Genomic DNA, 288,358 nt, shown 5'->3' on the forward strand with positions numbered 1-288,358 from the left:
ATATTATTCTCAAATAAATCACATCTTTCGTCTAGGTTGAAAGCTACAATAACAATTAGGTGTCGTGTGCAAACTGAAGCCGAAGGAAAATATGGCGTTTAAACATTTAATCAACTCATGCTAACTTAACACAATATATAGAAACGCAGTAACCATATGACACTATATTTCCCCGTCGATATTCCTGCTCTGCACCCTTTCACTGAGTGGACGAGTCTCAATATATTTCCTCATGTTTGACCCTGTCCGAGAGTTGGTTGTTATTTATTCTATTTAGTATAGCAATTCTGGCTCCGTTGGATTCCTCCGGTGCCTGCACTATAGCCAGCTTATTCCTGCCTTGTCATTTTTCCATTGACAGACTATCTGTTCCTCTCCTTGCTCTGCTCGGTGTGTCACTTTCTGACTCAGTTCTTTCCCGTTGTTGCGTGCATGTTGCCATTCTACTCTCCTTCAGCCCAGACTTTTTGCTTGTTGTCTCAAGTAATTCAGTTGGTGTTGCGATTTCTGGTTTATTTGAAATGCATTAGGTTTTGCCTATGTGATTAATAATAAGCTGTTTGTGCAGACAAAACCTAAAAACAAAGATATTTGACTTGATATCCAAGTTGACTTACGGTACTCGGTTCAGTGCCCCAGCAACATAAAACCTGAAGAGAAAATGTATACAAGGCCATTTATTTTATATTCAATAAACAATAATAGCCAGTAGATGGCAGTGTTGGCCAGTTCTTCCAATATGGGGAGAGACTGACGTAAGATCTTCATACGGCTTGTGCAGTCACACTGATATACCTGCCCAAAAGAAAGTCGTAACATTTTGTTAAATAACTTAAGTCTACATAGAATGTAGAGTGAGATCAAAAGAATACTTTTCAGCGGTGTCACGATAAAAAGATCAGGAATGCAACACAGCTGTTTCCATGCGAGAAGCCAGGGAAGTAAAAAAAAAAAGTTCAGAACAAGAGTGGATAGACACAGCAATTCACTACAGCAAACTGATAAGAGCACCCTTTTAATATATATTAAATACAAGGGATCTCACATGCACAGCTGAAGCGCTGTGAAGGCAAAACCTAAAAGAGTATTGCTTTACTTAAAGATAATCATCACATGTTGGTCTGCTGACCCCTGTAGGCCATCATCCCTGTGATTTTAGCCAAGCCTAATGGCTCACAAATTGAGACCTACCTCATTAATATTTATAAGGTAAGTTGATTTGCAACCCACTAGGAATCACTAAATGAAACTCATGGAGTTTCATACATTAGAAATACCCTTTTTTCTAATTGTGATTTGCAGAAAATCGCAAATAGGTAATCGCTATTTCCACTATTGATACATGTGGCCCATGGTACCATGTGCTAATACTACTTTTCAGCTAGGCCCCCACCATTCAGTATTCCTTTTTATTCTCACACTATACCACCCGTCTTTGCCTGCAGATGTACACATTTTCATTGTATTAATTATTTTTTCACTTCACGTAAACCTATCTCCCCTCAATTAATCTTGATAATTCTTGAGAGAAGATAACCTAATAACTACCAGCAAATGTCTAAGATTAAAATAATCAGAGTTCCCTGATAATGTTGGAACTGTAGCACAGGACTCATTGTGGACAATACCTTACTGAGGCCTTCATTAGGAGCGACCTCATAAATCCAGTGGAGCAAGTAAAAATAGTTACCGGCTCCATCAGAAGCTGAAGAGAAGAAGGCCTCTACAGGAGGGTGGAGGTGCCACCTGTGCCTGCCTCAATACAAGGATAGCCACCAATTACCAACAGGTAACTGCAGGACCCAGCTGCTCCTGGCTATATGTGAGACTGAGGAACACAAACGAAAACCACTGCTAAAGATATTGAACTGAGTTGATGAATTAACTTGTTAGAACTTTCTTCGGCAAACTGCACCTGAGCCAGAACCAAAAGGATTTTTCATGTGAACCGGTGTAAGTGATATGTCCAGAGTGATTTCACAGTAAGCATCATGAGAGAAATGAAATGAAATGAATGATGAAATGAATGAAACTTATATAGCGCACGACTTACCCTGGGGCATCTCCACGCTTGCTTAGGGAACCCGTCCTGGTATTCCCCTGTGAGATAACCCTGGCAGGGTATCCACAAGGTGAAAGCCAGGTATCCCACCGCGAGGGGCCGTTGTGGAGATTAAGCAAGCTATTGCCCAGAGTCGCAGAGTGTGAACCCATGAGTCGAGAAGGCACCGGAGCGAGAATTATCAAGTCCGTGGAATTTTTGAGCCCAAGACCCACCGAGGCAGGGAATTGAACCCTGGTCCAGGTCCGAACTCAAGCTCCAGGTCTGCCGCCTCTAACCCCTGAGCCACACTTCTCCAGAAGAGGTTGAGAAAGATGGTGAGCGACTTCCTGACCTACTGCACAGTGACGTGATTGATGGTTCTGTGGCTCGGGTACAATATACCCCTGAGCTGACTTCTGAACAGCAAAAAGTATCTTGAGAGGTGCAGTGATGATGTTCCGATCTTTTTTCACTAGCTCCAGAGTTGACACATTTCATAGATAAATGGAGACATGGGGCCTCATTTATGAAGGCCTTGCGCCACCGGTGCGTCACTTTTTCCCATTTTAAAAGTGACGCACCGGCGGCGCAAGGCCTTCATAAATAAGGCCCATGGGCTGTAACTGGTATCACCAGCCCCACTGGCCCTACTGAAATTAGGAGGCCACTTGTAACAAGGGCCTAAGAAGGTGATCTGCACTGCAGAATGCCAGTTGACCTTTGAGAATATGAAGGCAGCACTATGCAAGTTGCATGTGTTGAAAGTACTTGAATATTGTCAGCAATTCATTGTGCAGCAAAAAAGAAAGCAGGCATACAATCTAAAAAATCACTGTATTTTTAGGATGGGCAAAAAATGTTTCAGCCAAAAAAAACACTGAAGGCGTATGTTCTGTCACTGCTGGAGACGGTTCTGTGTCACAGTATGTAACATTGCACGGTCTCCAGCAGCGCAGGGCTTGGAACCGGAGAGTGTCTGATACATAAGAGAGTAGAATACAATATGACACAGTCTATTTTCGGCATCTTGTGTGTGCAGGGCAGTAGGGGCAGGGGGGTGGGGCAGCATAGAAGGTTGAGAGTTTTTTTAAAGAAAGATGAGGAGACATGATGGAGGTTAGGGATTAACAGGAGACAAGAGGGGGTCGAGGGAGAGGAGTTCACTCGGGACAAGAGAGCCTTTCAAAGGCCTGCAGAGTCTGCATGAGGCACAGCAACGTGTGAGGCAGGCTGCAGGCTAATCACACAAGAGGGGGGTCTGTGCAATTTAAAGGCAGGTGACAGAGGAATTTAACAGCTCGGCTGCCTGCTGGCCTGTTGCTTACCCTCCCTTTACTGGCTCAACTGCAACACATAGCCAGTAAAGAGAGGGTGAACACCTTGGGGATTATTCACTTTTTGTGATGCACCAGCGGTGTAAAAAATGTGCCATGTTGCGTCATATTTACAAAGTGATACATCTAGGTAGATGCGTCACTTTGTAAACCTCTGCGCCACATTATACCTGCGCCAGTTACTCTGTATGCAGGGTGGGCGTTACGACGCAAGTAAGCCTCGTAGAAGTGATGCAGTGAAATCTATGAGATTTCACTGCACCACTTCTAGGATGCAAATACGTCAATATCTTACGCTTGCTTCACAGCAGACGTAAGACTGACGCAAGCACATTTGAAATGGGACTTGCCCATGTGAAATGACCATTTGCTGGAGTTGCGTCACTTTTGTGACACACTTCAGCAATGCGTCATTTTTGCTCCTACAGATACGTCAAAAATACTGACGTATCTGTAACTCCTTGCGACATGATGCGTCAAACTGTAAATATGACGCATCATTGGTGTCGCAAGGAAGGGGCAATGAAAGTGACGCATCGCTGTTTTCATGCAGCGATGCGTCCCTTTTCATAAATGAGGCCCCTTGTTTTTTTTTGTAAACACATTTTGCAGGCACTTTTGTAAAAACTGCGGTATTTTTACAAAAGTGCTGATTTTGCAATTTCTTTGCAAGTCGCAAAATCTTGGGTGGCCTTGTTGTGATTGACACCTCAGATAAACTTGTTGGAGTGAAACTGCCTCAACTTGATGATGCTGATAGGGAGTTTTCAGTGCCTTTTAATAGCTGCTGATTGCTTATTATGGAACAGAACTGGGAAGCCATTGAAAAGGAACCATTTACTATAGTGTGGGCTTTTGAGATGGATCCGGTCTTACTTGTTTGGTACTAGTACTGCAGAGAACTCAAAGAGCTACTGTGTAAACAGGGCTGGTGTCTGTCAGGCAACCAGTATCCCAGAGTTGTGGGGGCATCACTTGATATTAACACTTTGAGGTGAAAAGACTGAGGTTCTGCCTGAAAAACCTAGAAGACTTCCTGCCGGCTGAGAGAGGGTAGGAGAATGCCTAGCCCTGCAGGTGGAAAGACTGCCCAGGAATAAAGGCCTAGGGGGTCATTAGGATGACGGGCGGACTTTGTCTGCCCGCCATCCTATTGGATAACGAGACCGCCCGCCATAGGGGCGGGGGTCCCGTGGGGGGAATTAGGATGCGCCTGCCACAGTGGCGGGTGCATCCTGTATTTTTAACATTGTGGTGGGCGGTGCTGAATCCACCGCCCGCCGCAATGTCAAAAATACATGTTGTGCATTTCAAATCACAACGTGACAGGCACCGCTCAGTGCCTACCACGTTGTCCTTTGAAATGTGCAACCCCCACCCCCCTGGAGTCCTTGGGGGTCAGCAATGGGCCCCCAAAGTAGACTCCGCATACCTATCTGTGGCGGCATTGCCGCCACGGAAAGGCATTGGAAAATGCCCATGGTAATATGGCTGGCGGTGTCTGATACACACCGCCACCATATAAACCCTTTTCTGCCCCGGTTGCAAGGTGACCGGGGCGGAAAAGGGTCGGATGGTCTTTCCATCAGCCGTGGACCCACCAGCCATACTAATATGGCGGGGGGGTCATTCCTGCAAGGATGGCGGGCGGATCGCCCCGCCAGGCCGGCGATGGCTACGGCCGGCCTGGCGGGGCGATCCGCCCGCCACCCTAATGGGCCCCCAAGTGTGTTTCTGGCATGTGGAGCACTAAGAGGGATTCTGAATTGTAGTAGGTAAGACTGTGATGTCCTGCAGCCTGCAGTTGGCCGAGTCGGATTGTGCTGTCATAGATGAGAAGAGGAGTTTAAATCAACATCAACTAGAAACCCGTTATGACATGGAGGTTGCACTTGCCCTCAAAGCCAAGAAAAGACTCGCCAGGAGGCTGCAGACTTTGTAAACTGAGTGACAGCCTGCAGTCCACCCCAGAAGGCTACCTCTGCCAAGGATTGGCATCACCAATGGAAGCCACTTTCCTAAGCCCATAAAGATCACCCTGGACAATAGCTGCAGCGGTAACTTGCAACAAAGGAGTACATCCCAGAATGCTGCTGATCATTCAAGGTAGAATTGCAGGACATAGCTGCACCTAGCAAAAAAACAGACTGAGGCACAAGAGTGAAATCATCCATGAATTAGAATTTAGGCCAGAAAGCCAATAAAGAGTTTGAATTGAGTTGATGCATTAATGTGTGAGAATGTTTTTAGGAATATGCACTAAAGTTTAATCCCATAGTACTGAGCAGAAGGTACCTGCTTGAAGGGATCCCAGTTACCATGCAGGAAGGGGGACTTTGTATTTACTGCACAACTTATGCCAAACATGTGTAGTGTACTAATTACATTGTATAGGCCATCATTAAAAATGGGATGATTATTTCCAATATGTGTGGTCACTGCATGTTGTAAAATACTTTTTTGTGATCAAAACTGGAAGTTCAAAGCTGCAGATATTTATCAATAGGGAAAATACCCAATATTTATAAGAACATGTGGATTTTGGTGAAGTATTCACCAAAATATGCATGTTATCACCGAAAAAACATGTAAGAGACAATACTTATCGCACTTGTTATATAGAAAAACATTCTTATTTTATTGGATAAATAAATAAAACATCCGGTAATGGTGTACTCAAAATAATCGCTCAAGTATTTAGTTCTGTTATATGATTTAAAATATTTCATTTTTAATAAAGATAAATACTGGGCTGAACATCACGTTACTATGTCCCTATAACCGAACTTGAATAAGAGAATTCATGCTCCAGCTTCCCCTATGACGGCTGATAACTTCACAGCTCACTTTAAGTCAACAATGACAGAGGTGTTAGATCAAGTAGCACCACTCAAACTCAAACAGCTGAGACCAGTCAAATCTAAAGCTTGGTTCAATGTGGATCTTAATAACAAAAGACCATAACTCCTACATTCGGAAGGGACTTGGAGACTAAACCCATCGATATTACACCTAGCGCAACTTAGATCTGCGCGGTTGGTATATAAAAAACACATTTTTAGAGAAAAAGACACTTTCTTCCGCAGCCAACTAGATCTGGCAAAGAATAGACCTAGAGAACTCTTTAACATTGTAAAAAATCAAACAAAAGGCACATCCCCACATGAAATAAAAGCCACCAAGGATTGATGCAAAGAAATTGCCAGCTTTTTCACAAAAATTGAACAATCTTTCATCCAAACCTCAAGTCCTCCATTCCTCTCAACTGACTCCCCCTTCATGCATCTTGGACCAATCAGAAAACAAAATCATACCAAGGACAACCAGGTCAGCTTCCAACTGAAAAAGGATGCTTATTGGTCAGACTTCCCACTCATGTCGGAAAACAAGGTCTTCAATATAATTACAAGGTTAAAGCCTACTTCCCACACTATGAACCCCCTCCATCCACAATAGTAAAAAAAACTCAACCACATCATTGCCCCTTTCTTGACAAAATTCATCAATTCCTCTCTCAGATCAGGATGCGTCCCAGATTCCCTTCAACTAGGACAAATCACCCCCATACTCAAGAAACCAGGGGCCAACGCTAACGATCTCAACAACCTGAGACCTATCTCCAACCTCCCGTTCCTAGCTAAAACATTAGAGAAGTGCGTTCTTCAACAACTTAACAAACACATTGATGATGTCAACCTCCTCAACACTCTTCAATTGGGATTCAGGAAAGGTTGTAGCACCGAAACAGCTATGCTCAATATTACTGCTGATATCCACAGAGCCTTAGATGAAGGTGAAGCTTGTCTCCTCATCCTTATTGACCTATGAGCGACATTCGACACAATAAATCATCCAGCTTTACTTGAGACCTTGAAGGCACTCTGGCATTAATGGCATAGTATTAAAATGGTTCACTTCCTTCCTTCAGCACTGTTTGCAACACATTAAAATCAACTCCTGTCTCTCTAGACCAACACGAGTCACACTTGCAGTCCCGCAAGGCTCGATCCTCTCACCATCCCTCTTCTGCATGGAACCCCTTACAATCATTCTGAAATAAGCAGGAGTTAACTACCACCTATATGCAGATGACACACAAATCTGCTACAAAATCAAAACACCCAGTAACATCCGACACCTCAATGTCACACTAACCAAGATTCAAACTTGGTTTAACGCAAACCACTTGAAGCTGAACCATAACAAAATGGAATTAATACTGTTCGCCCCGAAATGTAACCACCAACCAATTCAAGACTGGCTCAAGAATCTTGATGCCCTAAACTGCTCCCTCGTCCTATCCGACTTGGTTAAGTCACTAGGCATTACCCTGCTCAAAAACGTATCAATGAAGTACCACATCAAGAACTCTGCAAAAGGTGCGCTATACTCACTGAAACACCTCAAGAAAATTAAAGCTTTCATTCCCCAAGATGATCTCAAGACAATAGTACAAACCCTAGTCCTCTCTAAATTGGACTATGGGAATGCCATCCTAACAGGGACACCAAAAGCTCACCTAGCCCCACTAAGGTCAGTACTTAACATGGCAGCTTGCCTCATAACTATTGTAAAAAGATTTTGCCACATCACACCAACTCTCAACTCCCCCAACTGGCTTCCAATGGAAGGTAGAATAATGTACAAACTAGCCTGTATCACACAACAAACCCTTCACTCACCTTCCCCCAACTACCTTAACAGCAAATTGGTAAAAGCAGGAAACTTCAGCACTCTGAGAAGCTCCAACTCACTACTTCTCATCCTCCGAAATTGAAAAGGAAAACCACTCAGTGCTGATCTTTTTCTGGTAGCGTACCCAGGTTGTGATACACACTCCCTAGAGATCTCAGATGCACCCCCTCCTTCTCCTGCTTCAAAAGGGATCTGAAACTCCATCTCCTCAAAAAATACTTTACCGAGGAAGTCAAATAACCTAGACTTCAAAAACCTAGTTGAATCCCCTCTAACTTGATCATCAAAGATAGATGGTCACTTGACTATGTCCAACCACCTGCGCCTTTCACCCTCCCCTCACTGTATGCCTGTATAATGTACAATGGAGAAAGAAAGCAATGAATATAAATAAAACCGCTGTGGTACGACTGCCCAGGAAGTAGCCCTACTGGACACTTCAGACCCAGTTACGGCAAACAACTTGGCTTGTCATACCATCCCTCTCTGGAAAAATGCTCGCGCGGGTCAGTCACAATATAAACAAATATCCGTAAGGAGCGTCACTCCACCTTTAAGGATGTATGCAGCAATAAGGAAGAGATCAAAGTCACATGCCGCTGGGCTGAGGCTGACCCTGCCCACCCACAAATTGCCCACACCAATTTGGGTCACGCTCCCCTTCCTACAAAAGAAACCGTAATTCCTATCCCCCGGATTGGCAGGCTAAACTACTGATTGAGCCGGCTTTCAGAAGGAGTTTTGACAGCCACAGGAAGCAGTCTGCATGTTACTCTAAATGGGATACAAATCCAGGGGATCATTTGATATTCTAAATAGGAGCAATATCCTCCAGCTTATCTGATCAATGGAATGCTCGCCGAGGTTACATCTCAAGAAACAGTCTCAATAGAATTCATTGAACCTGGTCGTGGACAATGTAATGAAACAACCAGAGTAATTTGAGGCTCCACAGAGTTAGCACTGAAGGTCTTAAAAAAAGCTGGGACCTTCAGCCACTGGGGGATTACAATCATCCGGCTAAGGATTTCAGGGTATCCGCATGTCCTTGTGGACTTGAGGATTGACGGAAAACTCAGTCCTGACCAAGGCTTGTTTACTCTGTTTTAAGAAATGCCTTAAGCAAATTTCCGGGTTTGTCAACACAACAAGCTGGAAGCTACTTGAGAAAGTCTGTCTCAGGCTCCATAGTAGAAGTTGGAGGGAGCTGGCTGTTGGGGGCTCTGAACTCAACCAGACCTCTTCAATGACAAAGATCCTATTAAACCCACTTCACAGACAAGGCACTTAGGGCCCATTTCACAGTATGAATTTAAGACTCAATCCTAAACTTACTACTGTTTTGGTATTCACAGATTGCATTTACTACTTTTGGTATTCACAGAATGAACTTACTCATTTCGGTATTCACAGAAGTTAGGACTCCTAACTTTATGACTCCTAAATGCCTTCTGTGAATAACGAAAGTCTTAAAATTAGGATTTTTCTCAATTTAGTATTAGTAAAGTTAGGACTCCTAACTTTAGGACTCCTAAATGCCTTCTGTGAATAGCGAAAGTCCTAAAATTACAATTTTTCCCAATTTAGTAGTAGTAAAAATAGGACTACTAACTTTAGGACTCCTAAATGCCTTCTGTGAATACGGAAAGTCTTAAAATTAGGATTTTTCTCAATTTAGTAGTAGTAAAGTTAGGACTCCTAACTTTAGGACTCCTAAAGGCCTTCTGTGAATACCAAAAGGCCTAAAATTACGATTTTTCTTTATTTAGTAGTAGTAAAGTTAGGACTACTAACTTTTAGGACTCCTAAATGCCTTCTGTGAATACAGAAAGTCTTAAGATTAGGATTTTTCTCAATGTAGTTTTAGTAAAGTTAGGACTCCTAACTTCACTACTACTAAATTAAGAAAAATCCTAATTTTAAGACTTTCAGTATTCACAGAGGCATTCAGGCGTCCTAAAGTTAGTAGTCCTAACTTTACTACTACTAAATTGAGAAAAATCGTAATTTTAGGACTTTCGGTATTCACAGAGGGCATTTAGGAGTCCTAACTTTAATTCTACTAAATTGAGAAAAATCCTAATTTTAAGACTTTCGGTATTCACAGAAGGCATTTAGGAGTCCTAAAGTTAGGAGTCCTAACTTCTGTGAATACCGAAATGAGTAAATTCATTCTGTGAATACCAAAAGTAGTAAGTGCATTCTGTGAATGCCAAAAGTAGTAAGTTCATTCTGTGAATACCAAAAGTAGTAAATGCAATCTGTGAATACCAAAACAGTAGTAAGTTTAGGATTGAGTCTTTAGCTCATTCTGTGAATCGGGCCCTTAGGGTATAATCCTGGGACATCAACGGCTTGGCTAACAACCTGAAACACCCTGACATTTTCCAAAATCTCTGCTTATTTCAAATAGTGCTACTGCAAGAGACCAGGTCACAGTAGTCACCCCTCCAGGAGGAGTACACTAATTATTTTGTCTCAACACTTAAAAATCATAAGCATGGGCACTGTAAGGGTGGACCCACAATACACTTATCCTCCAACAGCGCAAATGCATGCCTGGAGTAGGAAAGCAATGAGGCTATCCTGCAAGTAGTTGAGATGGCCCTTAAAACTTCAAATGAGTTGGTTAAGAACATTACAGTGGAGAACATTTACATTCACCCTAGTGTAAGATCTAGGACAGAGCTAACAGATTAGCTGATATATCTAATTTTGCGGCAAAGGATAGATAGCTACAGTAATGATCTAATAATATCAGACAACTTCAACATGGGGCTAAAGAACTCACGTCCAACAAATGAGGTCATAGAAGCGCAAGACACAAATTGGATGATACCTTGTCAAGAATCTCCTCAGTGCCACAAATAAGACAACAAGCATTGGCATAGCCAATAGGTCTCGCCTTTGGGACATTATAAGTGTTTAGCCATGCAACAGTTGATGTTGCACCAAGGATATTGTGCTGTATAATTAAATACTTATAAGGTCCCAAAGGCGAGACCTATTGGCAATGCCAATGCTTGTTGTTTGTTCATATCCACCGCATGTACCATGAATATTGACTTTTGACATTGCACACTCAGGACATTGTCAACTTCTCTTTTCCCTGAGCACATTGCTGTCGTATACCCTGTCCTGTGTGTCCAAGATGCATATCTGCCCAGACACTCTTCATTTTTTTGTCCAGGATACTGGTATTTGCTATCGTCCCAATGTGCCCTTTCAACGTTTATGTCTATTTGGCTCTCTGTTTGTACTGACAGTGTTGGTGCCTGACACTTTTATGTACACTGTAAATATGGATGGGTGATGCTGAATTTACGGCAGTGAAGTTTGGTGTGTCATACTTTTTTTGTGTGTTGTGAAAGTTGATGTCCGATCTTACTTTGTGCATAAACTGAAAATATTGTTGTTTGATAGCAGTTCACTGGCGCTGGGTCTAAACAAATGAGATGTCAGGCTGCTAAAAATGTCAGAAGCACAGGCCAAAAACAGACATGGCGCGTGGCTGAACCCAAGATATCTCCCAGATTCGATCTTCCAGGGCAGGGTTATGATGGAAGCTTCCCTCGAACACAAAAAGAGCCCCTTTTGGGCTTTAGAATGCTCCTGTTTTTGTGCCCATTAGAGCACATCAGTGATGTCTTTGGGACACAGAAGGCAGCAGGGGTACGTGGTAGGCCTATCCATTCAGTAAAGTCAGCACCAGCGTCCAGTTACAGTCCAGTTACAAGATCGGAAGAACTAATGTTGCCGATCAAAAGAAAACAAGTGGGGGGAGGGGGTGGGAGGCAGGGGGCACACAAATGACCAGACGTCCTCCAAACACTCAGATAAGCAGTAAAAAAAGACGGCAGGGGGAAGTGCTTCAAACAGGCGCCCTCACTAGCAGCAACATTGATGTGGCAAAGTAAATAGAGCTGCTGACTGTAGTCCTGGAGACCCGCGTTCAAGCCTCGGTGTAGGCCCTATAAAAAGTGGATAAAGTATGGCGGCGCGTGTGAAAGAGCAACGCACTAAACTAAATATTATTAACATGTCTTTAACATTACAAAACAGCCCGAGAGTTGTGTTCACGCTCGCTAGAAAGGAAATTAAAACAAAACTTTATTTGTTCTTATCCGCCGCGCTAAAAGTTAAAAAAAAACAAGTTTGAGGAGGGGCAGCAGGGGGAGAAGAGAGAGGAGGGGGGCTTGCTTCCCTCGCGGGATCGAGCTTTGATAGGATCTGTTAATTACAAACAGTTGGTTTCAAAGCTCGCTCCCGCAAGGAAATCGCCAAACTTGCACACGTTGCCATTCAAAGAATGCAATGCGTGCACGTTTTTGCCTGAATAAGGGAATCGATTGCTAAAGGTCTTTTTCTAATGCATCGCATGTCCGCTGTGTAGACGAGTCCTAAAAAGGTCAGATTCTAAAAGGTAACTTGGGACACCTTGGACACAGAGCACTAAATAGCTGCATATCCCCTGATAAACAGCCTGATCTCTTGCACTTAACTTCTTCTGGGGCATCTCTTATTGACTACACCTTTGTGAGTCTTCCCCTGCTTCATGTTGTCACCACTTCAGGAAAAGCTGGAAAGTGATCAGCGCCCACAAGATATAACTCTGGAAATAGGCTTAGAGGACTATGCACAAGCAGCAGATCAGGAAATCACAGGATATACAATCAAGCTAAAAATAATTAGATGCCCTGCTGGCACCCTCTCCACACTGGTGCACAGAGGTAAACAATTAGTGCTATCTACACAAATACAGGATGAAAATACCCTGACTAGCTGGGAAAGGATCACCATAAGGTTTGGTAAATAATCATGTCAAGCCAATCTCAGCTAAAATGAGGCGCTTTGCGCATAACCGCAAATCTCTTTAGGGCTGGGGATACAACTTTAGGATAAGAAGTGCTAAAAGGAGGGTTAACCAACACTGGAGAGTTCTTAAGAAGTCATCAATGGACTCTGGTGTTTTGCATAATCTTTGGACGTGAGAAAACAGACCAAATTGATGACTCAAATGAAGCATTGGAGTTTCTGCATGACATCAGGAAAACCAACTCCCCAAATTTGTGTCAGACCGTAAATGGGCTCACTGCATCTCTCCCAAGTGTGGCTGCCTCTAACATCTCAGAGAAAACCTACCCATTTTAACCCCTGAGGTGCAAACTAACACCTACTCTGAAGATCTAGAGCAAGTGAAAACTGCCTCAACAACACACAGAGAAATTGATCAAGATGCTTCCTGGTGATCAATCACTACCCATACAGTCCAGACGCAAATGACAAGGTGCCGCAGAGATGAGGCACCAGGGCCCGAACAGAATCCACCAGACATATATAAGGACGATCCACTTTTCTGGGTAGTTCAACTAACACCACTTTTCAATAACATCATGTAGCACCACTGCATCCCTCCATCATAGCACGGTTTATTTCTTTATTTCAAGGGTTTTATATAGCGCTGCTGGACCCTGGAGATCAGAGCGCTTTACAACAGAGTAAGACACAATAAGATAAAGTAGCAATATATGCTGACTTAGCAACGGGAAACAGTATTGCAAAAAGTATATGATAAGGGGGTGAGTAAGAGACAGGTACAAATTAAAAATAGGCGAAACAGTTAACAGGGGAGAAGATGTTGAATTCAGACAAGGTGGGGGGAGGGTATAAGAGTAGAGAGAGTGGACATGTTAGGTACCCCAATATTTGTTGTGGAGAAGTAGTTTGAGTTCTTTTTTGAAAAGAGAGTAGGAGGGGTTGCAGCGAAGGTCTTTGGGGGAGTGAGTTCCAAATGGTAGGAGCATTACCAGAGAATGCACAGGATTGGGTTTTTTGACAATTAAGTCTGAGTGGGATCAGGAGAAGGGAGTCGGTGCTTCTCAGGGACCTGGTGCAGCCTGCTTTTTTTAGTTTGGTTGCAAGGTAGGCAGGGGTGTTTTGATGAAGAGCTTTGTGGGTGATACATGCAGTCTTGTAAGAGGATCTTCCATCAATAGGGAGCCAATTAAGATTTTTGAGGACGGGCGATATGTGGTCAAATCTTTCACAGTCGGAGATAAGTCGGGCAACTAGATTGAGGACAGATTTAATCGGTGCAAGATGGGTTTTAGGGGTGCCAGCAAGGGTGGCGTTAGCATAGTCAATCCTGGAGAGAACTAGCGATTGAACAACGATTTTGAAATCATCGGCTGGAATGAAAGGTTTGATTTTTTTGAGGTAGAGAAGGGTGAAAAGGGCACTTTTGGCGGCATTATTAATGTGGGGGATGAGGTAGAGATTCTGGTCGATGCTGATGCCAAGGGATTTAACAGAGTTAGAGGTGGAGAGGGAGCAATTGAGAGCTTTGATATCATTGATCCAGATTTGGATGGGGAGGGAATTGTTTTTGGGGGTGAAAATAATGATTTCTGTTTTTTGGGGGTTCAGTTTGAGATGGTATAGATGGAACCAGGCTTGAACTTTAGTTAGGGTGTCATTGAGGTGAAGGATGTCGTTGTGGGATTTGATCTTGTAGTATAATTGGGTATCGTCGGCGTAGAGGTGGTAACTAATTTTAGCTTGTTTGAGAATGAGGGTGAGTGGTTCCATGAAAAGGTTGAAAAGGGTTGGGGAGAGGATGGATCCTTGAGGGACCCCGAGTGAGACAGGTTGAGGATTAGAAAGGAAGTGGCTAAGCTTGATTTGCTGTGATCTGTTTTGAAGGAATGAGCAGAACCATTTGTGTACAGTGCCTTCCAAGCCAAATCGATCTTTGAGGGTGTTCAGAAGGGTGGGATGATGGACAGTATCAAATGCCGCTGAAAGGTCAAGGAGGATCAATAGAAAGGATTCACCATTGTCAAGGGAGCGATGAATGTCATCTATGATATTTAACATTGCAGTTTCTGTACTACAACTTTTTCTGAAACCTGATTGAAAAACATCAAGGAGATCGAAGTCGAGGATGTGTTTATCAAGTTGTGATAGGACACATTTTTCTAGGGCTTTAGAGAGGAAAGGAAGGTTAGAGATAGGGCGTAAGTTGTTGAGGTCATTTGGGTCGGCAGAGGTGTTTTTCAGGATGGGAGAGATTTGACCAAGCTGAAGGGAGGCTGGGACGCAACCAGTGGCAAGGGAAGAGTTGATGATATTAGTCCAAATAGGGGCAATGGTAGATTTGAGGTCTTGGACCAAATGGGCGGGAAGAGGATCTTTGGAATGGGAGAAAGGTTTGAGTTTAGTCATGATGTTAATGATCGATGACACTGAAACTGGACTAAATTCACTCCAAGAGGCATTATTTTTAGTTATGAGACTATTAGGAGAGAGGTCTAAATGCGCGAGAGCAGGAAGGGTAAGAGATGGGTCGAGGAGAGTGAGAAGAGTTGACGAAAGAGATAGAGGGGTGTTGGGGAGGGTGTGTTGAGTGTGGGAGGGTTGGAGAGAGGGGGGAGGGAGGAGAAGGATAGTTCTATCTTATTGACTTTGTTGCTAAAAAAGCTGGCGATTTCTTTATATTTGTCAATAGAGGCAGATATTTTAGGAGGGCCAGTGGAGGTTTGTTTTTTGACAATGCTAAAGAGTTCTCTAGGTCGGTTTTTGGCTTGGTCAAGTTGTGACCGGAGAAAGGAGGCTTTTTTATTGTAGATGTGTTTTTTGTATTGGACTCTGGCAGTTCTGAGGAGGGTAAGATTGTCATCGGTGGGATGATTTCTCCAAACACGTTCAGATTGTCTTAGGGATCGTCTTTCATTATTAAGTTCAGAGTTGAACCAGGATTTGGGAGGGTTGTTTTTTTGTTGTTTGAATTTAATTGGGGCAATTTCGTCGAGGGCTTGGAGAATAGAGTTATTATAATGGTTGGTTAGGTCATTAGTACTGCCAGAGAGAGGGAGGCGAAGTAAGCAGGTTTTAATTGTGGATTCCAATTCTTCAAGAGGGATAAGGTGAAGGTTGCGTGTTGATTTCTTAGGTAGAGTGTTGATGGGGGCGGGGTGATTTGTGGGTCTCTTCACGTAGAAGAGAATGAGGTAATGGTCAGACCAGTCGATAGGAAGTATACTAGAGAGGGAGGCTAGATCATTGCTAGTTATGATAGCATCTAGGGTGGAACCTTTATTGTGAGTGGGAGAATGGCAGAGTTGGGTCATGTTGGTGATTTCCATGGTATTCTTAAAAGTGATGATAGCAGGGTCATCAATTTTGTTCCAGTGGACGTTGAAGTCACCAAGGAAGATATTGTTAGAGTGTGATAGAGAGGATTGGATAATGAGGTCAGACATCTCTTCAGGAAAAGAGATACGATTTCCCGGGGGGGGTGGTAGATGGTGTGCAGCCGAGTGGTGGGGGAGTCGTGAATAAAGCGATCTGCGCAAAGGTATTCAAAGGATGAAGGGTCTTGAGACTCGACAAGCGTGATGTTATGTTCATTTTTAAAAATTAGTGCAAGTCCTCCTCCTGTTTGCTTGATTCTATCTTTCTTGATGATTGAGTAACCTGGGGGAATGAGCAAGTTGAGGATCGGAGTGGAGTGGGCGGTGAGCCAGGTTTCGGTTAGGAATGCTATGTCGATGTTTTAGCTGAGGATCGTTTCTGAAATCTCAGTGGTGTGGCGGGAGGCGGATCGGCAGTTGATCAACATGCAATGTAGGGGAGAAGGGTCAGGTTGTTGTGTTGAGGGACAGGGGGGATAGTTCTCAGATGCTGGGGAGGTCTAGGGGATTTCGTAAGAAGGGGGAGTCTGCTTGTACCTAGGAGAACTGGGATAGTAGATTGATGAGTGGGGATTGGTCTCAGATGTTGGAGAGGTCTAGGGGATTTCATAAGAAAGGGGAATCTGCTTGTACCTAATAGAACAGGGATAGCAGAAGAGGAAGTGGCTTAGTGGCTGGGGGTGAGCAGGGAGCGGAGGGTAAGTTCGTGGGAGTTATAAGTTCTGAGGTTGATCGGCATGTATCCAGTTGAGGAAAGTGGGGCGTGATGGTATTATGGATTGGAATGATTGAGGATGGTTGCTCAGGTGTGGGATTGGTGGAGGAGCTGTTAGTGAGCGGGTGAGTGTTGTTGATGTTAGTAATCAAGTTAGGGGGGAAGAGGGTTGAAGGGTTGGGATTGAGATTGTTGTTAATGAGTGGGCATATGGTGTATTGTGAGGGAGTCGGAGAATAGGTGTGCGTGGAGGTGATGGCATTAGTTAGGAGAGAGATAGCGTTTCTAAGTGAGGAGAGTTCAGAAACGAGGGATGAAAGGAGAGGTTCGCTGTAAGGGGGTGTTGAAGTGTGGATTGGATTAGGTTGAGGAGGGGGATCTTTATTGGAGAGTGGGAGTGTATAGGTGGTTGATGTGGGAGAGGCATTGCTATTGGGCGAGTAGTTAAGAGGATGTGGCTTGGGGACAGTAAGAATTGGGGTAAATGAAAGATTGTGTGTAATTGAGGATAGTAAGGGGTGAGAGGGAGGGGTAATGTTCAAGGGGGTGTGGGGGCAGTTATGGAAGTTTGGGGGTTGTATGAGTGTGGAGTGAGGGGACGAGGAGAGATTGGAGATGGGGTGATATTGGAGTCATAGGAAGGGAGGTGCGTAGCAGAGAGTGTGATATTGGAAAGGGGGATTACAAGGGGGTGAGTGGTAGAGGGCGAAGGGAGGGGGGAACTGAGGTTGGGGGGAGGAGAGGAGGAGGGTAAATCTTGAAGGGGTGAACGGAGTGAGGGGGAATGAGGGAAGAGGGTGGTACATTTTGGGATGAATCAGAGAGACAAGAAGAGGGAGCAGGGGAGAAGATGGAGTTATAGGAAGGGAGGTGCGAGTGGGAGTGTGATATTGGAAAGGGGGTTACTGTGGGTTGAGTGGTAGAGGGCGAGGGGAGGGGGGTAATGAGGTTGGAGGGAGGAGAGGAGGGGGTCAATCAGGAAGGGGTGAAAGGAGGGTTGGGGGATTGAGGGGAGAAGACGGTGGTAAAATTTGGGGTGAATCAGGGAGACGTGAAGAGGGAGCAGGGGAGATGTTGGAGGGCGGTGAGCCATGAGAATTAGGCGGTGAGGGGGTAGGGTTCAAGGATTGTGTGAGGGATAGGGAGATAGCGCTAAAGTGTTGTTCAAAGATATCGAGGTTATTTTCTGATGCTTGAATGAGAATGTTTCCGGATTTGAAGATGGAGATATCTATTTCACCTCACTTGCCGTATAGCCTCACTACTCAAGCACATAATAATTCCTTCACACACACCACACATAGTCTAAATAAGTGCTCCCGCGTAGTCGCTGATTGAAGCACGCCGCATCCCGTAGAGGGGTGCGAAGACCCAATGATGAAGCATGACACCAAGGGTCCTTTTCGTGTGTGAGGGGTATTTTACAACACAGGGTGTTCACAACCTGAGTAGGGAAACCCTCCCTCAGTGAATCTTAAGATGTATCTTGATTCTAACTGCCTCAAATACCTCTCTCTATTGCCACCCCTTGGTCTTGCTACTACTTAATCTAACACAAAGTATTCTAGATTGTTAGCGTCACTGTTGTGTCACCTCGAGAACAACAACGACGGCAACTCCGCCAACCTGATCGACAACCTCGCCAACCTCGGCCTCAAACAACTCGTCACCGCGCCCACCCATGCCGCCGGCCACACGCTGGACCCCATCTTCTCAACAGGCACCCACGTCGCCTTCAACCACACCACCGAACTCCACTGGACTGCCCACAGCTGCATTAAATTCACCTTCAAGAAACCAACCACGCACCACCGCACCCAACAGCTGCCGCGTGGCTGCTAGAGCAAAGTCACCAAAGACCGTGATCACCACCCTCGCCCAGAACCCACCCACTGACCCCACCAACCCAGATGCCGCAGCCTGCGACCTCAGACAGTGGATAGACGACTGCGCCAACACCCTAGCCCGCTCAAAAAACCCTCCAACACCCACGCCAGAAAGAGAGCCTCCTGGTTCACAGATGAGCTCCAGACCTCCAAACACGCTTGCGGGAAACTGGAGAAAATAAGGCTCCACGAACGCACACCGGACTGCCACGCAGCTCACAAGGACGTCACCCGCAGAATTCACCACCTCATCAGATTAGCCAAGAGATCCTCCTTTAAAGACCGCTTGGACAACAACGCACACGACAGCACAGAGCTCTTCAGTATCGTAAAAGAACTCTCCAACTCCAGCGCCAACACCAACGACTTCCCGCCCTCACAAGAACTGTGCGACTCACTAGCCATCTTCTTCCACCGCAATATCGCTGACATCCACAACAGCTTCAACACCACAACCGCCCGACTACGCCACACTCCACCTCCCCTGTGAATACCACCAGCTCCATACGCCTGACCTCCTGGTCCAACGTCAATGACGACGAGACACGCAAGGTCATGAACTCCATCCCCTCAGGATCTCCGTCAAACCCCTGCCCACACCACGTATTCAATAAAGCAGATGCAGCCATCGCACCCCAACTATGGAAAGTCATCAATATCTCCTTCGAAACAGCGACATTCCAGGAAAGCTGGAAGCACGCCGAAATCAACGCCTTCCTCAAGAAGCCCAAGGACCTCAAGAACTTCTGGCCCATCTCCCTGCTCCCATTTCCGGCAAAGGTCATCAAACAGATCGTCAGCAGACAATTGGCCCGCCACCTGGAAGACAACAACTTCTTCGACACCTCCCAGTCCGGATTCAGACTAAACCACAGCAACGACACAGCCCTCATCGCCGCCACAGATGATATAAGGTGCCAACTAGACAACGGTGAAACATCAGCCCTCATCCTCCTAGACCTGTCGGCCGCCTTCGACACGGTCAGCCATCGCACTCTAAAACACACCTCCTAGAAACCGGAATCCAAGAGAAGGCCCTTGACTGGACCACGTCCTTCATCTCCGGCAGAACCCAGAGCATCCGCCTTCCACCCTTCCGATCCAAAGTCACCGACATCATCTGCAGCGTCCCCCAGGGTTCATCCCTCAGCCCAACACTGCTCAACATCTACATGGCCCCCCTTGCAAAGGTGGCCCGCCAGCACGACCTCAACATCATCTCCTACGCCGACAACACCCATCTCATCCTCTCCCTCACCAAGGACCCACACACCACCAAAACCAACCTCCACGAGGGAATGTAAGCCGCCGCTGACTGGATGAGGAGCAACCGTCTGAAGCTGAACTCGGACAAGATGGAGGTACTCATCCTCGGACCCACCCCCTCAGCCTGGGACGACTCCTGGTGGCCGACCACACTGAGAACAGCACCAACATCCACCAACCATGCACGCAACCTAGGATTCATCCTCCACTCCTCTCTCTCCATGGCCAAACAGGTCAACGCCGTCTCCTCCTCCTGCTACAACACCCTCCACATGCTCCGCAGGATCTTCAAGTGGAACCTGACCGAAACAAGAAGAACTGTAACACAGGTCCTCGTCAGCAGCAGACTGGACTACGGCAACGCACTCTACGCAGGAATCCCAGCCAAACATCTACGACGACTACAATGCATCCAAAATGCCTCTGCCCGACTGATCATCAATGTACCCCGCCGCAGCCACATCACCCCCCACCTAAGAGTCCTACACTGGCTCCCCGTCGACAAGAGGATCACCTTCAAGCTCCTCACCCATGCACACAAAGCACTCCACAACGCAGGACCAGCGTACCCTAACAGCAGACTCAGCTTCTACACCCCCACCCGCCAGCTCCACTCTGCCAGCCTCGCCCTCACCGCTGTCCACCGCATCCAATGAATGGCCTCTGGTGGCAGATCTTTCTCCTACCTCGCCGCCAAGACCTGGAACATCCTCCCTACCCACATACGGCAGACCCAAGACCTACTCGCCTTCAGAAGACTCCTCATGACCTGGCTCTTCGAGCAGCAGCAGCATCCCCCCTTCCCTCAGCACCTTGAGACCCTGACTGGTGAGTAGCACGCTCTACAAATACATTGATTGATTGATTGATTGTGAACCTGCTTGAAGTGTCTTGCAACAGGATACGTTTGATCCTTGTGTTTGATGGCACATATGTGTTGTAGGATGCGTTGGTGTACTCTTAGGATAGTGCTCCCTATATATAGTTTGTGCCAACTACATTTCAAGACATAGAAGGCATACTCGCTCCTGCATTTTAACGCTTTTAGAATCTGCCATTTCGTACCAGAAAATGGCAGAGGCACCTCAGTTGTGTTCGCCCCAAAATTACATGCCTTTCATTTATGGTGGTAAAAAGGGGGTGGTGATGAACGGAGCATCTGAACCAATCAAACACTCACACCCGGTCAACAGATCTGGGTTTAATCCATCACCGTTCTTTAGCCCACTCTGCCCCCCCAGTTCAGACATGGCCATATGCAAATCAGTCTGACCTGTGCCTCATAGGAACAGTCCAGCCCGAACTGCCAAGCCATGCCTTCCCTGGACCGGATTCAAGCTTCCTAGGACCGGTTTCTGGCATTACAGCCGTTTTCAGCCAGGCTTGCTTGAATCAAGTGGCAAAGTGAGCAAGGGACTCACGTCTGAGCATACCCTGCCAAATTATGGCGAACAAAGCGGTACAAAAGGGAGTAGTGCTGGACGGAGCGTCTAAACCAATGAAACACTCACACACAAATTAACTCAGTGTCCTTACTGTAATTGAAACATGTACATATGTATCCCTGAATGCACATGTGACTTGCAAAACATAAGAAGCACAGTTGTCTCTGTGAAAATGAGAGTGTTACAATATTGTAAGGCTATCAAATGGGGGACAAGAGTTACCCAGAGGAAAGACTATGGCAGCTAAAACAGGAACAGAATCCTGATATGCTTTCTTTTTATGCAGTCAACAGAAACACATCCAAACCATGATGTGAGGATAGAGAGAGAAAAATTAGGCCAATCAGAGTCCAAATACATTGTATCACTGAACATAAAATTTCTGAATGAATTTGATGCAGAAAAGGAGTTATATGTCTACATTAGGACATAAAGAATTAGGCTGAGGGATGATAATTGATGGAGACTTTTGTAACAGAATCTGCATCATGATCGGGCATACTTGGTGTAAACATTGACCAGGGGTCAGTAAGGTATTGGGGGGAATGACGTGGCCCTTTGTAACCACATGTGTTACTTACAACCACCTGCTATGCCTTCCCAAGAGTGAAGAGTCGGATAGACTGTAAGGAATACAAGCAGTTAGTTTTATTAGCAATAATCTGCAGAGGAGTCCATCATGACCTGCACCCTAAGATGTCTGCAGATGGTTAAAAAATAGTTGTACCTCAGCACTCTAATATTTACCAAAAACAATTTACGGAGTGGTAATTAGATTTGGGAAAATGGCCAATACTAGAAGTCCTACAACAATGATTCCTTAGTCGATATTTTATCTTCACAGGTAGGAGAACATTACAATTGCATCAATCATAAAGAGAGGAGAACATCAAAATTAGTCTTTTTCTCATGCAATTTAATATTATTCAGTCCAATATTTCATCATAGAGGTTGGGTATAATTCCAAACATAGTACCAACAAGCTATCTATGATTCAAAGAGCAGTACATGTATTTTCACATTATGTACATAGTTTTGGAAATTGGTTGAGCACTACAAGCAAAAATTGCGGCCAGACTGGAGTTCCTAGTGCTAGGGCCTTCCAGGTAGTAGTGGTTGATGAACAGCCGATGACAGCCGACACGTGTTTCATTTCTTATGACTAAATTTCTCAAGGCTGTGAACAAAGATGGATAAAGAAATAGTGCTCATGGCATATTTTCTCTGGTATGCACATCAGATGATATTTTGCTACAGTTTGGGTGTGGCCAATTTGTAGAAAAGGATTTAAAAAACGTGCAGTGATGTTCTCTTGTGAAATTTAAAAAAGGAGAAGGTGTTTATCCATTCATTTCTATAAGTGAGGGTGAAACATACGAAAGAGTTCTAGGAAAGCCAAAATATCCCAAAAAGTGACCGCCAAAGAGAGATGGAAGTCCAAAAGTGATTAGAAAGGAAATGAAAACACGTGATTAAGACAATTCAAGAGGGCCATTCTCCAGAGGGAATAATAGACCATAGTTGATAGGCCTAAATTTTAGCAAGATATTGGTACAAAACAAAACTTGTTAAGTACCTTACTCTCTGTAACTGGAAAAAGCTGTTCTAGTGAAGAAAAGTTTTAGTATTGCTCTTAGCGCGGTACTTGGTCTTGTTTGGTCAATTCTGTGAAACATAAATAAAAAACAATAAGTGTGATCACACCCTTATCAGTAGTTTGTTATTCACTAATTATTCGAGGTCTAAAGATATAAAGACACTCCGAAAAATCGAGTAACTGTGTCTTGTGTGTCGTATTCCCCCCCTTTGGGAAAAAGTAGTAAATAAAGCGTGATTTATCCACAGATCTGTCGTGAGTGGACCTGTGAGAGAACGTCAATACAAAGATTGTATTGTGGAAATTGGATTCCCGATATATATTTATTGGTCTATGTTCTGTATAAAGGGCACCTTCTGTCGTAAAATAAGTAACAGATATGTCGTAAAATGAACAATTAATGCGACGTATAGTCCCGAGATAAGCTAAACTGTCGTGACCACGGGGTGTATGCAAGATTTTTCAAAATGGGCCAATTATACCGATAGGAACAGTAAGCTAATAGTTATCAAGAGAGAGACATGGTCTATACCTGATAACATGAAGTAAAAGGAGGTCGCCCCTTAAAAGTACCCAGCCTATCTGTGGGTGGTTTCTGGGTAATATATATAATAGACTCGTGGACCAAACATATGAAAAAAAATCTTATGTCGGGAAGCACATAATTTTCTCAAGACTCCATATTATAACAGGACTATTTGTGATCATTTATTTCGTCCTTTAACATTAAGAAACTTGTGCGACCCTATTTAGTAGGGTCACATGACATCCGGAGTAAAAATTCCTGTTTAAAAATTACGGATTTAGGGAAATGGAAATGATGTCCCATCGATTATATATTTATATTTAATCAGTAAAGTGTTTAATGCCAGTGTGACTCTTTTTAAGAGTTCAGTCGACTTACTTAAAGAGGAGAAATCCACCACATAACATAAAGGCTGACAGTATGCCTATGACGGAAAAAAGGGAAAAAGAAAAGGAGAGTAAACCCCTAGTCACAAGAATGAGGTAGATATTAACTGACTAATTATGTAAGAGGCGTCATAATTACTTACATACAGTACGCATTTCACGTTATAACTAAGGGCTCTGATAGTTCCCTAGTATATAAAACAAGATACAAAAATTGTATTTCCAGCAGCGGTTGGCCCCCCCAACAGTCTACAGTGGATAATCATTCCTCTCGTGATGCCCCCAACCATGCCCACAATGGAAAAATACCGGCCTGAGAATAACATGAACAAAAAGGCACAGTAGGATGAGCTAACACCTGCCAGATCGGTACACGTTATCAAGACTACAAGGCCACGGTGCTAGGTCTCAGCATCTCCTAACGTGGGAGCAGAAACTACACATTCAGATAAGTATTGCAAAGCAGAATGGCCTAATTATTAGCAAGTTAGAAAGCATTCTTGAGCAACATAGAAAATAATGAAATACGGTGTTCTGCTGAGGCAGGCAATCTGACAGATAGGCCTAACTCGGGCACAGTCTAAGCAGCCTAATGGAGGTTACAAAATGCAAAATGGATTCACATTTGCTAACTGAAGCCTACACATTCTGTGGATAACTCAGTGGGTTGCATAACGTGAGGACACATGGCGTCTATTTAGCCATGCACTGCTAACCTAATATAGCCTGAAACAAGTGCATTGCAGGAATGGGGATTTGAAACCTAACAGGGGGGGCAATAGCGATTTGAATATCATTGGATATTCTTCACAGGATTTTGATCTAAAGAAAATTGATCCCAAATACATGTGTGAAATGACAAAGCCTCATATCATACTTATACATGTGCTAATAATTATAGTATAGGATTAGACGCATGTATTGGCAACACGCATTATACCTTTAAACTGGGAAGAGTATGCCAAAGCTCAGACTGAAGAGCTGATGTCTGGAAGTTACTTAATGCTTCTTTCAGCAATCTTTCAGCAAACTGTTCAACAATTCTTTGATAATTCTTACCTATGTTAGGCTCTTGGGGCCAGATGTAGGTCGGTCGGTAACGGCCGAAAATCGGTATTTTCGGCCGTTACCGACCGGTATTTCAGAAATGGTATGTAGGGGCATTATTTTACAGAATCAGAAAATTTACTGATTTGGTAAATTTACCGATTCTGTAAAATACCGAATCGGTATTTTTACCGATTCGGTAAATCTCAGATGTAGGTGGGACTCTTCTGAGTCCCAAAGGCCCTACAAATTCGGTATTTTAACACCCAATCCAATTGGATGTTAAAATACCGAATTCAGGTGTGCATGCACTTGTGTGCATGCACACCTAGCCATGTGACAGACAGACATGCCATTAGGGCATGTCTGTGTGCCACATGGCGCACATGCCTATTTTTGGGGTGCCAGAGGGTGTCAAAGTGACACCCCTGCACCCTTGCAAAAGTCGGTATTTACCGATTCGGTAATTACCGAATCGGTATTTCCCATTCATTCCTATGGGCTTCACAGTTGACTGCTACTGTACAGTTGCTCAACACACTACTATACTCTATAGGTATGACTCTGCAATTGCCCTGTTGAGTTCCATTGTGGTTTCATAAGCTGTATTCTTGACATAATATGCATGAATAAGATGGTTGCTTACATGCTGTATATTTTATTTTGGGAAACTAACTGTTACTCAACCCACACCGAGAGCACGGGGATGCTTTCCCTCACATCGTACTGTGGAACTGTAATCTGGTTGTCATAACCATTTTGGACACACCTCCTGTAAATACAATGTCTCTTGAAATCACAATATCATCCTGATGATTGACTATACAAGCGTCCTACGGTGTGGCTCTGGATAGAGCGGTGTGTCACTTCATTTTATTGCTCATTTTTTATTTATTTAATTCTCTCTTATTTGTTATTCTAAGTTCTTATTTTCTGGATCTCAACAATGTACTGACATGATTGACTTATTTTCCCTTTTCCCTTTATTGTCTAATAAAAAAAGATTTGAACACAAAGGAATCAATAGGGAATACCGATTCAGTAATTACTGAATCGGTAAATACCTACATCTCCCCCCTTCATATTTACCGACTCTGAAATACTGAATCGGTAAAGTTCGGTATTTCAGAGTCGGTAAATATGATTTACCTACATCTGGCCCTAAGTAACCACATCAGTCCTGGAACATTGCCTAAAGATAGGTTGATAAACATAAGTAAAAATGCAACATCAAAGAAGTCATCTCATTTTACAATAGTTGTTTGTATGGTACAAAACCACAGAAATGATAAGGACCAAAAACACACTGCAAAATCATTTATAAATATATATTTCCCTCAATGTTCAAATGCACGTCAATCATTCTCCCTTATGCATTCTATTTTTCTTCCCAAATTATATGTGCATTGAACCTCTCTGGCTGGGTTTTGAGAGGGATGCATCATATTACACTGCACAGGAATTACTAATAAATTACTTTATCGTAGAAACATTACATGTACTTTGTGAGTTTCTTTCATAATTTATCATCATCATTTGGCAGACAGAAGTGGACATGTACAATGTTTGTAGACACTCATGGGCATCCTGCTGATGATCAGGATTTTATGTTTTTTAAGACTGTAAAAAAATGCATTTTAAATAAGCATTTACAATAGTGAAGCAAAAAAAGAGCCAAAATGGAGGAAACTCTGACTTTTTGATGGATTCTGGGAGGTAATGAAATAAAGTGAATTGAAGTGAATTTGTACTTGTAAAGCGCACTTATACCCCAACCGAGGTTTCCTGGCGCTGTACGCATACCGCTGTGGAACCCTTCCTGGCTTTTCCCTGTGAAATGTCCACTCCTGGGCACCCCCAAGGTGAAGCCAGGCATCCCAGTAGTGTTGGGGCCGTTGTGGAGATTAAGCAATCTATGGCCCAGAGTTGCAGAGTGGGACCCATGATTAGAATAGGCACCGAGTCGAGAATGATTAGGTCAGAGGAAATTGAGCCCAAGACCCGCCAAGGCGGGAATTGAACCCTGGTCCCGGGCCAGACCTCTGCATCAGGGTCTGCTGCTCTAACCATTGAGCCACACTGTAGCAACGGCATTTACAACGCAATGCATCAGCCTAGATGCGTCACTTTGTAAATAAGGGGAAATGTGGTGCACTGTTTATGCCGCCGCAGCATCCCAAAAAAATGACTCAATGGCGGCGCAAGTCCTTCAAGAATAAGCGACTATGAGCCCGATGTAGGTAAATCTGATTTACAGACTCTAGAATAGCAAATTTTACCGATTCGGTATTCTAGATTCGGAAAGTCAGATGTAGGAAAAAAATCGGTAATTTTTACCGAAACTGTATGATTCGGTAATTACCAAATCGGTATTTACCGATTCGGTAATTGCCATTGATTTCTATGGGAAAAGCCATGTGGGGAGCGCTTCAACACTGCTCCACTCCCAGACGCACAGCGTGTTTGTGGATATCAAATTCAACCAATGTATCATCCTTTTACACCTTAATTATGTTCATCCTTTTTTCTCCATTATGTTGCCATTCTTTCTCTTTTTTAAAAACTTATCCACATATTAAACAAATTGTATTTAGGAAACTTCCCGTATTCACATGTGCCCATCCAGGCCTCCTTGGAAATACGATCCAATACAAACAATAGTTCAAAGCAGCGAATCTTTATTCCAACCAAATGCATTTCGGGCTTTTTATAGCCCTTCATCGGGGGTAAATGAAAGTCAATAATAACAGAACATTGCATTAATATGTATATATGGTTTCTTCATTACAATTAAAATCCTCTTGATTTAAACAATGACATTTAGCATGTAATTAAACCCATTTCATGGATTAAATTGTCCGATGTATTTCTAATATTCGTCCCCTTGCATCCAAATGTATAGTTTTCATAAAAACAATGAAACTGTCAAATGCATCTATATCATTACATTGTTCAACTGAGCTGAACAATATAATGATATAGATGCATTTACCCAGACATCGTAGTGCACTGCTGCACTCCTTCGGTCTGCCCGCCATCCCATCGGTAATCGGGACCGCCCGCCATAAGGGTGGGGGTCCCTCAGGTGATATTAGGATGCTCTCAGCACCGCCCGCCACAATGCTAAAAATGCACTTTTACATTTGCATAAACAAAGCGGCAGGCACTGCGCGGTGCCTGCCGCTTTGTCTATGCAAATGCAGGGGGGTACCACAGGTACCCCCCCATGTGCACCCCCCACCTCTCCTTCACTCTGGGGGCCCGCAAGGGGCACCCAGAGTGAAGACTGCTTGCCACGGAAAGGCATCTCCCTAAGCCCATTGTAATATGGCTGGCGGTGTCTAATAAACACCGCCACCATAGTAATTCTTTTCCGTACCGGCCGCACGGCGACCGGGGCAGAAAAGCGGCGGACGGTCTTTCCGTCCGCCGAGGTCCCCCAGCCATACTAATATGCGTTTATGCATTTTGCATGAGAGAGATGAAGAAATTGTTAGACATGTAAATAGTAGACACAATTGCAGACAAAGGTTGCGTAAATAAACTCACAGAAAGAGTTGATCCGAGTAAAGGGGCAATTCTAACACTGAAATATTTAAGCAGAACTTGGGGAATAATAAATTAAGATGCTTTACATGTGGTAATGTCAACCATTTAGCAAGTTACCCTATAAGTCCTGCTAGACGCGTGATCTCTAGGAAATATAATTTAAAAAAGTTCATTTTGCAAATGCTTGTAGAGACACAGAAAATAAAATCACTCACATGGCTAGTGAGGAAGATCCAGAAGAAAAGAAAATTGTATTTCATGTAGCAGATGGGCTGTCACCTCCTGACACAACATATCCTACATGTAGGGTATCATTTGATAGGTTTCAATTCAAGACCCTATCCCTTTGACTGATATGTTACTCATGCACATAAACGTCAAGGATAGGCCACTTTGGGAAATATATATATATCACTAAGCAAGGTGCAAATCTTTTAGGTTGGACACACCAAAAGGAACTTGGGATCAAACTTTATCCTAATGCGGAAGAACAAGTCTATCTAGTTGACAGGTTTGGAAATATGTGATGATTTCCAAAAGGTATTCACTGATAAATGCAGTCTACTCAAGAATTTTTTGCACAAAAGTAAGCTAAAACTAATGCTAAACCTACCATACATTAAGCACAGCCCTTACCATTACTCTTGAGAGAGCCACTTTTGAAGAAGTTAGCAAGATTAGAGTCGACAGGAGTGATTGAGAGAATGTGCTGAATGGTTGCCCACATCATTATCGCTTTCATGAAAGGGGAAAAGGTATTTGCCTCTTTGTTGACCTAAATGCAAATATATGGGTAGACACCCTCTAATACATTTTAATGGAATGCTGAGTGTCATTAAAGGTACAAATTATTTCACTGTTCTAGACCCTTCATTGGCTTACCGCCAAGCAGCTTTGTACCCCAATTCAAAGGCTTTGACATTTGTTATAACACCATTTGGGGGGCCTACCTGCTGCAGCAGATGTTCAACAAGTCATGCAACATATATTGCAGGGCTCTGTCAAAGTACTATGCTTCCCGGCGACATCATCATCTATGGTATGTCCAAAGAAAATCATTGCAAATCTATGAAACAGGTGTTACTGATGTCAAGTGATGCGGGCTCACCTTACCAAGAGAGGAATGCAAAATAGGGGTTAAGTCTGTAGAATACCTAGAACACACATATCAGCAAATAGCATTAAACACAAAATCAGCCTAATTGACTCGGTCAAATTGGCCCCTGCTCCTACTAGCAAGGAATAACTAAAATCATTCCATGGTTTTATTTAGTGCATGGCCAAATATATTAAAAACTATGCAGAGAAAGTCCTCTCCTTGAGAGCGCTACTCAATAAAATAGTTCCTTTTGAAAGGAGTAATCAATGCCAATTCGATTTTAACTAAGTAAAAGAAGCAATCATGAATGCATCACACTTAAGAATGTTTGACATAAGAGCCAAAAAGAATACTGACTACAGATGCCACCCAGAAGGGGATAGGTGGCTCCTTGTCCCAGGTAACCAATGGTAAGGAGAGAGGGATTGCTTTCTCATCCAAAACACTCAGAGATACGTAATTCAATTACTCTAAAATTGAAAAGAAGCTTTGACTTGCTAGCTATTAGGCCATAAAGCATTTCAAGTTGTACATGAGGGGAATACTGTTCATGCTGAGGACAGACCACAAACCACTAATTCCAATGTTTTCCACTAAAGGCATTTAGAATACCAAAACATGCATATCCAAATGGGTCTTGGACCTACAAGGGTGCAATTTCAATACTAGATACGTCCCAGGAATAAGAAACACAGTGGCAGACTGCTTATCCTGCTTACCCATAGGTGGTGAAATATCATCAGTAAAAATCCTTGAGGAAGCTATATTATCCATAGAAGTCCCAGCAATTCTCAAGGAGGAGTGGGAAAATTCTGACAAGGAAGGTAAAACTTTCACTACTGGTAGAGTGAAAATAATCAATGGTTTGCTGAACAAACGTAACAAATTGCTTGCCAACCTCTAACCATATTGGAAGGTAAGGAATGAGTTATCTGTAGTAGATCACATAGTGTTGATATGTAACAAAATTGTGCCCCCAGAGACCATTTGTGACTGCCATCATTGAGAAATCACCTGAGGGACACTGAGGGAGGAGTACGACAAAGAGCAATATCAGGAATGACTACTTGTTCCCTTACATGGATGCGAGGGTAGAGGGAAGGTGAAAGACTCTTTAGCCTGTTGCGCCAGTGACATGACCAAGATCACCTGCTAGATTCCTTTTATCCCCGTAGAGGATCCTAACAAACCATGGGGCAATTTGCTTCCTGATATTATTGGACCCATGAATTTGTCCAATGTAATTATTAAGTACATGTTTATAATGGTTGATTATCATTCACATTAGATCACAACTAAATCTGTAAGCATCATTAACACTTCCACGTTCATAAAATTCCTATCAGATATACTAACCGGGGAGGGGGGGGGCATCCCTAGTACCATTGTTACTGAGAATAGGGTGCAGTTCACATTGGATGAGAATATGCAATTCCTAAGAAACTTGTCCATCAACCACATAAAGACTACCCTCTATTACCCAAAAGCTAATGGCTTGTAGGAAAAGGTGAACAAGATGATTAAAGAAGCCATTCATTTAGCTCACATCACCTGGGAATAAAATGACAAAGAATAAGCAATTCCTAAGAAACTTGTCCATCAACCTCATAAAGAATACCCTCTATTGCCCTAAAGCTAATGGTTTGTAGGAGAAGGTGAACAAGATGATTAAAGAAGCCATTCATTTAGCTCACACCACCTGGGAATAAAATGACAAAGTGGTAAGAAAAGTGTTATGGTCTTGTCACATCCTTCAGCATGCAACAAATATACATCATTCACTAAACCTGAGAAACTTAAGTGTCAAATCTAATACTGTCGTGCTTGAGAATGGTCACTCTCATAGCATGGACAACGGAGCCTGGAGCCCAGAGACTCTAGTCCCAGGGATTGAGCCTGCTGGGAGTGCTCCTTATGCTTCCCACAATACAACGGAATATAAGGAAACCGGCAATCACCGACAAGCCAAGTTGGCAATCGGATTACAAAATGAATTAACTGTATGCTGCGATTACCTTACTTGTATATGTACATACGACTGCAATGTTTTAAGAGAAATCTTATTTTTCTGTTTAATGAAGATGTGTTATAATTTATCTTATATGTTATATTCTTTTTTCCCCTCCTTTTCCCTTTTCCCCTCCTTTTCAACCCCATTGTTCATACCTTGCATTATGAAATAGAACACTCACCTGAAGTTCACTTTAGAATGTTGATATTATAAGACAGTGGTGAGCTTAAGGCAGTTGTATGGGTAAAGGACTCTTCCGCAATAATGGTTTTTCTACCTAACCTGATTGAACGTGATGTCATCAATACTTCTTGGTTATTTAAGCTTGAACTATTAAGTAAAAAGATGTTGTTAGAGGAAGTATGCTAAAACGTTCTATGTAATTTGTACAATTCACAATTGATTCATTCATTTGTTTCTGAATTATTTTGTGTTTAGTTGTGGGGTAGTATTTTTGTCTTTTTTAAATGTCTTGAAGGGGCACCTGTGACAGTTCTTTGATTTGTCATACACCTTTAAATATTAACACTCCTTGCACATTTCTCTACTTTGAGAGATGGAACTTGCACTCTGTTTTAAAGGTAAAATGTGATTATGTTTGAAATTGGATGTTGACTCCCATCAGCCACGGTTTTCTGCTGCGTTTCAAATTTAAAAAAAAAATAACTACAACATTTTAGTTAAAATGATGATGACTTAAATAACTTACTTTTCTACATTCATATAAAGTGTAGTTAGAGACGTGTCCTGGTTCAAAAAAAATGTTCAGCCCACTAGAGAGTCACCAACCTTCATTTTCATAAAACACTCAAGATTTGTCTGAATTTCCAGAGACATCCTAACCACATCTTAACATGTTGGCTACATATATTCACTCGCAGGATAGTTAGGAACCTTGACAGATCTTTTTAATGCATCCACCTCAGAAATGTCTGATTCACTCATCTCAGCATTGTAAAGAGCATCGCTATTCTGGTCGCACTTGAGAACAGCACATGCACATCATGAGGTCTCCGCTCCTGCCATCCATGATGTTGCATAGCTCTCTGTCTTCTACATCAGCTGTGGAGAATTGTCTTCCAAGGGCAGCAGATGTGCTGTCAGCCCATATCGTTGGTTATCTGTAGTGTTCTCTTTGTTCTTTTGTTTTTATCACTGCAGCTGTATTGCTTCATAGTTCAAATTGCGAGTCCCTATCCATCTGACCAGAGTTCCAAATGGAGGTGTTATTCAATTCCGGACTTCCTTGCATGACTCCTCCTTAAGCGTTGTATGGTGGGTTCATCTTTTGGGGTGTGGTGTGTCACAGAAAGACACATATTGTATCTGCTACCTATATCCCAAAAGGCCCAATTACGAGTTAATAGTAAATGTGTGTGGAGATTCCAGAAGGGCAGAATTGCGGTTTCTGTCCGGTATCTTTGCACACATTTACTCCGATTACTAGTTAAAGAGTAGGGGATGGGAAATTAGGAGGACCAGGATTTACTGGGTGTATTCCTCCACGGAATTTACAATTTCTAGGGATTTAATGTACGCATTTAACACCAGGTTTTCGCAGATTTTAAATGGTGTAAGGTTCACAAAATTTGGATAGAAAGGGAAGATCATTCCTGCTAGGAATAGCCATACAGGCCACATGCATCATTGCACCCACTTGCGATTCCTAAATTGGGAAAATTAAGGAATCTCAATTTAGAAATCGCAAACGGCAATGCATGAATAATTATCACATATTTTTGCGATTTCTTACTTTTCCTTAATTGCGATTCACATTTAGCGAATCGCAATTAAGGAAAACCTTCCCATTGATTCCTATGAGAATCAATGGGAAGGCATTAACATTTTGCGATTTTCATTTTGCGAATCGCAATTTGTTAATGCATTTCAAGGGTGCTGAGGGGGGTCCAAAGGACCCCCCCCCTGCACCCTTGAAATGTTTTTTTTAAGTGCAAGTTTCACACACACACATGTCCAAAGGACATGTGTGTGTGTAACATGGCACTTTCAAAAATGCTTTTTTGAGCATTGTTGATGGATTTCGCAAATTAACACAAAGTTCAACCTCTTTTTTATCTGCTCCCCCTATTTGCGAATTCGCATTTTTTTAAACATTCATGCATTGCATTTAAGGAATCGCAAAAAGGCGATTCCTTAAATGCAATCGCATTTTTAGAAATCGCAAAATATTGCGATTTCTAAAAAATTGTTTAATGCATCCAAAAAAGTGATTTTGGAATCGCAAACGGCCAAATTGTGCGATTCGCACCATCTGCGGCTCCAAAATCGCTTGATGCATGTGGCTGTATGTGCTTAGGCTGAGTGCCTGGGGGGCAATGCATCCCTTTTTCAAAGTGATTTTACCAGTCATTTCTTCTGGCTGGTAAAATTGAGTCTGGTGTTCCTACATCCAATAAATTCGGGTACAGGGAAACTGCCCACTGCATAATTTTGCACAGTGTAGTTCAATTCTGGAATTGTGTTCCGTGTGTCTCGTAATCGGACCCTTAAACTGCAGCCATATCCTCTGATGTCATGTTGCATCTTGTCAATTACAACGCATTACATGGTGGATAGAATGGATGATGGGTATCCCAAGCAACATTGAAGGTTGACCCAGCTACTGCATGACTTTGTGCACATGCACTTCCACTCAAATTACATCTGCTCATTTCATATTGAGATTGGTGTCATTGGTGTGGTAGCTTGACTCGGAGGGACCCAGACTGTGAGGCCAACTACCTACTTCACTTCATACACAGTCACCTAATCTGTTATTTCTTCTTCTCATGTCCCTTCTCGGGTAGTTGGTGATAGATACCATTTCTGAAATGGGATTTATGAGATAGATTTCAAGGTGGAAAGGCTTATTTCTGAAAAAAGATTTTCTGTCATTAACCTAAAATCTGATCTCATTCTTTTTTACAGGTCTCGTGGTAAAAAGTGTTTCCTTAAACATCGAAGAGAATATGAAGTCACATCATACTACCATGTTTGGAAAAGGTGAATTGACTGTCAGGAGAGGAACACCCTTCACTGTGGATATTGTCTTCAATAAAGAAGTGGATTTAGAAGATAATGTGAATTTGAGTGCACAGCTAAAGAATGCCAACAGAGGTGAGATCACTGTCAGAATTCCCAAATTATAAACGTGTATACAAAATACAAAATCTGTGCATCTTAAGGTATTAGGTATTGCGTATTAGGTAAAGAAGTTTATTGATATTCCGTAGAGTGATTTTGTGAATCACAAAGGCAATTGTGTTTCATTCAATCCCATTATTATACATATATACGTGGTTTTGCCTCAACAGAAAGAGTCTGATCAGAAAAGTAATTTACACATTGTGTAAAATGCACTTCTGAGTACACTACTTTTAGCTTATTCTCAAAACCTCAGCATAAGTGACTCCTGAAAAAACCCTGTTATAAGTTCAGCACCACATATGGCCAACCACTGGAACTGTAACACCCTCCAGTAGAAAGTAATAGAGGCAGGAAATTAAAATAAAATGCCAAAAGAAAAAGTGTTGCATTAATGTAAATTATCGAGAGTAGTTAAAAATATATAAGTTAATATACAGCCCTACTGCAGAGTATCCCTATGGTTAAGTATAGGGAAAATTAAACAGGTTTATTTAGCTCGAAAATTAATAATGAATATAGTTGAATGTTAAATATTAAGGTAAAGTCAAATTATATATTTATTTTAATTGCAGAACGAAATAAGAATGCTACAGCACTATTAATTTAATTTTGTTTGTGAATAATGCACAATGTTTAGAAGTCTTCAGAGCTTTCACTGCTTTCCACTTTTCATTGCAAGACATATTCACTTCATCACTGTGAAGGACCTGTTATAGGAAATCATAGAGATCAGGCATACCACGGGAACCTCTCTGGTAGCATCAGGCAATAACGTGGTACTGGGTAATTTTCCATTACAAGCACTAGTAAACCAGATGATATGGGTTAAAAGGTGGCTGCTGTGCATCATGTTTCCTGATATAGCAGTATGCTCAAAAGGAACACTTATGCAGAGTACAAAAATGGTGTATCAACACTCATACTGGTGAGCGGGATGGTTCCCAGCACTAGATGAGCCCATTGCTAAATGGAAAATATTGGTTGATGCTGAACAGTCAACAAGCAGTGTGTCTACAATTTATGGAAACTGCCCAAAAATGCAACTAGGTCACAAAAATAAACTCCCTCACAGACAGGCAGTGCCATTCATATCTCTTTTTAACTCATACAACCCCTTCTCAGACAATCTCCAAAAATCTCCATGCATCTCCATGAAAGAACTTGAGATATGGGTAATTGTACCCCCACAATCTCCTTGCAGATAGTTAATCTCAATGACATCTGCACTCAAAAGTTGACATGTACTGTAAGAATATGGGTTGTAGGTTAACTGGGGTGTAAGCCCCTGTCAAGCAGCAACCACAATCCTTGTCAGGGCAAGGCACAAGCAAAGCTCAAAGTAACGTGTGCTCACCCAAAATTAATCTGGTAACTTAGCACAAAGCAGTCAGGCTTTACTTTGAGGCAATGTCAAAGTATTTGTACAACATTTCAAACTAAAAAACAGGGACAACACATCACAAAAGGAGCCCGCAACAGAATTAGAAACATAGAGTAACGTTTAATAAATATAACAAGATGACCAAAATCCAGTTAGTAGAACAGAAGGTATAATATTTTAGAGTTTTTAGTAAAAATAGTGCCAAAAGGCACAAAGGACCAACTGGGGCTATCCTGTCACGCAAAAACATAAAGGAGGGGACCCCTCTAACATTACTTTGAGGTCAGGAAAAAGGGTTAATATACTAAAGAAGTTGCCTTATGACCTATGTAATTTTAGTTACCAACATTGTTTGTATATTGCGATATGTTCACACACAACAACAACCTCAGGACTAATATATAATATTTCTTTAGTATTTTATTTAATCATTCTTTGTTTTTCATTTTCATTTCTTATAAAATATTTTTATCTTTTTTATCTGTGATACATACATTATTTTGTGCAAAACTCATATTCCAACAGATACAATTACAATTTCATAATAAATGGCCCCTTGGCTATAAAAACACATCAATATTAACACAATTCCACTCATTCAAAATCATTCATTCCAACTTATAACCATCCACTCACACCATACATATGCAGTATCTGAACAAATCTTGATTCATAAGGATGAAAGATATTCTGCCTCACTTTAAACCATAAGTTGTTAAATTTGGTTCCACGCAAGGTCGACACGCGTTTTGGTGGATTGTCCACCACCTTCCTCAGGACCTATGCAGATACAAACATTCCATGTAAACCAGAAGCCAGGGGATTTTTGACCCACAATATATATGACAGCTATCTTCCTTCAAAGTTCAGTTAGTAGTGCTGAGATTTTCGTCAATCCAGGTTTGCTCCAAAATTGTTCCTTCTATATTTCTATATAAGGCCGCGAAATGATGGCTCCTGTGTGGTAAAACCCTTCTTACTGAGTACGGTGATTCAGTATGGGAGACTCTCATAATTCCTTTTTTTTTTTAAAGTATATGAGATGAAATCAGGTATGTTTTTTTCTCCATTGCATAATGGATTCCTTTTTCTGTTCAAAAATCGTTATTTCATAAGAGTAACTTCTGCAACCTTCAAAATAGTCAGTCTCTTCATACGGCTACCCTGCAAACCAGTGCTGCCACGTGACGAAAGCTATCCTGTCACGCAACACCGGTTCAAAGTCACAAATTCTAGCCAACCGCAATGGAGCGCGGGCTGGCTACATGGACCCCATTAGGCCTGCAAAACTTGTAAATCCCGGTTGTGGAGTAATGTGTGGATCCGCGTCGAAGATCTTCAAGCAGCTGAAGCAATGCATTGGTTCTGAGATGCAGCGAGGCTGAGATGCAAGGCCCTGTTGCATCGTCATCGAGGATCTGTCGACAGGGCTTTTGATGTGAAGTCCATGGATGTGAAGGGATGCCGGACTTAGTGGGTGATCCATTGGTTTGAAGGTGCTGCGAGGCTGCGATGCCGAGTCTGGCATCATTCTCTAGGCTGCCAACACAGAGAGATGCAAGGACATGGGCTGTGGAGGGGACACACCATCAGGGCGATGCGTCAGTTCCGAGGACTGCAGAGGCAATGCAGCTTTTTGTGATGGGTTCAATCCATGCAGCAGCAGCTCTGCATGATCCCACATTGATAGTGGATCAATACATTGTTGTCTGAATCATTCTGACCCTCATGTCTATGTTTAATTGGTTCCTTGGGTCTCGTAGTGAGGATGGAACAAAAAGTGCGGCACTGGTATTTTATGTAATCTCACAAAATGTGTTGCCTGTGTTAAAAAAGCCCTGTGGTTGCCATACCCACAAAAGGGGGGTTGTTACCCCTCAAACTTGTTTTTGTCTACAGTTTGAATACATTACTGCCCTAGTACTACTCTTCCTTGGAATTCATTCTATACCCAGAGTATGATGTTTTTCTATAGCAGTTAGAAACCACTGTTTTTTTTAACCTCTGACTACTCTTGGTCCTTAGGCATCTGAGGGTTCCCATTTGTTTCCATTGTTTTCTTTGAAATACTGTTGGAGCAGGCCCTTTTCATTTAATTGTTCTAAGACTGCCCTATTTCATGCTCTGAAGCATCTGTCTGCAATAGGAACTCCTTAGAGAAGTCAGGAGCCTTGAGTCTGACTGCTGTACACATGGCCTCCTTGAGGTTATCAAAGGCTTTCTGTCAGAACCCTGTCCAGATCACCTGTCTTGGCTGCTTCTTTGAAGTCATCTCTGTTAAGGCGGGCAACAATGGTGCCATATCCCTTAGAAATCCTCCTATGGTATCCTGTGAGGCCCAGGCAAGCTCTCACTTCAGTCTGTGCTTTAGGGGTTTGTCAGTAGGCCCGGGCAGAGTTCACAGAGTTTCACTCCTCGGAATTCCGCAGAGTTATCCAAAAACTCCACCAAATTCCACTGAGTTCCGTGAGTGGACAGAGTGATAGAGTCTATCATTTTAAAGGTTTATGACTTGCTGAAGCTGGCATTTATGTGCCCCAGAAGAGTAAACAACAGCAGAGAATGCATACAGGCCAAGAAGAGCATGGTCTAAACAAATGCAGATGTAAAAGAAAAGGCAAAAAATTATAAGATAGCACAGTACTTGCAAATTTGACCTCCTTTTTGTGGTTCCAAGATAAGGTTGCAGTTTTCTACTTTGGACAACTCAGTGCAAAGAAAAGATTAAGAAGAGAACCTCTTTTCCTGAAAGGTACCTTGCCCTCAGTTTGATACTTTTATTCAGGGCCTGGCTGGCTTATGACCCTTTGTCACCCTGGGATTGGAAACACGAAAGGGATTAGGTTTGCTCTCTGAAGTCAAATGGGAACATGAGAGATCTGGAGGCAACCTCTGAAAGCCGGGTATGTCTACATTCAGGTCAGTCACAACTGTGGTGCATGCAGAAGGAGGGTAGGTCTGGAAAGAGTGAATTACATCATAACCTGGCACTTATTAGAGGATTGAGGGGAAGGGCAAAAGTCAGTCACAAGTTAGGCTCTGTCTCTTTAAGGCTGGTAGTGCAGCAACACAAAACTAGGAATCACACAGTTCCTGCTTTATTTGTAAGTGCACCAAAATTCTTTCATGATAAAGTAACAGTGCCCTCTATTTGATCTGGTAGCTTGGCAGCAGTCTGGGCCTTTGCTCAAAGCTCCAGATACGCTTGAATCCTATCCAGGGCAGTCATGGTCCTTGTGGTCATATAGACTTAATAAGGCAATGCTGACATCTCCCAGTGTGACCTGAGACCTACCTCCCTCCAGATAGTGTGCTCCAGTTCATTGACCAACAGACATTTTACAGGCATGGCAGCGCTCACAAATCCTTTTAAAAAACCTGAGACCCCCGTACTCAAAGGAGCCAGAGCCAACAGTAAATGGCGTTGATGATTGTCAGAGACCATGACTTGGTGATATGTGTTAGGGCGGAGCTCCTCTGAGTAAACCATGTTGGCTCATGTGTCTCTCAGAGCCTCCACCCATTGATGGTGACCCCCTTCCTGTACTTAGAATTATTGGCAGGAATATGGGCTTTCAGCATCATCGCCTTCTTCTCCAGGGAATCTAGGGTCACGTCTGTCTGCTTCCCAAAGCTAACTCAGACTACCGCCATTCAGAGTGCTACACTCGCCAAGCCAGGTGTTTGACCACCAGCGGGAGGTGTTTCTCTCTTGAGACATTTGGAGTCTTTCTTGGAGTGCCCATACTTATAACACTCAGTGCATTGGAGAACAAACCTCCCTGTCTGCTTTTCAAAAGACCCTTTCTTCTTAGGCTCAGACTGGGGCTAGTTACCACTACTCCCATAGAAAATATTTTGAGAGCCATTAGAGAAGTCCATATTTTTAAGATTTTCTCCCTCCTCTTTTTTCTGGCGGGATCCCTGACCTCCCCATGGGAGACCACCCCCCAGATACCTTTTACGGTGCTCTGTTGCTAGCCCTAAAAGTTGTTTGCCTCCTCAGAAAGCTTCATGGGGTAAGTCAGCTTGCTGTCAATTAGGTGCTGGCAGAGCTCTGGAGAACAAATACTGAGCATGTGCTCTCACATGATCAGGTTGTGCAACATATTATAATAATTAACATTGCTATCCCACACTTAACCGTTCAGCGGCTTGTTGGAGTCATTCACAAAATCTACCCAGGATTGGGTAGATAGCTTATGGCGGTCCCTGAACCTTTGGTGGTACTTTTTAAGGGGCAGCCCCAATTTAGCTATCAATATGGCCTTTCTGAGAGCGCATCAACCTCTAAAGTAAGGAGTGTGTCCCGCCCCACGATAGGCAGGTGTTTCAACAAATCCCCATGTACTCTTCTGGGATCTTGTGAACCCTCAGGGCTACCACACAGGAAGAAAAACATTTGTCGACATCCTCCCCACCCCAAACAAGGGCACCCGACCCTTCGGGATGCTGACCTTCTTGTCTCCTTCCGAAACTGCAGATATCCTGCCACCATCCCATCTGTACTCTGCCTGCCTGACTTTGATGTGACTCAATTCATGAGGAAGTAACAACTTTTTCTCCTGCAAGGCTCTCTTTACCTCAGGTTTCTTCCCCCTCAATTTTTAATTTGCCCTCTTGTTGTTAAAACTCCCTCTCTGGCTTCCTGCACCGTCATTTCCTCTGGGGACAGGCCATGCAATGATACACTACTTCCTGCTTTGGCAGGGGGGTACAATTCAGGGGATGAGTCTTTCCCTTGTTCTGAAGATTGCATTCCTGGGCTGTTGTCCTGGTCTTGAACCTGTTCCTCCACATCATCCCCATCCTCTTTCTCCTCTGTGACATCCATCAACTGGTGGACCTCTATCCAGGCACTCAAAGCTTTCTGAAGCTTCAACATTTTGGTGCCCTTGTTCATTTCTAGTTCCCTTACATGGTAGAACTGTTTACGTGCAGCCACTGAATAGCTTTCCAGGTTGTCCAGCTCAAAGTCCAGTGCTGGAGGCATGGTTTCAGACAGTCCAGTAGTAGTAATGAGGGTGGATATGGACAATCTAAAAGGAGCCAATCAAGGAGAATTGAATAAATTAATTGGTCCTAAATTATTTATGTAGGATGGTAGTGTCACACAAAATTACTATATGATAATGCACAAACACACGTCAAATCCTCACTGCAGAACACCAGTTTAAGAAATGTGGTCGTTGGTTGCCTGGGGTTTAAGCAACCACAATCCTTGTCAGGTACGGCAACCACACATTAACTTGTGCTCAACCCCTAGGTAACCTGACACAGAGCAGTGACCCAATGTGTAAACTATTGTGAACACTTCAAACAGTGAAACTGTGAAAGCACACCACAAAAGGAGCCCACAACAGATTTAGAAGAATATAATAGTTTTTAATGAATGAAACAAGCACAAAACAACCAAAATCCATTTAGTAGAACTGGAGATACTGAATTTTAGACTTTTTTGTGAAAATAGTGCCAAAAAAGCATAAAGCGCCAACTGAGGATATCTGGTTTTGCCAGACCGGGATGGAGTCACAAATTCTGGCCGACTATGATAGAGCACAGCCCGGCTCCAGGGACCCATTTTGGCCAGCTGAACAGAGTACCTTAAATCCTGGTTGTGGAGTGTTGCATGGATCTCTGTCGAAGATGCGCCATGCATCTGAAGTGATGCATTGTTTCTGATATGTGGTGAGCTGTGATGCAAAGTCCTGTTGCGTCATCATCGAGGACCCCCTAGACTGGGCATCGATTGCAAGGAGCTGCAAGGCTATGATGCAGAGTTCAGAATTATCGTCGATATTTCCATCAACAGGAAATAAGTGGACCCAGGCTGTGGAGGCGTTGTGTTGTCTGGGAAATGCATCAGTTCCGAGTGCTGCGGAGGCAATGTGGATCTTTGTGACAGATCCAATCTACTCAGCAGTGTTGATGCGTCGGTTCTGATCGAGGATGGGTTGCTCAACAGAGAAGATGTGTCCATTCCGCCAGCAAGCACCTAAGTCCCTCTTCCAAGTGTCCAGGACACTTTAAATTGCAAGATAAGTAAAGTAATTTCAGTAGTGGGCTTAATGCTGTCTCCTCTATGCTATGAATAACCACTTACAAGAACCAAGTGTACTGTAACTGAGTATGCGCCAAAAACAATATCCAACAAGGCACTGTTATAGTGGTGTGCCTGTCACCATGTTGTCTTCACATACATCAGGCAAACACAATAATTCTTTATTGTGTGTGTCACTGTATCCCAAACAAGCAGGCTGCCAAGCTGTTCTCCCAGGTGTGCGTGTCACCGCTGTGAGCAACCTAGCACAGGACTAATATTAGGAATCCAACAAGGCACTATTAGAATAGTGTGTCTGCTGTCCTAGAGTCTTCACACACAGCATGCAGAAACAATAGCTCTCTAGGTGGGTGTGTCACCGTACCCTAAGAAAGCAAGCAAATACTCTGTTGTCCCAGGTAATGTGACACTAATGTGAATGACTAGGCAACTCAATCCTAAAATAGTGGTACAATTTATGCCACAACATTGCATTGCTTGTATGTGCCCCTATTCCAGATGGCCACACGTAAAACAACACAACAATGTGTGATTTGTGTCCATCAGTGGTTTAGCAGTATGGTCATATGTAACTTGGCAGCACGCACAACCAAAAGAATTAGGGCTATATTATCAAGAAAGTGCGACACATTATCGCTGCTTTTATCGACAGGAAACTGCCCCTAAAGCAGCGATAATGGGCTTGATAATATGCCCTTGTGAAATACCATAGCAGCCCAGGTTCTGGTGTTAACCTGGGCTTCTATGGGAATTCACAAGGGCATGTTATCAAGCCAATTATCGCCGCTTTAGCGGCAGTTTCCTGCCGATAAAAGCAGCAATAATGTATCGCCCTTTCTTTATAATATGGCCCTTAGTTCTAGCATAGCGTTCACTCTGAGGCTCGCGCAATAGGCTTACGTATGCTCACATCTCACTCTGGTCTTATGCCTTTGGGTCGCACCTTCACACGCCAATGGCTGCTTGCTCCTTATCCTGGAACGGATTGCCCAAAAGCTGAATAAAAGAAAATAATCCCAGCAGATCCAGCAAATAACAGCTGTGCGGTATGGAGGAGTTACCACTGAGCAATGTGATTCCCCTGAAGAGTTCAAACCAACATCGAAGAAAACAGCAACACATCGATGGCAATCACAGCATTCCCAGTTAAAGTCTTTGCAGCTTACAGGCAACGTCCACGTCTCGTCAACAGATTTAGGTTCAATCAATTGCACCACCTCTTGGCAACCCCTTGTGGATGGGTTCAGCCTGAGGCAAGCGGACCCTGGGGCTGTGCCAATGTGTCTCCTCAGGAAATGCTGCATTTTTTTATGTTTTGCTCTTATTTCAGTTACCGAGGATGCAATATTTAATTTCCTTGATGAAATCTTCACATTTGAAACATGTTAGGCCTGCCCTGAGGTAGCTTCAGATGCTTCCCACTGAGTATGTGATTTTTACAGTTTTGTCTTTTTTACGAGCTTTCTGGGTGTCTAGGACGAGACCTGATTAACTGTTTAAATGTTCACAGTTTTTATGAGTAACCATAATGTTTATTTTTATCATCCATGATTTTGATGCTTTTGTCTTTGATCTGTTTTCATTTATGGTGCTTTTATTGGCCGAATAAAGATGTATATTGAATGTGTAGGCAGTAACATCTTCCCCCAGTCCAGATCTCCTCCAACTCTCCCCATTCCAGAAACTCCTCTCCCATTATAACTACTGCCTTGACAACAAGCTATCACAGACAACACATGTCTACCACTTTTTATCACATCAAAAGATTAAAAGACATCAAAATATAAACAACAAATATATTAACATGCAATAATACATGAGTTTCATATTTCATCAAATATACAAAATATTATGGGGCAGATTTACAAGACTCTTGCCCCACTTTTGCGTCATTTTTCCCATGTTAAAAATGACGCAAAAGTGTCTCAAGGGGCTTGTAAATCTGCCCCTATGTCCCTATAGTACCTAGAACATAAATAGCAAAGGGTAATGAACACTACCCTGGGATTGATATATAGCACATTACATTTGAAACAGCATATAAAGAAGACACAATCATCATGCCATATCAAAGCCTTTGAATTTTGCAGGAAGAATTGTTTGTCTTCCAGACTGAGGGGTGTTAGATCTCATTACAGCCTTTGCAAAATCATCAACAGACTTCCTTATTACCTCAGCAAGTTCCACAGGATCAAAATTGCAAGAATTCCCATCTACCCTACTTTCGCAATACGTATGTTTGGCTTCACCGTTGTTTACATCAATTGGTTGGAGATGGACTGCGACACAATTATCTTGGGGCTCCATCTCAACTTCCTCCTCCCACAGTCATGAGCTGTTTCCTTTTGAATCAACACACTCTCCATTCACTTTATCCCAAGATATGATCTTATTACATCTTGATAATTTTCTGAAGTACCAAATTCTTCAATCACTCAACTTAGTTGAACAGTTATAAACAGTGACACAGAACATACATCTTATGAAAGTAGGGCAATGTTGATTCTGTGGAACTTCTGAGGTAACAAGAAATCCTTTTGATGATTTTGTGAAGGCTATGATAAGATCCACCACCACTCAATCTGATAGAGCTATACCTCTTCCGCCAAAATGTAAAGATTTTGTTGTGGGGTGATTATATTAAGTTCCACGTTTATTAGAGAGCAAGCAGTAACACCTTGCTCCAGTCCAGATCTCCAGATATCACACATCTGCCCATTTTTAACTTCCTTGTCCAACTTCACACGTACCCAGTCACCACATCTCAGGCCAACCTGCTTCACGCCGTGCTTTCTGTTGTAATAATCCTTATAATTTTTCAATAATTCCTCTAGGTCGACTTCCACAACCTTAGGTGACCATTTCTTTTGATGCTCTTAGGACAACCATGCAATATTGTCCTTAGTAAATGTTCCAGTTTTATAGGAGAGCAAGCAGTAACATCTTCCTCTAGTCCAGATCTCTCCCAAAATCCCACCATTCCAGAACCTTCTATCCCATGACAACTGCTCCCTTGGCAACTAGCTATCACCGATACCACATTGGAACCATGACACACAATTGAACGAAACTGATTGGACTAGAATACTGATACTGCAGAACAGGGTGTCTAGAAAAGCATGGTTCCCCTCCACCAAATCAAGATACAACATATCTTAACCCAAAAACAGCACACAATGTAGTTTCAACACGATTTTTAGAACTCCCACACTAGTGGCGACAGTAAAAACAAGGGAGAGGAGGGCAGAGGGTGCATGCACACATGCACACTCACACCAGTGCATTCGCTTGCAGACATGTTCACCCATTCATAAAAGTCACACACAAATAAACATACATTCATACATAAACACACGCACAAGTCAATAAAAGACACGAGTTATGTAACATCCGAAATAAACGCAGACACCGTGGGATGAATGGTAAACAAAGATTTAATTGAACATGTCAGCGTAGGTATCGAACGACCCCAGCCACAGCAGGTGACAGCTAGACTCTACCTCCTCGGCGCTCGCCTTGGAACCCTGGTCATGGTGACATTCTAAGTGATGTCACCGCCAGCAGTTCCATTACACGCTGAGCTGCCAGGGAGGAGGGGGGAAAACGGGTGGGAGATACCACACATCCCCCTTCCCTACTGAATGAGACATCAGAAATGAAACATTATAAAACAGGTGTACAACAAAGGGTTACATCATCACATATTGCTCCAAACCTCTGGGCGGTCTGGTCACTCTCTGGCTTGTCCTACCACCCGGGTGCGAGACCGCCCCCTGTTCCCTGGGAGGGGAACCCATACTCTTCTCAGAATTGTTCTCACGCCCCCCTTCCCTACAGGAATCCTGTCCGGGGGGATGGTACCTCACAACTCTTCCCAGGTTCCAGATCTTTCATTCCTGGGTCTTCACGGCATTCCTAAACAATGTAGTAATCTTAGTGGGCCTACTGTACTAAGACCAACTTGCCCTGCCAGTGGGTGTCCTGACCTTAATATCGTCTCCGACTTTGAACCCTGCCTCTTGTGTAGAGTGGAGTCTGTCAAACCTTTCTTTCCTCTCAACCACTGCTTCCCTCTGTCTCTCTAGTCCCTTCGCTTCTTTGGAAGGGTCTGACCATCCCTTGTTCCACCCCATCCAGCCTGGTGATAGTTTAGTGTTGGGTATTCTTGCTCGGAGCAACTCAAAAGGGGTGACACCTGTTGTTTGGTGGGGGTAAACCTGTATGCTTCTACCTGTCTCCATACTTCTTCCTTCCAGCTCATGCCGCTGGTTTTGGCCAACTGAATGCTTTCTTTGAGAGTCTTATTGAAGCGCTCGACCATGCCATTGGTCTCAGGGTGGTACAAAGCACAACGTTTGTGTGTGATTCCCCTCTCCTCAAGGAACTCTTCCATCTCTTTCGAACACAGTTGCATCCATTGTCCGTGAGTAGACTTCTGGGTAGACCTTCTCTACTGAATAACTCTCGAAGGAACTCTAAGACGGTCTTCGTTGTGATTTCGCTTACCAACTTCACTTCCAGCCATCTGGAGTACAGATCCATGAGCACCAGAATGTACCGCGTGCGCACTTCTCCCGTCAGCGGGCCCACAATGTCCAGCGCCAGCTGTTTCCAAGGTCCTGATGGGGGTGGCCTACACACCATTGGAGGTGTGAGTTGTTTCAGTACTTTGTCGCTGATGCTGCACGGGATGCAGTCTCTTACTTTCCTTTCAATGGCGAGGTCCATGCGCGGCCACCAATAGTATTCTCTCAATCTTTGTTTGGTCTTGGTGATACCTAAGTGGCCATCATGAGCCATATCCACCAGATTCTCTCTCACAGCCGCGGGAGGTACTAACCTTGTTCCCCTGAACAGATATTCGTCGAGCACAGACAGCTCATCTTTTACCATCCAGAATGGCCGTAGAGCGTTGTCCCGCTTATCTTCAGGTTTCCATCTGCTTTTCACTTTTTTGCAAACCACATCCAAAACCTCTTCTGACTTTAGTGCTTCTTTCCATGTCTCTTCGCCTATGGCTTTTTGTACTATTGCACACTCTTTTTCCTCTTGGTAGTCTTCAAATTCCTCTTCCACTTTTCCCTTCGATTCGTCCCCATCATTTTCCCACACCAAGCAGGCTGGGTGCTTCTGCGAGTGCATTCTTCACGTCTTCAAACTCACTTTGGCACACGTCACACCATTCGAACACTGTGGTTTTTTTTAGTAGCTGTCGCATTGTAAATGTCCTTCCTACAAAGTTCCTTATGAATTTGCTGTAGAATTCCAGCATTCCCATGAAGGACTTGAGTTCGTCCTTGCTCTTTGGGGGCACCATGTTCGTAATGGTGTTCTGGAGCTCTGCTTTCGGACGGATCCCCTCTGCTGTTACCTTGTGTCCCAAAAAATGTAGTTCTTGCAGCCAAACACACACTTTTCCCTTCTCACAGTTAATCCTTGCGACCTAAACCTGGTCAGGACTTGTCTCAACCTCTTGTTGTGTTCCTCATGTTCTTTAGCGAATGCTAGCACATCATCCTTGTAGCATAAAATACCAGGGATCTCTCTCAAGATGTTCCCCATGAATCTGTGGAACACGGCTGCCGCAGATACTGATGCACTGCAGCATGTGTTCTACCTGCTTAGCAACTATTAAAACTTCCCTCAGTGGTGGGTCATCTTTCAACCATAACTCCTCACGTACGCGCTCCGTCCTACACGCTAACACAAACTGGTCCCTGATCCTCTCCTCATTAGCACCTCCAAACTTACATGTTGCCGCAAGTTTTCGTAGATCAAACACAAAATCTTCTACAGACTCCCCTTCCTTCTGTACCCTTTTTCCAAAATGGTACCTCTCCATTATAGTGCTAGTCTTGGGAAGGTAGTGCAAATCTAATTTTTTAAGACTGATTTCTACCTCATTCAGGCCTCTCGCTTCCTGTGCCCCCAGTTCTGGTAGATAATCCAACATCTCTTCCCCCTCCGCCCCTAGGTAATATGCTAATAGGGCTACCTTTCTTTCTAACCCTAGAATGGGGCCACACACAGTTGCATAGTTCAAAAATACTTTCTTCCACTTTTTCCACTGTATAGTAGGCTCACCTGGGCTAGTCAGAAAGAATGGTGGTGGAGTCACACTTTGCATAATGATGTTAATATTACGTGCCTACTCTAAATAAGCGGAACGTGTTTTCTTGAGATACAACCAGGGTTAGGAGTGGGAGCCAGGTTACATTTCCATAGTGGGAAATTCAACTATGGTGAGAAGTTAGGAGCAGTTCTTCCTTTTCAGAATAAATCCGACCAATTTCACATACACTTTTTAAGGGTGCAATTGACTTTCAAATCGCTAGGTGGCGCTGTTACGCTAAAGACAGCTCCCCATGATATGTGAAGTCCTTGCTGGTTGTACTGTTGTCTACAATTCTTGAGGAACACCTCACAGTCTCTCTCTCTCTGACAACACAATTTTCCTCCCCTTTTAAAAGTCAGATGTGGTTTTCCTCAATAATCCCTTCCAGCATCGATATGCTTTGCAACCAAATTAACGAAGGAAATAAAAGGGTTTTGTGGAGAGTAGCAGCTTTGCCATTCGTCACAGAGAAGGTGAGGTTACTCCGCAGATGCGCCGTATATTTTTTTCCAAGTTCTTTGCAGCCACACACTACTGCCCTTCCTTCTCTCTTACTCATGAAGGGGGATTTGGGGGGCAGCCGAGCCTCGAGGTCTGCCCCCCGGGCAGGTTTGGGAGGGGGAAGGGGTTTCATGGGCGCGGCCATTTTGCCGCCGGATGGGCTGCCTGGGAGAGCCCAAAGGCAGCCCAAATCCTACTGAATAAGCCCAATTAACGGCTTCTTATCGGGTCTCCGTTTCCGCCCAGCCACCATTTTAGGTATTGTAACCTGGTGGCTGGGTGTGTAGTTCTGTAGCTTGTCGTGTGAGGTGATTTAGCTGTTCGCTGTGTCGGTTATTGTAGGTTGGTGCTAGGATGTCGGGAGCTGAGGATATTCGTGTACTCGAGGCCATCCGCCTGCTGAGTGAAGCAGGATGGAGGATGGACCTCTTGGTGGGGCCGCGGGAGGCGCGGCCGGTGCGGCAGGCGTCGTTCGGGGTGGCGGCGGCTGTTCTGGCCTGCTCGCCACCGAGGAAATCTCAAAAATTGCAGGTGAGTCTCCGGGGCCGCGCCGATGTCAGGAGCGCGGCCCCGGATGACGGAGGGTCGCGTGCGAGGCGCGTTGCCAGGGGCGCCTCGCCGCGTTTCCAAGGGGCGGAAGGGGGCGGGGAAGCGGGCGGGCGGCGGGATATTGATGCCGAGCGGGCGCGCGTGGAGTCGCGCGGCCGCCCGGGTGTTGGCGGGGGGGCTGTGAGGCGGAGCGGGCCCTCAGTAGAGAGCGGGAGGCGCGAGGGGGGGGTGGGGGACAAAGAAGAAGGAGCGGGGGCGGGGCGGGAGGGGAGGGGGGAAAGGCAAGGACGGGGAAGATGCTTAGGGGAAGACCAGGCCATGAGGAGGCGTTTGGAGAGCCCCTCGCCGGCCCGGCTGGGGGCGGGGGAGAGGGGTAGGAGCGAGGCTAAGAGAGGAGGGAAAGGGGGAGGGGCGGGGGCCGCAGGCAAGGGGGGGGGCCAGGTGGGGAAGGCTGTGGGGGGACTGGGGAGTGACCAAGGGCATAGGGGGGGTCCCCGATTCTTTTGGAGTCAGAAGAGAGCGAAAGGGAGTGGGAGGGGCTAGATGTGTTTTCGTCATGGGAGGAAGGGATCAGGGAGGCCCGCATGGTGGCAGAAAGGAGGGAGACGGTGGTGGAGGAGGCAGGGCCTTCAAGGCAGGCAGAGGTGGTTTATGGGCGGGTAGGCAGCGGGGAGCGGGCGGGGGAAGAAGCCGTGGGAGACACGGGGGCAGGTGTAGGGGGGCTCTGTTGGAGCGAAGACAAGGAGGGGGGGGGGCAGGGGAGAGCTGGGGAAGTGGCGCTGGGCAGACGAGGCGGAGCAGTGGCAGGGGACCAGCACACCAGCAATACCTTTTTTATTACAGGGAGGTAGTCGGCGCGGGGAACCAGACTTGGCACGGCTTGGGGCGGCCCAGCGACGCCAAGGAGAAGGGAAGGCGGAGCCTCCGGCGGCGAGCCTGGAGACCACGCGGGATCGCGGCGCGACTGGCTCAAGAAGGCCCCAGGCGGGCTCGCCGGTCCCAGCACCCACAGGGCCCAAGCGGCTTGGGGAACAGCAGCATACCTGGAGCAACGCCAAAGAGGACTATTTTACTTTGTGCAAGGGCAGAGGCGGAGAGAGGGCCTCTGGCAGGTTTAGGTCGGCGCCGCCGGTGGCGCGCCGGAAATATAGATGGGGTGGTGTGGAGTTGGTGGAAGGAGAGGATAGTGCAGAGGAAGGTGAAGTGAGAGGGGGGCCGGGCGGACGGGGGTCCGGTAATGGTGTTGGTTCTTTGTTACAGGTGTCACGGGGCCTGGGTGCTGCGGCGGCCCGGACACAGTCGAGAGGTAGATCGGTGGACAGGAGAGTCGAGGAGCGACGAGGGGATACGTTGCTTGCAGGTAAAAGCGGGATGGCGCCGCGGATGGTGTCGGTGGGGGTGGGGGGAGAAGGGGAGGTGGGGGCGGGTGGTAGATTATGCAAAGGGAGGTATGTGGTGGACCGGGGTGTGGGGACGGATGTGGCTGCGCTGGGGGGTTTGGGCGGGGACACTTCGGGGTTGCCGGAGGGGAAGGTGGAGAAACCGGATGTAGGGGGCAAAGCAGACAGCGCGGCAGCGGACAGCGCAGCAGCGGACAGCGCAGCAGCGGGCGGCGCGCCAGCAGCAGGGGAGGGCGCGAAAAAACCTGACAGCAAAGAGTTAAAGTTTAAACGACTTCCGTATATGGGTGTCACGAAGCCGCTAGGGGCGCATTTGATGGCAGTTACTAAAGAAAAGATATGGAAGGGAGAGTATGTGGAAATGTTAAAGCTCTTACATAGGGAGGTGCGGTCGAAGGAAGGGTCAAAAGAGGAGGAGTACGAGCTACAGAAGCGCCCGAGGGTGCCGCTTACAATCGAAAACTGGACGGCGGCATTTCTGATTTTCGCGAGTGTGTATTGCGAGAAATTCCCAGAGAGGTCGGTGTCCCTGTTTAAGTACATGGACGTTATCAGGAAGGCTCAGATTACTGGGGGGGGGTATGCGTGGGCGCAGTACGACGAGGAGTTCAGGGCGAGAATGGCGTGGGACACGGAGGCACAGTGGGGCGAACTGGATTCCGATTTGTGGCAGCACACGATGGGTCTGGCGGGATCGGGCAAAACTATCTTCACCGCCAGCGGGCTCCCGATCATATATCAGCCCTTTCAAGGGCGCCCCACCCGTGGAGGGGTGGGGGCGGGAGCCAAGAGCCAGCCTGGGACCGCGGGGCCCTGCTGGGATTTTAATAGAGGGGCGTGTGCTAGGGAGCACTGCCGTTTTCGACACGAATGCTCAGCGTGCGGGAGGTATGGGCACCCGGCGACGCGATGCTGGGGCCCGACCGGGCAGCAGTATGGAGGCGCACACACGGCGGCGGGAGCAACACGGCCCGGGGGCGGGCAGCAGTCTGGGGGCGGTCGGGGTGGAAAGGGACCTGGGCCGAAGGGCTCATACGCCGGTTAGAGTGGATAAGTTGACGGCAGCCCTACGCAATTACCCAGACGCGGGGGCTGCGGAACGTCTACGGAGCGGGTTTCGAGACGGTTTTCGGCTGGGTTACGAGGGTCCGCGGGTGCGTCGGTGGGCGGACAATTTGAGGTCGGCGAGGGAGCACCCGGAGGTGATACAGGCTAAACTAGAGAAGGAAGTCCAAGAGGGGCGCATGGCGGGGCCTTTTGAGGACTGGCCAATGACGGACTTGATAGTGTCCCCTATAGGTGTGGTGCCCAAGAAAGAGGCAGGACAGTTCCGGCTCATACAACATTTGTCGTGGCCAGACGGAGGGTCTGTTAATGATTTTATCAGCGAGAGCGAGGCCACAGTGGTGTACTCCTCGGTGGAGGCGGCAATGGCTTTGGTGGTGAAGGAGGGTAGAGGCGCAGTGATGGCAAAATGTGACATCAAGTCGGCTTTCCGGCTACTGCCTGTTCACCCAGACGACTGGGGCCTACTGGGGATCCAGTTTCACGGCCGCTGGTATGTGGACAAGGCGTTACCGATGGGCTGCTCGATGTCCTGCGCGCTCTTTGAATGTTTCAGCACGTTCCTGCAGTGGTTCTTTACGGAATGCACGGGTCACCAAGGAGTCACGCACTACCTGGATGACTTTTTCTTGGTCGGGGCGCCGGACTCCACGAACTGCCAGGTAGCTCTGGACAGGTTTCAGGAGATCATGGTGGACCTGGGGGTGCCGTTGGCACCGGAGAAGACAGTGGGGCCAGGCACGGCGCTGTCCTTCTTGGGCATTGAGATAGACTCACAAAGGATGGAGGCACGGCTGCCGGCGGACAAGAAGCAACAGATGCTGGGGCTGCTGCAGATGATGGTGGCCAGGAATAAGGTGACGGTGTTGGATGTCCAAGTGCTGCTGGGGCACCTCAACTTCGCGTGCAGGGTGGTGCGGGTCGGTAGGACGTTTTGCAGGCGCCTCGGCCGGGCTTTGGCGGGGAGGAGGCCTCCACATCATCGCGTGCGCGTGTCGGCGGGGGTGCGGGAGGATTTGCGGATGTGGCGTTTTTTCCTGCACCAGTTCAACGGATTGCCCTTACAGCGGGACGTGGACTTGGTGTGGGATGTGCAGATCTTCTCGGACGCTGCGGGTAGCGAAGGTTTCGGGCTCTACTGGAACGGGAAGTGGTGCGCAGAGAGGTGGCCCCCGGAGTGGTCGGGAGGCGGAAGGAGCATTGCGTTTCTGGAGCTCTTCCCTTTGATTGTGGCGATCTGGCTGTGGGGAGAAGTGCTGGCGCATCGGCGAGTGACGTTCAATGTGGACAATATGGCAGTGGTGCAGGTGGTAAATCGCCAGTCCGCCAGGGATGAGCAAGTGCTGAAGCTGCTGCGGGTGTTTGTGCTGGGCTGTTTGCGGCATGATATTGCTTTTCGCGCGGTACATGTCCCAGGAGTTGACAATGACATTGCGGACGCTCTATCTCGTTCGCAGTGGGGGAGATTCCGTGGGTTAGCCAAGGACGCGGAACGGGACCCGACTCCGCTGCCGGCGCAGATGTGGGACATAGGCAACACCGGATGTTGCAGCTGGTTCTAGGATCCTTGGCAGAGTCAACCAGAACAGCGTATGTGGCAGCCTGGGGGGAGTTTGTAGCGAATGGGGCGTGGTGGCGGCCGCCCGGCAGGGACAGGCAGGAAGAGGTGGTGCAATATTTGCTGGAACTGATTGGAAGGGGGTTGTCGAGAGTGACGATAGCGGGTAAGCTGGCAGGGATCGGTTTCATGGGTAAGCTACTGTGGGGATACGCCCCGTCCGCAGGTGAATTGGGGTCCAGGATGTTGGAAGGTTGGGCGCGGGAATGCGGGCGGGGGGGGGAAGTGCGGCGGCCGGTGTCAGTGGAAATGTTAGGCAGAGTGGTGCTGATGCTGCCGCGTGTGTGCAAGGATGACAGGGAGGCATGCTTGTTTGGGACACTAATGGTGTGGATGTTTGCGGGGGCCTTTCGGGTGTCGGAGCTTTTGGGCTCCAAGGCTGAGCGGGGCGTGGATTGGGCTGAGGTCCGAGTGTCGCAGTCGGAAGTGCGATTGTGGTTACGAAAGTCCAAAACGGACCAGAGGAGTGTGGGGGCCTGGGTGACCATGGAGAAAAGGGGGAGGGCGGTGAGTGCCCGGTGCTTTGGGGCAGGAGATGGATGGCGGTGGGGGATGCGAATGGTCTGGTGTTTCGGCACGCGAATGGGAAGGGGGCGACGGGGCGTCAGCTGTTGGGAGTGTTGCGGAAGGCATTGGCGAGATTGGGAGTGGATGGGCGAAAATTTGGCACGCATTCTTTTCGAATTGGGGCGGCATCCGAGGCGCACCGTCAGGGACAGGGGAGGGGGGCCATCATGCGCTTGGGTAGGTGGACGTCAGATTGTTATCAACGCTACGTGCGCGGAGCTGACCCGGCGCGTGCGCGTGTTTTGGCATTGGGGGGACAGTGTTGATTGACATATGTTTCTCATTCCAGGTTCGGTGGCGGGACCCTCGTCCCGAGAGATGTTGATCTGGATTGTGGGTCACTCGTTTGTGAAGAGGGCGAAGCTGCAAGCGCAAGACAGCTATTTTGGGGATGGTTTGGGGTTCAATCCTGATTTGTTCAAGGTGTTTTGGGCAGGGAGGGGGGGGATGAGATGGAAAGAGTTGGTTACCACCCTGAATGGTTTAGTGTGCGGGGGGCGGTGCCCCGACGTGTTGGTCCTCCATTTGGGGGAGAACGATTTGGTGCGGGAGACAGGTTTGGTGCTGATGAGGGCGATGCAGCGGGATCTGGCAGAGCTGCGCAGGTGTTGGTCGGGGTGTACGGTGGTGTGGACCGAGTTGGTCCCGCGCAGAGTGTGGCGAGGAGCGGTGAAGCCGCAGGCAGTGGACAAGGCGAGGCGGAAGGTCAACGTGGAGATGGTTCGCTTTTGTCGTCATGTGGGTTTCACGCGCATATGGCACAGAGACATTAAATATGATGCGCCGGAGATGTTTAGAGGTGATGGAGTACATTTGTCCCGGATGGGAATGGATCTATACCTGTTGGAGCTTCGGGAGGTGTTGGCGAAGTTGTTGGGGGTACGACGGGAGTAAGGTGTTGGTGACGGGCAGCGAAGTGAAAGGGCGGGGGTGGGGGGGCAGGGAAAGGGGGGATGAGGTGTAACCACCTACCCCACTTTCCCTGGGTGGCGGAGTTTGGGTTGATGTTGGCCAAGTTTGGCTGGAGTTCGGGTCTTTATATTGATGTTTGGGGATTTGGGGAGCGGGAGCGGGGAAAGGGAAAACAGTTGTGGAGTTACATTAGAGGGGTTAGTTACAGTTGCAATAAGGCAGATAGGTCTGCAGGTTTTACAAGGTTTGGAGTTAAGATGTAGGGGAGAAAATGATACATGACGATGTTATGGAATTTGTATATCTGGATATGCAGGGTGGGGGGATTGTATCATGTGGGGATCGTAGGGGTGGAGGGAGACACAAACCTAAGGGGTCAGGTAACTAGATGTCTAGAGAGGTTTCGTTTTGTGAGGCGGTTGCCAGGGGTTAATACATGTGATTTGCACCTGTTTCAAATAAAGCGGCCTTTTACACACAAAATGGTAGTCGGTCTTGATTGCCCCCTTCATCCCTCCCAAGGGGGATTTGGGGGGCAGCCGAGCCTCGAGGTCTGCCCCCCGGGCAGGTTTGGGAGGGGGAAGGGGTTTCATGGGCGCGGCCATTTTGCCGCCGGATGGGCTGCCTGGGAGAGCCCAAAGGCAGCCCAAATCCTACTGAATAAGCCCAATTAACGGCTTCTTATCGGGCCTCCGTTTCCGCCCAGCCACCATTTTAGGTATTGTAACCTGGTGGCTGGGTGTGTAGTTCTGTAGCTTGTCCCACCCGCCCACCCTTAAGTGAGGGTTTCGGGGGGGTGGAGTTTGGCGGCGGTTAATATCGGGCAGGTGGCATGTGTTTGGGACAGGTGCACAGGGAAAAATTTTGCTGTATGGTTTTGTCGCTTGGAGCAGGTGCAGGCGGAGTTTGGGTTGATGTTGGCCAAGTTTGGCTGGAGTTCGGGTCTTTATATTGATGTTTGGGGATTTGGGGAGCGGGAGCGGGGAAAGGGAAAACAGTTGTGGAGTTACATTAGAGGGGTTAGTTACAGTTGCAATAAGGCAGATAGGTCTGCAGGTTTTACAAGGTTTGGAGTTAAGATGTAGGGGAGAAAATGATACATGACGATGTTATGGAATTTGTATATCTGGATATGCAGGGTGGGGGGATTGTATCATGTGGGGATCGTAGGGGTGGAGGGAGACACAAACCTAAGGGGTCAGGTAACTAGATGTCTAGAGAGGTTTAGTTTTGTGAGGCGGTTGCCAGGGGTTAATACATGTGATGTGCACCTGTTTCAAATAAAGCGGCCTTTTACACACAAAATGGTAGTCGGTCTTGTTTGCCCCCTTCATCCCTCCCAATTCCTTTGGGCAATACAATCACCAAGGCGCCGCTCCCACTCCGTTCACCTCCTCAATCGCTTTGCCTCATGACCCCGACAGAGTTCAGCAAGAGTCTGTCGTCCGTCACAGAGATACGTGCCTGAGAGTCTTTTACACATTCATTCCGCTAAGGGTTGCGCTGTGACTCACCGTCGATTTTTTTCACTCGCAGAGTTCCACAGTCGCTAAATGATGAACCACAAACCTCAGATCGCCGCTCTCCTAAATTCACAACGTCCACCTTCCACGAATTGGGCTGCTAATAACGGCTGTTTTTCAGAGGTGACAGTTGGTTCCTTTATTCTTATCAACCTTGCGCTGCACTGACACTCTTCTGTTTTTTCACCTCGAGGGATCGTAACTCCTACTTCTTAAGTACATCTGTTTTCCTTCACTGAGTACACGATCCCCTTTCCTGCACTTCACTTCAAATTCCTTCATTTCTTTTCTTTGCGTGTTGAAGTCGCTCACTCTTGAAGACTCTCTCAGGGAGGGAAGCCTCGGAGGTGACAGGAGGGTTGGGACTGCTGCGTTCCCTCATTGGCTGAAGTTAGGTCAGAAAATGAGGAGAGGCAGCAGTCCATACCTCATCACAGAGTAGGACAGAGTTAGAGAGACTGCTGACTGACCCCACACACTCTGTAACAAGGTGTCAGTGATAGGCACTCGACCCTGAGCACTTCAGTGCTTAAAACTAAAGCACCCAGGTACGAGGCTGTCACTGAAGCTCTCCCTCATCACCGCAAAGCTCAGAGTAGGCAGCCAGAAGCCTGTACATTCAGTGCACGTTTAGCTCCTGGCTGATTTACCTGAAAATAAAGACAGTCTGTCAAGCTGACATATGCTCAGCCTGACAGACACTCTTTATGTCCAAAAGGTGAGGGTTCATGGCCCCTCCCTCCCTTAAGGATGGGACGCTGCTGGCTCACACTGCAGAGAGGATAAGGCGGATTTCCTCCACATGGTTTGGGTTGACAGATGTTCAGCGACTACTTGAGATAAGTGATGGTTGCCTTGACAAGGGTGTTGACAGTGAGGGTGGCTTGCTCTTTGACACATTACATATTAGGATTCCATCCAAAACCTAAAAATAGTAACTATCATTATAGATTTGTTGAATTAACATTATTATTAGCAAAACAGAAAAATAATGCTGTGACTGGGGGAAACAGCCTTTACTACACAGGCTGAGCCGCATGTGCCATTTCCACACAAGAGGAACAGTGCTTGCCTAAACAACACATCTGCCTTAAATCAGGCGTGTGTGTGGTTAAGGTAGACAGCAGTCTAGATGGGCAGGCAGAGGAACAGGTGGGGTCAGTTTTAGGGCTGGGGTAAGGGTAGTTTTTTTGGCAGGGGCAACATTTTAGGCCTCAGGGCAGAGGGAGGGATGGGGTAGTTTTAAAAGCAGGATGGGGTTGGTTTTAGGGCTTATGGGGTTAGGGGTAGTTTGACGGGCAGGGCGGGTTGGTTTTAGATTTCAGGATGGGGGGGTCAGAGTCGTTTTTGGCAGGGGCAAAGATTCAGGGCTCAGGGTGGAGGGTGGGGTAGTTTTAAATGCGAGGCTGGGATTTAGGGCTAAGGGGAGAGGGGAAGGGGCAGTTTTCATAGGTGGGGGCAGTTTTAGGCCACACCCAGGGCATTTAGTTAGGTTGGGTTCGTTTTTTGGGCAGAAAGCAGGATTTTATGGCTCAGGGCGTGGAGGTCAGGGAAGATTTCTTTGCAGTGTGCAGGGTTTTAGGGCTTAAGGCAGGGGGGTCATGGTAGTTTTGCAGGTTTAGTGTTAGGACTCAGGGTAAGGAGTCAGTGTCATTTTAAGGGCTGGGGCGGGGTGGATTACAGGGCTGGGGTATCAAGTGTTAGGCCACATGGCAGGGTTCTGGGGTCTGCAATTAGCCATGCATATTCCTTTAGTTATCATGATTTTAAAATGAAATTCATTGTAAAGGCATGCATGGTAAAGACTCAGTCGTAGTTCAGACTGTATTTTTTAGGCATCCGTGGTTGCATCATACAACCAGTAATTGCAGACACAGTGGATCTACAAGAAAGTGCTGCAGCACTGCATCACAAGCCCTTGCAGCACTTTCAGAGCACAGGAATGGGACATATCTACAATGATATGTTGCATTCCTGTGCTCTCACCTGCGCTGGCGCAGAAACAGCTGCCATGAGCCGGCGCAGGCACCCTTGCACCATGGTGCAAGGATGCTTGCACCATGGGGAGATTGCTTTTGTGAAGGAAGGGACCCTTCCTGCACAAAAGCAATCACTGCAGGCATTTTACTCTTTGAAAGCATGCTGTAGAATGCAGCACGCATTGGAAGAGGAAAAACCCAGGAGAAATGAAAACATTTTTCCTCATTTTGCTTGGCTACGCCACCCCTAAGGTGGCGCACAAACTGACGCATTTCCAGGTTTAGGATTTCTCGTAAATCTGGAAAATGCCTCAGTGGACATGGGTGTTGCGTGGGAACACCCACAGCAACACCCATGTCCCGCCCCTAACACGCAAAGTGTTGCGTGAACAGGGGCGTTATTTACAAGCACAGGTTAAGTCACGCAGGGTGACTTTACCTGTGCTTGTAAATATCCCTTGGCAGTCTGCGCCACCGGTGCGTCACACAACGTGATGCACCGGCGGCACATGGGGCTTGTAAATCTGCCCCAGGGTCCCTAAATTTGCATTGTGAAAAAAAACCACACACGTGAGTGGATAATAGCTGAGGAAATTAAGATGAAAATGGTTCATAATGATGGCTGATTGCAGGAGGACATGCAAGAATGGCTTGGAATGACTGGTAAACTGAAGAGGAAAATACGACAGCCTCAGTATGTATTTTACAACTCTAAGACTGCACGTACTCATTTTGATGCTGTAAACTGTACTTACTGAAATATATACTACAACTCTTTTTTATAAGTGGAATGAATACATGCTTGAAGTTGCTCCTGTGGCAGTGCTTGTTATTGAAATAAAGCAACAAACGTGTTAAAAAAAAACGATGCCAGTCTTCCAAAATCTTCATATTCTTGAGAGTGAAGGAAGTACAACGCACCTGATATCTGCAGTGTTGTACCATGGCTCTGTATCCCGATGGTACCTTAACGTTTCAACTTCACATATTTTTAGCCTGTATTTTAAACTCAGTATTAACACTACTAAGAACACTCAATTTTAGTGTTTCCAATGCATTCATTTATACTTTTGTTATGTGTTAATGTGATCAATGTGGAAAGGTCTTGAAAAGTGATAGGCCTATATAATGACAGAGTATGGTCTAGAGAACAGTGGGCCCGATTCACAGAACTAACTTAAGACAAAATCCTAAACTTACTACTTTTGGTATTCACAGAAGTTAGGATTTTGTCTTAAGTTTGTCTTAAGACAGACTTAAGACAGACTTAAGACAAAATCCTAACTTAAGTCTGCTTAAGTCTGTCTTAAGACGAACTTAAGACAAAAGCCTAACTTCTGTGAATAGCAAAAGAAGTAAGTTTAGGATTTTGTCTTAAGTTAGTTCTGGGAATCGGGCCCACATTTAGAATCCAGGTCTGGATGAGAAATAATGTGTACTTTTTGATTTTTTCAGAAAAAATTCTACAAACTCAAGAGATTAAAATCTCTGCTCCCACCTCCGAGCGCGAAGAAGCCTGGAGTGCTAACATACTACCCGTTGGGTTAACAGATAAGAAGACTGTTACCATCTACACTCCTTCAAACGCCATCATTGGGTGCTACACACTGATACTGAAAGTAGCAGGGAACACCTTTGAAATAGGGAACTTCTCTCTGCTTTTCAATCCATGGGCAACTGGTAAGAAAAACTACTGCCTGCTATTTATCTGCCCTAAGCTTACAATCATTCATTTAGTCTCTAAATGATAAAAGTGCACTGCTGTAATAAGGGAGACGTCACTGTGGTGTTGGCCTCAGTCGGACCGACTAAAACAAGCAGGATACATTTCTAATTGAGTTTGCTCTTGCTGCATTTGATTAAATCTAATGCTAGAAAAACAAGCACGACGAGGTCAATCAGTACGTTTTTTAAAAGACTGTACTTCTTCATGGATTGGTGTGTTTCTGTGTATGTGTTGTGTTAATGTGTATGTCTGTGTGAGTGAGCAAATAAGGGAAACATTTGGGGGCAGATTTATGTCGGACTTGCGCCGCCGTTGCTTCACGCAACAGCGGCGTAAACGTGGCGCATCCCTGCGACCCATTTGCAACTCCAGCAATGCGCCACCTTTACGGCACAGATGCGTCAATCATCTGTGCCGTTTTTGCCCCATGGTGCGGGGGGGATGCGCCAGTTATTGTAAATCTGCCCCTAAGGGTTTTACTGATCTAATGACGGGATAGAACATACATCTAGTGAGTGACTAATTGTTGTATCAATGTGTATGTCTTTGTGAGTGAGTAAATAAGGGAACAATTTAGGGTTTTACTGATCTAATGACCGCATAGAACGTTCATCTAGTGAGTGACTAATTGACTGCTAATTAATTGGCATTAGAGTGCATAGATGGATTCATGGGTAAGTGCAATGAGAAATCATAAGTACTGGTCCAGATTTGCACCTTCAGTAAGAAGTCTTGAAGAGAAGAGAAGAGAAGAGAAGAGAAGAGAAGAGAAGAGAAGAGAAGAGAAGAGAAGAGAAGAGAAGAGAAGAGAAGAGAAGAGGAGAGGGGTTGGGAGGGGAGACAAGGAGATGGGAGGGGAAGGTAGGAGAAGGAAGGAAGGGAAGGGAGCGAAGGAAAGGGAAGGGAAGGGAAAAGAAGGGGAGAGGAGGGGGCAAGGGGAGGGGAGAGGAGGGGATGAAAGGGGTGGCGAGTAGAAAAGAAGAGATGATTTGCAAAGAAAAGCAGTGCATCCTGATAATTGCATCATCACTCAGAAATGTTGAATGTGCGCCAAAATACGGACATTACCCATTATCCTTGACAGTGATTTCAAATATATATCTACACTAAAACATCCTTAATATATGTTTAGACAGGTTGTATTGCTCATGTTCATATTTGCTCCATTACTCATTAACTATTAATGAATGCTTAGTTTTCTTGATCCCTGTGCAATTCATTTTATATATTCAAGAAATTCTCTTCCTTAATTCTTTAAAAAAATATATATATTTGCTTTTTAAAGTGCATAAACATAACAGGCATGTCATATCATCCCCCATACCCCGCCACCCCTCCACCCTCCTCCCACCTCCTGCCAGACCCGCATTCCCACTAGTAACACGAAAAATCTATAAAATGGTTCCCCACAAGTCTCTATAGTGCAAAGTTTGTGTGGTGGCCTACCCGCATGCAACATGGATAACAGATAATTCCCTCCTCCTCGTTTCACAGTCCCCCCTCTAGGCCATGATATTGTCTCCACTTCCCCCATACTCTAGTGAACTTCTTGGGGTATCCCCAAGCTTTGTATGTGACCCTCTCTGCTGCCATATACATATCCATGCCCCTTCTCCAGTCTCCTATTCAAGGAGGTATGGGAGCGCCCCACGCCCGGGCCACGTCTCTCTTAGCCACCACTAATGCTAGTGCTACAAAATCAGGAGTGGGCGATTCAGATTGACATCATTGGTTATTCCCAGCAGCACCAGTTTGGGCTCCACCGGTAGAGCCTTACTCAGTTTCCTCAGTATCTTAGCCCAGTATTCCTGAATTATATGGCACTCCCAGATAGTATGATAAAAGTCCCCCTTAGCATGACCACATCTCAGACAGTTAGTGTCGCTAGCTCGCCCCAAACAATGCAGCCGTAGTCTATCGTAATATACCCTATGGAGAATTTTATATTGAATAAGCCGGAGACAGGACTTAATTGCAACTTCCCTAGTATGCATCAGGGCTGTCTCCCAGTCCACCGTGTCCATCTCCTCCAGGTTTTGTTCCCATGTTTCTCTAAGCTTCTCTAGTCCGTCAGGCATAATATTGATGAAAGTTTTATATGTCAGAGATACTATTTTGCATGGGATTTGCTCCTGTAGTAAGCGGCTCTCTGGCGGGGCATACTCTGGCAAGGGAGAGGAGAGCGCCTTCTCTGCCCTCCATGCATGGCTCAGTTGCGCATATTTCAGGTACTGAATGTGGTGCAATCCGTATTCCAGCCTCAGTGTCTGGAAGGACTTTAGGTCTCCCCTCTTTGGCAAGTCTCCTAATATAGAGATTCCAATGTCGTCCCACCCTTTAAACCCCCTCAGCTTATGCAGTTCCTTTAGCCATAAGCAGGACCATATCGTGGTCTGTTTCATTGGTTTGTGTGTCCAGCCAATCGTCTTAGTCGTTCTCTCCCAGACCTCCATAGTAACCCCCGTTGCTGGGTGCAGACTTTCTTCCCCTCTACCCCCATATATATAATGCAAACAGGTGCGATGCGCCATTGTCCCTCTCTCTAATTTATACGTGGGGTGATCTGCCGGAGCGTGAAGCCATTCGTTTATCGGTGATAAGTGTTCTGCCCAGTAATATGCTTTGATATTTGGCAAGGAGATCCCCCCATTGTATTGGTTCCTTTGCAGTGTATCTAGGGCTATCCTGGATTATCTCCCCAGCCAAAGCAATGACCGGAGCTTGGCATTTATATCTTTAAAAACCTGTCGGGAGAGGGGGAAATATTCATTTTGTAGGGCATAGAGAAAGTGCGGCAATGTTATCATTTTGAACATTGCGACGTGCCTAAAATCGTGAGGGGGAGAGTCTTCCATCTAGTGGCATCATTAACAAAGTTTATGAGCACTCGCTGAATGTTTCTCTGGTAGGAGAGTTTTCTATCCGTGGTTACATATATCTCTAGTTATGTAAACCCTTCGCCCGTGACCCGAAGGGCACCGGGCAAGAGGGGCCAAACCACTCCCTGCCTGGGGCTATATAAGATCGACTTGTGCCAATTTATCATATATCCCAAATAGGAGCCATAGAGGCACAGCCGGGTAAACAACACTGGGATTGTACTAGCTGGGTGAGTGACATACAAGAGGACGTCATCCACATAATGTGATATTTTCTCCTCGAATGTATCCGTCTGCTCAATTTTAAACCCTCTTATCTCTTTTTGCTGTCAAATTTCACAGGCCACTATCTCAATGGTAAGGGCGAATAGTAACGCGGATAGGGGACAGCCCTGTCGGGTCCCTCTCTGTATGGGGAAATCGTCTGATAACACCCTGTTTACTTTTACCCTGGCTCGCGGGTCTGTATAGAGGAGTCTCACCCAATTCCTGAACGTGGGACCAAAACCAAACTTGGTAACACTCCTTCAAGGAAGGGCTAATGTACTGCGTCAAACGTTTTTTCAGCGTCTAAGGACAGAAACATATGTGGTTCCTGGCGATCTCGCACCTCCATCAGCCAGTTATGGGTTCTCCTAAGATTTAACCTGATCGCCCTGTCTGGCAGTAAGCCTGTCTGATCCAAGTGGACCAGGTCGGAAAGTTCCCGGCGCAGTTGAAGAGCCAGAATCGTTGCCAGGAGTTTGACCTCCACATTCAGGAGAGAAATGGGGCGATAGGACGCCATTCCACGGGGGTTTACCCTGTTTATAGATAGGAATAATTGTGGCCATGCGAAGGTCAGGTGGTAGCATGCCCTCTTGAGCTGCCTCTGTGAACATGATCAATAGGTGGCCACTAAGTAGATCTGCATGCAGTTTTTTAAAAGAATTCAGCGGGAAATCCGTTTGGGCCTGGGGATTTCCCTGGTCGGAGTCTGGCTAGGGCCTCTTTGATCTCAGTGGTTGTAATATCTCCTTCAAGGCTTAGCTGGTCCTCTTCGGTTAAGATGGGGGTCTCAATGCTGTCCATGTACGGCAGTAAATCTTCTAGTGCACCCAGATCTCTAGCCTTGTAAAAATCCTCATAGTAGGTGGCGAATGCCTGGACTATTTGGGCATCGTTCCGCCTGGTTCGTCCCTGCCTATCAATCACCTGTTCTACCCAGCGGGCATCCTACTCACTACGGCTCAACCACGCCAGGAGCTTTCCAGACTTATCCCTTACATCATATAATCTATAAAGGGTCGCCTTTGCCTGTGTTTTGGCTTCATCCATCACTAGGGCCTTGTACTGTTGCTGTTTGTCCACTAGAAGTCGAAGTGTCTCTGTGTCTCGTTCTACCACATGCCTACGTTCTAGCTCCAGGATGTGAGTTTCCAGAGCATGCAGCTCTTCCTGCACTTTCCTTTTTTCCCACGCTATCCTATTTTGGGCCCTGTCACGCATAATGGTCTTAAAGGCTTCCCAGAGAACTACACCTGATTGGACTGATCCTATATGTTCTGTGAAGTATACCTTCGTATGTGCCCTGAGTCCCCGCTGCAGGTCCTAATTCTGGAGGTTCCACGCCATCATACGCCATCCCCTGCCCCCTGCCTTATGTCCCCCACCCAATCTCAACAGAAGGGGTGAATGATCTGAGATTCCTCGTGCTTGATACTCTGAATATCCTCAATGCTAAGGGCATGTCGGGGAAGGAAGACATAATCTAACCTAGAATACACCTTGTGTGCCCCCGAAAAATATGAGTATGTTTTGGCGTCCGGGTGTAACCATCACCAGACATCTGTTAGTCCGAGTGTGGAAATGGTCCAAGCTAGGGGGGACATTATGGAGTCATCAAGTCGGTCCCTTGACCTATCCATCTGAGAGGACATAACGTCATTAAAGTCCCCGCCCACCATGTGTAATGTGTCTGGTGTGTCCAGGAGGATATCAGCTAGACCAGTTAGGGTTCTAGCTTGAAGTTTCGGTGGTGCATATATTGAGACTATTGTGATCTTCCGGCGTCCCCAGGTTCCCGTTATCCCCACGTACGTTCCCTGTGAGTCCGTCCATGTCCAGGTAGCTACAAAGGGGGGGGATTTCTTAATTAGGATGGCAACCCCTCTGGGGCCTGTCGTGTATCCGGCATGGGCTAAAACTTTATACCGTCCTCTCGCCATAAACCTGCACTGCGTGCCCTGAAGGTGGGTCTCCTGTAGCAAGAAAATATCTGGATCTACCCTCTTCATGTTGGACAGGACCAGCCCCCTCTTTATTTTGTTGCCCAGGCCGTTCACGTTCCATGTAAGGATCTTGAAACAGCCACTTACTCGCGAAGCAGCCTGGGAGCTACCCACCTTTACAAGAGACATCAGTTGTAAAATGCTTGTGTGGTGTCAGGAGTCGGGTGTCTAGTATACAGGTGTATGGAATTATCCCATCTCTGGCATGCCTTAAAAATATAACTGTAATCCCCATCAAACATGTAACCATTCCCTCCCCCCCCTCCCTCCCCAAAAAACAGTTAAATTCCCCCCATCAATCTCCCCCCTTCCCACCTCCCTCCCCTCCGCTGTCCCATATCCGGCCAAATGGTAGAGAATGAGCTTTTCGAGTGATGGAGGTCTGTCGCCCACCCAGTCCCAAACTTTCAGAAGAAGAGAAGCCCACTCTAAACCTTTAAAGCGACAACATGTAAAGGGGTGAACAAGACCAAGCAAGAACGAAAAAGAATAAAGACCAGACAAACAAAACAAACAAGGAGGGGTGTCCAACTAGCGTGCTCCAAGCGAACGCTACAAATACTTGGTCAGCCATTTCGGTCCCTGCATCACGAGTTAGAGTCCAGGCGTTCCCCCTGAGTCGCCATGTTGTCTGTCTCTTGTGTTCCATCTCATTTATTTCAACCGCCAAAGGATGCAGTGACTGTCTGTTTGACTCCTCCCCCTCCGATGAAGAAAGTTGAGGATCTTCCTCCACATCTGAACATGATTTCTCTGTAAGGCAAAGGAACTGGGACCCCGTCGGCCCGTTAGAGTCGAGGGAACCATCACTCCGACGTCTCCTCCTTTCAGGTCCAGTTTTGGGGTATGGAGTAGCTCCTGGAAATCGCTCCCCATGCCTCTGCCGCGTCCTCTGTTTTTTTGGTGCACCTTTGGGCCTCCCTTAGGCCTCTCTGCAGCATCTGTCCTTTGGGCACCAGCAGTGGGTCGCGTCAACGAAGGTCGTTCCTCCAACCATTGCCACGCCTCTTCCAGGTTTTGAAAAAAGTGGGTCTTATCCTTGTATATCACTTTTAGTTTGGCCGGAAACAATAGCATGTACTAGATTTGGAGGGCTCTCAATTTAGCTTTTATCGAGCCGTAAGAGCATCAGCTGTTCCGGGCTGTAGTCCGGGAAAATCATTATTTGGGCATTGTCTAGGTGGATCTCCCCAAGTTTTCTAGTTTCCAGAGAATCATGTCTCTGTCTAAAAAATTCAAGAAATAAGCTATTACTGGCCAAGGTCTCGCTCCTGCCATTGATTTGGCCAGCAGCGCTCGATGAGCCCTTTCTATGATGAAGCAGTTAGAGAATTTATCCTTTGGGAAAGTGCGCAGTAACCAAGAGTGCAGGAACTCCGCCATATTTGTACCTTCGTTTCCCTCTATAAAACCCACAAAGTAGAGGTTGTTGTGCCTTGCCCTATTTTCTGCATCGTCCATCTTCCACAGCAGCTATTTATGAGATGATTGAAGCTCCGCCATACCTTTTCTCATATCTTGTATTGTATCCTCAGCCTCCCCAGCCTCGTTTCGGATTCTGTTACTCTTTCTGCCAAATTTCGAAGATCTTGGCGTAAGAGTGTTACTTCCGTGCCCACCGCTCCGATCTTATTCTCAAGGGCCTCATGGGAAGCCTGGATTGCGTGCATCAACAGGGCTGTGTCCGAACGAGTGGCCACAAATTCATCATCTGGTGGGGGGCCGACTTGGTATAGTGGTCCAGTAGTCCCTGCCTGGGAGATTTAGGGTCCTTTTCCTTCATCCTGCCCATATTGCGCCGTGAGGTACCACACACCTGCAGAGACTGTTCTGTCTTGGCATTGTCCAGCTCCGTTTATATATTCAAGTTTGAGCAATCTCTCAATAATATAGCCGTTTAACCACAGCCTAAGGCTACACAAGTTGTTAAAGGCCCTGAACCCAAGTTATAGGTCCACAGCCACTGGGCTTTAACAACCAGTATAGCCCAATGCAAAAGGGCTATAAGGCTTTTAGAACATTCTGCCCACTAAGGATAGAATGTTCTAAATCATAAAAGAAGAAACATGAAGATAAACATTGGAAAGTTGGAGATCCAGACTTACATCAGCCATTATAAGCCTGGAGCTAGATCAAAGGAGCTCTCAACATTCCTTTGTTCTAATCATCAATACATACCTGTTTTGTGCTACAATGGAATAATATTAAGTGTATGTGTGTGTGTGTGTGGGGGCGTGTGTGTGTGCATCTATATATATATTCACTGAAAAAAACAGAGGTTTCAGGAACGTTAAACATTATTGCTGGGAATTAGCATTTAAAAAACCTTAGTAATTCACGGGAAAAAAACAGGTTACAGGAACGTTATAGTTTGCCTGTTTTTTCACTCACTCAAAACCAGAGAGATTCAGCTGTTATAGTTAGCTGAGCAAACTATAACTTGTGCCCCCGCAATGCACTGCTGATGATGTCACATATTACATCACTCATGATATGATCGGTGTCATCACTGATGACATACCTAATGACATATCAAATTACATCACCAATGACATCACTGATGACATTATCCACATTATCTCTGATGGACCTAGGCGTTTTTATGAGTGCATGGGTGGTGTGTGATTGAAGAGATGAGTACATGTGTAGTGCCTGGTTGAGTGGATGAGTGCAAGCTCAGTGACTGAGAGAATGCATAAATTCATGGTTAGTGCCTGAGTGAATGCTTGAGTTGAAGAGTAGTGTTTCAGTGATTGGATGAGTGCAAGGGTAGTATCTGGGTGATAGGATGAATGCATACTAGTGCTTGGGTGATTGAATGAGTGCATACATAGTGCCTGAGAGAGTGCCTGAGTAATTAGATGATTGCATTAGTAGTGGTTTAGTGATTGGATTAGTGCATGGGTAGTGCCTTGGTGACTGGATGAGTGTATGGGTAGTGCCTCAGTGATAGAATGAGACCATGCGTAGTGCCTGAGAGAATGGTGTAGTGCAAGGATAGTGATTGAATTTTGATGAATGCATGAGTAGTGCCTGAGTGAATGCATGAGTGTAATAGGAGAGTCGGGGTGATTGGATGAATGCGATTGCTTGAGTGTATTTGTAGTGTCTGGTTGACTGGATGAGTGCATGGATAGTGCCTGAGAGAATGGAAGTGGGTATGTGCAATGTCTGAAAGAATGGATGATTGCAAGGATAGTGTTTGAATGATTGGATGAGTAAATGGGTTGTGCCTCAGTGAATGCATAAGTGCATGGGTAGTGTCTGAGAGAATGTATGTGTGTATGGGTAGTACATCAGTGAATGATTGAGTGCAAGGGTAGTGCCTGGCTCATTGGATGAGTGCATGGGTACTGCCTGGGTGATTGGATGAATGCATGGGTAGTGCCTGAGTGAATAGATGAGTGGAAGGCTAGTACCTAGGTGGTTTGGTGAGTGCATGGGTAGTGCCTGAGTAAAAGGTTGACTGTAATAGTGGTGCCTGGGTGATTAAATGACTGCACGACTAGTGTGTGTGTCATTGCATGAGTGCATACATAGGGCCTGGTTGATTGGATCACTGAATGGTAGTGCCTCAGTGAAAGCATGAGTGCAAAGGTAGTGCCGGGGTAATTGAATGAGTGCATGGGTAGTGCCTGATTGAATGGATTAGTGTAAGGGTAGTGCCTGGCTCATTGGATGAGTGCATGGGTTGTGTCTGGGTGATTGGATGAATGCATGGGTAGTGCCAGAGTGAAAGAATGAGTGCAAGGCTAGTGCCTGGGTGATTAGATGAGTGCATGGGTAGTGCCTGAGTGAATGGCCGAGTGTAATAGTAGAACCTGGTGATTGGATGAGTGCATGGGTAGTGCTGGAGTGAACGGGTGAGTCAAGGGTAGTACCTGTGTCATTGCATAAGTGCATGCATGAGTAGTGCCTGAGAGAATGGATGAGTGCATGGGTAGTATGTCAGTGAATTATTGAGTGCAAGAGTAGGGCCTGAGTGATTGGATGAGTGAATGAATAGCGCCTGGGTGATTTTATGAGTGCATGGGTAGTGTGTGAGTGATTGGATGAGTGCAAGCATAGTGCCTGAAAGAATGCATACGTTCATGGTTAGTGCCTGAGTGAATGCTTGAGTTGAAGAGAAGTGCTTCAGTGATTGGATGAGTGCAAGGGTAATGTCTGGGTGATTGGATGAATGCATGCATACTGCTTGGGCGTTTATATGAGTGCATACATAGTGCCTGAGAGAATGCATGAACGCATGAGTAAGGACTGATTATTTAGATGATTGCATGGGTAGTGGTTTAGTGATTGGATGAGTGCATGGGTAGTGTCTGGGTGACTGGATGGGGGCATGTGTATTGCCTGAGAGAATGGATGAGTGCATGGGTAGTGCCTTGGTGATAGAATGAGACCGTACATTGTGCCTGAGTGAATGGTTCAGTGCAAGGATAGTGCTTGAATGATTGGATGAATGCATGGGTAGTGCCTGACGAACTGGATGAGTGCAAGAGTAGTGTCTGCGTCATTGGATAACTACATGGGTAGTACATGAGAGAATGCAGGAATATTTGCATAGTGCCTGGGTGATTAGATGAGTGCATGTGTAGTGCCTTAATGATTGGAGGAGTTCATGGGTAGAGCCTGAGTGATTAGATGAGTGCATCGGAAGTGCCCCGATCACTGGGTAGTACCTGAGAGAATGCAGGAGTCTATGAATAGTGCCTGAGTGAATGGTTGAAGTCAAGGATAATGTGTGAGTGATAGGATGAGTGCATGGGTAGTACCTAAGTAAATGACCGAGTGCAAGAGTAGTGCCTGTGTGATTGGATGAGTGCAATAGTAGAGCCTTTTTTCTGACAGCTTCACTATTCACCGACTGTTCAGAATGCTGGGCCTAGCCAAATATAAAACAGCAACCCTTTCCATACCACTTATATAAGTCTCACCAGGTTCCCGAAGGCTTCAATGCGTGTGTCTGTGTCTTTTCCTAGTGATATGATACATAAAAATAAACCTATAGTAGAATACCTGTGTGTTCAGACCGCATGCTCTCTAAGTTTCTGTACAAGAAGGTGTATGCATTCCTTTCTACTCATAATACAGGGCATGTGGGTATTCAACAGTCCATTTGAGAGGTTCTGTGACACCTACATAGGTAAGACATTTCTCTCTCTGCGACCAAATGATGGCGCGGAACCGAGAAGATACGTGCACCTGTATGAGAAGCTACCAAATTTTTAAGATATGATCTTCAGATGCATAGAACATGTACAAGTAGACACATACCCGACTCACGAGAGCACGCAGAACTATAAACTTGACAGAGTGCATTTCCCATTGCCAGTTCCAGTTTCAACAGCTTTATTTGACAATTTGCAGTCATAAAAGTATTTACAAAAGTACAGAAAAGATTGTATATGTAAAACAGCTGTTGAGGGGAAGCTTACATTAAATAAATAAAAGGATAAAAAAGCTGCTTTGTTAACCTTATTTATACATTTCATGAATAGGAAATGGAAATGGAAATCTGTTCCCCAAGACAGACCCCCATTAGGGGCTCTTAGTTAAGTGTCTAGGCAAAAAATGTGTACACTTGACATAAAGAAATACAATCTCCTTAGTGCATTTCATAAAACAGTTAAAATATATACAAAAGGCACCATACTCTTATATACGAAAGACAAATCACTATACCTACTTACAATTGATTAATTTTAGGACATAATCAGTGGTACTTGTTTTCGAGGCCAGCACTACTCAATGATAGGCTGAATAGTTCGAAACATTTCTGACTTTTATTTTTTGATCTCACTCTGGGATATCAAGCAAGCCCTCAATACCCATGCCCAACCTAGAAATTTTGTTTTGGCTATTGCGATAGGTGGAGAGGTGTCAGTCCGCAGGATGCGTTCTGCTTCAGCTGCCCGTCTAGTGCCCAGCTGCCTACAAGTAGCCAGCCCCGACGTGGGGCAGCATAAGCATAACAAACAAAGAGAAGATGGGACAAAGATTCATTACAGGACCTGCATTCCGGGCAAGTAGTTACTGCATTAATAGACCATTTTACAGTGAATGATCTCACTGGAAGTGAGCCAACCCTGAAATGATAATACAATTTACGGTCCGTTGATTTTATGATTAGATCCCAGTAAATTTCCAACTTTGGAGTGGCTTTATGTTCCAGGAATCGGCATGTGAGGGTGAGTGGCTCACATTGCCCGGTGTTATCATCCCAGAACCATTCCTAATACTTGGCTTTCAGCACATCCTTAGTTGGAAAATGTGAATTTATTGGATCCACCCACATCGAAGCCAGGCCTATAATGAATAAGATGTCTCTAACAGCCCATAGCCATTTAATACGATGAGAGACGTCAGCCCGTCTATTTCTAGAAAACCTTGTGCATAGTCTGCAAGCTCTGGTGTAGTCCAGAGTCTCATCCAATAGAGGATAGGCCGAAGTTTGGCTACAGCAGCAATCGGTTTTATCCCTAAATCAATTAGTAAAGGGCTGGTAGGAGTGCTCTGTGGCAGTCTACAAATTTTCCTTAGAAACATATTTTCCGAAGTAGTTAAGGTTTCAAGGCTTTCACATCCCCAAAGTTCCGAGCTATATAAAGCTGAGCTAACAGCTTTCATGCTATACATTTCTAGAACTGGGCTGATGGGCTTAGTGTATGATAGGTTATATTCTTGGTGCAGGATCCCTGAAATCTGCCTATGTTTAAGAGAAGCTAATTCCACCTGGTGATCCCGCTTCATATTATCTTTGAAGTTCACCCCTAAATAGGTGAACTTCTTCACCAAATCCAATGGCCTATCATTCATACAAATTTCCCCTTTAAAGGTCTTATGAGCATTAAATGCCATTAGCTTTGTTTTTGGCGCATTGATCTCCAAGCCCCTCTGTGAACAAAAACCCTCAAAAGTTTTGAGGGCTCTCTGTAGCCCGCTAGGGGTCTTGGACAGGATCAATGTGTCATCGGCAAACATCAATAGAGGCACTTTGTCGCCAGATAGTGTGGGGGCATCGGATGGCATTGTGCTCATATAATCCACTATCCCATTGATGTAAAGTGTGAATAGCATAGGAGCCATAACGCAGCATTGTCTCAAACCTCCTTCAACTGGAAATACTCCAGTGACTTCTCCTTGCCCGCCCCATCTAATTTGTGCACTATTATCATCGTGTAGTCTGATAATCAGCTTCAAGAGCTCAGGTGGAAGCGCTAATTCTTGTAAGGTTAGCCATTGCTTCGTGCGGGGGACAAGATCGAATGCCGCCCTAAGATCTACAAATGCGACATACAGTCTTCCCCTACCTAATATCACAGTCTTCCAATGAATCAAAACAAATCAAAACACCTGGTTGATGGTGTTAATGAATGCACGAAATCCAGCTTGCAGGGGGGACAAGACCTCAAACTCCTCGATTCATTCCTGCACTCTATTAAGCACAAGTCTCCCAATTATTTTCTGGAGACAATCGATAATTCCCTGGACTTGATTCGTCCCCCTTCTTTTAAACAGGGATGATCTCCGCTTTCTTTAAGGAATCCGGTATAGGGGCTCCTTGGGCAATGGCATTGGACAGCAACAAGATGTACCGTCACCATCTGTCTTTATCATTTAAAAATAAAAATATGTCCCCAGGTATGCCATCAGGCCCTGGTGCCTTTCCGGCTAATACTGATTTAAGTGCAATCTCTACCTCGGCCTTAGTGAATGTCTTGTGCTGATATAGCTCACTTAAAATTTCCCCCTCTCCTTTTGGGACAGTTGAGGCATATTGACGTTTAAAATAATTCACCAAGTCAAATTAAGAGACATGATTCTGCGGAAACTCAGCCTGGCCCCCCTTCAACCATTCATAGACGTCCCACAATTGTTTGGGTTTTTCATGGCACAAGCATCCCTTAACTCGTGCCATCTTTTTTCATCCCAAAGTTTCTTAGCTTTTGACTGGGTGTCCCTATAAAATGACCTTGCTTCACGGACCTCTATGGGGACAGCCTCTTTAATAGTATTCCCTAAGGCCTTGCGTGCCACTCGATATTCTGTGTTATATCATTGCCCCTACTTCAATGCAGGCGCCTTTAGGTTCTTTCCCTTCTTAAAGAAATAGGTGCATAATAGTTTTTAAAAAGTGTTATGTATGCCTTGCTAAATATCTTTTTTCCTCAGTGCTAACCTTTAGTTCATTTATCCAATAATCCAAACTATGGAGGACATTATCAAGTAAGGCAGGCGACACTATTAACTTTACCCACTTGAGCCGCCTTAGGTCATTAGATGGAACAAACTCGCCTAGATGATGCCCATCCCTGGATTGGGTACCCGTCGTTTGACAGTACAGGTCCAAGGTTCCACACAAGGGACGGTGGTCACTTTCAAGCCTATCAATTACCATCATATCCACCACCTGGTGCCTTAGACCCAGGCTCAGCAGGACATAATCTATTCTGCTAGCGTGATAGCCATTGTTGAAAGCATTGGCTCCATGTCAGTCTGACTTGGTACGTCCATTTAGAGCTCTTAAACCCTGTTCACAACAAATATTATTTAATTGGATGAACACATCTGTCCATCTTCTTATAGGATTTAACTCTAGCAATGGAACACCCCATTTACTATCTTCTGCTTCTGTCCAATTACCGTCTTCCGTGGTAAGGGGTTCAAACGTTGTATTAAAGTCCCCCGCTATTAGAATATTTGCGATGGCTATTTGCATGTCTAAGAGGTCCTCGAGAGCCGCTAAAACTCTCAATCTTTTCCCTCTAGTTCCTCTGACATAGATGGTATATATGTCTATTGTTATATGGTCTTGCGTGGACAATCTAATGGCCTGAATATCTTCACTCTGTTTTGGTAGAACCTGGATATCAACCTCAAGCTCTTGGTGTACCCACATAGTCAATCCTCCAGAGGGCCTCCCTTTAGCTCCCTTGGTTGCCGCTACAGAATAATTCAAATATCCTACATGAAAATGGGGTAGTTCGGCCTAGGTCTCTTGGAAGACGCATTTATCGTAGGCCTCTATGAATATATGCCACTCCCACGAGCTCATCTTCGTACTAAGGCCTGCAATGTTCCAACTCAGAATTCTATTTACAGCTGATATAAGGACTGGGGTCGGGGGCGTTATTTCTTTTTGAGCCGATGGAATAACTGTTCGCGGTACACCATCTGCTTGGATAGATGGAACATGAACCTTCTTGGCATTCGGTGCCCGCTTAGTAGGTACATCCTTAGTCAATATAAACGCAGGCCCTATAGATGCACCAAGTATTTCTTTTGACCCTAGTCAATCGTTGTTCTCTAAGGTGGAACATACCTGCATTTTGGGGGGCATCAGTGTGACCCTAATATCATGACCAGGTGGAGAATGACTGAATTGGATTTTAGAAGGGCTAGTGCGGAACTCCAACGTAAAGAGATTTTCAACAAGATCTATGCCTTTCATTGTGAGTTCAATACAGTCATAAGGGTGTCTAGAGGAATAAATCCTTTGTGCAGCTATTATATCGTCCCTAATCACTGAACGGCAACCTCTAACGTGCCTTATCCAATGAATAGCTTTGTTAGTAAGCGAGTCCCTGTTCTCATTGCCACCATTGGGATCGCATTTTGGGACATTTGTCATGTAAATTTTAAAAGGATTTAATGGGTTAGGTATACTCTCCCGATCAGGCCCCATGACAGGTAGTTGGTTCAATAAACCCCCATAGTGGTGGGTTTTATGGCCAAGGGGCAGATGATTCATAATGCCCATTAATGGGCTGTATAAAGTATTGCTATTGTTAGCTGCTGTGGGTCTGAGCGCCTTGTCATTACAGAGATTGCCCTATTCGAGCTCTCCATGGCTGTGGCTGGTTTATGAATTATGTTTGTCCTTCTAACAACTTTGTTGCCGGCTGAGCCCATAGTAGCCGTGGGGCCCACCAATTCATTGAGAATAGAAACTAAGGAAGGTTCCGGAGCGCTGACGTACTGTGAACCGCCCTTTCCCTGTGGCTCTACCTCAGATGTTAAAAATGTGACCATAGATAGTATCTCCTCTAATGTACCCTTCATAGCCCGCACTTCGGTTCTCAGTGTAACAGCTTCTTGGCACATAATGTTCCATTCTGAATGTGAGTCTTGGACATTAGCTGTGAGTTTGGGATCATTTGAATTTGTTCTAGCCTTAGGGAATCTTCTTCATCCCTATTCTGCCTTTGCAAGTCACCAAGGGGTTGGAATCTGTTTTTGCAGATACCTACTCGATCTATGCGGACAGCGTGGTCTACACCTAGAGAAACCTCCCCATGCTCAGTTACAGATGGTAGACTATCACTAAGATCCTGCACCCCATTGGTTGTGTTTGGTATTTGTTTCTTCCCTGACTTGCAAAACATGTCAGGAATAGTATGTTTCACCGGGTTCACCAATGGATTCCCTTTAGGACTAGAATTTTTACTACTAATAGCGCTATTAACGTGTTTCAGGGGAGTAGATTCAAGGATAACCTCACATTCAGTGATAAGGGTGTCTTTTCGATCCATGACACAATTATTAGCAGCAGCAGTTTTCTGGTGGGTTTTTTGCCTTCTTCCTAGTGTCGCATCTAATCCCCCCCCCCTCACTTACCTCTCCTCTCTCCTCCATAGTCTTCCGTTTCCCCATTAACTTGGTCACAAATATTTAAATAATAGCTACAAAAAAGTATAACAAGAGCCCCTGTCAGACCCACTTCTTCTGGGCTCCAGAAGCTTGAAGGGTACAAAGCATACAAAACCTATACTGATAATTAATTATTTAAACGGTAAGCTATAAAAATAGTATTTCGTACTAAGTATGTGAGCAGAGAGGCAAACATTTGCTGAACCCAGGGCAAGTCCACAAAAGCCATGGAGCAATCAACCAGCAAGACAGTACCTTGAGCTTCACCGACCACCTTAAGTCCACGCCGGTGCGTGGGGTGAAAGGGGAGTGGCCCGCCCTGCCAGATCCTGTCAGAGAGGGACAAGGACGGGCCCGCCCTTGGCCCGAGCTTTGCCCGCACGCATCGCGCGGGCGTCCAGCATTGTGGAGGACCGGCGCGTCTTTAATGCACCGCCGTCGCCGTCCCTGTGTTACCCAGCGCCCGGTGTCTAGGGGCCACTGGGAAGTGTAGCCTGGTCGCTGGCCATTCCCCTCACGGCTTTGTGGCAAAGACTGTCTCCCAGCTGCCATTCCCCTTACGGGCTGAAGGACAGCTTGGATACTGCGGCATTGCTCGGTGTTGTTCAGCACAAGTCCCATGCGAATAGGAGCGTCCCTCGTTGCGGGGGATTGGCGCTGCTTTAATGTCACGCCGTCGGCGTCCCCGCATTGCCCGGTGTCCAGCGGCTTCTGGGAAGTGTAGTCTGGCCGCTGTCCATTCCCCTCACGGCTTCGTGGCAAAGGCTGTCTCCCAGCTGCCATTCCCCTCACGGCATGAAGGACGGCTTGGATACTACCGCGTTGCTAGGCTTTGTTCAGCACCAATCCCCTGCGAATAGGAGCGTCCCATTGCAAACAGACACCTAAATTCATACAGCCTTCTTCAAGTGTTCCTTTCCAGAGACTCATACAAAGTAGCCTAATCCCTAATCCTTCTGCCAACACATCTGTATGGGCCTTACTCGAGGTAACAGGTGGGCTAGTTGGCCCCTAAGGACCCTAAGGAATAAAGGGGACTATTCCCCAACTAAGAGCGCGCCAGGAGGTGCGTTTGCGGAGTAGTGGAGAAAGGAGGCGGGTCTCCAGCACATTGCCACTTCCTTTTTTATTTTTTTATTTTATGAAGGGGGCTATGTTGCCCCACCTTCCTTTGATCATTGTGTGCCCGGGAGACCCCATCCCCCGGGGCCTGACCCCTTTTTAATTTTTTGGGGATGAAATCAGTTTTTATTAGCAGAGCATATATGAAAGCATTAAACCGCATCTTTGCCTAAAACCCAATGGTCCGGCTGCGTTAAAGGTCATCAAGAAAAAAAGGAACCAGTAAATATGGCATTGCTTATGCAAATTAAATACACTGCAAGTCGCATACAACCAAACCTGGTCCGACCGCTTCAACAAAGAGAAGGGGGGATAGTTGAGGCCAGGTACATACTAACTTCAATCCTTGAGTTGACGCACAGCCAACTGTATAAGGTGCTCATATAATAAAAACCTTAGGCAAAAATGACAGTTACTAAGTCGAAAAGTCTGCTTTTAAATAAACAGATAAACAATAGCACTACATAAGAAACATGTCTAGATCTCACTATTGGGACCTAAAACTCCCCTCCCTCCCCTCCCAAACCCTCTCTGAGTAAGCCGTGAATCAATAATAGGAGCTTAAATAAAGCCAAACATGGGAACAACAGGCCAACCCTCCCCCGATGGTCCCTACCCAGAAGCAATGGCCTATGTGTCACCCTGCTGGTCCGATATCAGTTTCAAAATGCGCAAGTAAATGGGACATGTCACTTCTCAAAACTCACAAGAGAGAATAGATATAAAGGGGGCCCAGATCTTCGCATAGTCAGATTTATCCTCCTGGGTGGCCATTGACAATCTTTCCATTTCCAAAAGGGACCACAATTGGTGGAGCCACTATGTGTGTTCTGGGATTCTATCAGTCTTCCAACATGATAAAATCACCCAGTGGGTGGTATTAAGTGCCAGGGCCATCTGTCTACCTTTAATTGAGCGTAAGGGAAAATTCACTGTAGTAGGCAAACCCAGTATTGTGGCTGCGGGGAACCTTGGGATAATGGTGTCAATGGCCCTGTCTATTTCATCTAGAATTTTATCCCAGTATCTAATAGGTTCTGGACAATTCCATAGCAAATGAAGGAGAGTGCCAGGGCTCCTACATCTTCACCAGCATAGTCTGTCGGATTGGGAGTTCCGTTTCATTAATCGGGAGGGGGTGTAATACCAATGTGAACTGATTTTGTATGATTTTCCGGTATGACCCAATGGTGTGTGCAGTGTGACGAGTCCTTTAAAAAATGTCCCCCCCCACTCTTTGTCTGATAGTGTCTGGCCGATTTTCTCCTCCCACCACTTCTGACCTGCAGATCTGACCTTGTGAATACCCAGGGAAAGGAACAAGTATATTTCAGAAATGAATTTCTGGTCGTCTTTCTTAAGAAATAGCCACTTTTCGAACAGGAGCATTGGCCTGCCCGCCAGGAGACAAGTGGAAGCTCCCAGCACCCAATGTAACATTTGTACGTGGAGAAAGTGGTCCGAGGAAGATAGGTCATAGTCAACCGCAAGTTTTGTAAAGAGATATAGACATTAAGGTAAAAAAGGCAGACAATCGCTTACGTCCTCCACTCACCCAACGTGTGAATTCCCCCTTAGCCATACCAGGCAGAAAGTTAGGATTTGAGAATATGAGGGACATAGGCAACAGGAATGTTGTGAGGTTTGCTGACAAGGCCATCTTGTCCCAGACCTGCGCGGTTGGCTGCATTATCGGATATGAGTTAAGTCCCCAAGCATGAGTGGACCTAGGCAACCACACCTTTCTCCATATATGGCGTCCGCAACCCTTTGATCAATAAATACCTGGTGTTTCTCCGCCATCGGACAGTCCCATTCTTCTAAGATTCGTAGTAATGACGCCGGAAAATAGCGGTTCACATTTTACAACATAAAGCCACCATCCCTTTTGGGGCGCTACAACAGAGTTTTCTGCAGCCTAGGGGAAACCGGACCCCATATGAACTGCTCATTCTCCCTTTGGATGTTATGGAGCACACCCAAGGGCGGGATAAGGGGAAGAGTCTGGAAAATATATAGTGCCCTTGGTAAGACACTCATCTTAACTGCAGCGAGCCTGCCTAGCCACAACAACGGTAGGCGCTGCCATTGCATCTAGTCTTTTCGTATGCAAGTGAGCAGTTTAGAATAGTCAGCTTCTGATGTTTTTGCTAGGCTTGTATTGAGGACCAACCCCAGGTATGTTATTTCCTTTGTCGCCCAGTCAAAATCGAACTAAGCCCGTAGGGTTCCCAGGGTGGTCTGTTTACAAGTCAAGTTCAGTATTTGTTGCTCCTGCAAATTGATTTTAAAACCTGAAGCCCGGCCAAAGGTGTGCAGGTCCGCCACAATAACTGGTAGAGAAGCCAGGGGGTGAGCAATGGAGAATATAATGTCATCGGCATATAGACTGACCAAATGTCGAAGGAATGCACTGTGCATTAGGGTTGTCTCAGAGTCTTTTTGTGAGGGGCTCCATGTAGAGAGCAAAGAGCAACAGTGAGAGCGGGAAGCCAAGTCTTGTACCTCTCCTGACTGCAAAACCACAAGATCATACACTGTTCTCCATGACCGAGGCACTAGGGAAGCTATTTATGCTCACAATCCAATTGCAGAAAAGCATGCCCATGCCGAAGCATTCTAGGGTAGTGAACAAATAAGGGCACTGTACCCAGTCAAAAGCCTTTTCGGCATCAACTTCTAATAGCAAGGCCTCCTCGCGGGATCGCTGAACCTTATCAGTTAGATGGCAAATCCGCTTAGTATTGTCTCCGCATTGTCGACCGGGAATAAATCCAGCCTGGTCTGGACCCACTAGGCCGGGCATCAGAGGGTTCAGTCGCTGGGCAAGGATACTAGCGAATAACTTCGCGTCAACATTTAGCTATGAGGTCGGGCGATAGGAGCTGCAAAACATGGGGTCCTTACAAGGTTTGGAATTATGGTAATCAAGGCTTGGAGCATCGATTTGGTGAGTGTACGGGTATCCACAAATGAATTAAAGAAACAAGTGAGTAAAGGAACTAATTCAGTGCAAACAGTCTTATAAACGACTGCGCTGAACCCGTCAGGTCCTGGTGCCTTCAAAGGCTTCAATCGGGCAATCACAGCTATCACTTCCTCAATACGTATAGGAGCATCAAGATTTTCAGCTTTGCTAGACTTGAGGGGGGTGACTGCCGCCCCATTAACATAGGCGTAAGGATCTGAGGGGAGTAAGGGCCCAGCAGATTACAATTCTGAGTAATAGGCCTGAAAGGCATCTGCAATACCAAGATCCTCAGAGACCTCCACCCCCTGGGCTCCCAGCACCATTTTTACTGCCTGTGCGTGTTGCTTGCTGCGCCACCAATGTGCTAGCATGCAACCCCCTCTATTTGTTCCCACAAAGTATTTATGCTTCAGTCACGTTACTTCGTGTTCAGCTCTATCCAAATCTAGGTGCCGGAGGTGGAGCTGTTCCTTCTCGAGCTGTCTCCATAACCGAGGGGCTCCTGAGCATTTGTGAATTACTTCTAGTTCCTTTGCTTTCGATTCAAGCTCCTCCCTTGTAGCCCTTTGTATCTTATTCTCATGTGCAGCTTGAGCGATTAAGGCACCGCGAGCAACCAGTTTAAGTGCCTCCCATAACGAGAACAGAGCAGTGGAGCTGTGATCATTAAGTGTGATATAATCCATCAATGTGGTCCATAGCGCGTTTACAACTGTCGAAGACAACAGCATCGAATCTCTCAGGCGCCACTGTGGTGTTGAGGGTGCAGGGGAGGAAGTCCACATAGTCAGAGTGATGTATGCATGATCAGAGAGAGAAGTGGCTTCAATAGGGGAGGCCAGGGTGCGTTCCCAGGCTGCAGAAGTGACAAGATAGTGGTTCAAGCAAGTGTAGGATTTATGTGCCGCAGAATACGGTGCACAGTCAAGGTCGCTGGGGTGCAAGCCACGCCAAGCTCTCTCAGTCCACATTCCGCTAGCCGCTCCCTACCAGATACATACAGGGCTCCCGCTCACCCCGTCCTCAAGACAGACCTGTCCAACTCCGAATCCATCACTAAGTTCAGGTCTCCGCCCACCACTACCGCAGGGTCAGGTGTGTGAAGTACCTGGGCAATTGCTTCCATCAATAAATCTTTTGATGCTCATTAGGGGAGTAGATTGAAGTTACTGTGTAGTGAAAAAGACCCATCTGTACCCTCAGAGCTAACAGCCGCGCCTTCATCTCAGCCACAGAGCCCAAACTGCCCCTAAAGTTCTTGGAAAACAAAATGGCCACACCACCCCTCTTTCCCTTCCCAGGGGACCAGTGCTGACAGGAAAACCGTCTAGCTCGCATCCTGTGCGAATCTTTTGAGAGTAAGTGAGTCTCCTGAAGCAAACAAATATCACCACTGGAGTGCTTTAGTTTTAGTGCTTGAGTTTTAGTAAGCCAAGGAAATTGCTGACCAACAGAAAATACCATGAGAGGGGATATTCTAGGAGGCTCATCGGAGAGGGATCCCTACCCACCCAAAAAAAATCAAACAAAACAGCAATCTGAATACAAGCAAACAGAACAAGTACACAGTGTCCTTGCCAAAGGAGGGCCAAGAAATAAGGGGGTAGCCAAGAGAACAAGGGACGACTCCCATCATTAAAGTACTCAACCCCGTTGTCGAGGGGGTCACAAACCAATGACAGCGATCTATTTTAACTGTGGTCTCCGCCAGGGCATTTTAAAAACGCTAAGAACAATGCCTGGACCTATCCCTCTAGATCTTCACCTTCTACGCTTGTAGGGACTGAACGTACTCGGACGTTGTTCTGTCTTGACCTGTTCTCCAGGTCTTCTGAGTGTGCCTGGAGATTGAGCTGTTGATATTGCAACTGCATGATCTCTTGCTGGTGAGGGGCGATTTCTTTGTCTCTGGCCGTCGCTAAATCTTCAAGAGCCACCAATCTCTCTCCCACCTCATTGATATCCCTCCGCACCTCTCTCAGGTCGGCTTGCAAGTCTGTTTTTATGGCCAGAATGTCTTCGCGTTGTGAAGCGAATATGGACTCCAGGAACTCGTGGGTAGCCGCCCCTTCAGCACCCTCTCCAGCAGCAACCTGCCCAGTGCTTTGTGGATCCCCGGTGGACTTCACAAGGAGATCAAGAACAGATCGATCCTTCTTGTTTTTAGCTGTTGCCATGATTTGTCCCTGGTAGTTGACCCCCTTGTATGTGATAGCCGCTGTAACGAGGGTAGGTCAGCAGGGCCATGAGCGTTCACAGCGTGGCTCGGAGGGTAAAGAAGCAACGTGAACTGCAAGCAAACCCAGCAGCAGGCAGCAGGGAAACAATGAGGGGTGTACTCTAAAACAACTGTGTCTAGTTAGCACACAAATCCGGCTTCCAACCACCGGGGCCAGCTCTAACTATTACTGTGAGGTATAGGGCCGGATGCGCCTCACCGCCCTCCTTCGGTCTATTCACTTCAGGCCAAATGGGGTTCGCCACAGGCGGGCCGCCGTCAAAGGCAAGTGGGCACTAATACACCAGAGAGGCACTATATCATGCAGGCTGCTCAGAACCACGGTTTAAATGAGTGCTCATATGCATATCTTCATTTAGATGAGGCCCACTCTGGCAGCTGGCCCACCGCTGAAGGCTGCTCTCTCCAGTGCCTATCACCCGCAGTAGGCCCCTGCGGTGATAGCACCAACCACCATGCAATTGCAATGATAAGGGAGCTCTAGGCCCGTTTCCGCTCCCCACTCTCTGCCTGCCACCACAGTTGTGTCCCAGATTGCAGGTCTTCCAGGGGGCAAACAGGTGTCGTCAACTCCGGGGGACGCCGCTGCAGTCAACAACCGGAGGCAAAGCAACACCCAAACTCCAAGTCAGCGAAGTCACAGGTACCTTTTCGTCCCTCCGCAGCCTAACAATTATTCGACGGGCCACAGTCCTGGGAGAGCTCCCAGGGTCCACCGAGTAAATGCCACAGAGCTGTGTTGCAAATAGGTGGTCTGGGGCCACGCCCGTTTTTACACCTCTCTGCAACGCAACTCTGTGTTGCTTACTAGACATACTGGTGGGCTAGTTGGCCCCCAAAGACCCTCGGGATTCAAGGTGACTTAATACCCCAACTTAAAACATGCCACAGGGCGCGTTTGCACACTTGTCACATCAGGCCATGCCCCTCCCTGCACCACTGTGCAAACGCACCCCCTGGTACGTTGTACTTTGGGGGATTAAGTCCCCTTGAGTCCTGAGGGTCCCTGGGGGCAAAGTAGCCCACTAGCGACCTCCAGTAAGTTCTACACCACTGCTTTGCAGAGTGGTGTAAAAAGCGGGCGTAGTGTTGGACCACCTCTCTGCAACTCAGCTCCCTGGCGCTTACTGTGGTACCTGGTGGGCTAGTTGGCCCCCAGGGACCCTCAGGATTCAAGGGGACTTAATCCCCCAACTAAAAACGCACCACAGGGCGCGTTTGCACACATCAGGCCACGTCCCCTGCACCACTGTGCAACTGCACCCCCTGGAGCGTTGTAAATTGGGAGATTAAATCCCCTTGATTCCTGGGGGCCCTGGGGGCCAACTAGCCCACCAGCTATCTCTAGTAAGTGCCACAGAGCTGCATTGCAGAGAGGTGTAAAGAGGGTTGTGGCCTCTCAACACCTCTCTGCAAAACAGCTCCTTGGCGCACACTGAAAGTACCCGGTGGGCTAGTTGGCTACCAGGGACCCTTAAGGTTGAAGGGGACTTAATCCCCCAATTTACAATGTGCCAGGGGGTGCGTTTGCACACTTGCTATGTTAGGCCCTGTCCCCTCCCTTCACCATTGTGCAAACACACCGCCTGGTGCGTTTTAAGTTGGGGGATTAATTCCCCTTGAGTACTGATGGTCCCTGGGTGCCAACAAGCCCACCAGGTACCTCCAGTAAGCGCCACAGAGCTGTGTTGCAGAGAGGTGTAAAAAGGAGCATGGCTTCTGAACACCTCTCTGCAACACAGCTCCCTGGCACATACTGGAGGTACCTAGTGGGCTACTTGGCCCCCAGGGACCCTCAGGATTCAAGGGGACTTAATCCCCCAACTTAAAACGTGCCACAGGGCGCATTTTACACTTGTCACATCAGGCCACGCCCCCTTCCTGCACCACTGTGCAAACGCACCCCCTGGTGCGTTGTAAAGTGGGAGATTAAGTCCCCTTGAATCCTGAGGGTCCCCGGGGGACGACTAGCCCACCAGCTACCTCCAGTAAGCGCCACAGAGCTACGTTGCAGAGTGGTGTAAAAAGTGTACATGGTCTTGGACCACCTCTCTGCAACACAGCTCCCTTACGCTAACTGGAGGTAGCTGATGGGCTAGTTGGCTTCCAGGGACCCTCAGGATTCAAGGGGACTTAATCCCCCAACATAAAACTTGCCACAGGGCACGTTTGCACACTTGTCACATCAGGCCACGCCCCCTCCCTGCACCACTGTGCAAATGCACCCCCTGGTGCATTGTAAATTGGGAGATTAAATCTCCTTAAGTTCTGAGGGTCCCTCTGGGTCAACTAGCCCACCAGCTACCTCCAGTAAGTGCCACAGAGCTGCATTGCAGAGTGGTGTAAAAAGGGGGTGTGGCCTTGGACCACCTCTCTACAACACAGCTCTATGGCGCTTACTGGATTTACCTGGTGGGCTAGTTGGTCCCCAGGGACCGTCAGGATTCAAGGCGACCTAATACCCCAACTTAAAATGTGCCACACGTTTGCACATCAGGCCACGCTCCCTCCCTGTACCACTATGCAAACGCGCGCCCCCTGGACCATTGTAAATTGGGGGATTATATCGCCTTGAGTCCTGAGGGTCTCTGGGGGCCAACTAGCAGACCAGCTACCTCATGTAAGCGCCACAGAGCTGCGGTGCAGAGAGGTGTAAAAAGGGGCATGGGCTCTCAACACCTCTCTGCAACGCAGCTCCCTGGCGCATACTGGAAGTACCTGGTGGGCTAGTTTGCACCCAGGGACCCTCCGGATTGAAGGGGACTTAATTCCCCAATTTACAATGTGCCACGGGGTGCGTTTGCACACTTGCAATGTGAGGCCCCAATCCCTCCCTGCACCACTGTGCAAACGTGCCAAAATGAAAAAATAAATAAACTCTTTTTTGGGACCCCATGAGCAGGCCTTTGGGGTCAGGGTGATTCTACCCTGCCCCCTTCTCTTGTTTTATACCTTTGTTTTTCTATTTTTTAGCGACTCACTTCTACCGAGCTATAAGATGGCTGCCAACACTTCCTGGTTTGGAGTGTTGGCAGCCAATCACAGTGAAGCTCGTGCACTGGACTTAGGCTCCTCCCAGATATTGAAACATTTATTTTTCTAATTTCTCAGCAACTACTGAACGGATTTACACCATTTAAAAAAAGGTCGCTTTCTGATCCAAGTACTACCGTTCAGTAGTTTAGGCTGCAGCTTTGAACATAGTTTCCTTCGGGAAATAATTTTTTTTACTCTTATTGTTTTAATTTCTCAAAAACTACTGAACGGATTTACACCATTTACAAAAAAGGTCACTTTCTGAACCAAGCTCCACCTTTCTGCCAAATTTGGGGTAATTCCGTTCAGCAGTTTGGGCTGTAGCTCGTCGAACAATTTCCCTATGAAAATTAACATGGGGAAAATGCGTTTTGGGACCCACCTTTTTTCTCAGCCCCCGCTTGACGAATCACCCCCAAACTTTCAGGATAGGAGCTGACCTGGATAGACTTTTTTTGGAGAATTCCACAAAGATTCGACTAACAACACCAAAGTTATTAGCAAATCAAAAAATGCTTTCTAGGGAAACTAGGGGCATATTATCAAGGGGGTTTATCTCCGCTTTTTTGGCTTTAAAAGCCAAGAAAGCGGAGATAAAATTATCTCCCTATTACCTAGCTGTCGCTAACACCAGTTAGCGACAGCTAGTAGGAGATAGCGACCATCTTGTGCCCCACTTTGCATGTCTGTGATATTGATCACTAATGACATGCAAAGTGGGCGTGCCAAGATGTTAGCGACTGAAAACAGTCGCTAACATCGCTATCTCCTATTACCAACTTTTGGAGATATTCGCGCTAAGCGCGAATATTTCCAAAAGCTAACACCTGCCCTGAGCAGTTCTTAGCCATGTTATCCAATGGGAGGTGGATAACATGGCTAAGAGCATTAGCTCGGTAATGCATGAATATCGCTGACTTTTCAGCGATATTCATGCATTGTGGCGATTTTTTGGTAATACCAAGGTTTATTTGCGGTAAAAATCGCCACAGCTCAGCGGTAAATCTTTCACGCTAACCAAGCAATAGCGATAATTATCGCTATTGCTTGCTAATATGCCCCTAGGTTGTAACTATAAATACCTACTGGAGACCGCCAGTATGTAATATATACATACATACATACATACATATATACATACATATATATATTCACAGAAAAAACCATAGGTTATAGACCATATATAGTTAGGAATTTGCATTTACAAAACCTTGAAAATTCACTGAAAAAACCATAGGTTATAGACCATATATAGTTAGGGATTAGCATTTAAAAAACCTTATTTTATTTGCACAAAACCATTGAAATTCCATATATAGTTAGTTGCACTAACTATATATCGCGGACCCGCAATCCACTGCTAATGATGTCACATATTACATCATTCATGACATGGTCAGTGACATCACTGATGACATCACTGATGACATCTCAAATGACATCACTGATGACATCACTGATGACATCTCAAATGACATCACTGATGACATCACTGACATCTCATTTGACATTACTGATTACATCACTGATGATATCATTTATGTGATAATACATCTTCAGACTCTAATATAACCTTAGATACACTCAGTGTAAACAGGCACTCACAGACTGTCACACATCCATGGAGTTACCCACACACCTAGTCAGTCATGCAAAGAATCAATCACACCCCCATTTCCTCAACTATACAGTTGGTTTTTTAAAAGCTAATATCTATAGCTGTAAAATATATTCTTTATTAAGTGACGTATCACGTAGCCCGTGAGACGCCTAATGATGCATCGCATAACCGTGACGTATCGTCTCTGCAGCGCAAACCAAACCCAAAACGTAAGCGCGCCAGAACACGCTTAAAGATATATATATATTTTTTTAACCCTAATTAGACAAAATCCACACGTGCACATATCACAAACGTTCAAAAAACACAATATGTCGGACTCCCGTTACGCTGCCGGTTAGCTGCCCGGTTAACGTACCAGGAAGCACCTTTACCGCGAAAAATCGCAATTTTTTTTTTTCACCCCCCCAGGGAACTTTAATAGCCCCCTCGTCAATCCTAGGGGTTCAGGAGGGGTTTGCCTTACCCCTTTCATTCATTTACACCTTTTTTTTTTCCACCTCTTGTCTCTCGATCCCACAGAGAGACAAGATGGCGGCCGCTCCAGACTGTTTACAATGATAACAGCCAATCAGCTTCTCCTCAGACTCCCGTTACACTGCCGGTTAGCTTCCCGGTTAGCTGCCCGGTTAGCTGCCCGGTTCGCGTACCAAGACGCGTCTCTACGGCGAAAAAATCGGAATTTTTTTTTTTTTTTTGGGCCCAGCGTGGCTCTATAATATCCCCTCATCAATCCTAGGGGGTCAGAAGGGGTCTACCTTGCCCTCTTTCCTTCATTTCCCCCTTTGTTTTGGCCTCCTCTTGTCTCTCGATCCTACCGAGAGACAAGATGGCGGCCGCTCCGGACTGTTTACAATGTTGACAGCCAATCAGCTACTCGTCAGACTCCCGTTACACTGCCGGTTAGCTTCCCGGTTAGCTGCCCGGTTAGCTGCCCGGTTCGCGTACCAAGACGCGTCTCTACGGCGAAAAAATCTGATGGCGGCCGCACCGGACTGTTTAGAATGTTGACAGACACCGGAGAGCCAATCAGCTTCGCTTTGCAAAGTTCCGATACGCGAAAAGTACGCGAATATCTCCAAAAGTTGGTAATAGAAGATAGCGATGTTAGGGACTGTTTCCAGTCGCTAACATCTTGGCACGCCACTTTGCATGTCATTAGTGATAAGTATCACTGACATGCAAAGCGGGGCCCAAGATGGTCGCTATCTCCTTTTAGCTGTCACTAACTGGTGTTAGCGACAGCTTGGTAATAGGGAGATAATTTTATCTCCGCTTTCATGGCTTTTAAAGCCAAAAAAGCGGAGATAAACCCCCTTGATAATATGCCCCACGATTCCTTGGGGGTTTCAGCTGACAGGGCTTGGTATTGTGTTACATGGTAATTTTTCCAGGAAACGTCAGAGGGTCGATGCAGGGGTTCTAGAAGAGGTGATAAACCATTTAAGCCTCATGAACAAGCGCATGGTCTTTTAAAGATTTGTGACGTACTCGGGGCGGCGGTGTGTGTGTGCCCTCTTTCAGGAGCGGGCGGGGGGGCACTGCCAGCAACTTGCCAGGTCAGGTAGTGTTCAACACGTGCATCACCCTTTCTCTGCCTGCTATTGCGCTCCATGCTTCGGAAAGGTAAGAAAAAGAACGTGCATTTGAGTTTGAAATGTCCGATCCTGCAGCAGCACACTTCCAAAGCCCACACATGACAATAACCCGATTCAAGGCCCCATTCACCCATAACACTCCAACAAAGTAAGATTATAAAACTTTATTAACTATTAACTATAATGAACGGAACAAAAACTAAAAACATTTAAACATTTTTCAACTCAAAAAGCAACAATGGTTAGAAGCTGTCTTTTGTGCGAATAGTCCCAAGGCAGCACAACGTGCAGAGTTCTGGACGGCACCCAGGTGATGTCGCCTGGGTGCCGCACTGGTTTTGGTATCCTACAATGCTGCTCCGAAAATTGGCGTGGGGCGTCCCGGGTGGTGCGGGGGGAGGCCTCGTCAGTAGCGGTCTGTTGTGCGAATAGTCCCAAGGCAGCAGAACGCGTTGAGATGTTGATGGGACTGTGTCCAGTGTCACATGGCTGACACAACATGTACGACAGGCACCCAGGTGATGTCCAGTAAACTGCCGCACTGGTTTTGGTATCCTACAATGCTGCTCCGAAAATTGGCGTCCGGCGGCCCGGGGGTGGGGGAGGCGGCGTGAACGGGCCTCCCCAGGTGGCGGCCATCTAGCTGAGTTGCGCCCGCTCTTGCGGCTACAGCGTCTCGCTCACCATGTTGTTGAGTTGCTCCCACTCTTGCAGTGCAGCGATAGGCGGCTGCCACATGGCTCTTAAAATGGCGGACGGCTCCTCGGTTTTGGGCCTGGTCCACTGAAATGGCCCTGGGACACCTTGGAACTCGGACGCTTGCCTGCTAGGGCTTGGGTCCCATTCTCGAAAAGCGTCCCCTCAGCCGTGAAGATTCTACAAAAGTCTTGGGGGCCCCCGACTCCCGCAGGCTTCCGGTGGGGAGCGGCTGCCATGATTGCTCGCGGAATGACCACGACGGAGCCACGAGATGGTGGTGCTCTCATGCTGACGCCAGCTTCAGTCTGAATGATCCAGAATCAAGGTGGGGCTTTCATCGTTTGGGAAAAAAAAATGTTCTAAACCAATGAAAAGTGTTATTTTTAGGTCATATGACCAAGCCTTCCATCTTTAGGAAACCAAAAGTAAAATGAACCAATGAAAAGTTTTATAAACAAGTCACATGACCTGTTATGCGGCATAGGGCTACAAAAAGCGTAGAAAATCCGTTGGCACGTGAGGCGGCGTCAGTAGCGGACCGATGTGCGAATAGGCCGTAGGCAGCACAACGCGCCGAGATCCGGATGGTACCGAGGTGGTGTCCAGCAAATTGCCGCACTGGTGTGGCCATCCTACAATGCTGCGCCGAAAGACGGCGTGTCCAGCTGAGTTGCGGTCACTGTTGTGGTACAGTGACTCGAACGCGCCGAGATCCGGATGGCACCGAGGTGGTGCCCAGCAAATTTCCGCACTGGTGTGGCCATCCTACAATGCTGCGCCGAAAGACGGCGTGTCCAGCTGAGTTGCGGTCACTGTTGCGGTACAGTGACTCGAACGCGCCGAGATCCGGATGGCACCGAGGTGGTGTCCAGCAAATTGCCGCACTGGTGTGGCCATCCTACAATGCTGCGCCGAAAGATGGCGTGTCCAGCTGAGTTGCGGTCACTCTTGCGGTACAGTGAGTCGAACGCGCCGAGATCTGGATGGCCCCGATGTTGTGTCCAGCAAGTTGCCGCACTGGTGTGGCCATCCTACAATGCTGCGCCGAAAGTCGGCGTGGGGTGCCCCGTTGGCTTATGAGGTGATGTCAGTAGTGGACCGATGTGTGAATAGGTCGGAACCAGCACAAGGCGCCAAGATCCGAATGGCAAGTCCTGGATGTTGAGTGCCTCAGTTGAGAGTTCTGAGCAGTGCTTGTAAGACTGTCTGAAGCTTATTTGCACCTGCTGCAGCTTCACTAGGTCCGGCGGAACTTTTTGCCTTTTCCTTTCTGCTTCTTTTCCTACAATGCGTTTCATCCGAAGACACGACCAGGTCCCTGAATGTGTGCAGGGGGACGCTATTGATTGAATGAAAATGGCGGCTTGACACAAAGCTGACTCAAGCGTTATTGTTGATGCTATACAGACAAAAATTGGTTTTCAGTTTGTACATTCTTCAGGTTTTTTTTTTCCATCCAAGTCTGATTGAGAGTTTGTAGAAAAATGGCTTCAGATTTTCCACATACTACTCTTCAACATTCTTCCTAAATGTAACAATGTGAAACTCACTAGGAGAACGGCTGTTTCTGTTTCCTTTCAAAATGCTGCCAACAATATTTTCTGAATGGAAGACACCATCTTGTAGCATAAAGGGCCGAAAGGGGTTCTGGTCTGGCCGATGGTTGGTGGAGACATTTTGACTATATCTTGGACCTGCCCGGCCTCGCCCAAAATGGCGCCGGTATAAATGGGACTCGTAACTCCTTGCCCGCAAATGTATATCTAGAAAATGTTATTGTAAGTGGCCCTGTCGTATTTTAATTACAAAATGTACGTCCACCGATTCCGCAACTGTTAGACACCTTTGTTCTTGCAACCTAATGGCCCGCTCGTTACGTTCTTCTACAGTGTAAATGTCTGCTCATCATATACGATTTCAGTTTGCTCCGTGGCCGGCCCACGTGGTTATAGGCCCGTATTTGTATACTGACATTTTCACAATAAAGGTTTTTAAAACAAAACACGGTAGTAGTATTTACATTGGTAAAGTTTTTACTTTTAGTCACTGTTTTCGAATCAGTGAAAGGCAAGTGAAATAAAGCAGTCCAATTACATGACGGATAAAAGGTATAATATGTAGGAACGCAGTAAAGATAAATGGTCAAGGGCAGTTGTGTTTGTCATGTCTGCAACATAAAGTGATCGATAAGAATCTGATAATCAGGCGTATCGGCGACTAAGACAGCAGGCCGAATCTCTTTTACTCAACGGCTCCGTCATGGAAGGAAGAAACGCCCTTTTTCTCGAAAAAGGAATATATTTTACTTGCAAGACAGTTGTAAATTTTCCGGGAAAGTACATTAGCCTGGAATATTATAACATATGTTTGAAAAAAATATATCTTTTGAAAACAATAAAAAGCGTAATTTTTAGGTCATATGACCAAGCTTTTCATCATTAAATTAACAAAAGTAAAATGAACCAATGAAAAGTTTTATTAACAAGTCACATGACCTGTTATGCTTACGTTACGCGCTGCGCGCCGCGCCTCGGATCACTTCCGGGTGCGGTAACGCGGCGTGTCATATAACGCATTACGCGACAACGTAGGTCAAGAATATAGTCAAAATGTCTCCACCAACCAGCGTTCGGAACACAACCCCTTTCAGCAGTCCAAAAAGTTTTGTTAAATGACAACAGAGGGGACAGGCAATAAGAACCATCAGTCAAAGAGGGGAAGGCAAGTTCTTCTCTTCCGGGTCATGTTGGGGCGCTACCGGAACTGATCGAATTGGTAGTCTACAGTGTTTCTGGATGTTTCAGACTAAAGCTGGCGTCAGCATGAGACCACTACCATCTCGTAGCTCCGTCGTGGCCATTCCATGAGCAATCATGGCAGCCGCTCCCCACCAGAAGCCTGCGGGAGTCGGAGGCCCCCAAGACTTTTGTAGAATCTTCACGGCTGAGGGGACGCTTTTCGAGAATGGGACCCAAGCCCTATCAGGGACGCGTCCGAGTTCAAAGGTGTCCCAGGGCCATTTTAGTGGACCAGGCCCAAAACCGAAGAGCCGGCCGCCATTTTGAGAGTCCTGTGGCAGCCGCCTATCGCTGCACCGCAAGAGTGGGCACAATTCAGCTGGATGGTGGGCAAGACGCTGTAGCCGCAAGAGTGGGCGCAACTCAGCTGGATGGGACAAGGTTCAGAATTGAAGAGTCATCAAAAGGCAAAAAGTTCCGCCGGACCCCGGGAGCCGGCCGCCTATGTCGGGGGCGATCTCAGGCTACACCAGTGCTATAAGACTTGGGGAGGGTGTCGGAGCCAAGCGTCTTCTCCGAGTCCATGGCAATCACACCGCCCCTCAGGGGCCTCCGTCAAGCTGTTTAGGAAGGTAACATATCACATTGTTTTCTAATGCAGTCAGGTCCACAAACGACACTCACTTACTTTGAGAATAGTGAAGCTTCAGACAGTGTTACAAGCGCTGCTCAGAACTCTTAACTATGGCACCCAACATCCAGAACTTATGCCATTTGAGAATGGCAGTGATATCGAAGCAACTCAGGGACCAAAACCATTAACGTACTTTCACGTATGAAAATCTTACTTGGGGAGGGGGCAGGAGCGAAGCGCCCCCTCCCAGTCAGCACCACCACACCGTATGTTGAAAATTTGAAGCCATCGTTCTACAAAGTCAACCAAACTTGGATTGAAAAATCTAGAAAAATGTACAAACTGAAAACCAGTTTTGGTCTGCATAGCATCAGTAGCAACGCTTGAGTCAGCTTTGTGTCAAGCCGCCATTTTGATTCAACAAAGCACAGGCATTGAAAAAGGCTCAAACTCAGAACTCTGAACTATGGCACCCAACATCCAGGAGCTTGCCATCCGGATCTTGGAGCCTTGTGCTGCTTTCGACCTATTCACACATCGGTCCACTACTGACATCATCTTATAAACCAACGTTATGTAAATAGTTTTTTAATAAAATGTTTTACCCTGTTTCTTTGCTGGTGTGTTGTCTATATTTTTAATATTTGCATAGGGTTTGTCGTTATTTTGGGCGGGGTGGGTGACGGAGCCGAGCTGTCTTGCAGCCCTCATGGTGTGGAGCTCAGTTCATCTCACTATTTTCGTATTTCTCATGAAGGGTTGTTCCTAATATTTCTATTTTAGCGAGGTCAAAAAGAGATCCAATTAGTGGCCTACTGATTTTGCTCGATTACTTTTATTTTTTTACACGATTTTTCACTATCTGCAAAGACTAAACAGAGTATTGCGACTTTGTGCTTGTTTGTAAATAGAGAATGATCCAAAGAGAACCAATTCTAAAACAGTAAATGCTTGGACAACAATCAATCAAATGGAGAGACAAGCAGGCACGACGGATTACAACGGGGGTAAAGGCCTGCGTTAACTACCCTTCAGTATCTGCAAAGAGAGAGTACTACTAAGACAAAAGAGGGGAGGGGGGGGGGGGTGCAGCGTTCAAAGCACATCAGCGTGCATAAATACGAAAATGTTTTTATCTATCACGTACTTGATATTTTAAAGCTTTTCATATTTGCTATTAAAAAACCAATGAAATTCACAGAAAAAACCATAGGTTATAGTGGATATATAGTTAGGAATTTGCATTTACAAAACCTTGAAAATTCAATGAAAAAACCATTGGTTTTAGGCCATATATAGTTAGGGATTTGCATTTACAAAACCTTATTTTACTCGCATAAAACCATTGAAATTCCATATATAGTTAGTTGCACTAACTATATATGGCGCACCCGCAATCCACTGCTGATCATGTCACATATTACATCATTCATGACATGGTCAGTGACATCACTGATGACATCACTGATGACATCTCAAATGACATCACTGATGAAATCACTGATGACATCTCAAATGACATCACTGATGACATCACTGATGACATCTCAAATGACATCACTGATGACATCACTTATGACATCTCAAATGACATCACTGATGACATCTCATTTGACATTACTGATCACATCACTGATGACATCATTCATGTGATAATACGATGAACCTCTTCAGACTCTAATATAACCTTAGATACACTCAGTGTAAACAGACACTCACAGATTGTCACTCATCCATGGAGTTACTCATACACCTAGTCAGTCATGCAAAGAATCAATCACACCTCTATTTCCTCAACTATACAGTTATACACACCTTACTTATTCAAACATATTCTAACACATGTTTACTCTCTTATACAATCACTGATACAAGTTTTCAATGATCCATGCAGCCACTCACACATTCACTGGCTCTTATACACAGTTATTCATATATGTCAACTCTCATATGTACTGTGTTTCACAAATGTACTTACTTTGACATGTAGCACTGAGATATCCATTCACTCACCAATACACTCATGCACAGAGTCACACACCCCCCAGACACCCACACACACACACTCGCTCTCCCATACAAATACTTGGGCAACCAATCAATAACCCATATAGTTACTCATATAGGTACAGAATAACACATGCAGCATCTAATACAACAACAGACATACTGATGCACACATTCAGACAGTTTAGTCACTAACCAATGCACTCAGTGAGACACATTTAATCACTCTCTCATACAGTCAGTCATGCACCTACTAAATCCTTCATCCAGACACTTACACATCCACTCATTCTTCAATATGTAAGACATATTTTAACTTTACAGAAACATACAGTCACTGGATAATGTCATCAGTGATGTCATCAGTGATGTCACTGACCATGTCATGAATGATGTAATATGTGACATGATCAGCAGTGGATTGCGGGTGCGCCATATATAGTTAGTGCAACTAACTATATATGGAATTTCAATGGTTTTATGCGAGTAAAATAAGGTTTTGTAAATGCAAATCCCTAACTATATATGGCCTAAAACCAATGGTTTTTTCATTGAATTTTCAAGGTTTTGTAAATGCAAATTCCTATATATCCACTATAACCTATGATTTTTTCTGTGAATATATATATATATATATGTATGCTCCTGCCTTCACTTGAGAGTCACTCGAACAAAAAACACGACCTTCAAGCATAGGTCGATTTGAAGGTATGGAGGATTGCTGCGTGCTGTTCTCTTTCGCAGTCTAAACACCAGCTGCCTGACGCGTTTCGAATTTCTTCTTTCTCAAAGGCTGTTTGGTGAAAGATTTGCACAGATCGGTCTCCGCTTTTAACATCCAATGAATACATTATGGCACGCCCTCTGTGGGCTGTTCAGGATGAAGCTGCGCTTAGTATTCTGGAATTTGTAGTCCCGGTTCCTTTCAGTGCTCTTTGAATACTGCTGATTTAAAACCCAGGATGGGCCCCAGCCGGCAGAACCCTTCTCAAGCCTTTGCTTTCTGCCCCACAAAATAGTGGCCTGTGGATACTGGTCACCGTGGCCTCCCTCGTAGGTGGAGTGGTGCACTCTCGGCGGCAAGGCAGCCGCCTGAAAAATGTATGCTCCTGCTTGTGTCTTCACTTGAGAGTCACTCGTTTAGACTGTGAAAGAGAACAGCACGCAGCAATCCTTCATACCTTCAAATCGACCTATGCTTGAAGGTCGTGTTTTTTGTTCGAGTGACTCTCAAGTGAAGGCACAAGCAGGAGCAAGAAGAGACAGGGAAATTAGTATAGAGGAGACAGGGGTAAAGGGTAGCACAAAGAAGGAAGTGTAGTAAAATATGGATGCCTTGAATGGCAAGACTATACTACACATATCAGATGTAAGTAATGTTGGTAGCTTTCTTTATGAGACAACAATTCAGTTTTGTGGCTTCCTAAAGATAATCAGGCATGCCTAGCTGCTCTCCCTGGGCTGTGCTCCATGTCACCTACTCTCATGCAACCTGAAGCTTTGAAGAGTGGTGTGGAGCAGTGTGATTTCGATTTCACACTCTATATATTTGTTTTTCATATGTTACACCATAGAGTCGATATAACCAAAGTGTGCCTTAACTCATTAATGTATGTTTTTTTTACAAGTATGCATTATCATATAAAATTTGTTAAGCACATTTAGACGTCAAAATATAAGAGGCAGAGTGGGTAAATAACACATGCATTTGTTCTGTTGATTATTCATGACTATAATGATAACTGCTTGCTTTTTCTATGGTTGATAACGTTATAATGTGCTTCCATTTTTCTTCTTGAGCTAACGTAGTTTGACTTTAGGCCTCAGCAAAATGCTGCATATTTTGAGACTGTTGGTATGTTGCTTTCTCATTTCTTTGCAGGCGCGTTATCAGCCCCTGCGTTAGCTAGAAAAAGGTTCATTAGTTTGTACTAGACTAATTTTAAGGCATGAAGTTGACAAGCTGGCAGCAGGGGTGGTGAAAACTGGCGATTAGAGGAGACTCCTGTACCTAGTGTCCCAGGAGGATGCAACACTTATGGATGAGCAGAAATGTATCTAATTGTGTTAGAATGGGAAGTTAAAGTGTCTACCTTTTCCGGTAGAATACTGCCAAGGGACTGATTCTAAACTGTGGGAGCAAGATATGGCTGTTCTGGAACTTTCAATTATGCTTTTAACTAGTGTTCTATAGCAGCTAGTGAGTAGACCATTTTCCTGTCTTCATAGAGAGCAGATCTCTCTGCTTTCTGATTCTCCAGAGTGTGAAGCTTTACTCTTTTTACTTCCTGAACTCCTACTGAGGTTCCCATGATAATGATCCCTCCACCCTTTCTCCTTTGGAAATTCCACACACACTTTAATTTCTCAATTAAGATAGAATTAGTTTTTGTATTTTGTAGAATTTAGTTTATGTATTGAACCTTCGATCTGGATAATTTGCAACCTTTACATACAGATGTTTTGCATTCAGTATTTTATAATATTTTGATTTAGGTTGCATGACCATCTTAACCTTTTTCCTTTAATGATATTTTGATTAACCTTTGAAAAACATGACAAGTGTATTGAACTAATAATCGGAAAATAAACTTTTATGGTTGCAAAGTATGCTCTCTGTCATTATTAGAGATTTGTATATTGAAAGTGCAAATGGTTTCTAAATGCTAGCTCGCCCTATACACTTTATGTCAACTTCCAAAGGCAAATGCGGCCAGTGGGGGAGTCTGTTCAATGATTAAACCAAGAGATTGAGGTTTAGAGACCCCCGCTCAATTAGGGACTCGATGTTGTAATCCCTGAAGACCTCTGGGTAGGATTTGCAGTGAATGCTTCTTTTGATATGGCTGACGTGTGATCTAGGCTGTAGAGGAGCATGAACCACCTCCCTCTTGTATAGAGTCCTTTACCAAGAAGCACACACAACTCCTTTTTAGCTCAGTTTAGCGGCTGAAAATGATGCTCTGAGCCATGCACTTGCCCCAAAGTTAGTTCAGTGCAAGTCTTCTTCTTTTCCACTTCTGTATTCGTTCAGGGCATCACGCGCCTGTGCACTCATCCATGGTAGAATACCAGGACAGGCTCCAATTTACAGAGGGGTCACACACTAGCTGCCTGCAACATTGTCATTTGCATTTTCAACTGAGGATGGAGCCCCTTAAAGCCCCTAATAGTGCAAAGAGGGTAATGCACCAAGCACAGAGTTTTGCAGGATACACCTACTGAGACTCTGAGGTTTCCAATTGCAAGTGAAAAGTCCCCTAGCTCAGAGAATGTTCTTGAATTGGCAATCAGGTTTGAATATTAATGTCTCCTTTGTATTCCCTCACCTTTACTGTAAAGATAGTGCTTTAAAGGGAAATGTTTTAAATAAATAATGGAACTGTATTTTCTCCATTGCCTTCTACTGAAGTGTAAGGTGTAAGTTTAGAATTGGCACTTTGTGCAGGGTCACCCCCAAACGTTTTGCCTTCACCCTTCCTATTTTTCCCATTTTCTTTTCTTGCCCATTGACCTTTGTGCACCTTATCACTGATAATCTTCAGTGATAAAGTGCTTGTGCTTGCTCCCTAAAACATAATAATATTTTCTAACTCCTGATTGGCATATTTAATTGACCCAAAGCCTATACATTAAATGCTACTAGTGGGCCTTTAGCACTATTTGTGCCATCCACTTAAGTACCCCGGCAACACATGTCTCAGACCTGCCATTGCAGCTTGCCAGCACTTTTAAACTGCCAATTCGACTTGGCAATATAACCTCGCCAAGTCTAAAATGAGCTTTTTGTTTCCTACAAGTGACCCTCACGGTAGGTCTTAAACAGACCATTAAGAATGGTGCTTTGTAATTAAAAAGTTGGACATGCACTCTTAACATTTGCAGTCCTGGTAATGAAAAACTTAAAAATGTATTTTTCACTACTATGAGGGCTATCTCCGCCATAGAATAGCATTGAGTTTCCCTATTACAATTAATAAGTGCTATCATGGGATTAGGGACAGGTTGAAAAGTCATGTTCGGTATCTGAGGAATCAGACCTTAAAACTGTCCTTTATGGGAAAGTCACACCTCTGAAAATGCCACTGATAGAAATTTGCAAAAACAACCAACTGATGAATGAAATGCATAAATTAATCACAGCCACTGGCAATCGCTCTGGCTACATCCCAATCTATCGCTTTTCATGCACCATGCAAAGTCAGTTTGGAGCCAGTCATATCCAAATCAGTCTTGATCCTGTTGGGCCATCTCAGGAAGTATGGGGGACAGAGCCGAACACAGTTCTACTTACCCATCAATAGGCTAATACCTGCTCTCACACAAAGAACTTCACACTAGCACATTGTGACTATAGCAAGGTTGGAGCCAGGGCAGGGTACCAGGAATTCCAGACATTTGTGTAAATGAAGCCTCCAGAAGTTTATCCCACTTCAAAGTAGATAGATAAAAAGGGGACTCTCAGACAGACTATTTGGTTCACTTTTGGACCTAGAGAATGTCTCTCAAAAGACTGCCTGCTGATGTGGCCCGCTGTGTATTCAGAGGGAGCGCTTTGCTGCACCAAGAAGTATTGCTCTTCTACCTGAAGCCTACTCTTAGCCCTAGAAGTCTGCCCTGTTGCTTGAGCCCTGCTTTTTTTCCTGAACCCAGAACTTCTAGAAGTGACTCCAAGGTCTAGATGGCTGAGTCCTGGCCATCCTAGTGGAGCATCTCCAGTCTTTGTTCTTTGAAAGTGGTGCTAATTGTGCCCAGATAGCTCAACTCTAAAACGTGATAATTATGGGGTAAAAGTCCTCTGAGGACCAAAAGGAGACTGAGAGAGGAGAACCTGCTCATCGACCTACCCAGGGTGCATTGCTGGTTTGCTTGATTTTACGGCAGCTCCCACTTCATCCTTCTCCACAGCAGCAAATCTTGTTTAGTGACACCTTGCAGAAGTGGTGTCCAGCCTAGTGGAGTCTTAGGTGGATATAGTCTGCAGCCTTATCTTGCTGGAGACTTTCAACTTCAAAAAAGAGACTAAGGGACATTTTTACCATATAATTACTCAGCACAACTCAGCAAACCACCTTGCTGTGCTGTGTGAAAGGGAGAGGGCAGGAATGCGATGTATCTAAAATTATACAGTGCATTCCTGCTTTCTTCCTGCACTGCAAAAACAACAATTGATGGACGGAATGTTGCACAATGGCAGAACATTCACCCCAGTCACAGATCTGGGTTTAATCGATCGTTATTTTGCTCACCAGACCACCCCAGTTCCGACATGTCCATATGCAAATCAGTCTTGACCCTGTGTCTCATGGGAACAGTCCAGCCCGAACTGCCAAGCCATGTCTTCCCTCGACCGGAATCAAGCATCCTCAGACCGGTTTCTGACTATCAGCCGTCATCAGCCAGGATAGTTTTATTCCAGTGTCCTGGAAAGCACAGGACTCACGTCTGAGCATACCTGTCCCACTCGGGGTGACAAATGCAAAAACAATAATTGATGGGCGTAATGTTGCACAATGGCAGAACATTCACCCCCAGTCACAGATCTGGGTTTAATCCATCGTTATTTTGCTCACCAGACCACCCCAGTTCTGACATGGCCATATGCAAATCTGTCTTGACCCTGTGCCTCATGGGAACAGTCCAGCCCGAACTGCCAAGCCATTTCTTCCCTGGACGGGAAACAAGCATCCTAGGACTGGTTTCTGGCTGTCAGCCGTCATCAGCCAGGATAGCTTGATTCCAGTGGCCTGGAGAGCACGGGACTCAGCATCTTGTGATTTTGAGCAAAGCACTTAATCTCCCTGTGCCTAAAAAAATCAATGTGTCCGCCTGTAATGAAAATGGTGCTCATGTAAAGTGCTCTGATAACTTCGGGCCAAGTTCTTGGTATATAAAACTCAGGTAAATTTTTTAAAGATAATAATACTAGTGATGGTGATAGTAATACTATTACAACTTGAGTGACCCTAATGTATACAAGATAAACATCTATTCCACAAGACAAACCTTACTGCAGCATCTAGACAGGATCACGCACATTGTTTTAGCAGCACCTGCACGTCCTAAGAGGCATCTGCACCAGTAAGTAGCAGACTTCTGATGTCACAGCGAAAATGTCCATACTGTCTCTAAAGGAGAGGAGGCACTAGGGAGCACTCTCTGAAAGGCAGCAGCGTCAATGCAGGCTTACTGTATATTTTAAATGTGGCGAGACTGAATTACGTTTTAAATACTTTTAATAGAACTCACCCATTGATGTCGCACATAGCACCCCCGATATCCCGACAACAACACCTATTTCCCCAGTCCACCATGGTTGTTCCGCTTGTGTGGAGAGAAAACGTTGCAAGGAGGCGGGGCAGTGGGCAAAGGTCAGGAGGCGGAGCCACTGACTGCATTAGTCGCATGGCAGCCAAAGGCGCGCCAAAGGCAAGCCCGTCTGCGCCCGTCTGCGCCTGGCCGGGACGAGGGGCCAGAACCCCTGAACCAAATACAAGGCGTGTGACATATTCCGAGAACCACCTAAAATCACACTGGGAAACCAATCGATGAAAAATGCAAACACCACAACATCCCAACCTCCAGCAGTAACACCTGTAACAACTGTCCATTTAAACTACACCTCCTTGGGCAGCGCCTGACTAATAAAGAGATCATTTCAGAAACAAAATTACTTCTGCTGAACTGCAGGTCCTTGCTAAAACACCACCTTGAAATTACCATTCTACTTACCGAACAACAGCCTGCAGCCCTATTCCTGATGGAAACATGGCTGCACAAAGATGCCGACCCTGATGTGGTGCAAGCACTTCCGTCAGGAAACTACATTTTGAGGAAAGACAGGACATCCCGGAAGGTGGGGGGGGGAATTGCCATTATCCTTAAAGACCATGTAAAGGGACGCATCAAACCAGATATGATACAAGACTGTGAGAGCATGGGTTTTACACTTACATTTACCCCCACATATTCCCTTTCAGGAATTTTAATATACAGACCCCCAGGCCCATGCGGAATGTTTATTGACTCCCTCACTGACATAGCAGCGATAAGGGCAAAGACGGCAGCCAACTTCATCATTCTAGGTGACCTAAACCTTCATCTAGAAGACACTAATAAAAGTGAAGCATACAACCTCATACTCGATATGGAGGCACTACAACTTGAACAAAGAGTAACATGCCCAACACACTGGACCCAGTCTTCTCAAATCTAGACAATATAACAATAAGCAGCCCCTCCACAGTCCCTTGGTCAGACCATTTCTTAATACTATCAGTTGGAAGATATCAAGGACCCTCCCTAGCAATCAACCTCCAAAAACCTTGGACCGACCATGGGCAAAACTAGAGCCCGAAGTCTGGGCGCACACCCTTGAAACCACCAACCCCATAACACATACTGACCCTACCAAAGCATGTACTAAATTCGATGAATGGATCACAGCTTCTCTAGACGCCATTATACCACACAAATGGAGCGCAAAGAAACCCACAGACAAGAGACTCCCATGGTATACCCCTAAAATAAGAGAGACCAAGCAAAAATGCAAAATATTGGAAAGGGCATGGAAAAGGCAATACAACCCAGAGAAAAAACAGAAATACAAAGAGGCCATAAAAACATACCAAACAGAAATCTAAAAAGCCCAGGCACAATACTATGAGGAGAAAATTAACCTGGCATCCAATGCACCTAGGGAAATCGCTAGAATTGCAAAAAAACTATCTCTATGTCCCCAGCCAGAAGGCCCTCAGAATCAGCCCCGCTGCGATGTAGGGAATTGGCTGAGTTTTTTAACACCAAAATCCTTAACATCTACAACGCCTCCCCCCCCACCGCAGCAAACGGAAAACGTAAGCACCAAATTGGACAGTGAAATGAAGGCAGCAAACCCTCTCAGCGACCTCCCAGCACTTAACACGACCACCCTCACTACACTCTTCACGAAAGTTAAATCTGGATCCCTTTATGACCCAGCTCCGGCACATCTGCTGCATAAGGTAAAGGAATCCATACTCCCCACACTATTGGAAGTTCTCATCCAGTCCGTAACTACTGCAACAGTACCATCAAGCTGGAAACATGCCATGGTGAAAGCACTTTTGAAAAAGCCCAACCTAAACCCAGAAACATGGAGCAACTATCGTCCAGTATCCCTGCTTTCCCTGGTCAGAAAAATTCTGGAACAACATGTAAACACCTCTCTCTTAAACTACCTTGAAGCCCATAAAATTTTGGACACCTCCCAGACAGGGTTTTGTTGTCTCAAACATGGCACAGAGATAGCACTGATAACAGTCACTGAGGAATCAAGGAAAATCCTCGACCTGGGGGGTTCAGTGGCACTCATACTATTGGATCTGAGTGCCGCATTTGACACTGTACATCATGGCACTTTACTAGACAGTCTCAAGGAGGTGGGAGTAACAGGAAATGCTTTTTCCTGGATCAAGTCCTTTCAAACAGACAGATCATGTCAAGTGTTTGATGGCAATCATACCTCAAGGAAGATCCCACTCACCTGTGGGATGCCTCAGGGGTCCTCACTGAGCCCCACTCTATTCAACGTGTAAGTGAAACCCGTTGCCGATCTAGTTACCCCATTTGGAGCCCAGATAGTAACATACGCCGACGACACCCAACTCGTGGTACCCCTCAAGCACCCTGATGGAAGCACAATTGACTTGGAAGAATGTCTGACTAAGGTGGCTAGCTGGATGGATCATTCTTACCTGAAGCTTAACGAGGACAAGACCGAACTTATGATCCTCGGTAGCACAACCAGTGGCCCCATAGACTTAAGATGGCCAGCATGCCTCGGACCAATCCCCGAACCCAAGGAAAAAAATAAAGAGCATTGGAATCTGGCTGGGTAAGACACTAAAACTAGATCATCAAGGGGACAAGTGGCAGCTACATGTTTTGGCATCCTAAAGCAACTTAGGAAAATTCTACCACTTCTCCCAGATACTGCACGAAAAACGATGGTACAAGCCCTTATACTCCCCCGCTTAGACTACTGCAAAGCACTTTACCTGGGCACCCCTAACGCCGTAATAAGAAAACTTCAAGTGGTACAGAACTGCGCAGCTAGACTACTATCCCCAGAAAACAATCAGCCAAGCCAGCACTGAGAACACTGCACTGGCTCCCCATATCCGAGCGTGTTATGTTCAAATCACTTTGCATTGCACACAAGACCATCTGGGACACAAGCCCAAAAATCTTTCCACCCTGGTCTCCTTCTCCAGCCCTCGGCGCAATCTGATATCAGCCAATCTGTTCCTAGCCAAGGTTCCAAAGATTAGAAGGGTAAGAATTGTGGGACATATATTTTCGTAACATGCTGCCATTCTGTCGAACACACTTCCCCTGCAACTTAGATCCACACTACAGCACCTCTCTTTCAGGAAACAACTAAAAACATGGCTCTTCCAGAGCTGCAGTAGAACAGGAATGTGTGATGCCTTCGCAATCTGCGCTGGGATGCCTAAGGGTAGCCGTGCGCTTTACCAAGAATCGATTTATTAATAATAATAATAATATAAGTGGATTGGTCTACTCCGACCCACGAGTGAACCCCCTTTTTAAATACTGGTCACAATTATAAGGGAGATATTTATCGCATCTGATAATTTTCAGATGCCTTAAATATCTCGATCTTAAAATATCAACAGGCCAAACCTGCTGAAATTTACCAGGGGAAAAGTATATGATATTTACCACACCATACAGATTTTGGTGTGGTAAACACCCACATCTGAATGTTATGCCCTGAAAACTCGTAATAGGCGCTAATTATTGCACTGACAAATAACGAACCCTGGGCTATGGTTCTTTATGAGGAACGATAATAGCGCCTTCTTTCTAAAATTCGGGTCTGGTGGCTCAGTGGAATAATGCATCCTTTGCAGGGGCCTGTGTTCGACTTCATGGTCACAGGTTCAAAATCCGGTGGGTTCACTCAGCCTTTCATCCATCTGAGGTCGATAAAGTGAGTACCATTGAGTTGGGTAACAATTAACAATTGTTATTCAGCACCACAAGACCTCTGGGTGAACGTGCGCTTTACAAATACACATGTTATGTTAAACCCACTCATAATCAGGTCACAGTGTCCACTTATATAGAATACGTTGCAAACTGGACTATTTCTGTGTGCTATTATGATATACTCTGTACAACCTCTATTGCATACACAAACCGAAAAAAGGCTGCCTCAGTCATCCCATTCACTAAGAGTGCAGCTTTGTGAGGCTGCAAATGCATTTCTAAAACGATTTCATAAAACTGGGTGGCATATTATCAAGGGATTTGTCTCTGCTTTTTTGGCTTTAAAAGCCAAGAAAGCGGAGATAAAATTATCTCCCTATCAGCAACAGGGTGCTAACACACAATTTCACATGTTAGCACCCTTTTTCTCTACGCTTCCCCTTGCATCTCTAATGAGATGCAAAGGGGGCGTTCCAGAGAACAATAATAGGAGAAATGTTGTTAAGCGACATTTCTCCTATTATCAAGGATATCGCTAACCCTGTTAGTGATAAATAAAACAGCGCTAACCATGGTTAGCGCTGCTTTTTATACACCTGGTATTTTCCTGACTTAGCCACGATATCCTATGGAAGATGGATATCATGGCTAGGTTTGTGAGCCCCTATCATCAAGCTAACGCCAAACTTCGAGAGATTATCATTGGTTTTCCAGCGATAATCTCTCATTTGGCAGTTAGCGTGAGGATTTTTATCACTTCTGAGATAAACGTTGCTAATAGCAAGTTATCTCAGCGATAATTTCCGGCGATGCTTAGGGATAAAAAAATCGTTGCAAAACCTAGTTAGCGATAAATATCGCTACTCGTTGGTAATATGCCCCTGGATCTTCTAAGCTTTGGGAGTAATGGTAGATAACGAAGAGCAATTGAAAAGAAACAAAGAGAAAGGATAATGTGGCAACATAGGGAGGAGGGGTAAAATCAATGAAGCAATTAGAAAGAAAGCTATAAAACAGGGCAAGTAAGTAAAAGAGAATGTGAGAAGAGCAGGTTAAATAGCTAATAGTATAGAGGTGGTGAGAAGTGAAATACTAGAAGCGACAGTGCTTCTCGTTGACAGAGAGCTGCTGCATATTAACAATTTTGCGATTATTCGTTTTCAGATGATGACGTTTATATGGCTGATGAAAGTGATCTCAAAGCATACCATGAGCTTAATGTCACAGCAATATTTAAAGGATCTGCAAAGTCAGCAAGGGCCTACACATGGGACCTAGGGCAGGTAAATGCACATGTAAAACTTGGGAAAACATACTTTTTTGTCAATTGTTATATGTGGTGTTATGTTGTTGAGGATTTCAACCTCTCTACTACAGGTCACTGATAATGCTGCCTTTTCTGCACTCATATTTTTGACCCCACTAAAATCTGAGGGCTATATTCCCAGCTCAAGCCTCATGTTCATCCAATAGATGGTCAACATTTCCATAATGTGTTCTTCACACTGATAACGGACATGAGGCCTCTCACAGGTTAGATCCAACTTGTATATATGAACAGTGGGTCGAATGTACTTAGAATGTATGCACTGCACCACATCTACCAAAATGGCTGTTCTGCATTGTGTGAAATGCAGAGAGCAGAACAGTACCATATCTACTAACATGTGGCGTTGCTGCTCTCTCCTCCAGTGCAGGTACACTTTAAGCCCATGGTGCAAGGGTGTGTGTATGTGATGTTAGCATAAGTTTTGTATTGGAAGGTTGCTGAGTGTACATCACAACCAGCATCCCGCTGCTTTGCAGTTTACATTTTCATCTTTCAGCTATAATGCTTCCAAAAATAATACACCCGTGTTCACATATGTCATCAAAACCCAGCTACAACCCAGTTAATTGCATCTCTTTGAAGACTTTCCCTACGAGGGTTAGCATACACCTGTGCTTTCTGATCATGCTTTCTGATGAAGCCTACTTCTGAATTTTAATCTTCACTTATGAAAAGTGCACCTGGGTATTTGAGTGTTTATAGTCCTGCTGAACATCAGTAAAATGTATACCAGTGCAACTGTGTGACTGTGTTCTCAGCACAACCTTATGTATCATACTTCTAACATATTAAATAAACACTTGGGGGCAGATTTACAAGCCCCTTGCCCCTCGTTTACGCTGCTGTTGCGTCACTTTTGTGACGCAGCAGCGGCGCAACAGATGCGCCACGGTGCGGGGTATTTACAACGTGACGCATCTCCGAGATGCGTCACGTTGTAAAAGCCCTGCGCTATAAGGCGGCGTTCCGGGGCAGGAACGCCTCCTAAAAGTGGCTGAGTGAAATCTACAAGATTTCACTCAGTCACTTTTAGGCCAATGCTGCGTCAAAATCCTGCTCCTGCTTGAAGCAGGCATAAGGCTTGACCCAGCATTGGAAGAATAGGCCCCCCAGAGCTTTGCAGGAGCTGCGTCGCGCTTGCTTGCGACGCAACTCCAGCAATGCGCCACCTTTACGGTACAGATGCGTGACGCATCTGTGCCATTTTTGCCCATGGTGCGCCGCATTGTAAATGCGGCGCATCATGGGTGGCGGAGCTGCAGCGCACAATTACTGGCGCATCCCTGCTAATATGCAGGAATGCGCCAGTAATTGTAAATCTGCCCCTTGGAGCATTCTAAGTCTCTCCTCCAACACAATAAAGAAAAATACTTTCTGCACACTGTTAAAGATTTTTAGAGGTTTGCATTTTTTGCATCATTAACAATGTGTAGTATGCATTTCCAATAATAATTTCACACATATAGGCTTTATAGTATGCTTGTTTTTAAACAAAGTTTCTATGATGTGTAGAAATGTGTTTTTCTAATGTACGTTAACTAGGCAACACTTTAGGCCTCTACCCCTTACTGCGCCCTACTGTGCCTCTCCCATACACACATCTTCTCCACAAAAGCACTACAGAACACACGTTGAAATGTATTGGGTTATTTTCGCTCTTACGGTTAATCTGCTCACAATGTGCCTTCCCCATTTCAGCTATAGCTTGCAACATGCCGCAAGGTCCTCTGCTTGTTCCCTGTGCCCTATTTCTTCACATAACATGTTTTGGCATATTATCAAGCCCATTTTCGCCGCTTTTCCTGCAGTTTTCGGCCAAAAAGCAGCGATAATTCCATTGCAGTGTTTCCTTGTCTTAGCACCTGTTCCAGTTACACCGTGCCATGCATCGCTAATGAGATGCAAAGAGGCCGTACCCGGGCAGCATAACAGGGAAATACTCGCAAACCACACATAGCGGTATTAACAAGCCCATGCCCTGACACCGTGACCCATAGCGGTATTGAAACCGGCGCAAACCCCGCTTATCGCTGTAAGCTAACGTCTGATAAATTTCAAACTTAGCTATATGTGTAAAGGGGTGGATTGCCAGGCTACAACCACCATGGGCTATCAACTAGGAATTCCCCATTGCTGCAGGATTATCGCTGGTTTTCCAGCAATATTCCTGCATTTCGCTGACTATCGCTGGATTTTTATCGCCTGGGTGATGAGCGCTGTTAATAATGCGCTAACCGGGCAATAAAACCGGCGATAATTAAAGTCGCGCGGAGTGTGCATAGTTATATTTATCACATTTTCTTGATAATATGCCCCCTTATTGTTAAAATAGCTTGGTTTGTTTTAGCAATTTATTTATTTATGTTGAGAGTTTTAATATTGTGAACCAGAGCTCCCTTATCTAGGGATGAGAGCACTGGCATGGAGAGGGTGCTGTGGGCATGAGATAGACTGGATGTCCTCCACGGACTCTCACTAGTTTTCTACCTAATACAAAGAAGAGCACAGGTCCAATGGGGGCAGAGGATTTTGTAGAAAGGCATGTGGGTCCAAAGGAGAAGGTGGGGGGCCATAGATCATCTTCAAAAAAATTGAATAGGAGAAAAGAGGGGGTCAAGGTGGCAGATGGAACAGAAGCTCAATTCTGATCTCCTGGGGGCCATTTCTAGATGGCATTAATATACAGATTCTGAGTAAGTATTCATGTAGTGGGTTAGTGCTTATGTGTTAAGGCAATAGGACGTTTAATTTTCAGGTGCCCTGATTTGTTGAAGAAATTAAATGTTCCTCTCATTATGATGAGTCAGCAGAATTTTGATTTAATTTGCCAACATTTTTTATAAAACCCCCTGGATTTTTTGGGTGATCCACAAAGTACATGAGCTTTCCTGAATGCTCTTAGCGATGCTGTCTATTTTTTTATTGATTTTGCTGCTCATTTGGAACTAAGAATGATTCCTGATTTTTGCATACTTTACATAATTTTGCATTCTGAGTCTTCATAACAGTGGCTTAACACAAAATGTTGGAGCCCATCTGTAAAATGTGGGGAGGGACGCCATCATCTCCCAGATCGCAAAGCTATTCATTGGTCCTGGGCTCAAGAGAAGAAAAAGAAAAAAAAGGGGGGGTTTGAGAGAGTGGCGGAGGAACTACAGCTCCTCTGATAAATCACTCTATAAACTTGCTCTGAAAAAACATTATAAAAAAGTATGTGAGGAAAAGAAACGTTTTCTAGTAACAAAAATTGATTGCGCAGCCAACTAAAGTAAATCCCTCTTCACTATTGAAAAGAGTTTCTCCTTCCCCACGTCTACTTGTCGTCCGTTTGTTCCGACAAGCGACTGGACTGTTCTTACGGCCGGTTTCTTTTATAAAAAAATTAAACTCATTCAGGATGCCTTTTCTGTCCCGCTGCCTGACCAGGAGGATGTCGGGAACCTCTCTTAGATGTGCGTCCCCGCCGTACCACCTCCCTTACCCAGTTCCCTGTGATGTCCCAGGAGAAATCTTTGGCGCTTCTGAAATCTTTGAAATCAGGCTCCCCGTCCGATCCATGCCCAGCCAAAGTCCTGTCTGCTTTAGCGGAAGTGATCAATCCTACAATGAACCCAATCTTTTTTTCAAATCAAGCAAGACATCATTTGGGCAATCATTAATGTAGAATATTCGTTACATATCAACACAGTTCTCAGTATTTCTCTGCATCTCCAATTCCACCACAGGGGATACACAAGGTTCTCCAAGATATTTATTCCACATTGACCATTTCCGGTCCCATTTTTTGGGGCACCCTCTAGCCACAAATACCTCGGTTACCTCCAGCATGCACCTGTCCAGTTCTTTTGGCCACCCGGTGATGAGCGGCGAGTTTGATCCCCCCATCCTCTCGCCAATTCCTGTTTAACTACCGTGTGTCCCAGTGTTGTGAATTGCTGTTCAATTTCAGTAAGATCAATTGCCTCCCATATATTAAGCAATCCCAATTGTGGTATCAGCACTACCTCCTTTCCCAAGGCTGTCCGCATATGGTCAGAGGTTCCCTCCCAGAGTGAGCATATTCTCGGGCCAGTGAACCCAATTTTGAAAATGGTTTTGCGGGAAGGGTCCATGCCGCAAGCGTGGAAACATAAAATCCTTCGGCTATTGAAGAAACCTACAGCAGACCCTGAGGTTGCTAGCAACTATCAGCCTATATCACTCCTGCCTTTTTTTTCCTAAGGTCGTAGAGAAATATGCTAATGCCGTTTTAAAAAACTTCCTAGAAACCAATCACTTGTTCCACCCTAGCCAGTAAGGTTTCAGAGCATATTTTAGCGCTGAAACAGCCTTGCTAGAGGTGGCTGAAACAATCAAAGCTACGCTGGAGAGTGGTGGTAATGCAGTTTTGGTTTTATTGGATCTCTCTGCAGCTTTCGATACTGTGACCCATAATAGATTACTGCAAAGACTCAGGAAGAGCGGTATTGGTGGCACAGTATTGAGATGGTTTACTTCTTTTCTGGTTAACCGCTCCCAAACCATCTGGTCTCCTCCTTTTTCTGCAGAGATCCTTATTATGAATGTGGGTGTCCCCCAGGGCTCTATATTGAGCCCAACACTATTTAATTTGTATTGTATATGGCCCCACTTGTCCCTCTCGCTGAGGAATTTCAAGCTAAAATAGTGTCTTATGCTGACGACACCCTGTTGGTGTTTACATGCAAAAAGGGCACTGATTTCAATGGTACTCTAATTAATTCCTGCCTTTCTAAAGTCTTCTCTTGGGTAAGTTACAATCATTTCAAATGCAACTCCAAGAAGTCCGAGATAATTTTTTTCGGGCCATGCCCCTCTGACACCTGGCTCACATGGTTTCCACAGGGCATGTCCCCCCATGTGTCATCTGTCTCCACCGTGAAAAACCTAGGAGTCAAGTTGGATGCAACCATCTCTATGAAGGCCCAAGTTGAGACTGTGGCTGGGGTCTGTTTTGAACTACTGAAAATGCTGCATAATTTCTTCCCCTTGCTCCCCCTCCCCTATAGGAAAACTGTTGTTCCGGCCTTGGTAGTCTTTAGACTGGACTATGTGAATTCCTTGTTTCTCGGCCTCCAGGACTACCATCTGGGAGGACTAAAAGTGATTCAGAATGCAGCGGCTAGGGCCATATATTTAATTGGGCCCAGAATCCATACCTCTTAGCTTTTGTCCTCAGTGCACTGGCTTCCGGTGCGGAAAAGAATACACTTCAATACCCTGGTCCTGGTTTTTAAAGCCTTCCACAAGATTAGAGCACCCTACGTCAGGGACAGATTTCAACCTTATTTCCCCCAGCATACTTTGAGATCTTCTTCCCAACATCTGATTACCGTCCCAAAGGTTACATTTTCCCGGATAGGGGGCAGATCTTTTCATGCTATAGCCTATCGGTTGTGGAAACAGCCTGCCTTTCACCATTAGACAGAGTCCCGACCTCTTTATCTTCAGGAAAAGTCTGAAAACGTGCCTCTTACAGCTGTGAATTCCTGAGTTGGGGATGTGCCTGGATTGATGTTATGTGGTCTACATTTTGTCTTCAGCGCCGAGACACTCTTGGGAGTAGCCGTGCTCTAAACAAATAAAGATTAACATAACATAACAATGGTGGCCCTCAAAACGGTTGGACCCCCACTATGCTGCAGGGACTGCTTGGCAAAGAAGAGTGGCTTTTCTGAAGGTTTATCTATTTATTATTCCATGCCATTGCATGGGCTCTGCAAGGCATGCAAATGCTGAGCGGGCCCCATCCAAAACAAAAAACCCTGGAGCCCTCCCGCACCTCAGGGGCTGCAGTGGCCTCCGTTATACCCCTGCTTCATGGCATTGTCTTTGTACCACTTCATCTTTTAATTTTGCTATAAAACCCTTTAATGTTTTATTGACCTAGAACTCAATTATTGAGTGTATTAAATTATTTAATGAATGGTATTGTCTGATGTTTGATGTTTTGGGAGGTTCATTAATGTGGTGATATATTTCCTTATGAAATTGAAGTCTAGCATGGTCTCCAATCCAGTAAAAAGTAAGAACACTTTGAGGTGAATTTTGGGGTGTCTAGATGTTGCTTCCACAACAACAATCAATATTAGAGTTTCACCATGCCAATAGGCTCACCTTCTTTCCATGCTTCTTCTTTAGCAGGTTCGAAAGCCTACTCTGTCTCAATAAATATGAATTTCTCACTTAAATACCTCCTCCACACTGACTTAATCCTCCCACACCACTTCTATGCCCTAATATTTGCCTGTGATAACCCCATCTGTCAGCACAGTATGGTACCTGTACGTGGAAAAAAATATAGTGATGTGCAAATATGTTGTACCTAAATATCAACTACAAATGTTCTATAGTTAGGTAAGTATAAAATTAGTCTCTCCTTTCTGGCACCTAACTTCATTTCTGTGCTTTGACAACCCCACTCAATACTCCTGTTCTGAGAATTTTTACCTTTCTCTTAACATTATTACTGTTCGAGGATTGGTGTTGAATCAAGTCTTCCTCTGCTTGACCCAGCATAACCTATATAACACCCTACAATCTGGATCCAATCATCTCCACTTTGCTGAGACCTCTGTCTCAGATGAGTACAATATTCTCAACACAGCTGATCACAGCGATTTCTTGTCTCCTAGATATATCAGAAGCCTTCAGCACCACCAGTGAATGTAAGCTTCTCATGCCTCCTTACATAACACACACATGTTCCTCCTCCCCTTTCATTAGAACACATGCTTTAAAAATAAAGTAAGCTGATGTCCTGCCAACTTCACCTATGACCCTCATTAGTTCCCTTAAAAACCAATGAAATTGTACCTTGTGCTCTGACACTTTCCTCTAGTTTACCAAGTGTAGTAAATTCCCAATGGGAGTTGTCCCCCAGCGCACCGCTTAAGGTGATACCAACAGGTATAATGAAGTTCAAACAGGCAGAAGTTTGTATTTCATGTATTCTTTAGTTGCACTTTTTCATGATTTTCAATCAGTATCAGATATCTCCAATTTCTTTTGCTTCAAATGTAAAATTTCTTAAACATCAGAAAGATACATCCGCATTTTATTAAACATAAATCCCAGCAGTCCCTATGCATTGCGGGCTGGTGTAGCCCTTCGTCAGGGGAGGGGTCTGTAAATCAACAAAATAACACAAACTAAATTTCGAGAAGACTTCTCCACATATTAGCATAATATCAAGAGTTGAAACATTTGTATGCTACTTGGTGGTGGTTAAGACATGCATTATGCATCATCAGTGATTACACATACGTTAGGGAAACAATGATTTCCACAAAAATGCAGTGGTTCCAAACACTATTTTCTTGATCCCATTTAATATACCGCCTGACACTTTTATTACAGGACTGGCACGTTTAGATTTTTTATGTAATTTCACACGCTCCCTTGTCATTGAGCACAGACCCAGTTATAATTGGCATGTTTCACTCTCTGTTGAAGCACGTTATTGGAACCACTGCATTTTTGTGGAAATCATTGTTTCCCTAATGTGTGTGTAATCACTGATGATGCATAACGCATGTGTTAACCACCACCAAGTAACATACGAATGTTTCAACTCTTGATATTATGCTAATATGTGGAGAAGTCTTCTCGAAATTTAGTTGGTGTTATTTTGTTGATTTACAGACCCCTCCCCTGACGAAGGGCTACACCAGCCCGCAATGCATAGGGACTGCTGGGATTTATGTTTAATAAAATGCGGATGTATCTTTCTGATGTTTAAGAAATTTTACATTTGAAGCAAAAGAAATTGGAGATATCTGATACTGATTGAAAATCATGAAAAAGTGCAACTAAAGAATACATGAAATACAAACTTCTGCCTGTTTGAACTTCATTATACCTGTTGGTATCACCTTAAGCGGTGCACTGGGGGACAACTCCTATTGGGAATTTGCTACACTTGGTATTCATTGCAACGCTGCGTTGTTCAGACAGCGAAGCCCTAGCCTGCACGCAACAACTTTTCATTTCCTCAAATTTTCACGTTTTAATTACTGTGCGTGTCTTCCGCAATATATGTACTTTCCTCTAGTTTCTCAGGATCTTCCTTTATCCTCCAACCTATATGAAGACAAATGGGGCTATTAACAGAGGTATTTTACACTTGTGAGTAATGTATGCACCTAATTTACTTTTACATTTTTATGTAACTTTAGTAGTTTTGGCTATTCACACAATCCAAGAGTAAAGCTACTCAAAATTGTTGGAACCCTGTTTAGACTGCCACAGGGCAAGCAGGCGTTAGTAGGCCTAAATGTGGAGGTTGAGGCCTTTTACTCCAGTTGTACTGGGGCCCAACATATTATGGATCCTGAGCAACTGGCCCAAGTACCTCTACAGCACTTGACTCCTGGGTTTAGCAGGGTCCGAGCATTCCAAGACTCCCTTGGGGGAAGGGTGGAAGGGTGGGAAGGATATGAGGGGTTTGCACATAAGCTCACAAATAACAAAATACACAGAGCAACAGCAATTAGCTATTGGCAGCCAAATACTCACTTTAAAAAAATATATATTTTATTATTTACCACTTTTGGCACAAGGGAGAAAATGAAATTCACAAAAAGCTACACAGTCTCTCTGTAGTCCAGGCTCTAATGTTTCATGGGTGGTTGCCTGTGTCCCACTTCCTCTTCGCTCTATTGATAATGGTTATCCTTGCGTTGGTGCACTTTTGGCTGCCTAGCACCAATGCAACATGGTTCTAGGGTGCCTGCTTTGCAGGCAGGATCGTTTTTGTGCAGGAAGGGACCCCTTCTACAAAAAGACAATCCTTTGAGGCTTTTTCCTCTTTCTAAGTGTGCTGCAGAATACAGCATACAGAGAGAGAGGAAAAAATAGGGAGAAAAATAAAAATATTTCTCCTCGTTATGTCTCTGCTCGGAAGGCATAGCATTTTGATGCATTCCCAAATTTGCCACTCATGGTAAATCTAGGAATGCACCAAAATCCAGGACGTGAGTTATAGTTACTATAAGCACATGATTTAGCTATGTAAGCTAACTATAGTTATAACTCATGAATTTCTATGTTTTTGTGTTAAATCTGGGCCTAACTATAACATCCTTGTAACCTTTGATTTTTTTCAGTGAATTTCTATGTTTTCTTAATGCTATTTCCAAACTATAACGTCCCTGAAACCTTAAGTTATTTTGTGAATTTGACAGTTTTTGAAAAATAAATTGTAATACAATTTCACCTATAAGTTCAATTTAGTAATATTCTTCGTCGATAACTTTATTTTGGCCACCAAGGACCATAAAAGTACATAATAAAATACATAGAGACATTACAATGCGAAGAATAAATAACGTAGAACAATCACAAAACAGGAACAGTTATATATATATACAACTACTTTACAAAATTTAAAACCATGTCCCTAGTATCAAATAGTCAAATCAAATTAAACCATTCAAAGTAGTTATCGAAGTTATGCATTTAAAATGTCTTCAAATATTTAAATCAATTTGGTAATATACATTTTTGCAAGCTTATAAACACACTTTATTCCCACATTAATTTTATTATGCATTTTAAAAGTAACAATTAGCAAATCAAAGTAAGGTCGTTTATGTAGCCTTTCTATTTTTGTTATTCATTTTACAGATCCAGGGATATCTTCCCAACTAAAAGCACAGTTTCAATATTAAAACAACAACACATTTAATTCAAGTATATGCTATTGTTATTTCTATAAGGGTATAACTGCCTGTATGTGGGTGTGTGAGTGGCTGTTTGAGTAACTGTAGGTATGTGAGTGGCTGTGTGGATGTGTAAGTGGGTGTGGGAATGGCACTGTAGGTTTGTGAGTGGATGTGGGATTGTGTGGGTGTGAGAGTGGCTGTGTGAGTGGCTTTGTGGGTTTGTGAGTGGGGTTGAGTGGTCTTGTGGTTCTGTGATAGGCTGTGTGAGTAGATGTATGAGTGTGTGATTAGGTGTGTGAGTTGTTGTGTGGGCATGTGAGTGTGTATGTGAGTGGGTGTATGGGGCTTTTAGTGGGTGTGTGAATGGTGTTGTGGGTATGTGATTTATTGCATGGGGTTGTGAGTTGGTATATGAATGGGTATATGGAGGCATGAGTGGTTGTGCTGGGGACTGAGTGGGTATGTGATTGGCTGTGTGGATCTGTGAGTGGGAGTGTGCATGGTTTTGTGGATCTGTGAGTAACTGTATGGATGAGTAAGTGGCTGAGTTGGTGTTTATATGAGTGAGTAGGTGTGTGATTGTCTATTTGGCTCTGTAAGTGGGTGTCAGTGGTTTTGTGGGTCTGTGAATGGGTGTGTAAGTGACTGTGTGGCTGTGTGAGTGGGTGTAAGGATGTGCGAGTGGGTGCGTGAGCAGTTGTAATGGTATGTGAGTGGGTGTTTGTGGCTGTTCAGGTCTATGAGTGAGTTTGTGAGTGCTTTTGTCAGTCTGTGAGTGGGTGTGTGGGTGGTTGTGTGGGTATGTTTGGGTGTATAAGTGGTTGTCTGGATGTATAAGTGAGTGTTTGAGCGTGTGAGTGGGTATAGGAGTGAGTGTGTGAGTGGGTGTGAGAGTGGTTTTGTGGGTCTATTAGTGGGTATGTGAGTCACTACATGGGTGTATGAGTGGGTGTGGTAGTGGGTGTATGGATGTGTGAGCGGATGTGTGAGTGGTGGCATGAATGTGTTAGTAAGTGTGTAAGTGGCTGTGTGGGTCTATGAGTGGATGTGTGAGTAATTTTTTGGGTCTATGAGTATGTGTGCGAGTGGTTGAATTGGTGTGTGAGTGGGTGTGTAAGTCTAGGAGTGGCTGTCTGGGTTAGTGAGTGGGTGTGTGCGTGCATGTGTAGGTCTGTGAGTGGTTTTATGGGTGCGTCAGTAGTTGTTTGGGTGTGTAAGTGGGTGTATGAATGTGTGAATGAGTGTATAAATAAGTGTGTGGGTGTGTGAATAGGTATGTGAGTGGCTGTATAGGTGTTTGAGTGGGTGTATGAGTGCTTGTGAGGGTATGTAAATGGCTGTGTGAGTGGCTGTGTGGGCTGTGAGTGTACATTTCTGTGAGTTGGTGTGTGAGTGACTGTACAGGTGTGTGAGTATATGTATGGATGTATATGTGGGTGTGCAAGTGGATGTGTGGCTGTGTGGGTCTATGAGCGGGAAGGGTTTTGTGGGGATGTGAGAGAGTGTAGGAGTGGCTGCATGGGTGTGTAAGTGGGTGTGTAGGTGTATATGTGAAGGCTGTGTGGGTCTGTGAGTGTGTGAGTAGTTGGGTGCATTGTGTTAGGGCATATCAGCATGAGCAGATATGCCCCTACAGTGTCCAGTCTATGCTGGGATGTTTTAAGTCAAGGAAAGTCATGAGGAGTACATGGGCTGGATACATGTCAACACGAGTTTCCTAGCTCCATTATTATTATTATTATGTATGAAACTTATAAAGCGAGTTGTCCCGACGCTAGGACAGGCAGCAGTTGCAAGTACCAATAAATGTTAAGGGATGGAGAACAACCAGGTCTTCAGGACATGTCAGAAAATGGTTTCAGATTCAGCCATACACATGGACCGTGACAGGCTATTCCAGAGTTTTGCAGTAATTACTGCAAAAGCTCTGCCACCCATTCTGGAATGGCAGAAGCGGGAAGTCATCAAGAGGTGGAGGTGATTCGATCTAAGTGAGCGGTTGGACCCGGAATGCTTAAGTAGTACTCTAATGTAGGCTGCACCCTGACCCTGAATTGCTCTAAAACCAAAACCAGCAACTTGAACTGAATTTGTTTAACCACTGTAAGCCAGTGGAGTTTCTTCAGGTGGGGGTGAGATTGAGTGGCGATATGGGATGTTACAAATCAGCCTTGCAGCCTCATTTTGAACAATTTGCAAGCTTTTGATTAGGTACGCCGGAGCCTGTGCATATAGACTATTTGCATAGTCTAGATGTGAGGTGATCAGGGCATGAATAATGGTCTGGCAAGACTCCAGAGGGAGAAAAGGAAACATTTTACAGAGCATGTGTAATTTGCCAAGACAAGCAGAGGAGACCTGGTTTATTTGAGATTTGGAGGACACCTCATTATCAGACCGGAATTCAAGATTCCTAGCTGAGTTCACAAGTTCTCGAGGAGGATTCAACTCAGATGGCCACCATATTAGCGGTAGAGGTTTTTTTTAATTAAAAAAGAACACCTCCATTTTGTCTCAGCATGTCTAAGCATGTTTAATGACATCCAAGAGGAGATGTTACACAAACAGCATCTGGAATTAGAAAAACCTGCTTCATAGTGGTATTTAAATGAAAACACCAATTGTGTGTCGTCAGCATAAGAGATCACTCTGACTTCACAGGATTCTACCAATGTGGCAAGAGGAGAGTGATATACGTTAAAAAATAGTGGGCTTAGAGCAGAGCCCTGAGGGACTCCACAACTCAGGGGTTTCTACTCGGAAACAAATGGCTGAAGGGAAACTTGTTGAGTGTGGCCACGTTGGACAGATCAAATCCAGGTTGGAGGGATGCCCTGAATCCAGACACCCTCAAGCAAAATAGCATGAGAGACCGTATTGATTGCCGCTGACAAGTCAAGAAGCACTAACGTCACTGCCTTGCCTGCATCCACGCATTCGCGAATGGTCTCAGAGACCTCAAGAAGAGCAGTCTCAGTGATATAACCGGATCTAAACCGAGACTGCGAGTCATAGAAAAGTGCCGGGACTCGAGATAGCTAGATAGTTGCTTCTGAACTACTTTTTCCAGGACTTTGACTTCATGATGGATTCACTGATTTCTAAGATGTTTGGTACCAAACATCTTGTCTTAATAAATCCTTACTGATGCCTGTGCTTCATTTATTAATACATTCACATAGGATGCCCTTTTAGAGGGTCCCCTGAAAACGTACTACGCACTAGTGTGGTCTCTGACTTGTTGCTGCCACTCTGTCACCATCAGACATGTTTCTGACCTCATGGGGTGAGAGACAGTGCTCTCAGAAGACAGAGACAACACCTGTTCTGGATGGAGGTGCTTCACACCTCCTCTAGGACAGGAAGCCTTCCTGGGCCGGTAGCTTCAAAGGCTTTGAAATCCAACCCAGGAACCTCCAGATAGTGGGGGAAGCCAAGCCCCCTTTCCTGCTCTACCTTTGGGGGAGGAAAGGCTGGAAAATTAGTTAGATTAGGAGGAGGGTCCTCAATTAGCCTACACCACCCCTCCTTCCAGGAAGTGCTTACTAGAGGATGTAGATGCCCTAAATGTAGGTAGCCAATTGGCTACTACATGTCTTCTCTTGTAACGCTTATAAATTCTGTATTTGGGTGGCACACGAAACATGAACTTCAGAATCAACAGACAAGAGAAGACCAAAACAAGGAATTTCCACTGCATGAGAGCGAAAGCCCTGCTGCAGAAGAAAAAGGCACCAAACACTGCCTGCTGCCTCAAGGATTTGACAATCGCTGGCAGCTGTGTCACCCTGAACCTGATGAGACTCCAAGAACTCCAGAGCACCTCCAGCCTTCCAGAAATTGCAGAGAAGCTACCTTGCAGTGAAGGTATCAGTCACCTGCACCCCACAAGCACGGATCCCATGAAGTCTAGTTTGTTGAGTTACTGCTCACAAACGATCTCAAAGCAGCACCAAAGCAAGAAAAGTTACAACAACTCCGGAGGGGCAAATCTGTCTTCTCACAAAGTTTTGAGACATCAGGACCTACCGTATCAGTGCATACAATACCTGGGGTACTGGACCCCCAACGGCAAACACAGAGAAGAAGAGTCCAATACGGTCTCCCAAGACACCGGAAGCAAGCACCCTTCAAGGGGCATTGAGATATCCAAGACCCACTTCCTGAGTGGCCCAGCTGTCCTGAAACCGCCTCTGCAATTTGCCTGCTTCTGAACGCGAAGACCTCAAGATGCACAACGCCCTGCTGATCTGTTTGCAATGCACCTTGTACCACCAGCCCTGGTAACGACCATCTGGCTGTGCTCCAGTGGTCCCAGGCCCTTGTAAACTCCTCCCTTGAAGGAGCCCCATGACCTGTAAGTCCTCCTGTACAGTGTACTTAGAAGTGGCTCCCCTCATCTTTGCGCACCAGCTTCCAAGAGTTTCAGCACCCAGCCGATCCGGGATGCTCCGAAACTTCTCATGGTGGTTCTTCGGACCTGGTCCCGACATTGACCTAAAACGAGAAGGTGAACTTCGTGAAAGCATTGCCTGATTTTCTATGCATTTTTCTGCTTTTTCCCCCGATTGTTTCCATTGATGCATAATTGGGCACAATAGTGATATATTTTCTAAACTCTGCAAAAGTGCATCTCTAAAAAGTTCTTCTTACCTTAGAATTGTGTTCGATATTATTTTTATAAATTGGTCTCAGATGTATTCTTTTGTGTGTGTCATTTATTGCCTCTGTAAGTACATATGCCGGGCAGTACCCTCTGATAAGCCTAACTGCTCATCCAGTCCACCACAAATAGAGCATTAGAATGATCTTCTATTACCTCTGTATAGCATTTTTGGGATTCACTGGACTCTCTGTACATTGTACTTCGTTATAGTACACTATATAGAGAGCCTGATTCCTACCCTGGGTGTAAGAGTGTCTGAGTATGTTTGAGAGTGGTTGCATCAGTGTCTGAGTGGGTGTGTCAGTGGGTGCATGAACATTTGAGTGGGTCTGTTAGAGGGTTCATGAGTGACTGAGTTGGTCTATCTGTGGGTGCATGAGTGTTTGAGTGGGTTTGTGAGTGAATGTGAGTGTCTGAGTGGGGGCTATTAGTGGGTATGTGAGCATCTGAGTGGATCTGTGGGTGAGCATGTGAGTGTTAGAATAAGTCTGTCAGAGGGTGCATGAGTGTCTGAGTTGGGTTGTCAGTGAGTACATGAGTGTCTGATTGGGTCTATCACTCTGTGTAAAAGGGCCTAAGTTGGTCTGTCACGGGGTGCAAAAGTGTCTGAGTGGGTGTGAGAGTGGGTGGTTCAGTGTTCAGTGGATGGGTGAGTGGGCCTTTGAGTGGGTACATGAGTGTTGATGTGGGTCTGTGAGTGGTGTTTGCTGGAGTGGGTCTGTGAGTCTAGGTGTCAATGTATGAGAGGGTGTTTTAGTGGTATAGTGAGTGTCTGAGTGTATCTGTGAGGAGATGTGTGAGTGTCTGAGCAGGTCTGTGAGTGGATGCATATGTGGCTGACTTCTAACTCTGAGTGGGTGTGTGAGTGTCTGAGTGGGTCTGTCAGTGTGTAAGTGAGTATCTGAGTGGGTCTGTTGTTAGGTTTGAAAGTATCTGAGTGGGTCTTCTATTGGGTATGAGTGTCTATAGGTTTGAGAGTGGACAAATCAGTATATGAGTTGGTGTGTGAGTGGGTACATCAGTGTCTGAGTGGGTTTGCCACTGGGTGTGAAAGTGTCTGAGTGGATTTGAGAATAGGTATGTCAGTGTTTGAGTGTGTCTCTGGCTGGTTGCATGAGAGTGTGAGTTGGTCTTTGAGTGGGTGTATGATTGTCAGGGAGGGCCTCTGACTGGGTGTATGAGTTTCTATGTGGGTCTGTGAGTGGGAGCCTAAGTTTCTGAGTCTGTCTGTAACAGTGAGTATGAATGCCTGTAAGGTCTGTGAATTGGTGCATGAGTGTATGAGTGGGTCTGTAATTGGGTGTGTAAGTGTCTGACTGGGTCTGTGAGTGGGTGCATGAGTGTCTGGGTGGTTCTGTGAATGGGTGTGTGAGTGTCTGTGTCAGTCTGTTAGTGAGTGTGTGGGTCTATGTAGATCTATCAGTGAATGCATAAGCACCTGAGTGCTCAGTGAGTGGGTGAATGAGTATCTAAGTGGGTCTGTAACTAGATGCATCAGGGTATGTCAATTGTGTGAGTGTTTGAGTGGGTTTGTGAGTGGGTGCATCAGTGTTTGAGTAGGTCATTGACTTGGTACATGAGTGTTTGAGTCAGTGTCTGAGTGGGTGTGTGAGTGTCTAGGTGGGTATGTGAGAATGGGTGTGGATATCAGAGTGGGTGTGTGAGTGTCTCAGTGGGTCTGTGAGTTGGTGTGTGAGCATCTGAGTTGGTGAGTGAGTTCTGAGCAGGACTACGAGTCGGTGCATAAGTCTGGGTGGGTGTATGCGTTTTAGAGTGGGTCTAGGAGAAGGTGCATGAGTCTCTGATTGGGTCTGGGAGTCGATGCATGAGTAGGTGTGGAGGTGTCTGCGTGGGTGTGTGAGTGAGTGTAAGAGTAGGCATATTAGTGTCTGAGTGGGTTTGAGAATGGGTGTGTGAATGTCTAAGTGGGTCTGTGAGTGGGAGCATGAGTGTCTGAGTGGGCCTTTGAGTGGGTGTGTGAGTGTTCAAGTGGGTCTGTAAGTAGGTACATGAGTGTCTGAGTAGGTCAATGAGTAGGTGCATGAGTTTCTGAGTAGGTTTGTGAGAAGGTGCACTAGTGTCTGAATGAGTCTATGAGTGGATGTGTGAGTGTCTGAGTGGGTCTGTGAGTGCCTGAGCGGGTATGTGAGTGGGTGTATTTTAGAAACTGGGCTTCTTTGCAGATGCCTCTCTACTTTTAGCCCCCAACAAACTCTGTGTCCCAAGAACTCCAGCACCCCTGTCCCAGATAGCTGTGAACTGCCTGCTGTGCCTGAGCCCTGGGACTTTAAAACATCTGACTCCCCTGAAGTAAAACTACCCCTGAACTCTGGGTGACTGTTGACCCCCAAAACTCTGTGGTGGAAAGTTGCCTCCATCGACCCAATGGTAAATGTGTTGGCACTACTCGTCTATCTAACTCTATGCTTTTCTTACAGTGACTGTAACAGTAACTGTTTTGGGTGTGTTAAACCACCATTGTATCCCATTCTAAAAAATGCCTGTTTCCCCTTGACTGCGACGGTCTCTGCCTGACGGTATTGACATCTGTTGCTTAAAACTTGTAAGCCTTTATGTCTTGAACTGCATTTGGATGAAAACCAACATACAACGCATTTATTAAGTGTTGAATGGTGTTCTGGTTTTCTAAAAATATATATAAAGATACAACTCGATATAGCATAATATTTCCTTTGTTCTTCAAATATATTCACCCATAAGGAGCCATAATTCTCTCTCCTCTCTACTGCTGGCAAATGTTATTGCAGTGCCCTGCTCAGTAGTCCTTGTAATTCCTCTAGGAAAAGATACATATAGCATAGTAAAGATGCCATGGGAATTGGTGTGAGGAAGGAAAATGGCCCCTTTGACAGTTGTTGGATTAGAGAAGTACAGCAATTATCAGGGTTCTTTGTTCATTCTATGATCAGAGGATTGGTTTCATGATACTAAGCAAGGAAATTATATGCATGTTTTTTAGGTTTCATTTAGTCTAGTTTCCGAAGAAAAGCTAAGCAGAAACATAAAGATAAACATTTGTTCAAGGCCTGTTAGGTGATATTCCTTGTGAATTATCTCTGTTTTTTCTTTGCAGTGGGAAGAAGGCATCCTACCTATCTGCTTCAAACTCTTGGACGCCACAAAGCAATTTGCAAAGGATCCCACTAAAGATGTTCTCCAAAGGAATAACCCAATATATGTATCAAGATGCCTCAGTAGCATAGTAAGTAACTAAACAGGAGTATATTCATGGCGCAATTTTTTTAAAATAGTATTATACACAATGCTCTGATTCACAAAAACGAAAGTGTTGTGAACCAAATGTATCAATCGGCCTTTTCGCAGGCCAGTGCTCTATTTGTCCAGCACTGTACGGTATCCAGACCAGGTCCATGCCCTGTATTTATTGTCGGGCCGACTTTAGGACAGTGCGACAGGTGCGCCCGCACTGGGTGCTGACCTGGGGAAGGGGCGCTGTGTTTAGTCATAACTTACGATTTAAAAACATCTTCAGCAGAGTTCCGTGTACTACCAGTTTTCAGGTAGCAGTAAAAACGTCAAGTTAACTTAATGTGATTAATATTCCCTACTAGAGAGAAAGAGTTCAGTGTTTTGTCTAGGGCAGGTTTGACTCGTCATAAAGTAGCGCAGAGGGTTGATATGCCTGCAGCAAAGAATATGTACCGTGCAGGTCACAGATCTCAGGGGCAGATTACCAAGTGCTAACAATAATTATCGCTATTGCTTGGTTAGAGAAAATTTTTTACAGCTGAGCTGCGGAGATATGTATCGCAGATAAACCTTGGTATTACCAAGGTTTATCGCAAATGCAATAAAAATCGGCCGCAATGCATGAATATCGCTGAAAAGTCTGCGATATTCATGCATTACCAAGCTAATGCTCTTAGCCATGTTATTCACCTCCCATTGGATACCATGGCTAAGAACTGCTCAGGGCAGGTGTTAGCTTTTGGAGATATTCGCGCTTAGCGCGAATATCTCCAAAAGTTGGTAATAGGAGATAGCGATGTTAGCGACTGTTTCCAATCGCTAACATCTTGGCATGCCCACTTTGCATGTCATTAGTGATAAATATCACTGACATGCAAAGTGGGGCCCAAGATGGTCGCTATCTCCTACTAGCTGTCGCTAACTGCTGTTAGCGACAGCTAGGTAATAGGGAGAACATTTTATCTCCGCTTTCTTTGCTTTTAAAGCCAAAAAAGATAAACCCCCTTGATAATATGCCCCTGTATTTTATGTGGATAGCTGATTGGATTACTGCTTTTGTCACAGAGATCATTTTGTTACTGCAGTTCATAAAATACATAACAATGACTGTTATGAACTGTCATCAAAGAGCTGCATGCAAACTGCATAAAATAGGTAAGGACGTTCCCCAGTCTTTCATGATCTGTTCCTAACGTTGCTGAAAAGGGTTTGTTTGGGACGATATGCATTCTTATTAGTAAAGTCAGCCTTTGCCAGTGTTTGAAAATAAATGATATGCATGTGAGAGAGGGGTGTGGAGAGATATGGGGCAGTTTTGCCAGGTGGTCGTGAAGGAATCTGAGTAGGTGTTTATGGGGGTACCAAAAATGATTGTTACACCGGGTGTCACCAGCGCTAAAGCCGGCCCTGTTAAATGTCCTAGCCCTGAGCCGAGCAAATGGGCTCTCCACGATTTGGATCATTTGTGCACATCATCGAAGTGGCTTCAGCATGTGTGTTTTATTGTACATACAACACAAGCAGAGATGGTGATCCGTGAGGGATAAAACATACCCATTCCTACATTCTCTGTTGCAGAGTACCAGGTATAACCTTTTTTTTTCATTTAGGAGGACAGGCAATGTGGTTCAGCTAGCTTTAGGAGGGATAGCTACTGCTTTCCCTCACATTTGCTGATGCTGTAAGCAGCATGGAAGCTCTAGCTATGGGAAGCTTTAGTGTTGAGTATGTGTACCTTTTGCCTAAGGCAGTATTATTAATTTAATAAAACAGTGTCGCTTCTTTGAAAAATATAAAAAGAGGATAATGTTTACTCTCCGTTTTTGGAATGTGGGGGCTTATTTGCAGTGTAGACATATTATGTAAAATGTAATTGTTAAATATCTTTGCCAAACAATTTTCAAACATCAGCAAATATATAACATACCCTAATCATTATGTTTACATAGCAGAATAATGATACTTCAAAATCCCCCTCTTGGGCGATTGAGTTTGGTGCAGTGGGATTTCCAGCATTAATGTCTAGAACTCCTGCCTGACCAAACCTGCGGTTCCCCCACTTCATTTGGAGTCAGATGAAGTTTTTAACAGTTGTGTTTAATCTGGCTCTGTCAATTAAACTATTGCCCCAGCAGTCCACCCACCATAGAACTGCTGGCTCATAGTTGCAGTTTCCCAACACAGTTTAGGGCAAGGAGGCCATCAGTGATTTTCTCTGCCTACGACCACCATAAAAGGGAAAAAAGACTAGCTCAGGAAAAACAAAAATATGCCTCTTAGGGGCATGAACAAAAATCCCTGTGCGTCAGGGTCATTGTCTTTTTTGTGTTTCCAAAACAAACTCCTGCTTTGGCGTTATGTTTCAGAAAAGCAAAACATTAGTGTGGAGTGGCTGTTCTTCTCCTTCTGTGGGTCACAGGCAATGGCCGCCACCAAGCCAATGGACAGATAAGCCACACACTTACCATAAAATGTACCACCTTGTCCACCCCACTAATGAAAAATAGATACAAACTAATTTCAAATGGAAAAAAAAACACACACTTACCTGTACTGTGGCATCCCAGAGCTGCCCTCCTTCTCCTCACCGTCTCTCTCATACGTGGGACGAACATCTTGAGAGAACTGTGCATGCACATTTTTTATAAGGGGTGGAGGCGGGTGGCAGAGCGCAGCGGAGTTCCACTTGAGTGTTCCCCCAACTCTGTGAACCTCTGCGTAGTCTCACTATGCCAGCTCCGCCCGGGGTTACCCTTTTCCCATTTAGCAACAGGGATATTCTACATCAGAGAATGAACAGGGGGTGCTCCGAGACAACAGTAGTCTGCCGTGAGCTGTTTAAGCAGTGTTTTTGTAGGGATTGTTCACGCATTATTTGGGCTAGGAGAGTGAGTAAAGTGTTATACAAACAGTATTGTTAGAGGACAACGTTTGTTAGGCTCTTACTTGCAGAAATTCAAAGTGTGGATTGAGCCTGTCTGTCTCCTAGGAGATTCTGAATAGAGAAGCAGCTTCCAACTCCCTGGCCATCAAACCTTGACTGCGGTCTCAGGGACCGTATATAGTATGCTACTGGATGGTATGTGTGCACTGATTGGTGGTTGCATTTGGTGTTTCTACTGGATTAGGGTTAGAGTTTTTATTGGTTGGTTATTTGAGGGTTCTGATTGGTTCATGGGTCAGTGATTCTATTAATGTAGGGCTTAGGGTTAGTTATCGGGTTGGTGAATAGGTTTAGGGTTTTGGATTGGTTCCTGGGGCTGGGCTTTCTACTGTACATAGGGCTTAGGGCAGAGGTCTTCAAACTTTTTGATGACGAGACCCCACTGTCAAAATATTTTAGGCGTAAGGACCCCCTCCTGACAAAAATTTCTAGAACTTGGTACTCCTCATCATTGACAACTAAGGACGTCCATGTATGCCCCAAATTCCCACAGCAAATCATTTTTACAGTGGGGAAATAATATTGAACAGTGTTTATCAAATGAAAGATCAGTGAGCGTGGATGCGTGTTCAAAGGTGTTGCTAAAATCAAAAGGCCTCGTTTATAAGGAATTGGCCTAGGGCAGCGCCGCACGTCATCTTGCTGCACTGGCCTACGCCAATGTGAAAGGGCAAGAATGCATCTTATTTATGAAATATGGTGCATTCCTGTCCTTTCCCCCTGCGTTGACGCACAAATTGCTGCCTAGCGCCAATGTAGACAGGATTGTTTTTGTGCAGGAAGGTGCTCTGAGAGGGGTTTTCCTCTTTCTATGTGAGCTGCAGAATACAGCACACATGGAAAGAGGAACAAAGAGGAGACATGAAAACATGTCTCCTCTTTACGCCTGCTGTGGGGAAGAGTAAGGCTTTGGCACTGCCCCAGGTGTACATGGTTTGGTAAATTTGGGCCAGTGTCAAAATCCATGGGTGTTGCATGGGAACACCCACCGCAATGCCCATGGAACTCCTACTTGACAGACTAAGACTAGGCAGCAACTTGTGCTGCTTTGTCTTACTCCATATGTATGAGGGCACTCATAGCCATGCAGGGTGACTTTGCACCACCTCATAGATACGATTGCGAGACTGCCAGAGCTTTAAAAAAATTATGCTCCGGCGGCTCAAGCCTCTCATAAACCAGCCCCAAAATATTTTGCTTGATTTTTAGGTCTTTCCCCATCTAGTAGCTACATATAAAATTATGGCTAGCTTAAATGAAAAATAAATTTTAAAAAGTTGTTACTCAGTAGGAAATGCACTGTAGTACATTAGGAAACCTCTATTAGTTAATGCACTGCCGAGGTCTTTGTCTGTATCCGGAGAGGCACAGAATTTTGGGGCAGAGTTACAAGCCCTATGTGCCTTCTTGCGCCACAATTGCATCACTTTTTTTGACGCAACTGCAGCTCAAATAATTTGGTAATTTACAATGTTACGGATCTAGGGAGATGCGTCACGTTGTAAAACCCTGCATCACATTATACCTGCACCAGGTATAATGTATGCAGGCTAAGTGTTGCCAAGCAAAAAGCCATGTAGAACTAACGCAGTGAAATTTACAACATTTCACTGCGTCGCTATATGCCTTCACTGCTTCAAAATCCCTACGCCTGTTCAGACCAGGGGTAACGGATGATGCTGGGCTTTTTGTGTGAGACTCACCTATCTGTTGTGTGGCACATTGCTGGAGTTGCGTCACTTTTATGAGCAATTCCAGCGATGCGTCACTTTTGTGCCAACAGATGCGTCAGTACTTCTGACGCATCTGTTAATCTTTGTGCCATGGAGCACTGTATTATAAATACAGCGCATCAATGGTTGTGCAAGAACATTAGGCACTGGTGTAAGGAAACTGACGCATCTATGCAGATGTGTCAATTCCTTGTAAATCTGCCCCTACATTTGGTTGGTGTTGAGGGGGACACTGACTTGTGGATTTTTAGTACTACGAGGTCACAGCCTGTGACAGAAAGCACTGTGAAAGGGTAAGTCATTATTTTATTCTTGTTTTACACATATTATAAGGTAGACTGCTACAAACCTCAAAATACACATTGGAACCCTGGCACGAAGGATTGTTTCAGGCCCAGCCCAGCCTCTTGGTTTCACAGCACAGGAGACAATTAACTTCAGCTGTTGCATTTTAAGGACGCGTCCCGGTTTTCAAAAACAAGAGCATGTTTTAAATTCCAGGCAGAAGTGAGGCCTGGAAATTCGTGACCCCCCTCCCAGGGCTCCAGGGCCCCCTGGGGGTCACGCCCCACAGATTGAAGACCTCTGGCTTAGGGTTTCCTGTGTGATTGGTTGCTGGGTCTAGGGTTGGGTCTAGGGCTAGGGTTAGGCTTTTATTGGACGTAGGGTTTAGAGTTTTGTGCCTGATTAGGTGCTTGGACTAGGGCTATGATTTGTTGTAAGGGTTTGGTGTCTTATTGGTTCCGAGGGTAAGAGCCAGTGTTGTGATTGGTTAGGGTTAGGGATAAGGTTCCCATTGGCTGAAGGGGTCCGCTGATTACTAGGGCTATATAAGGCCAGGGCTCAGGGCATCTCAGCCCGGGTGTCCAGGTTAAGGGTGGAGAGGGCAAGTGTGAGTGCCAAGGCTCAGGGCATCAGGGCTCAGGGCATCTCAGCCCGGGTTAAGGGTGGAGAGGGCAAGTGTGAATGCCTGTTTGACCCTGTTTGAGATTGGTCCGGACAAGGGCCAGAAATGGTGATCAAATCAATATACAACAGCACACACCCTACCCCATCCACAAACAGAGTAACACACTCACACCAAATGTACTTAATTCATTTACTACAAACTAACCCTATGGACAATCAAATGTCTCAGCACCAACTACAAAACCACACAAATCACACCTATACACCCTTCCATACCAGCTACCACACATTTCCACCATCACCTACAAACAGTACACAACTCTATCCTATACCACTAGCCAATCCACTTATGACTAACACAACTCAATTCCGCACCACACTGAACTATATCCCAACCAGACACACACTCCCTGCTCTAATTATACCCAATAGACCCCTTTTTGTCACTAACAAACCTATACTCAGCCTTCCATAATTTCTCCCACCAACTCCCTCCTCTTCTTTCGACCACAATTAAGCAACCACACAACATCTACACCTCACTACTCCACACATATTACCTCTTGCAGCAAAAAAGTCTAAGACAAACACTCACAACTCTACTTCATCCCCTCTTACACACAAAAAACACTCTACTCACAAACACACCACCACCCCATTACATTACAACTTTCACTCAAATAACACTATACTAACAAATCCATCTCATAAAACAAATACATCAGCATCCCCTTTCACTACTCCTCAAAAACAAAACATATCACACACACACCAGCACAACAAAATCTCTCAAGCGCAACACTCATAATTCTTACCATTACAAACTACAAACATACACCCACCTCTCAAATTACACAAATGAACAAACTCCAATACCAAGTTTTTTTCACTTCCACTACACCAAATATATTTACAGTATCACAGCAACTCTCTTGTAACCGCCTGTCATCCAATTTAGAACCTTACTACATGACCCACATACTCCTCCGCCACCCCTAACTCATACACCTTCTGCCATAAACAGACACACACAAAATAAGCAACATTCCACACCTCACAACTTCTCTATGTCTACTGCACAGCAGGATTACACTAGAAAAGCAACACAGCACACAAATTCACTCTCAAACACCGTCTCCACCACATACCCATGCAGACCCATCAAAATGCCTTCTTAGATTGCTGGATGAGGAAGGGACAGCTACACGATTGCCATTCTCATATACCTAATACCAACAATAAGGACACACCTGCTACAATAAATACTATTCTGACAGAATTTAAAAACTAAGGGGCCGATTACGATGGCGGGAGGACAAAGTTCGCCCGCCATCGTGGTGCAAAAGGGACCGACCGCCATAGGTTCAGCGGTCCCGCCCGACAAATTGGGATGTGCCCGCCACACTGTCAGGCACATCCTGTATGTTTACATTGTGGCAGGTGGCAGCACCCGCCGCAATGTAAAAACACAAGTTTTACATTTGAATGTACAATGTGGCAGGAACCGTGCAGTGCCTCCCACCTTGTACATGCAAATGTAGGGGGGTACTATATGTACCCCCCACGTGCAGCACCCCACCCCCCACCCCCCTAGGGGCCCGCAACAGGCCCCTGAAGACATTTTCCGCCTGTCTTTTTGCGGCAGAAACTCCACAGCAAAAGACAGGCATCCAAATACCCACAGCGGTGCGTGCACGACACAGCCTCCATTAACCCCCTGTACCTCGTCCCACAAGGCGGGCGGAACAGGCCCGCCTTGCGGGACCACAGCGGACGGTCTTTCCGTCTGCCGCGGTACCTTTTCCTTTCCCACCGCCATCCTAATATGGCGGTGAGAATTTTAAGGTCGATGGCGGTGAATCCGCGACCACCGGGCCAGAGGGCCTCACCGCCTGCCCGGCGGTCGCAGATTCACCGCCATCGTAATTGGCCCCTAAATGTGCATATAAAGAATTCTATAAACTTCTAAATGAATTTCGTAAACCAAATTGCCTAGAAGCAGCTCATCCCGTTACTCACGTGTTCACAGACAAACAGGTAAATCAATACACAGACAAAGCAGACACGCTGGACTCATACTTAAAACAGAGACAAGAGACAAAGGATCATCACTAACCCTTTTACAAAGCTATAGTATCACCCCCAAAGTGATATATGGAATAGGGACCGCTCTTCATCAGGAATAAAATCACCAAACACATTCAACAAGGAACCTCCACTCTAGAGTGGCACCTTGCCTCAAAATCCCAAGATACAAGAAAAAAACACTGGGTCGCATATCATTCTCTGTTCAAGCAGCCAAACTATGTAACTCTTTACCCCCAACATAAGATCCGCGGATACCCACCTTATCTTCAGAAGACTACTCTAGAGCTGGCTCTTTCCCACATAACCACCATACAGAAACAGATTAAATATACAGCATATCACTGTATATAAACATATATTTGTACTAGAGATTTGTACCTATATATGTGTATTGCTTTCTATAAACCTGAAGAATACTTATGTTTAAAACAATTATTATATATAGATAATCAGTAGTTCTGCTTAACAAATGTACATATTACTGATAGTTACATTATTCTATGTGTTTAACATGCATATAAGTGACTGCACAAATAAGTAAATGTTTTTATCATAACAATTTATCTACAATTGCTTCACTATTGATGTACAAAAAGTATATGTATAAAAATAAATAAAACTAATTTAAAGGACAACAACACTTGAAAGCCAGAGTTTATTTAATGCATCTTTCATCTACATATACTACCTTCCTTGATGCATCTATATAGCTTCCTTGTATTTATGGGTGTATCACTTTATTACTTTTGGACCTATATATTTAAAACGTCTACTTATTTATTACTTTTCTTCTAATTCAGCATATCCAATGCACTACCCTATTTTTCACCCTATACCGCTCTCAATATATCCTTTAGCTCAACTTTTTAACTCATCTCAAACCGCTTTCTACTACTCTTTCCACTGCACTAGCCTATTTCTTAACCTATACCTCTATCAATATATCCATTACCTCCACTCTCTCCTACATTCCAAACCCCATACCACTACTGTGATCCTCAAAAAAACCCTTTCGAGACTCTTCCCTCCTCCACCCCTCTTTGCATCATCACATACCTCTTTTTACTATTCAGATCCTCAAAAACAAGGCTTTCTAAACCCTCCCACTGATTCCTCCCCCTCCGCCTCCCTTTTACGTATTCCAAGCCTCTTCCTACTGCTATGAGCTCCAAAACAAACAAAAAAACTAAAAACAAATTCTATATCCTTCCCTTCCATCCCTTCACTATAGTTTTCAATCCAAATAACAGACTAATATGCCCAAAACTCAAATGTATTTCATATTTCGCTTTACTAATTCATAACTAATCCTTTATAGGTTATGGAGTAGCGTGCTACTCGCTGGAAAAGCACTTTAAAACTCATCAGGGGTAGCAAGCATTATTTAAAAGCAAAATGTTATACTTCTTTTACCCTTCCCTATCATTCCCAATCCAAATAACTGACTAACATATACAACCACTCAAATTAGTTTCATATTTCACTATACTAATTCACCACTAACACTGTATGGATTCCAGAGTAGCATGCTACTCACCGAAAACACACTTCAACGCCCCATCGGGGTAGCAAGCACTATATCAATGCAAACCTTTTTCCCTTCTCTATCCCTCCACCATCCTTCTCAAGCCAAATAATCTGACTAACATATCCACCACTCAAATTACTTTTATATTTTCATTATACTAATTTACCACTAATGTTTTATGGGTTTCAAAGTAGCGTGCTACTCGCCAAAAAAGTGCTTAACACCCCATCAGCACTATATAAATGCAAACCATTTCCCTTCTGCATCACTCCACTATCCTTCTCAATCCAAATAACTGACTAAAATATCCACAACTCAAATCACTTCCATATTTTCACTATACTAATTCACCAATAATCCTTTCTTGGTTCTGAAGTAGCTTGCTCTTAACAGAAAAAGCACTTCAAAACCCCATCAAGGGTAGGAAGCACTATATGTAGCATGCTACTTGGCGAAAAAACGATTCAACACCTCAACAGAGGTCGTAAGCGTTATATAAATGCAATTACATTAGAATACAATACTTCTCCAGTAACCTCCATTTTCTCGTACACTTCCTTGTATATAGAATTACTGGACTTGCTGACGTCATTAATTTTGTAATTTGGATCATATTGAGAGGTTTTTGTGCATGTGTCTAGGTTAGAACCGTACTTTGGTGATGGGTGTACTGCATACAATCATGTTTAGTGAATCCCCATGTTACTTCTCTGTGACGGATCACTACTTCTATTCACTGAACTCATTAGTACTTCATACACTAACGCAAGCAAGTTTTTCTCCTCTATTTATATTTTCCTTCACTTTGCTATTGGTTGAAATATGTGACTCACATATACTTGTCTTTCTTTTTTTCCCCTTTTTCACCTTTGATCTGTCACTGTGACACATTTGGGTGATTACTCTTTGTGCACTCTTACACACAGCGATTGGGAATTAGTCATCTCCTTACTACTCGTATTGCCATACTTTGAAGCTTTTATCTGTTTCTGCCATTTGCATATGTACTCTGACTTAGAATACATAGAAATTGATTTTGATTTCTTGTTTTGTATTGTAAATCTTTACAGCCTTGAAGAAGTCAATTGTGTGATAAAACATGGATTTATTGTGCCTCATGACATCACTTATCTCATGTTGTTGAAGACTTTATTTTATATTGCATACAATAAACCAAATTGGATTGAACACTGGAATCCTCACGTAATGAACTGCATTATTAGTGATGTGATATCTTATGCATAACAAATGTATAACTTGAATGATCTCTAGTCCTGCCCTTTAATCGGGCCATCTGGTGAGTGATCTCACAATACATTCAAAACCCCAGCAGATGTCATCAAACAAAGCAACATTGTAGAAGACCTATTGTTCCTGATTGATAGAGATGAAGGACTTGGTCAAAAAAGGTTTTTGTTGCCTACACTGCATTGGCTGGATGACCCGGAAGGACGGCACAATCTAGTGTTTCTGTCTCTGAAATACATGATGATTGGATGGTTACAAGTTCAACTGCTGGTCAAGCTTACTCAGTCTTTGGTAAATCATTAAATTTGGTTATAGTAATGCTAACTGTTTACAGCACCATATAAAATGACATGTGTCTTGTCCCCCTACTCTTCCTAACTCATCCTCACACTCCTACTGATTGATGAATTTGGTGACTCTTCAAAGCCGCTATAGGTGCACTTGTATTCAGTTTCAGTCTTGCCCACACTAAAAGCTTCCCAGGTGTATCTCGCAGGGAATTTGAAGATAATATATTTTTGTATTCTTTAGAGAGGTGCATTTCAGTGAGTATATTGGGGTTAAGGTCCGTGGTAATTGTAAAATTAGAAATTAAAAACATGAAATTTAAGCAACCCTAACTTTTTTTGTTAATTGGAAATACAATTGAAATTACTGTGCATCATGTATTTTGTTGAGACACTCTAGCATTTCTAGTATAACACTACAAAATTAAATCATTTTAATTTTCGTGAACACTTTCAGGTGGTGTAGGTTTCAACCTAGGCAGAGTATTCAGCCACACAGGAGAAGACCGAGAATTGCAAACGACCCTGGCAAAAATGGTCAAAACAGCTTTCCCCGCCTCTCTGTATCTCTGTGTGTCCATACATTCATTTTCTGCTCTCTCTCTCTCTCTCTCTCTCGCTCTCTCTCTCTCTATCTCTCTCTCACCCCTTCCTGCTACAACTTACTATGGGTAAGCTGGAGAAAGTGAGAGGGGGCAGCAGCAGTGACATTGGGCCTCAAAAACAGGCTTGTGTTGCACCAGCTCAACAAGGAAATACCCTTTGTGATAAATGGCTAGTTCAGCCTTGTGGTGGGACAACATATGCTGTTTTGAAATGGGCCTTATCACATCTTTAGCTTTCATAGTCATTTTGCATCTGTTGGTTTATGAAATAGATGCTGTAAATGTTCATGCAAAATATTCTCAAAACAATTTATGTAATCCAGAAATCTTGGTCCAATATTGCACTGGAACTTGTGCAATCTACAAATTTTCAGATTTTATCCACTAATCAGATTTATGAATATTTCATTACGAATACTTATTTTACATGGTTGTTTCACTTTTCCAACTTCAACTAAATGAGAAACTTCTGAACTTTTGTTTGCATATATTTTTTTGTAGATCAATTCCAATGATGATAAAGGGGTATTGGAAGGAAACTGGAGTGGACAATATGAAAAAGGCACAAGTCCTTCTTCTTGGAACGGATCTGTAGCTATTCTCAAACAATGGTATGAGAAGAAGTCACCAGTCAAATATGGACAGTGTTGGGTCTTTGCAGGAGTCCTGTGCACAGGTAGGATGATTCATAATTGCTCAGGGTGGGGTGTTGGGGAATCCAATCGATAAAGCTTGTGATTGCTCGCTCTTTGTAACATTACTTTGTTGGCTTCTATTTACGACATTCTTGAATCACAACCCTAGAGTCAATATTGTACTTATCAAACATAGTCTATGAACAACAGTGAAAATGGAAATCAGATGGGGCTTGTAATGGCAGCTCCTGCACCACCGGTACTTGACTGTGGTGGAGTCTTACCCCAGTAGATATTCATAGGTGCATTAATAGTGCATGTTTTACTGGAGTCAAATCCTACAATTGGAGGCATTTTCTCTGTAAATGCAATGGGATTACAAGCTTACATGTAGTAGCACTAGCTCCCACATGTTATTTCCATTGCATAGAGATGTAATGGGGGACAACTTGTGATCCCTAGTAATGCCAAGACCCGGTATTACTGATACTGCCGGAATCATTAATTCTACTGTATGGTTTTACTGAACCCTTTATCTAGCCACTAGTAATCAGCACCTTGAAGGGGATAAAAGGAAAGCAGTAAAGAAAGGTTTGCCTTCTACTCTGCTGCAAGGTCACTTATCACTTGAGGTTATTGTTACTTGTGAAGCAGAGGCTCCATTCATACTACAGTGGCGACTTGTTGTACTTGATCATTTTTGTGAATGGACACACTATTGCAGCTGCAGCTTTTACTGTGTATATAACACTTATTTTTCTATCTTTGCACAAGTTGAAGGTTTAATAGCTATATTAAAATTGCTTACGGTGTTTAGAATTTGTGTTCATATCTAGCTTTTCTGATGTAGTCACAATTTTTTAATGAAAATTCAATCAAGTGACTTTCACAACATTAAAACATGTAATATACATAAAATATATTTCCATCTAGACAACAATGACATCAGACAATGAATCAATTCTGCTAATACAGCAAACACAATGAATGGGTAGCGACCTCCATAGCCCATCATGTGTAAATATATTATAGTGCAAGGCAAATCCACTGTCCGGGCTTTTAGGCCATCAACCACTCCAGAAGACCCTTCACCAAATGCTGATAAAATAGGCACTCCTCTTAGCATCCGTCATGTATGATATTATGTACTTCTTAGGATCAAAAGTAAAGGATTAGACAAACACAAACAATAGCCAAGACGACATAGCAGTTTCTTGAAACACTAGGCGTTGGCATATAGTTGCAAAATGTTGCCCCCCTAGCGTGGTCCACTAGGTACAGGTAAAGATATAGAGTGAATCACAATGGATAGACTTCATCGATATTTTAAATAAGATCATGATATTAAAAAAAATCACATTATGTGAAAATCACAAAATTCTGCCTATTTCACTTTATATGCAGTTTGTTGTTGTGTCTCATATAAGTCTTTACAGTCTCTCTCTCCCCAAGTTCTATGCCCAAGACACAAGTGAAGACCTATAAAGAGACATGGTGTCTTTAATAATTGTGTACTCTGTGGTCTGTGACCATGATAAGTCTAACAGATTTATGTAAAGGCCTACTGCAAAGTCTTAGCTGTGAATAGCCTTACTAAAATACAAAAGTTGATAGTAGGAACGCTTGCAGTTTGCCTAACCACTGGCAATAGCTCAGCGTAGCAGTTCAAACCATCCTTCTTTTGCTCACCATGCAACCAGTTCAGGCCCAGCCATATACAAATCAGTCTTGACTTTGCTCCAATAGGAACAGTCTAGCCTGAACTGCCATGTCAGATCCACCCTGAATCAGAACACAAGCAACTAAAACTGTATTCTCTTTAAATAGGGCTCATCAGTCGGGTATAGCTTAGTTGCAGTGGCATAGTGAGCACAGGACCAACATCTGGGCGTACCTTTGCCACTTAGGATGTTACATCGAACACACCAAACCACTGGCAATCACACGGGGTAGCATTCCAACTCATCATTCTTTTGCTCACCATGCTACCTCGGTTTACACCCAGCCATATGCAAATCAGTGTTGACCCTACTCCAATAGGAATAGTCTGGACCAAACTTCCAAGTCTGGTCCTCCCTGAACAAGAACACCAGCTACCGATGACCGATTTCACCCAGATTAGGGCTTGTCATTCAGGTATAGCTTACTTCCAGTGGCATAGTGACCCACTTCCGGAATAACCTTGCCAGTTAGGGAGTTACATCAAACACACAAAAGATAAAGTGAGGAATGCTTGCAGTTTGGAAACCACTGGCAATCGCACGGAGTAGCATTTCACCCCATCGGTATTTTGCTCACTATGCCATCTCAGTTTAAACCTAGGCATATGCAAATCAGATTTAACATTGCCCCAATAGAAATAGTTAACCACAAACTGCCAGGTCAGGTACTTCCTGGACCGGAAGACAAGCAACTGAAGACCGGTTTTGCTCTTATTAGGGCTCATCGGTCATGCATAGTTTTGTTCCAGTGGTGTAGTAAGCACGAGACCCATGTCTGGACATTCCCATACCACTTAGGGCGTTATATCAAAAATACAAAAAATGATGGGTGGATTACTTGCAATTTGTCTAACCACTGGAAATTCCTCTGGGTACCATTCCAACCCATTTTTATTTTCACTCACCACTCCACCTCTGGTTAGACCCAGCTATATGCAAATCAGGCTTGATCCTGCTCCAATAGTAACAGTCCAGCTCAAACTGCCTATTAAAGTCCTCCCTTAAGAGGAACACAATCAGACCAAGACTTGTTTCAACCAAAATTAAGGCTCACCTTTTAAGTATAGCTTAAAAGTATAGCTAAAGAGGCATTGTGAGCACAGGACCCATGTCACGGCATACCCTTGCAACGATACATCAAGCACACAAAAGATGATTGGAGGAATGCTTGCAATTTTTCTAACCACCGGCAATCCCTCAGGATAGCATTTTAACCCATCGTTCGCTACCTCACTTCAGACCCAGCCATAAGAAAAGACCCCTTCACTCCACCGAGGCGGTCATAGTAGCAGTCATGGAAAGGTGCAGACAAAAACATCTCTCAGGCCCTTGTCCTACTAGACCTCTCGGCGGCATTCGACACGGTCGATCATACCATTTTGATCGACCGTGTCCACAATGCCGGCATCCAGGGGGTGGCCCTTGACTGGCTCAGATCATTCCTTGACCAGCAATCACAATCTGTTCACCTCTCCACCTTTTCCGCACCCTACACCTCCCTCACCTGCGGTTCCCACAGGGCTCTGCACTATCCCCCCTTCTATTTAACTTGTATTTGCAACCCCTCTTAGCTTCCCTCCGCAACTCCCCGGTCACAATCTTTAATTACGCGGACGACCTCCAGTTAATTTTTCCCATCAACTCCCTCCGTTCCTCCTGTCTTAATTTTCAGTCGATTATGATGACCATCGCAGAGTGGATGTATCACAGCCAACTAAAGTTGAACCCCACTAAAACTGAGCTTGTACTTGTGGGGGCTCCCAATCATCCTTGGAATTCCACCTTCTGGCCAACATCCCTGGGGAAGGCACCCACTCCAGTGAGCACAGTGAAAAGTCTGGGGGTGATTATCTCTGATGACCTTTCAATGAGACCACAAATTAACTCTGTCACCTCATCCTGCTTCTTCCAGCTTAGGCGGATTCGCAAAATCAGCAGGTTTCTCACCAGAGATGCCCTGACTCAAGTCATCATCGCTCTCATCACCTCTAGGCTAGACTATGCCAACATGTTATATGTGAGGATTCCGGCATGCCACCTCCATCGACTGCAACTGGTGCAGAATCAGGCTGCCCGCCTGATTTTCCGCCAGCCTAAACACCAGCATGTCACCCCCCTCCTCCGCAGTCTGCATTGGCTCCCTGTTTCCAAACGCTGCACCTTCAAGCTGGCATGCTCAGTTTTCAAGGCCCTCTCTGATGAAGGCTCTGCGTTCATCTCTTCCATCTTGACTCGCCCCATTCCCCTTAGAGCTCTCCGCTCAGCATCTCTCAACCTCCTTGTGGTCCCCAAATTCAAACGTAAAAAGCATGGTGGTTTGAGTTTCTTTGTTTTGGCCCCCTCTACTTGGAACTTCCTGCCACCTTCACTTCGTCTTTGCTCCAACTATGACTGCTTTCGTAGACTGCTAAAAACCCTGCTCTTTCAATCTGCCTATGAATAACCCCCCTCACCCTTGATCACTGCACCTGTCAAAGAGCGCCATGAAACCGTTGGTGAAAGTGCGCAGTATAAATAATTTTTATGTAATGTAATGTAATGTCCAATAAACAGTTTTCAACAGAGGGGTATGGGTACTGGTCAAATACAAAAGGAAGCGGAAAATGAACACTCAGTTTTCTTTTGACCCACTGAGAGTTGGAAAGACCAAAGGACACAAGGTGACTGCAAGTCGAACCAAAAAGTCCATCACAAGGGACTCATCACACTTTAGACAATTGACTCCTGAGAGCGCAAATTAAGTAAACCCGCCTGAACATTCAGATCAAACACCTGAGCCTATGTCATCAGCAAATAGTCCATGTACCACTCAACTACCTCATATTACTCGATCTGGCAGACCAGTGCAAGTGTCTTGACGACTCATTGAGGAAATGTGATGTTGATGTGGTTGTACTTTTTATTTAGGAAAGGGTGTGATGTAGAGTCTTGATGTTATGAGCATTGGGACCTTCATGGTCTGTGAGGACTTCAAACATGAATTACTTGAACTACTGGGAGGTGTAATTGTGTGGTTATTAAAATAATGTCATAATGTTTACTGTTAAGGAGTTGTGTGATCGTATGCTGCAGGATAAAGACATCTGTTACAGAGCTCCATGTGTGGCGTGTTTCATTTATCTGCTCTCGGGCTGGGGAGGATGCCACAACTGCTTCGTATATCTCACCCTTAGAGTGGTGTTCCCATCTTGCCAAACTCAAAATGACCACCTGTGTTTTGACCCATATCTCTTGGCTCTATTTTCAAATTAGTTGTTCCTCTTACCTCAATATACCCATGGAAACCTGCATAAATCAAATGCAGCTCTCCACCTCACCAGACAAATATTAAGGCACCTTTGTAAACCAAGGAAAATGCTCTGTTTACTATCATAATAAGACTTATCATCATAGAAGATTTAAAGCCTGAAATGATCATAATTTGCAGCTAAAATCTTAATTTTCCAATTATGTGGTTACAAATGTTCAAACTGAACTGCATTTTGTTAAAATAAAGGTTACAGGACTAGGCCATGGACACCGTTGAAAAATATCCAAAGTTAGGATTCGTTAAGGTGTGGTCTCTTTCAACTTTGTGTTCTCCAGAATCCAAACAAGAGAGACACCATTCTTTAACCATTTTGCCAATATTTGGTTTGGTCAGAAGGCAGCCAATCAATAAGTCAATTACCTTCGGGATCTTGAGGTTATAAAAACATATTTCTTCTTAGTCTTCAGGTGCCTCGGGATTCCATCACGTGTCGTCACTAACTTCGCTTCAGCCCATGATACACATGGAAACATAAACATAGAAATTATCTATGACGTTGATGGAAATATTATCAACAGGGAATACTCAAATTCCGACAGTGTGTGGTAAGTCTGAATCAAATGTTCACTTTCGGGAGCGATATGACTTGCATTCTATTAAAATTAGAAATCTATATGGGGCATCTACCAGTTAACAGAGATAGTGGATTCTAGTCTGTAACTGTGTATCACATGAGTTTGGATGTTCAACTTCAAAATGGAATTAAACCAATACAACAAAACACTTATTTAACCTGTTCAAATAATAGAAAATCACTTTACAATATATTATTTCATGAAACAAATGCCCACTGTGTTGGCATGCATTCAAACGAAAGCGGGATGATGTGATTATGACTTTTGTAGAGCTAGATTGTTTTCGCGACTTGGACCCAGAGTTTCCAAGGACTTGCATTGTCCTTGCGTCACACGAGTGGAAGCAAGGCAATGCAAGTCCTTAAGTGATATTTGCTAAGCCACACAAGGGAAGGTTTGAAAGAAATGTAATCCAACACAGCTGCTTGCCATGTGTAACGTTTCGTTGTGGTGGTTGTTACAATGGTTGCATGGGTGGAGCAAGGGTGCTCCCAGGCATCTACCCACAGAATTTGACAGAATCCCAGGTTTACAAAGACTAGTAAATCTGGGATTGCTGCAAAATTGTGCACTTCCAGAGAATGGTGCAACAAGGAGAATTTTTTTTTCTCCTCTTTGCTTCATCTTAGGGGCATATTCTCAAGGACCCATCGCCGAGTTAACAGCACTTTATCGCAGCCAAAGTGGCGATAAATTCATCGCCCCTTCACAAGCTGGTGCTAACAGCCTATTCCACCAGTTTTCCTGCGATAGCGGACAAAAAATATCGCCACAGATGACCCCAGCTACTATCACTAATGAGATGCAGAGTAAGCCTTCCCGTGCAAAAACCTGCGACAACACCACTCCGCAACATTCTCAACGACCAGCCAGATTGGCGATAAAAACCCAAAACAGGCAATAAGGCGCGTTAGCAGCAGGAAATAACACCTGCCCTCACCTGGTATAAGTTGGACGACAGCCTGCACCAGACAAGGGAGCCCAGGGCAACAGATGCCATGGAGCTACTGATCATGCAGCTGGGAGCCCCAACAGGCCCACAACACCCACCACCACCAACCCCCAGGCCCGCCATTTCCCCGCAACACCCCAGACCACCACAGAGGCAGTGCAGACACAGACCGCGGACCTTCAGAAAATGCAACAGCCTCATAGACTTAACACCAGAGTATGTCATTGCCCACTACAGGCTCAAAAAGACAACCATCCTCCGCATCTTGAACATCATAGCCCACAGTCTGACTATACCAACACAGCGGACAACCAACATCCCTCTGCAGACAAAGTTGCTGGCTGTTCTTCACCTGTTGGCCTCTGGTGGTACCTTCCAACCAAAAACAGCCAGAGTCGGAAGAGTCTCACAGCCAGCCCTATCAAAGCTCTTAAACCTGTCCTGGATCCCATTGTCAGCTTGGTACCCCAGTACCTATACTTCCCCCACACTGCGTAGGAACAGCTGGAGACCAAGCAAGGCTTCTACACCATAGATGACTTCCCGCAATTGACTGCACACATGTCCGACTTGTGCCCCCTGCCGACATTGCACACAATTACCACAACAGAAAGCACATGCATTCCATTAATGTGCATGCAATAGTTGACCACCGGGGACTCTTCACCAATGTTGTTGCCAACTACCCAGGCAGTGTGCATGATTCATACATCTTCCGACAGTCCATCATCAACCAGCGCTTCCAGGATGGCACCTATGGAAATGCACTGCTCGTTGGTACCAAAAGAATATACAACACGCCTCAACTCCACAATCATGCAAATCACAACACCGGGAACACAAACATCACAAAGTCACATACAACATGCCATACAACATGCCCACACACCAGGCACGACAGCGCAACTCACTGTGGGAACCTGGGCTAGCCATGTACATGAGCCATCAACGTCATGGCACCTCAGCTACACATTAGCAGAATGTGGGGAGAGGAGGGAACCAGGCATGTGCGAAGGAGGCAATGTGACTGAGGAATGAGACTGCACACAATGCCAAGTGTGGCGTGGATGTGTTGGACAGACTGCAGTATGCAGACCACAGACATATCCATGTTGACATACACTGCTGGTGGTGGTAGTGTTGTGGACAGTGGACGCAACCATGTCATCCGAGCCAGTGGGGGAGATCAAGGAAATATACAGGCACATGCATCAACGATTTTTGCATGCGCAAACGGTGCGATTCGCTAAAATCGGCCGTTTGCGAATGCAAAATCATGTTTAGAAATGCATCATGCATTTTTGGGAAAATCGCTATTTTTAGCGAATTCCAAAAATGCGATTGCTTTTAAGGAATCGCAAATTTGCGATTCCTTAAAAGCAATGCATGATTAATTTTAAAATTGCGAATTCGCAATTAGGGGGTGCAAATTACCACGAGGTTGGACCTCGTGGTAATTTGCGAAAATGTGTTAAAATGCTCTAATTTGCATTTAAAAACACTGACATGTTACAGACACACATGTCCTTAGGACATGTATGTTTGAAACATGCACTCAAAAATACATTTCAGGGGTGCATCCTTTGGACCCCCCCCCTGCACCCATGGAATGCATCAACATTTTGCGAATTCCAATTTGCGAATTCGCAATTCCCATTGATTCCTATGGGCCTTTTGGCCCATAGGAATCAATGGGAATTGCGAATTCGCAAATTGGAATTCGCATAATATTAGCGAATTGGTAAAAATTGCGATTTTTACTGATTCGCAAATTTTATGCAATTTAAATCATGCATCCCGTTTTGCGATTCCTTATTTGCGATTCCTTAAAAATCGCTAATAAGGAATCGCAAAACGTTTTATTTATGCATGTCACCGATAGTTTGTTACGTCCCCCCTGTAAACGTGTGCGAAGTGGGCTGGCCCAGAGTACGCCAGGCTAGCGTAGAGGTGTGAATAAAAAGCACATAGCTCTGGGTGTAGTTCTCTTCCGGAATGACCAACGTCCCTGCCAGGGTGCCACCTCTCATCCTGCCACACGGCCGACACCATGAGTGCTGGTGCCTGCGATCCTGTGCGCCTGCTGCACCCGAGGCCGCTGGTTCCCAAAGCTGTAATGCCCGCCCCTGCGCATCCAGGCATCACTGCTCACCTGTTGACACCAGCGTGTGTCAAAGAGGGCACACCACATGCCACTACAAGCTCCAAGCCAGAGGCCCCTGACCTTGACAGCCTTCTCAGACCTTCACGTCCTCCGCAACACTAATCTAATTGACATATTCCACCAGCATACACAGCGGACATGTAGGTCACACGTTTGGAACTGAGTCTTGATTACAACATGGCAGAGAACATTATTTATGACTGAGTTTATGTAACTATACTCCCTTCGATGTGGCCTCACCAAGTCTGTGCAAAGTACTCCAACCAAACGTGTCTGTGGGCCCTTGCTGACTGCGGCCTTCAGCCTACACAGCGGCCCTGCAGGCATCACACCAATCCAATGCAGTCCATATCAGGCAGGACACAGCATTGTCGCAGTCTGCACACCCGCTCAGCTCTGGTGCCACTGCCTCCGTCAGCCACAAATCTAATCAACATGCCATTCTAACGTTGTGTGTTAGAGATTCAGGAGGAGATGACTGGACAGTGGTTAACCCCCACTGACCGCTGCCTCTGGCCGACACTGTGGCCAGCTAGGTCACACTTTTGGAACTGAATCTTGATTTTTTCATGGAAGTGTTCATGTCACAGTACGCAAGGAGAGGAGGAAGAGGAAGACGCGCTTCAGTCCTGAGGAGAATAGGCTTACCTTTACAGAGGTGATGTGACACTACCATCAACCGCACTGGTGCCACTGACTCTGTGCATCGCAGGCCTACCATACGTGACTGTGGGCCCCTGCTGACCCCAACCTCTGGCACACACTGCGGTGGAGTAGGTCACACAATTTGAACTGAGTCTTGCTCTCTTCATGGCAGAGTTCATGTCATTGTACAGGCCTCATCGCAGACTGCATCCTCTTTCAGCTCTGCCAGTGTGTGCCCTGAAATTCATGGGCAATCTCTGGTTGAACTTCGGTGACATCTAAGCCCATGGGCTGGGAGTTGTCTTCATCTTCACGTAGCTGATACTGACATGATGGAAAAGAGGAGTCTAAAGCATTCAACGCCGCTATTTGCCTGTTTCTGCTTGCTTCTGCCCTCTGCATCATGCCCTGGAAGGACACCTTCCAATGTCTCCTGCAACCCTCTGCGACATTCCCCTTGGACATCAACGAGGACCCACTCAGCTCGCGTGGCCCTACCTCAGTGCACCACCTGAGCCGGCTGCTGTGCATCCAGGGCCACTAACTCTGTGCTGCTCAAGTCAAGGACACTTACAGTTCGTACCTTGTTCTGCTGATTGTCTGCTCACTGTTGTGGTTGTTGCCAGCACCAACCAAACCCCTGAGGGGTGGCTTACACTACCCAATACCCATCCAGCACAGGTGTCACTGGACATGTGACCCTGGCAACAAAAGGGGGCGGGTGCACATGCCCGTGGATGTTCCACAAACTCACTCAGTGTGTCTGTGTGGTCATTATGTATGCATGAGGTACCGGGCCATTCCACATTACATTGTGCTGTGTACAGCGGACGAAACCATGTCACCGCAGACAGTGGTGTAGACATGGGACATGTAACTGTGTCGTACCTCCATGTGAGCGTAAGCAGGGTGGACAGGCATATGACAGTACAACGTAGGTGTGTGGCTCCTCCACACGTCGATCTGGGTGTGATTCAGTGTAGGCCTTGCCAAGAATGTGGCTGATGTGTGTGTCTCTTTTGAATTGTCTGCGCCACCCGTCCCGCAATCTACAATGTTGCTATGTGGCATGCCCTCGATGTGCGTGCTCGGCCGAAGGAGTACATGGGGGTCAGGGATCACACATGCCAACTGTTGTGTGTGCCGCTATTAGCGCAGCATGAGACAAAGATGTACCCTCCACTGCATGTTGAATTCAGCCAGGCAGGTGCTTTACATCTGAGTCAGCCCTGTCTTTACTATTGGCCTACACACCCGTGGCCAGCCACCTTCTGTGCATATCATCAATGTGTCGTAGTCAGGCTTGTGGACATGCACAGACAGGCATGACAATGGTGTGTCATAGGGGTGCAAGTGATGCAACTGCGCTGCACACTCTAGTGACTATGCCTGGGGGGAGGGAGGAGCAGCAGTGAGGCAAGAGAAGCCACATTAATGCCGCTCATTTGCAACAAACAGTTCATGGCATACAGGGATCACTAAGTCACACATATCATACACCAATGGACCAGTGAGCCTGCCAACACATCATGCAGTATGTAGTCTTGACTCATGTCTCTCCGCACTGTCACAGGTGCCCAAGGATATATACTGTGCACTTGGATGATGACACCCCTCCGAGCCCCGAACACACAGGCCGAGAGGCAGTACAATTTGGCCTACAAAAGCATGATGGGCACCGTGGAGTGCACATTTGGCATGTTGAAGTCACATTTCAGGTGCCTGGACGTCACAGGTGGAAGGCTCCTGTACAGCCCAGATGATCGTTGCATGATGTGTGTTGCACAACATATGGGTACGCAGCAAAGCCCCATGGATACGAGTGTCAGATGCACATGATGATGATGATGATGAAGATGAGACAGGTGGACCACACCCCACTGCAGCCGTAGCAGGAATAGCCCATAGGGACTGCATCATTGACAATTTCTTCTCTCTGGTTGACGTCACATTGTGACGATCCTTAGCAGTAATGGGACAGTACGATGACCGACCACAGGCACAGCATGTGCAAATAAATGCAATCCAAAACACATCCCCTGCATGCATGTCACTCATCTGTACAGGCACTTCACTCAGACAAGTGTGGGTGTGACATGTAGTGCTGACAATTTTGGAATTTGTTAATGGATGGTGGGTGTGTCACCTCTGTGCACTGAGGCTGTTAGGGGTATTCAAACTGCCAGTTCTAAGTGTCACAGTTGTTACGGTATCCCACTATTGGGTGTTTCAGATGTGTCCCACTTCATTTCATTTTGGCTGTCATTTGTGGCCTACAAGTGACAAAAGGGCTTCTTTTGGGCTCTGACATGTGCCGCCATGATGCAGGGATGCACCCTGTGACTCAAGTCCCATGACATGGGCGACATGTACGTAAGGGGGAGTCACTGCCCCAACATTAGTCCATGCTTTCATTGTTGTTTGATCATGAACATGGCTCGTCGGTGTGCAGGAGGTGTTGATAATCCCTCTGCAATGTGCAATGGAGATGCGATTTCACAGTGTGTTCCATGTATGTTTCCGCATTGGCGCAGGTTACATACTGAATGCATGTCAATGTACATTGTGGCTGTTTGTGAGAAAATGCCTATCTGATGTGGGACAATGGTCATTTGTTCTGTGTCACTGCTCGTGTGTTGTCATCTCACCGTTTTTTAACCCTGCTTTTATGGTGCATTTTCCCACCTGACGCTGTGGATTTGCAGGCCTGTCGCTGGTTTTTGCTTCTTTTTGTATCGCGTTTGGCCTCATTGCTACTTTTTTTGCATTCGTGTTTCGCATTTTTGCTGCATCGCGTTGACTTTATCGCGGACGTTTGACGCATTATGGGGGGCCTATCGCATGGTGCCTCCGTGTTGTGAATACTTAGTTAACAGTGCGTAATTTTCCTGCGATAGACTGCGATGTTGCAAGTTGTGTTAAATTACTTTTGCGATGGTTATCACACGTTCTTGAGAATATCCCCACAGTGTGATATTCTAAATGTGATCTTAGTTGGTGTGGCTCATTTCTCTTCTCCATTTTATGCAAGGCAGCACAGCAAGCTCCCCTGATTTTATTGTATTTCGTGACTATTTAGTAAAACTGACCGACAATGTGTGCACGAATGTTAGCGTACTCTAAAACGATTTTTGGTGATAATGAATTTCAAAGTTCTGTTGTCAAAAATCTTTCTGCAATTGGATGCAATACCTTGAGATCTTTGAGCCACAAATGTAAATATATAAGAAATACTCTTATTAAAGTGTGTTTTCTTATGAGTGAATTCCCATCATTTTTTGTCATTGTCATGGAATATTATATATTTATAAACAGATATGCACATTAGTTATCGATCTAAATGTACACATCACGTACATAAATAGGGTGTATAATCTTTAGAAACATTGTTTTTAGAAAGAAATTGTCAAAGCTGTCCAAATTCCTTATATGATTAATGTAAAAATATGGTTTACGTGAATTGTATTGTAGTCATTTCAATCAGTGGTTTTGCTTTTGGATAAAATACGTGCTTATGTGTTTCCTTTTGTGTTGTCCAGGAATTATCACTGCTGGACTGAAGCCTGGTTATCCCGAAATCTTGACCTTGGGAAAGAGTATAGTGGATGGCAGATCTTGGATGCAACTCCCCAAGAAAAAAGTGATGGTAAAACAGTATTATAAATCTTAGTCTAAACCACAGGCTTTGCTTTTTTTCTTTCCACTTCTCATTGACAAGAAGCCTGGTATCCATATGCACCCTATATGCTTGCCTTATTCCCACCCAACCAACAGCTTTTAATTTACACGAAATCAACCTATCTCATGAACGTCTTTCAATATATATACCCAACCAACTCTTAAACTTTATTATGAAAACCATAGATGCATTGATACATATAGATTCCTTTCGTAGCCAACAGTAATCCAAGTTTGGCGTATCATAGGTTGCTTGACGTTGGTGATTTACCGTCAGATATTCTGAACAAGACTGTAAAATGGAAATGTAACAAGATTTTGTGGAAAACTTTAATTAATGACTTGTCAAGGTAAGATTTCAAAGGGTGATGGTAAGGTGTAGAGCTGTCCATAAGAGCTCTTACATAGGACACACATATGGCTATTGCAACACAAGGATTACACATATTCAGCGGCGGCCGGCACAGGTAAGCGCGGCGGGGCGCAGTGCGGGGAGTCAACAGGCAATGGAATAGGTAGTATTTATTTATTTAACTATAGCTATTCTATTATCTGTCGACTCCCCCCCCCCCCCCCTCCTCCCCGCCACACCACCTCACTGCGCTTACCGGTGCCGGATTCTCAAGCAAATATTTAACATTCAACTCACCAGTACAATTGGATTATTGTATATGCTAATAAGATGTATGTGCAACATGTGGTTGACATGTTCAGATCCAAGCTGGAACAACTTACTTTTTCATATATCAGTAATTAGTTAAGCACTCCAAGGCAACAGCAAAATATTCTTAATTGACACTATAATAAATCAACTAGAAAGTACAATATACAAAGGTGTTATAACGTTTATTCATACAGCCAACACCCTTCTCTAGAAACAATAGACTGCACACTACAACCAAACATAAACAATCCCACATTTTTCAAACTACACACACGGGCAGCTAAAATAATAACAAAGGAGAGCCCATCATTGAACAACTTGTAGACAGCTCCATACAATGTATCTTTGATGCAATATTTAGGCTACACAGAATGGCCCCCATAGGACATTAATCTCCTGTTTTCTGAGCTCTCCGTTTGATTTGTTTTATGTGTTCCAGTTTCAGTATCAACAAAGGCGTGTGAGCCTCAGGCTTTTTAACTGAAATTGTGCTGAGAGAAGCCGTTTTCCCATTTTTTACATTTGAAGCCTTCTTTGTTTTAATTTTTATTCAGACTTTTATTGTATTAAGATAAAAAATAGTATAACATATACTTAGGTCTAAGTTGCCTATGAGAATTTTGGTGATGACATAGAGAGAAAAGACATATTTAATATTTATTTTCTATTTTCCAGTATTTACTTATAGAGCCTTTATTCAAATTACTTATAAAAATATATGCAGGACACAACTATTGAAAAATACAGTAGATGACAACATCATGGGTTAAGCTTTAATTACAAGATTACAAAAAAAGATCCTTCAGCCGGTTCTTAAAATGAAGGAGTGTGGAATAGTTGATTCCTTTGTTTGGGAGCTGTAAGAAATTGGGTTACAGGTTGAGGGGGGGTGAAACCCTACTCAATCAGTAACCACAATCTTTGTCAGGGTGAAGTCACAAGCACTCCCAAAATAACGTGCTCAAATCTCTTTGCAGTCAAGCTTAACATAGTGGCAATGTGTAAAGTAGTTATGCAGCAAGTCAAAGAGTAACAAAGTGAAACACTACACAAGAAAAATCCCACACCAATATAGAAAAGTAGTGCAACATTGAATAAATAATTTAAGACTGAAACAACAAAAATCCAATCAGTAGAACAAGAAATGCAATTTTAAATATTTAGGTAAAAATTGCACCAAAGAGCACAAAGCACCTACTGTAGTTTTCTGGTCGCAACGGACCGGGACAAAGTCAGAAGTTCAGGCGACTGCAATGGAGCATGGACAGGCAACAGGGGCCAAGTTAGGCCCACTGAACAATAGTGTCTGAAATCCTGGTCGCAAGATCCAATGGCGAGGATGCAACACACAGCAAATGCAATGCAAGCCCTGGTGTGGAGTTGCATTGTGCTTTGGTGGTTCCAGGAAACTGTGAGGCTACTATGCGAGGTCCTGCGTCATCATTGAGGGTGCGTTGATGAGGGGCTTGTGATGTAAATACCTGCGTCAAGGGTGCATCGTGCATCAGCAGTTTCAAGGAGGCTGTGAGCTGCGATGCAAAGTAAGAGAATCAAGGATGCGCCGCTCAGCGGTTCTGATGTGGAGTTAAGTGATCCAATGCATCGTGGTTCTAGGAGGCAATGTGCTTCACTGCATTGGTTCTGCTGGGATCACTGTTGGGCTGTCAAAGCATCTTCAGGCACACTTCCAAGGGTCCAGGACTGGAGTGACACCACTTTGGAGGGCAGGATTTACAGCTGGGAGTGTCCTGTTGCTGGGTATAAGGTTGTTGGGACCTCATCTGTCCCGAGGTTCTGATCAGGAGGCCACCCAACTAGCCTTTTGAATCTCTCTGGTTGTCCTGGATTCAAGATACAGGTCCATTCCATCTCACTCAGGCAGAAAGGCAGCAGGGCATCAGAGCAGTGCAGCAAAATGGCAGCCTTTCTTCTGGCAAAGCAGCAGAGCAGTTTTTCACCTGAGTTTTCTACAGGTCCAGATGTGCGCTGAAGAGTTGTGTCTGAGGGTCCATTAATTATACCTGGTGCCAACGTTGAAGTAGGAGTTGTTTCTAGCGGCGTCTACTCTCCTGAGGTGTCAGACATGCCCTTTCTCCCTGCCCTGGCTCTGGCTTGTCTGGAGACACAAAAGGCTTGTGTCAAACCCTTTGCGAGTGTTGTACAAGAGTGCAGGGCCTTGGTGATGTGCAAGTGTGGTAGATTACAGCTACTCCCCTTCGTTAAGTCAGAGAGTCCCATTCTGCCAAAACCTAGCCTCCCTTTGTCTTCTATTGTGTGGGAGCAATACACAAAGACCAACTGTCAGCTACACCTAGTCATGTGACCCAGAAAGCAGGCTAGAAGCACCAATTGGTAAGGACAAGAACCTGCAAACTTTCTGAAAATCGGACTTTACCATTAAAGAGGGCTTTAATTTACAATTATTTAGACAGCAAGCTCAAATTCAAACTCAGGCTTCCTATTTACCCCCAATTTAAAGATATCCCTTATTAAATGTAATAAGTTAACACAGTGTTATCCAATGGGGGAGGTTGGCATTGTAGTAGTGAAAAATGAATTTAAGAGTTTGTACCTCCAGGACATGCAAAAATAAAAAGAGCATGCCCAACATTTTAAATACACTGCACCCTGCACTCTGGGCTGTTCACTTCCTATCCCAGTGGTGCTTATATGGATTAAAAAGGAAGATTTGGGCCTGGCAAAAGATTTATTTTGCCAGGTTGAAATGGCAATTTTAAACTGCACACACAGGCTGCAATGGCAGGCGTGAAGTATGTTTTATAGTACTACTTCAGTGGGTAGCACAATCAGTTCTGCAGGCCTACTAGTAGCATTTGATTTACAGGTCATGATTACATGAGGTACCACTTTACAAGGGACTTACAAGTATATTAAATGTGCCAATTGGACAGCGAGGGAGTGGGTAAAAAATGTTGCATACAGTAGGGCCCAATGGGCATGCCATTGGGAACTAATACCAACGAAATCCCACCCAAGGGACATCTGGGACCCATTTGTGAGCTGGTTGAGCTCAGCTGCTGCAGGTAACCCTTGATGCAAACGCTATTGTGATGTGAACCCTGGCTTGTATGGGGGAAATGGTTGGGGTGTGGGATGTTTTACTCGAAAGGTATCTATGTTCAGACCTGCATGTCTTGTGGATAGTGGAGCAAACTGCTTGACTGTATTCTACCTAAGCAGCAGTGGATGCATTCCTCCATTATATTGTGTGTCTCTGTATCCCTGCAGGCTGGCTGGCCTGCCAGCTAGTAATTTACTGCATTATGTGTGACTGTTTGTCATCTTTATGAGAAATGCCAATAAAAACAATTAAAAAAACATAAATAAATGTGTCAATGGGGTATAAGCTAATTCTACCATGTGCAGGGGAGAGAACACACTCACTTTAGCACTGGCTAGCAGTGGTAAAGTGTATAGGTTACTAAGGGCAACAAAAACGAGATCAGCAAAAATAGGAAGGGTGAAGGGAAAACGTTTGGGGGAAGATCGCCCTGAAGCTGATAGGTGTAACAGGAGCCAGTAGTTCAAATGAATACAAATGGAAAGGTGCAGAGGTGCATGAGGCACAATAAGAAGACACAAGAAGCAGAAATTAAAGACCATGGAAGAGAATACAGTAAAAATAAGAGAACATATATTTGCATTGTAAAGAAAAAGCCAGCCAATGAAGTTGAATATAATAAAGGGAGGTATGAGAATGATAAAATTGAGAAAAAAAGTTAAACACAGATGTTTTCAATAGATTGCAGTGCACCAGTTTGAAGGTTAGATGGACTGACATTCAACGATGGTGAGTGGTAAAAAATCTGACGAAGAAAGATTACTAACCTATGTATGATAAACAACAAATAAGGCAATATTGGTGTCCTGTGCCCCTACCTTTTCATATCTACCCCTTCCAATTTAAATAGAAAGCTTCTAACACAATCCTCCTACCCCACAAGAGAAGTGGTGATTTTGAGATCCTGTTTCGTTATCAATAAGAAAGCAACTCTGTGGTAGCCCATGTAATCTCACTTGATATATACATTTCCCAGCTGTGTCCAATGCTATTGCAAATGTACCTCCAATAGGGAGGGACATTATCGTAACTCATATTCCCTATCACAGTGTCATGCTGTTAACCTGCATTATGAAGTTCTTATTCTTTACAATTTCAACCTGTTCCATTGTTGTTTCATAGCCAAGGATTTTGAAGGTTATATCTCATACAGTTTAGTGGGATTTCTGCCCTAGATTTAAGCACTTCTCTTTATTGGTAATAATGATTGTGGAACCAGTGAAGGTGGCAGTGGGAAAAACTCTCTAATTACTTCAATTCTTCACTTGTGGTTACATTCCTCATGAAAAACACACAAAGGTGATGGGAGGAATGCTTGCACATAGTTTTACTGCTGGCAATAACACGGGGTAGCAATCCAACCGCATGTTTTTTGCTCACTTTACTACTCTAGACAGAGGCCTGCATTATGCAAATCTGTACTGACCCTGCTCTACATGAGAACAGTTCAACCTGAAATGTCAGGTGATTCCCCCTCCAGAAGAGAACATATGTAAACCCTAAACTAGTTCAGTCCTATTAGGCCTCTTCAGTGTGGCATAACTTGGATTCTATGGAACAACAAGTAAGGTCTGGTCATAACCATGGCTTCCTATGGTGTGTTGGAGATTTCCCATTTCTGCAGGGTCACTCCAGATTTTTGCCTTCTGTTGTTTAAACTGTTTTTGGTTGCCTCTCGATCTATGTGTACTTGACCCCTACTAACCAAAGTGCTTGTGCTTTTGTTCTCCCTTTCATTCATTTAAAAATGTGTATATACCCAGTGGTGCAATGAAGGCCCCACCAGCCACAATGGTGCAGGGGGGGCCAAGCTCCGGGGGGGGGAGGGGGCCTCTGCACAGTACCCTGGCCTGAGTGCCCTTGATTGAGTTAGGACGGGGGCCCCTCTCTGTACTTTGCAGAGGGGCCCCCACCACTTTAGTTAGGCCACTGTATATTCCTAATTGTCACATTTAGTTTACTTACAAGTCTCTAGTATATTGTACTACCTGTACCTATACTACTAAATTAAATGCTAATAGTGGGCGGCAGCACTCATACTGCCACCCACTAAATTAGCATTGTAATACCTTTTACCCAGTCCTGCCCCTGCAGCCTGTATATGCATTTTTTAGATTGCCATTTCAATCTGGCAAAATATCCTTTTTGTGAAGCCTAAACCTTCCTTTATACCACTTATAAGTCACCCATATGGTAGACAGGCTACATGGTATTTAGAAAGTAGACCATGTATTTTGACATGGCAGTGACAAACCTTCAAAGTTGTTGTTTACTGTTGCAAGCCTGGGTCTCCCACAGGCTAACACTAGTTTACATTTTTACATTTAATATGTGCTAAATTCAGTTTGGAAGTAGCTAGAAAGATAGTTCAAGGACTCACCTTAATGTTAATTTAACACCCAACTATTTTAGAAAGTTGTAATTTTCCTGTCTAAATCCAAAGGGCTTTCCTGCCAAAGTATAGCTGTCACTTGACCGATGATGGCTCTGCTGTGGAGAGACATGAATTGCTCTCACACAGTGGCCAAAGGGCCCTGGGATGGGGGAGTGGAACTCCTCCATTGACTGGATATCCTGGGGACTGTACCCAGCCTCTTCCTGAGCTTCAAAGGTTGCCTACATTGCTACTGGCATGAGAAGTTCACACATAGGTGTGCCTGCCCTTTGTGTCTCTAGTCAGAATGGCACAAACCCCAGTGGAGGTAGAAGGACTGATCAAAACGGGTTTGAGGGGTGTTGGACCTGGCCCTCTCTGCAGGGTCACTCCCAAACATTTTGCCTTTACCCACCACTTGTTGCTGAATTAATTTTGTTGAGATTAGAACTTCATGCACTTTACCACTTTTAACCAGTGCTAAAGAACTTATGCTCTCCCTACTAAGACATGGTTAAATTGGCTTATATGCAATTTACTTGTAAGTCCTAAGTACACCTAAAAAAACCCAGGACCAATGCAACGAGCTCGCGGACTTCTTCTACGAAAAGGTTCAAAAAATCTACTCTACATTTCCTATTTCAGCCACATCCCTGGACCTGAGCAACTCACTCCCCCCTAGACTACCACTTCACCCAGACCAGCCCTCCCTTGAGCATTTCCATCTCCTGGACCTGGACACCTTAAGCAAGGTGGCTCAACAAGTCAAGTCGGGCTCCCCCTGTGATCCTGCCCCCCCAGAGATCCTGATGCAAGCCAGCAAAACCACCCTGCCCGCAATTCTAGACCTCCTTAACACCTCCATATCTGCTTGTTTAGTCCCCATGGCTTGGAAACAGGCCATGGTGCGGGCACTGTTGAAAAAACTCAGCCTAGACCCAGATGACCACTCCAGTTATCGCCCCATTTCACTTCTCCCTTGGGTGAGCAAGGTGCTGGAGAAACACATAAATGCGCAGCTGGTCCAGTTCCTGGAGGACCACTCTCTACTACATACTTCCCAGACAGGCTTCAGACCGAAGCACGGTACGGAAACCGCCTTATTAGCAGTCACCGAAGAAACTAGAAGGATACTGGACCAGGGAGGATCAGTGGCAGTGATCCTCCTTGACCTAAGTGCCGCCTTCGATACGGTCAGCTATACCACCTTGCTAGACCGTCTCTATAACATCGGAGTTTCAGGTGACGCTTTAAGGTGGTTCGAGTCCTTTCTGTCTGGGAGGTCGTTTCAGATCTTTGATGGTAAGACATGTATCCTCCAGGAAACCCTTGAGCTGCGGAGTGCCACAGGGCTCTTCTTTGAGCCCTGTATTGTTCAACGTGTACATGAGGCCGCTGGCGGGTGTTGTCGAACCATATGGCATTAAAATCGTGTCATATGCCGACGACACCCAGCTTGTGGTCTCGCTGGCAACGGAGAACAGTACTCACTCCCCAGCAGACCTGTTAAACTGCCTAGTGGACGTGAAGGGATGGATGACCAACTCCTCCCTTAAGCTAAATGGAGACAAGACGGAGCTCATGCTCCTGGGCCCAACCTCTCCTGTGTCTTTCACCTCCCTGTGGCCCAGCGCCCTGGGTCCCCCGCCCGCTCACAAAGAAAGTGTTAAAAGCCTGGGAGTATGGCTAGATAACAAACTTTCCTTTTCCACCCAGGCCAAAAAGTTGTCCGCCACCTGCTTTGGCCTACTCAGAATTCTGAGGAAGGTGCTCCCGTTACTTCCCCTAGAGGCCAAAAAGGTGGCAGTCCAGGGTCTGATTCAATCTCGCCTGGACTCAAACAATGCCTTATACTTGGGGGCTCCGGAGATGACCCTCAGGAAACTGCAAATTGTTCAGAACTGTGCAGCACGCACTTTGCTGAAAATTCCACGGACCCAGTCGGCCAGACCTGCTCTGAAGAGTCTCCACTGGCTGCCAGTGAAGCAGAGAGTGTCCTTTAAAGCGCTATGCTTGGCACATCGCACCTTTTGGAAAACGGGACCTGCCATAAACACTGGCCTGGTTACCCCCTACCACCCTAAAAGGAACCTTCGGTCTTCGGAGGCTTTCCTCGCCGTTGTGCCTAGAGTGAAACGAGCTAGGTCTGGAGGCAGGCTGTTTTCCTTGAACACCGCAAGACTATGGAATGCTCTCCCCATTACACTCCGCTCCAACCCTGACCTTCTTGCATTCCGAAAAAACCTAAAGACACTGCTGTTTGTTCAATCCTATGTACCCTAGCTCCTTCAGTCACCTCCCCTCATCCAGCGCTTGGACGCCTGCGGGCAGCAACCGCGCTCTATAAATATTGTTACAATTACAATTACAATTACAAGTCCCCGATAGAGGTATATGCCACATATCCAGGGCCTATAAATTAAATGCTGCCAGTGTGACTGCAGCACCCACTGTGCCACCCACTTAAGTAGAACATTAAAACATGTCCCAAGCCTGCCACTGTAGCCTGAATGCAGTTTTAAACTTTGTTATCAAATTGGCATTAAAACCTGGTTACCGAGCCTTAAACCCATTTTTATTATATATGTCACCTCTCAGGCAGGCCATAGGTAGCCCATAGGGCAGGGAGCTGTTTAATTACAAGTTTGGGCATATACCTTTAACTTTTACATATCCTAGCAGTGAAAACTCCGACATTTGTTTTTTAATGTTGTGAGACCTCCCCTTGCCATAAGATAAAATTGCAGATTCATAATTGCATTTAAAAAGCTGTCATTTCCAATGGAGAGCAGGTAGCTGCATTATGTTTTGTGTCTTTGGAATTGTTAGGAAAAACCATATTTATTGGTAAAGTTCGTTTTTGTGAAAATGACACTTTTTGAAAGTTGACATTTTCATGCCTTTTTGCCCCTGTAGCCTGTCTTGGGCCGCATGACTGGGTGTAACTGACAGACTCTGTAAATTTCTCCCAGACAGTCACACAATAGAGGGATTAGGTGTGCTTTAATGGGCCATCTACTGGCTGGATGAGTGGGCAGGGCTGAGCACAGCCCAAGTACAACTGGATAGGGAGTGCTCTGTCCTCACACAAACATATTATCTCCACATTGTCACTGCAGCCAACCTGGAGCCGGGGTAGGGGAATCAAGAGTTTTCCATGCACTTCAAAACCACTATCTAGAAAATCCTCACACCTTCCAGAAGGAGGGCACTAGTGAAGAAAAAGGGGATCTCAGACACCAAATCGTCAGTACTCTTCTCGGCCTGTGGACTCTGCCAGGAATAAGGACTGCTGGCTGCTGAAAGGACTGCTACGCTGCTGGATTGTTGAACTGATGCTGCCTTGCAGAAATGCTGGCTTTCTGCCCTGCTGCCATCTTGCTGAGGAAAGAAGGACTAGACTTGTAACTTGAACCCAATCCCTCCAGAGTTACCACAAAGGGCAGGTTTGCTGGCCTCCTGATCTGAGCCTCAGGGAAACAAAAGGCTCCCTTCACCTTTACCACATACCAGAACCCTGCCTGAGTGAGTCCTGATCCTCCAAGTGGCACTCCATCTATCCTGGACCCGTGGAAGTGGTGCTGAAGGTGACCGATAGTCAAAATCCAAAAGTGAAGACTTGGAAAATATTTGGCTAAAACTGCTCTAAGAAGCAGGAGGAGACCAGGAGCAACCTGCTCCCCATCTTCCCGAGATGCATCGCCAGTCAAATTGACATCACAGCTTCTCCTCCACAGCAGCTAATCCATTTCAGTGGTCCTTGTCCAAAGAGGCAGCCAGCCTCATAAAACTGTCTTCTACTACAGCTATCTGACTCATCCCGCTGGAGATTTTCAACTCCATTTCAGACACTAAGGGCCGGATTACGATGTTGTCTGGTAAGCAGTTCATCCAAATTGGTTTGGGAATTATTTCCGAACGACCAGGGTTCGGGAGTCCAACCAACCGATTAGATGTGTCCGAACACCGTTTCGTCGGACTCCCATTGACTTCAATTGGAGCCTGTGTTCCGAACGAGAACACAGGCTCCTATTCAGAAAAGGGGTGGTTGGAGAAAACCTTGCACCCTGTGGCAGGCACCTCATTATTTAGAAATTGTTTATTAACAAAAACATTAATTATTACATACATTTGGTCTATTTATTTCCTACCCTGTAACACCATACAACTCACAATGATTTTTCTTTTGCATAATTAACCTAATTAATGATCAATTAAACAAATATTATGAATTAAAAACAAATTAAAACACATAAACTTTAATTATGTTTTTTCACCTATACTCCCCACAACCCACACCTAAAATTAAACTGTAAAAAAAGTAATTACACAATTACACAACGTTTTCAATTAAATAACTAAGACCATTTAACAACTAATTATAAAGTAAGTAAAATTAATTTACTCCCCACCCTTCACCCCTATAAACCCTAAACCTGCACCCCAAAAAAATAATTAAACAATTACTCTAATTACCTATTAATTAAATATGTAATATTAATTATCAATTAATCATTATTCAATTCAAAATAAATTGCTCCCACTCTTTACCCCATTACACTCCACAACCTGCACCTAAAATTAATTACACAATTACCATAATTAATTGTCAATTAATTTATTCATATTAATTAACAACTAATTATTAATTAATTAAAAATAAATTACTTCCCGACCTTTACCCCATAAACTCCACAACCCGCACCTGAAATGTTTTACACAATTACCATAATTAATTGTCAATTAATGTATTCATATTAATTAACAACTAATTATTAATTAATAAAAAATAAATTAAATCCCACCCTTGACCTGTAAACCCCACAACCGGCACCTAACATTTACCCCAAAAACTAAAAACACAACCTAATAAAATATCAATTAAAACAACTATTAATAAATGAATATATTCATTAATATATCATAATTAAATTAGTTACCACCCTATTCTCCTATAACTCCACAGCCTGCTACAGAACTAAAAAACATAAAATGTAATTAAAATAAGATTAATATCTACTAAAAATGTAATACATATATATTAAAAAACATAAACAATACTTATAAAAAAATACACGTACATTTAAAATATATAGTAACATACATAACGCTAATTAAAAAATCTAATTCCTAGACCTGTGAAGATTTAGAAGAAGGACTATCCTGCTGTCTGAAAAACCTGAAGGAAGACTGGACCTTCTTGCCTGAACCCATCATCCCAAAAGTGACTCCAAGTGTCAGTTGACTGACCTCCTGTTTGAGCTAGAAGGACACAACAAGCCTCCATTCCCTTTTCTTGCAACTGTCCAGCTGACCCATACCAACTGTACCTCCCCTGGACCCTGCTGGTGGCCTCTGTTGGAGTGAGTCCTAATCCCCAAGTGGTTCACTCAGGTCCTGGAACCTTGGCTGTTGTTAAAGTGTAATCCTCCAGCTCTAAAGTTGCAAGTCGTATGACTTATACAGTCTTTGCTAAACGACTCCCTCAAGAGCCGAGAGAGACAAGGGGGCGTATTTGCAATCTCCTTTTGCCACAGAGGCATCTCCTTTTGTTACGCATCAGTGGCCCATTTTACTGTTCCATATTTACAAGGACAGGAAAAGCCACCCTGCATGGCTTTCCCTGTCCTTGTAAATATGGCCCCTTTACACGCAGGGCTTTGTGTGAAAATGACGTTCCATTGGTGTCTCTGTGGGTATTTCCACGCAACATCCATGCTTGCCCTGCTGACAGATCATTAATGGACACTTTTCGCCATAAAGGTTTCTAAGTCTGAAGGCAAGCTTTCTATAAGTACAAATCAAGCCCTTATATCTGATTAGCAATTCTTTGTGGTTGACCTTAACTTTTGACTTTGACCGAGTCGAATGTAACCAGACAATCACGGTTGGCGCTTTGTGTGTTTTGATGCTATTTTTAATTCAAACTTTCAAAAATTCATATCTCTGGTTCTACTTGTTGGATGTTTGTAGTTTTGGTGCCATTTTATTTATTAAAATGTACTCTATTTTTCTAAATGTTGAAGTTTTTACATGTAGTGTTTTTACTTTATTACTGTTTGAGTCCTGCATTACTGCTTGACACATTCCCTCTAAGTAAGGCCAACTGCTTTCTGCCAAGCTACCAGAGGGTTAAGCACAGGTTTATTTAGGGACTTTTCTGGTTCATGATGATGTGGGCTGTGATTATTAGTTAGGTTCTCACCCCCAACTAATACTCCCATTTTTTTCCATGCCTTCCATACAACACACAAAGGCACCACTGTTAATTACTTAGGTAGCATTGCAGCTCATTGTTTTTCTCCTACTATAGTTCTCTAGACAGAAGCCCACAATTTTTCTAGGGTTGCTTGTGGTCTGTTTTGGAGAAGACCGTGTCTACTAGTTCAGGATTGACAGTTCATATGAGGAACAGAGCCTGTACCGATTGGCATAAGGCAGGCCTTTGTCTTTAGCATTCCTCCCATCGCCTTTTGGGTGTTTTATATACCATCTTCAAAGGCCAAAGGTATGCCCAGACATGAGTCTCTTCTCGTTCCATAAAATCCAAACTATAACTCACTGAAGAGGTCTAAAAAGGCCAAAACGAGTCAGGGGTTGCTTGTGTTTCCTTCTAAAGGGGGCATTGTCATGAAGTTGTTCCCAGGAGGATCAGGATGTGCATTTGGAGGAACCTCTGTCTAGAGTGGCACAGTAGGTGAAATCAATAGGTTGGAATGCTGCCCTGAGAGATAGGCAGTGATTAGACAATTTGCAACCATTTCTCCAGAATATTTGTTGTGTTTTAAATTACTTAATCAACAGATTTCTCTCACATTACCACCTTCTTCTAAGCGGGCCACCAATATGGGACTATGCATGTTAGCACGAGTCATTTTTGCAGCAGACCCCAAAGTTTTCGGAAAACATTAGCTTCTCCACAGGGATCAGTACGAATTCAAAATATCTATCAGCTCTCTATCAGATGTAAACACAGTTTTAAGATGGATAGTATCAAACAAAATCAGCCTATAACTTTGAGGTTCAAGCTTGCCATAGAAAGAAAACTGATGTAAAGTTTGGGAAACTGAAAACATACTTGCGAGTCTCACACAAATTGAAATTAGCCCCTCTTGTTAGTCCAAATTATACTGTGGTAAAATCGCAGTATGGTACAGTTTTGTACAGATTAAACCAAGAGGGAATGTGAGCCAATTAAGCTGCATCATTTTTAAATGCAAAGTACAGCTGGGATGTAAAGCTGGCAAGAACTTCGCTTAAATGTGAGATCTCTTAATGGGATACATCAGAGAATTCAAATAAACTCCTACAGCTTATGGAAACTTTGGGGTAGACCCACGACCTGACTGGAGGTAGCAGGCAGCAGGCTTTTCCCCAGTGGGTCGCGGGGTGGGGCCAGATTTGAAGCTGAGGGGGCTGGCTTTGCCACTTGGATCAGTTTTGAAACAGTGCTGGAATATCGGCCCCCTGTAACAAAATAAACAGCTGTGCTTTCCGCTAGAGCTTCTCAGTCACCCCCTAAACCCCCCCCCCGGAGGCCTGAGAAGAGGAATTACCAGGGCTAGTTTCTCTTCACATTCTGGCCTTGGGTAGACCATAGGCATCAAGGCCCAGATTTACTAATATTTGCATCAGTATTGCACCACTTTTTAGAGTGAGACCCTATGTGAAATGTATTGCGGGATTTACAAAGCCACACAAAGCCATATTTATGATCCCTAGAGAAAAAGAAATGCAAAGCAGGGCATATACTTGCACTACATTATTTTGCTTTATGGAAGCATTTCATGGATGGAACATGGGCGTTTCCATGCATCTATGTCAAGTCAAGTCAAGTCATAGAATTTATATAGCGCACTACATACCCAGAGGGTTTCAAGGCGCTTAGGAAGGGGAGGAGGATTACTTGTCAAATATCCACGTTTTAAGTTGCTTTCTGAATGCTAGGTGGTTCTGGGTAAGGCGAAGGTAAGCGGGGAGTGAGTTCCATGTTTTAGCAGCCAGGTATGAAAAGGATCTGCCTCCCATGGTGGTCTTGTTGATGCGAGGTACAGTGGCGAGGGATTGGCTGGAAGAACGTAGTTGGCGGGAGGGGGTGTAGAAGGACAGTCGTGAGTTGAGGCATTCTGGTCCGATGTCGTAGAGTGATTTGTGTGCGTGGGTAAGCAGTCGGAAAGTGATCCTCTTATTGACGGGTAGCCAGTGGAGGTCTTTAAGGTGACCAGAGATGTGTTTGTTGCGTGGGATGTCTAATATGAGCCTGGCTGAGGCGTTTTGGATTCGTTGGAGTTTCTTCTGGAGTTTTGCGGTAGTACCTGCGTAGAGGGTGTTTCCGTAGTCCAGTCGGCTCGTGACTAGAGCGTGGGTGACTGTTTTCCTTGTTTCGGAGGGGATCCAGCGAAATGTTTTTCTGAGCATGCGAAGAATGTTGAAGCAGGAAGAGGATACGGCGCTGACTTGTCTGTTCATTGAGAGTGAAGAATCCAGGATGACGCCTAGGTTTCGTGCGTGGTCTGTCGGGATGGGTGCTTTTCCGAGGGCTTCCGGCCACCAGGAGTCGTCCCATGCAGAGGGGGATGTACCTAAGATGAGGACTTCTGTTTTGTCTGAGTTCAGTTTCAGACGGCTTTGTTTCATCCATTTGGCAACTTCTTTCATTCCTTCGTGTAGGTTAGTTTTGGCGGTGCTGGGGTCGTTGGTGAGAGAAAGGATCAGTTGAGTGTCATCCGCGTAAGAGATGATGTTGAGGTTGTGTTGGCGTGCGATGGCCGCGAGGGGGCTCATGTATACGTTGAAGAGGGTGGGACTGAGTGAGGATCCTTGTGGTACGCCGCAGATGACTTCAGAGAACTCGGACTTGAATGGTGGAAGGCGGACTCTCTGGGTTCTTCCGGTGAGGAACGAGGTGATCCATTCAAGTGCTTTTCCTTGGATTCCGATGTTATTGAGGCGTTGTAAAAGGGTGCTGTGGCAGACTGTGTCGAATGCTGCAGAGAGGTCAAGGAGGATGAGGGCGACTGTGTCTCCATTGTCCAGTAGAGTTCGAATGTCGTCTGTTGCTGCGATGAGGGCGGTCTCAGTGCTGTGTTTTGCTTGGAAACCAGATTGTGAAGGGTCGAGGGATTTGTTGGCTTCGAGGAAGGCGGCGAGCTGGTTGTTGACAGCTTTCTCGATGACTTTGGCCGGGAATGGAAGAAGCGAGATGGGGCGGTAATTTTTGAGTTCGGTGGGGTCCGCTGTGGGTTTTTTCAGGAGGGCGGTGAGTTCAGCGTGTTTCCAGTCTTCCGGGAAGGTGGCGGAGTTGAAGGAGCAGTTGATGACGTCTCGGAGGTGCGGTGCTATGACGGAGTCTGCTTTGTTGAAGATGTGGTGAGGGCATGGGTCTGTGGGGGATCCTGAGTGGATGGAGTTCATCAGGCGGATGGTGTCCTCAGTGGAGATTGGGTTCCAGTCGTTAAGGGTGTTCACGGGGGGAAGATGATCAGCAAATGGTAGGGTGGGTTGGTTTCCGGGTTGGTTGTCAAAGCTGTTGTGGATGTCTGCAATCTTGTTGTGGAAAAATGAGGCTAGGGAGTCGCAGAGGGTTTGAGAGGGGGTGATGTCGTTGGAGTTGGCCGAGGGATTGGAAAATTCCTTGACGATGTTGAAAAGTTCCTTGCTGTTGTGGGCGTTGTTGTCAAGTCGATCCTTGAATGCTGTTTTCTTGGCTTTTCGGATTAGTTGGTGGTGAGTGCGGGTGGCGTTTTTGAAGGCGTCCTTGGTGCTAGTGGTTGGGTCTTTTTTCCAGGCCTTTTCAAGGGAGCGGCAGACTTTCTTGGACTTCTTGAGATCATCGTTGAACCATGAGGCCTTTTTGCTGCCAGGTTTGCTTTGACGTTTTTTCAGTGGTGCTAAGGTGTCGGCGGTGTTGGATAACCATAGGGTGAGGTTGGCGGCGGCTTCGTTAGCGTTAGAAGAGAGGGCTGGGGTGTTTCGAAGGAGCGATGCGGAGATTTGGTCCGTGGTGATTTTGTTCCAGTTTCTTTGCAGGGTAGGTTGGAGGTGGATGCTGGGTTTTGGTTTGTTGTAGGTGAAGTGAACGCAGCTGTGGTCAGTCCAAAGGAGGTCCGTAGTGTGGCTGAAGGAGACATGATTGCTGGATGTGAAGATGGGGTCGAGTGTGTGACCTGCGATGTGGGTGGGGAAGTGACTAGTTGTTTAAGTCCGAGGTTGGCGAGGTTGTCCAAGAGGGTGGCGGTGTTGCGGTCGTTGATCTTTTCAAGGTGAAAATCCATGGATTTTGATGCAAAAGCAGATTTACTACAGTCAATAAACATGAGTTTGCCCCAAAATTATGCCTCTATCCGGGAGAGGCTCAGAGAGAAAAAAAATCTTGATTTTTTCTTGTTAATTCCTCTTTATATGTGCGTTGTATTGTGCAGCCCGCATAAAAAGAGGAATATGCCTCTAAGAAATGTTTTTGTGCAGGTATATATCCCTTCCTGAAAAGAAACAATTTTACCCTTAGCCGCTTTGCCACAGCGCAAATTCCACAGTGGTGCGGCGAAATATGACACGTGCGTAAAATGGATGCCCCCCGTCCATCTGACGCACGTGCCCACCTGGGGCCGTCCAAAGCATCAAAGAGGTTAATACAGGCACCCTTGCGGTAACGCAGGAATCCTTGTAACATGGCACAAGGGTGCCTGCATTTGTGCTAGGCTGCCTGAAGTGTGCCAGCACTATGAAAAGGCTGAAGTGCACCATATCTTAGTGGATATGGTGCATTTCTGTGCTCTCCCTTCATTGCAAAGCAGAGCAGAACAAAAATGCTTCCTAGCTCAGTTGCATTGCATGAAGGGTTATTAAATCTGCCCTAGGTCTTCAGTAGCTCAAAAACATGCAAACATGTTGCAGCGCAAGTCAATTCAATTGTACACCTTCTATTTTTCCTGTAAAAGTGCTACCGCCTATGCATTACGATTTTTCTGTAGCTCAAAAACATGCAAACATGTTGCACCACAGGTCAATTCTATGGTACACCTTCTATTTTTCCTATAAAAGTGCTACCCCTATGCATTACAATTTCTGTTGCGACGTGTCTCATAAATTCGAACTTTTCCCAAAATTGTATTTCTTCTCTGTGATATTTCTAATCTCTATTATGGTATTCATAATTCTAAACTGTAATCTATGTCATTATGAACATAAATATTTAAATAAGGAAATCAGCAGAGAATGGGATTCAATGTTAAAATGAGCATGAAACATAGTAATATATGCATATTGCTGATGTTTCTGTGCCCAGGGCACAATACTAAGATGCACACCAAAAAGGTCCCTCCATGAAGGGACTGTAATGACACGTTCTAGACAATAACTCTGCCTGATTATATGGAATCCTGAGTTGACAGTGACACAATGTGCAATAACATGTGGGTCTCGAAATTACCAGGACCATCCCCGCAGGTTTTTGTCCTGATTCAACACTCTGTTCATGCAGAGTTTCCTTCTGCTTTCAGTAGGAGGAATATGTGCCTGAAAACTCAGACAGAAACACCCCATCACATGGACTTATGCAGAATGGTATCTCCCAAGGAAAAGCCTTTCTGTTAGACTCATATTTGACTCCTTACTGTCATAAAGAGTCTCATCTCCTCAGTTTGTGCACAAAGAATAAACCCTTCCTGCTAAAGTTTGAACTATTTTTTAAACATAGTAGATAGTGCAAGAAATATTAGTCCCTGCCTTTGGACTAAGGCCATCAATACAGTTACTTAGGATGGAATAAGAAAAAAACCTGAAAATATCCAAAACCTGTGGCAAATTAAAAGTACTTGAGGGTCCTGAATAGCAATTTCATCTGTTGAGGATCTTGCCACCCCTAATTGTTTGACAATGGGACAAATAACTTTCTCGTTCTTTTCTAGGTCTGTATTGCCTAGGGCCAGCTTCACAGGCAGCAGTGAAGGAAGGACGAGTTGAAGAACCTTATGACACACAGTTTGTGTACTCCGAGGTGAATGCTGACAGAGCATATTTTCAAAAGGACAAACAAGGTACCCTAAGAAGATTAACACCGGACACAAAGTCTATTGGTAAGCTGACATGCACAACAGGAATTGATGGGAAGACCTTTGAGGATATCACCTTTCAGTATAAATATGAAGAAGGTAAAGTACATTGCAAACATATCATCTGTTTACATTTACAAGTGGTAGATTATCAATATAGACCTATGTTAGAGAGGAACTTCTGTATAAGTTAAATTGGCATGCATAGCAATTTAATGTTAAAATAAATCTTGCTTATTTGTTCCTGGTTTTGTAGGGACCTAGTTGCCATGTTGTAGTTACTTTCAAACATTTTGTAAAACAATAAGCATGTCAGCATATGTTAACCATTTCACAATGGGCAGTTAGAAGACAGGGACATGCAGAGGAGAACTTTTTACATGCATTTTCCTTTGCACTTACAGGGGTATATCTAGGCTAATGACTTCTCAAACAGCTCCACTTTCAGACTTTTTCTGAGTTGGAGCTAGGTTGGTTCATCACTGGTTTGGTGGTCTGTGTTCTTTCACAATTTAGTTGAAAAAGTGAGTTTTAGAGAGGAATTTAGAAAAACCATGAATGTTTATTACAAATTCAATCGTACAATAATGAAATCAGTAGAGTGCACATCGGGAAATTAGTCTAATTTAAATACATAGAGTCATTGCCGTTGTCAGTAATAGGAACAATGCAGAATTGTAGGCAAAATCAGAAATAGACTAGGAGCCTGATTTAGAAAATTAGTCTTTCCAGAAAAGCAGCCCAGTTGAGTCCTTTAGGCAGCCCAATGGTCCTTCTGACAGAGGTTCAGTACAAGATCCAGAAGAGTCTGATTTGTGGGGGTCAGAGATCAAGTACATACCCATAAGTACCTCTGATGTAGAGGGTGACCTCAAAATACCTCTGTGAAGTGTACAAAGATTCCTTTCAGCCTAGTCCTGTCTGCCAGTCTAGCCCTGAGGGGTAAATCAGTGCTTTGTGTGCGGAAAGGACACAGACTATTCAGATGTAAGTGTGAGCTACCTGTCCCCCCTTCTGCCCAGGAAGACCATTCAGAATGCAGATGAATGCAGATGAGTGCTCAAAATGTAGATGAGCCTCACCTTCCTGTGTTTGTGGCTGTCCAGAGGGAATGGACACAGTTTAGCTGTCACCCAACCCAGACGTGTATTGGAGACAGGCTGTCAGGCATAAAGAGCAGTAAATGCAGAGAAATGTCCACTTCTTAAAAGTGGCATTTCTAAAATAGTAATGTTAAATCTAATCTCACCAGAAAGGAAGATTTATCTTTACTGTTCCAAACTTATCAAGCATTTAATAGCTATTCCTCTCTGTTCAGGAATTGCAGCTTAAAAGTGCATTAAGTAATTCCCAATGCTGGCCTATGAGAGGGGTAGGCCTCACATCAGTGAAAAATGAAATGGGCTGTTTGTCACTACCAGGACATGTAAAACATAAAGGTATATTTCCTACCTTTTACTTACTGAGGGCCTACCTTAATGGTGACACATATATGATGAAAGGGGAGTTTAAGGCTTCCCAATTAGTTTTAAGTGCCAAGTTGAAGTAGCAGTAAACTCCACGCAGGCACTGCAATGGGTGGCCTGAGACAGGTTTGAAAGGCTACTTTGTGGGTGGCAAATTCAGTGCTGTAGCCCACTGGTAGCATTTGAAGTAAAGCCCCTGGCTGGGTATATGGTATACCACCTTACAAGGGACTTATCAGTACAACAAATATGCCAATCAGGCATACATACCCAGAGAAGCACAAGCACTTTAACACTTGTTAACAGTGGTAACATGCTCAAAGTCCTAAGGCCAACAAAAAGAATCTGCAAAAATCAGAGGCAAAAAGTTGGGGGAAAGTCCACCCTAAGGATGGCGGATCTAACAGTGAAAGCATACTCAATCGCAATATCAACAGAGGATCTTTACTGGCAATATAATAGCTCGCCCGCCAAATTTAGTTGTGGGTAAACCTTAGTTTGGGCTAGGTGGAGACTACTACATCTCCACTATGGCCAATGGCCTGAAGGAGTAAAGACCATTGGAGAAATGGCTATGGGCCAGATGTACATCCCTTTTTTGCCGCCGCAAACGGGAGATCGGCCCGTTTGCGATTGCAAAAAAGGTTCCAGGCATGTACAAATGCTATTTTGTGAGTCACTGACTCGCAAAATAGCATTTGCGACTCTCACTATTAGGAAGGGTGTCCCTCCCTAATAGCAAGTCACCATGCTATGTACAGTTGTTCTGCAACCAAAATTGCGGTTACAAAACACTTGCAGTTTACCACTTACTTAAAGTTGGTGGTAAACCACTCGCAAATCGGAAGGTGCCCCCAGGGGACCCCTTCCCCTTTGTGAGTGTGTGCGTATATATTTTTAAGAGCAGGCAGTGGTCCCAGGGACTACTGCCTGCTGCCCAACATTTTAGGAATCGCAAACAGTGTAAGAGACACTGTTCCACATTGCATTTAGCCAATCGCAAATTGCAAGTCGCAATTTGACGCAATTTGTGACTCGTACATCTGGCACTATATGTAAACCCACCCAACTTAGATAGGCAGACATATAGCTGTAATTTACTGCTGTCAGCATCAGAAAAACTCTGGTGGTAAGGGGCAGTAAAAACATAAAAACACCACCTCATCATGAGAGATGACTCCCATGGCGAGGGGGCATTGTTTGTATTTTCAAAAAGAAAACCACACTGCTGGGTTTTCGTTTTGAAAATAAAAAAATGTAAGGTTTACTAGAGCCCCGTAATGTTCAAAGAGTGTAAGTCAAACTTAAAAAACTATTGACAGGAACTGATGTGACAGCAGTTCATGTTAATGCTTTCGAAATTATCGCAACCTTGGCGGTTATTCTGAATTTGGCTGGTTGGGACTCTGTCAGGGCAATGGAGTCATATACTCTGTTGCCCTGAAGGAGTTATCCCCATCTGCCAAAACGTAAATTTAGATGTACGTCAAATATATGCAACAAAATCAGTAAGAAATCAAGCAGCATCCCTAGTTGAACCCTAAAAGATCTGGCTCACCCCAAAACTCAAAGGTATATATAGCCATTATCTGCAGTGTTTTGCAAGTATCGACCTACATTCTCAACAAATCAGTTTACAACGTTTTCAATCGTCACAGAACCCTATTACATTAGCACTAATACTAGATGAGTATTGACCCAGCCCCTCTGAACTAATGTTATCCATAGGTGTTCAGGCAAACTAGTTACATAAGCAACAGTGAACGTTTGAGAACCGAATACTATACTGCATGTAAGCAGGAGGTCCTTATAAAAATGTTCCAATTGGGCTCTCTCTACCAAGCCCTGCCCAAACAATGTTCTTCAGAAATAAACACAACACGCCTTGCTGCAAGTAGTGTCAGGCAGAAATATAATGAGAGAATAAACTTGATGATGTGCCATCTATTGTGACAAGATGGCATCAAGCCTTTATGAGGACTATTTAGATTGAGGCAGTGTACCATACTTTAACAAGTCATAGCAAATTTGGTCTAACTGCACTAGCTCCATGCCAATATGTATATGTGAATTCAGGTGCAGGTTAATTGCTCTGCAAACTATCAATAATATGTATTTTGATTAAACGCACAAAAGCGCTAACAATACGGTGCACTGCAGTACTAGAACTCTTAGTTATGTTCTAGATCTATATAGAGCTGAATGTCATCTCTATACATCTGAAAGTGCTGCTTTTTCTAGGGCTAAGAGATGGGATACTGGACACATGAAACTGTTAAACACTAGAAGGGATAGAGCAGAGTCTTTAGTAAAACCACAATGTATCATTAGATAAGAAGATTTTGATGATATCAGGCATACTTTTTAGTTCAATCGAAGAGTATTGAATTGATCCAGTTTAGAACAGTTCCAGAAACCCTGAATCAGCATTCCATTTAACCAGCTGAATATTGTGGACAGCGGTGCAAATAACCAATTCCCAATACGTTAGCATGCGATGCACTTTCAATAGGAATATAAATGACTCTAAAAACTTATTATAAATATAGTACAGAGAGATACTATTAGCATTCTATTTTCTAGTTCATGGATTTCTGCCTCAAAGTGTGTTATAAATAACTAAATATAGACGAATGATTAGAAAAACAGCAAAAAAACTCTTAGTTACATATTGAAAATGTCTGTATGACATTGCAGCACCAAACACATGGCATATTGAGCGCTGTACGAATGCTGATTAATATTAACATTATTAATACCTTCTCTATATTACACTTCAAGATGCATTGCACACAGTATGAAATTTAAGTTTCATAAATGATCAAAACTATGAGGCAGATTTACAATAACTGGCACATCTCTGCATATTAGCAGGGATGCACCAGTTAAGATGCGACACGCACAAAAACCCTTCCGCCATCACGGATGGGTCGCATTTACAATGCGGCGCACCATGGCGCAAGGATAGACATATGCGTGTCGTAAGGGCAGCGCATTGCTGGAGTCGTGTCGCAAGCATGACGCAACTCCAGCAATGCTCAGGGACAGCCTATACTTATTGTGCTGCATCACTCATCACTCCTTACACCTGCTTCAAGCAGGCGTAAGGTTTTGACGCAGTGGGGTCGTAAAAGTCACTCAGGGAAATATTGTAGGTTTCACTGCGTCACTTTGACGGGGCTTCCTTGCGACTCAATGCCCACCCTGCATACATTATACCGGATGCAGGTATAATGTAGCGCAGGGCTTTACAACGTGATGCATCTCCCTAGATGCAGTACGTTGTAAATATGTTGCATAGTGGTGCATTGTTTACAACACTGCTGCATCACAGAAGTGACGCAACATTGTCGTAACGATGTTGCAAGGGGCTTGTAAATCGGCACCTATATATCTCCAGGAGTTAAAAGAATTTCACTCTTGCCCTTGAGTCTGCTACTGTATTGGTTGTGGCTATCCAGGGTGAGCTTGGGGCTAGGTATGTCTGATTCTGTGAAATGATATGCCTGCCTGGGAATAAAATAATTCAGTTTATTCTAATGTTATGATCATGAGATAATTAGGCCATCTTTTATTGTAAACTTGAGCAAATTAATGAATTTCTGTACATTTCTGTCAAAGTATCCTTCTATAAATTAAATACACAGGATTCATATTATTTAATACATCAAATTGCTTGCTTTTGTGCACTTTATAGTATGACCTACAATTGTGCGATTTCCACCTGTCCTTCTTCCAGGTACCACAAAAGAGCGAGAGGTGCATGGCCGTGCCAGAGAGAAAGCAACAACAACAGATAGCTTCCTCGCCATGTCAGCGAATGTTGCCTCATCTGTTCCTTACTCCGGAGAGGCTTCGGTCTCCTGCGAGATTAGAGAGTCTGGAGACAGTCAGGTTGGCCTAGATGCTCGTGCTTCAGTGACTCTAACCAATGTGACTGATACCAGCAAGGATGTGAAAGTGATCTTCAATGTCAACTCAACCGACTACACGCGAAGGCTGAGCAGAAAGATCTGGACAACTTCGCAAGAGATCACGCTTGGCCCTAAAGCAGGTACCTAGCATGAAATGAGCAAACCTTTAAGACTTCTTCGAGAAGAGAGTGGTATGGGAACACATGCCATACAAAGGAAAGGAGGGAAATGGTAAAAAAGAGGGTACTGTGTAAGGCCAAGTCCTCTACTAGGAGAATATAAAGGGCATGAGTGCTAAGAACTGGGTTTTGCCATGGGTCACTTTCTGTGCCTTGTGCCCACTGGTATTAGCTGCAGGGAGCTGGCCACATGGTATGGCCAAGGTCCAAACGTTTGTTGAGTGGCTGCTGGACTTTGCCAGCATCAGGATTAGCAGGTACTTTTCCGCAGGACAAAAGCTGGCCCTTAATTTTGTCTCATAATGTGTACTTCATTGCGAAATTATAGCTACTTTAACAGGTATAGTCAGACATGTTGGGCCATTTTCAAGCAGAAAGCAGACTCACAGGTACTTTGGATGGGAGAGGGCGTAACTGAGGACTATTGTATTCATACAATCCAGGGAGGCCCACGCCCTTTGTGCACCTCTGAAATGTCCTTCTTCGAGCCCTGTGATCACAATTCATAGTTACCTGAGGTGGTCCAGAACTATCAGATACTTGACACTCAATTCTCCAGGAAAAAAGGTGATCATTTTGATTTATTTCACCGTCATCAGGTCTGAGCTTAAGGACACAAGCATCCTGAGCTATGTGTGCACTAGAAAATATTGAGTTCACCAGGACCTACAGCACTTTGTAAGGTCGGGGTACTCGATTAACCTAATGTGAGGCATTTGAGATGTAAATACATTACCAAGGCCATAAGCAAAAACAAGAAGTTATCCTTTTTATACTAAGTTTCACATTATAAAATATATTGCTGCTGGAATCCCTTTTGTGCTCGGGGCATTTTTACAATTTTTTGGGGAAAAAAGATATTTTTCATATTTTAAATATCTTCTCAAACTCCACCAGAGTAAATATCAAACCGTAGGCATCTTTAAAAACAACTGCAAGTGGTAAAACATTATGTAAATTTGGCTCCGAAATTATTGGTTAAAAAACCATTTTAAGACCTAAAAGTCTGGGCCTTATTTATGAAGGCCTTGCGTCAGTTTTGCGCCGCCGGTGCGTCACTTTTTGTGACGCAACAGCGGTGTAAAAAATGCGCCTTGTTGCGCCATATTTAAAAAGTGACGCATCTAGGTAGATGCGTCACTTTTTAAACCCCTGCGCCCCATTATACCTGCGTCAGGTATAATGTATGCAGAGGGGGCGTTCCCCCGCAAAAAGCCTCGTAATAGTGACGCAGTGAAATCTATGAGATTTCACTGCGTCACTTTTAGGACGCCGTTGCGTCAAAATCTTGCACCTGCCTCACACCAGGCGTAAGACTGACGCAAGCCCTTTCACATGGGGCTTTCCCCATGTGAAAGGACGCATTGCTGGAGTTGCGTCACTTTTGTGACACACTCCAGCAATGCGTCACTTTTGCGCTTACAGATACGTCAGAAATACTGACGTATCTGTAACTCCTTGCGACATGATGCGTCATACATTAAATATGACGCATCAGGAATGTCGCAAGGAGTGCGCAGTGAAAAGTGACGCATCGCTGTTTTCACGCAGCGATGCGTCACTTTTCATAAATGAGGCCCCAACTTCAAAACGGCGCAGCCATTGAGTGGGAACTCTCTCTGCAATGGGGAGAAAAGCAGTTGGGGAGCAGGACTGGGATAAACTCTGAGCACATGATGTGTAACTTTTCAGAATTGTATTAAATATATTTCCTACATTTGTGAAAACAGTAAAACCAAAGGGTTTGATTCCAAGTGTGGTGGTATGCAATCATTGTGCAAACCCTTTCTTTTCACAATGTTTGAATTTTCTTTATATACTGAGAACACCACACTCCTAACATTTTCCATACAGGACAAAACCATGTGGTAAATTCTGACACTTGAATACTCTGGTGCTACAACAGCAAATTATACATGTAATTCTGATTTCACAGAAGAATAATTACCTGGGGCCTTATTTATGAAGGACTTGCGCCGCCGGTGCGTCACTTTTTCCCATGTTAAAAGTGACGCGGCGCAAGTCCTTCATAAATAAGGCCCCTGGACTGCATGGAAGCACAGCACAATATTGGTGGAGTGCCGAAATATGAAAACTTTCATGTATCAGATGTGCATATATATACCGTATCCTTCCCCACTTTCATGTCCAGCCCTATCCCTTACAGTGCAAGTAACCGACCAAACCCGAGACCATCATTTTTAGACAAATTAAAGTCTGAGGTGGCTTTGCAGGCAATTTAATACATACAGCTTTTACACATACGTCTGCTGAGAGGTCTCAACTGACTGAGCGAAATTGAAATATATTTTTTATGAGGTTAAAAATGCAGGGGCAGATGAGAATAATTTGTAACTGCACAATTAATGTATGGATAAACAACATGAATATTTAATGGATTAAATGATACAGAACATTATCGTTATTTTTCTTTACTTCACAGAGCAAAGTATACCGGTTAAGGTGACATATGAGCAATATAAAAAAGCTTTAACTAGTGACAACATCCTCAACATCACTGTTCTGTGTGAAGTCAAGAACGAGTCAACGGTACTGGCTGAAAACAATGTCATCCTGGAGAACCCGCCCCTGGACATAAAGGTGGGACAATCCCCGATACAAGAATTTCTCGATTCTAGCATTAATGGCAACTCCCGAAAGTGTAAAATGTGACCTTTCTCTTCGCTACTATCACAATATGAGATTTCACACAACCCATCGGAAACAATGTCTCCTTCAATCGTAGACAGCTATATTACCCATCATGCCTCACATTGTGCTCTATAAGTCATCACTGTCAACATCTCCAACTGATTATTTAATAATGCCATGTAATGCTTATGATACCATAAATCTTTTCTTTGTTGGCTTTTCTCCCTTCTATGTATGGTCATTTACCACTCATTACAAATCAGTTTCACTCAAAAAGGCATTTTACAAACCATACCTCTTCCTAACACCTTTCAATTTCCCATTCCACTCTCTAGTTAGGGTAGTTAAGATACAAAAACACCTTGGACAAGTCACAAACCATGCAGAGTGGTGGCTACGAGATATTACAGTGCATATGACTTTACTGGGTACATGAGCGCACTGGGGAAAAGGCTTTTTTAAGCATGTGTTCCACATGTTGGAAGAGGCTGACAAAGTGTGTATCAAACGGTGAATCGGGTAGGATAAACAACCTTTACAACGCAGTGCCTTTGCGGCGCAACTTTTACAACGCAAACCATTACAACGCATTGCGCTGGGGGGCGCTCTAGGATAGGGAATAGGTTTAATTTACTATCCAAGACCTTCCCTAATATCCACGGGGACTGGAGTTGGAATAGTAAATTAAAGTATTCACTATCCAGCGCCCCAAAGCACTATGCGTTGTAAAGGCATGCGTTGTAAAAACTGCGTTGTAAAGGCATGCGTGGTAAAAGTATGCGTTGTAACGTCATACATCCATCGGGTAGTCACATGAAGGAATGAACCCTGTTAATAGTAGTTCCTGCATGGTATTTCCTATTCTATGCCGGAAACAACTGTTGATGGACAGATGCTGGGGTAGGGATATTGGTCAGAATCCGAAACCCTCAGTTCAGTTAAGTACCTCGAGTTGCCGGCCAACTTGATATTCACCAATATGTAGCGGGTGAAAATAACATACTCCAATACTGTTTCTTTTCTTTTACAAACCACTGTAATATTCTACATCTGGCTCATTTGTGTGAACTAAAGCATCATCGTATTAAATGTACGTCAAGGATGGGGCCCTGTGACCTTGGTGTCGTTGAGGTTTCTTGTTGCCTGGCCTGAAGTCCACATAACAACAAACACCAGACGCCATGTAGTTACATGATGGTGACCAGTCAGTTTGCATTAATGTTCTGTGATTCATCTAAGCATGACCCTGTGTTAGTGAATGTAACAGTTTGGACTGCTATGCAACCCCTTGGATTAGAAAAATCTGTAGTCTGATCTTCTAAATGTTGTATGCGTAGTAGTCCGAGTTGTTACTTGTCCTGTGTATTTCAGAGTGCTTGTAGAAAGGCTGGTGGTTCTCCTAATTTCTGTGAGGTATGCGTTCTAGTAGTGTTTTCTGTCGGTCTACTGTATGTCATTGAGGGTTAATGTCTTTGGTCGGGCAGAGCATAATTAACATAATTACTGCAAGTGGGTCCTGTGTACAAAGTTTGGAAAACGTGCCCTATTCATAAAAAAAGTATTAAACCTGTACCTATAGATTTACGTTTATGTGTGGATGCCTATTTCCTTTGTTTGGCTAAGCACCATTATTCTCAGTAGCACGCCTGGGAAGATACTCCAGTCACAGATTTACAGGGATATAGTGGAACTGTCAAATGTCTTCCCAAGGGCTCCAAATCCTGCTGTTCATAGTCCTCCATAGTGGAGATGTCTACACAGGGAGATGGACCTACCTGCGCAAACACACATTTTTCTTATATTTTTATAAGGTGAAAACATGTTTCCCCAAAGAAAAAGTCCTTTCCCTACAATCCCTCTGAATCTTGGGCGGGATTCTGAAAAGTGTAAATTTACAACTCTTTTTAGGGTGGAATGGAAATGGACAGAAGTTTGGGAATGCCCACAATATACTTGTTTCTGAGCACTGCAAAACATCCAAGGCAAACTATGCCTTCCATTATTCACTTCCATCTGGATGCATGGGATTAGCAAGTGCAGAGTTTTTCACAACTGTGGCACAGAAGTCCGCACTAGTGAATGCAAAGATTTCTGCAGGAAACTGCTTGATTGTTGATAAATTATGTTTCTGTGTTTATGTTGAATTGCAGAGAATAAACGTCCAAGTGTGGGGTGTGCTCTTTTTCTGCACTGGTTTGTAGAGTTGTGCTGCTAATAATGACGCTGGACACTGTTGGTATTTACGAGCTCTTTATTTTACTTCTTCACTGTTCACCGTCCCTACTCTATCTCACCCTTTCCTGTCGCTGCTCCTCCTCTTCCTCCGTCCCCCTAGCTCCACCCACCAACAACTGAACACAGTATTACATCGTTCATTTTAGTTATTGAGTGATTGTGTGTTCTGTGAGCATAGGAATACAACATTATGTGCAAGGCTCATTATATAGTGGGCTTGATATTGTAGCACTTTGAAGGGAAGGGTATTGCAACCATTTGCAGCTAAACATTTAGAGAGGGCTATTCTGATGGGACATACTAACAGAAATACTTTCTCATTGCATCATTCCGAATCACTGAATTGTACTACTCTATTCTCTCTATACTGGCCATAATGATGGCAGGTGTGGGTCTGTTGTGCTACCGATGGTCTCCAAATGACAGGGGGTTGTAAGGCTCCTGGGTAGCTGCCTGAGCCATATCTGATGTATACTGGGGACAGGTACTCGTAGTGATTAATCATGAAGTGCTACTCCATGCTCTGAAGTATTAAAAGAGGTGATCTATCCTTTCAATGCCAATGGAGAAGGGGCAAAAATCAAATGAGAAAAAGCGAGTGTCCATACTCAGCCATAAATCAGAGTTGGTTTGGACGGAATAGACTGCCACATTGTATACTTCAGAGCATGGAGTAGTACCACATGATTAATCAAAACGAAACAGAACCCTGCTGATACAATTAGTTTTGATCTCGAGGGAACCTATGAATTGGTCTGTTGCTCCTCTCTGACTTAAAGGAAAAAGAATATTAAGCATCCTCAGTGGGGGAAAGAGAAAGCAGCTCCTAAAATAGATGATTTGGCTAATCAGGGCGAATTGCCCAAGCCATTTAAGCACGCCGCGGGGGTGAATGATGTTACATCAGTTTGTTCTAGGCTGGAATCTTTATTGTCAGTTTACAACCTTTATGGATTGTATCATTAAGAGACTGAACTCTTTTTAATCACAACTAATAAAGTTACAGCCGCATCGGGCACATGTCAAAATGCCCACTAAATGGTTTGCATCTACTAAAACCCCCAGGGCTTGGATTGATTCTTGTGATACAAGCACTGCCCCTGCCCCTGATTCAGAGGCATGATCAGATAGTAAACAAGGGCAGTGGGCAGATATTCACTTCACACCAAGATATCCATAGGGCCCCATTTATGAAAAGTGACGCATCGCTGCGTGAAAACAGTGATGCATCACTTTTCATTGCACCCTCCTTGCGACACCATGGATGCATCATATTTACAGTATGACTCATCATGTCGCAAGGAGTTACAGATACATCAATATTTCTGACGTATCTGTAGGCGCAAAAATTACGCATTGCTGGAGTCTGTCACAAAAGTGACGCAAATCCAGCAATGGATCATTTCAAATGGGTAAGTCCCATTTCAAATGTGCCTGCATCAGTCTTACGCCTGCTGTGAGGCAATCGCAAGATATTGGTGCATTTGGGTCCTAGAAGTGGCGCAGTGAAATGTCATAGATTTCAGGTATAATGATGTGGGGCAGGTATAATGTGGCGCATGGGGTTTACAAATTGACGCATCTACCTAGATGCGTCACTTTGTAAATATGACGCAACATAGTGCATTTTTTACGCCACTGGTGCATCACATAAAGTGATGCAACTGCGGCGCAAAAGTGACGCAAAGGCTCATAAATAAGCCCCATAGTGCGGAAGATTGAGTGAGTTGGCAATACTCCAAAAATGGACAAGAATGATTGTGTTGGATTTAGCTTTAGGAATGAATACATTGTCTGAAACCTGTTAAAAAGGATAAACTTCGCCTCAGTAAATGACAGCAGAGTTGTAGCCTTCTGCTGTAGATAGATTGTAGATGGATCACAGAATACTTATGGTTGAGTTATATGATAGGTTTATTAAGAAACAGCAGAGCAGTACATCTCGCCAGCTGACCAGACCATCAACTGACAAGTGTGAAACCTTCAAGTACAAAGTAGAATGCAAATAGGTATACTGGCAGGCTTAAGAGGTATGAACATAGAGAAAGGTCTAATGACCAAAGGTGGCCATGTTGCGAGGAGTATAAGTTTACTACACATCTTCCTCCTTTACATGGAAAAGAAAATAAACACACAAAACACAAGCAGTGAGCATAAAGCAGGGGAGACAACAACAATTAACATCAAGACAAATAGGAGGTCAGCAACCTCATGGACTTCCAGATGAAGAAGGCGAAGAAGCATTTTGTTTCGGGTCAAGGTGAAGAAAGAAACAGGATTATCATCATGACCAGCTACTCCCTTTCGATTGACAAAACAGGAAGAGATAGTCTACTCTCTGCAATCCGTCAGTGACCAGCAATACCAGGAAGAGAAACAGTGTATTTTCTCCAAACAGTCCTTGTCTGACATGGCTTCCCACTCATAGGTGAAGATGAACAGTTCAACAAGTGCCTCCAATGCGCAAAAAGTTCTGGAAGGATGTTCCCGAAGAAAAAGTTGAAGCCAGTTCTCTTATAGTCCAAGTTGAGGTTCTGGACCAGGTGTCTCGATTCTGGTTCTCTTTCTCGGGTTATGAGCCTCTTGATGTGGTTCGGGCCTCTAAATTTCTTTTATTTTTATTCTTACGCTTTTCTGTGGACTATGTGGAGAAGCGTGGCTCAATGGTTAGAGCGGCAGACCCTGATGCAGAGGTCTGGCTCGGGACCAGGGTTCAATTCCCGTCTCGGCGGCTCTTGGACTCAATCTCCCCGCACCTGATAATTGTCGCCTCGGTGCCTAGTCTAATCATGGGTCCTACTCTGTGACTCTGGGCAATAGCTTGCTTAATCTCCACAACGGCCCCAGCAGCGCTTGGATGCCTGGCTTCACCTTGGGGATGCCCAGGAGAGGATATCTCACAGGAAAGCCAGGAAGGGTTCCACAGCGGTATGAATACAGCGCTACGAGACCTCTGGATAGAAGGTGCTATATAAATACAAACACATTTACATTTACATCTGTCTCAGTACTGTGGGCTATAAGGCCCGGTTCTAGTCGTGAAACATTTGTCCCGGTTCTGGGAACCACCTTGTCACAATTTTCTGTCGTGGTACTGGAACTTTTGTCATGGTTCTGGGAACCAGACTGTCACGAATATCGGTTGATTACCCTCCCGGTCCTGGGACCTCCTTTGTCCACTCCCGGTACTGATTCTGGGGCCTTTGTCCCCTTCCGGTCCTGGGACACCCTTTGTCCTCTCCCGGTACTGACTCTGGGGCCTTTGACCCCTTCCTGTCCCGGGATGTCCATTGTCCTCTCGGTACTGATCCTGGGACATCCTTTGTCCTCCCCTGGTTCCTGGTTCTGCCGGTCCTGGGACATGCTTTGTTCTCTCCCAGTCCTGGTTCAAGGTTCACAGACCTTCCTTTTCCTTGAATTGGAGTTTGAGTCGCGATAATTTTCTCCAGGTCAAAATTGAAATAGTAATTGCCACTTTCCAATTTCCCATTTGCATTTTTTCTCTTGAGATCTACAGTCTTTATATACTTTTGAACGGTGGCATCTCTTCTAATGACTTTGAGCCTGATTTCTTTTTTTTATACCTGCCTCACTTGCTTTTGAGCTGCTCTCTGTCAAATGCTGGAATTAAAAGAATTACTCTCTCCAGAAGTTGATGGTGGCTGCTTAACAAGCTTTTCAAATGTATCTTCGCGATACAGAATCAACAAGATACTCTTTTTTTTTTAGCTTCTTCAGTAACTTTACTATTTATGTGCTATTGAACATCACCATCTACACAATTTACTGTTCTGGTTCTTGACTTTCATGGTTCTAGACTCTCTGTCCTTGTTTTGAAACCTTCTTCATTACGAGAAAAGTGTGGCACACATCTGAGGAGATGTAAATTGAGTGTTCGTTTAAACTACTGTCTCTCACAAAGGTGTTAGAAACATTGGAGATGCGGTGAGTTCACAAATCATCTTCCTTTGAAGAAAAAGCACTAAGAGCATGACGCATAGAAAACTGAACTTGTCCGAAAGCTGTAAAGATGACTTATGGGAAGAATTTTACTTGCTAGGCTGGAGCATTGGGTGAAGGAGGGAAACATATTAACTGAAACCGAATATGGCTTCAGGAAAGGAATCGGAACAATTGAACAGTGTATAAACTTGGAGCTACTCATAGGAAAATACACTCTTGCAAAGGAGGGTTCTCTCCACCTATGCTTTGTTGATCTTTCCAGCGCGTGTGATTTAGTGAACCATACTATTTTATGGCAAGCGCTGCAAGGGATGGGTGCTCCAACCAATATCGTTAGTCTCTTGACTCAAATATATGTCCATTTAACATCAAAGATACGATATGGACCCACAGGGGAATGCACAACGCACTTTAAAGTTACCCGAGGGATTAGACAAGGTTGCGTCCTCGCACCACTTTTATTTTCATTATATATTAATGGAGTTGATTTTTTTGCTACAGCGTCTTAAAGCTGATGCCCCTATTGTAGGTAAACGTGTAACACCTTTATTTATGTACGCAGATGATGCAGTCCTGATTTCCAGGACTGCAAACGGTTTTCAGCTTTTGATCTATAATTTTACTGAGATCATGACTTATAAAGACCTAGCAATTGATCTATCTAAAACCCTCATTATGACCTGTGGGAAATGTCAAACTAAACATAGTACCCACTCTATAAATGATGCACCCATTGAGAGGACTTCTACCTTTTCATATTTAGGAATACTTTTTAATTGTAAAGGTACCTGGAACGCACATATTAACCCAAGCCAATTGAAATTTCTAAGGACAAGTGAGACTATTTTTAGATTCTCACAAAAAATAGGTAACAAGCCAGTGAGAGAGATTCTAAAACTTTATAGGAGCAAATGTGTATCTGGGGTATGCTATGGGGGTGCCCTTTGGGGAATGTCAGATACCTCCACACTGCAAATAATGGAAAATAAATTTATGCGCAGGGTGTTGTCAATTCCTAATTCCACTGCTACCTATATTGTCCATAGAGAAACAGATGTCCCCTTTTTAAGTGATTTGATTAGTGTATTGACCATTAATTTATGGCATCGAATTTGGACAAAGAAAGAAACTTATTTTACCAAGGAAATAATATATGATTGTCTTAGTCTTGATCATTCGAAGAAGACACCATGGTTAAAATATGTCCATGATCTTCTGATCTAGTGTGATGTGAATGCTGTTTTTAAAGACCCATTGATTATTGAGAACTAAAGTAAGGGGGAGCTTAAAAAGAAACTCCTTGGGTCTAGGAAGATAAAAAGGGAAGCAGGGCTATGTACTAAATTTAACGTCAGATTATACTGTGAAGGGCCCTTTTCATTAGGCACTCAACCGTATCTTATATTTACTAGGAATACCCAACAAAGATTTTATTTGACTAGACTAAGGCTAGGAACACTGCATTTTCAGATAGCATTTCCTAAGATGGCAAACTGGAGTGCAAACCTTCCAACGTGCCCCTGCGATGGTAAATCTGCCCAAAGCACATTGCACTTTATACTGTTTTGTAACTTCTACAGGGATCTTAGGAAATCGATTCTGCGTCCACTTTTTATTTCCAATAAGTTGTATCCCTATAAAACTGCATTCTATTTCATATGTCAATTAGATCATGTCACGATTTGTAATGCGGTAATTTCCTTCACTCAATTAGCAATCAAGCGAAGGAAAATGCTCTCATATTTGGAATCACTTGTCTATGAGACTGATTAGTTGATCAAATGTTGGGCTTTACTTCAGGTAACTTTTTTATGATTGATGTAATTCTATGTACTCCATGAAATGTTATTGATTAGCATGGTGTCTATACATCAAAAAAAGGAAATACGTATCCTTTTTAATAAATCTTTTTATGAGGGGAAAAAGGGGATTGTAATACAAAGAAATATTTTATTGCTATATTACTTCCCTGAACAAAGTTTTATTATGTAGAATGCTTTCATGGATATTTTGTATACCAAATAAAGCTTGTTTTGACTTTGACTTACCATTTGCTTGACAAAATGCAATCCTTCTTGAAATTTTACAATGCAAAACACCATTTTGAAATTTTACAAAGCATTAACAGATGTACCTCTTTTCAGGAATAAGGCATGATTCTGTAGAAAACATGCGCCCGCTTACCAGGTTAGTGCCTGCTTCACAGTAACGAGATCGGGGACAGGCACGACAGCGTGTGAGGACACTGTGTGGCAATGCTACTCTCACCGTATCACAGCGTGAGTGTGTCTGTTCCTTTTCCTAGAGGTGGCACAAAGGGAAAGGTTAATACTTGTATGGGCCCTTGGTGTGTTAGCGCAATCCTGTCCACCACTTAAACTATGCCGCTGGTACACGGCTCTATGCACTGCACAAAGATGAAGCAGGCTTCAAGCCAAACAGCGGGCGTTGTTGCGATGTGTTCCCGTAACCATGGGAACAAAAATACAACAGCGAATGAGACTGAAAAATAGATTCCTGACGTTCGCGATGTTACACGTTGCGCGATGAGCTTACACGCTGGAAGCACCTCTCCTCTCCTCTCCAGCCGTTACCTGGGACAAAGCACAGACGCAGGACGTGCCACATTGAAGACGCTGCCTCTCCGCTAGGACACACTGAGATTCTACTGCGTCATCAGTATGAGGATGACAGCGCCACAGAAGGATCACTCGTAATGTAAAAAGGGTAAGACAGAATGAGTGAATCCTTTCACAATAACAGTCAATACAGGACAGGAAAGCTCACCTGTCGCTAGGCGGAGAAATCTTATGACACCGAACGGCTAAACTCTCAAGAAGCAGAGCGTCAAATTTGGTGATTTCTTTTTCTCATGCTTGGTTGAGTCTTCCTTCTTACTCACTGCAGATTTCTTGTTTTTCTCGCGTTTCACAGATTTCAAGCTGTTCACTTGTGACAAATCTCTTATCTTCTTTTAGAGGCTAAGTTTACAAATTGCAGTTGCTCACATTCCTGGCAGCAGATGAATGATACTTGCGGCTGATTCTATTTCTTCTTTATAGTTTAGATTCTTCCACGGTTGTTTTCTTCTTATTGTCTGGCGTTTGACAGGTTTATGGATAATTTACGTTTTCTTTTATCCAAGTTTTCGCGAGTTATTCAGGTTACTAGTTGCTTTTAATCTCTGAGGATCTTGGTGGGAGGTGTTGCTCATGCTGGGCTATTCTTATTGGTCTTCTTCTCTGGTCTGGTCAGCTAAATCGTCACCAAATTGTTGTAGATAGATTGTAGATAGAACACAGGGTACTTATGGTTGAGTTATAGGATAGGTTTATTAAGACAAATCAGAGCAGTACACCTCGCCAGCTGACCAGATCATCAACTGACAAGTGTGAAACCTTCAAGTACAAAGTAGAATGCAAATAGGTATACTGGGAGGTTTAAGAGGTATGAACATAGAGAAAGGTCTCATGACCAAAGGTGGCCATGTTGCGAGGAGTATAAGTTTACTACACCTTCCCTTTAGGCTATTTGTATTGTCAGATACAAAACATGGTGAGGCCAAGTTAAATCTCATAAAATCCATAGGGAATTTGATACTGTGTCCCATTTTGGTGATCCAGTTGAAAATAGGTTTGTAGCATTGGGCCATTGTGAAGCCTACAATTGACAGTTATGTATCCCAGCAGTTATACAATTGATTATGTAGGAAGGGATGGTTGAGCTCAACTTTCAAGCATACGCGAAACAATGGGCTAATGCTGCAAGCCTGTTGCCAACTGAGACAAAAAAATAAGGCAAAGAATCACCCTGTGGAAATCAAGGGCAACTATAGTACGCAATGCTCTCCCCACCTCTTGGCAGCAGAGTCTCCTGGAGATGTAGTTCAGGCCCCCGCTGACACTCATTGGAGCAGAAGGGAATCACATCCCACGTTGCATGAATCAAGGGCGCCTTTAGTGTGCAATGGTCTCCTCACCCCTGGCAGCAGAGTCTCCTGGAGATGAAGAGTAGGCCCCCGCTGGCGCCCATTTGAGCAGAATAGAATCACATCCCACACCGTGGGAATGAAGGGCATATTTACTGCCAATGATCTTCCCAGCCTCTGGCAGGAGAGTCTCCTGGGGGATGTAGTTCAGGTTCTCGCTGGTACCTGTTGGTGTAGAATAGAATCAAGTCTCGTGGCACGGGAGTCATGGGCACCTTTAGTATGCAATCGTCTTGTGGTATCCTTATTTCTGCATGGGCTGAGCAGCAAGGTTGATGCTGCCAGTAGGGCCTGCCAGATTCATTCCTACCATCTTTTACCTGTACCATGAGATACTTATCTTGAAGAATAAAGCATCCTGTTATCACCTGTTCTGCTGCCTACCCTGCATTTTCATTTGTCACTCGTTTCCCCACCTCCTGGCAGCAAAGTCTCCTGTGGGATGTAGTTCAGGCCCCTGCTGCCACCCATTACAGCAGGATAGAGCAAAATCGCATCATGCACTTACATCTGCTCTCTGCCCCTCTCCATTGCTTAAGGCTCTCTCAGAGATGCTGTGCAATTCCCAGTGTGAACTGTCAGCCTGCAACTGCTGGGCACACAGGCTGAGCCTTCCGCTTTGAAGAAGGGAGAGATGGATATGCTCATGTCTTGTCATTTGGTTATGGGCACAGATGCTTATTTTATTGGTGCACAGCACAGGCTGCAAGTCATAAACATTTCACACTCCTTTGGTCCAAGTACAAATGAGGAGCCTGTGATCTGTATCCTGGTTGGTCGTTACAGTCCTATGATCTTTTGTGGAGCTTGGCTTCTACTAGTTACAAATGTCTCACACTTCCAGAAGAGACTGGTCATGTGCACCCTACACATGACTTAGATTCTTACAGAGGGAGCAACATTAAATTCATTATTTCAAACACAAGAGATTATTGAACAGTTCACATCCTGAACTCACAAATTTGAAGGCACTTTGAAGGACTCAGAGTCCTAATGTGGTAGTGAGCCTCAGCAAGGCCTACCAGTGCAAGGGGTTCTCCCTTCTCTGCACAGAATCCTCAGACCAATATAAAGAAGTTGGCAGAGAAGCTGGAATAGAAAAGACAGAGTTTATTAAACCTCATGAGGTGGAACTACATTCACTCAACACCCTTTGGTAGTGTATGAGGTAGCACACTGACTGGAAGGAGCTTGGTCCTTTTATACCCACACAGGGGCTCAAATGAAGGTGGTACAAGGTACAGAATGCTGGTTTCAAATACATATAAGGTCATACAGATAGTGTGCTCGCAACAAGTGGGAGGGGCTGACAGTTAGCTAATTCTGGTGGACACTTCCTGACAGTTACAAGTTGAGGACAGCTGTAAGCTCGACTGAGCATGTGCAAAGCAGGAGAAGCTAAATATATCTCGTCTCTAGGCAGATTTCAAGAGCAGTTAACAGGAAGGTTAGGACAGAGCACATTGCGAGCACATGACAAACAAAATGGCTGCCAGAAATACAAAATGGATTCCGCAAAATGGACAAGATAGTCTCTAAATACCAGATGTCTTCTGCTAATGCTTGACCTAATTGCTGCTAATTTACAACACTAATATGAAGTGGACTATTAGAAGCTTTTGGTGGGGAAGTCGCAGAGTGGGATGAGACAGGCAGCATGATATGAAAATGGATTGGCAGCAGGCAGTGCCATTCAGTGATCACCTGTGAGTAGAGGCCTCAGTTTAAATGCTGGGTCCAGGAAAGTGTGATTTGGGGGGCGCTTGCCCAAACCATCATGTGGAGCAAGCTAAGCAGAAACCGCAAGAGTTAAGTAAGCCCTCAGGGTATAGTGGCTGTCCTCTGTGAGAGAGAACGCTGGTTGTTTTTATTCTACACCCCCTCAATGGAGACCTCCTGGAGCACTCCGATGGTGGCCTCAGAGATTGGGCCCTGTACCTCACTTTCTGGAGCTGCCTGATCTAGAGAGTGCTCTGGAAGCTGCGAATTTCCTGATTATGAGAGGCTGTGGGAGCCCAATTTACTGCACCCTCAGTAAAGACCTCAAGGTGCAGCCACGATACTCAGTCAGTGACAGACTCGGTTTTTGTTTCATATCTTGGTACCATAATTGTATTTAGTACAAAATCATGTTAGGAAGGGTAATTAGGTCAGTGATCTTCTTTTTCAGGAGGTTTGCGGCAGTTTCAAGTTCTTTTCTAGAACTTCACATAGCCCAAAAAATAGGTAATTAGTGATATTTATATGTTTACATCGAATTTATAGCTTGATGTGCTTACGTTAAAGTGTCACTCAAACTGTCACACATTTTTTAATGGAATGTCACTCATATACGTACTGAAGCCATGGAAATGTCACACATGGCCAATCAGAAAATTTGGCAGCTATATTCTTGTGTCTTCCCATTTATATCCTATTTTTGATTTCTTTGATTGTTTGTGTTAACTTTTCTGTTGCTGTGCACTTTCAGGTGGCCGAACAAGCCATTGTAGGGAAGACGTTTCCTGTTGAGGTTTCATTTTTCAATCCCCTTGGAGAGCCCATTAAAGACTGTGTGGTGACTGTGGAAGGCAGCGGACTGTCGAAGACACCAATTGTGAAAAGGTAAGTATGAAGGCCCCACTTCTCACCCTACACGCTTCAGCTGCAAATTAAAACAAATGTTGATCACCCAGTCCCCTAGCCCACAACAATGTGATCTGTAGACCAAGGGGCATATTTACAAAGGAATTGTGCCACTGGAGCATCACTTTTTACAACGTTCTCGTGGCCCAATGCCCTGCTCCATATCTTCAAAAATGTGATAAGCCACTTTACATGGCTTAACGTTGCTTCTGTAAATATCGTAGCCTTTCACGCAGGTATCTGCGTGAAAGGAACGTGCAATATGTGTTGCTGTGGGCGTTCCAAAATAAGGCCCATTGATTTTGATGCTGGCCCAGATTTACACGGACGTGTAAATCTTTGGCAGCACCAAAAATGTAAGCCACTGGGAAGCTGGCATTAGAGTGGTGCAATGAGGATAAATACTTTTATTTCTCCTCATATTGTGCTCTTTCTATGTGTGCTGCAGCACACACAGAAGGAGCAAATTGCCTTTAATGATTGTTTATGTGCAGGAAGGTGTCCATTCCTGCACATAAACAATCAACCCTGCAACGCAGGCACCCTTACACCATGGCTCAAGGGTTGTCTGTGTTGGTGCTAGGCAACATTTTTTAGGGCAGACGCAAGGGAAAACACAGGGGTGCGCCATATGCTTGTGAATCCCTGTGCATTTAAAATGACGCAGTGCGGTGCTGCCAAATTTCTTGCAGTGCACACTTTGCTATTTCCTTGTAAATATGCCATCAAGTGCAGTGGTGTAGGAAGGGGTGGGCGGGGGCCTTCCGCCCCCGCATTTACTTGCAGCCATCATGGGGCGTCAAATGCAGGAATCGTCAACACCCCTGCACTTAAATGTGATCACCAAAGGGCAACCTCAGCAGGGACTGCCACGGATGGCAAATGGTCTAACTAGGCCACTGCCCAAGTGCCTTAATCTTCCAATGAAGAGGCTAATTACACTGGGTGACTTAATAGATTGGAAGACATTTCATTTGAGCATCAGGACCAATGTCATTGAGTGGTCTTTCTGGAAACATCGGGGCATATTACCTAGAAGTGCGTTAGAAAACGCACAACGCACATTCCAATATCACCGGATTTTTTCGTCGTGATAGCATGCAATCATCAATGCGCATCTCGTAGGGGAAGTGAAATCCTGCGATAGTTGGCGATATGGCACATTAGCGCATGAAAACAAACGTTGTTTTCTTGCGCTAATTTGTGCATTGAAAATATGGGGGGGGTGGAATCAGCGTTATGATCAACACCCCCATGTTATCAATGCCCTAACACCTGGTCAGAGCAGGCATTGGGAGACCTGTGATAAACGAGTTTATCGCAGGTCTGCCTCTCCCAACGCCTGCCTTGGTAATAGGGTGTTCCCACCTCCAACCACATTTTACATATGGTTGGACGTGGGAACGCCCACTTTGCATGTCATTAGCGATGTTTGTTGCCGACATGCAAAGTAGGCTCGAGCCAGGCGTTAAAATGCCCTTGTGGATAGGGCTCTTGAAGTATCGCCGCTTTCTCTGCACAATTCGCCGAAAAAGCGGTGATACTTCCCCTTGCTAATATGCCCCATAATTTCCAGATGTCCCGTTGATGGCTGTAGGACTGGTTAACTTTGTGTATGGTTACCTAGGTCCTCCCTTCACGTGACATTGAATAACCATACCGTAATAATGTAATATCACCACGGAGCAGATATGTTATTGCACCATGTCTTTTTCAAGAAAAGTTTATCACCTCATTCTGCGTTTTAATTGTAGAGATGAGTAATACAATGCAGGATCCGTTTTACTACTGTAAAAATATATGTGCATGGTGCGAAGGTTTGTGCCTGGCATTAGGCAGCATGTTTGTGCACCAGTGAAAGGGGTAAAGAGTAGCTGCAGGCCCTATTTAGTAAATAGGGCTGTGCACTGCTTTCTCTCGTAGCACAACGCAGAATAGCAATTTTGGTTGCTGCACAATATTGCCCTATAATATAGTAAATGTGCCCCTAAATGTGGAATTTGTATAGCACTGGTGCATAGTTTATGCAGACTAGTTCGTGACGTTATTAAGGTCTCTATAACATCGCTGCCTTTATTAATTCACATGTCAAGTGTAAACATATTTCTTTAACTGAAACAAATCACAGTTAAATGTAAAAAACTAGTTCTTGCTTTTGCACAGTTTGCCACGGTTGACTTGCTTCTATTTACTTCAAGTCATAATTGGGTTCTATATGTGAGGTGAGATTAAAGATCAATGCTACAAATCAGAGTATGAACAGCAGAGTCCCTAGTTACAAACTTCACATTTACATAGTCTGTTATTTAATGCAAATTGCGTTTTATAATGTGCTCGATGATCCGAAGGTCTCTTGGTCTAGAAAGAACATCAGGTGAGACAAAGCAATCCTTGAAGATCTAACAAATGAATCTTAACTTTCTTCCTAAAGAAAGTCCTGCTATGTATCGGAAAACAGTTCCAGATGACAAGGGAAGGTTGAGAGAAGGTCCTGCTTGAAAGAGGAGATTTACATACGGGGCAACTTCCAGCTAGTGTAGATTGGAGGAATGTATACTTTGAGAGTGTAAGAATGACTATGGTTATCTAGGAAGCCAATGCATAACCTGAGAAGCTAGTGACCATCAGATTAAGCTCTACCAAAGAAAGAGGCAGAGGTTTTTGTCAGTACTGTCTAATTTGAAGGCATTGTAATTGTTGAACTTTATTGATTCTAGGATAAACTGCTTTGCACTAGGCAAGGCGAGGACTTCGAAGAGATGAAGCAGCTGAGAGACCACCTTTCATGGTCAGAGCAGGAAGGATTTAGGCCAGGCCGTGCATCTGACAGATGTAAGAGGCAACAACTGCAGAGACCTGTCATGACAGGTTTACGGCATCGTACATTTTGCCTCTAAGATCCTCACAATTATTAAGCGGTCGCCAGTAGAGGTCGGGAGCCCACTGGATTGCCATTAGACTTTTTTTTCTCTGCTGACAGTTACGCTTGACTTGGCTGTTTGTCTGTCCCAGGATCTCCAGATCTTAGTGACAGTCATCTCACTCACTCTGTTTAGGGTAGAGCATCAGTTATAGATGTTTCCTTTCCGTGTACGCCACGCAATGCTTGGTGGTCATGGGCTGGGAAAAAGTGGAATGGCCCTGATGTGCAGCGAGAAAATTATCTATGAATAAAAGTAATTCATTATTTTGATTACAGAAACAGACTCCTGTGTGAGAAAAAATTACTTTTTGCAGAGTGGGTGCTTTTAGCATAGCATAGCACCCACACCCCAAACCTTCAGGGAGCAGCCACAAAAGTCGCTTTCTTCATAGCACAGAGAGCTCCAAGTATTGCAGAAGGTCCATAACTAGGGAGGTAGAAGTCATGGCTTCACCACCCTTGCAGATCTGCAGATCATCTACAGCGGTCTTAATGACCCCTTATGACTTTTGATGACAGAGATGGGGTTAGGAGGCCATTGTTGTTCTGATTCCTACATGGAAGGAGTTCAAAGCTCCGCCATACCTACCAATAAACAAAACATCAATGTTGTCAATATTTAGGCTCACATTTACAAAGTGTGTGTCAGGTTACTTTTTCAACGAAACATGACTCAGAATATTCTGCTGGAATTACAAACCAGCGCAATTCATTGGTTTGTAACCCAAAGTAATGCAATGCAGCACAATGTACTGCCTTGCGAGACTTTGCGTCAAGAGGGCATTCCAAGGATGGTACACAGATGTCCCCAGGCAACCACTCATAGGGTTTGACGCAAATCCTTATTTATAAAGAATTGTAGATCACGATATGTGTGCTAGACCCCTTACGGCACCAAAACTATGCTCACTACAATGCAGACCCCCTTGCACTGTAGTGCAAGGTTGTCTGTATTGGGGCATGGCAGTCACAAGTGTGTCTGTGCTGGAAGAGAACAAAACAGCAACACTTCTAAGTAGATATTTTGCAGCTCTGCTCTCTCCCGTACACTCAATGCAGTGCAGTAAATGTGCTTGCTGTGCTTAAACTCTTTGTAAATATGCCCCAAAGTATTAACCAATTTCTTCCCATCCTGTTTCTGACATCCAACACACACCAGTGTGAACAGAACTCTCCCACAGTCAAGTTCCTGCCTGATGTTGTTTGTATAGAATTGAAAGTCATGGGACTGGATGAGAAAGTGAAATGTCTTCATACAGAGATTGAAAAAGTAGTGTGACACTGTGGAGACTCGGGGAACTCTGGAACAGATCCACGAGCTGCCAGTGCTGAAGGACCTTAGTAAAGTGTCCTAAGTGACTGCCCAACCCAGTGTCTCGAAGTATATCATGCATGTGGTTTCTGCGATGTTCATTAGGAACTCAGGGGCATATTACCAAGCAATAGCGATAATTATCGCTATTGCTTGGTTAGAGCCAAAAATTTACAGCTGAGCTGCGGCGATTTTTAGCGCAGATAAACCTTGGTATTACCAAGGTTTATCGCAAATGCAATAAAAATCGGTCGCAATGCATGAATATTGCTGAAAAGTCAGCGATTTTCATGCATTACCGAGCTAATGCTCTTAGCCATGTTATCCACCTCCCATTGGATAACATGGCTAAGAACTGCTCGGGGCAGGTGTTAGCTTTTGGAGATATTCGCGCTTAGCGCGAATATCTCCAAAAGTTGGTAATAGGAGATAGCAATGTTAGCGACTGTTTCCAGTCGCTAACATCTTGGCACGCCCACTTTGCATGTCATTAGTGATAAATATCACTGACATGCAAAGTGGGGCCCAAGATGGTCGCTATCTCCTACTAGCTGTCGCTAACTGGTGTTAGCGACAGCTAGGTAATAGGGAGATAATTTTTATCTCCGCTTTCTTGGCTTTTAAAGCCAAGAAAGCGGAGATAAACCCCCTTGATAATATGCCCTGTAGTATTAGAATTAGCTTGATGAATGTATTATTTTGCGCTTGTATTTATATATTATTCCATATACTAAACCAATCCATAATTTTACTTGCAATAAATGTACAGCCACGTGCTATAGGTTTAGGATATAAAAACTGTTCCCCATAGCTAGCCCGCATGAACTCGATTATATAAACTGCCAGAGCATTAGGTAATTTTGACAAACGTATTCTCTTATAACATAATTCAAAACTTTGCTATTTTGGTCCATTTCTTTTGCGGTCCTCAAGAGTTGTGTTTGGGCATGAAAATTCAATGGGGCATATGTACAAGCCCTATCGCCACAGGAACATCACTTTTTGTGACGTTCCCGTGGAAATAGGGGCCTTACCTTATGTACAAGGCTGGGTTAAGCCACTTAACGTGGCTTAACGCTGCCTTGTACATAAGGCACCCTTTCACGCTATGCTTAGCGTGAAAGGGGCGTGCAGTGGGTGTTGTGATGGACAGTCCACAGCAACACCAATTGTATTTGATGCTGCCCCCTATGTACAAGGATGGCGGCATAGGAGGCAGCGACAAAATTAAGACCATGAAAATCCAGGTCTTAAGATGGCAAAACAAGGAGAAATGCATTATTTCTCCTTGTTTTTGCTTTTTCCATGTGTGCTTCCTTAAACAGCACAAATGGAAAAAGCAAAATGCCATGGTGTCCCTTCCTGCACATAAACAAAACATTTCATGAAATGCCATTTTGTAACTTTCATGTGTGCTGCATGAAGCAGCAAACATGGAAGTTACAAATGGCATTTTAGGATTGTTGATGAGCAGGGAGGGACACCTTCCTACACATAACCAATCCTGCTCTGCACACAGGCATCCTTGCACTCTGGTTCAAGGGTGTCTGCGTTGGCGCTAAGTTGTTAAACTCAGCACCATCACAGGGGGAAACGCAAGGTTGCACCACATTCTTGTCAACACGTTTCAGCCTTGCGTTTCAGAAGTGGCGGAGCGTGTCGTTAAGCCAAGCAGGCTAACAACACGCTCCACCACTTCCTTGTAAATATCCCCCTATGTTTGTGTTTTGTCAGTCATGGAAAAATTGAGCTGCTGTAATGCAATGTTGACTGCCACAAAAGAAACGTAGGAAAACCACAGACTTTGAAATCGAGCAAATAATCTTTCCAAGACATCTTTGATTGGTCAGCTTCTGAACCATCTGGCCACTCAGCGCTCTTGGGGCCTCATTTATGAGGCCGTGCGTCAGTTTTGAGCTGCTGATGCGTCACTTTTTGTGACGCATCGGCGGCGTAAAACATGCGCCATATTTAAAAAGTGATGCATCTAGGTAGATGCGTCACTTTTTAAACCCCTGCGCCACATTATACCTGCGTCAGGTATAATGTATGCAGAGGGGGCGATCCACCGCAAAAAGCCTCCTAATAGTGACGCAGTGAAATCTATGAGATTTCACTGCGTCACTTTTAGGACGCTGTTGCGTCAAAATCTTGCGCCTGCCTCACAGCAGGCATAAGACTGACGCAGGCCCTTTCACATGGGGTTTTTCCCATGTGAAAGGACGCATTGCTGGAGTCGCGTCACTTTTGTGACACACTCCAGAAATGCGTCACTTTTGCGCTTACAGATACGTCAGAAATACTGACGTATCTGTAACTCCTTGCGACATGATGCGTCATACATTAAATATGACGCATCATTGGTGTCACAAGGAGTGCGCAGTGAAAAGTGACGCATCGCTGTTTTCACGCAGCGATGCGTCACTCTTCATAAATAAGGCCCCAGCTCTTTAAGCTGAAAAGCAGGATATTATGATTATTAAAAGCTTAATTAACTTTATTTTGGGATTTTTCTTTTTCCTCATCGAATGTATTACTCTGTATTGTATTTAACTATTTTTACGCTTCTTAAAATTTAATAAACTTATTGAACAAAAAAACAAACAAAAAAAAGCTTAATTAACACGTACAGAGAATGCTTGTGTCCACATCTTCATCATGCGTCGCCTCCTCTCTTCCAGTGTTCCAACGATAGCACCTGCGCAGAAAGCGATGATCCAGTTTGAGCTCACTCCCCACAACAGCGGAAAACACGAACTGTCGGTCAATCTGACTTGTGACAGATTCAAAGATGTCAAAGGAATCCAGACCATCGATGTACTTGTTGCGTCCTAAGCACTTCAGCAAATGGAATGGCTGTACTTAAAAACATATCAAGTTTGCTTGTTCCTGTCCTTCTCAAAAATATATAAACTTTGTTTGATCATGTCCTTCTCAACCAATCATGAACACGGTTGTTCCCTTCCTGCATGATTTATAGTTGAAGCAAAGGTGGGTTGCAGCTCTTTTCAGGGCAGTGTGGATAACTTTCATTATAAATATATTTTTTGCATGTTGTACCTTTTTATGTACTTTTAAGAGTGTTATACGCACAGATTTCGTCGGATTCCTCTACAAAATGTAACCAAAGTACAAATGTTTAGGGGGGGTTTTAGATTGAGATCTGGGCCACGGGTATCCTTAAAAACGTTTGCTGTTTTTTGGCACAGTGAGGGTGATTTTCAATATCAGCTCATTAAAAAATCATGGTTCAAACGGAAAATGTCCAACCTGAATCATTATTGCAAAGGAAACTCAAATCTTCTCAAATGCATTCTACAGGACTCCCAATCCTATAGCGTGAGTCTTTTATCAATTCTTCTCATTACTGATGTAGTGAACCTGATCCTTTTCATTTCATGTCTATCGCCCATCAAATCCCATCAGAGTCTATGCATTTAGAAATGGAGGCCCAGATTTTCTGATATTTTGCTTAGTGGGTGAGCCACATTTTGCTTCAGCCATGACACAATATGTTATGTTACAGGATTTACAAAATCAAGCAAAGCGCAGTTTGCATGGCTATCCCTTACTTGAGTTTTTGTGGGATTTTGTTATGTGCTGGGGTTTGGTGAAGAGGGGCAGAGGTGCCAACACACAGAGATCTCATAAGACTAGATTTACCGTTCATGAGCCTGTGCCGGGGTGTGAGACCATGTATTTATTTAATCGAGCCCTTTGCCCTTATGAAATGATTCCTATTTATTGACTCCAGGTCTAAACACAACAACACTTCCAAAAAATCATAAACAAGTGTACAACTGTTGACCTATTAACTTGAATGTCAATCCAGTTTTCTCCATTCAGTCCTTCATCTTCATAGTTGGGGAGAAGATGAGACTGTCCCTGATGATCATAGTGAGTATACCTTTCACCCAGGTGTATGTTTGTTCTTCTCTCTTCAGGTCTGTTTTGTGACTATCCTGCTGTCTCATTGGTCAAACCAAACAGGTACCCTTGAGAATGTTGTCATCATTATAAATCACTTTTTATCAGGTGTTCCAGTCTGCTTCTAATGGGCCCAAGTCTTGAGAATCGTTTCAAGAAGAATATTTCATTTGATAAATGTGGCAGCAGTCAGTATGGAGCCCTTCTGGTCTATGGCGAAAAGGGGCAAATGTTTAAATAGCACCAGGAATTCGCATCTTCAGCCGCCCAGTCAGATATGATATCCAATAATGCCCTCGTATTCTAGTTATCTGTGTCCTTTCTCTATGTTGGACAGATGTGGAAGACGATACTATGGTAGGATCACCAGCTGCACTGATTGTGAATTGCAGTAACTATGACTCTCGCCCCTTTTGCTATTAATAAACTAAGTTGATATTATTTATCATGCGAACTTCCCATACATTTTGGATGTGTGTCACTTCTAGTTCACTTTAGGATGCTGCATTATAAAAGGATTTTTTTTGGTTCAGAAGTCACAAGAATATCAGAAAAACAATATTTTTCACAAAAATATCGCCTTCCAATATTTAACTCATAAAAACACAAATATTGAAACATATACATTGCAAATATATCACAACGCACAATCTCCACTGCATTATTGTCGCCAAAAATAAAGCCATTTCATTACTAAAAATTAGAATAACCGCATTTTACAATAACTAGGGAATAAAATACATTTAACACAATATATACCTTGTCTAACAACAATATAACAATTTCATATTACTAATTTAAACTCAATCCACCACAAAACACTTCAATACATAAAAGTAATATTAAAATATGTAATGAATAAGTACTAACATATAAAGCTTAAACAAAAACCTGCTCGCCAAGAGGGAGAAGGAGGTGGGGGCAGACTCCAAGCCCCAGCAGGAACCGGGGCAGAGCAACCGCCACCACCAGTTTGCACCCAGAAGCACTCTTCAAAAACAACTCGGGCTCCCACAGTGCGGTAGTACTTTGTGAGAGGGAAAAGGAGGTGAGGGCAGACTCCAAGCTCCAGCAGTAACCAAGGGAGGTTGACGAAGTCAACAGAGGTGTCCAGCTGGGCCCATGGGCTTTGCCGAGGACCGGATACACTTTTAGACGGATGCTGTTGTAGAAAGAGGTGCGAGATTTTTCAGATCGGAATTCAGTTTGAAGCAAGACCATTTCTATAATCGAATTTTTTTTTACAGTTTTTGTGTTTTTAATATAGCACAAACTTGGACCATGGTAATGATAGTGTTTTACATGAACGCCAGATTCTATTACAGAAGGTCTGAATCCTATTTAAAGGCACAGACAGATTACGTGATTTGAATCACAGTATGGTGATTGATGCCGGTACTCGAACCTGGATTCCGAGTTCCAAAAACGGCAGCTTTGGCTGTTAGGCCACATCTCCTCGCCCTGTTCTACTTATAAAAAACACAGATGAAACCCCCAGTTATATTGTGCCACCTCATTGAGTGATTTTCCCAAGCAAAGTCCTCGGTATGGCTCGGAAAGACTACACTTTTATTTGCATTCTATCATCAGTAGGTTTTATGTTACTGTCCAATAACTATTACCATTACGAGGAGCATTCGTATGTGTGTGTACAAAGTATGGAATCTCAGAATGCCATGGAGCAAACATAGTTGAGTTTCTAGCACGTGAGAACAACAAGCGCTTGAAACAAGCGCCTGACTTCCTGCTGGCTTAAAAGGTTCCTTATCTTCTTTATGGGGCCATCTGGACCCATAAAGAAGATATACCTTTTTGCCAGCAGTAAGTCAAGGAGCCCCGTCTGAAAAGTACGGGGCTTACTGGGAAAGAAGAGCGTCACTAAGACCTCTTCTCCAATGGCTGGCCACCGTTTAGGAGGCCAGCCAATAGAGAAGAGGGACGGGTCTTAACCCTCGCTAGTGAAGTACACTCTAAAACATAAAATCTTGCAAGCTCGACTGCACATGTGCGCAGTACGCCACCGAGACCTAAAAACAACTCTGGGCTCCCACAACAAGGGACATGCACAGGTGGCACCTGGGTATGGCCTGTCTGCGCCCATTCAAGGCTGATCGAGGGCGGGGCTGGCCAACAAGCTTATTTCAGCATTTTAAAACCAGTTTCTGGTAGGTCTTATTAACTTGTATTGAGGACTTGTTGACAGTGCATTTGAATGTTTAATTTGTGGAGGCTTGCACATAAATCCATCTAAAACGTCAAATTCTATTATTAACTATTAAACCAATGCAGTGGGAATGATAGAGCATGAAATTAACAATGTGGAGGCTAGAGTGGCCGTGACCAAATGGGTGGCGAACAAGGCAATGTGTAGGAGTGTTGACTCTGAAGTGGAAACTTTACTGCCCTTTCGTTATGGACATAGAGCCTGAAAACCTGATAAATGCTGATAAATGCAGTGATATTGCTATTATCCAACCCTTACTGACTTCTGACTCTCATGATCTCACTATAGCTATGCCATTTTTAAATCAAAAGCTAGCCTCCCCTACTCCTAAGAGAGCAAAACAGCATGTGGGCAACCCAGAAGCCCGCGGTAGAGAGCAGAAGGCTATTGCACAAGGGGCAAAAAGAAGATCCAGAAAACCAGAAGTCAGACTGACAATAGGGGGGCAAACAATCTATTTTTATCAGTCCTAGAAAAAAACATCAAATCACTATTCAAAGGTCTACATACTAAGATAGATAAAAATGGAAAAGTACATCTTTCCAGAGCTCAGAGATATTAAGGAGAGTGTAAAAAAAAATTAACGAATGAATCCCAGGCAGCACCAAAGCCAAGTGAAAACACTGCCCCTACTTTATTAGATTTTCCTTCAAAAAGTAAGGGCCTCATCGTAGGGGATGAGAATACTGGGTAAACTGGGTCAAATATCCCCTTTCGTACCAGTTTCAGAAGCCCACAGTGACATAGTTGCTAAAACTGCATCACTTGACCCATTGCATTATAATAATACTTCAAGTTTGTTACGGCCAACTGTGGTAGTATCAGAAGGGAATAAAGATGGAACAAACAAAGGGCCATATTATCAAGACAGGCGGTAAAATTATCGCTGTTTTAGCAGCGGAAAACAGCTGCTAAAATGGCGATAATGGTCTTGATAATATAATCTATGGAATTCCAATTGAAGCCCATGTTAAATGTGAAGGACTTCTAACATGGGCTTCAATTGGAATTCCATAGAGCATCTTATCAAGCCCATTATCGCCTTTTTAGCTGCAGTTTTCTGCCACTAAAACGGCAATAATTTTATGTCCTGTCTTGATAATATGCCCCAAAGTAACTATACTCAATTTTTCTAATTTAATGCATTCCCGAGATGTATAACATCCCCGCCTAAATCAACTCCATATGTGATAATCCTGAAAGACGTTTCTAAACTTGTGCCTCAGGGGAAGGAGTATTGGCAGATCTTAAAAGTAAGGTAGGTCATTAGATGTCAGAGCGTATCTGTGAACCTAATGTTCTACACAGCAAAATAATAGCAGTCAGGAGAATAAGCTGGGTGGGACATTCTCTCAAATTGGGTACCGACAATTGTTTTTGTAAATGTTAAAAACCCATCAATTGTCAAAATGCTTTGAATTGATCTCACCTCAATACCCAGATACCGAAATCGGAAAGAGGAAAGGATCAGGGCAGTACCCTTGAGATATTTTTACACACCAGCTGATTATCTAAAACATAGGAAGGGCTCCCGCCACCCCTCAATCCAAACTCAAGAACCCCTGACTTGTATTTTGTTCGTACTAACAGGTTTGCCTCTAACACAATCCTGATGAGCAGGACTGACAACAAAGGGGAGTCAAAATATCTCACTGATCATCTGGGGTGGAATACAAGTGTACTTTCACAAAACCTCGTGAGGGCCCCAAATGCACCTATTTTAAATGGGGAAAACTCACCTTTAATTAGAGTAAATATAAATAGAGATATAGACGGTGTAAAATCTTTAGTGATCAAAACTTGGAATGTGGCCCGGATATCAAATAAGTTAGAAAACTAGGAATGGGCAGAATTAAGAGATAAGGGCCACCTATGCTTTCTACAAGAGACCTAGCAGACACACCCCCTTACGGTAGATCTGTTTGTCACTGTGGAAATCATGGCCCTTCATTTTGTATATGGCCGTTCCAAGGGAGGTTTGGCTAGATTAATCTCCACCTCAATAATGAAAAAATTGCAAAATCAAACTTGTCCGCCCCCTTTTCCAACTTTTATCTCTATCATCCCAACTATTAGTGTTAGTAAACCTCTGCAACCTGTTTGATAACCAAAAGCAGAAAGTTGTCAAAGATTTGGAGAGCTAATTGGATTCCATCTTTGAGGGCTCCAAAAAAAGATCACTCAGTAATTTGGGGAGGGGACTTATATATTCAAATGGTTTGCAGATCTTGATCGATGGGTTTGCATCATACATGGAGAAACATAACTTAAGGCTTGATTTATCTAAAACATATTCTATGGTCTGTGTGAGGCCTTACTATGTGAGTGATGTTAAATTGGTTGAAGTACTGAGTTTCTCTCACCTTGACATTCAACTTTCGAACATTAATACATGGGGCCCACACAATAGAAATGCAAAATATTAAGCAGCTAGAACTATGGAGGACCTGAACAGATTCTCTAGAAAATTTGGAAATAAGCCTATAAGAGAACTGACTTAACTTAATAGGAGCAAATGTATTCCTATTGCAATGTTTGGGGTCGCAGTATGGGGCGTGGTAGAGAGTACTTACTCCAATCACAGGAAACACTGTTTTTATGTAAGATATTGGCTGTACCCTACATAGTTCATAAAGAGTTGGGTATGCCATTCATAACATATTTGATTAGAGTCCTATTACTTGCCGGTACAATAAATGGAGTAAGACAGGCTCCAAACCTACATAAGATGTTGTACTTGATTGTTTAAATCTCGATCAGTACCATAAGATCCCTTTGTTAAGCTATGTGAATAGATTGCATACCAAGTTATTTGAGGGAGTAGCTATTGCCAACCCAGCAAGCATCCTGCAATTTAACAAGAGGGAGTTAAAGCTGGTTTTTAATACCCATAGGAGGAGCATGAGGGAGAATAGTGTGAATGGCAAATCTTGTGTGAAAAGATAAATGTCTATTCAGTCTCAGCCAATTCTACCTAAGTATCTATCTCTAGTGAAAAATACCCAGCAGATATTCTATCTGACCCATATGCGATTGGGCATGTTACATTAGCTAGTGGCTTGCTCTAAGAGAGCCGCCTGGACACCTGACTTGCCAAAATGTCCTTGTGATGGCCAGACAACACAATCTAACATCCATTTCTTGTTATTTTACACCCTATACAGAGATATAAGGGGTAGTCCATTACACCCACTATTTCTCCCTCAGAAACTCTTCTTGTACCAGGATGCATTTAAAGAGCTATGTAAACTTGAGAATGAACTAGTCTGTTATACTGTTTCAATGTATATTACAAGTTTCATTGCTAGAAGAAAATAACAGAATTGGATGATGTGAAATATGAGGATTAGAGCTTACATTGCCTCAAAGTGTGGAGGATATATCTAGTCAAAGTGTTTTTAGGAAGTAGATATTTATTAAAAGGATTTTAATGGTGTTTTAGGATTTTTGATTATATATTTATGTGTAGTTTAATACAGGATGTAAATTGTATAATATTATTCATTATGATATTGTATAAACTATGTTGTACATTATATGCCTTTTTATAATGTATCTATGTGAAGTATTTTATGCCATGTATTTAAAAAAACATTTAATGGATAAATAATTATCTGAATAAATATTTGATGATAATGATGAATAAACAAAAAAATATGTACATAAATAATACATCCAAACTAACACCCAAAATAGAAAAATATATTGAACAATATAAAACAGACACTAATTAGCTTTCAACAGAAAAGGCAATAACTGAAAAAAATGTCAAACTAAATGAACACTAATCAATAAAAACAAACCCTAAAGCAAATCAACCAATATTATTATATTATCAATTAGACTGCCAATATAGGAGGTTCACAAAAATGGTCTACTTATCACACCATAAACTTCCAAAAAGCAGCAAGACGACGATGCTCTTAAAACAGAACTGGAAGAATACAAACTACTAACTTCTAAAGTAAGTAAAATATTATATAAACCAACGTATATATTAATTAATTAAAAACTGAAATTAATAAATAACTAACAAAACATTCTATGTCTTTGATGTCTTAAACTGTGGATGCTACAGGCAAAATACAACTCCATTGAGAACCTATTAATCGACTGAAAAACTACAGCAATCACCTAGAAAAAGGCGCACAAAAATAGAAAGTAAAAAAGCATATTTCTGAAGACCAACTCACCTTAAAATGTCAAAAATAAAATGAAACTCCCTCAGCCCCCACAAGCTACCAACAAACAAAACATTTGAAATAAAATGAAAGCAGCTTTCTCCCCAGCAAAAAAGCATTGCAAGCCATTAATACATACAATTGCTTTAACATTTAATTATTTGGATTCTTACACCATTTTATGACATGATGACAGAAAAAGCATGATACATCACGTCACAATTAATTACAAGAAAGTACAAGCATGAAAACTATCAAGTGGAAATGTACTGAATAATACAGTAATACTTGTTATGGAAGGGCAACTTCAGAAGATGATGTTATCAATGTACATGAGCACAGCCAATCACCCCCACCCCCTAAAGTCACAGAAATTGAAGTAAGGCATGTAGATTGAAGAGAGACCAGCACTAGCCCCGAAGAGCCATAACTGCAGTCCTAAAAGATATGCTCCCTAAAGTTGCCTACAGTTGCTGAACATATAGCAGACAAGCTAACAGCTATACCCACCTTAAAACAGTTAGGCCCCTATGGCGATGTCAGTCAGAGTTGTCTCCGACGACACCATTTTGGTGTGGGAACCGACCTATGTAGGTCGGCAGTTCAGAACACCGTATTTCGATAAGAAATCCCAATTCTTCTATGGAAGCTAGTGCTGCAGGCAGAACCCACACGCAGCACAAGCACCAATAGAGAAATGTGAGTTTGTGTAAAACCATGTATTGTGTGGCAGGCACCTCATGGTCCCTGCAACATGGTGCAGGATTTACAGGAGGCCACCATAGTTACCCTTGGTGCCCAACTGGAGGCCGCAGGGAGAAGGGCGTCCTGCTAGGGGCCCTCAATGACACTTTCCAACAGGCTTTCCATGTAGGAAAGCCCAAGATGGAAAGCCTGTCAGAAACCGACATCATAATCCCGACTGAGGACACGCCGTCTGCACGGGATTATGGTGCATTTCTGACTGGCCAATGGGCTCCATTAACCCATCAGAAGTCAGCAGGAATGACCGGTCGTTTTGATTTCCGACCTCTGTAATCCTAGTATGGCGATCGGAATTCAAACCAAGGATATCGGTTGGAAAGCCTTCGACCTGAGGCTCTCTGACTGACATTCTAATGAAGGCCTTAATAGCATGAACTAAAAAAGCCTCCAGTGATATCCCTCCTGCCCTTGGAAGATACCAAGATATCCAAATTCCTGAACACCTAACCACCACACAGAATGAAGAACACTTTCTCTTACATGATAACCTTAACAATGAAAACTAGAGTATAATATTTGCTACAGCATTCACCTTATTAAAAATAAGACAATATCAAACATGGATGATGGCTGGGACATTCAAAATGTGCCCCAAACCATCCATTAAGATATCCACCATGCAAGGTGAATATAGAAAAATGAATATAACATGGACATACACCCTGTTTCCTAATAAACAAAGTAGCACTCACTCCAAACTACTAAGCGACATTAGAATGAAAACAAACACCCACTCCACAGATACAACTGTTGTTAAACTATACCCACACAGTACTATGCGAGATTTTTACTACCATACTAACCAAAATATTTGGAGACACCTACAACAATTTGCACTAAGTGTATAATATGCTACAGTCAATTTATCTTTGAAATTAAAATAATGATTGCCCTTGCCTATCTCCCTGTAACAGAGGTAGCTAACCACTGCAACTTACTTACAGAAAGTCCATTATACCAACAAAATAAACACACACTAAACCCCCTAATGGACTTCCTTGGAGACACTTATGGAGGCAGACTGTGCTGCTCTTGACACAGATGCCAAATCAAATTCCAAATACTATTGTGTAATGTCTACAACAGCACCATGGTTCAAGAAGCCAAATCCAACAATGCACAACACCTTCAAATTACATTAGGCAGAACTCAACCTACACGTTACAGATTCATTAAATCCATACACAATGAAAACATCTACCAATTACTATGAATGGAGCAACCAGTAACCCAATTAAGCCTAAAATTAGCAAACAAACCAATAGAAAGTACAACATGTTACAATGTAATGTAAGACTCTCTATAGACAGGGAGAAAACAATTTAGAATCAATAGCAAAAACCCTGACATAATTTTTTTTATCTACACAGTAACCAATAAACCTAAAGAAAAATTCAAACAAACATAACGAAAATATTTAAATAACTAGCAAACAAATTATTTGTATACATCAGTTAAACAACACGCAAAATAGTAAATGAGACAGACGCATTCAATTAATATATAATTAGTTCTAAATAAAAAAAGTCACCAACCCCAGAACTCAAAATTACAAATAAAAGCAAATGGAAGCAGTTATTTATAACACATAAAATGTAGTATAATAACTACCAATGACTACAGAAAATATAACATTTCTCAAACAGCAAAAAAATGACAAATAAAACTTACTGTTCTGAAGCTATAGCTCTTCATCCTAGTAATTAAAAATGTAATACACCAAAACAGGAAACATAATTATTATAAAAAACAGTAATCCAAACTCTAAAGGAATCATAAAAAAAACATAAAAGAATGTAAAGAAAATAGTCAATAAACCTGAAAAATCTAAGAAAATGAAAATAAACAACTTTGGATTACTTGAAACGAAAATGATTGTTTCCTTTTAAAAAATAAGGCAGTATCCAAATGTCTATAAAATATATTCGGATCTTTAAACCTGTAAAAAATTATTCAATAACCACCACAAAAATCACTATCTTTAAATGTAACATAAACATTACAATTAAACTATATGAAGCAAGTAACATAGAATAACATTATAGTAGATAAAATATCACAAACTACAAGTAAATATTGAAAAAATTAGAATGCAACACTATAACTTTACTGGTACTCTCTATGTCTCCCCTACCCTCAAATCCCTGCAGAAATCCTTGACATGTTCTTATCTGATCTGATGAACAGCAGCATCTTCCTGGAACTTGAGCAAAAACTGGCACAAATAAACTAGTGGGGGCTAAATAAAACAAAAAAAAACTATCTCCCTATGGAAAACAAAGTAGATTTATATGGAAAATGTTTAAAAATGTCAAGCACATGTAAACATGTTTAAATAATGTAAATCATCAATAAAAGTAATATAAAACTTGAAACACAAATATTTTAAAGAATAAATAGTATAGCATTATTTAAGATATATTTATAAAAGTATTTAAAATTGTTAACAAAAATGTTAGTGAAACAAGTGTATATATGCATAAAAAGTTAATGTACTACACTTGAACAAATAAAAGAAAACGTTTGAAATTTACAACAGATTTTGGGGGCGTGGTTTGACCCCACAGCAAGATGGCCGCGCACTCGCGCTGCTTCGCTGGCTGGGGAAGAAATCCAGCAAGAATCTGGGCCATGTACATGCATAGTCGGCTACAATAGCATTTAAAATGCCTGCAAAACTCTCCTGATTGCCAAACTGACAAAAAAAGTGACAATAACGAGCATAGCCTACCCATTGCGATGTTCCGGCACGATTGCTAAGAGACGGCTCAAAATGGCAGACCAGCGACTGCGAGTGGAGTGAGGGCCCTGCTGTGGGGCACTGTCTCCGGACTGTTAAGAGGCCTGGGCCCCTGCGGACCACCGGGGCATGCTGATCGGCTGGGGGAACACGGTGAAGAAGGTAGCCAGTGACTTCGACAATTGCCGAGCTCCCTGAGACATCTTGGCAAGCTGACGCTGCGGGTCACAACCACGCCCCGCTGGGAGTGCCGGACTGTTGTGGCCTGCCTCAGGGGGTGGCTGCGGTGCGAGGCGGGGGCCGCCGACCGGAGAGCTGCTGTAATGAGGGGCTTGAGGGCCTGGAGGAGCACCAGTTGCTTTTGAAGGTGAGGCCGCACGTGCTGCTACACTGATGTGCTGAGCCTGTGGATCTCCTGCTGGGCGGCTTCCTGGTGGCACTGGTGCTCCTCTCCATTGGATCTTGGGCCACCTCCTTGGAAGCTGCCCACACATCATGCAGAGGCACGCTGAATGACTGGCAACTGCGGGCTGATACTGGCCGACAAACCAGGTCGGTGCCCCCTGCAGCCCAACTTGGCCTACAGCACCACACACTGTAGGGGGACGGAATCAAGGTAGCATGGGCCCTGACAAAAGATATTGATCCTAGTGGCAAACAAAACAGCGAATGCCCTAGCTTGCAAAGGTGCACTTGGAAGAAATTAGACAAGATAGTACCAGGACAAATTGGTTACGAATCTAACGACACCGTGTCCCTGGGCCCCGGCAAACACCATCTGGGTTTTGAAGGTGCCAAAGACCACCGTGACATTCACAACTGTGGATTCACTAAAGCAACTGCAAGGCCAGCAATCACCAGACCCCCCCCAGGTGGAAATGTTGTCATTAGGCTTCCACCTAACGAATCTGCGGGGGTTGCAGGACAGTGCAGAGACCCCAAGCTGAGGTGGCGATAAGACCAACCTGCAACGCCAGCAACCATTAATAGACACTGTTCATTCCCACCATGGGAAAAACTGGCAAGCAACAATTGTGCCTTACTTTTGAGGCAAAAAAAGGGCCCAGACCAACACAGACTGCCCACTCGGACTCGGAACAAGATCTGCCATTGCAATTGAGTGGCTCCTTGGGGGCCACCCTACAGGCCATGCAGCAAAGCCACATAATGATTGAAGGCAAAGTCGATGCAATAAATGCACGCATGGACAAAATGGCTTCCAAACTAGAACTCCAGGTTGGCAGGCTCACGGAGGCGGAACAGCACTTTTCGACCGCAGAAGACGATGTACAATCATTAAAAAGCAAACAACTAAATATGAACAAAGTACTCCTCATCATCCAAGCAAAAAATGAAGAGTTGGAGGCGCGTCTGCGCCGAAACAATCTACATATCCTTGGTATCGCGGAATCTACATATACCGGTCAAATGGAACCCTATATTGAGGAAATGATCAGGAAATCGTTTGTCACAGAGGAGCTCTCGGCAATCTTTGTGGTCAAAAGGGCACCCAGATCCCTGCAGGCGCGCCCACCACCTGGAGCCCCCGCACCCGATAATAGCGAAACACTTAAATTATAGAGACAGGGACGCTGTGCTACGTTTGTCAAGGGAAAAGGGAGCCATTCAACATGAGGATAACTCCATTTCTTTTTAACCTGATTTTACAATAATATTTCAGGTGGCACGCCAAGAGTTTGGACCCGCAAAGAAAAAACTCCAGGTATTCCACGCTGTACCTGGTGCGCTTGAGAGTGGAACAAAATGGTTGCCCCTTGGTCTTCAACAACCCTAAAGCAGTCACGGACTATGTGAAAAAAATAAAACGGAGCCCTATCTCACCGATAAAGACGCACATGAGGATGCCCTCCGATCCCAGGAAGAATAACAGACTGCACCATCTTGGATCAACAGCTAAGTGACAGAACATACTCACAAGAACTATATTTAACTTTGTTAAGGTTACAGCCTCCAGATAAATGTCATGACACAAGGATAGCACGGGTTAGTGGCAGGCTCCATGGATGCGAGTATCCACTTATTCCTACTAGCTGAGCCAGATGTCCTGGGCCCTACAAATCTCACCCCAGCCCCCTTTGACACAAAGAAGGGTACTAGAGCTTCGTCATCCCCAATTAGGGTATACCCCATCTTACACCTCATGGTTTGTACTCTGCGTGCTCACCAACAAGCACGCAATAGGTTACTGTTTGAAGGGAACTTTTTTCATAAAACGGGTATGACTTTGGGATTGTTCTCTTGCCAAAGTGGGAGGGGGGAGGGATGTTCAGTAATATGTTTTTCAAACCTTAGTCACCAAGCCTTCATAAACTCGAGCAACACTGTCCACACTACACCATAAGACTCTTCCATTGCCTTTTCACTATGCTCTGCTATGGCATGTGACTCTTCTCAAAACACGATAAAGTATGTGCACTAAAATTACTCACGTGGAACGTTCAGGGACTGAACAACCACAAAAAGTCAGACAGATCTTTGCCTATCTAGATAGGCTAGTAACCAGAAATGAGCAACCCAATATACCCTTGAGGGTTTGGGCAAAGGATATGGTAGGGTATAAGTACCTTCAAGTGATTTTGTTATTATGTATTTCAGACAAAATTTCAAACAGTACTTGACGGCCTTGTACACACAAGGCAAACAGGGCAAAGCAACAACCACAAATATTCAGTCAATTTACGTAAGTCACTTCAAGTGATCAAAATGGAAGAGAGGAAGAGGGTGTGAATGAAAAATTGTATTTAATACTCAAAAGTCGATTGGAGACAACTTTACAGAAGAAATAACAATGTTATAGGAAGAATATTTCAGAAATAGCAATCAAAAGAAAACTCTCTATAACAATTGTATGTGCTTATCCTCCTGTTCACAGTTGATCTAATAATTAAGCAGACAAAGCGTATATGTCGACGTTTCGGTCCCTAATCTTGAGTTGATGAGACCATCAGGGCATATGAATCATAACTTGAAAACCCTAAAAGACAGAGATATAATTAAAAAACAATCTCAATCACCTATATTGGGACACGAATAGTAATATATACATATCACACCAAACCTCTCTATATCATAGACAGTAATTCCCTGTCTGACTCAATTCAGATATGCATTACAGCTTCAATTTGGACACTCAGTTCAAATTTACATTGAAGCTTTGATTGAGAACTATGACATATAACTTAATTTTAAAAATCTATACATATATCACATATTTACATTACATACTGAGTATGTACATCTTAGCAATGATTTGTGAAACAGCCCTCTTTAAATATTCATTTATCTGAACATTGTATTCAAAGGGTGTATCTTCTCATTTTGTAAACACTAGTAACTTTATGTGTTGCAACATAATCAGTTTAGCATATCAGTTTTAAAGCCAGACTTATTCATCTTACATTTAATACGGTCTAGATCACACACTATATGTGTATATCTAACCACCATTTTGACAATTTTGCAAAAGGCTAGATGACACAAATATACTTATATCATGTCCTAGCCTGTATGCGAGAGTGTGGTTATAATTACTCTCATCTTTCTCAGAGACTTCTTAATTAACTCATGCTACAGGGAATAGCGATATTCAAAAATTATTGGATGTTGTTATTATTAGACTAGCGCTGGAATAGAACCTATGTGTTGTCATCAAACATTTTAGATGAATATACCTGGTAGAATGAAGTCTTGTTGTCTTAAAAAAATAATGATGTTTAAAAAGGCCATCAATAATGCCCTGTGTGAAGATCAAAACAACTCAGTAAGCGCTATTAGGGATTCAGAGATACTTGGATTAAAAATAAACTTAATTGGACTCATACCTACTGCACAATAAATATCACAGGAAATCTTCTGCTTTAATTAATTCCAGTAGATTCGACTCTTGGTGCTCTCCAAGTTTAATATACATAATTGGTAATTGTTGGCCTGTATAAAGAAAACAACTAGGTCAACACTATTTGTGATGGAGAAACAATGAAGTTTGTAAGCTACCTAATAAATCAATACCTACTGCGCAAAAAGATGTCGCAGAACATCTTCCGCTTTAATTTAATTCTTTATGGGAGACGAAAGATCTGTAAATTAAATTAAAAACTTTAAATTAAAAAACAACAGGGATCCAAAAGAAGTCTGTTGCAGCGTGCATGGAGTCTGATTTAGCTAAGTCTCATTTTAAGCTCTCACCTGCATGGAGAAGTCTTAGCACCGTCAGGATAACCGCATGCACCCGAAAAGCTGCCATGGTTATAAAGCCCGTCGTTTGGAGATCAAAACAGGACTAACGTTGACACACTATCACTCAGATAGGGAGAATTGGACCACCATCTTAGAGTTATCAAATTATTATAACTTACGACGGATTTTAACTCACTGAAGGCCTCAAGTGTAGTTAAAAAGGGGGTAGGAATTACTAGTTTAAATCAATTAACGCGCATAAATTTTATTTAGCGTCTTAGTCGAATAAAATATTCTAAGTCATATCATATTGTTATGTTATTCACGCACCTATCACTCGGATAAGGAGAATTGGACCGCCATCTCGGAGTTAGCAAAGTATTATAACTTACGACGGATTTTCACTCACTGGGAGCCTCAACTGTAGTCAAAAAAGGGGGTGACCTAGTAACAAAGTAGCAGAGTAAAATTGCTAGTTTAAATCTGTTAACGCACATAGAATGTGTTTAGCGTCTTAGTCGAATGAAATAAATCAAAATCAAATTGTGATTTTGAAGAAAGGGGAGAGTCACTACTAAGTTGCAATATAACTCAAATGATACCTTTCTTATTATTCAAGCTTCCGAACACCTCAAACTTATGAACAGATGGAAATGAGCAGGTATAACACCGTTTGCTGCGGTATTGCAATATACCTAAGCCATTTCAAATTGTAGCTACATTGATCTCGTACTTATGAGAACCTTATGTGTGAAGAGAAACATGGATAAACAAGTTTGATGTCTTTTTCTTAACATACAGACCATTGTTGGTTATACAATTTATTCCAATAGAAATGGCAATATAGAGACTACTTTTGTGGCGAATCCAAAAGACACAGGTTAGCAATCATCTGAACCTTAACCTTCCAAGTTATAGATGTAGACATCATTTTTAGCTTATTCATGTCGACACACCACACAGGTTTACATAGTCACACATAACAGATACATGAAATATTCTTCACTTCCAAATGGACTGTACGTCGACATATAGGCTTTGTCTGCTTAATTAATAGATCAAATGTGAACAGGCGGATAAGCGCATACAATTGTTATAGAGAGTTTTCTTTTGATTGCTATTTCTGAAATATTCTTCCTGTAAAATTGTTATTTCTTCTGTACCCTTGTCTCCAATCGACTTCTGAGTATTAAATACAATTTTTCATACACACCCTCTTCCTCTCTTCCATTTTGATCACTTGAAATGACTTACGTAAATTGACTGAATATTTGTGGTTGTTGCTTTGCAATATTGGCCTTATGTGTACAAGGCCGTCAAGTACTGTTTGAAATTTTGTCTGAAATACATAATAAAAAAATCCCTTGAAGGTACTTATACCCTATCATATCTAGATAGGCATCAGATAGCCATAGCACTTATCCAGGGGACACACCTCACACCACATACAGCGACAGGCATTGGTGCACGCTGGGTGCACAATAAAAAAAGACTCTTCATACTCCAGAGGAGTGCTTACATTGATCCATAGAGGCGTCCCTTTTGTCACTACTTATGCTGAGCCAGAAGACCAGTGGAGGTTTGTCATATGGGAAGACAACTATAGAGGCACACTTTTAACACTAATAAATGTATATGGGCCCAACGTGGACTACCCGGAGCTATACACCAACATTTTTACTAAACTGTACAAACTACAGCCATCAACCATTATCTGGGGTGGGGATTTTAATTTTCCACTTGACCCAAATAGGGACAGGTCTGGTTCATCGAACCCTACAATCAATAAAGCATGCCACATGCTCACGGAGGGCATGATGGATTTAAGATCTTACTGATATATGGCGATTAAAACACTCTAGCGTAAAAGAGGGCACATTCACATCTATGGTACACAACATGTGGTCACGACCGGACCATTGGGTCGAGTCCCAAGCAATCAGTAACTGGATAGGCCAGGTGACACACATGCCAAAAACACTCTCCGATCACTCCACTGTCCTCATGTCATTAACATTACCCGCTGACGTCCCACGCCCATTTCAGTGGTGATTACAGGCCTCTTCCCTTACGGACCCCGTCTTTTGGGATGGTGTCTGCATGGCAATCATACAGTACTTTACTGAAAACACAGGGTCGGTGGACTCTGACGGGTCACTATGGGAGGCCTTTAAGGCAACTATCAGAGGCACTTGTATCGGCCTCAGCACTGGAGTATTGAAGCCACTCCGGAACTGCATGTCCCACCTAGAGCAAAAGCTGCGAGAACTTGAATCCTCATATGAAAGTGACCCCAAACCACAAACACTTGCCGAAATTAAAACACATATTCAAGAGAACATGGAAAAGGCAGACCAAGAGATCAAATACCTATCTAAGCTATGGGTAGCACAAGCATACGGGGAGGGAGGGCGGCTGGGCCACATCCTTGCACCAAACTTAAAGGGACAAGAGGCATTCCATACGTTCAAACTCTTCAAACACAAATAGGCACACTAGTGCATTAATCCAGGGATATATTACAAATATTCATAAAATACAATACAGGGCTATATGGAGCTAGAGAGTCGACTGCACCACATGAAACACACTCTTATCTTAATCACATCGCACTAGCATGACTTTTACCAGGCCAGAGGAAGTTTTTAGTCCAACCAATCTCTGAGGAGGACCTGGGGATGCAATTCGTTCTCTGCCTAACGGCAAGTCACCTGGTAGTGATGGGATACCAGCAGAATTCTTTAAGACCTTCTCTGAGCTGCTAATACCTCGTCTGCTGGCAATGTATCAAGTGGCTTATTATAAACAATGCCTTTCTTCATCCCTTTGAGAAGCTCTGCTCATAACCCTTTTAAAACTTGGCAAAGACCCCAATCATGCAGACTCCTACTGCCCACTATCTCTAATCAACACAAAAGTTAAGATTTTGACCAAGGTCATAGCTTCTAGACTACAACTGCTCCTCCTAGCCCTAGTACTTCCAGACGAGGCAAGGTTTGTCCCCTCCAGATCCACCACACACAACTTGCGCAAAATATTTGCTGTCCTTAGTAAGTTAGATCCCTCGCTACCTGCGGCGGCTGTGGTCCTTGATGCCACTAAAGCGTTTGATTCCATCCAATGGCCATACATGTTCACGGTGCTGGCCCGGATGGGGATGCCGCTGGCATTCCTAAACTGGATCCAGTTGTTTTGCTCAACACCCATGGTGTGTGTTCGGGTAAATGGCCTCATTTCTGAACCAATCGATATACTTAGAGGGTAGCGCGCCTTTCTATGGCAGTCAGACCCCATTGAAAAGCAGTCTGGAAGGAACATCGAAATCCCTACAGCAGTGCCTGGGCAGGCTGAGCAGACTGAGCATTGCCCCTATTGTAGGGAATTACGCCTGACCGACAGACCGACAGGCTTCTTGAGCCCATCGGAAGCATTGGTCAGTCCTTCAACCCGCTGCCTCCGACCGCTTGCATCATAATGTGGCAGTCGGACCGTGGCCCCAGATGTCGGTTGGACTGCAACTAACGGCCTGTCATTTGTGATCCAACTGGCATTGTAATGAGGCCCTAATTGTTTCACTGATAAATAATGCTGTAAACTATGAAATTAAAGTTTTTTAAAGATATATGTATATATATATATATTAGGTGTGAGTTATTTGTTTTCTAAGAATAAAGGGTGGGAAGGTAATTAAATATAATGAATTTACTGTTAGACGATTATTATTAATATCTTAATTGATAAATAAGTTTGTAAATTGTGTAAATATTGTTATTTAATGAATATTTGTCAGATGTGTGTTGTGTAGTTAGTATAGGTAAAGGGTAAGATGTTGCTTAAATAATAAAACATTTGACAATATTTAAAAAAAATGACTTGTGTTTTTTATGTTATATGCTAATTGTGTTGTATTTTTTTATTTATAAAATATTGTATTTATTTATTTTTTCTTTTGTTGGAATAGTGTTTGGTATGTTAATTATAATTATAAGTTTTGTATTAATTTATAATATGTATTAAAGATTGAAATAAATATGTAAGTTGTTTTTTTAAATAAAAGTATATATACAATTTTTCTATTCAAATATAAAACAATTGTTATTTAATAATGTTTTTTTTATTACGTGAACTACTGTGTGTGTAATGTTGAGTAGTGTAGTTACCTTTATGCAATCCAACACTTTCCCTACTGTTGCACTGACTGGAGTGGGAATAGTAAATGTTGCCCCTCCGTAATCCAGCACTTTTTCTACTGTTGCACTGACTGTAGTGGGAATAGTAAATGTTACCCCTCCATAATCCAACACTTTCCCTACTGTTGCACTGACTGGAGTGTTAATAGCACATTTTTCCCCTTTGCAATCCAGCACTTACCCAACTGTTGCACCTACTGGAGTGGGAATAGTAAATTTTACCTTTCCGCAATCCAACACTTTCCTTACGGTTGCACAGACAGGAGTGGGAATAGTAAATTTTACTCCCTCACAATCCAAAACTTCCTCTACTGTGTCACTGACAGTAATGGGAATAGTAAATATTTCCCCTTCACAATCCAATACTTTCTAACTGTTGCACTGATTGCACATGGAATAGTAAATGTTACCCCTCAAAAATCCAACACTTTCCCTACTGTTGCATAGACTGGAGTGGGAATAGAAATTTGTTGCCTTACTGAGTTCAATGATTTTACCAATGTTGAACTGACTAGAGTGGGAATGGTAAATGTTGCCCCTCCTGAGTCCAACACTTTCTCTACTGTTGCACTTATTGGAGTGGGAGTAGTAAGTCTTACCCCTCTGCTATCCAACACTTTCCCTACTGTTGCAGGGACAAGAGTGAAAATATTAAATGTTTCCTCTTCGTAATTCAACACTTTCCCTACTGTTGCACCGACAGGAGTAGGAATAGTAAATGTTACCCCGGGTGATCTAAAACTTTCCCTTCTGTTGCAGTGACTGGAATGGTGGGAATAGTCTATTTTACCCCTCGCCAATCATACACTTTCTCTACTGTTGTTATGTTTGAAGTGGTAATAGTAAATTTAACACCTCCACAATCCAAACCTTTCCCTACTGTTGCACTGACTGGAGTGGGAATAGTACATTTTACCACTGTGCAATTCAACGCTTTCACCACTCCTGCATTTATTGAAGTGGAAATAGTAATTTGTACTTTTCCTGAGTTCAGTTTCTGGTACTGTTTTACAAATTGGAGTGTCTATACTATATGTGTTATTTGTGGCATTTTCTAATTTCGCTTTTATTAATAGCATTTATATTATGTTCTCTTCTATTTAACATTGTATTATTATCAGTTAGTAATGTTTTTAAACTGAAAATGTTTTGCGATAATTTAAATGTTTATTTTGTGCATTCTTTCTTTGTAATTGAATTCTTATGTTTTTTAAATGTTTTAATTCATTGGGTATGTGTATCTATAATATGTATATACATATATTATATATATATATATGTGTATATATATATATATATATATATATATATATGTATATATATATATTTATGTCATCAGATACAGTATCATATAAATTAGATAATTTAGTTTAAAGATATGTTAAAATAAAATATATAACTGATTTAAATAAATTATTACATGTGTGTTTATTTTCTTAAATTAATAACATAAATGCCAATTTTTATTATATTACTGTTACTATTAAATATATTACATTTTAGTTATTCATGTTTTTATATATAATACATGATACTTTTGACAACAATATTAGTGACATCAGTATTTTCCCGTTATTTTTGTCATGTACATTATAAGTATAGGATATCGATATTTTTGTGTCAATAAGTTTGTAGGACGATATTAGTCACCTCATCAGTGAATCCGCGATTCAACTCAAAAATTTGATTTATGGACCCACTCAAGCAGCGGCAGCCCATCTGTAATGGTGGAGGAACGTCGCCCCACTGGCTGGGTCAGAGCCAGCAAGTGTAAATATAATGATGTTCTTACATCGATTTATTTTTAATGTGCCAGCTCTTAGCCAGCGCTGTAGGGAGGGGTGGGGCCTAGCATGGAAGAGGGAGGATGAGTGCTATGTGTACTCCACTCCCTAAACGCTCATGCGTGTTTGGCCGGCTGTCTCAAGCAGATCAAAACACATGCACACTTAGGTTTTCTCTAGCCCAGCTGCACTGAGCAGCCGGGCTGCAGAAACCCCCATAGACTCCCTGGTCTGAGAAGGACCTCTTTTCAGCCTGTTCAGGCCAATCCCACGCTGCTCTGAAGCATGAGGATTGTATGGGAGTTTGTCCCAGGGGCTGCTGGGACCCAGGAAGAGGAGAGGCGACGGAAGCAATGCGGCGCTGGAGGCGGGCTGCGGCTAAAGGTAAAAACATTTTTAAGTATTTATTATTTCTAACCTCCCCCATGTGGCCCACCCCTGCATCACCACCCTTTATTCATGGCAGCCGCCACTGCACTGCCCTGATAGCCTTCATAAATCTAGAGTAACACAATGCCACGCAAATCACTGCGGTACGTTACTCAAGGCATTCAATGGGTGTTGTATGGGTTTTCCTACACAACTCCCATGGATTTTGGCACATTTCCAGATTTACAAAAATGCTACACCTTCTCAGGGGAGGCATAACGGGGAGAAATATCTTTATTTCTCTACATTACTTCTTCATTCAATGAGCCTAGCATTCTGCAGCACACAATGAAAGAGGACTATGCTTCAGGGGATTGTTTTTGTGTGCGAAGGAGCCCCTTCCTGCACAAAAACAATCCTGCATTCAACATAGGAACAAATACGCCATGTTACATTGCATGCTTTACAACACATTCATTACAACGCAGTCATTACAACGACCTCTTTGTTACATCGCATACCATTACAGCACAAGTCATTATAACGAATTGCTGTAAAGGGGGGTGCTAGATTTTGAAATAGTATAATTTACTATGCCAACTCCAGTCTGTGCAACAGTAGGGAAGGTGTAGGATTTTAAATCCAACACCTTCTGCCCCCTACAGAATGTTGTTGTAATGACTTGCGTTTTAATGGTATGTGATGGAACAACGGGGTCATTGTAATGTCCGCGTTGTTATGGCATGCGTTATATCACATGCGTGGTAAACCACGTTTAGCCATAGGGACCCTTGCACCATGGTACAAGGATGGCTGCATTGGCGTTAGACAGCCCATTGTGTGCCAGCGCTTGGAAAAGGACAGGATTGCCCAATATTGGGATAAATATGGTGCGTTCCTACTCTTTCCCTGTGATGCAGTGATGTGTGTCACTTTGCCATAAATATGCCTCCAGATATTTAGTTGATAAATTGGAGGAAAAGGAAGGTGTGGGCCATTTACACATTTCTGGCGTTTGTGTTGATTCATTGATTTTCCACATTTTGGGAAGTGCCCTTTCTCTTGAAGGTGATTGTTACTGGGAGGATCATATCTGCAGACGAAAAACTAACTCAAATAAGATACACAGGTACCAACCCCAATAAAACGGTTTTCAATGAGCATGCAACAAGGTGCTGTGCAATCCCAGCCTCAGTGATGTACCTGTTCAAATTGATTACGGCCACCAGTAAGCAAAGTGTATTTGAAATGGAAATTTTCCATTTTCAGTCATTTAATTCAAGAGTTGCAAAATCGAGGCCTTTATTTTACTCTGCATGTATTCCAATTTTATGTAGCACGACCTTGCTGGGAAGCAACAGAGCACTGCAAAATAAGTGGTGTTAGAAGACAGTCTATGAGATTGTGTACATTAAGTATCAATTACACAAATCCATTTCACAGTTTTTATAGGCATAGGGAAATTGGGTGATTTACCCAGAGTCAAATGATGTTGAGCCAAGCACCAAAGTGAGGATTGAAACAACCAACAAATCTGTCTCCTAGGACACATCTTCATCAGGCAGAATGAGAATAAATCCCTGCATTCCAGTAACAAGTCCCTACAAACACAAATCAGAGGTCAGAATGAAAAGTATTAAAATAAACACAATTTTGACCCACTTCTTTTTTATTAAACTACATTTTTGGGACTGATTTAAACGTCTATTTTCCACAGATGTGAACATGGTTGAAAAAATACAAATACTGAACACATATTTCCTCATATTTTCCATATTCTTTATAAGAGTAGGGGGTATATTTACAAGAACTGACGCATCGGCATCAAGACATCAGATGTCTTGTTCCTACCTAAAATAATCTAGGGACGTCATGGATGCGCTGTGTGTCAATACAGGGCTCCATGGTGTAAGGATTCACTAATGTATCAGAAATTCGGCTGCATCCGTTGGTGCTAAAGTGATGCGTTGTTGGAGTTGGTCATGAGCCTTACGCAACTCCAGCGATGTGTCAGAACACAGAGGTGAATCCTATGTTAAAAGCCCTGTGCCAATCTTTATGTGTGGTTTGAGAAGGCGTAGGGATTTTGACTCAGTCAAGTCTTAGAGTGATGCAGTGAAAAGTTGTACATTTCACTGCATTAGTTCTACAAGGCTTTTAACGTGGGAATGTCAACCCTGCTAACATGATATCTGGCATAGGCCTCTACAAACTGACGCATTGAAAAAATGCCAAAACACTACAAGATCTGACCCCTCACGAACAGACCACTTAATAATACGCACACAGAGGGAGCTCTCACTGTGTACCTTTAAGCTTACCTAGCTAGGCCCGCTAATTGCAAAAGGCCTGCTGGTCCAATTTAAAACGAAAGTCAGTAACCACAGCCTATGACTACAGCATATAGTGACTTCAAAACCCTCATATTGATATGTATTACAAATTAAAGATAGAAAATGTGAGAGAAGGCCATTAAGCACCTTACGTACGCCACCCCAAGGAGCTGCTCGATGGTACTCGTCAGTAGGCCCACGTTATTATAATAGGTTGCTTACATGGCTAGAAAGAGAAAAGAAGGAAATGTGTGCTCAAACATCCTCAGAGGTGAAAAATTGTGCAGAGAATAAATAGAAAAAAACTGTGTGCCAAACAGTACTGAGTCTGTGTAACTCACTCAGTGCCCACTGGAACCCAACCGTAAAAAAGAGAAACTATTCTCACAATTAAAATGAGGTACCCCCCACATTCAAGACATACTTTATTGAGTGCTCCGAGTGTCCTCAGGTTAAAAACGGGAATATATATTGCCACTTTCACCCACTAAAGGCCAACATGTTCCGTTGACAGTACTCTCTAGGCAACTTCGTCTAGGGCCTTAGGGGAAACAAGGCCTCTTAATCTTTTACTGCATCATATCTGTGGTTATTGACAAAATAAAATGAAAGAGAGCATGCCAATCATGAACAACAAGCTAATAAAACTTCCCACATTCAAAGGATCACTTAATTACAGAGTATTTGCTGTAGTCCCTTGTACCAATGCTAAAAAACGCAGGTGATGGACAGAATGCAGAACAATGTTATACATTCACCCCAGTACAGAGATCTGGGCCCAAATCCATCGTTTTTTTGCACTCCACACCACCCCAGTTCAGACATGGCCATATGCAAATCAATCTGACCCTGTGCCTTATGGGAACAGTCCAGCCCGAACTGCCAAGCCATGCCATCCCTGGACCGGAAACAAGCTTCCGAGGACCGGTTTCTGGCATTCCAGCCGTCTTCAGCCCGGCTTGCTTGAATCCAGTGGTGTGGAGTGCATGTTATGTTATGGGTTTTTTTTAGCGCGACAGCTGCCCCAGCAACGGGGCGTCCCGGCGCTGAGAACCATAGTACAACCTACTGGGGTGAGGGGGGGAGAGAGGACCTACCAACATGAAAAAAGGTGGGTTTTAATGACTTTGCGGAAAGTGAGCAAGTTGTTGATACAACGGATGTGGAGGGGTAGGGAGTTCCATAGTTTTGCCGCCCGGAGTCTGAAGGAGCGACCTCCAATGCGGCTGAACTTTGTGCGGGGGACCACTGCTAAATGTTGACCTATGGAGCGCAAGTTGCGCTGGGGGGTGTACGGAGTAAGTAGTGATTGTAGGAGTTCAGGGCCCTCCGCATTCAAGATTTTAAAAGCAGTCGTGAGGGCCTTAAATTGTATGCGAGCTACCACCGGAAGCCAGTGTAGTCTCTGGATGGTGCTTCAGAGACTACACTGGCATGGGACTCACGTCTGAGCATACCCATCCCACTCGGGGTGACAAATGCAAAAACCGCAGGTGATGGACAGAATGCAGAACAATGTCATACATTCACCCCAGTACAGATATCTGGGCCCAAATCCATCGTTTTTTTACACTCCACACCACCCCAGTTCAGACATGGCCATATGCAAATCAGTCTGACCCTGTGCCTCATGGGAACAGTCCAGCCCGAACTGCCAAGCCATGCCTTCCCTGGACCGGAAACAAGCTTCCGAGGACTGGTTTCTGGCATTCCAGCCGTCTTCAGCCCGGCTTGCTTTAATCCAGTGGTGTGGAGTGCATGGGACTCACGTCTGAGCATACCAATCCCACTCGGGGTGACAAATGCAAAAACCGCAGGTGATGGACAGAATGCAGAACAATGTCATACATTCACCCCAGTACAGAGATCTGGGCCCAAATCCATCGTTTTTTTGCACTCCACACTAGGCATGGGCGGAAAATCCGTTCCGCTCGCGGATTTTGCGGATTTTCGGGAAATCCGCAATCCGCGAGATTTGCGAATCTCCCGCAAAATCCGCAAATCCGCGAGCAGCGGATTTTGCTCGCACTGCTCGCACTGTTCGCGTGAGTTCGCGTGAGTTCGCGCCCCGCGAATAAGTGCAAAATTGCAGAAATACGATTTTAGCAAAACTGAAAGTAACTACTTACCAGGTTCAAAAGTTCAGGCTCATCATTAGTAGCCATTTCCTGTAGTGCTTCCTGAGGGGCCCCTCCAGAGTTCAGTTGCCAGTTGAAACTATTACGTGACCCTGCTCTGAACCTCAGAATAGTTACACATATGCCACAAAGGTCCTGAATTACAGCTAAGGGAGACAAGCAGGAGCCAGGCTGGAAGTTAAAATCCATTAATCAGCCCCTAATTCATTATTGTCAGTTGGGGCAGGGCAGGTGTTGTAACTAATTTTGCAACAATAAAAGCACTTAGCAAGTGCAAAAGATCACTAATCAGGGCGCACTAAGGAAGCAGGTGCCAGCTAAAAAAATATTCTGTGACACATTAATCAGCCCCAAATTAATTCAGGTCACTTGAGGCAGGGAAGGTGTGCTTTGCTTTGCCGAAAATAATGTACACTGGACAACCAGAGGGTGTGGTGATGAAACAGAGGGTGGCATGGGTGGGCCAGAGGGTGGCATGAGTAGTCAGAGAGTGGCAGTGGTGACAGAGAGTGGCAGTGATGAAGAAGAGTGTCCCAAACAGGCTGGACACGTAGAAACAACAAGTTCGCGAAACTTGCGACCCGACAGGTAAGTTCGCAATTTGCGAAAGTGTACAAAACCCTCGCGAACTGGCAGAAACACGGGCGAACACAAAAAAAAAAAATCCGCAAATTCGCGGGAATTCGCGGATTTTGCGGATTGCGAATCCGCAAATCCGCAAAATTCGCGAACGCGAGATCCGCAAAATTCGCTCATGCTTACTCCACACCACCCCAGTTCAGACATGGCCATATGCAAATCAATCTGACCCTGTGCCTCATGGGAACAGTCCAGCCCGAACTGCCAAGCCATGCCTTCCCTGGACCGGAAACAAGCTTCCGAGGACCGGTTTCTGGCATTCCAGCCGTCTTCAGCCCCGCTTGCTTGAATTCAGTGGTGTGGAGTGCATGGGACTCACGTCTGAGCATACCCATCCCACTCGGGGTGACAAATGCAAAAACCGCAGGTGATGGACAGAATGCAGAACAATGTCATACATTCACCCCAGTACAGAGATCTGGGCCCAAATCCATCGTTTATTTGCACTCCACACCACCCCAGCTCAGACATGGCCATATGCAAATCAGTCTGACCCTGTACCTCATGGGAACAGTCCAGCCCGAACTACCAAGCCATGCCTTCCCTGGACCGGAAACAAGCTTCTGAGGACCGGTTTCTGGCATTCCAGCCGTCTTCAGCCCGGCTTGCTTGAATCCAGTGGTGTGGAGTGCATTGGACTCACGTCTGAGCATACCCATCCCACTCGGGGTGACAAATGCAAAAACCGCAGGTGATGGACAGAATGCAGAACAGTTCGGGCTGGACTGTTCCCATGAGGCACAGGGTCAAGGCTGATTTGCATATAGCCAGTGTCTGACCTAGGGTGGTGTAGCGTGCCAAAAAACGATGGATTTAGGTCCAGGTCTTTGTAAGACATTGTTCTGCATTCTGTCCATCAACTGTGTTTTTTGCAGTAGTCCCTCGTACCTGCAACCCTCTTCAGTGATGTAAACTGCACCAATAAATCACGTTTGTCCAGCTGGACCGCAAATGTCAGTCTCCACCTGTCAATTTATACAACACTTGGGGAGACATTAGTATGGCGGGCGGACAAAACCCCTGGGAAACGGGACTGCTTGCTAAGGGTGCGGCAGTACCGCACATCACATTAGGATGCTCCCGCCACTCTGGTGGGTGCATCCCGCAATGCCACAAAAGCAAGTTGTGCTTTTCAATGCCCAAAGTGATAGGCATCGTGCAGTGCCTGCTACACTGTAGATTGAAATGCAGGGGGTACCATAGGTACCCCCCATGTGCACCCCCCACCTCCTAGAATCCCTGTGGGCCCACTACGGGCCCCCAATGTCGAAGACCACATGCATACTAATATGGATTGAGGTGTCTAACAGACACAGCCACCATATTAACAGCTTTTCTGCCCGGTAGGCAATCGGGCAGATTGCCTACCGGCGGAAAACTGGCGGATGTTCTTTCCGTTCCCTGCGGTCCCCCCGCCATAGTAATATGGCAGGGGAATTGGCATGCGGGCGGGCACAAATGTCGGGCGGATCCCCAACACCATGCGGGGGTGGCGATCCGCCCAACATGCTAATGGGCCCCTAAGTTTCTCATCAAGCAGCACATTAGGCCCCAATAACACACAGGAGGTCGAGTGTTTTGGCAAAAATATATCCACATGTGCTATATAGCCAATAAGTGCACCCGGGATTGGTTGATTTTGATCATAAACACTGCAAAAAGACTCAGTGATGAACTTTTAAAAGAAATCTTTCAATTAGAGGAAGCAATTACGGGGGACACAACAATCTGATACGAAGGAACAACTAGATCGTATTCAAAGTGATTTGTTGGATTATAAAACATATATGGTAAACCAAAAGATTAAAGGTTTAAAAAGGAATTTACATCATTTCACACACAAATGGGCATTCCCTTACGTTGAGGACAAATACTATCAGGGTCATAAACAGCCACAGGGACAGAGATTTCAGAAAGGTGGATGGAGACAGGCAATGAGGATCCCTTTCAACTGGACATTTGATAACACAAGCAGCGAGAAAGAGGATCTGGGCGAACAGCCTTCCACATCTAATCAGAGCATGGTTAGGTTCACACCACAGAGTAGAAACAACAAGGATTTGGATGCCCTTTTAAGATCTTTTTTGGGCCAAGGCCAGATCGGCAACAGGGGAGGAGGTCAGCAGAGGGGAAGAGGCAGGGGAAGGTCCATCTCACAACAAACATGGCAGCCATACTCACCCCGCATAACATGCAGCAAAGGCAGGACACCTCAGCATGTGACCCTGTAAAGACAACGCAACAGACATGGCACATTCCTGTACATGACTCTATGAATATAGTTGTGAATCTTTCTAACAACTCACTCTGTGCAGAAGACATGAGGGTCCTGAATATGGGCCTGGGGTATATCCCTACACCAAAGCTTGATACTTTCAAATGTAGAATTGACTTCTTTGAACTGATGCAAAGGATTAAGATTCATAAGTTCTTATTAGATTGGGAGGTGGAAGCACCATCATAGTTTTCCACCAATTTACATCGCCCATCACGATTTTGTCCCCCAATGGGTCTTGGAGCCGTTGTCCCAGTTTGCGGACTTTTTTTTAAGAGAGTTTGTTATCACCAACTTTTGTTTGTGCAGGACACCACTGATGTTCTGAACATCTTGAACACAGTTGAATATGATAAATCCAGACAACTGCTGGTTTCAATAGACATTGAGTCTCTTTATACCAGCATCCCCTAAGAAGCAACACTGGTGGCAGCAGCACGATGCCGTTGGGGCATCTGAATGGTTCTACGTTGTCCTGCAATCTTTTGTGTCGCAATGCATAGAAATAGCCCTCACCAGGAATTTCTTTTCATACAAAGACCAGATATATTTACAAGTGTCAGGAACATCAATAGGAGCCTAGTCTGGCCTGCATTTATGTGGGCCAGTTCTAGTAGAATGTTGTCTACCCTGTTTCCAACCCCTTTTAGGAGAATATTTCTCTCTGGAAGAGGTATATTGACGATGTCCTCTGTATCTGGACTGGATCAGAGGACCAGTTATTAGAATATGTGCCATGGATGAACATACAAGATGAGTGCTTGAGGTTCAGCTGGAACATCAGTAGGAACTCAGCTTATACCTAGACATAGATATTAAGACTGAAGACAACAGACTCATGATGGCTGTCCATCAGAAGCCCCCCGATAGGAATTCCCTGCTACACTATCATTCGTTTCATCCTAGAGCGCTCCGCAATTGCCTGTTAGTCAGTTTTTGAGATATCGTCGGAATTGTTCATCGTTGGGAGGTTTCATCGAACAATCTGAAGATCTTGCCTTGAAATTAAAGAACAGAGGTTATCCTAACAAAGAAGTCAAGAGGACACGTAAACGTGCTCTAAATATACCTCTCAAAGCACTAGTGGAGAGATCGGACAAAGGTAAGGACCAATGTTTACCCGTTGTAACAACTTTTGATCATCTGTTGTTGTTCATGATTGGCACTCTCTCTTTCTTTTTATTTCATCAATAACCACAAATATGATGCAGTAAAAGAATAAAAGGTAAAGACTAGTTTCCACTAATGCCCAGACGAAGTTGCCTAGAGAGTATTGGCAACGAAATATGTTGGCCGTTTGTGGGTGAAAGTGGCCCTATATCTGCCCGTTTTTTAACCTGAGGACACTCGCAGCACTCAATAAAGTACGTCTTGTATGTGGGTGGTACCTCATTTTAATTGTGCGAATAGTTTGTTTTGTTCACGGTCAGGGTCCAGTGGGCACTGAGTGAGTTACACAGCCTCAGTGCTGTTTGGCACACAGTTATTTTGATTTATGCTTTGCACAATTTCTCACCTCTGGGGAAGTTTTTCTTTCTGGCCATGTAAGCAACATATGATGATAATGTGGGCATACTGGCGAGTACCATTCAGCAGCTCCTTGGGTTTGCGTATGTGAGGTGCTTAATGTCCTTCTCTCATATTTTCTATCTTTAATTTGTAATACATATCAATGTGAGGGTTTTGAAGTCACTATATTCTGTTGTCATAGGCTGTGGTTACTGACTTTTGCTTTAAATTGAACAGCACGGACCAGGTGGCCTTTTGCAATTAGCGGGATTAGCTAGGAAAGCTTAAAAGTAGACAGAGAGAGCTCCCTGTGCATCTGTATTATGAAGTGGTCTAGTCGTGAGGTGTCAGATCCTGTAGTGTTTTGGAGTGTTTGAGTGGGATGCGATCAGACTCCCTATTCCCCTTATGATCCTGTTGTATTTGGCATTGAAAATATGCCCCACAATTTTGAGTTTACCATGCCAAGGGGCATGCTTATACTATTTTGGTGTAGGGCAGCACTGATATCCTTCTAGCTGAGTTCCTTATGTCAAAAGAAAAGCTCAGTAATGTGCAATGTCTGCAAGATACAGTGCATTGCAGTCCTTCCTACCAGCGTCAGTGCACAAACTGCAGCCAAGCGCCAACGCAGGGACCCTCGCACTGTGGTGCAAGGGAGTCTGTGTCATTAGCATGATTGTTTTTGAGCAAGAAGGGATGCGTTCCTGCACAAAAACAATCAAAGGAGGCATATTCCTTGTTGTATGGTTGATGCAGAATGCAGTACTCGTGGAAAGAGGAAGAAACAAGGAGAATTGTAATAATTTCTCTTTGTTACCCTTGCTTTGTGAAAGCATTGGGTTTGGCCCTGCCACAGATTTACCCTATGTTGTAAATATAGGGCAGTGTCAAAAACCATGAGTGATGTGTGGGAACACCCACAGCAACACCCATGGAATGGCCCTCCCACGGAGAGTAAGACACTGCCTTACTACATATTTACAAGGCCCTGAAAAGACACACAGGGTGGCTTTGCAAGGCCTTGTAAATATGGGGAAGCCCATTGCACTGCTGGTACATCACAAAAGTGACACTCTGGCAGCGTAGATGTGCCGCAGGGGCATTTTAAATATGGTCTCATATCTGCTGCTATCATATTTATTGCACATTTTTATCCTGTACATTTCAGAAAGTTTTCCCTTACAAAACGTACCAGGGATAATTGAGTGAGGGTGGTAATTACTGCGGTGCTCATAATTCAAGTATGTGCAGCAACAGGAAATACCAATAACGCTGGAATTGATTAACCTTCATTTATAATCATCGCCTGAATGAACACAGGTCTCTTTGTTAAGAGGATTCGTATTAGACATATATATTACTTTTATTTCCTATGGCTTGCTTTCTACTTTGTGACCACTAGAGGGTAATCGCTACATGTACATCTGAGCTATAGGATCTTTACAGTACAAGTAGATTTTTGCTGTCAAACAATGCTCTGCTCAGTAATAAGGAGCTAGATGAAAATTAATCCGCAGGTCTGACTTTAATATTCAGGGTAGGTTTGATTAGCATCAGTTGCACAAGAATGAGAAAAGTCATCCACCTTTCCTGCTCAAGCAAGTACCTATTACACAACAGTATTTTGGTGAACCCTGTTCAGTATTTAGGGCCTCATTTATGAGGCCCCTTGTGCCATCGGAACGTCACTTTTTGTGACGTTCCATGGCACAGAAGCCTGAGTGATATTTATCAGGCAGCACTAAGCACTTTTTTTGGCTTAATGCTGCCTGATAAATATCAGTCCCTTTAACACAGTTTTCTACGTTAAAGGGACCTGCAATGGGTGGTGCTGGGGGCGTTCCCAGCAACATCCATGGCCTTTAGACACTGCCCCAGATTTACAAGAAATCGTAAATCTGAGGCACTGCCAAAAGCTTACGCCTTCCCAGAGGAGGCGTAAGGGAGGCGCAACAGGGAGAAATAGTTTTATTTGTCCTCGTTTTTCCTTTTTCTATGTGTGCTGCATTCTGCAGCACACATAGAAAGAGGAAAAGCCTCATGTGATTATGTTTGTACTGAAAGGTTTCCCTTCCTGTACAAAAATAATCATTCCCGCAACGCAGGCACCCTTTCACCATTGTACGAATGTGGCTGCTTTGGCGCAGGCAGCCCATTGTGCGTCGGCGCAGGGGAAAAGGACAGGAATGAGCCGTATCTTATAGATACGGCGCATTCCTGCCCTTTTCGTTTGCCGTAGGGAAGCGCAGCAGGCCTGCTGCGCTTCCCTACGGCAAAACCTCATAAATGAAGCCCTTACTATCCAATTTCAGCGCTTTCATGCCCTCTTTGGCCAGGTTACTGACAGTGCACAGGCCCACTGGTCCAATTTATAAATGTGTTTACATCTAATATTTAGGTCTAGTGAAGTGTGTTTTCAATATTTTAACACAGAAGCAGCTAACTAATATTGTTAATAATATTTGTGACATCTCTCATTTCTCATATATGAATTTTTGTTCTAATCTAAAAGATTTTTTATGGATGTTGAACGGCGTTGAAACACAAAAGCATTTCTCTGCAAAATGTATGAAATAGACTACACTACGTAACCCACGTTAAAAATAATTTAAAGGAAAACAGTATTTAATACAACAGGGAATATTATCAAGGGCCATATCCAGAGGCGTAGCTAGAGCTTGTGGCGCCCGGGGCTATCCCTCAGATTGCCGCCCCTTGCCTCCGCAGTCCTGTGATTTTGTGCGGTAAAGTCTCGACTCAAATTTTGAATCTCACCTCATTGTCAAATTTCGGGCATAGATATTTCTCACATGTATCATTGGAATGCTATTTTTACATTGGTCTACTAACTAGTGCAAGTAAGCGTTAACTATCTGAACTCGCAGTTGTAGAGGGCTGCGCACAGCACCCCGGGCCACTTGCTTAATTATACTGGTGTGATTTTTTAAAATACTTTTCAACATATTTGTCAGCCTGCCTGCCGCTATGTGCAGCTGACTAATGAATTTATGTTATAGGCCTGAGGCAATTGAGATTTGTGTTAAGGGGAGGGCCTCTTACACCCTGTTAAAGTCTGTGCCCATCTCTCATTGTTTTGACCTATGTGCTGAACAGCCGGAAACATACAGAGTATTGGAGGGTCCTAGGGGAAATAGTTTATAGACAGAGAAGGTACCTTGTCCCCCAACTCATACAGCAAAAAAACACGAGAGGTACTCAAAGTCTGGGTAAGGAAAAGTGTTGGAACCTAATGGTTCAGATCACTCCGTTGATCTTGAACAGATGACACTATTATGTCAAAGAGGTGAAATAGAGAAGATACAAAGTCTGTGAGACTAGAAAACAGTACCCATCAGCCCACTCAAAAGTGGAGTATCGTCATCTGGGTAGTTGGAAAAAAGGTGTCCTCTAGGCTTTTCCTCAGCGAAAGTCTGAGGTTGCCTAATCATGGACCCTTAGGTCGGGCATCCAACCCACAGAAGACAGTGTGTGAGCAGACAGGTCAAAAAAGTTGCAGTGCAGAAAGTAAAGACAAGAAAAGGAAAGTAATCCTGGTGGTTAAAAATACCTACTTTGATGACATAAGGAAACTTTATTGGATTTGACCATCAAAGTGGTATCATTAAAAGCAGTATGCTGATAGCATGCAAGGAATTGCTATCTATCATGTGTGTTACTTGGTCGACATGTTTCAGCCTTTAACGGCTTTCTTCAGGACCTATGATATGCTACTGCAACACATACTTATCGTGAATAGCGACCAATCTCCCATGGATTCAAAGGATAAGGGTGTATCTTCTCCCTAAATGTGGGGAGAGAAAGCCTCACCTCGCCTGGCAACTGCTCAGGTAGGAAGGAGGCCACGCACTCTCCGTCGTTGCCTCGGGTCGAAAGACTGTCCTGACCTGTCTGCTCACACACTGTCTTCTGTGGGTTGGATGCCCGACCTAAGGGTCCATGATTAGGCAACCTCAGACTTTCGCTGAGGAAAAGCCTAGAGGACACCTTTTTTCCAACTACCCAGATGACGATGCTCCACTTTTGAGTGGGCTGATGGGTACTGTTTTCTAGTCTCACAGACTTTGTATCTTCTCTATTTCACCTCTTTGACATAATAGTGTCATCTGTTCAAGATCAACGGAGTGATCTGAACACATACATTGGACACCATTAGGTTCCAACACTTTTCCTTACCCAGACTTTGAGTACCTCTCGTGTTTTTTTGCTATGTGCTGAACAGCCTATGTCCCACCCCACCATTTGCGCTGAGACAGAACAATTCCACAGTTGGGCGCAGCCATTTTAAAATCCTGCTCATTACAGTATTCAACACACTTAACGTAATGAGTCCCATTCCTACATATCGGTCTGAGTTTTAACTCCTTCGACGCTTGTGACGGAACGGTTCCGTCACGAGCGTCAGGTGAGCTGTGCTGGTGACGGAACCGTTCCATCACGACCATGCCCGTTTTGGAATCTTCAGCACAGCGCGAAAATTCGCGCCGCGCTGAAAAGGCTAACTGCTCTTTTATTTCAGTCAGTGTGTCATTGCGTGGCAGTCATGCATGTTTATTGGCTCCAATTTACTCAGTCACACAAATCCAAATATGTATATCATGGAATTATTGTGAAGAACATTCAATCACTCTTTCGTATATTTTTGAAACTTTTTTTTTTACAAAACTGGAAAGGCTCATTCCTTGAAACATTGGGTTTAACAATAGCAACTTGATAACATAAAAAAGACTATATATTTTCTGCCATTATTTTGTTGAAGATTTTGTGACAGAAAAATGTCCTTTGCGCTGACGCACAGTATTCTGTTCTCTGGTATTTCCTCTAAATTGACAAGGCCACACCTGTGTTTAGGAGAAATAAAACAGAATATTGGCCTGGATAAGGTGATTGCAGACAGCAGTGTTGTTCTTCAAAAGCAGAAGTTTTTTTGGTCGGTAGGAATATGTCAAAAATATTGCTGCAACAGTAATACAGAAAAACACGATCAACTAACCATATAAGAAAAACAGTATTGATTTTAACTTTGAAACATATATATTCTAGCGATCAAATGTATGGCTGACTTCGATCCCCCGCAGATCTGACTTAGTCACCCATACTTTCAACTTGACAAAATAAGTGTCAATGTACTAGATTTTAATACAATTAGTTATTGATGCGCTCAGAGGCAATTCAGTCTTTGATATGTGATATTTGAACGGTAATTAGTGTATCAATAAAAGATATGCTTTGAACTAGTTAAGTATATATATCAGATTCGCGTGGCAGTGCGACTGCCTCAGCATTTCATTATTCTGGTGTTGATAAAAAGAGTGCGGTTGAGTCGCGTTATACCTACATTTAAGTAACAATCGACAATGCATTTTATTGTGGTGGCAGTATACCAGCTCAACATTAAAAGAACGAAATGTACACATTAAAGCAGGGGTCTCCAAACCGGTCCTGGAGGGCCAGATTCATGCCTGATTTTTTTGGATATCCCCATTGAGATACATGTAGTAATTTAAAAAATCTGGCATCGATCCGGCCCTCCAGGACCGGTTTGGAGACCCCTGCATTAAAGCAATCAAACACAGAGATACAGCTTGAATCCTAGCAGGGCTGACTCCAACTTTCATCATTCCGTATTTGATAAAATGCATTTGAGCAACATAAAAAAAACTTCTTTCTAGGGGCCCATTCTGCCAGTGGGGCGGGTGTATATGGTAAAAGGCACGTGTATGGGATGAGGCAAGCGGCCTTGGAAGTCAGTGTCCTTATCGCAGCAGTCTCTCAGCAGGTCATTGCAGTTATTGATTAGGCCCAGGTGGGGGCGGGTGAGGTGCTACCAGGGGAATGCATAGCCTCCGCTGCTGCTCCCAGAGAAAAGCTTCGTCAGTTGCCTCCCGCTGCATCTCTTTCCAATTTCCTGGCTGCAGCTGCAGTGCAGTGTGATAGCGCAGAGTGTAGACGCATCGGAGTTCATCTGTTACCCTACAGTACGCACGGTGGACGAGCGTGGCCTTGCTACGGTATATACAGCCCTGCCAAGTACCACACATCGGGCGTTAGATTAACACATTTTAGGTGTGATGTCCGCTTCACCTCCTTAAAATGCATTGTCACGCATTTGTTGCACCCCGACTACCTATGCCAGGAGCGCTGGAGAAAGAACTACATTCAAGCAGGAAACGCCACACGGCTTGAGTGCCCTCCGTGCTGCCTGCCTGCTGTCTGAAATACACTGCAGCACACTTTTTTTCAATTACAAATGTACCACCACACCAGTCAACACAGAGGTGTTTACTTATTATGGTTTTGCACTATCGGCCTTTTATGCCATGTGCTATTCTGCCCGTGGATGATATCCGCGGCTCCGAGACCCTTGCCTTTTCTATCACTCTGGCTCCCCACCAATCCTTTAAAGGATTATTAGTATACAGACCGCCTGGCCCACCTGGAACCTTTTTTGAAGACTTCGATTCGGTTTTGCTGGGACTGGCCCTGAAAGCAGAACATTGTATAGTAGCCGGGGATTTCAACTTCCGTATGGATGATCCGTCGGACCTGGACGCTATCAAACTTTTAGAGGCTACGGCCCCGCTGGGCCTGATCCCCTACCTTCAGGGGCCTACGCATGACAAGGGACACACTCTTGACCAGGTCTTCTCGACATCTCCTCTCGGGGTGAAAGAGATTATCCCGGTGCTATGGTCAGATCATCGGCTTGCCAAATTCTTTATTAGAGGCACAGCTAAACCGTCTACTTCTGTGTCCCAGCAGCAGGGACGAGTCCCTAGGGCATACCATCGAGTGACCCCTGTGATGCTGGCCCAGGCCACCCTGGATCACCCTTGCCTTCTCTCAGGCGACCTGGAGAAGGATTTGGAGTCTTTGCAAGCATGGCTTTTAGATAGGCTGAACGATCTTGCCCCGGTGTTGGCCCCCGCTCAACTTCAAAATGGGTTTCGGCTCCCTAGTTCACCGCAGCACTGTCGGCTACGCGGCAGCAGTGTAAGGCAGCCGAAAGAGCCTGGCGGTCACAATACGATTCTGTGGCTAGGCTGACCTATAAGACGGCGGTTAAGGCCTATCACCGGGACATTCGCCTTGGAAAAAAAGCCTACCTTGCAGGGAGAATAGAAGCCGCCTCCAACTCCTGTAAGGAGATTTTCACCATAGTGAGAGAATTCATGGCTCCTCGGTCCAATACATCTGAAGAGATGCCCTCTGAATCCTGGGCTTCTGATCTTGCTAACTTTTTCACCAGCAAGATTAAACTTATACAGGACTCTTTTCCATCGGTGGCGCCTGCGGGGCTGACCAACCGGGAGGATGATATGTACCCGCTGGCCCCGCTCGGTCCGACGTTGGCTGAGTTTCCACCTATCTCAGCCCCTGCTTCCTTAGCGCTTATGGGCAATCTCAAATCTGGGTCGCCTTTGGACCCTTGCCCGGCCAAATTTTTGGCAAAAATCGCGGTAGTGATAAATCCGCTGGCGAATCCTCTCCTGAATCTCTCGCTGAGCCAGGGAGTGGTTCCGCAGGCCTGGAAGCAGGCAATGGTCATCCCTCTGCTTAAGAAGCCTGGTCCCGACCCTAAGGCCCAAGTCAACTATAGGCCTATCTCTCTGTTACCGGCTTTTACGAAAATTTTGGAGAAGCATGTTCAGACGGTGCTTTCCAATTTCCTGGAAACACAAGAGATTCTGCATGCCACCCAATCCGGCTTCCGCCCAAATCTCAGCACAGAGACCGCGCTCCTAGAGGTTTCAGAAACCATTAAAGGGGTTCTGGACACTGGGGGCAAAGCCATGCTGCTGATGCTGGATTTGTCGGCGGCTTTCGACACCGTCCCCCATGACGGCCTTCTCGCAAGACTCTATGAGATTGGCCTACGGGGGACGGTGCTCAGCTGGTTTTCTTCCTTCCTAGCTGGCCGCCGGCAAACGGTCTGGGCCTCCCAGATTCTGCCGTGATGCCGCCATTGGGAGTCGGGGTCCCACAGGGCTCTATATTGAACCCGACCCTTTTTAACATCTTCATGACCCCTTTGGCGGCGCTGGCGGAGTCGTTCGGGGCCCAGATCGTATCCTACGCCGACGACACCCAGCTCCTCTTCTCTTGTGAGAGAGGAGGAGACTTTGATGGGGAGAGTATCCGGGATTGCCTTGGGGCTGTTTTTAAATGGTTCCAACTGAACAGCCTCAAGTGCAATTCCGACAAGTCCGAGGTACTCTTCTTTGGGTGCGCTACGGAGCCAGACTGGCAACCTTGGTGGCCCATTAACATGTTCCCTCCGTCTTGCTCATCCCAAATTGCTAAGAACTTGGGGGTCAAGATGGACAAGGGTCTGACGCTGAAATCCCAGATCCTTGGTGTGACGGGCACATGCTTCGGCCTCCTTAAGATGCTGCAGAAGTTCTTACCTCTTTTGTCTGAGGAACATAGGAAGCTGACTGTGCAGGCTCTGATCGGCTCCAGGTTAGATTATTCCAACGCTCTTTACCTGGGCCTGGCAGAGTACCTGCTACATCGGCTCCAAGTTTTGCAGAACGCTGCCGCGAGGGCCATTTTCGGCCTGAACAGACGAGCCAGTGCTGCGGGCCTACTGCAGACGTTACACTGGCTTCCCATCCGCAAACGGATTGCTTTTAAGGCATTAACTTTGGCCTATAAAGCTCTCCATGCGGTGGGAGCGAAGTACCTCCAAAAGAGACTTGCTTTTTATCATCCGGCTCGTTCTCTGAGGTCAGAATCTCTGTTCCTGGCGGCTGTGCCGCGAGTGAAGAGAGCTCGCATTGGAGGCCGCTCCTTTGGACTGTTGGCGCCACAGTTGTGGAACTCATTGCCGCTCACACTCCGGGGAGCCACCAGCCTACTTGCATTTAGGAAAGGCCTCAAAACTTAGTTGTTTACCCAGTAGGCTGTCCCACTGTTCTCTTTGTTTTCTCTTTCTGCAACCCTCCCTCTTTTTTTACTGTGTTGTGTTATTATGCTGTAGGTCTCCTTATTTAAAGCGCCGGGACACTCTTTTTGAGTAGCCGTGCGCTATACAAAAATAAATATAACATAACATAACATAACATGCCCACTTTCATGAACTATTGAGATTTCACTTTTATTAACTTCTAGCGCAAAACTCATTTTGAATGTGAAGCGTGATCATCTGCACAGCTGATTGCACCCCCACTCCCTTTTGTGCATGCGCCAGCGCTAATAAAGTAAGCCTGGCCCAGAGAGCCATGCATGAATCTTGGAAGTATCTCTCAGAAGCACAGGCAAGTGTCACAGGACCACGCATGGCAGCATCACCTCCCCACTAACCAACGGTGCACTCGTTGCTGCGCACAGATTGCAGGGCCTCCACATCAGCACCGTTCTTTCCCAACAATGGATGCTGTTGCTGTCCAGTCACACCCATAGGGGTCCAGGCTCCAGGACCAGACGCTATAAGTAGCTGCTCTTATTTCCTTCACAGGCTCCAGCTCTAGGCTGCTGTGTTGCCTTACACGGACACCCGGTTGCTCTCCGAATAAACCTTTTCTGTATAACGAAATAAACCTGAAAGAACTATCAGTGAAAACAGAAAACAATTATTTTCCCTATGATAACTAGTTTTACAGGTTGCATAGCCAATTTCTAATATTTGTGTTTCCCTCGTCTTCATTGCTTGATTTTGCACAACAGAATGCTTCACTCATTGTTGTGGAAATATCACTCATAATTACACTGATATTATAAAATTGTCACACAGCAATCTGAAACCTTGGCAGGTATGTATATATTTATACCAAAACCTATGCGCACAGGCGTGCCGTAAAATGTGACTCGAGTGAAAACAAGTCATAGTGTATGTACCTCCAGAGATAAACAGGGCATGTCACTGGCGGGACGTTTAAAGCCCTGATCCAGTCACTGTATAATATAACGCGCCTACACTGCAATAGCATCCTGTCTAGGCACTCACGTCTAACAATGAGAGTACTTCAAAGTTTTTCCAGCAACAAATGGTTGCATATATGGCTATTTTCAAACCAATCCCAGGACTCCTACCTCCCAGCATTTCTCTGTATTCCTTTGCACTGCACTCTCTCTGGAGCGAGTGACAAGCGGGGCTTTCGGCCTTGAAAGTGGCACGCTGCGTGATGCCTCACCACTGCATTATTTTTCAGGGCGAGGGCTGGCCAAACATTACACCCAGGGCCGTCATTGGTAGCACTTTTGCTTGCTCCAAGATTGACGGCCCTGGGATGTCATGGGACCCACAGACGTGGTACATCGCGCACCGCACCACGGCAATGCAGGCAGCCTTTACAAACAGGTGCGTGCGCTTGCCTTGCACTTCACATGGGGGGCGTACGCACTGGCGGTCTTTATAATTTATTTGGGACACTGACTGACAGTAGTGTCAGTGAGTCAGTGTCCCCAAATGAATTATAAAGGCCTATGCCACGGGCCACAAGTGCTGCACTGCCGCCGCCCACAACTAGTGCTGCCTAGGCGGACCGCCTCCACATAGCTACGCCACTGGCCATATCGCCGCTTTCGCAGCACTTTTTGCCGAAAAAGCGGCGATATTTTTATCGCCCTATTATCGAGCCTGCACTAAGATGCATTAGTGCAAGCTTTCACACGTTAGCTGTTGCTTTTCCTATCGCCTTGCTTGTCAGCGATATTGATCGCTAATGACATGCAAAGTAGGGGTTCCTGCCCAAAATAACCCATAAATAGTCTCTAACAGCACGTCTCTGTATTACCAATGTTTCCTGTGATAACAGAATTTGCGCTAAACCACAATGAAGGCAGGTTAAACGCCAGATTAAAACCTGAATTAGCCATCTTATCAACGGGAGGTGGATTGTCAAGATAAGTCCACCATGGCTTAATAACAACGATTTCCCTATTGCTGCTTTTTTTATAGCTGGATTTCCAGCGATATTCAGGCATTTACCCTCTATCGCTGGATTTTTTATCGCTTTGGAGTAAAGCGTTGATGATAACATGCTAACTCAGCAATGTAATCCAGCGATAGCCGGCGATGTTTAAAATCTCGCTAAACGCGCTTAGCGATAATTATTGCTGGCCGCTGATAATAAGCCCCAATCTGTTTAAGAATTATTCAAGGTCATAAGAGCAAGCATGCCAGCAAAAAAGGGATGGCTTAATCTAGGGGCCCCCTGAAAGTCTGTGGCCCTAGGCCAATGTATAGTTTGCTCATATCTTAAAATTTCTCTGGGTGAATAGACGTAGGGCCATATTATCAAGAACGGCGATAACAGTAGTGCTGCTTTAGCGGCAGGAAACAGCCGCTAAAGTCGCAATATGGAGCTTAATAATATGACCTTGAGAATTCCCATACAAGACCAGATTCTGGTGTGAAGGACATCAAACCTGGGCTTCTATGAGAATTCTCAAGGGCATATTATCAAGCCCCTTATCGCCGCATTAGAGCAGTTTCCTGCCGCTAAAGCAGCGATAATGTTATTGCCGTTGTTGATATTAATGCCCAGGTGCACATTTACTAAGCAGAGCATAGTAATACAAAGCAAAGCAACGTAAAGAAACGTATTGGCATTGACTTTCCAGCACAAATGTTTTTTTCCACAGCTATGGTGTCCTTTTTCAGTGTGAAAAGCAATTTGCTCTGCTTTGTATCACATTGTGGGACTGTGCATCAAGGGGGCATTAGTCCAGTGTTACCTGGACTGATCAGTGGACACGCATAAGTGTTGATACAAAACCCAAACAACTATTTCAGCTGAACAGAGCTTGAATAAAATAAATTGAAAACGCCACCTCGGAGCCAGCATTACCAAGAAGAAATACTTCATTTCTCAAACAAATAACACATTTCATGTGTGCTGAAGTGCAGAGTCCACATACCGTCAGTGGTGGTAGCGGGTGGCGCGGTGTGGGTGGATGGGGACAGGACTAGGACTAAAAAGAAAACAATAAAACAATAAGTTACCTTCTGCTGCATCGCTCTATTCTGACTTCTGCTCCTCTGCAGACAGGCTCGCTCACAGAATCCCCTGCGACCAATGCTGATGCTGCTCTCACAGCATGAAAGCAGGATCAGGTTTGGCCTGAACACACCCTCGTTTTGTGCTTCCAGGGAGATTGAGAGTCTGGCCTGCACCGCTGCTCGGGTTGGAGATAGCATCAGTGCGCATGTGGGTTTGGCCGCCTTGAGACGCCTGTCCAAACCAACATGCGCACTGAAGGCAGTGCACCTACACCTCCGCCTTAGTACCTGTCATCCACTGGCCCAGCCCTCAAGACTCATGTCGGTACACTAGAAAAAAGAAAACAATAAATAAACAGGTTTAAAACTGGCTTTATTATCATTTTGTTTTTGAACTTTTTGAGGGTGCTGGCAGGGGGGGGACACTCATCTCCCATAGCGGGGGAGCCAGAGCTGGGAACCATATCCTACTATGTTTGTCGAGACAAAGGAATTTGCAGGGAGAAGGTTTTCTTCTAGTGCAAATCCTATGCTGGACAATGACCTCTGCAAGGCTCTGCATCACTTAATGCAGACTTTTTAGGGCAACAGCAGCCGCTGCTGGTACATTGGGACAGAGGGGCAGGCCCCCTTACCTTTCACCCCTCAAGAACAGTGTCTGTCAGGCTGAGCAAAGGTCAGCTTGACAGACAGTCTTCATTTTCAGGTCTGGCAGCCAGAAGCTAGACATACCCTAAATGTGCAGGCAACTTTGCAGGGCTGAGGATGCCACAATTCCTGTGGGCGTGACCTCCTCAGCTAAGCAAAGGTCCTTGAGGCTCCCTCTGTGAAGAAAGGTTGTGCCACTCATTGCCTCGGTCCTGTGCTCTTTAGTTTTAAGCCCTGAAGCGCCCAGAGTTGAGTGTCAATCAGTGACCGTTCATCACAGAGTAGGGTGGGGTCAGAAGTCTCACCAACTCCATCTCACTCTTTGACGAGGTTGGGACTGCTGTCTTCCTTCATTGGCTGACCTTAGGACAGCCACAAGGGAAGGCAACAATCCCAACACCCCTCGGACCTACAAAGCTTGGGACTGCCACCTTCCCTTGTTGGCTCACCTAGTATCAACCAATGAGGGAAGGCAGCAGTCCCAACCCTCCTGGGACCTCCGAGGCAGAGATTCAGGTAAGTGTGATTTTATTTAAAATTAATGTTTGGTGCGCACGTTCTTGTATGTTGGAAATTTTGGTAATGAGTTGTGAATGGATTTGTGTTTGTGTATGTGTGTGTGTGTGTGTGTGTGTGTGTGTGTGCGTGTGCATATGTGTATATATATATATATATGTTCATACCAAATGCCCTAAGCATTGAGAAGGCACACGTCACCTCCCGCCTTCCAGGCTAATGTGCTACTTGCATCCTTCTTCCCCGGCATTCTAATATCTTTCGCCGACGCGTTTCGGGGCTCCAGGCCCCTTCATCTTGGGCGTGAACAAACGAGCTTACAACCTGCATGAGTGATTGCTTGTTTTATTTCACCTCAACCCCGCCTCCATTGTCACGTGTTTAGTTGTTTACACGGGGTGTTGTGGGGCATGTAGTTTGCCATGCAGGAATAAGTTCGAGTTTTAACGTTCAATTAAAAGTTCCATTCTTACTCTAAGTGAGTTCCAGGTAGGATTGGTGCAAGCCCATTGTGCACGTAGGGACGTGACGCTGTCAACAGTTCGGACCAGTTCCAGACTTCAGCTCCGTGCAGTCGATGGAGGGCGTTTCCTTCAGCTGCCGGTGGTGCCCTTCTCCACGGCCGGGCCGCCGTGCATTAATGTTCATACCAAATGCCCTAAGCATTGAGAAGGCACACGTCACCTCCCGCCTTCCAGGCTAATGTGCTACTTGCATCCTTCTTCCCCGGCATTCTAATATCTTTCGCCGACGCGTTTCGGGGCTCCAGGCCCCTTCATCTTGGGCGTGAACAAACGAGCTTACAACCTGCATGAGTGATTGCTTGTTTTATTTCACCTCAACCCCGCCTCCATTGTCACGTGTTTAGTTGTTTACACGGGGTGTTGTGGGGCATGTAGTTTGCCATGCAGGAATAAGTTCGAGTTTTAACGTTCAATTAAAAGTTCCATTCTTACTCTAAGTGAGTTCCAGGTAGGATTGGTGCAAGCCCATTGTGCACGTAGGGACGTGACGCTGTCAACAGTTCGGACCAGTTCCAGACTTCAGCTCCGTGCAGTCGATGGAGGGCGTTTCCTTCAGCTGCCGGTGGTGCCCTTCTCCACGGCCGGGCCACCGTGCATTAATGTTCATACCAAATGCCCTAAGCATTGAGAAGGCACACGTCACCTCCCGCCTTCCAGGCTAATGTGCTACTTGCATCCTTCTTCCCCGGCATTCTAATATCTGTCGCCGACGCGTTTCGGGGCTCCAGGCCCCTTCATCTTGGGCATGAACAAACGAGCTTACAACCTGCATGAGTGATTGCTTGTTTTATTTCACCTCAACTGGAAGGCGGGAGGTGACGTGTGCCTTCTCAATGCTTAGGGCATTTGGTATGAACATTAATGCACGGCGGCCCGGCCGTGGAGAAGGGCACCACCGGCAGCTGAAGGAAACGCCCTCCATCGACTGCACGGAGCTGAAGTCTGGAACTGGTCCGAACTGTTGACAGCGTCACGTCCCTACGTGCACAATGGGCTTGCACCAATCCTACCTGGAACTCACTTAGAGTAAGAATGGAACTTTTAATTGAACGTTAAAACTCGAACTTATTCCTGCATGGCAAACTACATGCCCCACAACACCCCGTGTAAACAACTAAACACGTGACAATGGAGGCGGGGTTGAGGTGAAATAAAACAAGCAATCACTCATGCAGGTTGTAAGCTCGTTTGTTCACGCCCAAGATGAAGGGGCCTGGAGCCCCGAAACGCGTCGGCGAAAGATATTAGAATGCCGGGGAAGAAGGATGCAAGTAGCACATTAGCCTGGAAGGCGGGAGGTGACGTGTGCCTTCTCAATGCTTAGGACATTTGGTATGAACATTAATGCACGGCGGCCCGGCCGTGGAGAAGGGCACCACCGGCAGCTGAAGGAAACGCCCTCCATCGACTGCACGGAGCTGAAGTCTGGAACTGGTCCGAACTGTTGACAGCGTCACGTCCCTACGTGCACAATGGGCTTGCACCAATCCTACCTGGAACTCACTTAGAGTAAGAATGGAACTTTTAATTGAACGTTAAAACTCGAACTTATTCCTGCATGGCAAACTACATGCCCCACAACACCCCGTGTAAACAACTAAACACGTGACAATGGAGGCGGGGTTGAGGTGAAATAAAACAAGCAATCACTCATGCAGGTTGTAAGCTCGTTTGTTCACGCCCAAGATGAAGGGGCCTGGAGCCCCGAAACGCGTCGGCGAAAGATATTAGAATGCCGGGGAAGAAGGATGCAAGTAGCACATTAGCCTGGAAGGCGGGAGGTGACGTGTGCCTTCTCAATGCTTAGGGCATTTGGTATGAACATTAATGCACGGCGGCCCGGCCGTGGAGAAGGGCACCACCGGCAGCTGAAGGAAACGCCCTCCATCGACTGCACGGAGCTGAAGTCTGGAACTGGTCCGAACTGTTGACAGCGTCACGTCCCTACGTGCACAATGGGCTTGCACCAATCCTACCTGGAACTCACTTAGAGTAAGAATGGAACTTTTAATTGAACGTTAAAACTCGAACTTATTCCTGCATGGCAAACTACATGCCCCACAACACCCCGTGTAAACAACTAAACACGTGACAATGGAGGCGGGGTTGAGGTGAAATAAAACAAGCAATCACTCATGCAGGTTGTAAGCTCGTTTGTTCACGCCCAAGATGAAGGGGCCTGGAGCCCCGAAACGCGTCGGCGAAAGATATTAGAATGCCGGGGAAGAAGGATGCAAGTAGCACATTAGCCTGGAAGGCGGGAGGTGACGTGTGCCTTCTCAATGCTTAGGGCATTTGGTATGAACATATATATATATATATATATATATATATATATATATATATATTCACTTAAAAAAACAAAAGTTATAGGGACATTATAGTTAGGCTCAGGTTTCACGCATACAAAACCAGTTAAATTCAGAAGTTATAGGCACCTTTGCAAACTATAACTTATGCCTTCGCAATGCACAGCTTATGATCACACATCACTCACGACATGGTCAGTAACATCACTGATGACATCACTGCTGACATCTCAAATGAAGCCAATAGGAGCTCTGTAGATCTCTGCACATTATTCGGGAAGGCTTCACGATCATAGATATACAACTTTAGATTTCCTTTAACACCAAATAACTGAAAGAGTGTTCTGCAAACCAAAAGCTACTTTTCTGCCGAATCCGGTGTATTTTGGCCAGCAGTTTGGGCTCTAGCCATGTTCAAAGCCCCTATGGGAATTAACATGGGAAACGCACCCTTATTTTGATCTCTCCCTTTTTCTCTGCCGCCGCTTGACACATAAAAACTTTCCATGCACAACTAGAATCACTGAGTTACGTTTTTTTGGAAAGTTTCTTGAAGATTCTGCAAATGACGCCAGGGATATAGGTAAGTAAAAAAATTATTTTCCTGCAGGGTTATAGTTAGGATCGTGTTTGCTCATAACTTTGGCGTCATTTTATGAATCTCCACAAAACATTTTAAAAAAAGCTACTTTTTGACTTGTTTGCACATGGAAAGTGTCAAGGTGTTCCGTGAAGTGAAGGCCAAAGAAAGTGAGGTCCCACAATACGTTTTCCTGATTTTATTTTCAATAAATACAGCCTAAACCACTTAACGGATTTACACCAGATTTGTCAAAAAGCTAGATTTTGGTTTAGAAAGTGTGCTTTTTGTGATCTGATTTAAATCCATTCTGTAGTTTTGAGTAATTAATGCTAAAAAAATGTAGATATATAATGCCACCGAAGCTCCGCAGAGCCAGCAGATCTCATCAGCAAGGATGTGGTAGCAGCCATTTTAAGCCTCGGGAGTCAGTCCTGAGTCCTACGAAAAAAGCGAAAAAAAGAAGACATGAAGGACAGGAAAGGAATACCCTGACCACTAGAACTGGTGGTGGGGTCCCATCTGGCCTGGGGGCCAATTTGTTTTTTTTCCTGAAAGAGCAGAAGATCTGTGGTAAAATGAAGAAAAAAACACAGGAATTGGCCGGGGTCCTGGGGGACGGTGCGTTTTTTATTCATGGGGAGGCCCCACTCCTGAAACTGTAAGAGGCCCTGGGGACCCCAACCCCTGTGCTATGTACTAAATAAAGTAGAGTGGGGCATGTGGCCACCCTCTGCAAGCCTATAATGGCCTGGGGACCTCATCCTCGGGTCATGTAATACATAAAGGTGAAGAGGGTCATGGGGCCCCATTCCACATCCCTTATAAGAGACCCCAGGGACTCCCTCCCCTGGGGCCGATATTATAATAATGGAGAAGGTGGGTGCATGGTTCCCCTCAACAAAAACCTTTGAAATGAGGGGGAGACTATGCGGCCCCCCTCCAAAAGCCTTGCAATGGCCCCTGGAGCCCCATCCCCTGGTACTGTGTCCCAGGTTCCCCAGCACCCACCACTAGGGACCCATCTGTTTCCTTTCCCACATGGGCATGGACAACGCAATGTTCTCCCACTTCATCCTGCCTGCAGGGAGAACAAAACTTTTCCCTGTCTCCGCTCTCAAAATACTGTGAATTGCTCCCCAAGGAACAAAAGAGAAGCTGCTCCATCAGTGGTCAAGAAATACCCACTCCCACTGCACCTGCAATAGGTGCCAGCAGAGGGCCTTCCCTGCAGACCCCAATGAGGAACCTTCCATGGGGTGCCTTGGGTGGGCACCAGGGCATGCCACTTAAAATAAAAAAAACACCTCCTACAGGAGCAAGGAGCTGGGGGGCGTAAATATTTGAGTGTGGGGTGACTCGGGTGGGCACCGGGGCACCCCTTAAAAAAATCATTAAAAAAATTGCCAGTTCCTGTATGGTCCCTTTACATGGGGACTCTTGCAGGGATCTAGTGGGGGTCCTGGGGCTCCCCCCTATAATTCTAAACAGTGGGTGTCCCAGGCGGTCACACAGCCTCCAATTTATTATTCGTTACTCCTTCAAGGAGCACCCTATAATGCCCTGAAAGAGATACTAACAGGTTTTATTTTTAGTGATGTCCATAGAAGGAGCAGGGGCACTACTAAGTATATATATATATATTTATATTTTGTGGGGTGCTGCAGGGAGTTTTGCAACACACCAGCAACAACAAATAGTAAGTCTCCTGGGTCACCGGATCAATGACCCCCAGGAGAACGTACCATATTTTTTGAAGCATTTCCCAGGCTGGACTTTTTGCTCTACAGCTTGGATTGCAAAGTCATCTAGGGTCTGGTTGTGTGGCTATATTTAACGTTGCCTAATGATGTAAAATAAAGACACACAGGTTTTATAATTACATTTATATATAATAGAAGACAGTGGTTGTTTATATAATAAACATTTCCTGGATGAAAAATATTATTTATTAACAAAAACAACCAGAGACATGTTTCTTTAAAAGAATTGTCTCTGACTATTTCTTTTCATATTTATTACACACAAAATCTAATAATACAAACTACATAAAAAGAAAAAGTCACATACATATTTTTTAAATAACACTTTATTAAACTTATTTTTAGTAATCATTGTTATTAAACATTGCATTGTGTGAATTGTTGAAATAGACATTTCAATACAATTAGTGGTGATTTTTGAATAAAGAGGATAGATCTACTTTATATTGATATGCTCCCTCTCGGATAAAGCCAATAGGCTCACTTTTTAATCTTTAGTGCCACAAAAGGCCGCAGGTGGCGTAGGGCAGGCTGGGCAGAGGCCAGGCCGTGTGGCCAAACCCATGCCATGCACAAGGTTTTGGTAGCCTGTGGGGGGCGGTTGACTACAGGGCCTGGCCACAGGCCTTGCCCTGTAGCTACCTCCTGCAATGCACTGCTGAAGGGAATTGGCTGTCCACCAGGGTTTGGACACATTTCCGAGCCCCACACATGCTCGAAGGGTGTGAGCATATTGTAATAAACTATTAATTAGCTTTAAAAACCCTGGAAATTCACTGAAAAATCCAAAGCTTAAAATTACATTAGAGTTAGGTGAAGATGTTATTTAAAACATGCTGTCTCAAGCATACACAACTACTGCCATTCCCCAGTTATAGTTATCTCAAGAAACGATATTCAAAACATTCTTAACAATTCATAGAGTGAACAGGATACATAGGCTGAGTGTGTCACCCCCACCGTGTCAATGTACGTGAAAGCCTGGGATTCCAAAGAGTGTCTACACATTGAAACCAGGAAAGTGAGAATGCCCATGCTTGAATACAAACTGAGGGTCATAAATTGTGGCTGTGGTGGAATACAATACAATGGAGGTTGATGGAGACACTCAAACAGCCAATAGAAATATAGTGAAAATAAAATACTCCTGTGGGCTGATCCAAGACATGATTGACATTGTCTGAAGCTGGTTATTGCAGATTCCTGGGTCAAAGAAGCTAATGACTGAGCCGCCACCCCATAAAGTACACATAGAGTAAATATGTTTGCAGATGACTAGCCCATGCACTAAAAGTGGATCTTGGAATGGAATGGAATGGAAAGGAGTTTTGTAAAGCGCGGACAGTAACCCTGAGGCATCCAGGCGCTGGTAGGTAGAGGAAACCTCTGCTGGGGTGGATCGCTGGTGAATGATTTTATTTAGATATTTTTTTGGTTGAAGAGGAAAGTTTTCAGTTGTTTGCGAAAGGTGAGCTGGTTCGGGTTGGATCTTAGGTGGAGGGGGAGAAAGTTCCATAACTTGGATCGTTATAGGAAAAGCAGTGACCTCCTGCTCTGGCTCTTCGTATCTGTGGGACAACAGTTAGAAAGGCTTTCGATGAGCGGAGTTCTTTTTTGGGATGGTAGGGGGTGATCAAAGAATGATTGATCGGCGGCCCCGATTTCCAGAAGGCTTGGTGGGTAATGCACATGGCCTTGAATTTGATCCTCTCTCTAACAGGGAGCCAGTGCAGGGACTTCAGACCAGGCCCTATAGAGTTTTTACAAGGGATTTCGAGGAGGGTGCGTGCAGCGCAGTTCTGTATCCGCTGAAGTTTGTTTAGGCAGTATTCTGGGGATCCCAAATGTAGGGCGTTGCTGTAGTCTATACGAGACTGGATTAGGCCCTGGATGACTACCAGTTTTGCCTCAAAAGGGAGGAGTGGTAGGAGTTTTTTTCAGCTGCCTAATCAGACCGAAGCAGGTTGCTGACACTTTGGTGACTTGTGTGTTAAAAGTCAGGGATTTGTCTAGCCATACTCCAAGACTCTTTATGTTGTCTTTGGGTGCGGGAGGATCGCCTAAGCTAGGGGGCCACAGAAGCTCTAAAGTGGAGGGGGCCTGAGGGCCGAGGAGCATCAGCTCGGTCTTGTCCCTGTTAAGCTTTAGGCATGAGCTTGTCATCCAGCTCTTTACCTGCTCCAGACAGGGAATCAGGTTGGTCTGTGATTGCTGGCTGTCCTTATGTGCAAGGGAGACCACTAGCTGAGTGTCGTCCGCATAGGTAACGATGGTAATGCCATGCGGACGAACAATCTCTGCCAGTGGTCTCATGTATGCATTGAAAAGCGTGGGGCTAAGTGAGGAGCCTTGTGGCACCCCACACCCCAGAGGCTTGCTTGAGGAGACTGAGGCTCCTTCAAAGACGCTGAAGGTACGGTCTTTTAAAAAGGATTTGAGCCAGGCTAGGGCTTCTCCCGATATTCCCAGACTTAGTAGACGGTGGAGGAGGATTTGATGGTTCACCGTGTCAAATGCGGCGCTCAGATCAAGGAGGATCACTGCCACTGCTCCTCCCTGATCTAAAATCCGCCTTGCCTGCTCTGTAACCGCTACCAGGGCCGTCTCCGTACACTGCTTGGGCCGGAAGCCAGTCTGGGTAGCTCTCGAAGAACTTAGTTAGACAAGTATTAACATGCTTTTCGAGGAGTTTGCTCGCCCAGGGGATTAGTGAGATGGGTCGATAATTATTGAGGTTGCAAGGGTCGAGGGTAGGTTTTTTTACGAGTGCACGTACCCTCGCATGTTTCCATGTTAGTGGGACTGTGCTGGTTGTTATCGAGGAGTTCAGCAGTTCCAGTAATGTGGGGAGAATTACCTGTCCAACCGAGATCAGTGTGTTTGGTGGCGCAGGATCACAGGGTGAACCGGATTTTATTTGGTGCATTAGCGAGTCTAGTGTGACTGAATCTAGTTGTGGGAGGTAGGCTAGGGTGTTATGGAGAGATACCTCTGTTTCTGTTGCGGAGGGGGAACATTTGGAAGAGGGTTCTGCTCCAGTGTTCGGAAAGGATGTGTAGATGTTATTTATCTTGAGAAAAAAGAACTCAGCTAGATTGTCACATCGTGGGGGTTCAATGGGGTTAGCGGTTGAGGGGGGGGAAGCGTAGTGAGTGGATTTACTGTACTCTTCCTTTCTTCATTTTGAGGGTGCATGGAAGTATGTTTCCTAGATTGACCCAACATGTCATCTCTTAATCTCCATTTTAAATCAATTGATCACATCCGATGTATCTGCGCACTTGCAATACACCTCTGAGTTAAATTGTTTAAAAAAATAGGGGTTTGGATAATGAAACTAGCAGTTGTTGTGAGGCCTTCTTGGACCCATGTTGGTTCTCCATTTTACTTTTATATTTTGCACATTTTAGGCTGACATTGTTTTAGCAATGTTAATTTGATGTATTTTGCTTCCACAATATTGTTCTGAGAAGACGCTGTACATGCTTCTTATTTTTAGATTGCTTTTATTGTCATGTAATATGTACACTCTATTCAAAGCTAGTAAAACAGTACAAGATATCCTAGTGCTTGCATTTCCTCTATGGAGACAGTTTCTAATATCTAGACATATCATTGCATCAGACCTGTACCTCTAGCACTGTGGCTTTTATTATATAAACAGTACATCAGCCTTCAGAGGTCAGAGAGGAGCACTCTGGTCATGGATGTCCTGGACCGAATCCTGTGTTCATCGCTGATCTTTTCTCCTAAAGAGACGGATTGCCAGTCCTATTCCAGGATAATTCCCTGGTTTAGCTATGGAGGTATAGGGGCTGAGGCTAACCAAAGAGATCGGGCAGAGAGTACACCCACTATGCTCTCAAAATAGGGGTGGTGAAACGTAGCAATACATAGAAATCAGACTGCCATGGTTGGACTGTTTATTCTTTTCACCATGTTCATAATGCTGGCTACTTCGCATTGCTTTATCTGCCTAATAATTGCAGCTGTTTCTTTTTATGCAAGACTAGAAGTGGTTCAATAAACTTATTGAAAACTTTATACTTGCTATTAGAAATGGGATCTCTGGTTGGCTAAGACATGCACCAGAGCCAGGCAGTGACCACCACTCTAGTCAGGGCAAGGGAGTTACACGCCAAGATAATCCCTGCTCACTCCCTTGGCACGAGCAGTCAGGCTTATCTCGGAGGCAATGTGTAAAGCGTTTGCGCAACACACACACACAGCAGCAACACAGTAGGCACACCACAAAAGGAACTCCACACAAGGTTATATATAAACACAGCCTTTGTATTACCATAAACACATTCGATCATAATCACACAGGTGCACTGTGCCAACTGGCACTGGGCAGTATTTACAGGGGATTATTTACACATGACAGGGCCACTGTCAGAGTCAGCACTTAGTAGAAATAGCACAAAATAATTCTTGTAGCACAAAATAACAATTGTAGAACACAACCAGTAATCACTGGTAAAAGGTAGATAAACCCTACGCAATACTAATCACCTTAGGCATAGATCACGCAGGGACACATAAACTGACTAGCATAACTATACTAGGCAACACAACCTCCTAAGCATGAAAACACAGTTAGAGGTATCACAGGCATAAAGGCATTGCACATTATGCATAAATCACATTAGGCAATTATCATCATAAACACAGTAGGCAATCACCTTGCGCCAAAATCACATAGGATACTGACCCCAGGCCAACTGGTCTTCCATGGGGCTCAAACACCCTTGGTCTAACAGTGTCAGGGCAGGCTGCGCAGGCAGCCAATAGAAGAGTGCACCAGAGTTTAGGGCCTAAACGTGGCAGCTGCCCACTACTTGCTGGGCAGCTGTGTAATCCCAAAGAACATGCCCCTAAAAATGAAATGCCTAAACGGTGCAGCTGCCCACTACTTGCTGGGCAGCTGTGAGGTAGGGAAAATACTGTAAGGGCTCTCAGTGCCCTTTTAACAAATGGCGCCAAATGTTGGAGCCCTCTAGGATCTGTAAACAATATGTGCCTGGTTGGAGCCCTCAGGCTCTAGGACCACTGGGGCTAGAACAGAACTTAACCAAAATATGCCCCAAGCGTTGGAGCTGCCTGCGCTCTCGCAGGACAGCTGGAAGAATGTACAAATACAGCCTGGCACTCCTGGTGCCTCCTGGGCCCCCTCTAGGGCTTTTCAACACAATCTGCCCCCACGTTGCAGTGGCCCGCTACGGCAGTGCCACTGAGGGAAACCTGGCCCCAGTACTGGGGACGGACTAGCCCTCAGGTTGGAGTCCCGCTCTGGGGACTCAGAAAACAAAGGCCCCCAACATTGCTGCTGCCCTCTATCTCTTGGGGCAGCTGGGGGGGGAATGCCAGCACCAACCAGGTGCACGTTGGAGTCCCGCTCTGGGACTCAGAAACCACGGGTGCCCCCTCAGTGCAGTGGCCCGCTACGGCGGCGCCACTGAGGAATTTGGCTTTCTACAGGGAATAACTGAACCTCCCGAACTAGGCCTTGTGAGCACGCACCAACTGCTCCCGTTTCCACTTACTGGGGCTCTGCAGGGCTTCTCGGAACCGGTGGCGAGCAGCTCCGGACTTCACTGGCAGCCACCGGGTGCCCACGAGGCTCCTGGTTCCCCCCCAGCGACTCTCTCCTTCAGGATGCGGGGCTCTCTCCAAGCATGGGAGCCCGCACCACACACAGCACGCGATTCACCAGGTCCCCCTTCCTTGGGACCAGGCCCTTGCTTGGGAGCCTGCGAGGCACTGGGTCACTTCTGCCTCCTCACGTGGCCTCGCCCACAACCAGACAGGGTCGCCTGGCTTCCGGGTGGCGACTGCAGCGGCCCGGCAATGTTTTTGCAACCCCTGGGCTGCTGCGGTGATTCCGCTTCGGTCCTGGCGGCGATGCGGGGTGGGCACCCGCTCGTCCTTTAAGTAATCAAAGAGAATAAATGATAAAGCGGGGTGGGCTTCCGCTAAATGAGCACAGCACAGGGGTTTCAGACATGGAGGGAATCCCTCTGGATGGAAGGTAGCTCAGCGCTGCGAAGGTCTCACACACTCCGCCTCCTCTGGGAGCAAAAGCACTCCTTCAGAACTGGAAAATAAAAGCGCCCCTCAAGGGCATAAAGCGCTTCCAGGCACTGCAGTCACCTTGTCCAGGGAAAGTCTTGCAGAATGCAGGGGGGGCAAGGCTGGGCCCAGGTGCCAGCTCACAGGGCCCTCCAGCAGTCCCCAGTGGCTGTCCTCCTGTCGCCCAGCAGCAGCAGGCCCCCCTCAAGTTAGGAGCAAGAGAGAACTTCTTTCATGGGGTCACAGCCCCTTTTCATACACATTTTGCTTTGTCTCCGAGCACAGGGTTAAGGGAAAACCAAATGCAACTGGTTTTAGAGCACTTTGTTGTGCTCAGCCCCTCTCCCTACTCACAGGGCAGGTTAGGGACATCAGACACACCACAGGGGGTGGAGCCAGCATTGTGGAGGGAAGGCACAGCCCTATTCAGGTTCCAGGTGCAACTCCTCCCTCCCATCAACATGCAGATCTCCCCATTCCCCACCGGGCAGACCCAAGCTGACTCCTGGAGCCAGGCACACCATCCAGCTCCAGCCAATCACAAGTCAGACAGTCAATTCACATTCACTGCACACAGACATGCCAACTTCTAGAAGTGGCACTTCTCCACTAGACACATTAAATCTGTGCACACCGTCGCGCAGCATTTAATCTCACGAGTTTGCACATACCAAACTCGCCCCTGCACTCCTCTCACATCAGGAACTACCATGGACACTCATCTCCCCCATGCATTCATATGGGAGGGCAGGTCAATCTCACAACACGCACTCAGGCTGCCCACGCACTTGATACTGGGACACTGTGTTAAAGTGCGCAGAAGCCAAAAACAACTAACACCAGGTCACATTTAAAGGCAAAAAGTTTAGGGGTGAACCTGCCAAAAGGGCCAAGTCCAACACTTACCTTTCTTATGTTTACCATGGGCATGCGTAGGTAAACAAACAAAAGGGGGAAGATCTGTTTTCGCAATTCCCTTGTGGATCAGAGTGTCATGTTCGAGGTTGCCAAAATCACCTGCCACCACAGGAAGGCTAGGTGTTCGGGTGAAGCACTGTGAGTTATCTAGGAACTGGGCAGACAATATGTGATGGTGTAGATGCACTCAGTCCCTACATTCTGAAGTTCTGTTGTCCAAATACGCAGGTTTATATTTTGTAGAGGGAACTGTATAACACAGTAACACGTTGTTTTTAGTGGTATTTTGAAAAAGATAAAAATCTAAAGTTTTAATTTTTTCAAATTGCGAACGAATGATCTAAAGAACTGCAGCAAAACAACAAGTTAGACATGCAATTTTATATAGTTATATTACACTAATTTCTTGTAAACTGTAAGGCACTTTTTCTTTTTTCTTTTTTTTATTTGTAAATTGGCTTCACATGTTTGAAGGTGTGATTAACATTATTTTATTTTCATCTCAGTGAGGCAATGCTTTATTGTTTTGTTTTTATTTCAAAAATACAAAATGTCATAGACCAGACATAAACATGACATTACATGGTCGTGCATTGCTGACCAAAGATGATGACATTGCATTGAAATTGGCATCTCTGCGTAAACATGCTTCCCGTACTGAAAGTGGAAGATATGCTGCTGGACTTGAGAGACACTGGGGCATATTACCAAGCAATAGCGATAATTATCGCTATTGCTTGGTTAGAGACAAAAATTTATCGCCTACTTGTGGCGATTTTTATCGCAGATAAACCTTGGTATTACCAAGGTTTATCGCAAATGCGATAAAAATCGGCCGCAATGCATGAATATCGCTGAAAAGTCAGCGATATTCATGCATTACCGAGCTAATGCTCTTAGCCATGTTATCCACCTCCCATTGGATAACATGGCTAAGAACTGCTCAGGGCAGGTGTTAGCTTTTGGAGATATTCGCGCTTAGCACGAATATCTCCAAAAGTTGGTATTAGGAGATAGCGATGTTAGCAACTGTTTCCAGTCGCTAACATCTTGGCACGCCCACTTTGCATGTCATTAGTGATAAATTTCTCTGACATGCGAAGTGGGGCCAAAGATGGTCGCTATCTCCTACTAGCTGTTGCTAACTGGTGTTAGCGACAGCTAGGTAATAGGGAGATCATTTTATCTCCCCTTTCTTGGCTTTTAAAGCAAAAAAAGCGGAGATAAACCCCCTTGATAATATGCCCCACTGTCTCTCCAGTGGAATAGGACTTCACTGGAGAAGAAATAGGGCTGGTGCAAGGAGTTGAGCCAGTCCTATACAGATCAAGCCAAATGCAGAGTTTCCTAGGATGACCTAATACAACCTGCACCCAGACACTGTGTCAGGGAGACACCCGTAATTGATTCCACGATTGCACAAGGGATATTGAAGGGGATAATAGGGAGCCCATGCAATTCACCAACTATGGGGTTGCAGAAACCGAGCAGGAAATATCACATAGTTCAGTATTAGAGGAAGATTAATGCAGTTGTGATTTCATGTTGTCCTGTGGTACTGAATCCGTCTGTGATACTGTTACAGATCCTATTCAAAGCTGTTTAGTTTACAGTGATCGATTTGTGCCAAGGATTTTTCTCCATCCCATTGCATGAGGAAAGCCAATTTTTATTTGCTTTCCGACTGGAGAATTGTGTTTTAACATGGTGCTGTATCCCTCAAGGATATACTGGAAGTCTGTCTATCTTTAACCAAATTCTGAAAAATAACTTTGAGAGCTTGGTGTTGCCTCAGACCTCAGTGCTCGTACAATACATTGATGATCTCTGATTGCATCTGAGACAGAATAGACTTGCAGGGATGATACTATCACCTTACTGAACCATTTAGCTGAAAATGGATACAAGGTGTCACCGAACAAGCTTCAATACTGCTTGACAGGCGTACGGTACTTTGGTCATCGCATTGAGAAAGGCATGAGAAAGGTGTCACCAGACCTCATTGATGCGATCATGAGAATCAATGCGCCTAGCATTCAAAAAGAAGTCAGGATGCTTTTGGGAATGGTTGGCTATTGCCAACAATGGATCCCGAATTTTTCCTTGAAGGCGAAGCCTTTATAGAGGCTGACACACAAAGACATGAGTGATTCGGTACCTTTCAATACCGATTGCTTGGTTGCCTTCTTGGAGCTGAGAAAGCACCTTTGTCGCGCCCCAGCTGAGAGAGCGCGTTGTGCTCTTTCTGTACTCACCCAGACACATGTGGGTGACCGTAGACCAGTGGCCTACTTCACAGCTACATTAGATCCTGTAGCTTCAGTGTTGCCCGGATGTCTCAGATCTGTTGCTGAAACAGGTGTCAGCATTGAAAGGTGTGAAAGTATTGTGATGGCCATCCACTTACTGTATGTGTTCCACATTAAGTTCAGCTTCTGCTGACGAGAAAAAACACAGTATGTGACGAATAGGTTGACAAGGTATGAGCAGATTGTTGGCCCCTGAGAACGTGACCTTAAAGAGATGCTCTGTCTTAAATCCTGCTACCTTGTTGTCTATCCCAAATGCTGATGGGGAAGATTGTGAGGACTGTGACTGTCTGGATGTACCTGAACTTTGCACCAAACCGAGACCCGATATTGTCAATGAACCACTGCCTGATTCTGACCAAATCCTTTTTAATGATGGTTCCTGTTTAAGAGACAACAAGGGTTATTTAAGAGCAGACAGTGCTGCCTGTACCATTTCTGGAGTTGAGGAAGCTGCTTGTTTACAGGGAGTTTACTCCACACAGGTGGCTGAAATCATCACTTTGACCCGTGCATGCCTTGCTTTTGATCAAATCCAAGTCACCATCCATATCGATAGCCAGTACGGGTTCAAGGTAGTTCATTACTTTGTACAGCTGTGGTCACAGAGGGGGTTCTTAACATCATCAGGATCTCCCATAAGAAACGGAGAGTGCGTGAGACAACCATTGGAAGCTTTGCAAGGACCAAAAGAAGTAGCCGTCATAAAATGCGCTGCACATGGGAAAGGGGCAGACTTTGTCACTGTGGGCAATCAATACGTGAACGAAGTCACCCGCTTTTGTGCAATCCATGTATGTATTTTTAATGGGGTATATTCTGGTGAGAGCATAGAGAGGACCTAGCATGATGCTAGCCATCGCAGATACCTGGGATGAAGACAGGCATCTGCAGGGAGAAGCGTCAGATCAAGAACAGGCTGGTTGGATCAAAGCAGGATGCAAAAAGAGGGAAGATGACATTTGGCTGATGGTAGAGTGATGTTGACTGATGGTAGAGTGGTGTTGCCAGAATGTTTGCTGTGTCACATGTCAACAGATGAATGATGGGAAGAAAACTGTGGTTTCTTTGAGTCACATTAGAAGGTCGGGAGGTCCTTTCAATCAAATACAGTTGGATGTTGTTGAGATGCTTAGATGTAATAGTGTGAGATACATTCTGGTTGTTGTGTGCATGTTTTCACTGTGGGTGAAAGCTTATCCAACTAGAAGATACAACAGCCTCACAGTAGCCAAGTTATTGTTAAGAGAGCTTATCCCACGCTTCAGGTATCCAACTACATTGAAGTCAGACAGAGGAATTCACTTCCATAGTGATATCATGAAGCTGTTGTACACTGCCTTAAACGTTGATCAGACACTGCACTGTAGTTACAGGCCAGACGCGCCAATAATGGTGGAACAGATCAATGGGACTTTAAAGATCAGAATAGCCAAGATGTGTGCCTTGACATACCTGAACTGGCCTAATGCATTGCCTTTGGTTTTGATGAGTTTGCGCAGCATTCCAGACAAAAGGACTGGGCAATCCCCTCATGAAATCCTCATAAGGAGAGCGATGCGCTTGCTTTCGGTGCCATCCACAGCTTTAATTAACATCACTGATGATTTGATTCTTGACTACTGCCAGGGATTGACTAATGCGGTTCATTCTGTGTCTCACCAGGTAGAAGCTGCAACTGCACCAACCTCAAAGGACCTCTGCCATGACCTGTGTCCGGGAGATTGGGTCCTGGTCTGAAAACATGTGAAAAAGAACTGTCTTGATGCATGTTACTGAGGTCCATACCAGGTGATCTTGGTGACAAACACTGCTGTAGAGTGTGGAGGGTTGCCGAACTGGATACATGCTTCACACACCCGTAAAGTTTCAGGACCCTCAGAAGAAACAGCTTCTCTCCCTGAAGTAACTCCAGCCATGGTTGCAAGACCACTGGAGAGGACAAGCCAAGCTGTGGGGGTTCCTGAAGAGGCTAGATACCCACCAAGTCGAGTTGAGGGAGGTCAAGCTACACAAGGCCCTGGTATATAGTCTGAGGGAGACGGTAACACAGCAAGTAGGATAGAGTTTAGCTCCGCTGAAGAGACTGGTGTAGAAGGTGGTCATGTGCTGCAAAAGAAAATGGGGGCACCAGAGAATCGGGGACAGTGAGACAGAAAATGCAGAACCTGAGATTTGCATCCGAAAGAGATCTTGCGCCCATATCTGAAACATCTGATCAAAGTTAGTCAGAAAAAGCACAGGGGAGCATGAGGAGAGTAAGGGTGCAGAGCCAGAGATAAGCATCTTCTGAGTGGACTTAATTTGCTACAAATGCCCTGGAGTAGAGGCTAGTGGAATTCTGATGTTGACTGTACCATGTTCACTGAGACCGAGTGACTTGCGGAGTCTGATTCTGGAGGATCTCACGTTTCCAACCTTTGAAAATCAGCCATCACTGGAGATTGCAGCATTTCACATTGAACTTTTACAGCATGTCTTTGAAGAAGTTGGCTCTAATCTCATGAAGGATGTAAACTGACCTGTGTACTGTAAATAATTAAAAAATATTTAGCTTGAGAAGATAACCCAGGCCCGAGGAGGAGAAGAAAAAAAATGGAGAGGTTTCCGTAGAAGAAGAAAGAGAGCTAGAGAAACCTTCAAGCTGTGTAAATGTTGTGCCAGAGACTGTTAAAAGAATCCAAGACTTTAAAGAACTGATCAAAGATTTTGTTGCACAGAACCAAGATGTGAAAGGAAGAGACTTTGGGGCATATCTACAAGGAACGGGATAACTACTGCTAATGCTAGTTAGTGGCAATTTTCTTGCCGCTGTGTACTGCTGAGAACTATTGCCTTGTTAGCTACATATTCACAAGATGTCGCTACATGGCCATAGCTTCAGGGATCAACAGTGAAAACTGCTGGTAATATTAGAGTGATGGCGATAGGAATTCTGGCGTTAGCGGGCGAAAACGAAGGAAAGGCCCATTAGTGGCAAAAAGCGCATATTAGTCAGCCCAATGTGAAGCTTTTTTGCCTCTATAGCCAAAAAAAGCCTATCAGTTGTCCTCCAAAGAAAAATAGGTAAAAAAAAAATGGAATGCAGAATGGAGCAGCCAGGGCCAAGTGCAGCACAGATCAACAACCCCTTCAAGCCCCCTAACATCCAGGATGACGAGCCAGAGTCCCAGGGGAAGAGGAAATGCAGGGCTACAACCATGAAAAGGGGCGCATTGAGGTGCAACACCAGTGATGCATCACTTCTCATTTTGCACTCTTCTCAACAACATGGCATCCAAAACCTTGAAAGCACGGACAGTCCCTGGGGCCCGGAGGCCTTGTTGGTCCTGCTTCTGGACCCTGGATGCTTCGCTTGTCCTGCGTCTCGAGCTTGGATGCCTCGCTGGTCCTGCTTCTGGAGTCTGGATGCTTCGCTGGACCTTCGTCTGGAGCCTGGAGTGGGATGCAGAGGTGCTGTGGAGTCGATGAGCTGTAGCGGTAGACATTGAGGTGTGGTGATCGCATTTGCCTGGTGGGGAAGTCTGGCAGGGCGCACAGAGACACATTGCTGACCAGTGTGAGAAGACCGCCTGAGCCCCTTGGAGCTGTGAATGGTAGAGGTGCTCCTGGGCATCAACGTAGGGAGGTCTGCATCGCATACTATGATTCACCACTACACCGGGGTGCATGGAGGGGATTACCAACGATGGGTGGGGCCTCTCTGCATCACAGGCTGGATGAATTTGCGCTTGCCAGACGCTGCGGAGGGGGAGGACCCTGAGCTGCGCCAAACTTGTGTTGCAGGACTGCTGCAACTTCACGCCAAACGGGGCCCTGATACATCACATGCATCGGGAGGTTTACCAGCAGACTTGGCAGCGACTGCTGTACCCAGGCTTGTGAAATCCCACCTGGCTGAGGCTTCCGCTGGCTGAGTCACAGATTTAGAGAGAGTGCAGCTGATTGCACCACAGTGTCAATGTGAAGGTAAGGAGAAGGTGGGAAGCATAGCAGAAGAGGACTTGGAGTCAAATCGCCCAGGCCTAGCACCTGGTGTGATGCATCCCTAGTTGCGGCTCATCCGCAATGATGGAAAAGCATCACTCCACTGCTTTCAAGCAGACTCAGGAGAGCAGCAGCAATGATGACACAGGACCAGGCCTCGAGGTAGGATGTCTTTCATTTAAATATTTACAAAACCCGCTCACACACTCCCCTGAGTCCCCGCCCCATCCAGTGTCCTTTCTGCCATTTCCAATCTCCCAGCTGTCCAGTCCACCTGCAGCATTTACATGCACAGCGGGCGTACCACTGGTGTGCCAACGGTATTCATGATGTTACAATGCATACCACTACATCGCATTCCCTTACAATGCATTCAAATTCTACGCATATTTCAACAGTAGGGAAAGTGCTGAATAGCGGAGATGAAAACATTACTGTTCCCTCTTTAGTGAGTGCAACCCTAAAACTTACCCTTGCTCCCCAAAACAGACCGTGAACCCGAAAATTAATCTTTGACCCCGCAAAACACACCCTGGAACCTAAACTTCATCTTTGACACTGCCAAACACACCCTAAAACTCATATTTGACCCCAAAACGTATCCCAAATTTAATATTTTACCCCATCATACACCCCAAATTTCATCTCTGATCCCCAAAACTCAAACCAACCCTAAAACTTAAAAAACACCATTGCTAACCTGACAATGCGTTGGAATGGAATGCAATGTCAAGGCACCTGCGCTGTTGTAGTTGCGTTATAAAGGCATTATGATGTAATGCCTGTGTTGTAATGGACATTTCCCGTGCCAAAGGTAAGCCATAGGCAAGCCCGTCTGCGCCTGTTTGCCCCTGGACCACGCTCAGTACCAAGGCCCATTCCTCTCAGACACTCCACCGCTATGATGCCAGCACCCTCCTTGCCATCAACCCCGTATGCCACATCGCCTGCCAGAACCAGCCTCTACTCTGGACCGGACATTGCCATCGCCATCACTGATGGCTTCTAAAACCTCCACCCGGACCACCCGACCACCCAGGAGGAGGCATTGCCATCACCTACAGAAGCCCACTCCGACTGACCACACACTCTAATGACCCAACGGTGACCATGGAACACCTCAACTTCCAGATCCGGACCAACACCAATCCCATTCTCTGTGGCACCCACAACTGCAGGGCCCGCAGGCCGTGGAACCCCATTCTCCATGCCATTGTAGACCTCATTGCACCCCAGGCTCTCCCATCCACCAACAACATCCTACTCTGTGAACTCTACTTCAACCTGGACAACCCCAGTGACCAGAGCACCACCACTTCCTGGGGAAGCTCGCCAACATCAGACTCAAGCAGCTAGCCACTGCATCAAGCCACATAGCAGGACACACGGTCGAGCACGTCTCCTCCGCCAGCGGGAACTTGAACTACAGCCACACCACCGGACTCTCCTGGACCGACCATCATTGTATACATCACATCCTCACCATGCCCACCGTACACCAACGCCATCATCGCCGTCCCACACAGCTTAATCAAGGCAACCAAAGAACTTCTCGTCAACTCCCTCAGCTCCACCACTCTGCTAACGCTTACAGGCGACAACACCGCAGCACACAACCGCCACCGATGTATCTCCAACTGTGCCGACACCCTGGCACCCCTCAATAAAAGACCAGGCAAAATCTAGCACCACGTTGCGCCGTATTTGCAAAGTAATGCGTGACTCTGTGAAGCCCTGTGCCACCTCAAACCTGCATCACGTATGATGTATGCAGGGTGTGCGTTCCCACGTGACAAGGCCTCATAGGTGTGGCACAGTGAATTCCATCATATTTCACTGCAACAATTGTAGGACGGCACTGCATCAGTAGGGCCAGTAAGGGTGATGCAGTGCCACATGGATAGGCTGGTCTCATGCACTGCTGGAGTTGTTTCATGCTTGTGACACAACTGCAGCAATGTGGGACTTTAGCGCAGACAGATAATTCAGGATTCCAGACATATCTGTCATTACTTGCATCATGAAGCGTTGTCCAGTGCTTCATACAGCGCATCCATAGTGTTGCATGAAGGGCGTAGTGAAAAGTGTTGTAACACTTTCTTGTTGCAGCACTGCAACGCTTTTCATGACTGAGGCCCAGGAATGCGCACTATCTTATTGATGGTGCACAGTCCTGCCCTGTATTTTTGTCACAGGGCAGCACAGCAAAATTGCTTGCAGCGCTGTTAAGCACCAAACTCCTGCTAAAACGAGGCCACAAGTGTCATTTTCATTTTTAAGACCACCTATTTTCTGGTCTTAAAAAACTGACTCTAACTGCAGTTAGATTTCCCTTGCAAATATCGCGATGGTGGGTTAGCTGCTGTTTTTGAACTGGAACGCCTCCCTTGCATGTCATAATCGCTAACAGAAGTGGTGATCTTTTCTATGGATGTTTTTGCTGGAAAGCTGTCGCTAACAGAAGTTAGCAACAGCTTCAACATATGGCAATAAAAATATCACCGCGGAACCATCGGAAAAGTGCAGCTAAGAAGGTGTTAACTCCTTGTACATATGCCCCTTTGGGTTAATTCTGATACAGCAAATATCCGATTTCATTTGAAAATGGAGTCTGGAAATATGAACCTTAGGCACAAATGTATAATAGGTACACTTATTGTAGGAGTGATCATAGTAATAGCTGTTGTCATTGTTATGTCCACTATAAGTTCACACGAAACTGAGTTAGGGAAGTGGGAGTACATGGAACATGCACACCTACCAGTTCAAGTACAAAAAAGGGTACACTTGGATCTGATAGTGCTTTAATAGAATAAACTACTTGTGTGTTACATGTAGATCTGTCTAAAGGAGATTATACATTGAATGCTTATGCAAAATTGCTATATGAGTATGTGAATACCATGGATGTGAGAGAGTGTTATGTGTGCATGCAATTGCCTGCTTCTGTTGAGGAGGGCATTAGGTACCATCCCCTGCCCTTAACGTATGGTATTAGTTCTAGTTTGCTCTTTAGTATGTTTTATTGAAAGGGTCATTATAAGTATTATTTCTCAAACTATGATTCGGTGCTTTCAGAAGTTCCAGTCTACAAACATCTGACCAAATAGGATTAATATAAGCAAGAACAGAGAATGAGAAAGTATTTTGTACCTACTGCTACATTAGACAAAGCTTATGCACATAGACACAACTTAACCTGTACATTAACAGAGATAGAGAACAAGTTTGTTGATCAAGTAGAAGATAGACATAGGAGATTGACCTTTGACTACAGTGACAATACTTGGTGCTACATTTGTAATGACTTGTAATCCTTTTGAGCTAGAAACAACCACATTTCTGGGTAAAATCTGCAAGCTCTGTAGCAGGTGATGGATTTATGGTAAATGCACAAATTCATAATTATGGGGAAAACGCTGAGACCAGACAATCACATAACTCCAGTGGCCTTGCCTAAGGCTTAATGCCATGCTTTTGCTACCTCCACTCTTCAATAATTATTATTATTTGTTAGGGCCAGAGTCCTTTTTGTGATCCAGACAGTATTTCAGGAGCAGGGCCACACAAGCTGAGCGTGTACCAGTCATTGTCCAAGGGGAATGTTGGGGAGGGTTGCAGAGGACAGTGGAAGGTGTCTCTCTGGGGCATGATGCAGAGGGAAGCAGCAAGCAGGAACAGGCAAATGGCGGAGTTGAATGTTACAGACTCCACTTTTCCACCTTGTCAGTATCAGCTACATGTAGAGGAAGACAAACTCCAGCCCATGGGCCCAGACGCCACCGGCGTACAAACAGAGATCGGCCATGAAGTGCAGGGCTCACACTCAGGGGCACCTAAGCTGGAAGGGGATGCTGTCTGCAATGAGGCCTGTATAATGACATGTACTCTGCCATGTAGAGCGCAAGACTCAGTTCAAAATGTGTGACCTACTCCAAAGCAGTGTGTGCCAGAACCAGCGGTCATTACGGGCCCACAGCTACGTGTGGTAGGCATGCACTGCACAGAGATAGTGGCACCAGTGCAGTTGTTGGCGGTGTCCCATCACCTCCGTAAAGGAGAGCCTTTTCTCCTCCAGACAGAAGCACGTCTCCCACTTTCTCACCTCCTTGCGTACTGTGACATGTACACTGCCATGAAAATATCAAGACTCAGTTCCAAATGTGTGACCTACTAGTCCCCTGTGTGTGCTGGTGGAGTTCATCAACGAGAAGGGAGTACTGCGGGCCTTGCTCACTTAGGCCCTGATGGTCTGAGGGGGCGGCCAAGGTTGCGGCTCCCAGGCTTGGAGCTTGCACTGGCAGGTGGTGGGCCCTCTTCGACACATGCCGGTGTCGGCAGGTGGCCATTGTGGCTTGGGTGTGCAGAGGCAGGTAAGACAGGTTTGGGGAACAGCGTCCTGGGTGCAACAGGCGCACAGGATCGCAGGCAACCCCCCTCATGGCAACGGTCTCGTGGCGGAGTGAGACGCGTTACACTGGCAGATACGTTGGGCATTCTGGAACTGAACCACACCCAGGGCTACGTGCTTTTTATTTACACCCCTACACTGGGCTGGCGAACGTCAGACCAGCCCACTCCGTTCGCGCTTACGTTGGGGACGTAACAAGCTACATTACCTTGATATGCCCCACTGGTGGGGTGACATGGTTGCGTCCACCGCCCACTGTTCACTACACTCCAAACACCAGCAATATATGTCGACATGGGCATGTCTGTGGTCTGCATACTGCAGTGTGGTCAGCAGATCCATGCCACACTTGGTATTGTGTACATGCTTATTCATGGGTCACTTGCATCCCTCTCACATGCCTGGTTCCCACCTCTTCCCACAAACTGCTATTGTGTGGCTGAGGTGCCATGCCGTTGATGGCTTGTGTACATGCCTAGGCCAGGTTCCCAAAGTGAATTGTGCTGTTGTGTCTGTTGGCTGTGCATGTTGTTCAGCATGTTTTAGGTGAGTTTGTAACGTGTGCATTCCCAGAGTTGTAAGTTGCATGATTGTGAAATTTAGGTGTGTGGAGTGTTTATTTGGTACTTACCAATGAGCAGTGCTTGTCCATAGTGTCCATCCTGGAAGCGCCGGTTGATGATGGACTGTCGGAAGATGTATGAATCATGCACACTGCCTGGGTAGTTGGCGACGACATTGGTGATGAGTCCCCGGTGGTTCACTATTGCCTGCACATTGATGGAATGCGTGTCATTACTGTTGCGGTAAATGTGTGCAGTGTCGGCAGGCGGCCCAAGTAGGACATATGTACAGACAATTGCCCCCAGCACGTGTGGGAAGACAGCTATGGCTTAGAAGCCTTGCTTGGTCTCCAGCGGTCCCTGCGCAGTATGGGGGAAGTATAGGTACTGGGGTATCAAGCTGATGATGGCATCCAGGACAGGTTTGAGGAACTTTGATAGGGCTGGTTGAGACTCCTCCGCCTCTAGCGGCTGTTGGTTGCACGGTACCAGAGGCCAACAGGTGCAGCTTTGTCTGCAGAGGGATGTTAGTTCTGCGCTGTGTTGGTACTGTCAGCATGTGGGCAATGATGTTCAGGATGAGGAGGATGGTTGTCCTTTTGAGCCTGTAGTGGGCAATGACATTCTCTGGTGTTAAGTCTGTGAGGATGGTGCGTTTTCTGTAGGTCCACGGTCTGTATCTGCAATGCCTCTGTGATGGTCTGGGGGGCTGGTGCGGGGGGATCTGGCGGGTGGTGGTGTGGGGGTCCGGGTGGTGGTGGTGAGACTGGGGGTGGTGGCGGTTGGTGTTTTGGCCCTCTTGTAGATTCGATCTGCATGATCAGTAGCTCCATGACATCTGTTGTTCTTCAGGTGTGGCTCGGGGCTGGGCTCCCTTTTCTGGTGTCAGCTGCCATCTGACTTTACACTAGGTCAGACCAGGTGTTGACTTCCTGCTGTTAATGCACCATATCACTTGTTTTGTGTTCTTGCTGCAGATCTGGCTGGTCGTTGAGAATGTTGAGGTGTGGTGTTGTTGCGGCTTTTTGCTTGGGAACGCATAATCTGCATCTCATTAGCGATAGTTACAGGAGTCATCCGTGGCGATGATTTTCGAGGATGCTATCGACGGAAAACTGGTGCCTTCAGCTGTTTGCACCGGCTTGTGAATAGGGCGATCAATTTATCGTGACTTTGGCTGCGATAAGGTGCCCTTAACTCAGCCATAGCTCCTTGTGAATATGCCCCATAGTTTTCTAGGCTAGGTGCCTAAAGGGCGTTGTAATGGGAAGGAGGGGGAGGGGAGATCACACATTCTGCTGTCCTCTGCGGGCTTGTCAGCTGCAAAGTTCAAGCGCACACCTACCTGGAGACAAAACAATCAGTACACAGACATTTCAACAGACATGACAACAATGTCCACAAGAGGTATGAGTTCAAAAGAGTGTGATTAATAATGTGATATGTTGAATAAAACCACCTAAAAATAAAAGTTGGCATCAAAAGAAAGATACAATTAATAATGGTTATGAAAATAAATCAAGTTAAAACATCTTTATATGTAAAAAGAGTGAGTAGACTCAAAACATCAACATAATGTTCATAAACGTACAGTGTCTGAAGCGAAAACTCTGCCAATGGTTGCCTGAACTGTGACTCCAAAACAAAACAGCAATAGACAATAAGCAATCAACAACTATAAGGGGCATATATACAGAGAGTTAACTCCATCAGAACATCACTTTTCTGACTTTTTAGTGGTGTTAAACCTTTACCTTTTTCACGATGCAGCGTTAAGCCACGAAACGTGGCCTAACGCTGCCTCTGTATCAGGAATCTGGGTTCCAGGGTCAGAAAAGGTACGTTGAGGGCTAGAAATCCTTGTTGCCTGTATGTCAGACTTCGAAGATCTATTCCGTTGAGGCAAGTAGCTCTATGGTGGAAGAATTTCACTGAGCTTGCCTCGCAGAACTTTCAAGATGGTCGCCTCCCCTTCAGTTCGCGGTTTGCGGTCTAGTTTCTGCTGCCTGAAATCTTCAGCTGTCTTTGCGCGCGCTCTGTAATTGCGCAACGCACTTCAACTGACTTTTCTCGGGAGTAGGCAGGTTTTTATCTGTTCTCGCTCCTGAGAATTTATTCGTGAGGAAGAATTTGATTCGGAGTGCTTGGCGCTGCCTGGCAAATTCTGGGCACATCTGCGGAAGCTACAGAGAAGTCGCCAAATTCGTTTTAGACTTCAAGTTCGAGTTTTCTTGCACTTGGAAGTTCACCAGAGAGAGTAAGCAGTCGTGAATTGCATTTCTTGTACTAGCGCTGCTAGTTTCCTGAAGGGGTTCCGTGAACTGTGATAACGAGAACCTCTACGTTCAAGTAAGCGATTATATTCATTTTGTGTAATTTCTGCCAACTTCCAGAGACCTTCTAGAGTAAAGCATAGTCGCTTTAGAGCTGAAGAAAGAGAACTTGAATGATTGTGAATTTGTTCCTTTCAAGCAACGTCCATTGAAGAGGCAAGCAAGAGTTTGCTAGTGAGAGACAATTTCAATATTGTGGACAAAGAATATTCATAGTAATTATGATTATTTGAATATATATATATATATATATATATATATATATATATATATATATATATATATATATATATATATATATATATATATATGCATATAATTATACCTACCAACTGTTAAGCCGAAGCTGTTTCACAATTGGAGTTAGAAGAAAGTATATGTACATACCAACTCAACAAACAGAATACCAAGAGTCGATTTACTGGCATACAGGTAACGGGTTGGTCTTGAGAGAGCGAGAGTTTAGTGAGTAAGGTCAGAGTAAGATATAATAGTGTCTTGTCTTATAGGTGAATCCTAAAAAGACTCCCAAGAGGAAAGACTGAGTACAACATTTTCCTCAAAACACATAAGAGAGCAGCGAATCACTGCAGACTAGACTGTCAGGTATTGGAGGTTTTCTGAGCACACATAGATTTAAGGGTTAAGGTGTATGTATTTTGGTTATAGTATTTATTGGTTATAGGAACTAATGCTGAGAGTCAACTCCGGACCTGGACCGAGATCTTCATTGGACCAGCATCGGAGAGTGAAGCAGTGCAGTCTCTGTTTTTCTCCTGCACTTCCCCTTTCCCCCCTCTTTGCTGCTTGTGAGCTTTTGCTCTCTGTAGTGAGGTAAGGGATTGAGGAATAGTCAACTGCTCCTGCGGCCAGTACAAGTTCAACTTCTCAGGTACTTGACATTCTGTAAATAATGCCCCTACTCATGCAGCACTTAGCAAGGGGCTTGCAATGGGTGTTGCAGTAAGCGTTCTGCTGCAACACCCATTGCTTTTTGATGCTGGCCCATATTTACAGGGTATGGGGCAGTGTCAAAAATATAACCAGGGAATACCTGGTCTTAAGGTAGAGATATGAGGAGAAATGTTTCATTCTGCAGTACAGATAGAAACAGCAAATCACATGTAAAGGCTGTTTATGTTCAGGAAGGTGTCCCTTCCTGCACAAAACCAATCACCCCTGCAGAGCAAGCACCTTTACAACAGGGAGTGAGGGTGCCTGTGCTGGTGCTAGGCAGCTTCTTTAGCACCAGCGCTAGGGGAAACGCAGGGATGCGCCGCATTCTTGTCAGTACAGCCCATCCCAACCTTTTGAAACTGGCGGAGCGCTGCGTTCCCAATTTGGCGTAACTCAGCACTCTGTCAGAGCAGCACCCAGACGAGTGGAATGGGCACCCAGAGAGGGGGGTGCGAGAGGTGGATGAGTGCAGAGTGACTGCTCTATAAACGCCCAGGCACATTGCACTTTCTCCTGGACCCTTGACCCCTGAGAGGCACTGCAGCACTTTGTACATGCTCACTGGAGGATGCTACAAGTACAGAGAGCCAGCCGAGGAACCTGGGTGACTGCTCTGTAAACGCCCTGGCACATTGCACTTTCTACTGGACCCTTGACCCCTGAGAGGCACCGCAGCACTTTGTAAACGCTTCTTGGAGGACGCTACAAGTACAGAGAGCCTGCTGAGGAAACCGGGTGACTGCTCTGTAAACGCCCTGGCACATTGCACTTTTTCCTGGACCCTTGACCCCTGAGAGGCGCTGCAGCACTTTGCCCACACTCCCTGGAGGACACTACAAGTCCAGAGAACCGGACACGCAATGCGGGACGTAGGCAGCGGGAAGACCGGGCCAAGAAGGGCGCGTCTACGCCCGTCATAGACAGGAAGAGGCCGGGCTGGGCCACATCTCCTGGCCCCTTGGTTCAGTAAGAGACTGTAAAAAAGTATTTGTTTTTCTTGCATGTGGTCTATGTATACAGGGGGACTGAGACTGTTTCAGTGGACATAGAGCCGGTAAATTACTGTGTTAGTAAACTTCTGGAATCTCTGTAAGCTCAGAACTGTCGGTCTGGGGTGGAGCGACGTGTTCAAAAAAGTTTTTGATTTCCGTTTATTGAAATTTCCTTGAACATTGCCCTATCTAAGTGTTCTGAAATGGGAAAAAGGAATGCCCAGGGTATTTCTAAAACAAGTAGGATGGAAGGCCCCAGACAGACCTTGTTAAACTATTTGACTGGGGCAATGGGAGCCATACAAAAACAAATTAGTTCAGTGGAGGAAGGTATTAATATGGAGAAGTTAAGTACTGAGGGCGAGACAGTGGCGGAAGTCACAGTAGTAAGCCCTCTGACATGTCCATCCACTGTCCCGGCACCTTACTTAAGCCCTTCAAGAAAGGATGGTAAGGTGAATGGCTGCATTTTAGAAATCTCTGATCACATCTCGGGCTGCGAACAGGAAAGCATGTTACAGCCACCAGATAAACGGCCAAGAAATGTAAAATCTATATCTGTTTCCTCTTCAAACCTTGTCTCTGTTAAAAAAATTAGCAAAGAAAGAAATAACTCAATCTAAACTTAAACAAAGGACTAGGGGTGCTTCGGTAGTGGAAAGTGGAAATTCCTTGACTATCGAACTAGAATCTGTGAAACTCACATTGGAGTCCTTAGATAAGCTCATTAGAGAAGTTATGTCCACTGTTACCACTAAGTTAGATGTTTTGGTGTCTTCAATAACTAAGCGAACAGAGTCTCCCATAGAAGCGGGCCCGTTAAAGAGCTCTGACGTATAAGAACTCAGGAGGGACTTTGTCTAAGAGGGCTTTTATAGATAGTGGCATGGAAAGTGATAGTTCAGCAAAGTTTGACAAGCTTCATAATCTTCAAACGCCTGTACCACTACCTTCCTCCAACGGCCAGAGTTCTGGAGTGCCAAATCGCTTTTAAAGGTATCCATTGAATAAAAGACCAGATCTTGGCCCACAACCTCTGGTAGTTGCCGATAAGAGTAAAGTGGGAGCGCATTTTATGCGGGATAATCAGGCAATTAGTACATTAGACCTTCCACCGGCAGCCACACCTTGTACTGTGATTTTAGCTAATGTCCCGACACTGCCAGAGGGGACTGAAGAATCATAGGTTTCACTGAGAAATAAAAGTCTAGGATGGTTAGGCACAAAGTGTGGTTACTCCGAGAAATTATTTGCAGAATTTAAGATGGTGAGAAGGATTAGTTGGGTAGGGCGAGGACAAAAAAGGCTCAGTGGTAATTACGTGGTTCTAACGTTTGCTAACCCTCAGTTTGTGCAAATGATTTTGTCCAGGGGTGGCGAACAAAGCATTTCACAAGCCAAGATAAACATTCTCCCCTTGGGTTATTTTTATCATCCAACAAGTGACTTCCATCCAATGATACATATAGTCCCCCGTTGAGTAAACTACAAACAGCAGTACAATGTCCAAGTCCATAATAGATTTGAGGCTCTCCATAACCTAGATCAAGTAGATTGACTAACCACATGCAACTCCAGGAACCAAATGTTTTCACCCATTTTTTGTAGCCTAACCCCTGAAAAGCACTCTGAACCCCAGCCCAATATTAATGTAGAATACTCAAATGGGGCTAGTACTGGACATATACATGATTATAAGGAGGATGTGAAGGAGGGAGCTGGATTTCTTTGCCCCACCAACATGGAACTAACCACTAACCCACCGGAAGAACAGTCCCTTCAACCAACGTCTTTATTAATTAATATTTGGGTGCCTAAAATCCCAAAGAGAGATGATAGGAGGAGCTGCCACCAGCTATGTTTTTGGAACGTGGCCGGGTTAAAAACAAAGGTGATTGACCATACCTGGATTGATTTTGTCAAGGAGTTTGATAAGTTAGCTGTCCAAGAGACCTGGATCCTGGATCCCAAACATTTAAATCGTTTTAGAATCTTTCACAGCCCTGCTATCCCATTCGCGTATGGGAGAGCAAGGGAGGTTTATGTTTTTACGTGTCAAACCTCCTGAACTTGGAAAAATCTGTTCTAATTGTCACTATATATAGACAGAACACTCTGTTTATTGGTGGTTAATTTCTATAACAATATTCTATCCAGTAGACTTGAGGAGGTAGTGCGACATATAAGCACTACTGTACAGAACATTCAAGCCGTATCACCTAGAGACGTATGTATCATATGGAGAGGTGATTTTAATTGTAACATTTGTGATCATGTTGATAGTGTGTGCTGTGGTCTATCCTGGGATAAGGACAATCCCTTCCAGCACTTTGCACATAATAAAACTGGGGACATCTTTAATGAAGTTATGTTTGATTCAGACTTGGGTTTCGCAAACATGTTATGCTCTAACCCCGTGCCCTTTAACCCTACTTATAATGGGCAGTGGAAATCTTCAACAATAGATTTAATTTTGATGTCATGTAGGTATGCTACTAAAGCAAAGGACTATGTCACTCATGATATATAGGTGAGTGACCATTTTCTTTTGAGCATATCCATTAGGTCTCAGAGAAATATAATTGATCAAACATCGGCACTTATGGGGAACCCCAATGTTTCTAGGCAAAATGGATATGCCCTAAAATGGGACAAGTTGAACCCTGACACTTTCACATGAAAGGTTATTTTACAAACTGTAAAGAGGAGGTCATGGCGTGTTTAGATGTAAGCACCACGAACAATGAGATTATTAGTGGGTTCCAGACAATCTCGAGGTACATTAAGGAGGAACTGTTTGTGAAACTTAGCTAATCGAATAAAACTAAGCACGGTTGTTTGATGCAGCATGTTCCAAGGCCCACGCCAAGCTAAAGCAAACACTACATTCAAAGCCTAGAATTGTGAGGGTGTCAGGCTTGCACGTAAAGAATATAACACGGCCTTAAAGCTACGGAAAACAACCATTAAAAATGAAGCGTGGCAGAATCTACACATAGCTTCAAAGTTAAAGGACCCCTCTGCATTTTGGAAGGCGGCCAACTAACCCTTTTTGATGGAGAAGGATAGGGCTACGATTGAGAATGGCAAAAGCGAGGTGGAGTGGATGGAGCATTTCAAAAAATTATACAGCATTTCAGGTCTCACGCCATTGGCAAAGATGGAGCCTGTAGCCACTACGATTGTTATAGACTACGCCAACGCTCTGTTGGTTGGCAGTCCAAACGACTTAGTCAGGAAACTGCAAGTAGTCCAAAATTCAGCAGCCAGATTACAGACAGCGTGTTCGTAACCATTTGCGTGACTTGCACTGGCTTCCAGTCGAATCTCAGCTAAAATTCAAAATGCTGTCTATTGCTCATTGGGCCCTTTATGGGCTTGGCCCTATCTATCTTCAGAAGAGATTTGTCTTCTATAAACCCACTAGACAACTTTGTTCGTCCGAACAGCAACTAATACAGACCCCTCTGTTTAATCTCCAAAGGCTAGGTGGGAGCTCTTTTGTTCGTAAAGCTGGCTTGGCTTGGAACATGTTACCGTTGCTTCTCCGGGGCATACAAGACCCACTGCTTTTTAAGAAAAAACTAAAAACGCTGCTTTTTTAGCTTCTGATCTGGGTGATGATTAGCTTTCTGGAGCAAGCGCCGGAACACTTTTAGTTTCCGAGCGCTGTATAAATTAAATACAACGAATATAACATATACAAGGTATAGAGCCTATGAACCTGAAATTAGAGTTGAGTGAAGTAAATTTAGCCATTGAGTCGAGTCTGGGAGGTAAGGCACCTGGACCAGATGGTATCCCAGTTGATCTTTTTAAACATAACATCCTTTTCTGGGGTCCTCTTTTAACCCAAGTTTTAAACACTTGTAGTTCAACCGGCCCTTTAGCTTCTTGGTACGAATCAGCCCTGGTCCCCATCTTCAAAAAAGGGAATAGGTCAGACCCAGCCTGTTACAAGCCGATATCTTTACTTGATTCAACAATTAAGATTATCGGCAGAGTCCTGTTATTAAGGCTTCAAGCCTGGGCAGAAGACCATTTGATTCTTAGCAACCTGCAGTACGGCTTCCGCAAAGGAATGGGCACAATCGACTAGGGGTTAAATCTGAATATGATGATCGGTAAATATACCAAAGCCAAATGGGGAAAGTTGTACTTAACGTTTGTAGATTTAACTGCAGCTTTCGATTCTGTAATTTACGAGGAACTATGGAGAATTTTATCTAACATAGGGGTGGAAAGCTCAATAGTTTTATTTCTGAGATATATATGGGAGCAAACGCTAGGATTCGTTATGGGGAGGGGAATGCACTAAGCACTTTAGGGTAAGAAGGGGCGTGAGACAAGGATGTGTGCTGGCACCCCTTTTGTTTATATTATATATCAACGATTTGAGAAGTATGCTGGGGAAAGAGTGCCAGGACCTTCCACTAGTGGGTAGGAGACCCATACCAACATTAATGTATACCAACGATGTGGTCCTGATGTCCCGTACCCCGATAGGGATGCAGAGGCTAGTTGACTGTTTTGCTGTTTATATGGCCAAACTGGGACTAAAAGGTAATATCTCTAAAAACTTTGTGATGATCTGTGGGACAGGGAATACACATTTTAGACCCATTTTACTCGAAAAGAAATACATTGATTGTTGCAAAACCTTTTCGTACCTGGGAATACAGAGGGGGACATGGACCCAGGCTATTAGAACTTGGAAGCTACTGTTTTCTAAAGCGGTAGCCGCTCTTTTTAATTTTAGTAAGAAATTGGGGAAACGGGCACCAGGGGTCCTAATACAGATCCTCAAGGCAAAATGCATCTCGACAGCCACCTATGGGGCAGGTATCTTGGGCCACTAGAATGTCAAATCACTTCAATGTATTGAAAACAGGTTTTTAAGATTTTTATTGGCTGTTCCGGATAGCACCTCTACCTATGTCTGCCACACTGAATTGGGCTTGCCTTATATATCAGATATATGTAAAATCCAATCTGTACTTCAGTGGCACAGAATCTGGACCTCCGACTTGCTGGTGCTCAATAGACAGATACTTATAGACCGGGTAAATTGGATAGGGTACGAAAGATTAGTTGGCTTGAGTACATTAAAAACTTTGTTGATAATCTCGGCCGTCCTGAATATTTTTTGGAGCCCCTTAGTTTACTAGATGTAAATAGGAAAGAACTTAGAACTAGCTGTCTATTTTATCTGGACAAGAAGAGAAGACACAAAGAATGCCAAAAAGTTTTGGTTCAAGCCCATCAGTTAATAGTGGCAAGTGACAGAGTCCAGCACTACCTAAACATGTAAAGAGAACATGATAGATTTTTGTTGACCCGTTTGCGATTGGACATTTTTCATAGGCTCGTTACTTTTCCTGCACTAAACAACTGGTCAAAGGAGCTGTGTGCCCTTGTGATGATGTGTCCTTTCAATCGACTATTCACGTTTAGTTTTTCTGTAAATTTTATTCTCACAATAGGCATAGGTGGATTTTGCCAATTTAAAAAACCCGGGGCCTAAGACAATGCCTGCCTGCTTTTCTGTTTTTACAAACACTAGGAGAAGAACATCTAACCGTTTCAATTTTAATATTTTTAAAGCTGGTGATAAAATGTAGAAATTCAATCATGATGTAAATTATATTTTTATCTCTATCAGTTATGACTTGCACTGCTATTTTATGGATTTTCATAATCAAATGTGTGTATATATTGTCTCCAAAATGGCATTGTGCTTTTATGATAACTTTGATAATCGAATAAAGCTAATTTATTTGAATTGAGTGCAAAGTGCGGGGAGGTACAGGAAGGCAAAATGTGTGAGCAAGCAGTACCGAGAGGAGACAGGGAGTATGAGGGAGGGATGAGATGGGGCAGTAGGAATGCAAGATGAGAGGGGGTAGAGGCAGCGGTAGAAGTGGGCGGGGACGGAAGGGCACGGCGTGCCCCTACTTCTAAAAATAATTTCAGCCCGTTCCCCTACTTCATTCTATGAAAAAAGCATCCCGGGACGGAGAGAATAGTCCTACTAATAAAAACAATAACTTTTTTTTCAGCTTCCAGGGGCTGCTCGCACTTCTCTGTTGAACTCCAGAGGCTGCAGCAGCCCCTCCCTGAGCTCGCACAGACCGAGGGCAGGCCCATTGTCATTCCGATGCTGATTATCCCCTTTGGAATGACAATGCGCCCGCCCGCTGCCTGCCTTTAGCATATGCCAGTGAGATCTGCATGAGGTGTCTCTGGTATCTGGGTGCCGGCCATGGCTCGTTGTGCAACAAATATATGAGATGGGTCCGCAAATGTGTAATCAAAACTTTAAAACAATCCCGCTGGGGCATGAGAGGTGCGCTGTGGGCAGTGTAATCTGCTGTTTGGAAAACCCATCCCTGACTTCCACGACGCGGAGGAGGCGAGGAAAAGCATTACATTCGATCAAGCTATTTTTATAGACAGTATACTTGTAAAAACACTTGTGGCTGTCAAAGGCGTGACCGAGGGTGCTTGCTTCTTCTAATGCATTTTATGGAATATATATTTTGCCTAGTGCTCTAAGCTGTGTTTTTATAAGTGTGTTTTGCTGCTCGGTACGTGATGTATTAAAGGGGAAATCCAGCGAATATTACATTAGTCTCAACACCCAGAAGACGTAATTGAACAAGGGAACATCGTGGGATGCCTATTGTTGGGGATTGTTCGAAATACAGGTCTTGATAAAGAGAACTGGGTTTTCCTTTAAACTGCCAGACCCCTTTAAGTGGAGGACAACGTGATCTTAAGCCCTCCTCTGCGATCCTGTGGCCTTTAAGGTGTGAGGCTCTGCTCAGGGGAGAAGCCAGAAAATCAAAATGCCCCAACTTTGAACTACACTTATAATGGCAAGCATCACATGATGAGGCTGTCCTTTGCATTCCCTAAAAGAGCGGCCTTCACAGCTCCATCCAACCAAGGGAGTAGTCAGAAAATTAGAATACTCCCCATTTTGCAGTAAACCTCTGATGCACACCAAGCAAAATAAGTAAATGTGCCCATCCTCCACTCGAACAAGTGACGGTGACAGGAGAAGTGACGGGACAGGAGAAGTGACGTGAAGGGACAGGAGAAGGAGAAGTGAAGTGAAGGGACAGGAGAAGGAGAAATGAAGTGAAGGGACAGGAGAAGGAGAAGTGAAGGGACAGGAGAAGGAGAAGTGACTGGGACAGGAGAAGGAGAAGTGACAGGACAGGAGAAGTGACAGGAGAAGTGACGGGACAGGAGAAGTGACGGGGCCAGGAGAAGTGACGGGGCAGGAGAAGTGAAGGGACAGGAGAAGAGACGGGGCAGGAGAAGAGACGGGGGCAGGAGAAGTGACGGGGCAGGAGAAGTGACGGGACAGGAGAAGTTACGGGACAGGAGAAGGAGAAGTGACGGGACAGGAGAAGGAGAAGTTATGGGGCAGGAGAAGTGACCGGGCAGGAGAAGTGAAGGGACAGGAGAAGTGAAGTGACAGGAGAAGTGAAGTGACAGGAGAAGTGAAGGGACAGGAGAAGGAGAAGTGACGGGGACAGGAGAAGTGACGGGGACAGGAGAAGTGACGGGACAGGAGAAATGAAGGGACAGGAGAAGAGACGGGGCAGGAGAAGTGACCGGGGCAGGAGAAGTGACCGGGGCAGAAGCAGTGACGGGGGCAGGAGCAGTGACGGGGGCAGGAGAAGGGAGGGGGCAGGACTGTTCCCATTGGGCACAGAATCTAGACTGATTTGCATATGGCTGGGTCCAAACTGGAATGGCATGGTGAGCAAAGAAACAATGGATTTAGGCCCAGATCTCTGTACTGGGGTGAATGTATGATATTGTTCTGCATTCAGTTGTTCTTTTTGCTATATTATGATTGAGCAGCTAGCTGGCGACATGAATATGAAGGAGCCTTTGTGGCTTTCGGAGAGTCTAGATTCTCCTAAAGAGTCCCTTTCTCTTCTGAGCCCTGCTTAACACATGTGTATAGGAGGAGCCCTGTATTCATGACCTCAATGTTTGAGACAAAAAATAATCATGAATTTCTGAACATTGAGTAAGAGCATTAAGGTAACATGTTGTTCCTGCTTATATTTCACACTCTTTACATAAACCTGCATTCCCTATGACTGTTTGCTTTTTCCTGAATTAAACCTCAAACATGTTTATCCATTGTTTTAATTAAATAACGTTATAAGCTGTAACTGGTCAGTGAAATGCTAAACGTAAAAAAAATTGGTATGTTTTGCTATTTCTAGCCACGCCCCTGACTCCGCCCACTGATTCAATCTTCGGTTATTCCCGCCCCCTGATTCTCCACCCACAGTTCCCCTACTTTTTTTTCCCCACTTCGACCACTGGGTAGAGGGAATGTGAGGGAGAAATGAGAGGGGCTATGGGGGCTTGGGGAGAGATGACAGGGTTGGTGGAAGTGTAAGTGCGAGATGAGAGGGGCAGTGGGATTGCGAGTGAGAGATGACCGGGTCGGTGGGAGTGCGAGGGAGAGATGAGAGGTGGCTGTGGGGGTGTGAAGGAAAGGTGACAGGCCTGGTGGTAATGGGAGGGAGAAATGAACAGAGCTAACCAGAGACATTAGACCACTTAGAATAAATACATACACACTTTTTATAGAAAGATTAAAAAATCTTTAATGAAAATATAAAGTGACACGGACATGATAGTTAGTTTGTGGCCACAGCGGTTTTCACATAATTATAGATTTGCCGTATTTGACACATAATCCATCACCCGCCAACTTAAAAAAAATTAGTTTCCAGTTTAAATGGTTCAAAAGGTACAAAAAATGCAGCAACACGTTACTGCACAGAGAAAGGCCCTTTGCAAAGCTGGACTTGTCACTTTTGCTAATTGCTATATTTGGGTATTAAAGTGGTACTAATGAGATGCAACCAGAGCCGAGAGTTACCACGTGTTAAAATTATGAAATAATGAAGTAATACTATTACAAAATATGCTGCATTATTCTGCAGAATTTGCCTTTCATTGTTGCATAATTTACTCAACACTGCCACTTCATGTGACCCTCTCCTGCCGCATAATTCCGTTCTAAACTGCCAAATAAGGCCAGGTCTAAACTGGGGTGGCATGGTGAGCAAAAGAATGATGGATTTAACCCAGATCTCTTGACTGGAGGTGAGTGTTTTGATTTGTTCTGCATTCCCTCCATCAATTGTGTGTCTTTTGTTTGCTCACCCTAAGTGCGCTGGGTATGCCCAGACGTGGGTCCCGGGCTCACTGTGCCACTTGATTCATGCTATTCTGGCTGATGAGGGGTGAAACTCCAAAACCGGTACAAGGATGCTTATTTCTAGTCCAGGCAGGACCTGGCTTGGCAGTTCGGGCTGGACTTTTCCCATGAGGCACAGGGTCAAGACTGATTTACATATGGCCAGGTCTAATCAGGGGTGGCATGGTGAGCAAAAGAATGATGGATTTAACCCAGATCTATTGACTGGGGGTGAATGTTTTCATTTGTTCTGCATTCCGTCCATCAATTGTGTGTCCCTGGATATATGTCCTGATAAATGCCCCCACGCATTGTTTAAGGGTAATCTAAAATGTGCTACATTATGCAGTAGAATTTGCCTTTCATTGTTGCATAGTTTACTCAACCCTGCCACATAATTTGACCCTCTCCTGCTGCATAATTCCAGTGGCCCTGGATATACGTTTTGATGAATGTCCCCACAAGTGTTTTGAAGGGTGATCTAAGGGCAGAAACATGTTGACCCAAATTTAGCTAGGGATATATACATGTTTGTCTCCTGCTCACTGAATATGGTTTTAATCCTGTCCCCAACAGAGAAGAATAAGGGTTATAGTCTGATTAGGCGTCAGTTTCAATCTCAAGTCTCACATACTGTTACACTCTGCTAAACTCAACGATACATTTCACTCACATAGGGCACCACAGAAAAATCAGAAGAGCTTCTCCTACTTCTAGGTATTGTACCCAACAGCAAAACATTGGTTGTAGTGTGAGGAGGAACCCTATGATGAAGCATGCCTCTTTATGGCGGATGAGGGTTTTAAGCATGGGCGGAAAATCCGTTTCGCTCGCGGATTTTGCGGATTTTCGGTAAATTCGCAATCCGCGAGATTCGCGAATCTCCCGCAAAATCCGCAAATCCGCGAGCAGCGGATTTTATGGCTTGCTCGCACTGTTCGCGTGAGTTCGCGGCTTCCCAGTACAACTTCGCGCCCCGCGAATAAGCGCAAAATTGCAGAAATACGATCTTAGCAAAACTGAAACTACTTACCAGGTTCAAAAGTTCAGGCTCACCATTAGTAGCCATTTCCTGTAGTGCTTCCTGAGGGGCCCCTCCAGAGTTCAGTTGCCAGTTGCAACTATTATGTGACCCTGCTCTGAACCTCAGAATAGTTACACATATGCCACAAAGGTCCTGAATTACAGCTAAGGGAGACAAGCAGGAGCCAGGCTGGAAGTTCAAATCCATTAATCAGCCCCTAATTCATTATTGTCAGTTGGGGCAGGGCAGGTGTTGTAACTAATTTTGCAACAATGAAAGCACTTAGCAAGTGCAAAAGATCACTAATCAGGAAGCACTAAGGAAGCAGGTGCCAGCTAAAAAAATATTCTGTGACACATTAATCAGCCCCAAATTAATTCAGGTCACTTGAGGCAGGGAAGGTGTGCTTGCTTTGCCACAATAATGTACACTGACTGGACAACCAGAGGGTGCTGTGATGAAGCAGAGGGTGGCATGGGTGGGCCAGAGGGTGGCATGAGTAGTCAGAGAGTGGCAGTGGTGACAGAGAGTGGCAGTGATGAAGAAGAGTGTCCCAAACAGGCTGGACACGTAGAAACAACAAGTTCGCGAAACTTGCGACCCGACAGGTAAGTTCGCGTGTTGCGAAATTGTACAAAACCCTCGCGAACTGGCAGAAACCCGCGCGAACACAAAAAAAAAATCCGCAAATTCGCGAGAATTCGCGGATTTTGCGGATTGCGAGTTCGCAAATCCGCAAAATTCGCGAACGCGAGATTCGCAAAATTCACCCATGCTTAGAGGGTTTTCGATAAGTTTTCCACTTGTCAGAAACATTAACCATCAGCGGATCTTATAAAAGTGGATTCCAAATTTTCGGACCCTGTTATATTGTGGTGTGTACATGATTATTTCTTTGGGAGTCTGTACCCATCGGTCTTTCAAATCTCTTTGCCCCCCCTTTTTCTGGTTTGAAGATATAATGTTCACCTAGAATTTACTTCTCCGGTGCCATACACACTACTACTGCACCGAAAGTAAAAAGTAACCATAGCCTAAATGAAATACAGGGTTTGTTTAACACCTTGGCTGCTAATGGTTCTCCCCTCCTGTGCTGATAGATCTAGAACCCTATAGTTTCATGACGAGCTCAGCTCGTCATGAGCACAGCTCAACCGTGCCTCATGACGAGCTGAGCTCGTCATGAGCATCGAAGGGGTTAAGGTGAGAGTGAACTTAAAAACTTACATGGTGTTAGCTTGAAGTTTACAATAAGGTTATTATTATTTAATTAAAATTACAATTTGGGCAAGAGGGTGACGCTAAGGGCAAAGTAAATTTAGAGATAAACAACATTGGCTGCACTAACATGAGTGAAAAACTAAAGACTAAGGGCCAGATGTACAACGGTTTTTGCATGAGCAAACGGATTTGCGCACCCGTTTGTGGATGCAAAAACAGCATGGGGTATGTACAAACCCTATTTTGCGACACGCTATTAGGAAGGGGCGTTCCCTTCCTACTAGTGTGCGCAACCTATGTAGAGATGTTTTGTATCTGCAATTGCGGGCGCAAAACACTTGCAAATTACCACCCTCTTCAAGAGGGTGGTAATGGAGTCACTAAATGCAGGGGAAAATATTTTTTAAGGGCAGGCAGTTGTCCCAGAGACCACTGCCTGCCCTTAAAAAATGAAACGGAAATGTTTCATTTCTTTTTCTTAAATGCATCCCTTAACGGGATGCATTTGAAAAAAGAAATGCTTTATTTTTAGGAAGTCCCAGACATTGTGGTCTGCTGAACCCAGCAGGCCACCATACCTGGGAGTCCCTGCCATTCCCAATGGGGTCGCAAATTGCGAGAGGCTCATTAATATTCACGAGCCTCTCTATTTGAGACCCCATTGGGCATCGCTAACAGTGTGTCGCAAAAGACTCGGAATTTGCGAGGCAGTATTTTAGGCCATTGTTCATCTGGCCCATACTTATTTCAGTGTTAGCATGCACTGCATTTACCATAATGCATTGGGACAAACTGAGTGCTGGGATGTGAGGCAGTGCACTCCCAATAGCCTTTTGTTTGAAAGGGTTCCCTTGAGCTAATAATGAACTGACGACTTCTGATTGGTGCACCAGCACTCATTGAGTGGTACAAAGGCATGAGCAGGATTTCCAGCGCCCCCAGAATATTGTGTTGCTCTCTAATGATGGACAACTACCCTGAAGCATGTCTCTAGATACAATATACTGACTGCAATAACATAGGTGAAATACTATGGATTTACTGAAGTGTGTACATGCCCTGAATCAATTTACCATAATGCATTGGGGTGAACTGAATGCTGGATGTGAGTCAGTGTGCTCCCATCTTCTATTTGTTTGCAAAGTAAAGGTCCTGAACGCGGTATCTACACTGCCTCTACGATGTTAATTTTTTTCCTTACCAGCACGTTTGTAGGTATGTGGTATTTTCTACAAATGCTCAATCTTAAATTTGATGTAAAATACATTAAAAGCAATATAAGTGTCTCCCATGCAAATTGTATAACAAGAGTGTTTTTGATAACTGTCAAATCCCCAATAATCCCAGGCTACCCATTCTGGTTGCCTTGGCATTTGATCGGGAGGCTGAAAACAAGTGATGTTTTAACCTTTGATTGTAACATAAACATGGTTTGGGGATTGCCACCTGTCTACTTGCAGTATATTGTAAAAATAACCTCACTTTACATGCTATATTTGGACAGCATGAAGATTCATCCCTTGATAGTGGTTATATTTCACCAATGGTTAATCCCTAAAAGAAAGCATCAAGAGTGGAAAGCTTGGGGGGAGGAGCTACGTCAGCAAGCAAGATGGCTGCTTAGGCTCCCGGCTCCGCCGACCTCCGTAACCCGCCGCAATATCCTGTATATTATCCTGACTTTACGCCTAGTCTCTGTGTGCATGAACTGTTCCGCACTCCGATGGTGAAATCCGGAAACTTTTATCGGCTTGTTTGACGAAGTTCCATCGAGTTGAAGTTTGCGGCCTACTCCAGCGGTGAATCCGGGGCCTGAAGTACTTTCACAGCCGGGCTGTAGTGCAACAACATCGGCCAGGAGAATCGGGCTGGGTCCGGTCCACCGGAGTGGAGGCTCTAGTTCAGCCCGAATTTGGCAGCGATCGTTTTCATTGCTCAGCATCGACCGAGGGGTGAGTCTGCCTGCTGCCAGTTGCGGGTGGGGGCCTCCGTCCCGCGGACCCGGTTTGCGCCCGCCGGGGTTCGGTGGTTCAGGGTCTCTGGCCTGCGGCCTTAACTGGGTTGACCGTGGCTGTGGACAAAGACTGGTCACCCTTCGCATTTGCACGTTCGTGGTCCTGTCTGTCCCCCCCGAGGATGCCAGCATCACCCGGGGAGGTGATTGTGACTGATATTGGGCATGAGAATATGGATCGAACGGTGCATGAGCTATCGCTGAGGTCAATACTGGCAGAACTTTGGGCATTTCGCTCGCATGTGGATACTTTGCTGTGCAAATTGGACACGCGCCTATCTGAGATGCTCCTGGTGGAACCGGGCCCAGCCTTATTGTTGGAACAGGAATCTGCAGCCACTCATACCGCGGCCATTTTCACTCCCTGCGAGAACCCCATGAGGAAACAAGTATTGGAACCAGCGGACGGTGCCCTGGGATGCGGTGTTCCCGAGGATGTCATGGGATTTCTAAACCTTCCACCACCATCGGCGTTGGAGATATCATCAGGCGTTCCCCTCCCGGAGACTTTTGTTTGTGACTTTCCACTCATTTTGTGGTCATCTTCTCCTTTCCTGGTGACGCTACGACTCCTGTGCAAGACACATTGGGACTGTTCAACTAGGAGGGAGAATTTGGTAAGGGGTTGTGGCAGGACCTCCTGTCCCGCTAGCTAGCCTGTGAATATTTTATTTGAGCCCTGTTCTGGTCACTCATTATTGCAACGCTGAAATTGCTAATTGTTTGTTTAAATCTTCTGTGAACAAAACGGAATTTTATCTTTTTAAAAATATCTACTGAGCGCATTCTGGCACACACTTTCCACTCTGTGTACTCTTGATCTTAAAAATTGTACCTAGAGTGATGTTTTCGTCTTCCCTCTGACTGAAAGGGGAGGACACCACTTCCTGTTTGAACTGCTGGCGGTTAGCGCTCTAGCAGCTGAGTCTACCGGGGCTATTTAGGCAGAGCCTGATCTCTTAGACGCTGCGGTAAGGGGTTGTGGCAGGACCTCCTGTCCCGCTAGCTAGCCTGTGAATATTTTATTTGAGCCCTGTTCTGGTCACTCATTATTGCAACGCTGAAATTGCTAATTGTTTGTTTAAATCTTCCGTGAACAAAACGGAATTTTATCTTTTTAAAAATATCTACTGAGCGCATTCTGGCACACACTTTCCACTCTGTGTACTCTTGATCTTAAAAATTGTACCTAGAGCGATGTTTTCGTCTTCCCTCTGACTGAAAGGGGAGGACACCACTTCCTGTTTGAACTGCTGGCGGTTAGCGCTCTAGCAGCTGAGTCTACCGGGGCTATTTAGGCAGAGCCTGATCTCTTAGACGCTGCGGTAAGGGGTTGTGGCAGGACCTCCTGTCCCGCTAGCTAGCCTGTGAATATTTTATTTGAGCCCTGTTCTGGTCACTCATTATTGCAACGCTGAAATTGCTAATTGTTTGTTTAAATCTTCCGTGAACAAAACGGAATTTTATCTTTTTAAAAATATCTACTGAGCGCATTCTGGCACACACTTTCCACTCTGTGTACTCTTGATCTTAAAAATTGTACCTAGAGCGATGTTTTCGTCTTCCCTCTGACTGAAAGGGGAGGACACCACTTCCTGTTTGAACTGCTGGCGGTTAACGCTCTAGCAGCTGAGTCTACCGGGGCTATTTAGGCAGAGCCTGATCTCTTAGACGCTGCGGTAAGGGGTTGTGGCAGGACCTCCTGTCCCGCTAGCTAGCCTGTGAATATTTTATTTGAGCCCTGTTCTGGTCACTCATTATTGCAACGCTGAAATTGCTAATTGTTTGTTTAAATCTTCCGTGAACAAAACGGAATTTTATCTTTTTAAAAATATCTACTGAGCGCATTCTGGCACGCACTTTCCACTCTGTGTACTCTTGATCTTAAAAATTGTACCTAGAGCGATGTTTTCGTCTTCCCTCTGACTGAAAGGGGAGGACACCACTTCCTGTTTGAACTGCTGGCGGTTAGCGCTCTAGCAGCTGAGTCTACCGGGGCTATTTAGGCAGAGCCTGATCTCTTAGACGCTGCGGTAAGGGGTTGTGGCAGGACCTCCTGTCCCGCTAGCTAGCCTGTGAATATTTTATTTGAGCCCTGTTCTGGTCACTCATTATTGCAACGCTGAAATTGCTAATTGTTTGTTTAAATCTTCCGTGAACAAAACGGAATTTTATCTTTTTAAAAATATCTACTGAGCGCATTCTGGCACACACTTTCCACTCTGTGTACTCTTGATCTTAAAAATTGTACCTAGAGCGATGTTTTCGTCTTCCCTCTGACTGAAAGGGGAGGACACCACTTCCTGTTTGAACTGCTGGCGGTTAGCGCTCTAGCAGCTGAGTCTACCGGGGCTATTTAGCCCTCGCCCCCCTCCGAGCGCGCAGCGGTCGCGCGCAGGGGTACCGAAGACAACGCCGAAGACTAGCCAAAGAGTAGCCCGTCTGCGCCCGTCCGCGCCAGGACGGGCCCAGGGGCCATTCTCCCTGCCCCTGCCATTATGGACCGCGCCGTATCTACTCCTCGCATCAGGTATGCATCACATGCTCTTAGGGCATTACAACCTCCGCGACAACACTGTTGCAAAAACAAAATGCTCATGTGTCCTGAGGGTCCTTTCTCTTGTATTAAATGTGGCTTTCAAGCCACGCACACCCACATTGTCTCCGGACGGCCCACAGAGAACACTGATGCTCAGGGAAGCTGGGACAGCTTTCTGCTAAATGTCAGATCACTCCCTAAACACTGTATTGAATTATGGGACACTATCTATAATACTCAACCCAAGATTTGTTTCTTAACCGAAACATGGCTGAAACCCCACACTATCCCTACTATTACCCTTGGGATACCTATGGGATATAAAATCCTTCGCCTTGACCGCCCTGTGAAAGTAGGAGGTGGGATCGCTATTATATGCAGAGACACCCTGAATATGAGAGTCCTAGAACAAGTGATGCTCCCTACTATGGAAGTACTCATCTTTCATCTAAAAATAAATTCAAAAACACAATGGAAAGGAGCCCTAGTTTACCGTCCACCTGGACCCAATGCCGGTTTCTCCCTTGCCCTCACTGAATTATTAGCCCCCCATCTGAAAGCTAATGAAAACTTCATTTTACTTGGAGATTTTAACTTTCATATTGACACTGCTGACCATCAGGACACTAATGTATTCCTCACTGATCTCGCCCTGCTAGGGTTACATCCTAGAAATAGTGGCCCCACTCACTCGGGTGGTCACACTTTGGACCTGATTCTCACCACCCAACCTAATGTCCATTGCTATCCCCCCAAACACATTAACTGGTCGGACCATAAACGGATTGACTTCTCCATACCACACTTATCTAATTCCAAAAACCGCCCAGCTACTCACCCTATTAAACGTAGGCCTTGGCACAAAATTACTCTTCCCAAACTCACTCAAACATGGGAACAGCCTCTACTCGCCAATCTCGACAACATCGACACTGCTCTCTCCATGTTTAATTCCACCCTAATGACAGCTATTGACTCCCTAGCCCCTCAGAAAAATGCAAAAAAAAACACCATTGCGAAAAGGGAAACATGGTATACGGAAGACCTTAAAATAGAAAAGAAGAGATGCAGAAAACTGGAAAAATTATGGAGACGTACGGACAACAGGGAGGATAAGAGCCGCTACCTGAAGGCTATGTCCTCCTATTACAAAAATATTAAAAAAGCAAGAAAAACAAGTCTGACCACTCAAATTGCAGAGGCTGGCAACTCCACAAGAGAGCTATTTGAAATCATTCAAACTTTCACCAGCCCCGAAGTATGTGAAAGCCCTGACACCTTCACCCAAGAACTATGCGACGAAATATCCCAGTTCTTTGAGGATAAAATAGAAGGTATATATAAAAAAATCACCATTGTCCCAGACTCCCTGGAAACTAATGTCTTTGAAACCTCCTTGCATACGACTTCTGGAAAAACTCTCCTGGATATTCCAGAAATAACCACTAAGGAGCTGACCACACTCATTAACCAAACTAAGTCCGGCTCTCCCGCCGATCTAATACCAGCCAAATTCATCTCCCCGCTAATCGAGATACTAGGTCCTCATATTCAGAAACTTCTTAACCTATCCTTTACCAAAGGTCAGCTCCCACTCGCTTGGAAGGAAGCGGTAGTGAACCCCATACGTAAAAACTCCATCTTGCCCTGGTCTGCACTCTCCAACCTTCGCCCGATTTCTCTCCTTCCTTTCATCAGCAAACTGGCAGAAAAGCACGTTAACACCACTCTTTCCAACTTTATCGAAGCGACAGGGGGCCTGGATCAATCCCAATCTGGATTCAGGCCCAACCACAGCACTGAATGGCCCCTCCTCTCTGTGACAGATCAGATCAAAATGTCACAAGACAAAGGGGGCTCTATGATTCTTGTGCTGTTGGACCTGTCCGCAGCCTTCGATACCGTGTCTCATAACACCCTGCTGAGCCGGTTGAAAGGAGTAGGAATCGGAGGCGTAGCACTATCTTGGTTGGAGAGTTTCCTTTCCGGGAGGTCGCAATCTATCAGCCTGGGCCCCTTCAGTTCCATCTCAAGGGAGCTCACTAAGGGGGTGCCACAGGGCTCATGCCTCAGCCCTACATTGTTTAATGTCTATGTGGCCCCCGTTGCTGAGATTGTGCGGAAATATGGGTTCATACCGGTCTCCTACGCCGACGACACCCAGCTCCTCTACCCTTTCAGCTACCTTGGCCTCAAAACCAAGGAGAACTTTGCTGAGGGTATGAGAGCGGTGTCACACTGGATGGCGAGGAATTGCCTCCAGTGTAATGTAACAAAAACAGAGGTCTTGCTCTTTGGTAAAGCAAGTATCCTTTGGTCCCCCGACTGGTGGCCACTTGATCTTGGCCCAGTACCTGCACCCAAACCTCACGTTAAAAATCTCGGAGTGAAGTTGGACCAAAAACTGACCCTAAAAGATCACACAAATTATATTGCGGGTCTGTGTTTTCACACCATTGGTCTGCTCAGGCGTGTCTTTCCTTTTCTCCCGGCCACATGTAGGAAGACACTTGTACAGGCCTTGGTAACTAGTCGTCTGGACTACTGTAACGGCCTGCTCACGTTAGCTAATGCAGACGCTGTAGGCCGTTTGCAGGTAGTCCAGAACACGGCTGCAAGACTGGTCATGGGTGTACCCGCTAGGACTCCTTCTAAGCCCCTGCTGAAGGAACTGCACTGGCTCCCCATACGGCAGCGCATCAATTTTAAGATCTGTTGCACGGTGCATAAATGCCTGTATGGAGCAAGTCCTAAATACCTATCCCAGTCCCTGGAACTGTACCAGCCCAGCAGGTCCCTCCGCTCATGCAATCAAGCCCTTTTAAAACCTCCCACCACAAAGAAAATTAGACAAGGAGACCGTGCTTTCTCCTCTGTTGGCCCCGCCCTCTGGAACAGTCTTCCCACTGACCTAAGAACTACCACAAATCACCTGCCTTTTAGAAGGGCTTTGAAAACCCTTCTCTTCCAAGAGGCATTTCTATCCACATAACCTCCCAGGCTGCTCTATCTGAAAATTCCTCAGCTAGCAAAGCGCGGAGATACCCTTACGGGATTGATTCCTGCGCTATAGAAGAAATTAAAATAAAATAAATAAATAAATTCGTCTGCGTCTACAGTTCCTGTGGACTCACTGCCTGCCGGTAGCCATGGGCTGATTTCTGATGACTCTCTTATTCTTTATTGCTTCTTTGTGTGCCTTTGGGTCTCGCTGGAGGGGTTTGTGTTCTTGTTCGGAAGGGCCAAGGTTAAGATCGACTGGGTCGGGAAGGGTTAGCGTGGCTTTCACAAGTGTTGGACCTGCAACTGTTTGCTCTAAGAGGCTGGGCGGTGTCTCACGGTACCCTCTAATTTCTTCTATATTGTTGTCATAAACTTGTCTTTTAGGGATAGGGGGTGTCTGTTTCAGGCGGGGGGTCTGAAGGGGCTGGGCGCACACATGGATATGCCCTCCTCCGTTCTTTCTCCTACCTTTGGGGTCTTAGTTATTAGGGGCGACAGGCACGCTGCTAGTGGGGTAAGGCTGTAGCCATTTGCAGGGTTGCAGGGTGGGGGGCTGGAGCTTTTTTTTTTTTTGCCTTTTTTATTTTCTATGGCCTTTCTTTCCTTCTCCTTCTTTTCTTAAAGGATCAGTATAGCTACGAATCATTCGGATTCTTATCGTGTGTTGGTATTTCATGCTTATGTTCTTATGATATCCTGATTCCTGGGTGGGCAGGCTCCGAGTACTGGCACAATATGGAAAGTATATTTTGTGTTCTTTTGTACCGATCTATATGCTCTGGCGCCAATTCTCCATTATAGTGGTTATTACATGCATATCCTGTTTCTTACCCTGCCCCCCGCATTCTGTTTGATTGTATGGCACCTGATCCTCTCTTATAATATATAAAATGAAACCTCTGTCTCATCCTGGAATCCAGTTGTGCATTCTAATACAAATTTTATCCTGAATCACTGCCAGACCTTTGGGTTGTCGGCTGATGAGTTGTGTCATACTGTGATATCGGAGATTTTAATTTGTCTAGCGGCCGGCCTAGGCCCATACTTGTATTTTTACTGAATGCTCCAATAAAGGTTTTCCAAAAAAAAAAAAAGAGTGGAAAGCTTGCAACTTAATGCTGCCTTCATTTTATATAAATAGAGCGAAAACAGCATATTTACCTTGTTCATCGTATCCAAACAGTCGGAGCTGCCAAAAGCACAATGTAAATATGTTGATCCTTGTAGGAAAGTGCCACTTTTGACATGGTTAACCTCCCACTTTTTCCCTGATGTCTGATGTGATTTTGAACTGTATATGCACTGTATGTGTGCTGGATCCCTGCTAACCAGGTTCTTAGTCCTAGATCTCTTTTCCCCAAAACTATACCATGTTTGGCACAACTTCTGTTACCCTGCAACCCTGTTACCATGTAAGTCCCAGTAAATGGTACCTCTGGTAGCCTGGGCATGGGGACAGAAGTATGTCCCCTAGAGACACCTCACTCATACCAAGCAGCGCTGCTATTGATGGCAGCATGTCCAGGTGCAGGATGAACCGAAGAGTCGACATGGCATACAGCCCTGTGTGCCATGCCACCTCAACACTGCATAAGGTATAAGTAAGCCACCCCTACTGCAGGCCTTTTGCCCTTAGGCAGGATGCATTATATCCTCTGTGAGGATATATCCGCATGAGCTGATATGCCCCTACAATATCCATTCCATTCTGGGTGTTGTAATGAACAGGGAAGCCATAAAGAGTACGTGAGCTGGATACTCATCAACACGGGTTCCCTAGCTCCATGATGGCTTCACTAATTTCTAAGATTTTTGGTACCAAACATCTTCCCTTAATAAATCCTTGCTGAGGACACTATTGGCTTTATTAATAAATTTACAAAGGAGACACTGCTAGAGGGTCCCCTGAAACCTAATCTACCTAACACTGGTGTTGTCCCTGTCTGGGTTTAGCCAGCCTGCCAACACCAGACATGTTTCTGTACCCCTGGGTAGAGAGTCAGTGCTCCCCGAGCCAGAGGCAATGCCTGCTCTGGGAAGAGGTGAACACACCTTTCCCCCTGCAGGATTTGCCTCAGCAGAAGTGGGAACTTCAAAGGACAAGTGTTCTTTGAATCCTGTCCCCAGCCCTTTCTGTTAGAAGCAGATTGCGACCCCCCCCTATCCCTTATCCACTTTTGGTGGGAGGACTGGCAGGGAAATTAGGTAAAGTAGGGGTGGGTCTACCTTCACCCTGTACCACCACTAAGGTGGGGCAGATGAGGTAGACCCCACTTTTCACTGTTCGCCTTCTTGAGGATACGGTTATTAGCCTATTAGGAGTTGGAGTATGCCCACTCAAAACATGGGGTGGGCATAAAGAAAGCATAGACAACTAGCAGGTAGGCAGCCCATTGGATACTACCTGGTCTCCCTTAAGAACACCCCTATATTCAGTATTTAGGTGTCTCCCTGAGAACCTGACTTCAGATTCGACAGGTCTAAAGAAGACAACAGAAGAAGACAGTTGGCAGACCAGACTCTGCAACCTGCTGCAGAAGAAACCAGCACAAACCCTGCCAACTGAAACCAGACTCAACAACTGCGACCGACGGTGCTTCCTGTAACGTGCAACACTTCAGAGAAACTCCAGAGCCCCATCAGACATCGTAAATTGCCAAGAACCTGCCTTTGGGCTAGAGGCTATAGTCCATGGCATCCACCGCTAAAGAAACCGTCATGGTTGAGGACCAGCACAACCTGTGTTGATGCGACTCACCACTGAAAAGAAACGTTGCAGCTTCCCAGGCCTGTTGGTTCACAGTCCAGTGGAATCGACCCTTGCATGGCTCCATCACCTTTAGGCATCCTCTCAGCATAACAACAAATGCTGGAAAAAAGCCCTATGCTTGAGAGCCCATACCCTCTTCCAAGTAATTTCGACAGCATACAGGAGCAATGTTTTCATGACTGCCTACTCCGTGGCACTCTGCTCTGCATCACCCCTGTGGACTGTCAGTTGCTGGTGAACTTCAAAACTCATTGGTGGAGACCTCCT

The 288,358-nt window shown here is 44.6% G+C and overlaps 1 protein-coding gene across 1 annotated transcript; it reads left to right on the top strand.

The window, feature by feature from the left end:
• The first annotated feature begins 34,722 nt into the window (after window positions 1-34,722).
• On the top strand, window positions 34,723-195,215 carry LOC147705957 (protein-glutamine gamma-glutamyltransferase E-like). The gene is made up of 12 exons (XM_086932421.1): window positions 34,723-34,909; window positions 60,066-60,290; window positions 105,961-106,079; window positions 123,570-123,698; window positions 135,550-135,724; window positions 141,115-141,259; window positions 148,590-148,696; window positions 166,758-167,000; window positions 172,107-172,421; window positions 174,904-175,061; window positions 187,769-187,902; window positions 194,840-195,215. The coding sequence occupies exons 1-12, from the start codon at window positions 34,762-34,764 to the stop codon at window positions 194,991-194,993; spliced, it is 2,052 nt and encodes a 683-aa protein (XP_086788547.1). The 5' UTR covers window positions 34,723-34,761; the 3' UTR covers window positions 194,994-195,215.
• Window positions 195,216-288,358: the final 93,143 nt, after the last annotated feature.

This window comes from Lissotriton vulgaris, chromosome 7 (assembly GCF_964263255.1).
Source record: "Lissotriton vulgaris chromosome 7, aLisVul1.2, whole genome shotgun sequence".
Classification (NCBI taxonomy): Eukaryota; Metazoa; Chordata; class Amphibia; order Caudata; family Salamandridae; genus Lissotriton; species Lissotriton vulgaris.

Excerpts from the sequence above, each read along its gene's own strand:
- LOC147705957 (XM_086932421.1), top strand. The coding sequence starts at position 34,762 with ATGAAGTCACATCATACTACCATGTTTGGAAAAGGTGAATTGACTGTC. Across the intron at positions 167,001-172,106 it reads TCAGTATAAATATGAAGAAG|GTACCACAAAAGAGCGAGAG; the intron begins GTAAAGTACATT and ends TCCTTCTTCCAG. Across the intron at positions 172,422-174,903 it reads CACGCTTGGCCCTAAAGCAG|AGCAAAGTATACCGGTTAAG; the intron begins GTACCTAGCATG and ends TTTACTTCACAG.